Source organism: Triturus cristatus, chromosome 3_2 (genome assembly GCF_964204655.1).
Source record: "Triturus cristatus chromosome 3_2, aTriCri1.1, whole genome shotgun sequence".
Classification (NCBI taxonomy): domain Eukaryota; kingdom Metazoa; phylum Chordata; class Amphibia; order Caudata; family Salamandridae; genus Triturus; species Triturus cristatus.
The window spans coordinates 800,734,489-801,022,846 of NC_140584.1; positions in this window are offsets into that span (position 1 = coordinate 800,734,489).

Here is a 288,358-nt window from a genome sequence, read left to right on the forward strand (position 1 = left end):
ATCCAAACACATCAGCCTCACTTTACAGACTTTGCCAGTGAAGCGCTACTTTTGGTTTCTTGTCTTTCTTTGAACAGCATTGTTGTCCCCAGGTGGGGAAGTGCACCATTCCTGGAGGTGCTGCAATACCTGGTTGATGGATGGATTGGAAAACAAAATGTGTACCATGGCTCTGTTTATGGATGTGGTCTTTTTAAACCATACTGCTTACGTTTATTAAGGATATAAGCAATGGACATTGAAACGGTTCCCTTCAGGGCCCTGTAGTCATGTCCTTAAATTTTCAGGTAAAACCACTCGCTGATTTCTGAATAGTGAGTGAGAGATCGTTAAGGTAACCATGTTGTTTCTGCTTACATTGCACATGCTTTACTTAATCTTGCATTCCCTATGAGTGTTTGCTTTTACTTTTTTAGGCAGCATATTACTCTTATCAAGTGCATAATTTGAATTGAGCCACATCCATGTGCTTATAGCGGGCACAATTAGGTTGTATGTATGTATGTTCTTATATAGCGCTCGACTTACCCTTGGGCATCTCGGCGCTTGCATTGGGAACCCGTCCTGGCTTTTTCCCTGTGAGATAACCCGTACTGGGCATCCCTAAGGTGAAAGCCAGGCATCCCGCCGCGGGGGGGGGGCCGTAGTGGAGATTAAGCAAGCTATTGCCCAGAGTTGCAGAGTGTGAACCCATGATTCGAGTAGGCACCGAAGTGAGAATTATCGAGTCCGTGGACACTTGGGCTCAGACCCTGCCGCGTCAGGAATTGAACCCTGGTCCCGGGTCTGACCTCTGCTTCAGGGTATGCCTTCTCTAACCAGTGAGCCACACTTCTCCACAGGTTGTAGCTGAAGGCAGTGAGAGTTTCTCTCAGTGGGACAGTATAGTGTTCAGTGGGGGAGAGGATGTGGCACTATGGCCAGAGCTGTCGAATTTGGAACTGGGGAACTGGGTTCAGCCTTCATGACCAGTCCACCAGACCACTCTACTGAGGGAGTATATTCCCATGCTAGACCTTAGAAGGCTTGATGTCTTAGCAGAATCAGGTGTACCCTAGTGGTGTCAATTGTGAGTTAACCTTGAAGGCCTGTCCACCACAATCCATACTGAAGTTAATCTTCAGTCTTGTAGGCAGGCCTACGAAGCAGCACACCCTAGAGCAACAGTGATCCAGTCACTGTGACTCTGTCACTGATGTCACATGAACCTTGAGCAGGTTAGGGCGGTGCAAACGGTGTGACCGCACTGGGTACCTATTTCGGGTGGGTGCGCAGTGTTTGCAAGTCTATTATGGTTTAAAAAAACTTGCTGCCACCTTCCTGGCCTCCAGCAATTTTCAGAAACAATAAATATGTCATGATAACTTCGGTGATTAATGTTCTTCCTAGAGAGAGATCCGAGTTTTGTCTAGTGGAAGGGTTGACTCCTGGAAAGGTAGCCCAGAGTGTTAATATGTCTGCTGCAAAGAACATGTACCATGCAGATCACAAAGTGCACTGCTTTAATGAGGGGACCATGATGAATGGTCATGTAATGTCAGCTGTAGATGATGGATCCCTGAACAGTGTCATGTATGTGCATGTTTACATTGTGCTGAGGGGATTACCAGGTAATTGTTCACGCAGCTCTCTGATGGATGTCACATGCGGTTTTTCTGAGCCCCCAGATAGATCATGCACTCTGTGTGTTCTCTTTTGTACTGCCAGTCACTGGTGTATTCAACTGTGTAGCCTTGGACCGTGTCATGTATGTGCATGTAACTTGCATGATCGAGGTAACTATTAGCAGCGATACTACGTGTCTCTCGGTCCTCTTTCAATTGCTTGCCGTCCTTTTTCCCCAGCAACGCCCCCCCAGGGGCTGCAATCTGAGGGATAGCCCCGGGCGCCACAAGCTCTAGCTATGCCTCTGGGTGTCTGTAAGTGTAGACTCATGTTGAGATATAGTATTAGGTCAAATTAATATAGCCACTCACATGAGTGCGTACTGAAATATGAAAAGTATCTGTGCGCACCTTTGGCAACACATGTTTCAGCAGTTTTAGTCAGGTGTGTCTCTTGGAGGTAAACAACATCTGCTGTATATTTTTTAACATATGCCGTTATCCGCCTTGTTTTTTTGATGATTGAATCCACGGACTTTCCCGGTAATTAACTTCATACTAGAGTTTTAACATTAGTTGTAGTGAGGAACAATCACGTCTCGCGGGTTTATGCTTTCTTAGCCACACGACCAACACAGAATGGCCTGAATTGTTATCAGTCATCTCCAGGCACGGCCGGCCCAGGTAACAGCGGTGAGGCGGGGCGGGCGAATCGGCAATGTGGTGAGCGCAAGGTAAGTGGTTTTATTTATTTTTTATTTTACTTTCCCTATCCTGTTGTCTGTCTACTCCCCCACTAACCCTCCCCTGCCCCACCGCTGTTACCTGTGCCGGCCTCGCCTGGTAATGTCATTAGTATTAACCGCATCAGAACCCCCACAACCCTCCCCTCTCCTGCACTGTACCCCTACCCATACAGTAATAGCAACCCTACCTAAGTAAGTACCAAATACATCATATGCAATCCACATTAGGAACGCATATTAACAGATAAATACCCATGTACGAAATTTGCTTGGGCTAAACTAGGAGTCAGCCAAACTCTGGAATAGTTTGCAATGCTAGAGGTGTATGCGCCTACTGCAAATATAAATGATGGGGTACCAAGTGGTTTATCGTCCCTCTCGAAGTGAAAAACACTAAGGAAATGCATCAACTTATAGGCATTTATAAATGAAACAGACAACATCATAAATGTATGTGATGATTCCAATCTGAAGCCGTATGCCAATCAGAAAGAGGGGAGTATCAGTTGTTATCCTCCCTATTTGGTGGATCTAATGAACTCTGTGGAGCCTGGCTAGACTTGGAAGCAGTGTTAGTGTTTTGTTTCCATTATGACATTGCAGCCTTTGGCTTACCATTCTGTTTTATGTGCCACTTTGTGAGATAATGCATAGCATATTCAATGCCTAGTGCATGCAAGTGCTTCTTAGACACCTGGAAGGCTTGTCTCGCTACCTGAACTGCGATAGCACAAAATCCAATCGAAAAAAGGGAAAAGGATAAAGCTGAACCTCGTATTGCAGTAGGTCACCTTTTCACTGGCCAGAACGTTTCATGGTCCTTATAGTTGAAAATCCCTGCTATAATAGCCTGTGTAGAGTGCTCCTTGCAGGGGCAAGCATTGAGGGCACGCATTGAGCGACCTATGCACTGGTTCAACCAAAAACATATGTGATAGATTGTCGGCTACAAATATTATGTTCTCAGTTTCTCAACAAAGAGTTCTATTCTCCCAACTTTGGTGGATTCCGGTATTCCCAAGATGTGCAAACTGTTGCAACTAGAACACACTTACAAATCCTCATCTTTGGGATGAGTGAAATCTAATTGCTTCTCTAGTTTTTTTCAGTATTTGAGCATGTGCTGAGTCATCCTCAACTTCGGAAAACCACCTCTCTGCTTCATCTATTCCTTCAGCATATGCATCTAGTTTGTTTTGCCTCAGGTCAGCCCTGGAGGGAAGCTTAGCTATCTTTTTATCAATGGAGTTGAGGCTGACTTCAAGGCCAAGAGCATGGAATGAAAATCACAAGTGTCCAAATTGGCATTGCCGGTTTTGGAGCTTGGGCAGATCATCATCCTCTGCTGTTCCCTTCACTATTTTCTGGGATTCAAAAGTCAATTTGGGCTAGTTTTCCCCATTGTGGCACAAGAAAGAGGCTATGCACAGTCTTTAAACCAGACATAGTATTAGCGAATGCACCCTACCAGGGTCTTCCACAGTGAATGGATGTGATATAGTCAACATTCAGTGGGTCACACAGAAATCTCAATATGTTGCATCCGCTCATAGGAGTGGCATTTTGGATAATCTGCAGGTCCTCAAAGGTATGAGCCCAAGCACTACATTCAGTATGGGCTAGAAGCATCAGTAGACGTGCCAACGCCCAATGACTGTTCAGTAAGAGGGAAGTCGGCCACCGTTTTTTTCCATATTCAGAGCCACATGGTCCTAAAGGCCCTGGGCAGCCAGGGGCCGCTGCAATGGAAAGCACAAAAAAATCCTGCAAAGTCCCATGGTGGTCTCAGTGCCCCACATGCACCCCGGGCTTTGGGTGTGGCACCTTACGCGCTGCCGGTGGGCATGGCCAAGGATCGTGTTCAGCGGAAATAGGCCCAGTTCCACACCCAGGGGGAATTCGTCTCCATCACCCATGGACACGGGCACAGCGTTTGCAGCTGAAGGACAGGTTACAACCAACGACCTGAGCGTCAGGGCATTCACCGCCCAACAGCCTTCCGTGCTGCTGCAGAGGGAGCTTCCTCGTGTTCCATTTGAGTTAGTTCACTGCTTCTTCTCCCCAACTCCGGGCAAGCCAGCACCAACTTAGCAACAGGTGGCAGCTGCAGTGCCAGGGGTAGTATCAGGTCTCAGCTTGTGGTGGCCTGTATTCAGTGAACATGACCTTGATGCAGTCGCACAAATTAGTCTTCAGGGCGGTACTGTTTTACCAAGACTGTGCAAAGTCTAAGGTTCCGTGATGCATCCACTGTTCGGATGATATTGAAGGATATGGGGCAGGCCCGACAGGAGCTCTATTAAACTGTGGCCATCTTAGTTGGTGCTCACTAGCAACCCTCCATCCTTTCCTGACAGCTGCATTGTAGCACACATGTGGAGCATTTATATAATAGAACACTTACGGATGTTCATATTGTAGCACATCTGGAAAACATATAAAATGGAAAACATAGAGTGCTCACATTGCAGCACACTTCCAGAGATGATACTGTATATTTGAAGCTCATAATGTAGTACACATGGATGGTTATATTCTAGCACACCAAGAGAAACTTATAGCACTCAAAGAACTTCTGATATCACAGCACACCTATGGAAACAAGTTTTATTAAGCCTTACGGATGGCTCACAGAGGTGAACGCTCAGCGCTGAAACATGCAGCAATTTGGAGGGTACGAGTTTGAATTTTCAATCCTAGCAGAGCTGCCTCAGCCTTACATCCAACTGAGGTGGGGTCTACCCAGGTATTTACACTACTTTTAAAGGATGTTACAGTATAGTAGTCAGTGCTCTATGAAAAGCATGTTCATATATTTAAAATACATTTATGTCGTTGTGCATAGAAGGAGCTTATTTCATATCACACAGAGGCAAATTAATATTCTAATACCCCTGGGAGTTGATATCATAACACACGCAGAGAAACTCATGTTGTAGCTTTGGTGAGTCAGGAAGTTAGCTATCTACAACCCCTTTCTCCCATTCTCTGGTACCTGTTAGTTGCGACACTACTCACTGTTTGCGATATGACCCTTGAAAGACAGTAGCTCCATATTCTGGCCCCCTTGTGGACCATGCTGTTCCAGGGCCTTTGCTTTAGCAGTGTCTGCTATTGCCTCTGAGACTGGTCCCTTACGCAGGTATGATCATGTCTTTTCGGCAGGTCAAACTGCCTACCAGAATTTTGACACTCTCCTGGCAACTTTATCGTGCTGTTCTCCTTACCTACCAGTGCCATGCATGGGGATTTTTCTTCAGAAACAAGCATTGGCAAAGCCCATATGTCTTGCCTTTATAATGTTAGTTGCAAGCTATTGGCCTTGCGAGTGCTTGCATTTAAAGCAGTGAGAGACATCCAACGCCTAAATAGTACTCTTCACACAGGTCAGTCTTGGTTAACTAACAACCACCTCAAACTCAACCCTAACAAAACAGAACTCCTCCTCATGCAACCCAAAGCAAAACCCTTTCCTGTAGCAGACTGGATAAACAAAGTCACTCCACTAAACTGCAAACTGTCCATCTCCAACTCGGTCAAATTCCTGGGAATCATACTTAACCATGAAGTATCATATTGATGGAGCAAGGACTCATAGAAAAGAGACTTGCTCAGAAGCAATCCTCTAATTTAACTTCTAACCTTGTATTAACTGTGTATTGTGTAAGCTAATACGCACCACATTTGACATAAAAGAAAGAGAAGCTTGCCTACGTGTCTTACTAATAAGTAACTTGAGCGAAATTCAAAAATGGCCTCTAACGGGAAATCTTTATTGCGCACGCGTCAACTGCATCTATGCAGTTTGACGAGCTGTTGCTTAGAGGGAATTTCTTGCGCCTGCGCAGACGCTATTAAAATGGCTGCTTTAAAGCTCACATGCTTAGCCGAAACTGAACCAAGCTATTTTTCTAACGCTAACAAGGGGAAACCAATAATAGTTAACCCCTTTGCCGCAGGGGGGGGCGGCGGGGGCGGCGGGGGCGGCGCTGTGCTCGTGACGAGTCCAGCTCGTCATGAGGCACAGTGGAGCTGTGCTCATGACGAGCTGAGCTCGTCACGACTCCACCCACTGATTGATTCTCCTGCACAGGCGGGAAATCAATCGCGGGTGAGCGAAGCGTAACCGTTATGACGAGCCCAGCTCGTCATGAGCACAGCTCGACTGTGCCTCATGACAAACTGGGCTCATCATGAGCACACAACGTGTTAAAGGGGTTTAGAGTAGAGATAAGTGGTATACAGTGAAACCATTTTATTTTGAAAATAATATTTGTCTTTCTGACTTTCCTATTAGTATGCATTTGGGACTCTCGTACGAATCCAGAGTCTGTAACCCACCTGACCTCCGCACATGCGTGATGTGATTGTGCCAGAAGAAGTGATGTGACTCTTGAACACAGTCCAAGGACACAAAAGATACATACCCTGGGAACCAGCACCGAAGTCCTCTGGATGAAAGAGAGTACATGAAAATTATACTTTTGTGTCTAAAAGGATGTGAATATGGGTGGGAATAAAGATTTGTGAATACAAATTAAGGGGTGGGATCTTTGAACAATAGACTGATAGACTAAGATGAAAAATAAGCATGGAGTGATGATCATCCCCCCTTGCCTGTCCAATCAGAGTTAGTATTTTTACGATATTGAAACATTAATGGGTGGTACATGAATACCAAAGAGTATAATTAAGGTAATCTTAGTTAGTTAGTCAGACGGTGATTTGCTGAATGCGGCAGAGCTCAGGATGCTGTCGGAGTGATGAATAATCGAATGTAGAGCCATCAATCCTAAAATTAATTTAGAAGAAGATCACAGAAGAATCTCGAGGAGGAAGAGAGTTTCAGAGAGGGGTGCTTCGCAAGCGTCGGTGTTAGAGAGGTCATCTATCCTGTCCTGATTCCTGTCCTGAAGCCTTTGTCGCCTGATCTTTGCCAGGGGACCCTTCTTAGCTCCTTGGTCTGGGGGTTGGTTCTCACACCATCCTAGGTAAATATACTTTCATGAATGTGCAGATGTGCTTTTCTCTCTTTCCTCTCCTTTCTGAGCAATGTCATTGCAGAGTATGATATATATATATATATATATATGTTTGATTGATTAATTGAATCTTCCTTTCTATGAGTGACGGAGACTGTAATGTACTTTGAGAAATGGCTCACTTGAAATTAATTCAGATAAAGATTTAAACTTTTCCACAAGTCTGTGGTTATCTCATCACAATAGTGAAATAATTTTTCATTTCACCATCAACTAGTTCAACTAATGGTCCATTAACCAGCGGAAAGAACTTTTTGATCAGTATAAGATTAGTTGAGAACGAAAGGAGACTGATCTTGAAATGATAAAATCATAAAACCTTGACTCCAGTGGTTAGCACCAGGCTGTGTGTGAATTGTATGTGTTTTATGGGCCGAGGTGAGTATATGATATTGGAGTATCTGTTGTTGGTTTGCCGCTGGATCCGTTTTCTGGTAGCAGAGCTATGGTTATTATTGACTAGTTTGGTGATAAGTATTGATTATTGTTTTACATTTAACAAAAGGAGTCTGCGTCGTGTTTTGTGTTGTCTGGAAAATTCCCGGGGAATGAATAGCAGGTGGTGATAGAAGCCATACTGCAGTGAGGTTACTCGTCTGTTGAAATAGCACTGAGAAGCTACGCAGGGTTTGCAGTGTTAAACTAGGGACAATTTCATATGTAATTTGAGTGTGAGTGAAAGCAAAAGTGTTTGCTGGTAAAACATTGGTCTTATATCACCTAGAAAGGGTAACACTGAAGGAGTAACACGTTCTCTTGAGCTTGAATGGAGGGTAAGCAGAGGGTTTAACTCGCAGTAGAAGAGGAGAAATTCTGAGTCTGCAGAATAAGTCGGAAATCAATCCTTTGGTTTAGTGGAACAGGCAGAGTAGCGAATGTTTTTATGTTTTATTAACGAAGAATTAATGCAAAGTATTAACATAATATAATCCACATTTGTAAAGCGCGAACAATCACCCGTGAGGGTCTCTAGGCGCTGGGGGCCGTCGGGAAGATTAAGCAAGCTATTGCCCAGAGTCACATGGTGCTGGGCTAATCTGCCACCGGCGCCTGGGATCGAACCGTGATCCCCAGATTCCGGAGTCAGTCACCCTGGCCGCGGAGCCACACCTCTTCCACCGGCGCCACACCTCTTCTTGAGAAATAAGGTTTTCGGATTACCTTGTGAATGGAGGGTCAGTTGCCGGAGTTGCACTGACGTCACAGAGAGCCGCACTGGGATAGGTTGAAACAGTGGGCGTCTGACTGACGCAAAATCGAAAGGAAGGGTCAGTAGTAAGGAGCAGAACTGACGACATCGAAAAGACCGCGCTGGTATTGGTCAGACCACGAGCGTGAGCCACAATTGGATTGGGTGATTGGGTGATTGGATGAAAGCTATTTTTAGATTGGTTGGCGAAAATTTGTATGTTTGATTCTCATTTGCCTTTTGGTGCGAGTCGCCCTGACAGAAAAGCTCAAGGGTTTGCAGATTATTGTTTTATGTATTCAGGTTATAGAATGTATTGTGAAAAGAGAAATATTTCACTAATAAAGAGATTTAAGAATTTCTTTAAAAAAGATAAGCCAGTATTAACTAGAGAGGGAATTCCTATACCTCCGCCAAAAACGCCTGCTTCATTTATGATGATGGAGAGAGGATATCATACGTTTGTATGGATGGAGAATTGGATAGAGTGCACGAAAGGTGATGGTGTTTTAGCTTTTCCAGAACATAGTACATTTAATGGGACAATTCTTCAGAATTTGAGAATGCGGATGAATGATTTAGATCCGAGACCCAGGATGACACAGTGTGAGGCATTAGAAGAATGGAAGACTGAATCATATGAGCGAGAGAAGAACAGGAGTGGAAGATACATGGGTCATTTTCCTAGGTATTTGCGTGAGTCACATGAGGGTCAGATGAAGCAATGGAGAAGAGCGATGGTATCGGAGGATTATATCCAGTATTGATGGATGAAGAACAGTCAGGGGGCAAGTGTAAGGAGAAAACGAAACACATGAAAGTGACTGGTCATGGTGAGTCAGATGATGAATTATTAGAGGATATTTTAACTAAAAACTCTCCACCGTATCAAGAAGGACTAAGTAAAGTCACCCCAAGTGCACCAGTACTGGGAACACCCTTGATTCCACAGATTTTACATGATCCATCAGATAATAGGGTACTTCAAGATACAGAAAAAGAGGCATTAAATACAAATAGAGAGGAATTAATGCAGAAGATAGGCCAAATAAATTTGAACCCTGAAGCATTAACAATACCCGTAACTATAGGTCCCATCGTTCCATTGTATGGAGACAAGGTAAATTGTCCAAAACCACAAGCTGTAACAAATCCTTTGAATAATCCTAGAAAAGAAATTATAATAACTAATGACCATGTCAATGAGTAAAATTCAGGAATTTCATTTATGGATCTACCGATTAGAGAATCATTAAATGAAACCCCGAAAAGAGTTACACCCAGTAGTTCAAAAGAAGGAAGGTCAGTGGTATACTCAGGAGCCAGAAGATCCACAGCAGTAACTCCAGAAGATTTGGAGAGATGGGCACAGGGAATAGAAAAACAAAGTTTACCCCCTAAGATATTAGATATTTACAAACTGAAATTTGAATTGGAAAAGATGATAGCTGGAAATGTGGAAATAGACAGATTAAACACTTGTTCATTTGTAGGAGTATAACTAGAAATGCGAGATTATTTCTTGAGAAACTGACAGAACTTGCCTCTGAGATGGGAATAGAAATAGGGAGATCAAAAGTGCTACAGAAACCATATCGAGTGGAGTTTACTGACAAAGATTTAGAAAATATGAATGTGTCTGGAAAGAAGTTACAGGTAAAAGAGTTGATGAATATCTTGCAAAAATGGGGCGACATTGACAAGTGGAAGACAAGGTGGACAAAGAAGAAGGAGGAAGCACAGGCAAAAGAAGCGTCTACAGCATATCTGTTAAAAGAGACAGGAAAAGTAGAAAGATTGTGTTCCATGAGAGAGGTACCTGGTGGTGGATATGTTCATGTTCCATGGAGTCGACAAGATATTTTGTCATTTACAAATGACTTTCCTATATTGAGAGAGAAACCAGTTGAATGGTACAAACAGGTTGAGAGGTTTGTGAATCTTTCTAAGGTTCTGTCGAAAGATTTGGATGGTCTGTTTGATATAGTGGTACCTGCTGATTTATGGACAGAATGTAAGATCACAGTTGATTGGCCAAGTGAAGAGTATCCAAGAGATGCGAAAACAGGAGCACCCTCAGATGAGGTGATGAAGAAATATCACTAAGTAATCACTTTCTTGAAAGGGAAAATTCCTTCTAAAGAAACAGATTGGGTAAAGATAGATAGAACGACCCAGGAGCCAAATTAATCTGTTCATGTGTATTATGAACGATTGCTGCAAGTGTTTAAGCAGTACAGTGGCTTTGAGAATATTTGAAATAAGGATATGGGTCATTTTGTGTATCTGTTTGTGTACGGTCTGAAACCAGAAATTAGTTAGATGATTCAACAACATATGTTGTGTTGGCAGGGAAAGCCCATAGATGACATTCTAAAATTAGCGAAGTATTGTGGGGACGATATTGAGGCAAGACATAAAAAGTTAAAAGAGAAAATGATGTGGGCACAAGTAAAATTAGCAGAACAACAGGAACTTAAATTAAATAGTCAGACTGATGGTCAGATGAAAGAACAGAATCAGAGTGATAATGTGGTGAGTGGTGGTAAATCAAGAGGACGAATGAGTAGAGAGGATGCAAAGAAGAAATGTCCTTGTCATGGGTGCAGAAAACTTGGACATTGGAAAAACGAGTGTAAGAATATTCAGAATATTAATGGGCTAAACCAAAGTTTAAATCCACAGACGCAGAATGGGGTGCTTATGAATCAGCCGCAGCAGGTAGTTAATCAGCAGTGTCAGGTGCCACCTGCCCTTATGCCAAATTTTGTGAACAAGCCAAAGTACAGTGCAGACGCCGGATTTCAAGGAAGTGGTAAGAAAAAGTCTGTGATTTCACAATACCTTTTGCAGAAAAACTGTGAAAGTGAGAATGAGCAATGATGGTGCCTGAGGGGGAAGGAAGAGGAGTGCGTACTTGGCGCATCTTTGCCAGTAGATCAGTCAGGTCCATTTATTGATGGGAAAGTGGAAGGCAATGATATCACTTTTCTATTGGATACTGGTGCTACCCATTCTACTGTGAGAACAGCAGACATCCCAAACCTACCCCTCTCGGGAGAAGCAATCCAAGTAGTCAGAGTGTCGAATCAACAGTTTAGAACCCCAATTACAGAATCTATGTAGGTTCATATTGGAATTTAAAGACATTCACAGATTCGTGGTCTGTGATTCTAATCCAGTGAATTTACTAGGAAGAGATCTGCTGTGCAAAATGAACTGCACAATTTATTGCACACCGGATGGTGTTGCTCTTCAAACCCCTGATGAGGATATTGTATACAAGATAATGCTTGCAAAACAAGGCACAGAGGTAGATGAGATGTATTCTTTAATGACTAAAGATTACTTACCAGAAGAACTTAAAACCACTGTGAACCCAATGGTATGGGATTTCACTGGAAAAGAAATAGGGCTAATGGCAAATGTAGACCCAGTGAAAGTGACTGTGAAAGAAGGTGCAGTTTATCCCAATACTCGACAATACAAAATGAGTCCAGAAGTAAAAGCAGGAGTAGCTTCAGAGATTGACCCAATGATTAAACAGGGCATTTTAAAAGAGATAATGGGCAGTCCATGTAATTCACCTATAATAGGACTTAAAGAGCCTAGCGGAAAGTACCGGATAGTACAGGATTTAAGAAAGATCAATAAAATCGTAGTGCTTTGTTTTCCTGTAGTGCCAAATCCAGCAGTGATTCTGTATCAGATACCCTGGAATGCAGGCTGGTTTACAGTAACTGATTTATGCCAAGCCTTTTTCTCCATTCCTTTACATCCAGATAGCTTGTATCTATTTGCATTTAAATTTAAGGATTGTATTTTGGCATGGAACCGTGTTCCTCAAGGATATACAGAAAGTCCTTCAATTTTTAATCAAATACTGTAAAAGTGTCTAGAGAAGTTAGTTATGCCAAGAAATTCAGCTCTAGTGCAGTATATCGATGACTTACTAGTGGCATCGAAATCCCGAGATGACTGTTTTACTGATTCAAAAGCATTGCTGAATCATTTGGCAGACGGAGGACACAAAGTATCTCCAGAGAAATTGCAATTTTGCCGAACAGGAGAAAGGGGAGTGAGGAAAGTGACCCCTGAGAGAATTAAAATAATCAAGCAGAGGCAGTTACCGCAGACACAAACAGATATCAGAATGTTTCGCGGAGTGGTGGGATACTGTAGACAGTGGATTGTAGGTTTTTCTTTACTAGCAAAACCATTGATTCAGATGAAATGGAAGAGAGTGAAAGATCCAATAGTCTGGGATGATGAAAGTGTGGAAGCATTTGTAAAATTGCGAAATTGTCTAAGTGAGGCTCCTGCTCTAGGTATGCCTAATTATACGAATGAATTTGCACTGTTCTGTTGTGAAAGAGAAGGCTGTGCGCTTTTAGTCCTAACCCAGAGACACAGATTAAGTCGACGTCCAGTCACATATTTTTCTGCTACTTTGGATCCTGTGACTTCAGCATTACCTGGCTGCTTAAAATCAGTGGGTGCTACTTGTAAGAGTCTGGAGCAAAGCGAGTCAATTGTGATGGGAGATCCAGTAAAAGTCTATGTTCCACATTCAGTTGAGATACTGTTAACCAGAACTCGAAAACAGCATCTTACCCCCAATCGAGTGACTAAGTATGAAAGAATAATTCTGGGAGCAGAGAATGTGACAGCAATCAGGTGTGCAATGGTGAATCCAGCTACCTTTTTACCAGATTCACGTTGTGAAGAAGTGAGGGATGAGGTAGATCATGATTGTTTAGATGTGACTCAAATATATACTAAGCCCCATCCTGAAAGAGCCCGAACATGAATTATTTATCTTTGGCTCTTGTTTACGGCTTGACGGAGGAGGACTGAGTGCAGCTTATGCTGTGTGCAAAATATCTGGGGTCATTGAAGCATACTGTTTACCGGGAGTCAAGTCTGCACAAGTAGCCGAATTGATAGCTTTAATAACAGCATGCAAAATTGGGAAAAATTGGAAAGGGACCATATTTACTGACAGCCAATTTGGTTATAGGATTGTGCATGTCTTTGGCCAGCTTTGGATGCAGAGGGGATTTCTGACTTCTTCAGGATCTCCCACTCGAAATGGGAAATTTGTAAAAGAACTATTGGAAGCAATACAATTGCCAAAAGAAATAGCAGTGGTCAAATGTGTTGCTCATCAGTCTGGAAATTACTATGTAGCGGCTGATAATCGATACTCTGACCAGATTGCTTAATACTGTGCGTGAAATAATATGGCACTAAACAAAAAGTTGAAACATGTGGAATCAGCTGCCAACGTATGCTATTCTCAGCTTTCGAAACATGGGATGAGGTTAGACAGTTGGAGGATGAGGTAGAAGTAAGTGAAAAGGAACACTGGATAAAATCAGGTTATGAAAGGAGGGCAGAAGATGACGTGGGTATATCCTGATGGCAGACCAGTCATGCCAGACTGCTTGCTCTCACAAATGGCAAGAATGTACCATGGAGCCACTCCTGTAGGCAGGGACGCCATGATCAGACTATTTAGACAAGATTGGTATAACCCAAGGTTTAGGGTAGTCGCAGAGAGTCTTTGCCAGAGATGCTTAGTTTGTCAAAAAATAAATCCAGGCAGGAAGACAGTGGTCAGTTGGGGAAGAATCGGAAAGGCAGAAGGACCATTCATAAGATTACAGATTGACTTTGTAGAGTTACAACCATGCAGGGAAATGAAGTACGTCCTTGTCATAGTGTGTTTGTTTTCACGATGGGTGGAGGCATACCCCACTAGGAGAAATGACAGTATAACAGTTGCCAAATTAATGTTGAGGGAGTTAATTCCAGGCGTTGGTTTTCCAGTAACTTTGGAATCAGATAAAGGACCTCAACTTAATAATGAAATAATTTGATTAATCTATGAAGTATTTAAAATTGAACAGAAATTGCACTGTGCATACCGCTCTTAGGCTTCTGGAGTGGTGGAGCAATTGAATGGCACAATCAAGTCAAGACTGGCTACGGTGATTGCATCCACATCACTGAGTTGGCCAGACGCATTGCCTCTTGTACTTATGGGACTCAGAAGTATTCCCGACAGAAACACAGGACTGAGTCTCCATGAGATTCTCATGGGAAGAGCAATGAGCCAAGCATTTATACCAGGACATAAATTGCTGAATATATATGATGATCTGGTATTAGACTATTGCAAAGAATTGGCTGACCTACTGCGTTCTGTCTCTCACCAGGTTGCAGAAGACGCAGTTGTCAGACAGCCGGATCAGGCGCATGATTTGAATCCTGGAGACTGGGTGGTAGTGAAGAAGCACACCAGAGAGTCGTGCCTAGCACCCAGGTGGGATGATCCACGGCAAGTCATTCTGGTCACTACTACAGCAGTGAAGTGTGCATGTTTGCCCAATTGGATCCATGCCAGCCACACAAAAAAGGGTTCCAGCCCCTGCTGGAAAAAGACCACAACTGACTGAAACAGTTGAGGCTGCTGAAGAATCTAAAGAAACGGATTCTGAAGTGGCTGACAAAGAACAACCGAGAACGAGTCAGGAGGACCGGATACCAGTGGTTGACATACCAGAAGTGATTATTCAAACAAGAAGCAGAACAAGGTTAGAAAGACAAGAAACTAGTGAGGCCCAGATATGTGCAGAAGAACACACGCAGGAAGAAGGGAACAAAGCAACTGGAGACCCTGAGCAGGACCAGACAGGGAGAGAAGAACATACTCAGGTAAGCAGATCAACTCAAAGACCTGAGCAGGGACAAAGAAAGTATAGAAGAACACTTTCAGGCAGCAGAAGGATCAATTGTAGTAAGACCTGAACAGGACCAGTTAGGAGAAGAAGAACAAGTTTGGGTGGAAGAAGAACAGTATGAGATAGGACCCGAACAGGAACAGATGGAAGAAGAACACGTTCAGGCAGATGAAGCCATAATAACAAGACCTACACAAGGACATACAGTGTATCTGAAGAAGGGGAAAAACAGATTGTGCCACAACATAACAAGAATAAAAGAGCTCTTGAAAAAGACAAAGAAGGTGAACGTGCAGTGCAAGTTAAGAGGGTCAGGAAAGGTGATAACTGGCCAGGTGGAGTCAAAAAGTTAAAATATAATTTAAGAAAAACAAGTGAAAATCCTGAACAAGTGAATGAAGTTACGAGTCAGACTGAGCAGTCAGCTGTGAAAATCACTCGAAGAAGTCCGAGACTTAGAGTCTTGAACAATAAGTTCAAAGGTCCTGAATGGACCTACGTGATTCTAGAATAATTTGAGAATCTAGATTTAAATGAAGAAACAGATGAAGAAGTAAATGCAGAACAGATTGATGAAGGGAAAGTGAGTCCTCCTTGAAGTAACAAAGAATTTAATTCACAAGTAAAAGAAAAGAAAAGAAGACAAATCTTCATAAAATAAAATGGCTGACGACAGGATTGCTGAAAAACCAAAATGAAATTATATAAAGAAATGCTGTAGGGTTTGCATATGTAGTATTTTATTCATGGTCATAGTATGGCTATTTCTAACAATAGCAGTTCCTTATCTTATGATAACAGACAAGAAGAAAGACACAGACACTAATAAAAAGACAGCTAACATGAAAGGAGATAGAGTAGAATTAGAAGCAACAGATGAGGTAGATTTACATCACACAGTAACAGATAATGACACATCTTTAAATGTATTCACAAAATTGTTGTTCCAATATGTAGACATAATGGAGATTAGTGATTGTTACGTTTGTATGCAATTACCAGCTTCAGTAGCAGAAGGAGTCACATATCATAATTTACCATTAACATGTGGTATTTCATGTAGCATACTGACAAGTCTATTCTATAGAACAGGAAAACTTCAATATTATTATTCAAATTTAGATGTAGTATTTCCAGAAATTCCTATTTTAAAGAATATGAATCCAGTGCTTAGTAGTCCAGATGCACAGTTTATGGGTGAATTTTTCTTAACTATGAAGTCAATAAATATAGAAAAGGCACACAAGAATAACTTAAAAGGCTCATTACGTGAAGAAGAGAAAGTGTTTTTGAATTTAGTTGAAGAAAGGAGACAGGATTTCCAAAGAAAAGCTACAGAACAGAAAACCCATATACCACCATGGGCTGAGAAAGAGGGAATTTATACAGCTGGTACAGGAGTTGCTACTTCGGAATAGTATTTCCGAAGATATATCATGTAAAAAGAATCACTGGAAGCAATGAAAACACTAATGAACTAACAAGAAGAAAGAGACAGCGATGGCTCGTATAGGCGTGTTACCGGGGCGGTGACGTGGGGCAGAGGAGGGGCAGGGTGGGGGGTTGCAAAATGCGGCATACGGCCGATTGCAGGTAAGTTACGAAAAAAAAAAGAAAACTAATTTGGTTGCGTGCGCTGCATCGCATTTGGCGATGCTGCGCGCGCAACGAAATTCGTTTTATGGGAGAGACGCGGCGAGGAGGTATGTTTCTTTTTCTTTTCTTACACCCCATCACACTCCACCACCCCGCCCCGCCAACCACGATCCGTGCTGGCTGCCACTGAAGCAGAGTGCTTCGGAAGGGAAGGGAGTTAGCAGCTATGAAATGCACCCTCTCAGGGCATGTGACTGTAGCTATAACCCGCTAAGGGAGCATTCTGATTTGCTTGCCTGCTCCTAACATCTGAAAAGCAGTATTATTTTTTATTAATAATATTATTAAACATTAAATCTTCATTAATTTCTGGGAGAGTGGCATTCATCCCTGATAGAAATGTATATTGAAGCTGCATGCACATCTATATACATTTTAAGTACTTGCCCACTGAGGAGAGGGTCCTAAAGTAGATATTTCAATCCCAAGTGTGGTTCTTATTGTGGTTTCATGAACATCTGGGGACTCGGACTGCAACACCATGCACACCATCAGAGAGGCTATCAGTTTATTGGTGGCTTGACTCTGAACAAGTTGTACACATTTACCAAACTCAGTACCATTCTGCTGAGAATTATTTTTGCTGATTAAGGTGCGAACACTTTTCATGCCATACAAATAGGGTAATATCTGCACAGACCATGATTTCGTGACAGTTGTTTCCATGCCTTTTGAAAATGGCCTTAGAGTGTGCAAGGCATGTGAACCTTTGCTAGTACAACGTGCACTCCTTTCAAACACTGACTATGAAATATGAATGATGCAACGAATTTGTGAAGCTATTCATATCTCTAAACTCCTGTGTTGTTCCCTCTGCACTACTTTCTCACATACTCATATTTTTTTTAAGTAGCAGGCAGACATTCCTAAGGAGAAGAAAAACAAATACTTACATTATGATTATAAGTACCCTGGTGTCCTGTGGGTGTTTATCGATGCAGTAATTATCACCTATTCTGATTTTTCACATTCAACTTGAGCATGATTTGCAAGTTTTGTTGATCGCTGTTGCACTGGTAGTTGTTGGGAATTTTCACTGATACATATTGGAAGGTTTGAACTGAATTGCTGGGGTGGTGTGGATGTAACTGCACCCAGTAATTACCCTTTGCGGTACAGTCTGCTCAGCTCATAATCTTAATATGTGTTGTGACTGAAGTTACCACACATAAGAATTTACCGAGCCACTCACAATCAAGGCATTTGCATGCAATCCTAATATAGGCCCTATAAACATAGATCATCGTTGAGAAGAGGACTTCCTGATGAACTCACTGAAAGCTGTTGGTTTTCAGTAGTCATAAGTGTCTTCAACAGACTCTTGGCAGTCCCAAAAGTGCCTTGATTTTGAGAAATCTACTAGTTAGTTTTGCTTATGTTAGATCATCATAAATAAACATCTGGCTTCTAACTTGGTATTCTTCAGGTAAGCTAGTATTGCCCATAAATGAACAAGCCTGTGAAAGGGCCAGGCCCATTAGTTCTAGACCTTCTCTAGAGATACACTTCGATGGTTCTTTTCCGCAGCATGAAAGCGTAAAGGGGAGAAAAGTTGTTAATCAACAGTCAATTAGCCAATTATTCTCTTTGATACATAATAACTCACTGACAACTGCGTAATATTAGTTAGTTTATTACAACGCCAAGAATAATTAGACATAAAGATACCTCAACACGATAGTGTAGAAATACAGAGGAATTAGCATGAAGCCAAATCTACTCATCCAATTTAGACGGTGCAACATGAACAAATCTCTAAATCCAAAAAGTAGGATACAGAATATCAGGAAGCATCAGTCGAAGTTTCCCTGCATCGAGGGTTGGTGAGTGAAAAGCATTAAATCTATCCTACTCTAGCACTAAGGTGACATCCATACTTAAGCATCTTTAACAAAAAGGAGACAGTTGTCAGTACGTGGAGTCTTCCTATGACGTTTCTCCTCTATCAATGGGTCAAGTAGCATAAAGCCACTATCACAAAGAAAGAGCTGGTTCTAGGATGCTCTCTCTCTGAAGGCAAGAAAGAAGTAGGGCTCTTTCTCTAATTCCAACATACAGTTATCCATAGATAGAATTCCCATAGTGAACTACGCACACACCATCCATTCTGGATAAAGACCTGAATGTACTTTTCCACGATGTTGTCCATGAGCAACCTTCGCAAAAATTAGTCCTTGGCTCCCAGGCTTTCTCCTGTGTGACTCCTAATGTCTTTCCTTTATTGACCCAAGTCACACAATTGTAACTTCTTCTCCCCTTGCCTTGCGGACAAAACAAAGACAATATTCTTCCTAAAAAAGCGCTTCTTCACCTGCAATACAAAATATGAGAAAGAAATACTTCCACAGGGCACATGAAATTCAAACTAGTAATTCAAAATTAAAGCGAGAGTTGTCAGAGACTTGCATTTTAGGCCTCCAATTTCAGCTAACATAAGAAAGCATCATGTGGGCTTTACAAATTCACATAACCTTTAATACTTTTTCAACTAATACAGTTACCTACATATGAAATGTCACCACTAATAAACACTTTTTTATTTCATGAGTATTCTCAATTTTCACAACATGTGTTCTTGAGGTTAACGTTTTCTGCTAGTTGCATCCATTTCCTATGTTAATTCATCATGCTACTTGTCAATAGCCTAAAATATGTCACGCATTTATGTTAATACAGTTCACAATTCTAACACTTTACGGTTACACAGTTGCAAGATTATATGCGGGTGCGCTCTACATATGATTATGATGCACCCCTACAAATGAAATGGGATTTTCACGCCATCACCTGTTATGTATATAGTAATATGAGGTAATGAGGCAACAGTTAAGACCATTGTGGAGTAATCAGTGTGGATGATGCATGATCCATAGACACATGGAAAGGGCAGTAGTGGCTTTGGAAAATCTTTATACACAGATCTAGACCTCACAATGCAACCAAGGCACTGGCCAAAAAGAAATATGATAACATTCTTTACAATCAAATTCACAGAAGTTAGAAATGTGCTTCAGTGGGATTACTCAAACATTTATAGCACATTATGGACGTTTGTGAGATTTGAAAGAATTCATGGTGCACTCCAAAAACCATATCATTAATAATTGTCCAGAAAAATTCACATGCATACAATTTATCATGCATATTTACCAACAGGTGATAAATCCTGCTTAGAGCAATAAGAAGGATTTGCATGTACAACGTATTATGTTTCTCCACATGGAAATTCGTTTTCCATTTGAAGAAAAGTCGTTTTCCATTTGGAGAAACCAATTCTCCTACACCCCTATTGAATTTGAGAATTTCCCTTTGTGTTCCTGCCTTGAAACAACCCTAAACAGGAGTATGTTGGGAAACATATTTAGTGCGAGAACCTACTAGGAGTCTGGGAATACCTACACACTTATGAACTTGTCAATGTTCACCTATTTGTGCAAGTAGTAGCTCCTAGTGTAGTCCGCTATTCTGCTCATAACTCTAAATTTGTAATTGTGCAAATTGCAGCTAGCAACATTTAAGTATTCACAAATCTCATTTGCAAGTGTAAAGATCAGCTGGTTTTGTGACTCAGGATTATGGATTTACTGCCACATGCATCAACAGTATGATTTGCCATTCCTAAATGCGATTTTTAAGGAATAGCTGTTTGGGAATCGCAAATCCTTATGTATGTAGGAATCGCAAAATAAATTGCGATTCCTTAAAATTACCTAATAGCAATTCGCAAATTGTGAATCGCTATTAGGTAATGTTATTCCATTCATTCCTCTGGGCCTATAAGCTCAGAGGAATGAATGGCAATGCATTTGCAAATTGCGATTACCAAATAGGTACTCACAAATTGTAAATGCAATTCCAAGGGTGCCCGGGGGCTTAAGGCCCCCCTGATGCCCCCCCCCCCAAAAAAAAGGCAAGTGTGCACATGTGGTGCACACACACCACATGTCACTTTGAAAAATACATTTTTGTGCATTTTTCAATGCATGCGCAAATTACCATCAACTTGAAGATGATGGTAATTAGCGTTTCCTAAATGCATAAAATGCATTTAGGAAAGGCTACATGCATCGCCATTAGGGAATCACAAATTGCGATTCCCTAAATGTGATTGCCTAATTTATGAATGCAAAGCCTTTGACTCATCAGAAAAGGCCTTTTTGCCCTCACAAACGGGCCGAAGGGCAAAAATGATTGATGCATGTGACCCTCAGTCTTTATAAGTGAATACATATCTGCACCTAAATTGAATTACCTGCTGCTAACATAAAACATGTATCACCTAGAACAACTGAATAATGTGTGGGCATGAAAGATAGAGCATTCAATTACATGCATTTACTTATGGGGTGAGTTTATCATTATTCATTTAGGAACTAGAAGGAACTCAAGTGTAAAAAAGAGTTTTCAGCAGTGCCCGAAAACTGTGGGTAAGTACCAATTTTTCTTAGGCAGCACCTATATTTTCACTTCCCAGTGGTTATAATTTGAGCATCCCCCTCTCTGGGGGAGGTTGGCGAGTGATGATACCCTGATCTATACTTTTAAATTATATGAAAAAATTACTGTAGAACATGAAACCTAAAATATTGTTCTTGTCTGTCTGTTCTTTGTTCTTCATGAACATATGATCGAACTAAGAATAATGTACTCTATGCCATCAGTTTTAAACGTTGTACAATATTAACTAAGAATGTCTACATTTGACTAAATATAGGACTACCAGATTAATTACGTTCAGGCATGACTCCTTGATACTGTAACATAGCACACGAACGTTTAGCTGCCAGGCACATAGATCATGGACTTCAGCGGGCGCATACATTCTCAAACAATCCAATGGCACTCTTTAAATGAATGTCAGTGGCCATCCCTCAATAGCCAAAGATTTCTTTAAAAAAACATATTGAGGTAGAATGAAGATAGACAACTAACGACGTGCTGCCAACATTATCCTACGAGCATAATTGTATTGCATTGCAAAATTATTTTATATTGGGTATAATTTAACACGAGGCTTCATGCTGTCAGTCACTGAGTATCTGACATATGTTGTGTTTCACTGTGCATCATACATGATCTGTAGCACAGATTTAATGACAATAATGGAGGAATGTCTGGGTGCAAGGATGATTTATATCTGATAAGAATCCTTTTTACCAGTGCAACTGTGTTTACTTCCTCACAAAACATGTGTCCAAATATATTGATTAAATATCACAAAGTGTAAGAATGTATGAAGACCACGTTGAAGGGATGGCCATGTGACCTCTACTATTTATTTCTCCTGCGACTACACAGGTTGAATAACATTTGTGCAGAAACCCTTCCGTTCTCTCCTACATATATTTCTCCTTGAGGCAGAAATCCTCTCCTCTCCTTGCTGTCTCTCCTTTGTCCTGTTAAATCAACATCTTCAAGTTTGACATCTTTCTTTGACCTTTGAGTTCATTATTCTTGAAAAAAACTATTTTATGCGTTGCACTTCAAAATGCTACTCCCCATGTTCTATATTATCACAATCATGCATGAACAAAAGAGATTGACTTGGACCTAATCAGTTTTGTATTAAGTTCTCGTTCTCTTCCAACGATTCTGAAAACCAACAACAGTACAAAGAGCGGCATCCAGATATTTCTCTGTGTAGTTGTAGTCATGCCTGACAAGTCGGTATGGCTGGGCATCAAGGGGCAACTGACAATAAAACATTGTAATGTTAGAGGCCAACATATGCACTTCATACAGAAGAAGACAAGTTGGCATACTGCATTAGTATTTTCAGAGTAAATGTAATACCTTCCAAGCTGTTTCTGAAATTGACATCAATCAATGATGTGATTTATTTTCATTGACTGATCTATTAATTAGTATAATATATTGTCCCCATTTGCACTGATCATTGGTCTATGAATTATTATGAGTAACTGAAGAGTATTTAAAATGGATATTAATGTGCAACAGCATCTTTCACATATCACCTTTCTAAACTACAAATTGAAATGTAATTCAGAATTCAGCATTCACCATGCATTCATGGCACTAATGACTTCTTAAAACAGGCATATATATAACCAAGATGTTAGCCATACATGTGTTGGTATTCTGTGTATACTGCACATTAGAAGATTAGAAGCTACACACAGATTGGACATTTCTGAAACTAAAAACCAGTATTGATCTTTATCTTTTATGTTTGACAGAAAAGTGGCTTAATGACACTTCACAATACAGTATGGATCTTTTGATGCTCCCTCCCGATTACTCCATTATTTGTCATGATAAGGACAAAGTTGGTCACAGCATCATAATAATACACAGAAGCTGTGTAGGTTGGAAATGGTAACCTAGTGCATCTATCTGGAAAATAAATCCATAAACTCATCCCCTCCCAGATATAATGTCTTATATGATCCCTTTTCTTTCATGTGATAATGCCATGTTTTAACAATGCTTTGAAAATGGTGAACTACATGAATGAAATATTGCATTAAATAAACCCACTCAAAAAAGGTAAAGTCCAAACGTTCTTCAAAGTTTTTATCAATTAATTAAACAATGAGAGAACATATCTAAAGGTTGTGATGGGTTCTCACTTTAAAAATCAAAGTCACAAATTTAGTAAAGTTCTCTATCTTGCTACCAATCCTCCCTCTTCCTTCACAATGTGAAGAAGTTGCTTAGTTCCTTGGCAAGAAATTCAAATCCATAGATCATTACTTGTATCAAACCCTCTGCTTACACTGAACAAGTGGCGGGAATCTAGGAATACTTGGTTAACGTTCAATGAAATCTCCCCAAAGTAAGTGATTAGCACTATATCCAATAATAGACCTTCTAACAGTTTCACGTTCCCTATTCTGGTCTCTATAGCCCAAAAAAAGGAAGTACTAGCTTGCACTCCATTAGACAAATTTAGGATCCCCTCTCTCGTCCCACATCATGGCAGACTAGCTGATGTATTAAAAGAACCTGCCATGTTAACAGGCAATTTTCACTGAAAGTAGGAGCACTTCAGTAAAATATTATTGTTTTATGGGCTACCATGACACTGTAGCCATTCTACAAAGGGGCCGATTCCGATCCGGGTCGGAAAGCACTCCGACCGAGCCGGATCCGGAGTGTTTTCCGACCAAGCCGGAGTCCTGCAGTCCGACCGAGCGAGTACGATGCGGCCGTATGCTGTCGGACTCGGTTCGGTCGGACTCTCATAGAAGTCAATGGGAGCCGGTCATACGACGCATACATGGGCTCCCATTGACTGAATGGGTACGTCGCAGACAAGTGCACCCCCTACAGTGAGTACGCATCGGTGCCATCCGCACCATACATGCCTGTGTTGGGGAGACCCATGGGTCTCCCTTTGTGTCCGAGTCGTAGGGCTGCGGATGACAGGGGGTCCGACGCGGACCCCCAAAGGCAACCACCCGGACGATTTGGGAGCCGGACACTCTGACTCGCACAGGCTGTCCGACGCGTGCATCGTACTGGCTTGGTCGTGAATCGCATTCAAAGCACACCACGGTTAGCTTACGAGCGAGACGTACGGAGCGGTTCGGGCTCGGAAACAACTCGGTCGGTGAATTTCATGTAGCTCACATCGTACTTGCTTGCTCGTACAGCTGTACGAGTCGGCCGGAAAACACACGTATGGCTCGTAGTCCGGCCAGATCGCGTTCGGTGCCCTCCCGACCCGGATCGGAATTGGCCCCAAAGTTGTTATTTACCATAAGCAAACCCCTAAAGCAGAGGCTTCTCTCTGAGAAGCGAAAACTAAATGTCGCTGATACACATGGAGTATTCATCTATATCTGGGATCATATGATTATTTTTCCTACCTAGGACCTCTGTTCCTCACATGGCAGTCCTGGACAGGAAAAAAGTATCATGGAAAGCTCTTCCTAAATACATAAGTTGACCTTATGATTTACGCAAACTTATGGCCAGCGACCAGTGGTGGGCGGCCGTCAATGGACAATACAACCGAAACTCTGCCATCGGACCCTTGAAAATTGTCCACCTCTTAAAGAGACATAGGAAGCTCAGGAAATTGGACAGGGGCTCTGCCAAATGACAATTGAATTCCACTCCACCAAACTCTAAATTACCCTCTATGTCGCATGTTTAAAGCTTGTCTTAAAATTGATTATATTTCTTTTTTGCTGAAGGAATCCTAAGCAGAAGTTGGAGTCCTAAAAACTTCACTCTGATCTCAGACCTGCCCTTCTCACTGAGGATAATCAAAAACTGCCTAGTTACACTAACGAGCCAACATTTTAGGGACAATTACTTTCTTAAAAAATTCCAATCTGTAATCAGAACGGTATGCAGTGCTGAGACTGACCTCGTCCAGGGGCTACATTATTTCACACGTATTCTTGACATTTGCAACTCATGTATGCATTATTCATCTATACCTCAAAGTATGTATGATAAATGATGTTTCAGTTTTAAAGTGGCTTAAACCACATATTTGAACAATGTACTGCAGCTACAAAACTTGGCAGCTCTTTCATCAGCTCAGTTGACATCTCACAAAGTGTACCCCAGAGTGCTATTCTGGCATAAACCATTTTTTTATTTTACATAGAAATCTATGGAGACATCTTTAAGAATACACTGAATGCCACATAGCTGTATCTCAAGATATCAAGCCTGAGTACATCTCACTACTATTAGCTTGGTTTCTTAAGATCAGTGAAGACTTTTAGCATTCTAACACTTAAAACGGATCTGTCTATAAATTGCTGTTCCCCAAATTTCTCCTACTCATTTTTCAAACAACATTACTTCTTGCAATGATTTGACTGTAATCCTGTCATCACAGACTGCCCAAAACCACTATGGATTGCTCTCTACAAAAGACCAAGGGCTAGATGTACAAACAATAGTAATAACGATCACCAAAGAGTGATTTTTTGTGAATCGCTATTTGGTAATGTCTATTTCTAATGTACAAAGGGGTTATTTAGCCCCTATTACTTAAATAGCAATACGTAGTGGGAATTTGTTTAAAAAGAAAAAAATTAAACGTTTAAGTTTTATTTTTCAAGAGTAGGCTGTGGTCCCTAGGACCACTGCCTGCTCTTAAAAAAATATTTTTTCGACCATTCTCAAAGGGGAAGAGGTCTCTTGGAAACCCCTTCCCATTTGTGAATGGGTTACTACCAACTTTGAGTTGACGGTAAAGTGTGAATGTTGTGCAACCGTATTTTGGCTCCAAAATATTGGTACTAACCAATACGAATCAGTATTTGGAAGGGAGTCCCTAAACATGCCTCTTCCAAATACCAATTTGCAACACAGGTTACAGGTTACCAAATCGAAATTTGAGTTTTGGAAATGCCTTGTACATTCGCAAAGGGCCCGATTCTGTAAATCAGGCTGTTTGTGACCTCAAAGAGACTTTTTACATCTAGCCCCAAGAGTCATATATAAAATGTGGCAGAAGAAGTGCCTTAAATTAGTGGATGTCTAGTCTGCCATGTTTAGAGTCCCCCTATCTAATTTACAGTCACGGAACCAAATTAGAGCATAACAACATCAAGGTGTCTAGGATGGACCTACCAACTTGCGTTTGGCCTGTTCGCTACAGCCTTGACAAGCAGGGTGGTCGTAACTCTAAGATCAAAAGGTGTGCCACTGCGTGGCTTGGGGAGGCAGGGATTCAGCCACCCTACTGGGTTTTCAATCCATCTGCATACTTTAAGTGACCCCGTAAAGCTTCAATCTTTTACAAATGAACTCTATATAGTACAAAAATATAAACAATGTCCAATTTCAACTGAGAACACTATGTGGTATTAGACATATCTGCTGAGTGTGGGAGCAAATCACATTCCTTCCTAACAGACATACCGAAATAGTATGTCACCCATGAAGTAGTTATTTATGTTTCATACTTTTTCACAATGAGCAAAATATTCAATTTCTTTAGCCCCAGTCTCCCTACTCTCCAATTGCTACTGTTCAGAGCTAGATCTATTTACAAAACAAACTTTATTACACATAAAATCATACACAGGCACTCCTCAATATGTGACAAAAAAAATCTGAAACTCAGTGCTCTCTCCGAAGTTCTGAATCCCTCCTTCTGGAAGAGACAGCCTCTACAATGCTGTTTTTACAACGGGGTGCCTTTACCACAAATACTTTACCACGCACTGCCTTTACCACCAGTGCCTTTATCATGCATGCATTGTATAGCACACATTGCATTTACCACCAGTGCCTTTATCACGCATGCGTTGTAAGGTGATACAACCCCTTCTGGAACCCCCGGTATTCAAGAAACAATGCACGTTATCATGCAATGCCAAAGAGCATTTAAATGAACTCTGTCATTTAAGTTTCCTGGAACTCATCAAAACAAGTTAACACAATACAAAATATGCCTTGAGGACTAAAGCTTCAGATACAAAGGTTTAAGGGCTATTTTTGAACTTCTTCAAAACAAATTCCATATGCAAGGAAACATACAGAGAATTCCAAAGTCTAGAAGCGACTACTACAGAGACTTGATCATTCATCCTAATAGTTCATGTTGAAGGAATCTGCTCCAATGCCAGTTTGGTAGATTTAAGTACTCTTTCAGGGACTTGCAACTTGGACCTTGCTGCCACAATTTTTAAGGACTGCTCATTAGGGGCCTAATAAAAATAATCGGAGCTCTAAATTTAAAATTTTTGCATGTCAGTAGTTAACATAAGGACCAAACTGTGCTGGAGATATAGTTCCTTTTCGTAAGTCCTGCCAGTAGGAACATGTCAGCATTTTCATTTCTACTGCTATTCACAATGGGCCAATTGTACCTTGGACGTGCTACTAAAATCTGGAAATAATTCCATACCTCTGTCTGCACTGGTTGTATGTATGGAATGCAACAATAAAACTAAGGTTTAACATGAATGCTGTGGCCTAAATATTTTTGTACAAACATATCTTTCCACTGGTTGTAGAGTTCAATTTTTAGGTCCAATGGGGTGATATATTTGCAAATTATATGTGGGACACAGTATTTTCATCAGATAGTTTTTGCACAATTATATGTTGGTGCCATACTGTCTGCAACAATACATCTCATTCAACATTCATAAAGGCCTCAAACAGCTTTCTTTTGAATGATGTATCCAGTCCGATCCCTAATTATCAGTTCCTCTCTTCAAGAACCTGCAATAATGCCTCCGTCTGTGTAGGTCTGAAACTACCTGTGCCATTTTATCTTGTCATCCTTACAAAATTCAGTCTTACTGTTCTTTTCTACCCTACTTTCTCCTTCTCTCATCTGCTTTTGTTCTTATGTTAATAGTGATGGACCTATCCTTGCATCATTATGAATATATCAATTTTTATGTCTACCTTAGTCTGAAATACTGCTTTCTTATCTTAACACAATCACTTGTAATGATGTAACTACGTTATATGTTGCCTAATCTTGTAACCTAGCATCCTATTGTTTTTCTGCCTGCTTATATGTTCTAGATTGTTCTGTGAAAATGTTATTCCATTTGTAGTGTAGTGTAGTGTAGTGTAGTGCTGTAGTGGTACTTCTTACACACTACAACATGCATCACAGACCTACAGCCGGAGAACTTTCCCCACTTCTCTCCTATATTTTCAATGCAGAGATTGCTGTCATGGTAGCTGGGATCTCTGTACATGAGTGAATGAGTAGTAAATGTGAAAGGGACCAGAGGTAGTAGTGGAAAAAGTATGACTACTTACTACTGAATGGAAGGGGTTTAGGAAATTTAAGGAGAGTTTTAGGAGGGACATGCTATTACAAAACACATACCCACATAAAGGTAAGACAACTGCAATTCACAAAATAGACTTCTAAAGCTACTACAGCCAAAAAGGTAGCAAATTAGGCTAAAATGTACTCCAGACCAGCCTTGAGGTAAGTCAAGCACTACACATGAAAAGCCACTGGTACTGCAACACGCTCCAGCTATGGCAAATAATATATGTCAGGTATGCATTGGCATGTGTGCAATGAATGTTGGAGCAAACACAAAGAGATGATGGATGGAGCGCCCAGTCACAGATCTGGATTGAATCCATCATCATTGTTTGATCTCCATCATCTCTTCACTTCGCCACCTCAGCTCAGACCCAGCTATATGCAAATCAGTCTTGACCCTGTGCCTCATGAGAACAGTCCAGCCCGAACTGCCAAGCCAAGTTTTCCCTGAACCGGAAACAAGCATCCTGGGACCGGTTTCTAGGTAACACCCTTCATCAGCCAGGGTAGCTTGAATCCAGTGGCAAAGTGAGCAAGGGACCCACGTCTGGGCATACCCTGCCAACTTAGGGCGAACAAAGCAAACACAAATAGATGATGGACGGAGCGCTGAAACCTTTCAGACACTCACCCCTAGTCACAGATTTTGGTTGAATCCATCAAAAAAAATTAAACATAAAAGAACCACAATGAACTTTGTTTTGAAACTTAATGCCATGGAGGCATTTTACATAAAAACATTTAGCTGTGCTATAACAATCCTACAACTAAAAAGATAAGATAATGACAGCACATTATGTGCTTGGATTGATGAACCATACCTTCTACTTAATTAGAATGCTGGATATGAATAAACTTGGTATGCCTTGCATGCTCTTGTGATGTACAGATAACAAACTGCACCTAGCATCGCTCTGAACTCTCCTTTGCTTAAAAGCTGCAAGGTCATTAGCAGTCATGGGCAGATCACACTGAGCATTATACCATGTCTGACTCCAAAAGTTGTTCTGTACTCTTGTGAATACAGCTCTGTGTTTATCAAGATTTGTGCTTCCAAACTTAATTTCAAATCCAAGCAACAATTGATGTGGTGCAGTAAAGCTGAATCGCAGTAAAGAACCTCATCCATTTGGCTTGGCCAGCTACCATCCCTTAGTGGAGGTTGTGGCCTGAGCTGTGTTCTCCACAGACAGTCCAGGATGGTCCTTAATAGAAAATAATGGATGAAGGGAATTAAAATAATGTTAAATAAATAAAATTAGTGTGACTATATATATATATATATATATATATATATATCAAAGCATACAGTCAATCTGCATCTTCACGCCAAAGACGGAAACGGACCACAATTGAGTGCCAAATGCGTGATTTATTTAGCCTGTACGGTCTTGACGCGTTTCGGTTCGAAAAGAACCTTGATCACATGACAGGGGTACAGCGTATCCTTACAGAATTTAAAGTGACAGTGCAATGAGGTAAGCATAAACACGGTAAAAAGACTGTGAGAGTCCGACGACTGCTTGCAACATATGTTGATGACACAAGGTTAAAAATGTTAAAATCTTTGATCGAATAAATATCATGACCATTGTATATTAAGTCACATATAAAAATAACAATTCATTCGTGCCATCAAAGTACAATTGTGCGACTCTGTGAAGAGTCTTAAATCTTAGTGTTTAGCTCCCTCACTGTAGTGCATGATAGAGTATAAGTGCAAAAACAAATACAGTGCAAGTGCTCAAGACTATATAATTGTTTATGGTCAGATGTATATACCAAGTTTTCACCTCAAAAGGTTGTATATGTTAATTCATAAGTTGTTATGTCGTTGGTATGTATGTGTAAAATACATAGCTATAGATGTTTATCCAATTACTGAACATGTGCGGTGTGTGGAAGCAGTATATCCCAAGTTGTCATGGTAAGGCACAGTGTTGATTGTGTTGGAGACAAGCAGACATATACAATACATTTGTTCAACAATGATAATAAATAGCAATACATAATAATTTAATAAATAACATGGTATAATAGTAAATCTTTTAAAATCTAATAAATTAGTTGTATTAAATTACCCTATAATTCCAATGTTATAAAATTAGATATCGTAAAAAAAATCATCATTGTGAATGTTATATGTAGTGCTATACTCCTCCGTTGATTTGGACATATAAATATGCTGATGCAATACTGTGTTATCCATCACTGCTAAGAAAAATATAACCTATAACTGTGTTTAGGGAGTAACCTGATATCTTCAAGTTTCTAGTTTTTAAATAACTTTGTGTACTGTGCCGCATGATGTCTATAGATTAATATAAGACTTAAATGTTCATGTTATCTTAAAGACAAGTATACAGGTCCTCCGTAATATTCAAACCATTGGGTTGTTTGGTATCCAGCTCGAGGATATACTGTGTTTCCAAACGTCTAAGGGCATTCTCTCTGTTGCCGCCTCGTCTGCTAGGTGGTATGGCATCGATCACAAAGTATTTAAGTTCTTTGTTGTTCGATGAGTGGTGTTCTTTAAAATGGCGTGCAACAGGGGACGTGTTATCTTCGTTGTTAATTGCCCTAAGATGCTGTAATATACGTTTGTGTGCAGGGAGTTTGGTACTGCCTACATATAATAAATTACAAGGGCAAATAAGGACGTAAATTGCATGGTCGGTTTTGCATGTCAGCAGTTTGCGGATAACACGTTTTTTGTCGCTGAAAGGGGTTTTATATTCTGTCATATTGATGCCTTGTTGGCACGCCTTGCACGTTTTACAGCGAAAGAAACCCTTGTGTTGAGAAAGCCAACTGGAGTTTTCAATAGTTTCAGGACTGGTTGAGACTAATCGGTCTCTCATGGATGGACCTCTGCTGTAAGTTACCAACACTCTGGACGGTAATTCAGGTCCAATAATTGGATCGTTTACCACCAATGGCCAATTCTTCTGTAGAATTGCTTTGATTTGTTTATGTTGTCTACTATACTGTAGGACAACTCTCAATAAGTTAGGTTTAGTTGTAATGTTCTCAGTGTCTGATGTAGTAAGATTTTCGCGTGTGTAATTATCTTTAACCTTAAGTGATTCAGCTCGCGATTGAAGCATAGATTTGTTAATTGCAGCTTCAATGATTGTGTGGGAATATCCCCTCGCCAGAAACCTTAGCCTACTTTCATCTTGGGCTTGCTTTAGGTCATTATCGTTGCTGTGGAGTCTCCTCATCCGCAGCATCTCACCATATGGAATACTGTTGATGAGGTGCTGCGGATGTGCGCTCCCTGCATGAAGAGTTGAGTTCCCTGAGGTTGGTTTCCTGAAGAGTTTGGTCTCTATTTTGTTATGTTTGATGTAAATCTCAGTGTCTAGAAAAGTTACTGACTGCTCACTTATGGTGGCAGTGAAATGTAGGTTAAGCTCATTGTTGTTAATGTCCGATACAAATTGAAGTGCTGACTCTTTAGTTCCCTTCCAAATAACGAACAAATCGTCAATATATCTGAGCCATGTTATCACTCCCAAGTTGTTTTGTAGTAGCTTGTTGAGGACCAGCTCCTCCATCTGCCCATGTGGAGACAGGCGTAGCTTGGGGAAAAGCTGCCCCCATAGCTACACCTCTTATCTGCCGATCCAGAACATTATTGAACATAAAAATATTGTTGTCAAGACAGAAACGTATCATATCTATTAACATTTTTAGATGTTTCTCACAATGATCTTGTTCTTTGTTCAAAAAATGTTCGATTGCTGTGATACCATCTTCGTGTCTTATACTGGTGTACAATGAAGACACGTCTAACGCCATCATAATGTACGTTTGATCCCATTCAATGTCTTGTAGTTTGTTAAGAAAGTCACTGGTATCACGTATGTAGGAAGGAAGAGATTTTACATGCGGCTGGAGGAAATGATCAACATATTGTGATGTATGTTCAAGCAAGCTGTTACGTGCTGAGATGATAGGACGCCCAGGCGGCTTCAAAGGATCCTTGTGTGTTTTGGGAATAAAGTAAATCGATGGTGTAACTGGATGGTCATTTCTTAGAAATTTATGCTCCTGAGATGTTATGAGGTCCTGTTTATGCCATGAACGTAGCATCTGATGATATTGTTCATATATCATTTTTGAGTTGGTACTGCTGATTCTTGTGTAACATTCCCTATCGTTTAATTGGATGTACGCCTCTTTATTGTATTCAATTTTGCTCCAGATCACTATGTTGCCTCCTTTGTCAGAATTGCGTATGATTATGGCTTTATTTTCTTTGAGTTTAGCCATGAGCTCATTGTATCTTTGGTCTTGCCACTGATATTTGTTTTTTTGACCTTGAATTTTGTAATTAAGTTTTTTGATTTGCTCCGTCACCAATTCATGGAAGACATCGATGGAATGTCTTAACATGACAGGGTTGAAAGTAGATTTCGGTCTAAAATTCGTTCTATGTTTTGTTGTTTTGTTAGGAGGAATAGATGCCTCCTGACTCGTTATGGGTACTTGTGTTACCCCAATTTCAGACTCATGCTGTGGTTGAACTCAAAGTTCTTCCAGAATCTCCTCTAGGGAACTGTCACTCTTTGTTGCATCCTTCAATGTTTCTCCAAGGAATGGTGTTTTGGTTTTCATGGTTGTTTTGTGAAATTTTCTTAATTTGAGCTTCCTCACTGTTTTGTAGATGTCTGTGCGAGTTTTTACATAGTTGTAATTGTTCATAGGGCAGTAGGATAGACCTAAACCCAATATCTTTTTTTCTTCATCATTCAGATTAATACTGGACAGATTAATGATGGTCTTGTCATCAGTGCCTGTGGCATTATCTACCAGCGACATCCTCTTTGTTGCCTGGTTCTTGGTCCTTTTCCTGTTCGCTTGTCTTCTTTGTCTCCTCCTATAGTTCTTGTTTCTTCTTCGTTGCTTCTCGGTTTCCTGGGGCGTAATGTTTGCCTTCGATCTTGGTATAAAAAAGACAGCTCTTGTACCAAGGTATTGGGTTTGGCTATATTTCTTCCTGTAATCTCTGAAGTTTCGTTGTCTGAGCTACTTTCAGCTGGGGAACTGAGGTCAGAGATTGTTGAATTGGACCCTGTGGTGCCACTTGCAGTTGTTCCTATTTTAGGTGGTATTATTGGTGGTATTATTTTTTTGTCCTTTAATGTGCGCATTGCTTCATATCTTTTAGCAAACGTGAAAATTTGACCTCTTTCATAATCATTTTTGTCACGGTTGAATTTATATTTCTTGCGTTCCTTTATCAACTCCTCCTCTTTGATTAACCTTGTTGTCATTTCCTTGCGTAGTTTGTTGCGTTCATCCATTGTGCCCATTTCCTCTATTTCCTCATTTAATTTATTGATTTCTTCCAATAGAGTGGCTCTGTCAATGACTGCGTATTTGATTAATATCAAAATTAGACGTTTGGAAGACTCAAGGTTGCATTCTGCCCATTCTCGCATCATTTCTACATTTGGGTTTACATAGCTTGGTGCCAGGAAAATTCTTAAACCACGCGGGACTCTCCCTACATCGATGTAACGGGATTCCCACCATTTGCTTTGTTCAGCCTTGCTCTTTTTTCTAAAATTTTAAATTTGTCTTTTAAGGTGTTGGAAAAATTGGTCTTAGGTCTGACCGTGATGTCTTGACTTTCGGCGGCAGGTGTCGAATCGCTAAAAATGTCTATTGCCGCAGCTTCTCTGCTCCGTACCGTGTCATCCGACATGGCTAAAGTTCGATTAGTCGTTGAGTGAGGGGGAAGACAGCACTGATTACTTGCGTCTTCGCTAAACACAGTTGACTTGATGTAACCCCTCTGATGGCACACCTCTCTACCCCAATACTGCCACAATCAGTCCTACCTGGTAAGCTGCTCTGCACCTCGGGTCCTCCGACTCGCGGTGAATCGTAGATTAAGCAGGATTTACGGCGATAGTAAGGCTGTGGGGGGTCAAATGCTCAATTCCTTCCCAGGAAGTTCCGCTGTTTCTGGTTCCGGGTTGCCTCGTAGCCAGACTCCTCCTTGCTTGCATTGACCAAATCCAGAGAGGGGGTCCGTCGGTAGTCGTCGGAGGTTCGCCGACTTGAAATATCAAAGCATACCGTCAATCTGCAGCTTCACGCCAAAGACGGAAACGGACCACAATTGAGTGCCAAATGCGTGATTTATTTATCCTGTACGGTCTTGACGCGTTTCGGTTCGAAAAGAACCTTGATCACATGACAGGGGTACAGCGTATCCTTACAGAATTTAAAGTGACAGTGCAATGAGGTATGCATAAACACGGTAAAAAGACTGTGAGAGTCCGACGACTGCTTGCAACATATGTTGATGACACAAGGTTAAAAATGTTAAAATCTTTGATCGAATAAATATCATGACCATTGTATATTAAGTCACATATAAAAATAACAATTCATTCGTGCCATCAAAGTACAATTGTGCGACTCTGTGAAGAGTCTTAGATCTTAGTGTTTAGCTCCCTCACTGTAGTGCATGATAGAGTATAAGTGCAAAAACAAATACAGTGCAAGTGCTCAAGACTATATAATTGTTTATGGTCAGATGTATATACCAAGTTTTCACCTCAAAAGGTTGTATATGTTAATTCATAAGTTGTTATATCGTTGGTATGTATGTGTAAAATACATAGCTATAGATGTTTATCCAATTACTGAACATGTGCGGTGTGTGGAAGCAGTATATCCCAAGTTGTCATGGTAAGGCACAGTGTTGATAGTGTTGGAGACAAGCAGACATATACAATACATTTGTTCAACAATGATAATAAATAGCAATAAATAATAATTTTATAAATAAGATGGTATAATAGTAAATCTTTTAAAATCTAATAAATTAGTTGTATTAAATTACCCTAAAATTCCAATGTTATAAAATTAGATATCGTAAAAAAATCATCATTGTGAATGTTATATGTAATGCTATACTCCTCCATTGATTTGGACATATAAATATGCTGATGCAATACTGTGTTATCCATCACTGCTAAGAAAAATATAACCTATAACTGTGTTTAGGGAGTAACCTGATATATATATATTTACAGAAAAAAAACGTAGGTTTCAGGCACGTTATAGTTAGAAATTAGCATTTAAAAAACCTTTGAAATTTATTGAAAAAAAACATAGGTTTCAAGGACATTATAATTAGCTGCACATTTCACTCCTACGAAACCAGTGAAATTTGGCCGTTATAGTTAGTTCAGCTAACTATAACTCGTGCCCCCACAATGCACTGCTGATGACATCACATATTACATCATTCATGACCTAGTCAGTGACATCACTGCTGACATCACTGCTGACATCTCAAATGACAACACTGATGACATCATCCGGTGACTGTGTGTTTCTATAAAGTTTAAATATGTTTTATATACATGCCAATGTGTATTGGACAATGAGTGGGTGTATAAGTGTCTGAATGTATCATTTAGTAGGTGTGTGACTGTATAAGTGAGTGATTAAACGTGTCTTAGTGAATGCATGGGTTAGTGACTAAACTGTATAAATGTCGATATCAGTCTGTCAGTTGGTGTGTAAGCAGCTCCATGGCTTGGTGAATAGCTACATGAGTGTCTATATGGGTTATTGATTGGTTGTCTGAGTATCTGTATGGGTGCCTGAATGTCTGTGTGGGTGGGTGGGGGTGTATGACTCCCTGCATGGATGTGTGAGTGGGTAATTCACTGGGTGTATGGGTTCAAGAGTACATTTGTGAGTGCCCTCACAGATGTGCTCTTGGGTATGGGTGGGTGAGTGTGTGTATGCCTGCGTTGGTGAGTGAATGGATGTCTCAGTGGTACATGTGTGAGTATCTACATTTGTGAAAGGAAGCATATGTGAGTGCTGAAGTATATAAATGACTATGGGGCATATGCATCAACATTGGCATTTGCGATTCCTTATTAGCGAAAAATAAGGATTCGCTAATAAGGAATAGCAAAAGGCTATGCATGTAGGAATCGCTATTCAAATAGCGATTCCTTAACTTTCCTTAATTGCTACTAGCAAATTGCGAGTAGCAATTAAGGAATGCCATCCCAATCATTCCTATGGGCCTCCAGGCCCATAGGAATGAATTGGAGATTGCATGAGCAAATAGCGAGTACCAGTAGGTTCTCGCAAATTGCTCATGCAATTTCAAGGGTGCAAGGGTGTCAAAATGACACCCTATTGCACCCCTGAAATTGATATGTGCACATATGTTGCACACACACATGCTCTAAGGGCATGTGTGTGCGCAACATGAAACTTTGAAAAATGCACAAAAGTGCATTTTTCAAACTTTTAGCAAATTACCATGCAGTTCATCTTCATGGTAATTTGCTCCCCCTATTAGCGAATTCGCTAATTTTTTAACTTTCATGCATTGCATTTAAGGAATCCCAAATTGAGATTCCTTAAATTAAGGAATCTCAATTTGGGATTCCTTAAATGCTATCGCTATTTAAGGAATCGCTATTTAAGGATTCCTTAAATAGCGATTTTTGCTTTTGGGTTGATGCATTGGGATTGGGTATTTTTAACTCAATACCGGGAGCTATTAGCGAATCGGTATTTTACCGACTGGATTTTGGCTTGATGCATGAGGCTGTTAATGTGAGAGTGAGTGATTGTGAGAGTGGCTTTATGGGTGTGTGCTTGTATTAGTTATTGTATAAGAGAGTAAGTAGGTGTTACTATATGTATGAATAAGTGAGGTGGTGTGTCTATAACTGTATAGGTTAGTAAATGGGAGTGTGAATGATTCTTTGCATGACTTACTAGGTGTGTGAGTAAATCTATGGGTGAGTGGCAGTGTGTGAGTTTCTCTATAAGTGTATAAGTGCATTTGATAGTGCTGTATTGATGAGTGCCTGCATGCATGAGTGACTGTATAGGTGAATAAGTGGATGTGTGTGTAGACCAAGGAATCAGTGAGTGGGTATGTAGTAACTGGTATTGGTGTGTCTATGGTTTCGAAAACGGTAGACTCTATTTTAGAGTGGGTGCATCAAAGGTTATATTAGGGTGTGAGGAGGTGCATCAGATTATCACGTGGATGATGTCATCACTGATGTCATTTGAGATGTCATCAGTGATGTCATCAGTGATGTCACTGACCATGTCATGAATGATGTAACATGTGACGTCATCAGCAGTGTATTGCGGGGGCACGAATTATAGTTAGCTGAACTAACTATAAGGGCAAATGTCACTGGTTTTGTACAAGTGAAATGTCCCTGGTGCACTCTTTGATATGTATTGAAGTCCCCTTCAGTGCTGGGGGTCCTTAGGGGCTAACTAGCCTACCTCTTGCCTCCAGTAAGCCCCACACAGTGGGCTTGCTGAGAGGTGGACAAGGGCCACGCCCGCTTTCTCCCCCACTCTGCAAAAGTGCATCCTGGGGCACTCTTGGTTGGAGGATGAAGTCCCCTTTCCTCATGAGGGTACCTGGGGGCAACTACCTCACCAGGTACCTCCAAGAAGCCCCACACAGCTGGATTGCTTAGAGTGCTCCGAGGCCACAACCCCTTTTTACACCACTCTGCAAGCGCGGCTCCTGGTGCACTGCTGCTCGGGGGATAAGGTCCTCAGGACACAAGAGGACCTCATCGCCCCACCAGCAGTGCGCCAAGAGGTATAAAATGGGGCATGGACTCGGACCACCTCTCTGCAATACAGTGTGTCATTTTTTTGTTTTCTCAGCTGAATTTGCGCACCCAGTGCAAATTTGGCTGATTTAAAAATTTTGTAATGCTTTTTTTGGCCCTGGGGGTCCTTGTGACCAGCCCTAGGGGGTCAGGGTGTGTCTACCCCTGCCCCCTTTTTCTTTTTTTTTCTGTTTTCTTGTGACTCGGTTACTGAGTCACAAGATGGCTGCCAACAATTCCTGGTTTGGAGTGTTGGTAGCCAATTAGAATGAAGCTCATGCTCGGTTGGAGTCGTGACTCCTCCTCGGTGCTCAGATATATACATTTTTATCTTTTTTAATTTCTCTGTAACTACTGGACGGATTTACACCATTTAAAAAAAGGTCGCTGTCTGAACCAAGACCTACTTTTTTGCCAAATTTGGTGTAATTCCATTCAGCAGTTCGGGCTGTAGCCTGTTCCAAAATTTCCTATGGAAATTAACATGGAGAAAATGCGTTTTGGGACCCCCTTTTTTCTCAGTCCCTGCTTGACGAATCAGTCCCAAACTTTTAAGACAGGAGCTGACCGGAGCGGGCCATTAGTTTTAAAAATTTCATGAAGATTCGTAAACCGGTGCCAAAGATATTCACAAAAGAAAAAATGCTTTTCCTATGGATAATAGGTCCTAACTATAACTACCTACTGGCGGCCGAGTCCCAGATAAAAAAGATAAAAATAAAGAAAAGGGGGCATGGTGGGAATAACTGGACCCCCGATATGGTGGAGGAGTCCACAAGGGATATCGCTGGGGGTAAAAAGCATTTATTTTGAAATTTTGCCATGGACTCATGGGTGGGTCTATGAATCTGCGGCAAAAAAAAGAAGCTTGCTTTAAAATTACCCCAGGGTGGACCAGGTCCCAGGGGCATGAGATAAATATGGGGCCCCCCTCCTCGGGCTATTGAAAGCCCCGGGGACCGCCACCTCCTTAGGACATTTTTAATTATGAATGCAGGTGGGCCCACTGGTCCTGTCCTCAGCCTCCTCCCCAGGGCTAATTCCAATTATTTGGGGGGCCTCATGGACCCTCTACCCCATGGACCGCCACCTCCTTGGGGCACACAGTTTTGTTTATTTTAAGTAATGCAGGGGAGGCCGTAGATCCTCCACCGCTGTCCTGGGGACCACCACCTCCCCAGAGCACATACTATATCTTTTGTGGGGGAGACCGTATGGCCTCCACCGCAGCTGCGGGAATCACCACCTCCCCAAGGCACAAATGCAATAATTAAGGGGGTCCATTGCTGAATCAAGGCCCCTGGAACCACCACCTCCCCGGGGCAATTTTGAACAAAGTAGGGGGGCCACGTGGCCCCCTTCAATGAGCCCTACATGGTCCTGTGGGCCACCACCCCTCAAGGCCAGCTCCAGCAATGTCCCGGAGTGCCCACTCCAGGGATATTGCAGTTTGCTATGGCTGGGTGGGAGCACCGCTCCCGCCACACCATAGCAAACAAGTGCTCTGCTTTCAGCAAGCAAGAGCACAAAATGCTCTTGGTTTGCTGAAAGCAGAGCAAGTGTCTGTTTCCCTGCCCGCTGTGAAGCGACCAGGAAAACAGACACATTGCTTTGGGATCCAGGGAGCTGCATGTCAGCAACTCCCTTTGTCTCAAAGCAATGCCGGCTCCCGAAGGAGGCGAGGAGCCAGCAGAGACCGCGGGGGCCTTCAGGCTCCCACCGTGGTCTTCAACGAAGTGGCATGGCCCTAGGAGAGGGGACTCCCAGCCCGAAAATGCCCCAGGAAGGGGGCAGCTCAGCCCCCTTCCCTTTGAATTATAAAAAATAAATAAATAATGGCTGGTCCCATGGGGATGGAATCCCTGGGGCCCAAAATTATCCAGGGAAGGGGGGGCCCTTAGGGGCCAATAAGACCTTCTGTTGCCTCCTGTAAGCCCCACACAGTGGAATTGCTGCACCAAACCTCTTAGCAAACCCACTCTGTGGGACTTGCCTGAGGTAATAGGAGGGGTAGTTGGCCATTGGTCATTTGAGATGTCATCAATGATGGCACTGACCATGTCATAAGTGCATTGCGGGGGCACAAGCTATGGTTAGCTCAGCTAACTATAACTGCTGAATTTTTCTGGTTTTGTATGAGTGAAACCTGAGCCTAAATATAACGTCTCTGTAACCTTTGGTTTGTCAGTGAATTTCTAAGTTTTTTTTATTCCATTTCCTAACTATAACATCCCTGTAACCTTTGTTTTTTTCAGTGGATCTATATATATTTTCAGTGATACAGAATATATATTTAATGATTTTTTTAAGTGAATAACTTTTTTTTTTAAAGAAAATTAAATTCAACCTTTAATCTGTAAAAAGAAGGAAACTGTTTTTAGAATAAAAAAATAAAAAATGTTTGGGAGTAAGAGTATTTTAAAAATTGTTGTTTAAAAAGGAATAATTAGTATATTTTAAAATGTGATAGATATTTGCTTTGATGATTGATTGCTCTTCTATTTAGTACTTCCAGATGAATAATACATATTTTAAATTAATGTACATTTTAAATAAAAAAATTAATAAATGACACTATACTATACCCTAGGTAGATCTCCACCCCAGTGGTAAATATCTCCACCAGCAGCAGAGAAATTGCTAGTAGTAATTTTACCATTGTAAAACTTCTTGTAAGAGGATTTATCCCCTTATTTGGGGGTGTGGAGACATGTACGTTTCCTACTAGGTGTAAATCTCAACTCTGAAATAGTGAGTACCAAAAACGTGGTGACTTATACCTAGCTGTAGAAGTAAATATACTCTTGAGAAAATATACATGAGTATACTTACCCTTGTGAATTGAGCCCATAGTGTTTATAATCATGCTTTGTATGTAATTGTAAAGTACTCTGATACCCTTAAGCAATGTTAGCGCAATATAAACAATAAAAATAAAGTAAATTAAGTGAAACGGAACGCAGGGAGGAATTTACCTATTTAGATTTGATAAATAGCATATTAGTCTTATGGGATGAGTCAAGGCAATGACCAGAGCAATGAATCCATCCCTTTTGTGTCCCACTTGCTGGTATGATTCCAGCCCTAATAATGTGTTGGGAACTAACAAGGAAGTGCAGATTTCATGTCATGCTAAATACATAATTTCTCCACTTAGACCACTTAGACCACTTAGACCTGCAGCAAATGGTGGTGGTAGTGATCTATGCACACAGAGCTGGACTGTGGGAAACAGCTTATTAAACACAGCCAGCCAAATCTACCAGATTAGAATCACTCTTTAATGCCACTTGTACGCACTATGCTTGAGCTGCCAACCCATAGGGGAGCCTGATTTGTGATAATATGTCATATGAAAGATATTTCTTTCTTCAAGATTCTAAATAAACGAATAACAAAATTCGGCATTGTTACTGAAAAGTTGCCCCATTTTATAAAAGGCATAGCAAGTGACAGCAAATGGTACTTTGATATTTGCAGATGTGTTAGCCATAGTTTGTAGTGAAAAACTTCTAATATCTTCTCCAATGCCTCCATAATTGCTGCTTGACACTTCTAACCAAGATGTGTCAATTCTATGTAGATTCATTGTTATAAACAGATGGAATTAAATGTTAAACAGATAGATTGACACACCTTCAGAAAAGCAATAAATACATAGATAGACAGATAGACAGATAGATAGATAGATAGATAGATAGATAGATAGATAGATAGATAGATAGACAGATAGATAGATAGATAGATAGATAGATAGATAGATAGATAGATAGATAGATAGATAGATAGATAGATAGATAGATAGATAGATAGATAGATAGATAGATAGATAGACCTATTGTCAGTCTGCTCCCTAAAAAGCCATAGACCTCTCTGTTGCTGTAAACTTCAGCCGCTGACAAATTTCTTAAGCAACTTCTTACTCATCTGCTCTCACAATTAATTGAAGTCTTCACGTTTCAGAATCCTTTAAATGTCAATATGTGTCATGCCAGAAACTTTCAAGAACAGAAGCCATGCTAGTTCTCAAATTCAACTCTGCCACCAAAGGTCTGAATGAACTCTCTGAACTGTATAACTTAACTTAGGATAATGATTGAGCCCTATGAGACATTACTTGGAGACTGTACAAATCTGATTTACACCAGGACCGAATTATTTCTAAACAAAGCCTCACCATTTCAAACCCACTTCCTTAACAAATCGAGTCAAAGGAGGACAACCACCTTGCATGTAACAACATGCAATAGGATAAATGACAACTACGTGCCGAAAGATGATATTATGTGAGATTGTAATTTTAACTTAGTTCGTAAAGGACATCAGCGATCCACCACGTTTCTTTGGAACTATAATTCACGTGGTCACTTAAATTGGCTCAACTGCGCCACATTCCAGCTCCATCGGGTTGTTCACCCTCAAATCAAATCACTCGATGAGATAGTTAAAACCCTTTTGAAATGACACTGACGGTGTTCTTAATTATAGTATTTTATTCAAATAATTTCAAAGAAGGACTACATCTAAAATGACTGAATGGGATCTTCGAAAACCATATCTAGTACGCTAGTGTCATCGGCACTTCCGTTTAACCTAAATTCACGTTACTTCTGAAATAGATTCACCGACCTTCATCCCCCTCTTCTCGTTGTGCCAATGTAACTCAATTGCTCAGACACGTCTAGTAAACCGTATAAAATTACATATGAGCCGCTTTAACCAGTCCTCTTTCTATGCTTAATCCTTCAACCAATTGGCAACCAGACGCATAAAACGTCATCGACAGCGGGACACTATCGCAGCAAAAATCGGCTGAACAACACGGAAAAGAAAGGATACTCCACTCCGAAAATCCTCTGACTTATACAGGTATGAAGCGCCGGCAGATTTAGACCACGGAAAGATTGGTTCTAGTCCCTCCTCCCTGATTCTAAATCCTGTGTCGATTCTTCACAGAGTCGGCGAAAAACTCTCCTGACGAAAAGCAGCGTCCATACACCGAACGTACAGACCCAAAATAACCACAAGATACTTTTACTAAAGGTAAACCCTGGCTTTTACACGCTGTGGACCCATGTTTTTCCTATGAAAATACAAGGCACCTTCTGATCCAACATATGCCTGTTTCCTCCCCAGTTTTCCAACTAGGACTAGCCCAACACGCTCCCTTCCTGTTTTTCCTAAAGCACAAAGCAATCTCTTTCGGTCGAGTTACTCCACACCACAGTAAGTCATTGCCCAAATTATTGATATTTCAAATGTATTTTGAAAGGTATGGTTGTCCTTACACACTCTTTCTTTTGTTATACTTTCTCTGTTTAGATTAATTCCGTCCGTCTCCATCTGACACAAGGTAAATCAACTAAGTTCCTTAAAAATCTTTTAGGGAGAGGCATAGGGGAAGCACATAAACGTATATAGGTTTCTTATTACTTCACAGGTCCTGAGGAGAGACCCAATGATCTAAGGGTCTCGAAACGCGTAGACCTTATATCGTGACCACAAGAAGTTAAAACACTGAAAATTAAGAATTGTTTGTAGTTAAGCTTGTTGCTCTAACAATTGACTCTGTGGTTCTTTGACTGTAAAAACCGTTTTTCTATTTGTGTGCCAATGAAGAAGCCTGTGTGATTGTAGGAATGGATGTGAATGCATGAGACGTGTTTGTGATATGACAGTATTGAATGTATAATTGTTGTAATGTAAATATTGTATTAATCACTTTTTCTAAATTCAGCCCCTCTGGCAACAGGAAGGTTCTAAAAATCTATAAATTAGATTACTAAAACATTGATTTAATCAAATAAAAGAATAAATTCATTTTTTGTGACACATTTTGTTTCATTCTCTCTAAATGTGTGTTCCAGAATAATATGGAAGCTTTAATTCTAGGGCAGTACTAGCACTCTAATTGTTTATATATTACAGGCTCAGCTTAACTGCTCTCAGCCCACCTCCAATAGTGTTTATGACTCTGTAGCAGAAGCATTTCTGCGAGAGGTTCCACTGTGAAAATTTCACAGTCTATTCTCTTTTCCGATTCCTTTCTCTCTTTTCCTTCCTTTTAAATCACCTTGATTCTATTTGACTTTATACACTCTTGTGTTGTATGAAAGGATGACTGAAAGCGACACGTTTGCATATACGGAAGAACACATTAAGAACCTGTTAGACGCCCCTCCCCTTTTTGCATCAGCCTCACTCAGTTTAACAGCTCAACAACAAAATGAATCAGATAAATTATTAAGGCTCAGAAAGAAACAAATCCGGACTGATTTGCACGGACATTTTTTGATACAACATCTGAAAACTGGTACTATACCAGCAGGACTTCAAATCAAAAATATCCCGGTAATTTTTACCAAAGATCCAATTTATAAAAAAGGCTATAGCCTCATAGAGACCAAATGTAGCAGAGACCTAATGGTCCTGACAGTGGAAACTGCTCAACGTATCTCCAAGAAACAACTGGAAGAGATCGAAACCTTAGAAACACAGATTAAGACAAATCATATTATCACGGACTCAAAAACACTACTTGAGAAAATTGAGAAGGAGATCCTTGAATTCAAGGACTACACTATCAATCAGAAAACATTTAACTTTGAAAAAGATAAACGTAACTTCTCGCTATCAAAGATCTACCCATACCTCCAAACAGATTTCTACTCACAACCGGAATCTCGCAGATATCTATCATCATATCAGGGTAGATCGTCAAAAAACTTTATCACGTTTTCCGAAACATCTTCGTCATCAAGTGGCAGTGAAGGGGAACTAGAAGACAGGCAACGAAATAGTAACCAACGTGGCAATTTTCAACGACCTCAACAACAAACTCCTTTTTTAGGGAGAGGCCAGCAACGGTCAAGAGGAAGAGTTCGGTTCAACACACAACCGTGGGAGATGACAACCAGACGACAGAATTACAAAAATTAGATACATCACTTGTTTTCAACTTATCCAGAAGAATTTTAACAAAGGACGAACAAAGTATTCTGGAGAAAGGATTATCCTTCGTCCCTGCCAAACATACTGATTTTGTACGACTAAAAATGGAAGCCATGGAATTCTGCAGAAAAATAAGACTCAGAACATTCTTTTCACTCAATCCTCCCCTGGAGTTTGCAAATGACACTGGCTTAAAGAAAAAATCTGCTTTCTGCCCACCTACCAACAAAATTCCCAAAGAAGTTGCCACTTTTGAAAAAACTTTACTTTCAGCCATAACAGAAATGGAAAACAACAAACACGGGATAAAATTTAATACCACAAAAAATCAAATTCAAGCCCTTTCAACACTTCAAAAAGACACTTCGATTGTGATAAAACAGGCCGAAAAGGGCGGATCCATAGTCATTCTAGACAAAGAGGACTATGTAAAGGAAGTGACCAGACAGTTAGATGACATTCAATGCTATAAAAAAGTGAACAAAGATCCAACTTCTGACCTTCAGCACATACTCTTTCCGATTTTGTCAAAAGGTTTCGAAGAAGGCTATCTCTCCAAAAAAGAATTGGAATTTTTGCAAAATAAGAACCCAAGGACACCTTTATTTTATGTCCTCCCAAAAATCCATAAAAATGAAACATCACCCCCCGGCAGGCCGCTTATATCGGGCTGCGACTCTTTGATGGAACCAATCTCAAAATTTGTCGACCACTTCCTAAAACCGTTCATTGCTGGAGTACCATCTTTTCTAGCTGATACTACAGATTTTATCAATAAACTATCATCTATACATTACATCCCAAATTCATTTCATTTAGTAACTTGGACGTAGTCTCTTTGTATACACAAATACCTCAGGACGATGGTCTTTCGGTCATTCAATCATACCTAGAAACAAGAGATAACCCTAAAGTACCAACAGAATTCATCATGAAACTAGCCACCTTTGCACTAAAAAAGAACTACTTCAACTTCAATGGGGAATTTTATTTCCAAGTCAAAGGAGTGGCTATGGGATGTCCATTTGCACTGGAACTAGCGATACTCTTCATGGCCAAATACGAAGAGAAATTCATTTATAATGACAATCCCTTTTCTCAATACATCGGCAAATGGACTCGTTACATTGACGATGTTTTCATGACTTGGACAGGGTCTCTTGAAAATCTAAAGAATTTCCATCAATGGCTGAACAATCGCACTGTCGATATCCAATTTACTCTAAATCATTCTCAAACCAAAATTGCGTTTCTTGATGTAGAAATTTATCCTTCAGACAATAGCTTGGCCACTACCTTGTTTAAAAAGAAAACAGACAGGAATAAGACCCTTCACTACTCAAGTTATCACCCGAGAAATTTACGTGATAACTTACCCTTCGGTCAATTTTTACGTATCCGAAGAAACTGTCAATTCAAGGATGAATACATGGCCCATGCAACTACACTATGCGAGAATTTAAAGAAAAGAGGATACCCCAAGAAACTGCTAAAAAGATCAATGAAAAGAGCTTGGTGGTCTCCCAGAGAAGAACTATTAAAAAAGAAAGAGAGTCATCCACTGGAAAGGATTGTCTGTGTCTCGACATTTTGTCCTAATTCAAATCTAATGAAAAAATGTATCGTACAGAACTGGCATCTAAAAAAAAATCTTGACGCATCACTCAAACAAAATCCTTTATTTGCATTCAAAAAGGATCGCAATATTGCTAACCAAATCATTCGAGTAGCTATGCCACAAAATAAACCACCGACGGTGCGGGATTATGTAGGACTACAACCTATCCAAGGCCATCATAAATGTGGCTCATGCGCCTGTTGTGACTCGACTATCGAAGGCGATCTCTTTGAATATAATCGGATTTATTGGAAACACGAAGCATTTACCAACTGTCGAAGTAAATCAGTGATCTATGCCATAAGATGCCCGTGTGATCTAGTCTACATAGGCAAGACTAGTCAAGAAATTCGAATTCGAATGTCACAGCATAAGTCTAGGATCAACAACAATGTTATAACAGCCCCTTTGGTCAACCATTGGCGAATCAACAACCACCAAATCAAAGACCTAAAATGGACAGTGATTGCCAAAGTAAATAGAGATACAAGAGGTGGCGATCTCGAACAGAAACTTTCAAGAACAGAAGCCATGCTAATTCTCAAATTCAACTCTGCCACCAAAGGTCTGAATGAACTCTCTGAACTGTATAACTTAACTTAGGATAATGATTGAGCCCTATGAGACATTACTTGGAGACTGTACAAATCTGATTTACACCAGGACCGAATTATTTCTAAACAAAGCCTCACCATTTCAAACCCACTTCCTTAACAATTCGAGTCAAAGGAGGACAATCACCTTGCATGTAACAACATGCAATAGGATAAATGACAACTACGTGCCGAAAGATGATATTATGTGAGATTGTAATTTTAACTTAGTTCGTAAAGGACATCAGCGATCCACCACGTTTCTTTGGAACTATAATTCACGTGGTCACTTAAATTGGCTCAACTGCGCCACATTCCAGCTCCATCGTGTTGTTCACCCTCAAATCAAATCACTCGATGAGATAGTTAAAACCCTTTTGAAATGACACTGACGGTGTTCTTAATTATAGTATTTTATTCAAATAATTTCAAAGAAGGACTACATCTAAAATGACTGAATGGGATCTTCGAAAACCATATCTAGTACGCTAGTGTCATCGGCACTTCCGTTTAACCTAAATTCACGTTACTTCTGAAATAGATTCACCGACCTTCATCCCCCTCTTCTCGTTGTGCCAATGTAACTCAATTGCTCAGACACGTCTAGTAAACCGTATAAAATTACATATGAGCCGCTTTAACCAGTCCTCTTTCTATGCTTAATCCTTCAACCAATTGGCAACCAGACGCATAAAACGTCATCGACAGCGGGACACTATCGCAGCAAAAATCGGCTGAACAACACGGAAAAGAAAGGATACTCCACTCCGAAAATCCTCTGACTTATACAGGTATGAAGCGCCGGCAGATTTAGACCACGGAAAGATTGGTTCTAGTCCCTCCTCCCTGATTCTAAATCCTGTGTCGATTCTTCACAGAGTCGGCGAAAAACTCTCCTGACGAAAAGCAGCGTCCATACACCGAACGTACAGACCCAAAATAACCACAAGATACTTTTACTAAAGGTAAACCCTGGCTTTTACACGCTGTGGACCCATGTTTTTCCTATGAAAATACAAGGCACCTTCTGATCCAACATATGCCTGTTTCCTCCCCAGTTTTCCAACTAGGACTAGCCCAACACGCTCCCTTCCTGTTTTTCCTAAAGCACAAAGCAATCTCTTTCGGTCGAGTTACTCCACACCACAGTAAGTCATTGCCCAAATTATTGATATTTCAAATGTATTTTGAAAGGTATGGTTGTCCTTACACACTCTTTCTTTTGTTATACTTTCTCTGTTTAGATTAATTCCGTCCGTCTCCATCTGACACAAGGTAAATCAACTAAGTTCCTTAAAAATCTTTTAGGGAGAGGCATAGGGGAAGCACATAAACTTATATAGGTTTCTTATTACTTCACAGGTCCTGAGGAGAGACCCAATGATCTAAGGGTCTCGAAACGCGTAGACCTTATATCGTGACCACAAGAAGTTAAAACACTGAAAATTAAGAATTGTTTGTAGTTAAGCTTGTTGCTCTAACAATTGACTCTGTGGTCCTTTGACTGTAAAAACCGTTTTTCTATTTGTGTGCCAATGAACAAGCCTGTGTGATTGTAGGAATGGATGTGAATGCATGAGACGTGTTTGTGATATGACAGTATTGAATGTATAATTGTTGTAATGTAAATATTGTATTAATCACTTTTTCTAAATTCAGCCCCTCTGGCAACAGGAAGGTTCTAAAAATCTATAAATTAGATTACTAAAACATTGATTTAATCAAATAAAAGAATAAATTCATTTTTTGTGACACATTTTGTTTCCTTCTCTCTAAATGTGTGTTCCAGAATAATATGGAAGCTTTAATTCTAGGGCAGTACTAGCACTCTAATTGTTTACATATTACAGGCTCAGCTTAACTGCTCTCAGCCCACCTCCAATAGTGTTTATGAGATCACAACATCTGTCCTTAGGTCAGTCCTGCATGACCTCCATAAAGCCATAAAAGCGAAAAACAGTGGTTCTGTCGGAAAGTGAACAAAATAACTTAGCTTGTACTGAATACACTCTAAAACTATAGAGGACACACACACACCCAAAGAAACAGGACTGAATTCGAGTTACTTGATAGAATGATATTAATTAATGCAATGAAAACACCAGAGTGTTTACAGGGTAAACCAACCAAAATACACATACTTAATGAAACAATTAGTGAAACAGTGATTATTTGCACAGAAAAAGTCACATATAACGAATATGTACAATAGACAATACATAGAAATAATAAACAAACAGATCCTGTTTACAGTACATAGGCCACTATAGGGTACGATTTCCTTGTTCTATATGTGGATTTGCACAGACGTATAGGACAGGTAACGTCGACGTTTCGACCCAATGTAAATGTGCCAATTAGTATGCATCAAAGGTGGGTCTTCATCAGGACAAGGAAGGTTGGGGACCTGGGAAAGCGATTTGATTAATTGGAAATAGATTCCTCGTGTCTCTTATGCAGGGGGCCAACATCAACTTTGAGAGAAAACTGTTCAACTTCTGTTGGACGGTAATTTTGATTTTGAAAGGAAAGTGGTGCTGTCTCAACAATCGCCACGTATTCAAGTCCGCGAATTGGACAACTTGATCCGTCAAAGGCTCAGCTGCAACTGACTCCATAAAGCCATAAGCACAGGAAGTGTTGCAGCCCTAATGAGCTTGTCTTATCAGTACCTTTTCAAATCATGGACAATGCCGCAAATTGTAGATTAATTCTGCAAAATGGGAAAATCATAGTGATTCGTTAACTGTAGGAATAAATTATGTTTCATTTATCACTGTAAGCCTCTGTTGTACTGAAAAGGATTGTGTTAACTAAAAATTCCGTTATCACATTGTAATAATTCCATTGTGCATCAAGTTTTTAAACCCTCCTGTTGGTATGTTCATAGTTTCAGTTACTAACTTCTAGCCTAACAATAACAGTGCTTTTGCAAACTCATGAAGTTGATGTAATGTATGCTTGATTGTATTCGGAGATAAACATCAGCATCATCTATAGTTCTTCATTCAAATAAAACTGTTGTTTGGGTGCAAACTAATACAAAATATACAATGTGTTGCTTTTGTGGTATTTTTACAGGAATTGAGGAAGATAATTCAAGACAAGCTTTGAACAAGATTCCATCTCCTTCCTGGGAGGACAGGCCAGGGAACGTGCATGACTTTGCCATGGGAAACAAGCATTGGAAATGCAATTGGTCTTGCATTTGTTTTAGAACTTGGAAAAACTTTTCTGATCCTTAAAATGGGAATAGTTCCCCCAGGTTGCCACCATTGCTACACGATACCATCTAATCCAATTTAAATACCTTCATAGGGCGTATTTTACCCCTCCTACCTCTGACGGGTGGGTGCCATTGCGTACCCCGCCTGCCTAAGATGTGGCCAAGAAGAGGTGACCTTCTTGCACAGTATGGAGCTGCGGGGCACTGCAGCTGTTCTGACGTAAGGTATCCTCCTGTCTGGAGCAGGTCCTGTCCTGGAGGTTGGCACTCAAACCTAAGTTATTCCTACTACACAGCACAGAAGGGGTCAGGGGGAACTATTACAAGCAACACTTGTTATTTCTGGGCCTCACACTGGCCAAGAAGGATATCGCCCAATCTTGGAAGGGGACTGCCCCACCCCCAAAAGGATGGTGGAAGAAGGCCATGGACAGCTGCATGGGGGCAGAGATAGCTGTGTATCAGGTGCAAGGCTGTCTGCAAAAACACAGGAAAATTTGGTCTCGTTGGGTAACATACCGTGGGATAGACCTGCCCCCACTACCATCCCCAGACCCTCCATAATCAGGCAGCACTCTACATAATAGGACAAGACATCCCGGCCATATACATACATCTAGAGGACACTTTTCGCAGTGGGGGAACACTGTGTAGCTTGTGCCAAATTTACTACTTAGTCTGTATGTTCACAGGCTGTATTGTTGTTTGGATATATAAGTACTATTCTGTAATATACTGTAACTGGAATGTATGCAATCAGCGCTGGCCGTAATGTACCACAAAACTCAATAAAGTTTGTTTTAAAAAATATAAAGAATGGGAATAATACATTGGAAAAAGCATTTTTATGACAACAAAAGTTAAATCAGTGTGTTTACAACTGTAAAAATGCTTAGTATATCTGGTTGTTAATTCCAGCTCCAAATTAGCACGTGAAGCAATGAGGCGTTGGTTGACATATAAGGTGTGGAGTAATAAACTCTGCATGAAACTGCTGCTGAAACACAATCAAAAATGTGCTCAGGCCAAAACATACAGCAGACAGAATTGCTTTCCGATTTCATTGCAGTGCAACTGTGTGAGCTCCCTCTGATTAATGCCTTGTGAGTGATGAGAAGTCAGTCGTATGCGCTTCCTTCAACACTGCATTTTACATGTGTCCAGAAAGCAGGATCTAAAATGTCCAAACACACTCACTTACAGACTCTCAGCCTCCTTCAACAGTTGTCATTAGCCTTGAAAGGCTCTGAAAAACCTGAGCTGAATTTCCAGAACTGAATCAGGGCAGGAGACACAAATCTGCATCCCACCAGCAAGCACACTTTCACCAATTTCAGTTTGCAGTGCTCGTCTACTAATCTATGACGTGTAAAATGCCACACATTCCCATATTGATAAATTTTACAAGGACACCCAGATTCACTTGTGGAAAATAGACATCCCGGGCTCAAACACTCAAGACACTGGCAGCAGAATATAAGAGATGCACATACAATGTTCCTAGTGTTTTTACAGAAATCTGACATTTGCTGTACACACAAATACATGTCCATACATGCTTGGACATGTATGGTTATGTATGCCAGCCTCCTTCTGCATGCGTTCACACACATACAACCCAAATGCACATATTAACTTATACATGCAAACACAAAAAAGCCACTTATAACTCGTATATATATTTCCCATCTTCCTAGCCTCAGCCAGGTCTGACTTCTTTGTAGATATTGCTAGCTGTGTGCCACTGAAAAAGACATTAACACATGGACCACTAGAGTGTATTCTAATGAACAGAGTAAAAAAATGGAAGCTTGCGGGAGGTGGGAGGAAACACATGACTTGTGTCTGCCTACCACCACAAGGTGGGCAGGCATTCCCATACCGTACGGACCAGGGCGGCCAAAGACAAACATCACTCCAGACCTTTTCCTGTCAGACAACGGCTCTATTTGGTTCCTGCAGAATGATTTTCCATTGTGCTGTAGAACGTACCCACAGAATGAGAATATGAGTGTCAGAGGGTTTGATAAAGATACTGTTCATGACCTGTTTCTCCTAGTCCGTAAAGTCGTTCCTATTCCCAACACCCTAATGCCCTCGCCTCTGTAATAGGTCAGAATCATTACACACACAATGGGACAGGCCTTTTTAATCCTCAAAAGGATGAATGCAAGTGGCGGTCCACTGGAGTTTGAATGTTATCTGTAACTGACACCAAGGTCTTTGTCGTCGGACCATTAGGACAATTCGTTGTATATATCAGAGACTAAAACTTCTAGGCTTTATTACGCACACTCAAAATGTGGTTTCGCGAACCTAAATCATGATCAAAGCTCAATGCTTACCATAAATTTAAAAAACACACAGAAGGTTCCATATGAACCACAGCTTCACTTAGTTTCAAAAAGCACAGAAAGCAAGCTACAGGATTCTGTACCTGGCGCATACAACCTCCAGTTGTCTCAGTCCAACACCCTCTGAAAGCGTGGACAACCTAGCTCCTAGAGGCGATCCACATTAAAGTGTATGCCATATGAAAGTGCACCCTGCCACTTTGTGCATCTGAGTCCCTGCATACAGTACCACTAGCTGTTAAATAACCTCACATATTATAAAAAATATTAACCCCCGAATTTCTCTTGGCCGAGGGACACTGTATCACACACTGTGCTGGGAATTAAGGCATTCAGGATGTGTATGTCACTGCAGCAGTGTCCAGACGATCACCCAGTATCTGCTACAGATGGGGTTCCTACATCTAGCTATCTGTGGAGCACAGCACCTCCCTGACTCATCCTGGTGCTAGCTGCTAGACCTGGATCAAAGAAGTGGTGAGACCACAGCTGCAGCATCTGGACCAAAAAGAAGCTCTCATGTGAAAAAGAACAACAGAAACACAATGTGATTGGGCTCTACACTCCGTTGGACCAAAGACAGTTATCAGTGGTTGAAGAGGGGTGGAGGGGAGTTGAAAAACTGTGTCCCCAAGTCATGGAGTTTCTGTTATTAGCACTTCTCCTCCCTTTTTCCACAAGAGCAGTTCAAACATGAATGGTAAAATATCCTATTTTGCAAATGTTTTCCACATAATTATGGCTCTGACATATTTTCCTGTTGCATAGTCTGACAAATTAACCTACAAATTGTTTGTAGCTCAAACAGATCAAAAGTTACTAAACAATGTTACTTATGTTGCTACAAAGTGGAGTGCCCTTTGCAAAGGTTGACTGGTCACCTTTTTCACTGCTGCATTTGTATTCTACACTGGTACTAATGAAGCAAAATCTTTGCAGAGACTGTTAGTATGTGGAAAAATGTCAAAATAATAAAGTATCAGAAAATGTACTGCATTATGCTGCAGCCTTTTTTTTGCTGCATAATTTAGTCAACACTACGACATAATGTTGCCCTCCATATCTGCATAATTCAGGTGGCCCCAAAGCAGGCAGCACATGTTAAAAGTGCTTGTGCATGAATCAGAGAGACCGTGAAGTTTGTAAACTTAGTTTGGCGTACATGCTAATCCTGCATTGCCAATCCCTGGTGAGTTGCACTACTACTGCTGAATCAAGGCCAATGGAGGTACCAATGGGTAAGGCAGACTGGCCTCAAGGGTTCTAGGGCGTGGTGCTTAATAGGCCTGCCCGCTAGACTGAAGGTGAACTTCAGTATGGATTGTGGTGGACAGGCCTTCAAGGTTAACCCATACTTGCCACCACTAGGGCCCACCTGCTGGTGCAAAGACACCAGAGCTTCTAAGGTCTAGCGCAGCCTTCTACGGTTTAGCTTGGGAATGTGCTCCCTCAGGAGAGTGGTCTGTTGGACTAGTCATGAAGGCTGAACCTGGTTCACCAGTTCCAAATTTGACAGCTCTGGCCATAGTGCCACATCCTTTCCCCCACTGAGAGAAACTCCCTCTGCCTTTAGCTACAACCCAATTGTGCACCGCTATAAACAGCTGGAGGGAACGCAATTCAAATTATGCACTAGACAAGAGTAATATGCTGCCTGAAAAAAAAGTAACAACCTCCTGGAAAAAGCAAACACAAGGAAACAAAGATTAGGTAAAGCATGTGAAATGTAAGCAGGAATAAAATGGTTACCTTAATGCTTTTACACTCATTATTCAGAAATCAATGAGACTTTTTTCCTGAAAAGCTAAGAACATAACTACAGGTCCTGGAAGGTACTCGTTTTAATGTCCATAGCTTATATCCTTACAAAACCTAAGCAGTTTGGTTTAAAAACAGCACATCCCTGAACACCATTAAACGTTTTCCACTCTACGCATTGACCCGGTAGTGCAGTACCTTCAGGAATGCTGCACTTCCCAAACCAGGGAAAACAATGCTGTTCAAAGAAAGATGAGAAAACGAAAGTAGCTCTTCACTGGCAAACTTTGCAAAGAGACGCTTAAGTGTACTGGTGCGAATAAAACCAATCTGGCTCTTTGCGGCCACTCTGTCTTGCTTTATTTCGTTATTTATTATTTTTTGCATTGTTAACCTTTTTTTCTCACTGTTCCAAGGCAGCACTTTGGAATAGAAAAATATCAGAAAAAGACGGCATTTCCATCAAAAGTGTTTCTTCTTTGATCCATTTCACAGGTGAACAGATGAAGGAAAGGAGAGGAGAGAGAGTGTAAGAGCCGTTTCTTCAGTTTTCAGCAAGTGAGGAGGGGCGAGACAGAGACAGAAAGAGAGGGAAGAAAAGTAAGAGGAAGAAAGAGGGGGGCAGCTGACAGTGGCAGAGCAAGAGAAGTGGACCCTGCCCTTGTCTTCTATTCGACGCAATTGGAAATAATAACATATGCGAGTGAACTGACAGACTAGCAGAGGTTATCACCTACTTCATCCTGGGGGAGCAGGCAGGCCCAGCCCCTTCTCTCTTAGCACAACTTTGAGCACAGGAGGAGTCAGAGCTTATGACCAAATCAGCCGCAGTTTTCATGCTCTTTAAACAGGGCTCTATTGCAAGCGCTTTCTTGCGCTCTAATTGCTGGTCCTGCAGACAAACACCACTGTAGGGCACTGTAAAAAATAACACAAGCAGTTACCATAAGGCGCGTTCCATCGTGCCTTAAAGTAACTACTTGTATCATTTGTGTGTGTGAGAACCTGCTGCCTCACAGGAGAGTGTGGCGGCTGACCTAGGGAAGGGTGGAAGGGGCAGGTTAAGGAGGGTCTGAGCTTGCTTGAGATTAAAAAAAAACACAGGGCATCAAGTGTCTAGAAAGAACCGCAAACAACACCGTGACTGTTCAAGCTCTGTTTTGCAGTGTGGAGCTGAAGGGAGAAATGAAGTCTGATAAGAAGGGAGGAGCAGCAATCCGGTGCTGTGAGGGAGCATTGGCCGACCAGAAGTCACCATTAGTGAAATCGCCACGGGGTGGGAACACGCAGACAAAGGAGAGACCACATGGACAAACACCAATAACAGGCCAACATTTCTGAATGCCACAGATAACAACCAGTGGCAATTAGTGGGTGTTCCAAAAGCCTTCAGAAGAGATTACAACAGGTCTTGCAGAGGCTCGACCTAAAAAGGGGTAAGGTAGATGAGAGAGAGAGAACATGTTTGCTGCTGCTGCCCTTCTTGTATTGGATTTCAATATCTAGTTCTTGTCAGCAGGTTGTGGCACCATACACAGTAGTAGGCTCAAATCGTGAGTGTTAGATCTGGGGGTCTCTAGTTGGCAGAGGTAAGCACCTTAGACCAAATAGGGACCCTTGCTTCTAGTCAGGGTACAGGGACACACACGGTAGATAACCCCTGCTCACCCTCTAGGTAGCTTGGCTCGAGCAGACAGGCTTATCCCCAAGGCAATGTGTAAGGTATTCGCACTTAACAACTACAATGACCCCCCTAGTACACCACAAACGTAGACCACACAGGTAAGTATATCAAAAATATAACTTTATCTAGTTTCAGCAGTAAAAATCAATGATCATAGCGTTGCACCTTAATAGCTTTCTTGGTTGGTGAGGAACATAAAAGAATAGTCTCTAGTCTCTTGCGCGAGATAGGTTTTGGTAAGAATATGTCCTTTAGGCTCTTAGTACTGAAAACACCTTTGTCAGTTATGCCCCTGCGCTTATACTGGAAGCGCTCCTCTCCGGCTGCTCTGCTCAGGCACTTGCACCCTGGGCGTCGGTCCACGGGCCCCCCACGCTATGCGGGACGTTCGGGAGTCAAGCGGGTTGTCACTACAGATACGGAGGTTCCCTCTCGCTGGCCAGACTCACCAGGCTGCGGGCCGGGGCACAAGGATTCGGCGCGTCGGAGCCCTTCCACGAGACAGGCTGCCTGCAGCTCCTGGGCGATGGCCAATCAGGTCGCGGCTCCTTCGACGAGCCCCCAGTGACGACGTCGGGCGTCAGCCAATCACTGCGCGGCACCACCGGCCAGGCCTCCGCCGTCAACCAATCAGGTCGCGGCCTCCTCGCTTCTTTCTCCACGGCTTTGCGGAACAGGGAGACACAGCTTCGGATCGGTTTCGGGCCCCAGGGCCGTGGCAGTGACTTGCGGGCAGAAGGTTTCGAGACGTCTCGAGGCAGTAGGCCGATCGGGACACCAGCACGCTCCTTCGCAGCTCAGGGGACGCCCACGATCTCTCGGCCACAGCAATACACGGGCCGATGAGCAAGTTTATTCTCACGGCAGCCGGTTCCAGGCAAGAATCAACACGGTGCTCTCAAGCAGAGCGGAGAGCAGCCAAGCGCTTCACGGGGCAGAACAAAGTCGTGTAGTCTCGGCAACCTTTATGTCCCTGGGTTGCCAAACAGGAGGCCAGCTCTTCTCAGGCCCTTGGAGATTCAGAGTTAAAGACACAGCACACAGCAAAGTCTTGTCAGGTCAAGCAGGCAGGGTCACAGCACACAGCAAGGCCCCTTCTCCTCCTCAGCTTCAGTTGCACAGCAGAACAGGTCAGCCTTTAAAGCACACAGCAGGGCAATCTTCCTTTAGTCCTTCAGCAGTCCGTCTTTCAGCAGAGGTTCCTCTTGATTGTAGAATCTAAAAATCTGTTGTCAGGGGTCTTGTACTTATACCCCTAAAAGTCTTTGAAGTCTTTGTGCAAGTGGGTCCTGAGCCCGGTCTGATCCAGTTCTGGGTGTTGCTGGAGCACTTTGTTTTCCTGTCTTCTCCTTTCTTTTCAGAGTGAGGGGCAGAGTCGTCAGCCGCCCAGCAGGAGGCGGAGCCAGCAGTGTGGCAGGCAGGCACAGCCCTATTCAATCCCAGGTGCTATCTCCTCCCTCCACTCTACTTGCAAATGTCGCCATTCAGCAAAGGGCTGACTCAGCCAACCTCCTGGGGGATCCCCAGCCCCTGTCACTCTCAAGCCAGACAGTCAATCCACAAGCATGCCCAGGCACACAGAAGGGTCAGACAAGAGAACAGCTACTCTCTAAAAAGTACTATTCTCCAACTCAGGATTTAAAAACAGCCTCTCCTAAAAGATGTGTTATTAAATGCTGAGCTCAGGGATATCAAACACTCATGTCTTATCTTGTTCCTATGAGAAGATAGGCTGATAGCCATTGGCACCAGCCTCCCCCATGTTAGCCTATGGAGCAAGATAACCTTGCAGCAGTGAACACACAAAATGGCCGCTGTTCACTACCAGAGCATGATACCTGCACTAGTACATGCTCTACCTTTTACATACACTGCACCCTGCCCAGGGGGTACCTTGGGCCTTCCATAGGGATGACTGATGTGCACAAAAAGGGAAGGGTTAGGCCTAGTCAGTGGGGACACTGACCAGGGTGACATGGCAGTCCGGGGACTGCAGGCAGGCCTGCGGCGGCAGTCCTGAGACACCATTTTAGGGCTACTCATGTGGGTGGCGCAATCAGCGCTGCAGGCCCACTAGTAGCATCTGTCATCGCCAGCCCTGGCACACACAGTGCACTTTACTAGGGACTTCAGGGTGATACAAATATGCCAATCAGGTATATCCAATCAATATGATATTTTACACAGGGAGCACTTACACTCTGGCACTGATTAGCAGTGGCAGAGTGTCCAAAGCATCTAAACCAGCAAAACGAAATCCAGCACAGCATCAAAAATCCAGGTAGTAGAGGCAAAAGATAGGGGAAAAACCCACGCCAAGGATGTCAGGTCTAACAGTGAGAAAATCAAATATATGATTCAGTGATTGATGTTTACAGCTATTGTCACAAGAACTGCAGAAGAGGTCTGGGAAGAACTAAAGCCGTACTAAGTAGAGGAGATCATAGACTCCTACTGCTAATGACCCTCACCACCAGATGACAGATGGATGTATAATGCTTTAAACAAAAGGGCGGCAAATACCTATGGGATGCAGTTGTATTTCCGTGACTGCTTCGTCTTCTAGGGTTTAGCATCCTTATTGTGTTTTACGCGCTCACTGGCACATGCAGGCCCTGCAATAGATTCTTTGTTTATAGTGAGCTCAGCATTAGAGAAGATTTTTGGATGGGATTTACATCTCTGAAGTGGTGGCCCCCTATATTTAGGGGAATATGTTACATGGCAACTGTGATGATATCCATGCAAGAAAAAAGCTGTGAGTAACATTCATTTAAAGAAAGAATTCCATAAGGTTTATTCTGCAGCAGCATGCGATTCCAGAAAGTGCAAAATCTGAAAACCGCAACAGTTTCTTTCCCAGCATATGTACACTCCCCCAACATTTGAACATATACTCCTAACTTCCACCCACTAACAAAACCTGTTCCCCTATTCAGTTCAACATATGAAATAGGTACGAGCGACAACACGTTGTCATTCGTGACTACTCCATAACAAGATGCAAAGGTAAGCAAAGTGGAAAGAAACAGGCGCTCTTGGAGGACTGCGAGACACAAAGCACATGTGGAACCCAAGAGATATCACAGATACCACAACAACCTGATGTAGCAGAGTGTTCTCTCCTCCTCTTCCTCCGCCGCTCCCGGTGTTGATGGTGACAGATGCGTCCACTCCGGGTTGGGGAAGTCACATAGACAACAATTATCTTGGAGGCATCTGGTCACCAATAGACAGCGCCATCATATTAGTTTTTTGGAGCTGTGCAAAATCCATCTGGCCCAAATGCCCTTTTTTGCCTTCAATCAAATGCAAGTTGATCCCAGGTTCTGCCAGGCATGACTGCAGGGTGGTACTGTCTGAAGACTCATAAACTGTGTCTGTAAATTCACTGCCTCTCCCCGATGGTAAATCACCAGCCTCAAAATCAAAGCAGATAAAATAAGCAGGTATCATCGTGCTGATCAAATATTTACACCGGAAACTGATCCCGATGACGAAATAAAACAATCTGGGGATGGAGTCGATGCCCATGCGCACTATCACCAAAGGGAGGAGTCACCTACCTCATGACTAGAAAGACTTCTCCGAAGAAAAGCAAAGTGCAAACATCAGGGCCCAACACTAAGCCTGGGCAAAGCACTACGCTACGCTCGCGTAGTTTGCGAAGTTCGCGCTACTTCGCACTACGCGAACTGCACGTAGCAGAGTGCGAACACGCGTAGCGTAGAGTTGCGTAGTGCTGCGGTCATTTTTTGCTTGCTCGCGGTCCTCAACGTCAAGTTGGCAACCGCGAGCAAGCAAAATGACATCCCGGCGAGACTTTTTCCTTGTTCGCGATCAGCAACATCAAGTTGGCGATCGCGAGCATGGAAAATAAACCTCCCGGCGAGATTCCCAACGCGAGGAGGTCAGGTTTCTCATTGCGAGTGGTCGCGTATGCTCGCGATGAGAAACTACCAGTTCGCGTTGAGAAAGCTGCAGTTCGAGTAATAATCTACTCGAGCAGCAGAAAACTACAGCTCGCACTGTGCAAGATGCCATTTTCAATGATTGCACAGTGCCGGTTGCTTGTCCGCACTGTGCAATCATTGAAAACAACATCTGGCACAGTGCGAACAAGGTACTACGCAGTTCGCGAAGTGCTACGCGTAGCTCGCGTAGTGCGATCTGCACTTTGCGTAGCTTCGCGAAGTGCAACTTCGCGAACTACGCCCAGGGTTACCAACACCAGATGGCTATCTATGCTAACGCATATGAATCTACAGCTTTATATGCCAAGAACAGATGCATACTGGGTAAGTAGCATTTTCCTTTTTTTTGTCCATGATACATCCAGCCACCAACTTTCTGCACTCTAGAGTTTCCTACTCATCGGTATCCAACAGAGGCATTCAACATTTAATGAAATTTTGGCCTTGTGACCTCTGCTGCTGTTTCTGCATTTTCTGAGAAAAGGCAGATGGGACAAAGCTTAGCTGAGTCTGATGATCCCGGATTGGGCCTGGAGGGTTTGGTTCTTCAAACGTGTGACCCTCATTATTTGCCTTCCTCTTTGGCTTTCTCTTCAGGATTATCTTCTGAGGCAGATTACTACATCTGAACCTCCACAATCTATATCTCCATAGGTAGAGTTCAGTGGAGAATGCAGAGAGGTTTTGATCTACTGTCCGAGGTGGTGGGTATAACCTGCTCTCCTTCGCTCCACAAAGTTAATTTACTCAGACCATTAGTCCACATAAGTCACCTGCTGCTAGGAAAAGCAGTCTGTCCCTTTGCAGGCTCAGCTGTCAGTCCTTTTGTTTGTGTTATCTTTGGCTAAGAAAGGCTTTGATGTGGGCACTGTTAAAAGTTATTAGCCATTTTAGCCTTTCTATTTATTCAAATCACCCATTACGATCTTTCTTTCAATGGGTCTTTCACATGTTTTCCTGGCTGCTACTTTCACTATGCTGCAGTGCAACCTCTATTTAATCCTAACTTTCCTGATGTGTGCCGCTTTCGAGCTTCTATGCAGTTTTACCTTCGGACTCCAAACTCTGAAAGCCATGTATCTTACTTCAGTTACTTCTGCTGGTCATGTTAATGAACTACAAACATTGTCAGTTTGGCCTCCACACAGTACCTTCTTCTGGGATAAGCCGGTAGTTGGGATATGTGCATCTTTTTTTCTGAGAGTGGTGCCACCCTTCCTTGCTGAACAGTCTATCATGCTCCCCCCGTGTTCTTTCTGCCACATCACTTTCAGGAAGAGAACCTACCGCAGCCCCTTAGCTTCTCTTTTGATAGGGTCAAGGAGTACCTGGTGAAAAATCACCTTGGCTATGGATGTACTGGTGCTAAGAATAGAAAGAAAGTTCTTAAAATGAACTTATTGCAATGGACTGTCGTTTTCATATAACGTGTTTTGCCCTGCCCAAAAAGGAACCTCCTATGGACACTAGGGCTCACTCTACCAGGGCAAAAGCTGTGAATAGAACTCCTCATTTGGGATGTCCCTATTTTTGACACCTTTCAGGGAAGAGGATGTTGCCTTACGGCTAGAGCGGTTGACCTCGAACCTGGGGAACCGGGTTCGAGTCTCGGCAAGGACGTTCAACATTCTGTGATTCTGGGCAAATCACTTACCCCGTGCCTAACAAAAATTGAATGTGTTCTTCCGTAACTAAACTGGTACTCATGTAAAGCACTCTGATACCTGATGTCTCTGGTCTAGTTGACGCTATAAAAAACTCTAAAAAAGTAAAAACAATCTCTTACAGTACCAGGCTTGCCCCTTGCAGTCATGGGAAGTTGGCAAATTCAGACAGTACCAGGAGATCTTCTCTAAGTTCAGGAGTAGGGTAGATGGTGAGAGGTAAATGCCTATTGAAACATGCAACAGACAGGTCACAAAACCTAAAGATAGGAAACTAGAAGTGAAAGTCAAAAACGACAAAGGTCAGGTATTCTAATGGTGAACAAACAGAAAGTTCTGCAAACCTTACAACAAAGTACGTTCCAAGGCATTGACTAACTCACACTGCCGCTACTTAAAGTCATCTGGAAGAACCTGCCCTAATCTGTGGCTTGGGAGGGCAACCCTGACTAGTTGTTTGTCTGAGGTTCATCTGACAGTCTCTCCTATTCAGCCCCTGCAGCCACAGGCTCGTCCTTAACCTCTTCCGAGCTTGCCCCATTCATTGTTGCCTGTGCCCTGATGTCTTCTTTTGAGCAAATCTTTACCTCTTAATAGTAAATGCAGACCTCGTCACTCCCTGATTCCTGACATTGGTCTAAAAACTCCAGTACCCTAGACATTTGGTAAGCCCTTCAGGGACACCACGATCCTACTCGGGCTCTCATAAGATCTAGGTTCTTTCCTGCATGTCATCCACCAGCAATTGCAGGATGCCCAACTTGTTGAAGCTGTAGTTGAATACAACTAAACCCGAAATCAGTACAAGAACAATCTCATAATGACACTTTCTCGGATCCAGGAATCTGGTCTAAGACACACAATAAATAAGCTTTGGAAAAGTTGACACAGATCTTACAAGTTTAATTCCTACCTGAACAAGTAGAAATGATATTCAGAAGAGCGTCCAGCATAGCACAAGAATCAACCAGTCAACATTAGAAAATAAACTTCTCATGGATGAGTGTGCCGTGTGTGTGAGCGTGCACTGAACTTAATTTTCTCTGTCATAACCACTTCATTTAGAAAAACTCAGATTTGTCTTCAACTCACTGATTAGTGAGACTAAGTATCCATTTTATTTTAGATGAACCTATTGCAAATTGGATATCAGTTATCTGATTAGACATTTTGATAAATGTACACAAAAGTACTTTAATGCCATCATGTCCAATCACTAAAAATTTCAGGCTGAGCACTTCAGGACCTACCATAATGAGGATGCTGTACTTTCCCTTACTTACAAACCCTTCAGTATCCCAAGCATAATTAAAGTCAATTTGCAAATGAAATCTAAAACAGACTGAATACAATTCTGTAATTAACTATCTGTAAACGGAAAGCTCTTAAAGCCCAGATTTGGCTGTATTTTCTTATATATATGGCTTTCTTGTTATTCTTAGCACGCTATGCGGCCAGCTCTTCCTATATATCTCTGTATAATGATTTTGTAAGTTGAAGATGTATCACAATTAGGTATTTAATCTTGAATAGATAGCTTCAAGTACAATTGCATGCAATCTTTAATAACCAACTATGATTTATGATTTAAAAGGAACGTCCAGTGAACGATTTCACAATTGATCTCAAAGCTCCAGCTGACATCAACAAACGAACGTTCTAGAACTCCTCTAGTTGGTGATTGTTAAAAATGCAGAACTTTGCAAAGAGAACTGTTGTTCTCTAAATTGGATATCCCCTTTAAACACCTGCATTAGCACGACATTTGACGATGTGAAGAAAGGCTAAAGGATGTACATAGGAAAGGAAAACCTCATTTGAAAAGTGGTTCTTTGTGAAAGCAACTTAAAATCATTCCAAATTAATTAATGTATGAATACATCCTATCATTTTCAAGTCATGATTTTAAAACTCTCGTTATGTTAGCAACAAAAAAGGATTCCAAATAGAATACTGTATAGATACATCATATGATTAACTAGATGAGCTTCAAAGGAACATATGATTAATGTTATTTTTTTAAATTATAAAATAATAAAAAAGAAATTGGTTAACATAGCCCACAACTCTTTGAGGTTGCCACGTGTTAATGAGCTTGAATGGTCTCCATTCAGTGTTTTCCACAACATCTTGAAGAGGCCCAAATGCTGAAAGAACCTGATACAGTGGCTGGAATTAGCTTGCTGTGTTGAAGGATTTTACCCTATTTGGAATTACAAACTAATTAAAAAGAGGAAACCAAATATCTCAATAAAGAACGTGTGCTCTGTGTTTAGTGTGAATATATAAGTAGGCTGCTTAAGGACTGGCTCCAGGCATAATCTGAAAGAAGGCAGATATCTGTAATTGGGATGTGACTTCAAATTATGGTTGTTGATGTGGAGGGTAAGTGCCTCATTCCAAATGTTCCTGTAAATCTGGACTCTAGTGAAAACAATGTTTGCACTTGAATCAGGATTACGAGTTGTGCGAAATGAACATATTACTAATGTTTTTTTCCTGCCCATATTCCTCCAAGTGTGAATTGGATGAATTTATTCAGGAAAAACAAGTTAGATGGAGAAAAAACACATCCACATGTTATTCCCTAGTCCAATTCCAACCTGTCAAACTCAACATTTGAAAATAAGCAGGGTTCAGCAAAAAACAAATCCCGGGGTGATGTTCGCACAATATTTCTTTGACATTAGAATGATGGTCTAAGGTCTGGACTCGTGTTTTCTCACCATATATTGTGGGATATTTACCATCACCTGTTGGTGTGATCAATCCTTTAGATTTATGGCAGTCATCAAACTACCTTTTGGTTATTCAAATAGATACAAGTCGTTTTTTCCTACTGCTCCCTGCTCTGGTTGTTTAGAAAGAGTTTTCCTTTCCTGTCATGATCCTTCCAAATCTTGCAATCCACCAGCATGGCATGCTCTTGACCTGCCTTACGTAGATATTCTGGGAGAAAGACAGCTGTGATGCACTCTAAAAGTCTTCTAATTTGAACCATATATCAAATGTTCTGCGTGTTCAAGCTCTCTTAGAAGGTTATGTGTGCACCAGGATAAGTGGCTCTGCGGACCACTGAATACAAACGTACAACAAAAACCAGAGGTGTATCTGGGAATACCTAGTGCACTACGAAAATACACTATCCAGTGTATATCTTTCACAAAATTGTTGAATCACAATTATCACATGAAACCCATTGTACAATGTAAACCAAAATATTTATCCATGAATCAAACATAATTCAAACAAAGTCGCATGTTGATTGTGAAAACAGTTCTTTCTTTACTGTCACAGAAGATCAAAGTTCATCGCTGTTGCAGCGACATCCTACTGCAATAAACACATGTTCAAAAAAACGGTCTCAATTTCAAAATTTCCCAATGCATTTCGGGCTGATAAAGCAAAGCCCTTCGTCAGGGGAATCTATAAAACATAAATGACAGCAATGTACATGATTGTTAGAACTACATATATACATATTATACAGCTAACAAATAGGGCCCAACAGTTTGGCCGGACTTGTGACTTGCATACAGTGTGTGACAATGGAAATAGTAAAAAATCAAAAAAGAAACCAAAGGTATTAGAACTGCCAAAGGGAGTAGAAAAGCCAAGAGAAATAGAAAATTCCAAAAGAAGATAGAAAATTCCTACCACCACGGGTGTCGTACAACTAAACATCAAGGGCCTCATGTAGGTAGCCAAATACCGGTCGGTAACGGCCGATTTTCGGTAAATATGCCGTTACCGACCGGTATTCAGACAAGTGAGATGTAGGAGTCCAAAAACGACTTTTCGGTAAATATGAGGCGGTAAATACCGAATCATATTTACCGAATCCTAAAATACCGAATCAGATTTACCGAATACATACTTAACGAATCGGTAAATATGAAGTGGTAAATATGAAGTGGTAAAAATTAAAATGACATGTAGGAGCACTCGGTAATTAAGAAATCCAAGAAAATCGGTAAATAAGAGTCGGTAATTAACACGGATTGAAAGCAGGTGGTAACCATCAACAGTGCACATAAGCAATCCCAAAATGCAACAGCGTGGACAACATGGCCGCTATGTATGTCATTGCAAGGCGCCTACGTCTACAGGCAGCAGGACTGAGGGTTTGGCGACGGGAGGAACGCATCTACAGACAGCGCATCACACTATTCCACCTGACTGATGCAGAGATACATGAGAGGTACAGGCTACACCCCGAAACCATCATGGACTTAATCAGGGACCTTCACCCACTCCTGGACCAGCCAATAAGAAGGGCGCACGCCATACCCCCACATGTGCAGGTGCTCTGCAGCCTACATCTGCTGGCATCCGGCAGTTATCAGGTGGTGATAGCTGCGGTGGGTGGTGTATCCCAGAGTTGCCTGTCACGTTTCTTCAGGAAGTTCCTGGATGCCATGATGCAGAGAATGCACCACTACATCAGCTTCCCCAACACACAGGCTGCACTGCAGAAAACAAAAACAGACTTTTATCACATGGCACAGTTCCCCCATGTCATCGGCTGTATTGATGGTACACACATCCCAATCTGTCCACCAGCTGACACAGAGCACATCTACAGGAACAGGAAGTCCACCCACTCCATCAATGTGCAGGTGATCTGTGATGCAGGGAACATCATCACAGATATTGTTGCAAAGTTTCCTGGGAGCACCCACGACTCGTACATCTTCCAGAATAGTGGGATCTACACACGACTGAGTGCCGGAGAATTTGGAGAGGGATACCTGCTAGGTGAGTAACAGTGACGCCCCTTGCAACCTGCAAATCATAGTGGAAAGAGGCATGTGACTGATGTTTCCCTTTTACTCATCCAGGCGACAGTGCATATGCATGCCGGTCATTCATCCTCACTCCCTACCTACACCCAGCAACCCAGAGTGAGAGACGATACAACGTGGCACACAAAACAACACGCAATGTGGTGGAGCGCACGTTTGGACTACTGAAGAGCAGGTTCCGCTGCCTCCACAAGAGCGGAGGCGCACGCCAGTACACACCCATCACCTGCTGCAAGATTATTGCCACTTGTGCAATGCTGCACAACCTTGCCACGAAAAAAGGTACAGATGTGGAACTAACATATTTTGAGGACAACGAGGATGAGTCAGGCCAGACACAGGGCAACGCAGCTAGAGTGCCAACTGCAATCGATGGGAGAGAGAGACGGTCAGAGATCACATGCAACTATTTCTGAGTAAGGGGACACAGCCAGTTGTGATGAGTCATGACGTAGTTTTAATGTGGCACCACGCCATGAACACATGAACAAGCCAATCTGGCAATATACCATCTATACAAGGAGTATGTCCAGGGTTACGTCACCCATTGGGAAGTGGCTAAGCAGGGCCACATCAATGTTTGCGCATACGCGCTGCAGTGGTGGATGGCACGGCCTGTGCATCCTCACTAGAGCCAACCCCAAGCCGCCTGCTGCTCCTGCGTGCTTCTGGGACGGGGGGTGTGATGCTGCTCCTGCTGCTGGTGTCGATGCTCTCCGCAGCATCCCCTGCAGCAGTTGTCGACGCCTGACTAGTTAATAGCACCCCTAGTGCACTTGTCACCTGCACCATCCCCCGAGACAGGTCGCTGCAGCAGTGTGTTAGTCCCTCCTGCATCGTCACAGAGCGCCGGCACAGTAGAGAAGTCGCAGTTGCCAGACGGTTGAGTGCCCTGTTGGTAGTGTCCCTTCTCTGCCGTTCCCGGCGCCGTGCTTCGATGTCAGCATCTAATTTGCTGCACAACTGCTGAATTGACTGGGACATGTCCCGAATGCCCGCAGCCATGCCGCTGATGTTCTTGTCCATGTTGACTAATGTAGTTTTCGTCACCCGCATGTGCCTCTGGACTGACATGACTGCCTTTGTTTGCAGGCGCTGTTGTTTCAACATTTGGCCCTCGAGACCCAAGAAGACACCATGGCCGTCAATGGGTGCTGGTGGACTCTGGACACGCGACCTGCGGCGCCCTCTTGCTCCCGTCTGTGCTGCCTGTGAGGTGTGGGGCACAGTGGCATGGCTCCCTTCCTGGGGCCTGGTGAGTTCTTCAGGGCCCATGCTGTCGTCTGACGAGGTGTCTAAGGCTCGTAGCCTGGCTGCTGGACGCCTCCTCATTCCCACACCTGCAAGCGGAGATGTGGCCGGTGATTCAAACATGAGTGGCGATGCTGGCTCTGGGTGAGGTGATGCTGGCTCTGGGTGAGGTGATGCTGGCTCTGGGTGAGGTGATGCTGGCTCTGGCTGCGGCGAGGCTGCCTGTGTTGGTGGTGCGGCTGCCAGTGGGCCTGCTCCCTGGTCTGAACTTGTGCTGGCTAGAGGTGATATTTGTGGCCGGTGTGCCGTCTCTCCTGCAGCATGCCCTGTCCTGCATGATGTCACATCTGTGAACAGAAATACAACATTGGCTCAGTGTCCCCGAAGGGCTGCATTGAAAGCGTCACAATAAATCATTTCACATTCCAAAATGTCCTCTGTCTCCTTGTGCCTCGAGTGCGTGACATGCCTTGTTGCCCTGTAACATTTACGTCATGGTTGGTGTTTCCCTGACTACATCTCCCGGAATGCATTGCCTGTCTGCACTGACACGTGTGGACTGCAGTGTGATTCTCGTTTCACAATGGGGGATGTGGGATAGGGATTGGGGGTGCTACATTGCTGTGCTTGCGTCTTACCTTGTTGTGTGGCGGCTCTGGCAGAGCTGTCGGCGTCCCCAAGACCCACGACGCTCTCTTGCTCGATTGTAGCCCCCACCAGCTCCTCCAGTTCGGTGAGGGCAGGTGCCCTGTTGGTTCCACCTCCAGTCTGGCTGGCCTCCTTCTGGATGTCGCCCATCTTCCTCTTGGTTACAATCCTCAGGTCATACCAGCGCTTCTTTAGGACCTCTATGTCCCTGTGGGTCACTCCCACAGCATTGACCTGCGCCTGGATGGCCAGCCATATGTTGCGCTTTTCAGCCTCAGGCACTTGCATGGATTGCCTTCCAAACAGCTTCTGGTGCTGCTTCACCACCTCCTCCACCAGCACCTGGAGTTCCTTGGGGCTAAATTTCAGCTTCCTCCTCCTTTCCCCTCCGTCTCTCTGTGCTCTCTGGCTGGACATGATGTTCGTTTTCCCGCTCGCACAGGCACCGGCTCCCTGCCTCTCCTCTGCACTCCAAGCCTCTCCAGGGTCGGCTAATTATGTACACCTGCCTGGGTGTGGCCACTTCCTGGTTGGGTGGGCTGTGGTTGCACAGGATTAGCTGTTTCGTCAAGTCATGTGATTTTATTTACCGATTCCGTACATACCGATTCGGTATTTTCCGATTCGGTAAATACCGATTCGGTATTTTCCGATTCGGTAAATACCACCTCGGTATTTACCGATTCGGTGAATTCCGATTCGTGATTACCGAATGTTACCGAATCGGTAACTGTTACCGAATTTTTACCTACATATAACTTACCGATTCTAATTTACCGATTCGGTACGGCTCGGTATTTAAGAAACGGTAAAATTTATTTACCTACATGAGGCCCCAAGTGTTCTAATGAAGAAATACCATCTCTTAACTTTATACTAGGTGCAAAGCGAACGAAAACCATGAAAAATATCGTACCAGAAACTGAAAGTGAACACTATGTCCGCTACGTGCCAGGTCTTTAATTATAATTGATGATGGAAAACCTGAACGTAAAATAAAATAACATCAATTGAAGAAAAGACGAATGTGAACAGTCCACGACTCATTAAACCCAGTGTGTTCGTGATCGTCTTACCCACAAAAGTCAAGGCTGCATACGGTAGGAGTTCAGAGAAAACAAAAATGCTGCAAAATACGGAAAAGCACGCAGATACGTCAGTACCTACAAGAGTTTAACTAGATGTTCCGCAATGGTGTATAAACCAGAGCCATCGGTCGCTTACCATTCGTCAAGTGGAAAAAAGTCCATCACCCAAAGTGTCGTCCTGACCGGAATGAGGAGTAAGACGTTGTGAGAAGCATGCAGATTTTAAATAAAATCAGCGGAAATAGACAGAGGACTATGCTGATAGACTCGCCGCGGCCATATTGAAAAGTGCAATGAAAAGTACCACGAGGAGTGCAACAACGTGAAAAAAAATATAGAAAGAGGACTAGATAGAAGAACTACCACAACCATGTTAGAAGATACAATGTAAGATACAGCAATGGCATGTTCTGATTAGAAGACTGGAAAGTCAACAAATAAAATACAAAGCAAATAAAGTATAATAACATTGTGCAATTATAAAAATTAACAATGCTACTAAATATTATGCTGCGCTATATGGCAATATACATGATTTACTTAACAAAGAAAAAGAATTGCAAAAATGGTGAAACAATAAACCTTAGAGTACCAGACAGAGAGATATCATTTATACACAAAGATGACAAATGTGTAAAAGCGATCAGAGAAAACATGATAATTCGAATTTGTCATTCAACCCCATTGGGGCCAGTGTTTGTAAAAACCAAATCCAGTGTGACTCCCGTTGTGCTAGCATTTTAGACATGTTTCTCCCTGGGATGTTCTCAATAATTTCAAGAACCCCAAATCTAAGCTGAGCAAGTGAGTGTTTGGAGTTACTCCAATGTTGTGCAAGCGGGGAACTGGTAGTTTTAGTTCGAATCCGACTTTTGTGTTCAGTTATTCTTGTGCGAAGCGCACGTTCAGTTTTGCCTACATAGCATAAATCGCATGGACATTTTATAATGTAAATTACATGATGACTGTTGCAATTCGCATTAAAATGTAGATCGATCTTTTTGCCTGTTCGTGGATGGGGTAGGCTACTTCCTACCAACACATTATTGCAGTGTGAGCAGTTCATACATTTAGACATTCCTTTGTGTGCCACCTTGGGTTTGATTGTACTCTTGGTGAGCAGTTCTTTGAGATTCCGTGATCTCTTATAGGCAAACAATGGCACATCAGTGAAAAGGCCCTGAAGGTCTGGCTCACATTTAAGTAAATCCCATCTCTGCAATATACTTTTTTTCAATAAGTGAGAGTCAGTCGAATAAGTGGAAACGAAAACCTCTCTCTTTATCTCAGTAAGTGGAATTTTCTTTTTAAGCAAATCTTCCCGATTTGACGCTATGGCCCTTATGGCCGCCTGTTCAACAATTTGTACGGGATATCCTCTGTCAAGGAATTTGCTTTTAGAGGCTTCAATGGCCTGCGTGCCAACCTCTAGATCAGACGTGATACGCTTGATCCTGAGGAACTGTGAGTACGGGAGGTGGCGTTTTAAAGGCCATGGGTGGAAGCTTTGAAACAGCAAGGCATTGTTTCGGTCTGTGGATTTAGTAAAAACAGTCGTCCGAATGGCAGAATCTGTTAAAGTGAGTTGTACATCCAAAAAAGCTATACTGAAAGGGTCAATCAAATGTGTGAATTGAATCCGAGGATTAATCTGGTTAAGTGACACAATCTGAGTTTCAAGGCTGCTCTGCGACCCCTTCCAAACAATCAATATATCGTCGATATATCGACGGTATACAAGGAGATTTGAAGTCCAGGCAATGTCTGTGAGAATGTGCTCCGTTTCAAATTTAAACATAAAAATGTTCGCGTAGCTGGGAGCCCCAGAAAAACCCATCGATGTGCCATTGGATTGTAGAAAAAATTGGCCCTTCCACTGAAAGTAGCTATGAAACAAGCAAAAATTCAGGATTTCAACAAGAAAAACTTTACTCGCTCTGACATCTTCCTGACGCAATAGAGCCCATTCAATGGCATCTATGCCATCCATATGAGGAATAGATGTATACAAAGAAACAACGTCTATTGTACATAGCCACAGTTGTTCACCATCAGGAATATGAGTGTCTTGGAGTATTGTCAATAGATGAGTTGTATCTTGAACATAAGATGGACAACTCTGAACGATTGGTTGAAAGAAAGTATCTAGATAACGACCAAGAGGATCATGAATGGAGTCACATCCCGAGACGATAGGTCTCAAGGGAGGATCGTCCAAATTTTTATGAATTTTTGGGAGCATATACAGGCTCGGCCTTCTTGGAAATTGAGTAAATAAATAGTCTCTTGTTTTGGTGGTGATCCATTGCATATCTATTGCATGAGACAAAATGGAATCCAAAATCTTCAAAAATTCATCTGTTGGATCTGACTCTAATGGCAAGTATGTGGTCCGATCTTGCAACATCTGATCTACCTTCAACTCGTATTTACTACGATCCATGACCACTAGGGCACCACCTTTATCCGCTTTAGTGAAGTGTAACGAGTTTTGAGATTGTAATGATTTCAAAGCAAAACTCTCACTCTTGGATAAATTGGAATTACCCAGGGGACGGAAAGGAAACTTAGATATGTCTTGTTTGACAAGAGTCTCAAACAAATCTATAGCCTTGTGTGAGATGGGGGATACAAAAGTGCTGCGTGGCTTAAACTCAAGGTATTCAACCTCCGTGTCTGATTGAGACTCTGTCATGATTGTTGAAAAAAGAGTCTTAAGCATTTTTACTATTTCCATTGTCACACACTGTATGCAAGTCACAAGTCCGGCCAAACTGTTGGGCCCTATTTGTTAGCTGTATAATATGTATATATGTAGTTCTAACAATCATGTACATTGCTGTCATTTATGTTTTATAGATTCCCCTGACGAAGGGCTTTGCTTTATCAGCCCGAAGTGCATTGGGAAATTTTGAAATTGAGACCGTTTTTTTGAACATGTGTTTATTGCAGTAGGATGTCGCTGCAACAGCTATGAACTTTGATCTTCTGTGACAGTAAAGAAAGAACTGTTTTCACAATCAACATGCGACTTTGTTTGAATTATGTTTGATTCATGGATAAATATTTTGGTTTACATTGTACAATGGGTTTCATGTGATAATTGTGATTCAACAATTTTGTGAAAGATATACACTGGATAGTGTATTTTCGTAGTGCACTAGGTATTCCCAGATACACCTCTGGTTTTTGTTGTACGTTTGTATTCAGTGGTCCGCAGAGCCACTTATCCTGGTGCACACATAACCTTATAAGAGAGCTTGAACACGCAGAACATTTGATATATGGTTCAAATTAGAAGACTTTTAGAGTGCATCACAGCTGTCTTTCTCCCAGTTATTCAATTTTTCTGCATACAGCTACAGTTGCACCACAATTTAAGTGTTTTACTATTGAGAAATCATGTCGTTTGACGACATAGCACATTTGACTGAAAATAGAGCACAAACAAAAGCATACTCTGCTGCTGAAGCAGCGGACATTTATGGTCTCATCAAGGAAGTCAGGACTTTTGACTTGAACTCTGGTCCTATTCAGCAACAAATTCGACAGCTAGAGTACCTGATGCGCAGAGAGATTAACCAGCGCCTGCATGCCACCACTTTAATCCAATACCATAAAGCAAGTCGCATACCCAGGGGACTGCGTTTAGCAATTAAGCCCATGTTGTTCAAAATGAACAAAAAGTTTATGGAGAAGTGGTACACGATTTTGAATAAATGTTCCCTCGACTTGATTTTGCTTATCGTTGAAGAACTTTCACTAGTCCTTAGTGGCTTAGAAACAGAAATCAAGGAACTTCAGGCTAACCTGGTGTCACGTATGGAGAACGAAGCATGGTCTAGTACCCTTACTGATATCAATACGAAATTAGATGCATATGTCAAAGAAATACATGAGCGAAAAGTGAGGAAATTTCGCCGTGACACAATTGATTATAAGCTGGATGAAGTTTATTCTTGGGCGGAAGTTTATTCTCAGAGACGAAATTGGCAAAAACCTACTACTACTTCTTCCGAAGAGAGCATAGCCTCCACCACTGACACTCAATTATCTCGACCACCTGTCACTACAACTGTTCCACCACCACCCCCACCGGGTGAGCGTCAATCTCCAGTCCCTAGTACATCTAAGGTGTCTTTTTTGGCCACCAGTCCGGCCTCAAACCAACCACCGACGCAGCCACCTGCAGAACAAGCCAAACACGTAGAGGTCACCGATTCAACAAAACCAGGGACAAGTCGTCGCACAAAGAAACACTAGTGGTTAACATTTCTTCCAAGTCACTGACTGACAAGCAGATGGCAGTACTTAACAAAGGTAGTTCATTTGTACCAACTTTTCAGTCTAGAAACTTAGATTCTTTGATTGCTCTCTACAAATTTACTAGGAAATTACGCTTAAGACTCTTTTTTTCAACAATCGTGACAGAGTCTCAATCAGACACGGAGGTTGAATACCTTGAGTTTAAGCCACGCAGCACTTTTGTATCCCCCATCTCACACAAGGCTATAGATTTGTTTGAGACTCTTGTCAAACAAGACATATCTAAGTTTCCTTTCCGTCCCCTGGGTAATTCCAATTTATCCAAGAGTGAGAGTTTTGCTTTGAAATCATTACAATCTCAAAACTCGTTACACTTCACTAAAGCGGATAAAGGTGGTGCCCTAGTGGTCATGGATCGTAGTAAATACGAGTTGAAGGTAGATCAGATGTTGCAAGATCGGACCACATACTTGCCATTAGAGTCAGATCCAACAGATGAATTTTTGAAGATTTTGGATTCCATTTTGTCTCATGCAATAGATATGCAATGGATCACCACCAAAACAAGAGACTATTTATTTACTCAATTTCCAAGAAGGCCGAGCCTGTATATGCTCCCAAAAATTCATAAAAATTTGGACGATCCTCCCTTGAGACCTATCGTCTCGGGATGTGACTCCATTCATGATCCTCTTGGTCGTTATCTAGATACTTTCTTTCAACCAATCGTTCAGAGTTGTCCATCTTATGTTCAAGATACAACTCATCTATTGACAATACTCCAAGACACTCATATTCCTGATGGTGAACAACTGTGGCTATGTACAATAGACGTTGTTTCTTTGTATACATCTATTCCTCATATGGATGGCATAGATGCCATTGAATGGGCTCTATTGCGTCAGGAAGATGTCAGAGCGAGTAAAGTTTTTCTTGTTGAAATCCTGAATTTTTGCTTGTTTCATAGCTACTTTCAGTGGAAGGGCCAATTTTTTCTACAATCCAATGGCACATCGATGGGTTTTTCTGGGGCTCCCAGCTACGCGAACATTTTTATGTTTAAATTTGAAACGGAGCACATTCTCACAGACATTGCCTGGACTTCAAATCTCCTTGTATACCGTCGATATATCGACGATATATTGATTGTTTGGAAGGGGTCGCAGAGCAGCCTTGAAACTCAGATTGTGTCACTTAACCAGATTAATCCTCGGATTCAATTCACACATTTGATTGACCCTTTCAGTATAGCTTTTTTGGATGTACAACTCACTTTAACAGATTCTGCCATTCGGACGACTGTTTTTACTAAATCCACAGACCGAAACAATGCCTTGCTGTTTCAAAGCTTCCACCCATGGCCTTTAAAACGCCACCTCCCGTACTCACAGTTCCTCAGGATCAAGCGTATCACGTCTGATCTAGAGGTTGGCACGCAGGCCATTGAAGCCTCTAAAAGCAAATTCCTTGACAGAGGATATCCCGTACAAATTGTTGAACAGGCGGCCATAAGGGCCATAGCGTCAAATCGGGAAGATTTGCTTAAAAAGAAAATTCCACTTACTGAGATAAAGAGAGAGGTTTTCGTTTCCACTTATTCGACTGACTCTCACTTATTGAAAAAAAGTATATTGCAGAGATGGGATTTACTTAAATGTGAGCCAGACCTTCAGGGCCTTTTCACTGATGTTCCATTGTTTGCCTATAAGAGATCACGGAATCTCAAAGAACTGCTCACCAAGAGTACAATCAAACCCAAGGTGGCACACAAAGGAATGTCTAAATGTATGAACTGCTCACACTGCAATAATGTGTTGGTAGGAAGTAGCCTACCCCATCCACGAACAGGCAAAAAGATCGATCTACATTTTAATGCGAATTGCAACAGTCATCATGTAATTTACATTATAAAATGTCCATGCGATTTATGCTATGTAGGCAAAACTGAACGTGCGCTTCGCACAAGAATAACTGAACACAAAAGTCGGATTCGAACTAAAACTACCAGTTCCCCGCTTGCACAACATTGGAGTAACTCCAAACACTCACTTGCTCAGCTTAGATTTGGGGTTCTTGAAATTATTGAGAACATCCCAGGGAGAAACATGTCTAAAATGCTAGCACAACGGGAGTCACACTGGATTTGGTTTTTACAAACACTGGCCCCAATGGGGTTGAATGACAAATTCGAATTATCATGTTTTCTCTGATCGCTTTTACACATTTGTCATCTTTGTGTATAAATGATATCTCTCTGTCTGGTACTCTAAGGTTTATTGTTTCACCATTTTTGCAATTCTTTTTCTTTGTTAAGTAAATCATGTATATTGCCATATAGCGCAGCATAATATTTAGTAGCATTGTTAATTTTTATAATTGCACAATGTTATTATACTTTATTTGCTTTGTATTTTATTTGCTGACTTTCCAGTCTTCTAATCAGAACATGCCATTGCTGTATCTTACATTGTATCTTCTAACATGGTTGTGGTAGTTCTTCTATCTAGTCCTCTTTCTATATTTTTTTTCACGTTGTTGCACTCCTCGTGGTACTTTTCATTGCACTTTTCAATATGGCCGCGGCGAGTCTATCAGCATAGTCCTCTGTCTATTTCCGCTGATTTTATTTAAAATCTGCATGCTTCTCACAACGTCTTACTCCTCATTCCGGTCAGGACGACACTTTGGGTGATGGACTTTTTTCCACTTGACGAATGGTAAGCGACCGATGGCTCTGGTTTATACACCATTGCGGAACATCTAGTTAAACTCTTGTAGGTACTGACGTATCTGCGTGCTTTTCCGTATTTTGCAGCATTTTTGTTTTCTCTGAACTCCTACCGTATGCAGCCTTGACTTTTGTGGGTAAGACGATCACGAACACACTGGGTTTAATGAGTCGTGGACTGTTCACATTCGTCTTTTCTTCAATTGATGTTATTTTATTTTACGTTCAGGTTTTCCATCATCAATTATAATTAAAGACCTGGCACGTAGCGGACATAGTGTTCACTTTCAGTTTCTGGTACGATATTTTTCATGGTTTTCGTTCGCTTTGCACCTAGTATAAAGTTAAGAGATGGTATTTCTTCATTAGAACACTTGGGGCCTCATGTAGGTAGCGTACCAGTTACCACTTCTTAAATACCGAGCCGTACCGACTCGGTATTTAAGAAGTGGTAACTCGTATGTAGGTAATGAGTCGGTAATTTTTACCGATTCGTTACTAGTCGGTAATTACCGAATCGGTATTTACCGATTCGGTAATGAGGCATACCTTCCCATTGATGGGAAGGTATGCCTCATTACCGAATCGGTAAATACCGATTCGGTAATGGGGGGAACACATACAAGGGTGGCAGGGTGTCACATTGACACCCTGTTGCACCCCTGATTCGGCCATGTGTGCACATGTGGCACACATACATGCCCTAAGGGCATGTATGTATGCCACATTGCACACTGCTACGCGCGTAAAAATGCATTTACACATACATTCATTATTTACCACCAACTATAAGTTGGTGGTAAATACCGACTCATTCACACACACACACACTCCCCCTACATATCGATTTTGCTTTCGGAATTTACCGAATCGGTAAAATTACCGATTCGGAAAAGTTACCGATTCGGTAACATTACCGATTCGGTATTATTACCGAATCGGTAATTTTACCGATTCGGAAAATTCCGAAAGCAAAATATGTCCCCCTACATACCAATGGCCAAAATACCGGTCGGTAACGGTATAATTACCGAAAATCGGCCGTTACCGACCGGTATTTGGCTACCTACATGAGGCCCTTGATGTTTAGTTGTACGACACCCGTGGTGGTAGGAATTTTCTATCTTCTTTTGGAATTTTCTATTTCTCTTGGCTTTTCTACTCCCTTTGGCAGTTCTAATACCTTTGGTTTCTTTTTTGATTTTTTACTATTTCCATTGTCACACACTGTATGCAAGTCACAAGTCCGGCCAAACTGTTGGGCCCTATTTGTTAGCTGTATAATATGTATATATGTAGTTCTAACAATCATGTACATTGCTGTCATTTATGTTTTATAGATTCCCCTGACGAAGGGCTTTGCTTTATCAGCCCGAAATGCATTGGGAAATTTTGAAATTGAGACCGTTTTTTTGAACATGTGTTTATTGCAGTAGGATGTCGCTGCAACAGCTATGAACTTTGATCTTCTGTGACAGTAAAGAAAGAACTGTTTTCACAATCAACATGCGACTTTGTTTGAATTATGTTTGATTCATGGATAAATATTTTGGTTTACATTGTACAATGGGTTTCATGTGATAATTGTGATTCAACAATTTTGTGAAAGATATACACTGGATAGTGTATTTTCGTAGTGCACTAGGTATTCCCAGATACACCTCTGGTTTTTGTTTTACGTAGATATTCAACATTTCCCCTGCCTTCCAGACAGGGACCTCTTCCACTCAGATGTTTTTCTGATCTTCCCCTCTTTTAAATATCCAGACAGTAAAGAACGCCTTGTCTGTTCTTGTTCTTTCGCATTAGAATTCTCTTCTCTTGTACCTGTTATGGGTTAAGAAACGCTCTGCATTCTAATGCAGTCCAAATATTCTCCCTTTGTAACTTTTGTGAAGAGTTAAAAAAGCAGGAACTTAGTTTCTCTCCCGCCAAGTACACGGGCTGTAGGAATGTCAAAAGTGTGCTTGATAAGACCCATGTGGACATAAATAGAGCAAAAGATAGGTAGGGTAATAGACTGACAGAACAATGGATCAATAAATAGCCCAGTAAATAATAAGACAATATTGTCAGGTATTGACTAGATCATGGGTACTCACAAACTTTCTCTCGGGGGCCAAATTTACAGTGTGGTTTGTGGCCGAGGGCCGCACCATGGGGGCGGGGTCATTGGGGGAGGGGGCGGGGCTAGAGCAACACAAAAACTGTGACCATGAGGTGGAACACAGGCCCCTGCAGTGTACGCCTTCATCCACTGAGCCACTGGACCCGGCATACACATCTCTCTCTCTCTCTCTCCCTCTCCCTGTCTCTCTCTCTCTCCCTCTCTATCTCTCTCTCCCTCTCTCTGTCTCCCTCTCTCTCTCTCCCTCCCTCTGTCTCCCTCCCTCTCCCTCCTTCTGTCTCCTTCTATCTGTCTCCTTCTATCTGTCTCCCTCTCTCTCCGTCTCCCTCTCTCTCTGTCTCCCTCTCTCTCTGTCACCCTCTGTCTGTCTCCCTCTGTCTCCCTCCCTCTGACTCCCTCCCTCTGCCTGTCTCCCTCTCACTCCCTCTGTCTCCCTCTGTCTCCCCCTGACACCCTCTCTCTGTCTCCCTCCCTCAGTCTCCCTCTGCCTGTCGCCCTCCTCTCTCTGCCTGTCGCCCTCCTCCCTCTGTCTGTCTCCCTCTCTCTCTCTGTCTCCCTCTCTCTCTGTGTCTTCCTCTCTTTGTCTGTCGCCCTCTGTTTCCCTCCCTCTGTTTCCCTCCCTCTGTCTCCCTCCCTCTGCCTCCCTCCCTGTCTCCCTCCCTCTGTCTCTCCCACTGTTTCCCTCTGTCTCCCTCTGTCTGTCTTCCTCTGTCTCCCTCTGTCTGTCTCTCTCTGTCTCCCTCTGTCTCCCTCCCTCTCTGTCTCCCTCTGTCTCTCCCTCTCTCTGTCTCTGTCTCGCTCTCTCTGTCTCCCTCTCTCTGTCTCCCTCTCTCTCCCTCCCTCCCTCTCTGTCTCCCTCTCTCTCTGTCTCCCTCCCTCCCTGTCTCCCTCCCTCTGTTTCCCTCCCTCTGTTTCCCTTCCTCCGTCTCCCTCCCTCTCCGTCTCCCTCCCTCTGTCTCCCGCCGTCTCCCTCTCCATCTCTCTGTCTCTCTGCCTCTCTGTCTCTGTCGCTGCTTCTATCTGTCTGTCCCTGTCTCTGCCTCTATCTGTCTCTGTCTGTCCCTGTCTCTGTTCATCCCTGTCTCTGTCTCCCTCCCTCTGTCTCCCTTTCCGTCTCTGTCTGTCTCTGTCTCTATCTGTCTGCCCCGTCCCTGTCTCTGCCTCTATCTGTCTCTGTCTGTACCTGTCTCTGTCTGTCTCTGTCTCTATCAATGTCTGTTTCTGCCTCTATCTGTCTCTGTCTGTCTGTCCCTGACTCTGCCGCTATCTAGCTCTGTCTGCCCCTGCCTCTATCTGTCTCCCTTTCCGTCTCTGTCTGTCTCTGCCTCTATCTGTCTGCCACGTCCCTGTCTCTGCCTCTATCTGTCTCTGTCTCTATCTGTCTGTTTCTGCCTCTATCTGTCTCTGTCTGTCTCTGCCTCTGCCTCTATATGTCCCTGCCTCTATCTTTGTCTCTCTCTCTGTCTCTATCGCTGTCTGTCTCTCTGTCTCTACCTCTATCCGTCTCTCCTCTATCTGTCTCTGTCTCTGTCAGTCTGTCCCTGTCTCTGCCTCTATCTAGCTCTGTCTGCCCCTGTCTCTATCTGCCTCTGCCTCTATCTGGCTCTGTCTCTATCTGTCTCTGTCTCTATCTGTCTCTGCCTCTATCTGTCTCTGCCTCTATCTGTTTCTGTCTCTATCTATCAGTCTGTCCCTGTCTCTCTCTCTGTCTCTGTCTCTATATGTCTCTGTCTGTTTCTGTCTCTCCCTACTGCCTTCTGTCACCCTCTGTCACCTCACCCGACTCTCACACCCTGCTGTCCTCTGTCATTCTTTGTCACCTCACCCCAGCTTGTGTGGCAGCTGAGGCAGATTCCCTTCCCGGGCACACACACAGCCCCACCCGAGTACTTCACAGGTCTTGAAGAGACCATTTGCATGATAACGAGGCTTTGTTGTATTTCACCTCTTCTTAGCGCCCCTGCAGCTCCACTAGGACTATCACTTGAATCGCCCGGCCCCCACAGAGCAGAGTCTGTGTTTGCTGACACAGTAAAAAAAAAAAAAGAAACCCTGGTACGATGTCTGCAAGGTCCGCGGGCCGCTAAGAAAGGCTTGCTGGGCTGTTGGCGGCCCGCGGGCCGTACTATGAGTACCCGTGGACTAGATAGATGGATGGATGAATGGATGGATGGACGGGTGGGTGGATGGTGGATGGATGAATGGATGGATGGATAAATAGATAGACCTATTGTCAGTCTTCTCCCTAAAAAGCCATAGACCTCTCTGTTGGTGGGATGAGTGCCATAAAATAGTGATGGGCCCCCGGCAGAATGTGAGGAGGGCCCCCGCCCGAGTCTCCCATATCTCACAGATATTCATTGGCTTCGGCTGAATGGAGCCTACTGAAGGGCTAGGTTGTCCCTAAAAGACTTGGGGCCCCCCTGCACCGCAAGGGCTGCATTAGCTTGCATTATACCTTGGCCAGACTGGCCAGCCGGGCAAGCTGGCAATCCCGGGGGAGGCTGTAGCTCCAGAAGGCCGGTTTTGACCCTTGGAGGCCGGTTTCATCCTCCAGGAGTGGTGGTGAAGGTTGTTCGATCCTTGCCGCAACTTGAAAGAGTTGTTCTGGTTCTAGCGCGCATTAGCATGTCTGCACATGGGGGCTGAATTTATCATTTTGGCCAGGTCTGGTTTATGTTCCCAGTCCGGCCCTGGTTACCTCCCTAGGTGGAGACCATAAAAAACACAGCCCCGAGTTACCTGGCAGTTCTCTGAACCCAGTGTCACTCAGCTGCAGCTTTGGGTGCAAACTTGCCAGCAGAGAACAAAATCGGCACACAACTTAATTCTACTTCGATTCTAGCAAGCTAGAAATTGTTGCTTGTGACGAATTTTATGATTAATCCCTCCCCCACCCCACTACCCCCAAAAAATAATAATAATAGGAGCGTATCATTAGGAACAAATGGTTAAAAGGCTTGCAAATACTATTCCACATTTATCCCAAGCGCAAGAAGTCGCCATGGAGACTGCAATTGTTTCAGACGTATTATCGTGGTGAAATGCACGCCTTTCTTTCCAAAGACAATTCATAAACAAATTCAGATTTAAATATCGAGCTTAATTTAATCAGTTAATTAATGCAGTCTAAACGCTACGCAAAACGCTCGGCCTATTTCTATTCTAAGCACGGTAAGACGCATTTCTGATTCCGAATGGTTCTGCTGCCCTCGGCGTGGGATTTTACCGCGTGATTACTTATTACATCGCGCGCCAAAGGGCAGCAACACGTTGACCTCTGTGGCGCATTATTTTTCTTTCCATACACGGAGGTCTGTTATGTAAAGCCGGTGGCGGAAGGGAGTGTTTTTCTCCCTTAATGAAACTGGGCTCCTCTTGGAAACGTTGTTTCTTCTGTCGATTTCACATTATTTAAGTGATTCGTTTATTTTCTTCCGACCTTTTTATTTCAGACTTCTCGCTGGCGAATTCTCGCGCGTTCCACCTAAAAAAAAAAAAGTCAGAGGCTCTCAGATACTCCTGCGCTCTGTTCCGCAGACCACATGGATGGATTACTTCTTATTGTGATGTTGAAGTGCAGATGCCTTTCCATGAATGTCTCTGTTACTAACATTGGCGTCCACAAATCACCCTGATTGAGGCCTCCCCAAAGCCCATTTTGAGACCGAAAACATAGGTATTGTAGGGTCTTGGGCCCTGGGCCCCCATGCAGCACAAAGGGGCACACAGACACATGGTTACTGTACAAAGAACTGGCCCAGGGCATGTGTGCCCGGCCCCTATTATAGGCAGGGTTACAGGACCAGTGATGCCTGTGATGCAGTGCTTTAAGTGGACCAGGTCTCACCGGGTCTGAGCACCGGCAGTTTTTAGGTCTCGCCTGACCCAGCGCATGCGCTGAGCTGGCGAGACTTTTTGTGAGGGCTCAAAAAAGTGCTACCACTGTAGCCTAGAGCTACAGTGCATGTGCGCGGGCGCCCGCGCCTCACTTTCGCGGACGGACGGCCGCTTTGATGTTAGATCGCAAACGCGATCACTTTCACTTTCGCGGCCGCACGCTTTGATGTTCTCCGGGAGCCAGTTTTTTTCTTCCTGTTTATTACTTCTATGTAGTAATGGTGGCACCCGTGCGCCGCCATTACTGCAGAGCAGTAATAAACAGAAACAAGCATTGGCATAGCCAATAGGTCTCGCTTTTGGGACCTTATAAGCATTTAGTTATGCAACTGTTGCATGGCTAAACACTTATAAGGTCCCAAAAGCGAGACCTATTGGCTATGCCAATGCTTTTTTAAAGGAGGCCTCGAAACGGGTCTCTATCGTGCTCTATTTTGAGCCCTGGCACAGGCGGTCGGTCAGTTTTTTCCGGACTGCAGTGACAGCAGGCACATCGATGCGCGTGCCCACACTGCTCACTTCTCACTAGTGGAGAAGTTACGGCATGACCTCATGCCAGGTGAGCGTTGTATGGGAAGTGAAATCCATTAAAGAGTCTCCTTTTCTCTTTGGATTTAACTTCTCTTTTTGAAACTCGGGAGCAGCAACATTGTTGTGGTGTCACCAGGGCTTTAAGTGGAAGCTTTTTCAATATTCTATACAAGCCATAGTTGCTGCTTATTTATCTTCTGTAACAGTCCTGACTTGTTGTAGGTATGATGTTACTTGTTGTATCATATCTGGATACAATGACAAACAGCAAAATACAAGTCTGGGGTACAATATGCTAAGCACAGATTTATGGTTTACGTGTTTTTAATCCATTCCCATAATTACATTGGCCACGCCCCCTTGAGAGACCCTCCAGTTTTTTCATCCCACTTAAAACCCTGCTGTGATGGATGGATGTGGGGTGAATGTAGAAGTCAGCCCTTAGGGAGTGACGCAGTACATTTCTGGAACACTAAAACGTGTCCAGCAGAACACTACATCCCTCCTAAACTTTATTGAAAAAGAAGCAAAGGAGTCCATCCTGTGGGAGTGAATAAACAACAAAACAAACCAACACTGAGTCTCTTCAGGCCGTCTGCAGGACTGTGTCGGATAGGCTAACAAGTGCAGCTGGGAGAACTCAGCATCCCGGCACGCAACCATAGTTTCACCAGATGACACTGGGCACGAATGCAATGTGGATAGAGTCTGGACCACCCGACCACATGTCCATGGATTTACAGTCCATCTAAGCGGTGTTCTTTGATCCCGCCTGCTCTCATCATGGTGGAGTCATTTAAACAGTTCAAACTGGAGATTGCATCAGGAGTGGTGGTGGAGTCCGCTTCAGAGATTTCTTCGGGGGCACCCGGGCTCCATGAAAAGCAGACCTGCAAAGACTGGGACGACAGTGCGATGTTTGGACATCTTTACTGAGGCCTTGGTGCCTCCTGGTTTTGTAACTGAAAAGAGGTGCTGTCATCATATGTAGACCAGGAGCCGGGATGTAGTTATGTAGATTTATTGTTCAAGTAAGTTAGTACAAGGTACCCCACCGGGAGCAGCATCCTGCTGCTCAGCCCCATTCAATCTAACTGATCACTCTTCAAAACATGCACACACTCCCAACATTCCATGACATCATACTCATGTTGGCTGAGCAGCCAGGACTAGGAAGTATAGGATATAACATATCTCCTTCCTTTAGAAACAATTAAAACAACAAGAAGCAGTTTGAAGGAAAAAAATATCACATTTCGTTACTAGGAAATAAATTCAATTAGATCACGAAAATCACATTAGATTGGTAAATGCATACTTAGATCACAACAATAAACAATAGCATTCAAGGATATTACAGTAAATAAGGTCTGATAAGAGATAATGATTCCTCTCAAATTTACTTAAGAACATATATCATAAGTAATTATATTCTTCATAAAAGATGTTAATGAAACCTGTAGAGTCCCATATAAAAGATTCCACGTTACCGGCAAGATGCAATATAACAAATTGCCCATGTTTAGAATTCAATCACTACATCTACTCAGTACACTCTAAAGAACACTACAACACACCATCTCCCTCTACAAATGAACCTGAAGAAAAAAAAATTGTAGCCTGCACAGTAAATAACGTGTGAGGGAGAAAGAAAAAAATGTAATGCACGCTGACATAAGACAAACATAATGTGCTACAATACAGCACTACTTCCGCAAATTCATGGTAAGGAACATGCAAGAACACAGATGCAGTCCAGCATACCTACATCTAGATGGAGAAAAAACAAGATAACACTACAGGATACACACTGGCGGAATTAAAACTTCAACGCAACCATGACATGCGAGGAACACCTCCAACGCAACCCTGACATATGAGGCAAAACACATCCCCAACACAACCCTGACGTGTGAGGGACTCTCCCAACGCAACCTTGATGTGCGCCTTCCCAACACAACCCTAACGTGTGAGGGAAATTCCCAACGCAACCTTGACGTGCGCCTTCCCAACACAAGCCTGACGTGTGAGGGACTCTCCCAACTCAACCTTGACGTGCGCCTTCCCAACACAACCCTGATGTGTGAGGGAAGTTCCCAACGCAACCTTGACGTGTGCCTTCCCAACACAACCCTGACGTGTGAGGGGAAATTCCCAACGCAACCTTGACGTGCGCCTTCCCAACACAACCCTGACGTGTGAGGGGAAATTCCCAACGCAACCTTGACGTGCGTCTTCCCAACACAACCCTGACGTGTGAGGGACTCTCCCAACGCAACCTTGACATGCGCCTTCCCAACACAACCTTGACGTGTGAGGGAAATTCCCAACGCAATCTTGACGTGCGAGGTAAACAAATACTGCACGGAGAATATGACACCAAAAAAAAACTTCTTCATACATGCGTCTACCACTAAGAAGAGAACGACCTATATAGCATGGTAAACAATCAATTAGTATCTACACCCACTCAGGTTTGGCATTAAAAATACACACACAATGCATATACAGTAGGTGACAGAAAAGGAACAAGAAAAAAACAAGCTAACAAAATTAAGGTAGTCACCGTAGTCTGCTCAGTAGTGCAAAAAAAATCTTCACACTTGTATGTCAGTTCGTGCTAATCTTCACAGTTGCACTCGCTGGAAAACCACATATATTCAGGATGTAAGAATTGCACACAACTACTGCTAGTAGTGCCGAGGTTCATACGAAAACACTGCCAATAGAACATCAGGTCAGGCACAAAAAGTCACAATTTAGGGTGAACGGCCGACAATAAAGCGAGGAACTGACGGACATGGTATTGAAGTGTTGAAGCTGCATAACGGTGTATGACGGCAAAATTCCAATCAGCTTCGTTACAATGGGGACTGGTTGGCAAGGATCACGTAGGGTAGACAGGAAATAAATGGCTCAAACAGCCACAAGATGGCGGCACGTCACCTGCGCAGAGACTGGTGGCTCACTGCACCAACGTGCATTCGCTGTCCCTGCCCAGTGATGCTGACGCGAGAAGATGGACGTCACCAGTAGTTGAATGACACTGGAGGCTCACCGGAGCAAAGTAAAGGTTAGTGGCGCATGCACCGAATCCGTGTCATACTGAAAAGAAAATTGTACTGTTCAACTGCCACAAAGGGGAGAATGTCGCACTCCAAACGTACTTGTTGTAAATAAGACACAAGCACTCCTCACAGCACTCAGAAGTTGCTTTCCCAAGTTACGCTCCATGTTGCCTGAACTAGTCTCCCACGCAGTAGACCAAACTGGCAGCTGATTTCTTTATTTGTCTCTCCATACCGCACATTTCACGGTTGAAGAGCGCTCTTGACAGCCTGTTTGTTGTGCCCTTGATCGTGAAGAAAAACCACTTCAATTGCCGTTCCCTCTCACTTGTATTACACCACGCTTCACATTAGATCTCCTTTTAAACGGACCTGGCCAGCATAACATCAATAAGCATATGGCACACACTCTGCTCCGCTCCGCTCGTAGTTTTCACTATGTGAGTTATCTCTTTGCCTGAAACAGTCGGCACAGCTGTTCGACTATATTTCAGCTTCCTTCATAGCGATATGACACGCAGGATTGAAAAATTCACACTTCGAGCATCAAACCTGTTGCAAGTGACTTTAACGTTCATGTAACGACATTCAGCTGTAAATCGATTTCCAAATTATGCTGACAATGTTTAGTAGGTTGATAAGATCTCAGGCTCTCTTCCGTTACATTGCCAAAATAGTCAAACTGGACACAGTTCACCACACATCGAACAGGTTTATCTCAGGAGTTACATTACAACAGCTTCCCATATGAATGAAACGATCCAATTCTTATCAGCAAGTTTAAGGTTATATTTAAAATTTGATGGCTAAACATATTATGTGTAAGCAACCTGTAAAGTGGCCAGACAGGATCAGGTGTCCAAAACATTGAAAGTTAGTAGTCTGTGAGCAGGCGGGTTCCAAACTACTCAAGCCACATAATGTCCAACGCCAAACACATACCTCTGTGGACTGTCTGTTGGAAAAGACACCGGTGGGGCATCCAAGGCGTTGCAGAGGTTTGGTTTCTAGGCTTCTTTTCAGACTCTGGTCATCTTGTTTTAGTTCCTTATGTTATTTCTTAGCTCTTCACGCGTGGTTCTTTTAAAAATCGTCGCCATTTTTGTAACTGAAAGGAGGTGCTGTCATCATATGTAGACCAGGAGCCGGATGTAGTTATGTAGATTTATTGTTCAAGTAAGTTAGTACAAGGTACCCCACCGGGAGCAGCATCCTGCTGCTCAGCCCCATTCAATCTAACTGATCACTCTTCAAAACATGCACACACTCCCAACATTCCATGACATCATACTCATGTAGGCTGAACAGCCAGGACTAGGAAGTATAGGATATAACACCTGGTATATGTCGTTGGACTAGCTTCAGACTCAATTCTCATGCTGGGATTCTCTCACATCAGAATTTCCTTGAGGCCCTTTTTCACTGGGTTGCCCCAGGACTGTGTGGGCTATGTGGGCATCACCTAGGCTGCACAAAGGGGTTTCTGCCGAACTCCCAACAGGGACACGTCCAAGTTACTCATGCAACCACAAGAGTAAGTGATTGTTACGTCCCCTGGACAGGGCGTCGGAGGAACACTGAAGAGACGCTCAGGGACGCGTCTTTCCAAGCGTTAAACTACAACCCCCATGAGCCTCTGCGGTTATGACGTCAACAACGTCATCACGCGCTAAGAGGTATCCTTCAACAAAAGACTTCCGGAGCATCTCCACGGTGCCGCTTACTTTTCCTGACAAAGCAAGGAGCCAAGAGTGACATCGGAGGTCGGGTAAGGGTGCCTGCGGTACCGGAGGTTTCCTGATTCGGTGTCGCTGGGAGTGTTTAAGCTCCTTCCTTTCTTTTGGTGGCATTCTTGACTACTTTAGAATTGTGTTTGATCCGTTGGCTGAACCGACCCGGTTGGTTCTTTGCAGAGCAAACTTCTGGCTTTAATTCCTCGTGGGAGCCGGGACTACCTGCTACTTTTCTCACAGTTGGCGACTTCCCTTAAAAAACACGAGGCCCTGTTTGTAAACCGGGCCGGTAGGGCCCTAACCCCGTTTATTGAACGGTGCCTTCTCTTGCGCTGAGGACTCTGCAGTGCATACGGAGAACGCCCTATTGATCCTGACTTTAGTCTAGGACATTCCATAGGTTGGATACACTGGGGTCAGCTTACACCAACATTGAGCTACCCTCCCTCATCCTACCCAAGAGGATTGTGGATATAAAACAAGGTACAATGGACAAAACCTACGGTACAAAGGTGCTCTTGGGGGGGAGGAGCTCTGAGTCCTGAAAGGACGGTTGGGACATTGTTAATTCCTACAAGTTAATCTACCTTTGTTACAATGCGACAAGAGAACCATTTCCAGTCATTGTCCAAGAATTATTGCGACAGTGAGCTGGAGCACTCCTAGCGGTATGTTGTTAAATACTCTGGTTATGTGTGTTCTCTTCTTCTGTTTTATATAGCAGGGGTATTGAGAGAGAGCAAGAGGGCGGCTCTTCCGTTCCCCTGTTTCAACAAACACAGTCAACCTCATTGGTAGGTCGGGTTGCTAAAGTTAAAAGGGTTCTGGGAGGTGAGGGTCTCTGGTTGCAATACTAACTGTCATGCCTTTTACTATAGATCAGAACAGAGCCACTTGATCAATGTCACTGACTAGTAGTCTTGAAGAAGTGTGTATTTTCCTTTACAGGTACTATACCAAACCAGTTAGCATAAAAGGGGAGGTTAAGGGGAGTACAAGCCCATACCGGGACAACTGTTGTGTATTCATACTGGTCTTGTTGTCATTACAGGTCTCCCTCCCCGCCGTTCCCTTCCTTCCCTTCCCCCACTTGATCACTCTATTGAGTCTGTGGATATAATCCTTCCAGACCGTGGGGGTATCGAGGGGTGGACCATAACGAGCAGCGCACGACCCCGAGGATTCCAGGCCACGACAGAGTAAGCGGCCCACGACTTACTATCCTCCCAGTTGTGCATTGAGAGATGGCTACCTTGGAGGATGTGGTTGCAGCGTTAAGCGTATTACAGACTGAGCTGGCTGCCTTGAGGGCTGAAACGGCTGCCCTTCAGGCTATCATTGAGGGGATGCAGAGAAATCCTTTCAGTGCAGTCATTCATCGGACATCACAGGCCATGCCTTTGGTGGTAGAAATACCTACACCTGTTCCCTTAGCTACTCCAGAGAGATTCCACAGGGAGAGTAGCAAGGTTCAGGTCTTCCTCACTCAGGTGCTGCTGCACTTTTCATGTGAGCCCAAGGCCTATACTACAAACCATGCGAGGGTGGCTTTTCTCATTTCGTACCTGGCAGCGGATGCGGCTCAATGGGCAGTTCCTCTGGTGAAAAGCGACAACCCCCTACTGTATGATTGGGATTCCTTCATAAGGGGGTTTGAAAGAACATTCAACCGTCGAACGGATACCCTTTCAGCCGATAAGGATCTTCTAGAATTAGATTAGATTAGTTGCTGAAACCAAATGGCCCAAGGCTAAACAATCCGCCATCTTCCACCGAGGCTTAAAGGAGGAAATGAAGGATGTGCTGGCACAAGTAGAGCCCCAGCCGGGAACATGCGTAGAATTGATAACTCTGGTCCTCAGGCTGGATCACCGCCTCAGCAAACGCCACGAAGAAAACAGACGGAGAGACAGAGTCTCCTGGAGGGTGGATCCATCTCGGAACACAGAACCCTCGCCAACGGCCAGACACGAACCTATGGAGATCGGGGCAGTACGTTCCGCTCTATCATCCGAAGAAAGAGAGTACAAGAGAAAGAAAGGCCTATGCATATATTGCGGGAAAAAAGGACATTTCATAAGAGAATGTACCTTAAGGTCAAGGTTCCCGCGCACAGACCCTCGGAAACAACTAGCAGCTACTTCAGAGAAGGCTGCGGGAAACGAGAAAGCTTGAAGAAAGAGGAAGGGACTACCTCAAGCTCACAGTACATCCCTTCATTGTTCAGTGACTCCTCAAGCTCCAGACAACATTTTTTTGTGGAGATCTCTCTGTTGGTGAGAGATGAGTGGTGCCAAATTCCCGCCATGTTAGACTCAGGAGCCATGGGTTGTTTCATCGACCAGGAACAGGCTTTGCTTTTGGGTCTTGTGCTCCATGCAAAAGACACACCAGAAGCTGTGTTCGCAGTGGACGGAAGACGTTTAGAAGCAGGTCCCATCCGGTTTCACACGGACACCCTTGAAGTAAGACACGGCTTCGACCATAGTGAAAGACTCACCTTCAATGTTATCCGAGCCCCCCAGTATGGAGTGATACTGGGGTTGCCTTGGCTGAGACAACACAACCCCCAGGGGGATTGGATGGAGAAAACGGTGCGGTTTACCTCTGAATACTGTTCGAAGCACTGCTTAGCATCTACCCACAGTCCGTCCCAGGCCTTGGCCGTGACACACCAAATCGCTACCGCTGCAGAACACATGGTGACATTGCCTGAGCAATACCAGGACTACGCCGACGTGTTCAATGATACCAAGGCTGAGGTACTACAGCCCCATCGACCATACGATTGCCAGATAGACCTCATACCTGGAGCAATTGTACCTACGGGACGGGTTTATGCTTTATCCGAACCCGAGAACACTCACTTATGTACATACCTGGATAAATATCTTGCGTTGGGGTTCATACGCAATTCCAAGTCTCCTGCTGCTTCCCCTCTGTTCTTCATTCCCACGGCTAACGGCGAATTGGGCGCCTGTATCGATTTCAGAGCACTAAATGCTATAACAGTGAAGAACAGGTTCCCGCTGCCATTGATTCCCGGTGCTGTTGGAGCAGGTATAGGAGGCGGTGATCTACACTCGGTTGGACCTCAAGGGGGCATATCACTTGGTGAGGATGCGCAGGGGAGACGAGTAGAAGACAGCCTTCAAGATACGCTATGGCCTATATGAATACCTTGTCATGCCCTTTGGATTATGCAACGCTCCCGCTGCCTTCCAATTCTTCCTTAACAATGTGTTGCGTGAATACCTGGACCATTTCATCGTAGTATATATAGACGATATCCTGATCTACTCATACAGTGTGGAGATCCATGCCAAACACGTGCGCACCATCTTACAGACTATCCAGGACCATCATTTGTCCTGTAAAATCAGCAAGTGCGAATTCGGAGCCACCACTGTTGAGTTCCTTTGCGTCATGCTGACTCCTAGAGGGCAAGAGATGTCGGAAAGGAAGATAACAGCAGTGAAGAAATGGCCTACTCCCCAGAACATCCGAGACATCCAGTGCTTTCTAGGGTTCGCCAACTTCTACCGACGTTTTATCAATCGTTTCTCATACTTGGCGGCTCCGCTTACCCGGATGTTGCAAAAGAAGGTCCCCTTTCAATGGACCATGGAGGCACGAAATGGGTTTGAGGCTCTAAAGGAGGCATTCATCTCCGCTCCGGTATTGAGGCATGCAAACCCGGACCTTCACTATACGGTGGAAGCAGACGCTTCAGACCATGCAGTGGGAGCAGTGCTCTCTCAACGTCATGGGGAGACGGGCCAATTGCATCCCGTAGCGTTTATGTCCTGCAAACTCAACTTGGCGGAACGTAATTACACCATAGCCGAGAAGGAACTTCTCGCTATCAAAGACGCATTCCTAGAGTGGAGGCACTTTCTTATGGGGGCTAAACACGTCATTATGGTATACACCGACCACCGCAACCTCCAGTTCATGACTGCAGCTAGACACCTTTCACCTCGTCAGCTACGATGGACTCTGTTTTTTGCGGAGTACAATTTTGTGGTCACATATCGACCAGGGAAGGACAACAAAAAAGTTGATGCCTTAACCCGTCAAACCAGTTCACATTCCATGGAGGAGCCAGTGAAGAAAGCCATAATCGACCCACAGAAGGTTATATGTGCCACCATGACGGATACCTTCCTTAAGAGCATCACTCATGGCGTACAATCCGACAACTGGAAATCCTGGCTGGCAAGGCATCAAGAGTGGATGGTGAAAGAAGGTCTTCCTGTTCGAGGGAATCAACTGTTGGTACCGGTCCCTGCTTTGCGGAAGCGTGTCTTCACTAGGGGTGGGCGGAATTTGCGAAATCCCCTTTCGCAAATTATTGCGAAAATGTTTAAAATTATCGCAAACAAGCGGAAATATCGTGAAGATGCGGAATTTTTTTTCCTGCATGTTCGCGAGATTTTCTGTATGGTTGCGGGTCGCCAACTTACCCATGTGGTTGCTCGCGGGCGCGGCCATCTTGTTTTGAGTTGTCTCGCGGTGCATGATCGCGAGAAGAAAGGCGTGATCGCGCGACGCATGACGTCACTGTGGGCGCGAACTGTCGCGAGACAGCGCAAATGGCTAAAAACAATCCTACATCTCATGGAGAACGCGACCGGATCAAGAAAACTTGTCGGCCAACTCAGGGATTCAGGTAAGGCGTCCGCGCGCGTGCGAGAATGTATTATTTAACAGCGCGAGCAAGAAACAAATTATCGCCAAGCTGCGGAAAGCAGAAATTTTGACATTTTCATGCTCTCCGCGGAACGCGAAAATGTCAAATTATCGCAATTTCCGCGAACGGAACGAAATTTTCACCCAGGCCTAGTCTTCACCAGGTGTCATGAACTACCCAGTGCAGGACATAACAGCATAGAGAAGACTACGGCGAGGGTGTTGCATCAGTTCTGGTGGCCCACATAAAAAAGGACATCCGCTCCTGGGTGGAGGAGTGTATGACATGCAGTCAAACGAAGGCCTCACACACACGTCCAGCAGGGTTGCTGCAGCCTCTACTAACCCCCAACCAACCCTGGGAGAATATATCTCTGGACTTTGTAGTGGGAATGCTCGCGGACAGGGTGCACACGGTGATACTGGTAGTTGTGGACTACCTCACCAAGATGGCACACTTCATTGCCTGCAAAAAGCTCCCCACCTCCAGACAGCTAGCACATCTTTTGTTACTGCACGTGGTCCAGCTTCATGGATTACCACAAGTGGTGGTTTCAGATCGGGTCTCTCAGTTCACGGCTAAGTTTTGGACAGTCTGGTGTGCAGCCCTGAAAATAAAACCCAATCTGTCCACAAGTTTCCACCCCCAGAGAGACGGTCAGACCGAGTGGGCAAACCAGACCCTGAAACAATATTTTAGATGCTATGTGGATAACACCAAGGACGAATGGGTAGACAGTTTATGGTTGGCAGAGATAGCCTATAATAGCGCCACCCACAGCTCTACCAAGCACTCGCCTTTTTTATGCACGTATGGGTTCCACCCTAGATTCATCCCCTTCCTACATCCAGTTAGGGCTAACAACTTACCTGAGGTCCAAGAAAGAGTATCCCATATTCAAGAAACCCTAAAAGAAGTGCAGGATAGACTTAAGGAGGTGAAATCCCTATACAAAACCTGCGCAGACAAACGCAGGCGCTCAGGGCCCATTTACAGGTATGTTTGGTTGTCCACCCGGAACATCAGATTCAAACGGCATAGTACAGTGTTTCCCAAACTGGGGTCCGAGGACCCCCAGGGGTCCGTGGCAAATTCCCAGGGGGTCCCACAGGCAGCGGTTTTAAAAGCACTGCAAAGTTCCTTGTAAAATTAGCAGTTTTCGAGCAACTAAAAAGTGTCAAGAAAATGCCAGTGATTAATGTACCTGCTGGAGAGAGATGAGAGTTTTGTCCAGTGGCAGCTTTGACTTATCTAATGTGACACAGAGGGTTAATATGCCTGCTGCAAAGAACGTGTACAATGCATTTTAACAAACAGTATTTTATGTGCATAGGTCAGTGGGTTACTGATTTTGTCACAGAGATTCTTTTGTCACTGTGCAATTCATAAGGGAGAATCGTAATCTCGCACAGTGTCCTATAAATTGTCAAACAGCTGCTTGCAAACTGCATGGTAAAAGTTAGCAACATATGTTTATTCCCAGTCTATTATTATACTGATGCTCCCACTTCCTGCACATGACCAATTTTGTAACACCTTTTTGTCACTTCTATGTGTGCTGCCTAATACAGCACACATGGAAGTTGCAAAACGTCATTTTTATTAAAGATTGTTTATGTGCAGGAAGGGTCACCTTCCTGAACATAAACAAGCAAACGGTGTTTGCCGTTGGAAAAAGCAAACACGAGGAGAAATAAGGCATTTCTTCTCCTATCGCCAAGTTAAGACCAGGATTTTCATGGTCTTAATTTTGGTGCTGTCTCCTGTTTAAGCTGACCTTGTAAATTGAGGGCAGCATCAAAATCAATGGGTGTTGGAGTGAAACGCCCACTACAACTCCCTCTTCCCACCTTTTTCACGCTAAGCATTGCGTGAAAGGGGGCCTTATTTACAAGGCAGCGTTAAGCCACAATAAGTGGCTTAACGCAGCCTTGTAAATAAGGCAAAGCCCTTATTGCCACAGGAACTTCACAAAAAGTGACGTTCCCATGGCAATAGGGACTTGTAAATATGCCCCTAGAATCCTTAGTAATTTGAGTGTATGTTTTGTGTGCACACGTGTGTTCATTTTATTCGAATTACTGTTTTAATGTTTGACATTTAAATCCTACAAATTGCTTGGGGGTCCCAGACTTCCAGTGGTGACTCAATGGGGGTCCTCAGGAGTCAAAAGTTTGGGAACTAGTATATTCAATCCTTAGTACATAGGCCCGTACGAAATTATTAAACTCATAAACCCAGTAGTGGTGCAACTGGCACTCCCCTCTTCACTGCGGATACATCCGTCTTTCCACATCTCTTTGCTAAAACCCTCTCACGGATCGAAGAAGAAGGGTTCCCCGCCGGTGGTGGTGAACGATGAAACAGAACATGAGGTGAGGGGCATCCTGGATTCCAAGATGTACCGTACCAGGTTGTGGTACTTGATAGCTTGGAAAGTATATGGTGACGAGGAAAACTCATAGGAGCCCGCCACAGGAGTACACGCACCTCATTTTGTCCGAATGTTCCACCAAGGATTCCCTAGAAAACCGTGTCTCTGTCAGTGTTCCTCGGGAGAGGGATGTACTGTTACGTCCCATGGTCAGGGGGTCGGAGGTTTCCTGATTCGGTGTTGCTGGGGGTGTTTAAGCTCCTTCCTTTCTTTTGGTGGCATTCTTGACTACTTTAGAACTGTGTTTGCTCCGCTGGCTGAACCGGCCCAGTTGGTTCTTTGTGGAGCAAACTTCTGGCTATAATTCCTCGTGGGAGCCGGGACTACCTGCTACTTTTCTCGCAATTGGTGACTTCCCTTAAAAAACACGAGGCCCTGTTTGGAAACTGGGCCGGTAGGACCCTAAACCTGGATATTGAAAGGTGCCTTCTCTCGCGCTGAGGACTCTGCAGTGCATACGGAGAACACCCTATTGATCCTGACTTTAGTCTAGGACATTCCATAGGTTGGATACACTGGGGTCAGCTTACACCGACATTGAGCTACCCTCCCTCATCCTACCCATGAGGATTGTGGATATAAAACAAGGTACAATGGACAAAACCTACGGTACAAAGGTGCTCTTGGGGGGGAGGAGCTCTGAGTCCTGAAAGGACGGTTGGGACATTGTTAATTCCTACAAGTTAATCTACCTTTGTTACAATGCGACAAGAGAACCATTTCCCGTCATTGTCCAAGAATTATTGCGACAGTGGGCTGGAGCACTCCTAGGGGTATGTTGTTAAATACTCTGATCATGTGTATTCTCTTCTTCTGTTTTATATAGCAGGGGTATTGAGAGAGAGCAAGAGGGCGGCTCTTCCGTTCCCTGTTTCAACAAACACAGTCAACCTCATTGGTCGGTCGGGTTGCTAACGTTAAAAGGATTCTGGGAGGTGAGGGTCTCTGGTTGCGATACTAACTGTCATGCCTTTTACTATAGATCAGAACAGAGCCACTTGATCAACGTCACTGACTAGTAGTCTTGAAGAAGTGTGTATTTTCCTTTACAGGTACTATTCCAAACCAGTTAGCATAAAAAGGGGAGATTAAGGGGAGTACAAGCCCATACTGGGACAACTGTTGTGTATTCATACTGGTCTTGTTGTCATTACAGGTCTCCCTCCCCGCAGTTCGCTTCCTTCCCTTCCCCCACTTGAACACTCCATTGAGTCTGTGGATTTAATCCAGACCGTGGGGGTATCGAGGGGTGGACCATAACGAGCAGCGCACGACCCCGAGGATTCCAGGCCATGACAGTGATGCAATGGTCTGGTGTGCTCCCCTCAGCAGGCCTCAGGTGCATGTGGGGTACAACAAAGGGTTTCTGGGTGATCAGTCTCCCACAGAGCCAGGAATGCCTGATTGTCTCAAGGTGTTTTGCAGGCACAAGGGTCCATTCTGGTGGTGTGTGGCTCCCCAGGTGGTTCTGGTGATGCACATGGTAACAAGAATGTTTTTTTACCATTTGACAACTTGCGCTTGAGGTGGCAACATCTTGCTTGGATTGATGATGATTAGATGGACTTCGTAGTCACTTGTGGTTCTACCACCTCTTTGGCATGTGCAGTGGCTGGCAAAGATGCCATCTGTCTCAACCAGCCATTGCACATTCAGGTACTGGCACAAGTCGTTGTTCTAGTCGCTCTTCTTCCCTTCTCCTGCAAGCCTGTGATTGTCGGGACCTTCCATGTGATAGGTCTGTCACACACCTTTCGCTCCTCTTCTTTCTTCTTCTTAGCAATGTGGCATCGTACCACACTCTTCTGTTCACCAATGTTTTCTTGCGATTTGGCATCATGCAACTCTCGTCTCCTCAACTCGTTCATTACGTGGCGTCATGCCACGCCTTCTCTCTTTTCTCTGTGATGTCCTCTTCACAGAGACCTCCCTGGTCACGCCCTGTTCATAGGACTTTGTCTCTTCTTTGTCGCGGACCTCTTGCAGGTCTTGTACTGTCGTCAAGACTTAACTGTTCGCTTCCTCATGGACCTCTCACAGGTCCGGTCCTGTCCGTAGGACGTGATTCTCCTGTTCCTCGTGGACCTCTCACAGATCCTGTCCCTTCCTTCAGGGATCTTCTTAGTGCTCCGCTCCCTGGATGTAGTCACCTTTGTCCTTCTACTCTCCTTTTCTCGAGGGCGTTGTGCTTGCGCCTCGAGGCTGGGCTGTTGCAGCACTTGGTCCTGCCCACGTTCAGGCATGCTTGACAGGATTGGTCACTCCGTGTGACATGGTAAATGGCCTCCATTGGCCCTTTGGTGTGGGGGTGGATGGCTGGTGCGGCTTTGTTCTTTCAACATTACTTCTTACTCTCGGAGGGCTGCCTCTTTTCAGGGCTCCTCCCCGTGCTGTCTGATTTTCAGATGCAACCCTCTGTGCACCTCTGATCTTGCGCTCTCAATCTCTCACCTTTTCCAGGATGCGTTCTTGTGGGCTGGTGCACCATTAGGCAATGGTGGGCTTGTAGTCTCTTTGGGGGTGCCCTCCGCTGGCGCTGTGCATGTTTGAACCGTTTGCTTGCAGTGTCATCAGACCACCACTGGGGTTGTGCACACCGCACATTCTCCTCTTGCCTTTCTTAGGCTTGCTGGTTGACTAAACATGGCTTGCTGCCAGGCTGCCCTTGACTTCACTAGACTGTTGAAAGCTTCCATTAATAGGGAAGCTTTGGGCTCCGTGGAGCTCTTGGTGGGTGTTAACAGTCTCTCCTCCTCCCTGTGGTAATGACCAGCAGCCAACAGGGGGCATGTGGCGCTCTCGTGGCCAGTCTCTACTTTTCCTTTCAGGAAGGTCAGTACACTTTTCTTGCTGTCATGGCCTATTGCCACTAGAGGTGCATGTTTCTCTCCATCACCTTCACAGCGAACAGTACAGTACATGCACGGACAAATGGCAGCGAGCCAATATTACTGTACACTTCTGATGAGAATGCTCAACAGTCCTGGTATCCCTTCCACAGAGACCAAACTGCTCATGGGCTTCCCCTGTCTGGGTGCACGGCCATGAGGCACTGCAAGCCATAATGTCATTTGTGTATTCCAGTTCGGCAGAGGCACCCATGTCATGCACACTTTTCCTCAGGCTTGCCTTGTTGCTGTGCTCCTTTGCCAGGCCAGGTATGGTGCAACAAAATCGCTGCAGCCACCTCTCTCTCTCTTCTTCAGGCCCCAGCAGCTCTCCCGAACCACAGGAGATGTCAATGTGGGGATTTTACAAAGTAGGGACAGCTCATATCTAATATTGGTGTTCCCTCGAGGGTGGTTTATTTTCGGATCATGCTATTTACAAACATATCAGTTGTTAGAACCGGCGGTCTCTAGTTGGCAGAGGTATACACTTCTGACAAATAGGGACCAACCAACTCTAGTCAGGGAAAGGGGATTACACACTCAGATAACCCCTGCTCACCCCCTTGGTAGCTTGGCAGAGCAGTCAGGCCTATCTCAGAGGCAGTGTGTTAAGCATTTATGACCACATACAGTAATAAGGTGAATACACTACAGATGGACACGACACAGAAGTTATTATAAAAATAGTATTTTTATATAAGGCTTAGCACAAGACCAAACAACGACAAAAATATACCACAGTCTTAATAAATACTCTTTGGAAGGAAAAATAATAGTTCAAATAAGGTTTCTTCTTGGCAAATAGTTCTTTAGCAAAGTATTCTTCTGAGCACAGTTCTTTGGCAACAAGGTAACCCCCACAGGAGTCACACGACGTCGAGTCTACAAGATTCCCAAGGTTCGGCGTCGACCGCGAGGAGCGCTACGTCGAGCCTGGAGTTGCAACAGACCCCACAAGTACAGTACCTTGAGAAACGAAGAAAACGATGATCCACGGCGTCGGGATGTCGCCGTCGATCGTGCCTCGGAGTCGGGTCGATCTGCAGCGGCGTCGAGGGATGTCGGGCCGGAGCAGCGCTCACGGCGTCGAGAAGGGCGTCGAGTCGATGCGATCAGCAGCGGCGTCGGGACGGGGTCGCTTGGAGGTAGAGCCGATACTCACTCCTCACTGGCGTCGATACCGGCGTCGAGACGGGGTCACTTGGAGCCGGGGCCGATACCCACTGCTCACTGGCGTTGCTGCTGGCGTCGAGACTGCAGATTTTCCCTTGTGTACTGGAAACAACACTTTCCAGCAATTCAGCAATTCAGTAGATGGTGAAGTCCTTTGGCCCTGTGACTTCAACAGGAGACTGGCACTCTTCCAGTCCTTGGAGATTTCCTAGCAAGTGTTCAGAGAGTACACACCAAGTTCCTCTCTCCTTGTTCCTTGGCAAAAATAAAGAAGCAGCTTTCAGGTTCCTCCACAGCAAAACAGCACTCTGGCAGAAAGGGGAGGCAAGTCCTTAGATCAGCAGGCTTCTTGTCCTTGGTACAGGTTTCCTTGTCAGAAGTGATCTGAGTTCTTGGTTCAGGGGTCCTTCTCTTATACCCCTTTTTCCCTTTGTTCCCTTTGTCCAAGCAGGGAGATTCCCACCAGCTCAGGTTTGTTGTGGGTGTTGCCAGGCAGAGGCACCTGGCCTATACACTGAGCAGGGCAGAGTCCTCAGCCGCCCAGCAGGAGGCGGAGCCAGTATTGTCACTGGCAGGAGCAGGGCTATCAGTCGCCCAGCAGGAGGTGGAGCCAGTATTGTGTCAGGCAGGGCAGGCTACTCTTCCCTCACTCTATGTGTAAACGCCCCATTCACCCCACACTGACTCACTCCGACCTCTGGAGCCACCCAGCCCCTGACACACACACCAAACCAGCAGAGACCGGTAGATAGTTGGACAAGAAAATAGCCACTTTCTAAAAGTGCTATTTTCAAACATAGAATTTAAAAACCATCCATCCTAAAGGGTGTGTTATTAAATTCTGAGTTCAGGGATACTAAACTCGACATGCTACCATGCTCCCTGAGTCGGATAGATTATAATGGAGTTAATAATCAGTCTGCCCAGTCTGGCCTATTGGAGGCAGGTAGCCCTTCAATAGTGAAACACGAAAATGGCTGTAATTCACTATTAGGTCATGCCACACACATCAGGGCATGACCTACCTTTTACCACAATGCACCCTGCCCTAGGGCCTACCATAGAGGTGTCTGAAATGTGGCAAAGTGAAGGTTTAGAGACTGGTAAGTAGGTTTCCTTACCAAGTCGACATGGCAGTCAGGGACTGCACGCAGGCGCTGCGGTGGCAGGCCTGAGACACATTTTACACGCTGCTTCTGTGGGTGGCACAACCAGTGCTGCAAGCCCACCAGCAGCAGTCAACTTACACGCCCTTGGCACACGCAGTGCACTAGACTAGGGTCTGAACAGTAAGTCAACCAAGCCAATCATGGTAACACCAATCAATGTAACAATTTAACATAGGGAGCACTTGCACTGTGGCACTGATCAGCAGTGGCACAGTGCCCAAAGCAATAATCCAGCAAAAACATCGTAAACAGAGGAGGCAAACAGAAAAAAATGGAGGAGAGACTCATGCCAATGATGCCAGGTCTAACACGTGTCCCCTCCAGCTGAAATGTGGGGAGAACTACCCTTCACCCAGGGAGTCCTCATCACTAAGGCGGAAAAATCTGGACAGACCATCAGCATTGGCGTGATCTGTACCAGGGCGGTGTTCCACCGTAAAGTCCATCCCCTGTAGGGAAATGGACCACCTCAACAGTTTTGGGTTCTCACCCCTCATCTGCATTAACCATCTGAGGGGCCTGTGGTCTGTCTGAACCCGGAAGTGAGTCCCAAACAGGTAGGGTCTTAGCTTCTTCAGCGCCCAGACCACAGCAAATGCCTCACGCTCTATCGCACTCCACCTTTGTTCCCTGGGAAGTAACCTCCGGCTGATGAAGGCTACAGGTAAGTCTCGGCCCTCCTCATTCATCTGTGCTAGAACAGCCCCCACACCATGCTCTGAAGCGTCTGTCTGGACAATGAATTCTTTTGAAAAGTCGGGTGCCTGGGGGACCGGTGCTGTACACATTGCAGTTTTCAGGGTGTCAAAGGCGTTCTGACAGGCGTCAGTCCAGATCACAAGTCTCGGCTGCTTCCTGGAAGTCAGCGAGGTCAAGGGGTGCACTGCACAATGTTGCCATACCCCTTGACAAACCTCCTGTAGTAACCCGTGAGACCCAAGAAGGCTCTCACCTGAGTCTGGGTTTTGGGCGGTTCCCAAGCCAGGATGGTATCTATCTTGGGTTGCAGGGGGGCCACCTTGCCGCTCCCTACTTGGTGCCCCAAGTACACCACTGAACCCTGCCCAATCTGGCACTTACTAGCCTTGATTGTGAGGCCTGCTCTGCGCAGGGCCAACAACACTTCCTGGAGGTGGCGCAAGTGTTCCTCCCAGCTGGCGCTGAACACTGCTATATCGTCCAGGTAGGCGGCGCTGAAATCTTCCAGCCCGGCCAATACCTGGTTAACCAACCTCTGGAATGTGGCAGGGGCATTCTTCATCCCAAAGGGCATCACACGGAACTGGTAGTGCCCATCTGGTGTGGAGAATGCAGACCTCTCTTTTGCCCCATCAGTCAAGGCGATCTGCCAGTACCCAGACGTTAGATCAAACGTACTAAGGTACCGGGCAGCCCCCAACCGATCGATGAGCTCATCAGCTCTGGGGATGGGGTGCGCGTCAGTCTTGGTGACCGAATTGAGTCCTCGGTAATCCACACAGAACCGAAGTTCTGGTGAAGCACCAGGCGCCGCAGCCTTTGGGACCAATACCACTGGGCTGGCCCAAGGACTGCTAGAGGACTCAACCACCCCTAAGGCAAACATCTTGGAGACCTCCTCCTTGATGTATGCTCTGACCTTGTCAGTCACCCTGTAGGCCTTGTGCCTCACAGGAGTGCTGTCCCCAGTGTCCACATCATGGACACACCACTGAGTGACACCAGGGATTAAGGAGAACAGATCAGGGAATTGCACCAACAGATGGCGACAATCTTGCTGCTGCTCAGGGGTCAGTGTGTCAGAGAGGACAACACCATCCACTGACCCATCTTTTTCTTTTGCGCACAGGAGGTCAGGAAGAGGCTCACTCTCCTCCTCCATCCCAGCATCTGTGGCAAGGAGCATGCCCACTTCGGACCTTTTTAAGTGGGGCTTTAACCGGTTGACATGCAGGACCCTTAAGGGGTTCCTGGGAGATTTCAAGTCCACCAAGTAGGTGACATCGCTCTTCTTCTCCACAACCTCAAATGGTCCAGTCCACCTGTCCTTGAGCGCACAAGGTTCCACAGGGGCCATGACCCAAACTTTCTGACCAGGTTGAAGCTCAACCAGAGTGGCATTCTGATCGTACCACCGCTTCATCTCTTCCTGGCTGGCCTCCAGATTTGCCTGAGCAAGATCTCTGAAGCGCCGAGTCTGGTTCCTAAAGGCCAGCATGTAACTATATACATCCTGGGGAGGTTTCCTGGGAGATTGCTCCCAGCCTTCTTTAACCAGACTCAAAGGTCCTCTTACCGGGTGACCATACAAAAGCTCAAATGGGCTGAACCCTAGAGACTTTTGTGGCACCTCACGGTAAGCAAACAGCAGGCATGGCAAGAGGACGTCCCATTTACGCCTCATTGGTTCTTCAAGACCCATGATCATGCCTTTTAGGGTCCGGTTGAATCTCTCAACCAGCCCGTTACCTTGAGGGTGGTAAGGAGTGGTAAACTTGTAGGTTACCCCACACTCCTTCCACAGAGACTTCATATAATTCGAAATGAAGTTGGTGCCCCGGTCTGACACCACCTCTCTGGGGAACCCCATGCGGGAGAAAACACCCATCAGTGCCCGTCCCACCACGGGGGCCGTCACTGTGCGGAGAGGGATGGCTTCCGGGTACCGGGTGGCATGGTCCACCAAGACCAGGATAAACCTGTTGCCCATGGCTGTCTTGGGGTCCAGTGGCCCCACAATGTCAATTCCCACTCGCTCAAAGGGGGTACTGACGACGGGAAAAGGTTGGAGGGGAGCCTTCTGCTTCCGCCCACTTTTCCCACTTGCCTGGCAAGTTTGGCAGGTCCTACAATGGATATCTGAATCCCTTCTCATCTGGGGCCAATAAAAATGGGTGACAAGCCTGTCATAGGTCTTGTCCTGCCCCAGATGTCCAGCTAACGGAACGTCATGAGCCAACCCCAGTAGGAAGGCTCTGAAGCGCTGGGGTACCACCAGCACACGGGCTGACCCAGGTTCAGCAGCCTTAGGCTCGCTATACAGGAGGTCGTTCTCCCAGTAGATCCAATGTGATCCTGACTGATCACCTGTCGTTTGGGCTGAGGCCTGCTGCCTCATACCCACCAGAGAAGGGCACACTTTCTGCTCAGCACAAAATTCCTCCCTGGAGGGACCACCATCCTGCTGCCAATGGGTCAGCTCGGGCAGGTCTCCCAGTTCGGCCACTTGTTCTCCTGTCGGTTCCAGGGCATCCCCCTCAGGGTCCGCTCCCTCCTGGACCGCGGGAACGATGGGGGACGGTTTCCCGCGCCCCCTGCCTCTTCTCTTCACGGTTGGGACCTGGGCCATACTTTCAGGCTCCAGGGCCCCATCAACACCCTTACTAACTGACATGGACCGGGTGGTCGCACACACCCACTCAGGCAGACCCAACATTTCCAGATGCGCTTTTCTCTCCACCGTAGCCCAAGGGGAGTCCTCCAAATCATTGCCCAGGAGACAATCGACAGGCATGGCGGGCCTCACAGCAACCTGAAGAGTACCTGAGACCCCCCCCACTCAAAAGGAACTTGAGCTACCTCACACTTACTCTGTGAGTTGTCAGCAGCTACAACGGGGTAGAATGCATGAGGGACCACCTGCTCTCTGGACACCAAGTGACACTTGACAGCTGTCACACTCGCTCTGGTGTCTCTGAGAGCTTCCACCCTATGGCCATTAATGGTCACCCACTGCCTATATTTCTTAGTGTTACTAGGCAGAGGGGTTGGAGGGACCATTTCCACATCTCCTAAAGAGACCAGGGACATTTCTGCGGGACCCCACCCACCGGGGGCACCCATCTCATCCCCTCCCAGGGCTACACTCGCTACCTGACGAGGGGGTGCACGCGGCGGTGCATTCGAATCCTTCATGGGACACTGGGGATCATAATAACGGTGTCCCACCTGCTTACAGGCATAGCAGGTCATGGGGCCCCTGTGAACAGGTTTACCTGTCGGGGCCTCTGGCTTCTTTACAGGGGGAGGCTGGGAACCCTTCCCTTGGTTCCCTTGGGGACTACTTTGGGGCCCTTTCTGAAACTCCCTCTGTTTACCCCTGTCCCCCCCACTCTTCTGCTGGGGACCCTGCCCACCTTTGGCTGAGTCTCCCACTGGACCCTTGTGGACCCTGGTACTGACCCAGCCGTCTGCCTCCTCAGCAAGTTTTCTAGGGTTAGATAGCTTGCTATCAACAAGGTGCTGGCGTAGCTCTGGAAAACAGTTATTAGACAAGTGCTCCCAAGCAAACAAATCATAAAGAGCATCATAACTATCAACCTTGCTACCCTTTATCCAACCATCCATGGTTCTGCAGAAAAAAGACACATATTCAACCCACGTAGTACCAGGCAACTTCTTACATCCTCTAAAGGTTTGTCTGTACTTTTCTGGAGTTAAGCCATATCTCAGCATTAAAGCATCTTTCATATGAGTATAAGACATCCTATCCTCAGCAGGAAGGCTCAACAAGGTATCTCTCCCTTCATTTGTAAAGCGGCTCCACAACCCCGTTCCCCAATCTTTCTCAGGGACCCGGTGGGCCAATAACGCTAACTCATATGCTTTAAACCATTGGCTAATATCTTCATTCTTACTGTAATCTTTGATCACATCTTTAGGAAAATAAAACCTACTTTCTGCAGGCACAGATGGAGTGCTGCCACCAGAGGGATTCAACTCTAAACTCTTAGTTTTAAGCTCCATCTCCCTCACCATCTTCTCACGTTCAAACGCTAAATTCTCTCTCTCAAAATCTAATCTTTTGCTCTCCATTTCAGCTTCTCTCTTGCTTCTTGCATTCTCTAATTCCAACTGCCCTCCTAATTTAAGTTTTGCCATTTCTAACTTGTACCACCTCTCCTTCTCCCTGTCTTCTAATTCTTCGGGGGAAAGGCTCCTAGAGGACGCACTACTGCCTGGAGATGACACTGGCCCACCTGTGGGCTCTTCCTCTTCCTCTTCTTCTTCCTCTTCCGGTACCACCACCGGATCAGAGGGATTTCTGGCCTCTAACCAGGCCTTCAGCGCTTTGAGGAAGCCCTCTTTCTTTGAGACACCTGTGGTAGGAACTTTAAACTGCTTGCAAAATCCTTTTAGATCTTTTAGCGTGTAGGAATCTATCTTCTCCTTATCAACTTCCCCCACAACATTCTCCACAGGTGTAGCAGCTCCGGCATTCTCCATGGTCAAAACTGGCAGTGTTTAAAAAAATAAGTTCCAGGAAAGCGGAGAACAAAAATAGAATATCCTACCAAAAACAGATTGTGGCTGCGTTATGGTCTGCTTTCACTATGTAGCGTACACTAATCACTGCACATGAGTCATAAATGCAAAGTTCAAATCCTCACCGCTGACCACCAATGTTAGAACCGGCGGTCTCTAGTTGGCAGAGGTATACACTTCTGACAAATAGGGACCAACCAACTCTAGTCAGGGAAAGGGGATTACACACTCAGATAACCCCTGCTCACCCCCTTGGTAGCTTGGCAGAGCAGTCAGGCCTATCTCAGAGGCAGTGTGTTAAGCATTTATGACCACATACAGTAATAAGGTGAATACACTACAGATGGACACGACACAGAAGTTATTATAAAAATAGTATTTTTATATAAGGCTTAGCACAAGACCAAACAACGACAAAAATATACCACAGTCTTAATAAATACTCTTTGGAAGGAAAAATAATAGTTCAAATAAGGTTTCTTCTTGGCAAATAGTTCTTTAGCAAAGTATTCTTCTGAGCACAGTTCTTTGGCAACAAGGTAACCCCCACAGGAGTCACACGACGTCGAGTCTACAAGATTCCCAAGGTTCGGCGTCGACCGCGAGGAGCGCTACGTCGAGCCTGGAGTTGCAACAGACCCCACAAGTACAGTACCTTGAGAAACGAAGAAAACGATGATCCACGGCGTCGGGATGTCGGCGTCGATCGTGCCTCGGAGTCGGGTCGATCTGCAGCGGCGTCGAGGGATGTCGGGCCGGAGCAGCGCTCACGGCATCGAGAAGGGCGTCGAGTCGATGCGATCAGCAGCGGCGTCGGGACGGGGTCGCTTGGAGGTAGAGCCGATACTCACTCCTCACTGGCGTCGATACCGGCGTCGAGACGGGGTCACTTGGAGCCGGGGCCGATACCCACTGCTCACTGGCGTTGCTGCTGGCGTCGAGACTGCAGATTTTCCCTTGTGTACTGGAAACAACACTTTCCAGCAATTCAGCAATTCAGTAGATGGTGAAGTCCTTTGGCCCTGTGACTTCAACAGGAGACTGGCACTCTTCCAGTCCTTGGAGATTTCCTAGCAAGTGTTCAGAGAGTACACACCAAGTTCCTCTCTCCTTGTTCCTTGGCAAAAATAAAGAAGCAGCTTTCAGGTTCCTCCACAGCAAAACAGCACTCTGGCAGAAAGGGGAGGCAAGTCCTTAGATCAGCAGGCTTCTTGTCCTTGGTACAGGTTTCCTTGTCAGAAGTGATCTGAGTTCTTGGTTCAGGGGTCCTTCTCTTATACCCCTTTTTCCCTTTGTTCCCTTTGTCCAAGCAGGGAGATTCCCACCAGCTCAGGTTTGTTGTGGGTGTTGCCAGGCAGAGGCACCTGGCCTATTCACTAAGCAGGGCAGAGTCCTCAGCCGCCCAGCAGGAGGCGGAGCCAGTATTGTCACTGGCAGGAGCAGGGCTATCAGTCGCCCAGCAGGAGGTGGAGCCAGTATTGTGTCAGGCAGGGCAGGCTACTCTTCCCTCACTCTATGTGTAAACGCCCCATTCACCCCACACTGACTCACTCCGACCTCTGGAGCCACCCAGCCCCTGACACACACACCAAACCAGCAGAGACCGGTAGATAGTTGGACAAGAAAATAGCCACTTTCTAAAAGTGCTATTTTCAAACATAGAATTTAAAAACCATCCATCCTAAAGGGTGTGTTATTAAATTCTGAGTTCAGGGATACTAAACTCGACATGCTACCATGCTCCCTGAGTCGGATAGATTATAATGGAGTTAATAATCAGTCTGCCCAGTCTGGCCTATTGGAGGCAGGTAGCCCTTCAATAGTGAAACACGAAAATGGCTGTAATTCACTATTAGGTCATGCCACACACATCAGGGCATGACCTACCTTTTACCACAATGCACCCTGCCCTAGGGCCTACCATAGAGGTGTCTGAAATGTGGCAAAGTGAAGGTTTAGAGACTGGTAAGTAGGTTTCCTTACCAAGTCGACATGGCAGTCAGGGACTGCACGCAGGCGCTGCGGTGGCAGGCCTGAGACACATTTTACACGCTGCTTCTGTGGGTGGCACAACCAGTGCTGCAAGCCCACCAGCAGCAGTTAACTTACACGCCCTTGGCACACGCAGTGCACTAGACTAGGGTCTGAACAGTAAGTCAACCAAGCCAATCATGGTAACACCAATCAATGTAACAATTTAACATAGGGAGCACTTGCACTGTGGCACTGATCAGCAGTGGCACAGTGCCCAAAGCAATAATCCAGCAAAAACATCGTAAACAGAGGAGGCAAACAGAAAAAAATGGAGGAGAGACTCATGCCAATGATGCCAGGTCTAACATCAGTACATCATATAGACACCCAGTGGCACTGCTGCCACAACATTTCGCTGGCCGAGGCAGCTTCTCTATTAGTCCTGGCTACTGGTAGCTGGGAATGCCGATGCGGGGCCTCCCTTGATTCTGGTAGGGCGAAGGGAACTGCTCTTCCCCTCTGCTGGTGGGACGCCTCAAGTTGCCGCTTCTGCTTATCAGGCCACCATATCTTGCATGGGTTTTGCGGTATTCATCAAACAGGTGAGTCTGCTTTCTCACCATTGCTTGACTACAGGTTCTTCACTGGCAGTCGTCCCTTGCCAGGGCACAATAGTGCGGCTACTGCACAGTCCTGTTGTGCTGAGTGGCAGGGTTATTCGCGCTCCATTCACTTGTAAGGTGTCACTCAGTGAGCGGTGCGCCCAGTGGCGCACTTCTGGCCCTGCTTCGGCACTGCTGCCGGCCTGGCTCTCCCAATTCTCTTCATGAGGCCATGGGCACTGCAGGCATTTTGGAAACCACAGGATAGCCAGCTTTGTGTTCTCGTCATCCACACAGGAGCTGTGGGGGTAGGCTCAGGACATTCAGTGCGGGGGGGCAGTCACTGCCGGTAGGCTTGTCCTCAGCAGGCGGGGCCATCTCTTGTGGTACTCTACTGACCAGCAGCGTGCAGGCACCTTAAACACGGTGCTGGCTGCGATGCTTAACCCCCCTTTTCCTTGAACCTCTCTACTCACGTTTTCCTGCTGATTCCTAGGAGGCTTACCTCATGCCCGGCGAGTAAACCAGCACTTCTCCTGGTCCGCCACTGCCTTACTGGGGTCGCGGCAGTAGGACTTTTGACCCGTTTTCCCCATCTCCTTGCTTCACCAATCGGTGTGCTAGCTCACGGCAGGCAGGCTGCAGCAAGGGTACGCAGGCGCCATCATCCTCCCTCATAGGGTGGCCGTAGTCTTGCTTTGTTCTGCCACTGAATCTGCCATGCATTGGAAAGCAGAAACCAGCATACACACGGGGTCAGACCCACTTGTTGCCATTGTTGGGTCTTAGGCCCTATGTACACATGCAGCACAAAGAAGTACACAGACACATCATTATTGTACATAGAACTGTCCCAGGACACATGTGCCCTACTGCTTTTATTGGCAGGGTCACCTGACCGGTGATGCCTGTGATGGATGGATGTGGGGTAAGTGTAGAAGTCAGCCCTCAGGAAGTGGCTGGTGACACAGTACATTTCTGGAACACTAGAACATGTCCAGCAGAACACTACAGGTGTGTAAGGCTGAAATTATTGTTGTTCATAGGGCGGTGAATCTTGTGATGGATAATTTCTGTCTAAGAACAACCAAAAAATAAAAATAATGTGATCTTTGATGCAGTCTGTGCCTTCTGAAGCACACTGAGCTACAGGGAACTCTTCTGCTTTTCCGAGAGGACAGTGCTTCTGAAAGGATGATAGGGCTGGGGAAGAGTTAGTTGCATGAGTTGGGCATATAACTTACTCTCTTTAGCCCATTTCACCTTTAGTTGGCCTGCTGCTATGCTATGGGCACAAGCAGAAACATTTGCAGGTTAACCCTTCTCCCCAATAGCTTGGATTTGCCTTTGCTGCATTGAGTGGGGGTTAATGCTAATGTATCTTCTTAGGTAAACTACAGCGATGTCTTCTAGTGTGGTATTCAAACGTCCACTGATGTGTTTAATGCCTCAAAAGTATGGCCATTCATTGAACACCAGGCTACAACCACGAAATCATCCTATGACTTCCACTAAGAGGTTCCCGCTCAAGTTTGCAACATTTGTCCAGGAGGCGGTTGGGCTCCTGGGTTCCCCTAATTCCAGAATTCTCATTTCTATTCTATACTGAGAAGGAACGTGATTTTAAGGACCCTGGCTGTTGGTGTCATAAGAAAAGTTCTTTTCCTGACCCTTGAGATTGAGAAGGAGCTCTTCCCACTTAACAAAGCAACTCAGATAGATGTTTTGATGAAGTACTGGAACAGAGAGCGATGATCCGGGGACTCTGAATTTGGATTGCTTAGCTGTGGATCAACTAACTTGATAAATTGAGATCACAGGCCCATGTAAAACAGTTCAAAGGGGGAAACTCCTTTTCGAAGTGGTTGAACTTGTAATCATCGGCATTAGCTGTGTTTTGGTCATTAACTCACACATATTTAAGATCATTCATCCTCACAATTAAAGGAGTACAAGGTTGGCAGACTATTGGTGGCACTGCCTAAGGCGAGTCCTCATCTTCTGGCTGAAGCAGCTCTGGTAGCTCTCTTCAACTTTGCTTAGATTGAGCACACAGGGCTGTTTGGTTTCTCACAGCACATTGAATGCTCGGGTATGCAAGGCAATGTAACAGAAACGGCTGCCATCCCTATGTTCTGGAGTTAGGGGCAGCCCTGTCTTTGGGGGCTGCTGAAGAGTGCTTGCATCTGATGGGAAATTACACGATGAGTGATTCGGATCATTGCAGCTTAGGTTGGTTCTCTGACCTGCAATTTTGCTAACATTGCATTGTCCTTGGCAAGTTCATGGAATGCAGAAGTACATAGTCATTTTGCCACCCTCGTTTCTTGACGCTTAGTGCCTCACTTTGCAGAAATAGATAGGAAATTGTACCTACCCTGATTCTTTGCTGTGTTACAGGGAAATTTGTCATTATTAGTACCTATTATTCTGGTAGAAATGCATATGTCAGCATTATGATTTTTATTCATCTGTTGTCAGTTTTTGAGGGATGGTAGTCTAGTTGCTAAAATTAGAGCAAAAGATGACCTCCTTTTTAGGTCAACCTTTTAGCTGTCTGTAGGCGAAAGCCACTTGTGGACCACACCAAAGACTTACAGGGGATTGGAGCCCACTCATTGCTTCACATTGCTTGGCTTTATAGTCAATTTCATTGCTTGCTTCCTATTTGATGGCTTGCTTTCCTCTTCTTGTGTTTGACCCTACCTTGGAGAATAGTCTATTCACCAACCATTTGTTTGGCTGACTGGTATACTTCACTATTCACTTTTAGGGAAACATTTTTTATTTTTCATTTAGCATTCATGAGAGAACATGTCTGTTCTTGCTCTTTCTCTGTGTTACCCCCCACAAATACAGACCCCCCCCCAATTGCTTCCCATTGACCCATCCACACCCACTTCCCATTCACCAGTCCATGCCCACTTCTTCGCTGCTCCACTGTCACTTGTGGCTCTTGAAAAAAAAAATTGTAATGTTACTTTTTGTGTAGGAGCCAGCAGATACCAGGCCGCTCTGTATTCCAGTGCTTTAGCGCACCTCTGTTGCTCCACCACCTCCACCCACTTCGCTATTGGTTTGCTTTTCCTAACTTTCCAAACCACTAGCTCCGCCATTGTTCTCCCACCGCTTGCGGTCAGTTAAATCTTTGTTTTTTATGTTTTTGGAGGATCTGGCAGCTGCCATTAACTGTCAGGCTACTCCAGTATCCCAAAAGAGTATCGCACTGGGAGGCATATTCACAAAGAAATGGCGCAGTGCAGCGCTGCAAGCAATTTTGCAGCGCCACGTCATTTAAAAAATGCAGAGATGCACCATATTCACTAGAATACGGTGCACCCCTGTGTTTTCCCTTGCGCTGGCGCTAAATAAAGCTGCCTAGTGCAAACACAGACACCCTTGCTCCATGGTGGAAAGGTGTCTGTGTTGCAGGGATGATTGTTTATGTGCAGGAAGGGAGGCCTTCCTGCACATAAACAACTATTAAAAGCGATTTGCTCCTTCTTCGTATGATGCACAATCCAGCAACCATAGAAACAGCAAAAACGAGGAGAAATTAAAGTATTTCTCCTCGTGGCGCCGATCTAACGTCTGCTTTTCAGTGGCGATTAGCTTTTGATGCTGCCTCAGATTTACAGATCCTTGTAAATCTGGGGCAGCGACAAAAAGCAATGGGTGTTACAGTGGAACGCCCACAGAAACACACATTGCACTCCCCTTTCACACATACATAATATTTATTAAGCGGTGTTAAGGCACACAAAGTGGCTTAACGCCACTCTGTAAATATGGAGCAGGGCATTGCGCCACCAGAGCGTCTTATAAATGCACTTGTAAATATGCCCCCAAACTTCTTTTTTTACATTAATTTACTGACCTAAGTGGCGTCGGCCATCTTGGATCGCTAAATAAATAATAAAGAAAATGGCAACCATGTAATCATACATGCACACACTACTACAGAATGACTCAGCTACCCTCTACTTCATCGCACCTATTTTCTCTTTTTTTTCAAATGCTGCACAGCATCTGCAAAAATAGGTCAGTCAGGTGAGACCTACTGGCTTTCCTATGCTTGTTCTTAATTAACTATTTTACCCGAGTTAGGCTGTTACCCAAAGTGATACGGTTCCTCTCTAGGGAGGAATAACCAAAACCGTTCAACCTGGCCTCTTGTTGCATAGACCCCCTTCTCCTCCGAACCTATTAAAATACAGCGTGGCGCGCCCCCGCGTTCCTGCGGGCTCCTTTTCAGTGGAATCCTGCCAGCCTGCGATCACATTGTGTGAGTTACCTCTCTGCGCGCCACGGCTGACTCCATCTCATCTAATGTGCTCCGATAATAGCAGGAGACACCCTGGGAAGGCCTGACGCTGATAATCCTGCGCAGAAAAGAAAGCCATCCAGACTGAGGGCTTTTTTTGTTATCAAATTAGCTATATTGACTTTGAATAGATGTCTTAATTATACAGCTCGTGACGGAAATATATTGCAGGAACTAAAATTAGCTCCTTCCTGCTAACTAGCTGAGAGGGAATGTAATAACGAAGGAGCCACGTTGTGCTGAGATTTCGAGCTGAATAAAAACACCTTCTCTTACTGACTCACAGGCAACAGGGAGCAGGACGCGAAGAGCCAGAACAAAGGTGCATTCTTTCATAAGGCAGCTGTTAAAAGGCTGAGACGTGGATTGCCTTTCATTTATGATTTGTTAAGTAGCTCAGTTATGAATTTCAAAGGATGCAGTATTGCTTGTAGCATTCCATGGCAGAATGTGTGCTGCCATGGGATACCAATGGCAATTTAAGTAATTTAGATGTTATCCTCCTTAGGAAATGTGCCAGAATGTTCTTGGCTGCAGATACAGATCTTTCCGATTCAATTTCCTTGGATCCAGGTGCTATGATAGGCCGAAGAGCGAGGCATGAAGCCACCAAAGCTCAAAAGCATCTTCGTTCGCTTGGGCTACTAGAACCAGTAGCCCCAAGTCATCCAAAAAACCATTAGCCAAGCCTGACCTACCAACTATGCGTAAATTAGTCCTTGATGATTCACATTTTGGAATTGGCATAAATGTTTCGGAATGTAAATTGCTGTAGGGTGTAAAGCCAGGACTGGGTGCAGGTGCCACATATAATTGAAAAACCACTTGGCAGTTGTGTAGAAACTTCGGTTTAGCCACAAGAATAACATAGAAATTCCCATGCTCATATCACATTCTTGTGGTGATGGAAATTCCCATGGTCAGATTACAATCTTATGGTGATGGAAATTCCCATGGTCAGATTACATTCTTGTGGTGATGGAAATTCCCATGGTCAGATTACAATCTTATGGTGATGGAAATTCCCATGGGCACATTACATCCTTATGGTGAGCATCTCACAGCAATCCTTGACATCAGAATATACTGCCAACACCAATCATAGCCAGATCATTGCACCTTCAAAACGAATCTGAAAACACCTAGGGCCTTATTTATGAAGGCCTGCGTCACTTTTGCACCGTGTTGTTTCACTTTTAGTGACACAGCGCCGGCATAAATAATGCACCATGTTGCGCCATATTTACGAAGTGAATCATCTAGGCATATGCGTCACTTCGTAAACCCCTGCGCTACATTATACCTGCATCAGGTATAATGTATGCATGGTGGGCGTTCTCACGCAAGAAAGCGTTGTAGGAGTGGCGCAGTGAAATCTATGAGATTTTGCTGCTCCACTTCTAGGACACCAATGCTTCAAAACCTTACGCCTGCCTGATCGCAGGCGTAAGGGGTGACATATGCCCTTTCACATGGGGCATGCCCCATGTAAATGTAAATGTAAATGTACAGATATTTATATAGCGCAAATCACCGACCGGTCTCTAAGCGCTTGCTTAGGGAACCCGTCCTGGTATTCCCCTGTGAGATAACCCAGCAGGGCATCCGCAAGGTGAAAGCCAGGCATCCCGCCGCGAGGGGCCATTGTGGAGATTAAGCAAGCTATTGCCCAGAGTCGCAGAGTGTGAACCCATGAATCAAGTATGCACTGGAGCGAGAATTATCGAGTCCATGGACAATTTATGGACTCAAGACCCAGCCAAGCCAAGAATTGAACCCTGGTCCCGGGCTGACCTCTGCTTCCAGGTCTGCCTACTCTAACCAGTGAGCCACACTTCTCCTATGAAAGGGACATTGGTGGAGTTGCATCACACTTACGACACAACCCCAGCAATGCGGCACTTTTGCACCAACAGATACGTCTGTAATACTGACGCGTCTGTCAGTCCTTGCGTCATACAGTAAATATGACGCATCATTCATGTTGCAAGCAGGGTGCACTGAGAAGTGTTGCATTGCTGGTTTCACGCAGCGATGTAACACTTTCCATAAATGAGGCCCCTAGTCTGGTGATCTCTATCTATCTTTAGACTTTGGACCATGTTTCCCACAAACTCCCCTAGAGCCCATGCATCAATGGACAGCAACGGACACTGTAAAGCCAAGGGGCTTATTACATGATTGGCGGTCCTTTGGCGGATCATGGACCACCAGACTGGACTCGTGGGGGTGCAGCGGTGGCGGTCTTCCGACAGCCCTCTTAGATCCACGGTGCTTGGGCCGCCCTGGGACCACCGCAACACCCAGGTATCAGAGATCCATGGTGGTGACACGGCAGTCTTGAGGCCACCATATGCTTGGCAGAGCCACTGCAGCCCGCCCAGCATATTACGAGTTTCTTCACTACCACACTATTCATGGCGGTGAGTGTGGCAGTGAGGAAACAAAGGGAGCCCTTCAGTGCCCCTTGGTGCCACACGCCATGTTGATGCACACACCTGTGTACATGCATACCAGTACCTGCACGGTATGCAGCAGTCCGTGCTGTGCAGGTACTGCCTTTGACATTCACATTGCGGTGCCTACTTCTTAGGCACCGTTCTGGGAACGCCAAAGAATCGGCCACCAGATCAGGAGTTTTCTTCTGCCTGTCGGACTGTTCCTATGTGGGTTTGGCGGTGTGGGAGCAGGGCGGTCTTGATCCCACACCGCCAAACTAGATACGGGAAACTTGATTGATTGGGGGTTGAAACGCTGAACTACATCTCCTTGCGAATTTGCACAATAGCAGCTGTAGCTTTGTTTTTATGAAAGTTTGTAGAGGAAAACTACCCGTTAAAAATTAAAGGCTCGAATGGTACTGGCTGGACTGAATTAAAATAAACAAAAACGCATTTAAAAACCCGACGGTGGCCACCTGTTAGAGTGGACCCGTCGTGCTCTGGGGGTCAGCGCTCTAGTCGTTGCCCAGTGTCGCCTATATAGCGTCATTTTTTATTTATTTTATTTATTTTAGTGTTTTATAGAGCGCGAACATGACCCATGAGGGTATCAGAGCGCTTTACATGGTTAACAGGAAAAAAAACATCAAAGAGAAACAGTGCAAACAGTAAAGTATCAAAAGCAAAGAAATATAACATATAGGGGGGGGATGAGGGAGCATGGGGGCAAAGGGAGCACACATGAGAGCTAAAATTCAAGCTAGGGTTGGCAGAGACCGTGGCCCCCTTGGGTCTCGATGGAGTCCGGTTATAGGGTTGCGGAAGACGCAATAGTCATGGAGTCAAGCAGCAAGTCATATCTGCTGAGAGGAGGACTTAGTACAGGAATTTACCCATGAGGAAGGTTTTGGCTTCCTTCTTGAAGCGAGCAAGAGTGGGGATTCTTCTGATAACACGCAGGACTAGATACGGGAAACTTGTTTGATTGGGGGTTGACACGCTGAACTATATCTCCTTGCGAATTTGCACAATAGCAGCTGTAGCTTTGTTTTTATGAAAGTTTTTAGAGGAAAACTACCCATTAAAAATTAAAGACTCGAATGGTACTTACTGGACTGAATTAAAATAAATAAAAGCGCATTTAAAAACCAGTCATGCTCTGGGGGTGAGCGCTCTAGTCGTTGCCCAGTGTCGCCTATATAGCATCATACTGGAGCGACCGTGCAGCGGAGGCGCGCAGCGGGCGCGCCAGTGGCGCGCCAAAGGCAAGCCCGTGTGCGCCCGCCGAGCACCGGCCGCGTACAGCGCCATCCATTCTGCAGGTCTTAACAACATGAATACAGAGATTCCCAGTTATAGATATACAAGGGAACAATTATGTGATATAGGTAAGCAGTGTAATGGGTTTGGGGTACCTATACTGGCTCATTTAGAGGGGACAGATCTTGATATCCTAAAAATGGATACACTGAAGTGTGGCCTCCTTAATGTGAGGTCACTTCCCAAACACTCTATGGAGATTCAACTCCGGTTAGAAATGCACAATCTTGATGCTCTGTTTATGACAGAGACATGGACAGAATTAGGGCTGGACCTGGAGTTGGGGCTAGCCTGCCCAGTGGGGTATAAAGCATTTAATAAACCGAGGCTTAGTGGTAGAGGTGGTGGGACTGGGATCATTTTTAAGGATTCTTGAGATATTGTCCCTTTGGATATAGATGCGGTCGCACATATGGAAATCTTAGGTTTTTCTGTGAAAGACAGGTCGGGGTATATGCTGACTGGCTTGGTTTGTTATAGACCTCCGGGAGCAGTTAATGCACAACAACAGCAGGAGCTAGCTGATGTAATTAGTAATCTGGCCATCACCCATCATAGACTGTTGATATTGGGAGATTTTAACCTATGGCCCAATGGGAAGATGGACACCTGTGGTAAATATTTAAATTACCTGTACTATTTTTTATGCGGTAAAGTCTAGTAAGAATAACTCAGTCAAAATAAGAGGCAGAATCCGTGGTATTAGAGGTTCTAAAAAGGACTTTATTCCTTACAAAGGAATTATAGTTCGAACCAGGCAATCTTATTCCATCACCACGAAGGTTCAGGAAGAGATAGGCAATACATTATTGGCAAGTAACAATATATATATAAAAAGCATTGCATTAAGACAGATGCAGGAGGCGTAACAGCTGATAATACAGATAAGAATACACATACGTAATGAAAATAGGCGTAAATACAGGCGTATACTAGAGACGTCATTTAAAATGATGTCACAAGTGGGTGGATCCATAAGAGAATCCTGCAGTGTCAGCAGAAATATTTGGCAGAGATGCGCGCGCAGCCGCATGACGTGTGATTGACGTACAACTAGAGGGTGAAGGGAACTTGACATTTGGCCCTACATGTGGAGACAGAAGTCTGGGGTGTCAGGACAACCTAGTCCTAAATCATATCTGATATCTTGTGTTTAAGGAACTATATTATCTGGAAGGAAAGGTCTTCTCGGACAGATCCTATTCTATACTGACTGTTAGTGTGTGTACAAGCGTCTATGTGTCTACATGCGATGCGAGGGGGCAGGCATCTTCCATAGTAACAGGGGCTATGAATTACTTGCAAAAAGACAGCGAGGCCGGGCCCTTTGCTCAGTAGCTGGAAGGATATTTACCTAAACTACTAGACAGGAATGGATTGGATGAGGAGCGGAGCAGATAACTTGAAGGCTGAATACAGTTTTTGGCAGGCAACAGGCCGCGTCAGGCACCGTTAGCCGCGCAGGGAGTAAGACAAAGTTCATGGACACGGGTGCAGGTCCAAGCTGGAGCATTTCAGAGGCAGAAGCAGAAAAAGGCTTGATGGCAGAATTCAGGGCCTACTCGCCTGAACTACAAAACTAGAAAAGTGAACCACATAAAGTCAGTGGCCTTTCATACTTAGGAATGGAATATTCGACCCATTCATGGCGGATCTGAAAGAGGGCATGTTGACGTTGGACGCACATGTATTTGCGTCTTTATAGCTGGAACTGGAGGGAACATACATGTACTTATAGCATGTACATGGAGCCGTTGGGGTCTAAGATAGGGGACACAATTGACCATAAAAATTCATATTTCCACATTCCCTCCTTGTCCCCTACGGACCCTCATGAAATATCCATCTTCATCAATCCATCAATCTGTTCATATAGCATCATTTGTTCTTCTTTCTTCTTCCGGGATCTCGAATGAAAATTTGAAGGTGGGATACACGATGTGGCACATAGACCACAAATCGCTGGCCCACATTGTAGACACAAGCAGCAACTGAATAGTATGAGAAAGCCAATACCTAGGAAGGATAGGATCCTCCATCCCCAGGCTGACAACACGCTCCAGAACCAACCGGACCAAGTCCAGGTGCCTGGATTCTGGTGTATCTGGCTTACGATCTTATGAAGTCGAGTTATGGCTTTATATACTGACGGCGCGTTTTCTGGTATGAAAACACAGCAACTTGATCCGATGACCCTACAAGCTCCGCCCCTATCGGCCAGAATGACGTCAAGGACAAGACGATTTTGGAGAACAACAATCCGCATCGCAGACTGCTCCTCTGTTAAGTTGCCCAAGGCGGAAGTGGTTTAATTCACTACTGCTTCAAGGGTTCTAGTTAATCTACGTATCAGCTTACTATTAGTGACTGTACCTATGTAGGGAAAGAAACCTTTATTGAAATCTGTGTATTTCTCCCATGCTGTTTCAGTGTAGTCGACAATCGGGAGATCTCTCTGCTGTCTATTGTGTACTAAATGGGTATTCCTATGATAATCAGGCGGGGCTAGGAAAACAGGTGGCAGAAGGAATGCAATGTAACAGGTACCATCCCAATCTAGGGGTAGGCGTATATATGCGGTGTGACCACAGATGAAGTAGGAGTGACGAGAAGCTCTAAATGTAGACTCGCCTTTATCACTGAATTCTATTACAGTGGTACATTTACTATGGCCCATGTGTATTGAACCATTCTTTCTTACACATAATTCGCCTCTAACTGGAAATACTGACATAGTGGGCAAGACTGATGTGGCTTCGGATTCAACATTCAGGATCATGAGATTAAGTGTAAAGTTACCTAATCCATATACTTCATTTTCTAGATCAGTTCCTGTTCTTTTGGGAAGTCCCTCCTTGTTAGGGTAGCAGACTTTAAGTAAAACTAGGTTCAGGTTTCCCCATACCCAATTGTCTTGATAAACTACTGTATTTGAATCTAGGGAATTAATCAAACTAAACCATGCTCCACAGGAGCCATTGTGTGTGAATGGATACGGAAAGAGGGGCAGAACTCCCTTGTATTCCTGATAGGGAGGAAGTCGGCCACATATCCAAAAATTTGTAGCATTGCTGATCTGATGAGAATGATGTAACATACTAATGAAGGTGTTGTTGCGCAGCGCAAATCTATAGGACAACTCATGCGGGGGTAATTCGCTAAAAGAATGTTCGGCAGTAGCATTGAAAGCACGCTTGGAAATAGGGTAATACATGTGTAATAATATACTGGAAATAATAATCAGAAGACTTAGAAAAAACATAATTAACAATGTCACTATGCAGTGACTACGAAGTGATTTACAGTACGCATGTTTCTGTCTATTTCTCTCTCTATTTCGGTCTAGAGGATACATGTCAGAGACAAATTCAACCGATTCACCTTGGAGAGGACTTAAACAATCAAATTGTCTGACTTGCTAGACCTTAGTTTCAGTTTATAGTTTTCACTCTTGGTTTTTTCAACCAGAGGTAGTTTTGAATCAGTCTGTGAGGGAATGCAGGGCTGAGGGTTCACATCGGACGGTAGTCCATGAAATTTTTTGATGTGGCTCGAGTGCAACCACCCTTTACGTCCCTCAATCTTCACGGCTGTCCTTGTGGTCAGTAAGACGAGCTTCGGCGACTGCCACCGAGGCTCCAGCTGGCTCCTCCTGTCAAAATTCCTCACAAACACGAGGTCCCCCGGAACCACGTCGTGGGGCTTCACCTCAGTGTTGTCGGGAAAAGCTGCAGCTACCTGTGAACGACAAGATTGTAGTGCAGACATCAAGGAAGCCAGGTAATCTGTCAGCATATTACAGTCGACATCAGTGATTTTACGAGGTATAGGCGTCCCCCACATATTTGGTGGTCTGCCGAAGATCACCTCATACGGGGATAGCCCTGTTCGAGAATGTGCTACCATTCTCATGTAAAAGAGCGCAACTGGTAAGGCTACTATCCAGTCGACACCTTTTTCTCTACATACTTTGGACAGTCTAATTTTCAGAGTTTGATTATGTCGTTCCACTAGACCTGCTGCCTCGGGATGTCGGACACAGTGGAATTTCCATTGGTAGCCTAACAGAAGTGAAACATGTTTCATTAGCTCGGATGAGAACGGCTGGCCATTATCTGAGTACACGATACGGGGCAAACCATACCGTGGGAAGAATTCTCGAACTAACTGTTTGGCAGTAGTCGGGGCAGTGTAATCTGAGACGGGATACGCCTCTGTCCACCGGGAAAGAGCGCATACAACTACGAGGACATATTTGAATCCTCGACAACGTTCCATCTGGATATAATCCATCTGGAGGACTTCAAAAGGGTGATCGGGGGGTTGAAATCCACCCTGGTCTACAGGTACGCCTTTTCCTGGATTGAACTGACAACAAATCATACAGGTACGTACTTTCTGTTTAGCTGCTGCTCGTAAGTGTTTATTGAACCAAATGTGTTGAATACTGTCTAGCATAGCTTTCTCTCCTAGGTGCGCTGGACTATGTATTGTGTTAATGATGACCTGAACCATTGAGTCGGGGAGAAACCATATAGATTTTCCCTTCGTCATCCATCCTTGATCCGTTTGGATCCCTCCTAATTCAGTCCATCTCTTTATTTCTTCTGGTGTAGCATGTGTCTGTATGTCAATTACATCAAGGGTGGGATCCTTAACTGTCATGCAGTGTGTTGGTGTCGGAACTATTGTTTTTGTCGTGTCAGTTGGATGAGTCTGATTCTGAGCAGTCTGTTTAGCTGTTCTGTCGGCTAGGTCGTTACCCTGAGAAATAATGTCCGTCACTTTCGTATGGGCTTTGCACTTCATGATAGATATTGAAGTAGGCAGATGTATTGCATCTAACAGAGCTTGTATAAGGGGACCGTGCTGGATGTGGGCACCTTGAGAAGTTAAATAACCTCTCTCTCGCCAAAGTACGCCGAAGTCATGGACGACTCCGAATGCATAACGTGAATCTGTGTATATGTTGACTTTCTTATTTTTGGCTTGAATACAGGCTTGTGTCAGAGCGATGAGCTCTGCTGCTTGAGCTGACAAGGTATCGATACAATTTGTTTCAATAATTTCAGTATCTGTTGTGACTGCATAAGCGGCCACTAACTCTCCTGTATTTGTTCTCATGCATGAACCATCTACATATAATGTCAGGTCTGGATCTGATAATGGAATATCTGTCAAGTCTTGTCTGGGTTTCGTCGTAATAGTAATAACTTCAATGCAATCATGTGCCAATGGGTCTGTTCCATTTAATGGCAAAAGTGTGGCAGGATTTAATGTACTACAACGTCTGATTTCTATGTGTGGCTGGAATAATGTTAATTCATAACCCGTCAGTCTTGCTATAGTCAAGTGTTGTGTTTGGGTCCGGTTCAGGAGAACCTCTACTGCGTGTGGTACTTGTACTGTCAATTGATGTCCTAACACTATGGCGTCGCTTTGTCTGATTGCTAAAGCTGTTGCTGCGACTGATTTCAGGCACGCAGGAAGAGCCTGAGCTACGGGATCTAATGTACTAGAAAAATAAGCACATGGCTTGTGTGATCCTGCTTGTTCCTGCGTGAGTACTGACAAAGCAGTACCTTCACGTTCTGTAACAAAAAGTGTAAAACGTTTGCTGTAACATGGCGTTGCTAAAACAGGTGCTTGGCATAAAGCTTTCTTTAATTTTTCAAAAGCTTGTGTATGTTCCTGAGTCCAAGGGAGGACAGTCGGTGTCGCTGCCTCCTGTGTTGTCAACTGAATGAGTGGTTTAGCTAAAAATGCATATTGGGGGATCCACTGCCTACAGTACGAAGTGAGCCCTATGAAGGCCCGTACCTCCTTTTGTGTCTTGGGTGGTGGCATGTTTACAATTAACTGGATGCGATCAGGTGTGAGCTGTCTCCCCCATTTGGACAGCAAGTGCCCTAGGTACACAACTTGCTGGACACAGAATTGTAGTTTCGAAGGGGACACTTTGTGCCCCTTGTCGGCTAAGAAATGTAAAACCGTCAGTGATGCTTTTTCACATTCAGGTTCGCTTCGTGCGGTGATCAGCAGATCATCGACGTATTGAAGCAGGGCAGTGTTAGCTGGCATGTGAATACTGTCAAGTTCTCTTTTCAGTGCTTGGCTATAGATGCTGGGGCTTTCTGTGAATCCTTGAGGTGCGCGTGTGAATTTAAAACTTCGTCCATTTAAACTGAATCCGAACAAATATTGGCTTTCCGGATCGATTGGGACGCTAAAGAAAGCGTTCTTGAGATCAATTACAGTAAAGAACGTTGCGTCTGAATCTATGGCCGTTAATAATGAAGAGATATCTGGGACCACGGGGTATTGTGGTACAATGCATTTATTTAATTCTCGCAGATCAATAACTAATCGATATACTGGTGGTGCTTTTGGATCAGTTCGTTTAAGAATCGGAATTATCGGGGAATTACATATATTGGAGTCGGTTTCTACAACCACTCCTTGTGCGATGAGCTCGTCAATGATTTGCAGTAAAGCCACAACTGCATCTGGCGGTAATTTGTATTGTCGCATTCGTGGTAGTACCACTCCTGTTTTGAGTGTGACTCGATATGGTGTAATGTGCATACAACCTACATCAGTGGGGCCTTGTGCCCATAAATGTGCAGGTAGATTCTGTAACCGGTGATCCATGTCTCTAGACACGTAGTGACCCTTAAAGTCACGCAAAAAGAGTCGCACTCCTTCCGGAGAACAACATATTACAGCTCCTAGAGCTTTCAATGTTTGTATACCTAACAAGTTTTCTGGACATGATTTCGTAAGCAATAGATCTGTAGTCCGTGTTAATGGACCGACTGTAAATGCAAGTGGTTGCGATACTTCGTTAATAGTAGGCTTTCCTGAAAAACCAAGGGAAATATTTTGTGAGCCTGAGAGGGGTGCCCCTGGGACTTCGCTGTGACTGATAGTGGTTCTGCTTGCCCCTGTATCGAGTAGAAACTTTCTGTCTTTCCCTAATACTTGACTCTGTACGTAAGGACCCTCTTGATCTACGGGAACCTCGATAAGGGGTAGGCCACCTTCCCTCTCTAGGCTATTTCATGTGTAGCGTTGATACTCTGGATAGTCATTTTGTGCATACTGGTACATTTGTTGGGTCGTGTTTTGTATTGCAGCAATAGGCTGTGGCTGTTGTTGTGGTTCGGTCTGTTGTGCAGCTGGCAAAGGCTGTATGTTCTGAGGTACTTGTTGTTGGATCTGATCCTGTCTAGGCGGACGTGGTCTCTCTTTTGTTATACCCGTAGAGATATTATGTTTCAAAACTGCGCAATCGTGTATATAATGACCTGGCTGTTTACAATAGTTGCATGTCCCTCTAACAGGACCTACTGAATCATTGGACTGTGTCATACCCTTTTTATGACCGTCAGCTGGAACTGACTGAGCAACAAGCATTTTAATTTTCGTGTCTTTCATACGTTTTTGTTCATGTTCTTGTTCTTCTCTAATTCTATTGTGATGATATTGTAACATTTGTAACATCTGTGACGGTGTGTTACCTTGCCAAGTACTCTCGAATTTTAATACTCTACTCTTAACTTGGGGCAGGGAATTTTCAACTAATTTTGTCACAAACAGATGTGGATACGACTCACTACTTGCTTTTATGCCACTATTAATACCAAAACATTTTTCAAATCGGGAATAGAAATCACTAGTGTCTTCATCTTGTTTTTGTTTACAGGCTGAGATTGCACCCCAATCTTCCTTTTTCGTAGTTAATAAACGTGGTAGTACCTGCACTAATAATCCTGGTAATGCTGTAGTCCTTTCCCCAAGCCCTGAACCTGCAGCTCAGGCCTTTTCTTCGTTTTCTAATGCTGTCCAATCTATCTTTTGGTCTCCCACCTCCCATTCCTTTTCTTTGAGTTTCTCGTAAATACCGGCGGGTAATAGGACTTTTAATATTTTCATAATGTCAGGGTAAGTATACTCTCCCATGAGTAACATGTCTTTTATCTCACGGTGGAAACCTGCTGGGTCTTTGTCATGGCTAGGTACTACTTTCTTCATTTCTAATAATTCAATTTTAGTTATGGGCGCATACACAAACACGCGTTTAAAATTATTGTCCTCACCTCTTATTGGGTGCACTTCGTGTAAGGGATTCTGTCCGTCTATGTGATACGTTTTTCTTTCCAACTTGGGGGGAACTAAAACATGTTCTGGGCATACGAAGACAATGTACTGATGTCGATATTCTAGAATTTCTTTAATTAAATCAGTACCTGAACCTCTCCATTTATTCGTGAGTAATTCCATCAGTATATCAGGTAGGGGACCAGGATCGGAGTGTTGGCTTCTATATAATATAAGGAGGTGTTGTATAATGTATATACCAGCTAAACGCTGTTCGTCTGGGGTAAGATTCAAAAACGTGTGTGCCAACGCATCATCACTGTATTTTTCAGAACTGTCAGCCCATTGTACCGCTGACCTGGCTAATTCTTGTTCATCCATAGAATCGAGCATATGATACCCCCTTCGATCTCGGAGTAATTTATCAGCAGCCTGGAATAAGTGTTCAGGGGACTTAGTATTTAACATAGGGGCTTGGAAATGTCTGTTATATTCTGGACGTATCGGACGTGTCGGGTCATTAAAGTATCTGGTATTGTTACAAGGTCTTCCCCTACCTACATAGGCTATCGTTTCTGATTGTCCTGTGGGCATTTCTGATTCTTCCTCCTCCTCTCCCTCTGATTCAGTTTTGTCTGCCTCCATTCTGGCTTTATGTGTTCGTTCTACTTCTTTGCGGATCTTTCGGCACATAGCTGCTATACATGTCTGTTTATCATGTTTTCCCTCGGATATATTCTGACCCCATCGGGTAAGTACTTGCATTTCATCCTGGTCTACCTCGGACCTATCTCTGTCTCTGATCAAGCAGTTTATGAAGAAACGTAACAGTTGTCTCTGTATATCCGCTTTCTGGTATTCCATGGCTTCGTCAATACTTTCAGGGCCTTGCCCTGTTTGGACAAAGCGATATATATTGTCTAAATGTTTAATCATTCCTGGTAGCGTCGTTAAATATAGTGAAGCCCGTCGTATACGTAGTGATGATAGCAGCATTCTATCATTTTTACCGGGCACTGGATCATATCTACAATCTACAAGATGTTCCTTAAACATGTCGGACGTTGCTATTTGGGGTGTACGTTGGTTTGCTAAATCTCTAAGAGACGATTTACTTCGTGATGGTGGCGTGGCAAAAATCGCTGTCGCACCTTCTGAGGTGCTAGGCACAAAAGGATTTGTGGGGTATAAGGTAGAGACTGTGGATGCAGGAAAAGCGGTGGAAACAGATGGACCTGTGGGATTGTGCGGAGGAGTTTGTTGTTGCGGATGTGGGGGCGGATGATCTCGGCGTTGAGCACCATCGACAGGTGGCGTGTGTGGTGGACCATTAACATATTCTGGAGCTACATCGTCTAAATAGGAGGAAAGGAAAATATCTTTTGCGGTCTTGGGATGTGCTTTAATCGGGAGTAATGGGGTTGGCAAATCTTTCGGTACTTCCGGGGTGGCCTTAGGTAAACCTTCGGCCAAAAGAGGATACATACCATTCATAAGAGTGTTTCGTTGTCTGTCTACTTGTTCTGTTTTTACTCGGATACCTTCCTCAACTAATACGTTTTCTCGGGCTCTATTTGAGTTCTCCCTACTTTTCTCTTCCAGTCTGAGCGCTTTCTCTGTACGCCTATGCGATTCTTTACGCCATAACTCAATAGCATCTTTCTGTGACTGTCTGGCTTTCTTTTTCCATAATTCTTCTTCTACTCTCATGATGCAATCTGCATCCCATGTCCCAGCTGCGGGCCACCTCTGACTTTCTGCTAGATCCTTGGTGTAGTCCACCCATAAGTCAAGATATAATACGGCATCTAGGCCATGTTTATGATACATAAAATACCCTGGAGTGTCCCTAGGTGGAATGGGAACAGCTTCTTCGAGTACTCCTTTTCTAGTTTTGATCTGTCTTAATTTTGAAAAGAACGGCATCTTTAAACCTTGTTACTTGATTCTTACTTGAACCGGACTTGAACACAATGAATACAAAAAACACAATAATAAACACTCATTCATACCACAAGTTTTGAACACCGTAAAACATTTAACATTTAACCTTTAACGAACAATGATAATTAGAAGAAAACTAGTTACTGACATAATACTAATACTAGATGATATTGAATTATGTACATGAACATACTGGATATACTGCTAAACAGTACAGATACACTGCTAAAACAGTGCAGACCGGATCTGTGTACCCAAACCCGTCAGGACCGGCACGAATTAATGTGCACGTCTAACTGCCTCCCCAGCAACGGTACTCACCGGGTAGCACGGAACGGAAGGCCTCGGAACTGAACTGAACTGGACCGGACTGGACTCGACTGGACTCGACTCGACTCGGAACTTCGGAACCTGGTGGGCCTCTGTATACCTCGGATCTTGCTCTCTCAGCTAGGCTCTGGTCGGGATACTTCGCACTTCTCACCGCCTCGTCTGGGTGTTGATCGCAGCCTCAGTCACCCCCGCTTGGCCGGAGGGAGATACAGGAAATCCTGCGGGTACGCGTTTTTGTCCGTCCAGCTGTGGCAGGAGACCGGGCCTGCAACGCACCTCCGGCGCGTGAGATGAGAAAGTGTCCCTGTTCGGGCGCCAATTTATGTGGTAAATATTTAAATTACCTGTACTATTTTTTATGCGGTAAAGTCTAGTAAGAATAACTCAGTCAAAATAAGAGGCAGAATCCGTGGTATTAGAGGTTCTAAAAAGGACTTTATTCCTTACAAAGGAATTATAGTTCGAACCAGGCAATCTTATTCCATCACCACGAAGGTTCAGGAAGGGATAGGCAATACATTATTGGCAAGTAACAATATATATATAAAAAGCATTGCATTAAGACAGATGCAGGAGGCGTAACAGCTGATAATACAGATAAGAATACACATACGTAATGAAAATAGGCGTAAATACAGGCGTATACTAGAGACGTCATTTAAAATGATGTCACAAGTGGGTGGATCCATAAGAGAATCCTGCAGTGTCAGCAGAAATATTTGGCAGAGATGCGCGCGCAGCCGCATGACGTGTGATTGACGTACAACTAGAGGGTGAAGGGAACTTGACATTTGGCCCTACATGTGGAGACAGAAGTCTGGGGTGTCAGGACAACCTAGTCCTAAATCATATCTGATATCTTGTGTTTAAGGAACTATATTATCTGGAAGGAAAGGTCTTCTCGGACAGATCCTATTCTATACTGACTGTTAGTGCGTGTACAAGCGTCTATGTGTCTACATGCGATGCAAGGGGGCAGGCATCTTCCATAGTAACAGGGGCTATGAATTACTTGCAAAAAGACAGCGAGGCCGGGCCCTTTGCTCAGTAGCTGGAAGGATATTTACCTAAACTACTAGACAGGAATGCATTGGATGAGGAGCGGAGCAGATAACTTGAAGGCTGAATACAGTTTTTGGCAGGCAACAGGCCGCGTCAGGCACCGTTAGCCGCGCAGGGAGTAAGACAAAGTTCATGGACACGGGTGCAGGTCCAAGCTGGAGCATTTCAGAGGCAGAAGCAGAAAAAGGCTTGATGGCAGAATTCAGGGCCTACTCGCCTGAACTACAAAACTAGAAAAGTGAACCACATAAAGTCAGTGGCCTTTCATACGTAGGAATGGAATATTCGACCCATTCATGGCGGATCTGAAAGAGGGCATGTTGACGTTGGACGCACATGTATTTGCGTCTTTATAGCTGGAACTGGAGGGAACATACATGTACTTATAGCATGTACATGGAGCCGTTGGGGTCTAAGATAGGGGACACAATTGACCATAAAAATTCATATTTCCACACACCGCTTATAACAATTTTATTCAGTCCTGTGCAAATAATAATTTGTTGCAATGGGTCCCAGAAGCAACTCATATAGAAGGACATGTACTAGACCTGGGGGCATATGTATCAAGTTCCGTTTTTGCAATTCTCAAATAGCGATTTTTAGGGAATCGCTATTTGAGAATTGCAAAACGTGATGTAATAAAAAATTCGCAAATGTTTTTCGATTCCTTGGCATTCCTTAATTGCGATTAGCAAATTGCTAATCGCAATTACGGAAAACCTTCCCATTCATTCCTCTGGGCTAGGAGGCCCAGAGGAATGAATGGGAAGACATTCTCATTTTGCGATTCGCAATTTAAGAATTGCAAAATGAGAATGCAATTTCAAAGGTGCTAGGGTGTCAAAAGGACACCCTGTTGAACCCCTGAAATATGTATGTATGCACATGTGGCGCACATACATGCCCTAAGGGCATGTCTGTGCCTCACATGGCACTTTGAAAAATGCCAAAAAGTGAATGTTTCAATGAAATCGCAAATTAACACCAACTTGAAGTTGGTGGTAATTTGCGATTTCTTACGGCCAAATAGCAATTTTTCTAGCCTTCATACATTGCATTTAAGGAATCGCAATTTGCGATTCCTTAAATGCAATTGCAAAATAGAGAATCGCAAATTTTGCGATTCTCTAATTTGCGATGTCCTTTTGGGATGATACATCCCAAAAGGCCTTTTCCTGTTCGCAAACGGGCCGATTCTGAGAATCGGCCCGTTTGCGAACGGGAAAAGGGTTTGATACATATGCCCCCTGGTCTTTTCCGGGGAAAACTCAATTATAATTGATGAAATCTTACCGGTGGAATGGTCGGATCATTATCTGGTCAAATTTAGAGTGACTCATGTTATGAGGACCAGACCCATGCCCAAGGAAGCAAGGTGTTTTCTAGGCAGGGATTGGAAGGCTCTGTTGAAGAAGGCTAAAACGTCCCCGGTCTTTCACTTAGAGACCCTTTTTGATCCTGGGGAGCAGGTAACAGATAATTACACAGCTTCTTGTGGGCAACTAACTAGTAAAATCTATCAGCTCTCCCCTATTAAGAACATCAGGAAACAGGGAAGATCTTCTGCCCCGTGGTATACTGATGAATTGAGGTCTTATAAGCTGGAATGTAAGCGGGTCGAAAGACAATGGAGATAGCATTACGCTAACAATGAAAAAGCTATCTGGAAGGATCATCTATCTAAGTATAAAAAAGTAATAGCTACGGCCAAGGCTGACAATTTTGTGGATCTCATCTTGAAGTCACCCAATAGTAACAAATGTATCTTCAAAATAGTGAGAGATATGACCACTCCTGAATGTACAAATAATAAGATTGTGCCGTCACAAGAACTATGTGATGACCTGGCATCCTTCTTCCAGGAAAAGATAAATAAGATTGTGGAAGGACTGAAATCAAATGTTCCTCAGAGCATTAATGAAGAGGATGAAAGAGGAACATCCAATATAAATGAAGCTAGGGTCAATAGGTCCGAGTTACTGATGCAGGGGAAAATCCTTGACCACTGTGAACTGCCCTCGGAGGAAGAGTTTGTTGGGGTGGCCTTGGGGGTCACTTCTGGCTCACCGCTGGATCCGATCCCCCCCAAAACCTTGGAAAGAGCTGGGCCAAGAGGTTTTTCCAATGCTACACCAGCTGTGCAATCGGTCTCTTAGTAGTGGGGTGGTTCCACCCTGTTGGAAGCAGGCAGTAATAACCCCTCTCCTCAAGAAATCCTCACTGGACCCCAACTGTCCCAAGAATTATAGACCAATCTCCCTCCTACCGTATCCAGTAAAGATAGTGGAGCGCCTGGCGAGCCGGGCACTTTCCCTCTTCTTGGAGGGTAATAATAAGCTGGAGAAAGAGCAATTCGGTTTCCGCCCAGGCCATGGGGCAGAGACAGCATTGGTCACTGTGTTGGATAATCTTCGAATGCATGCGGACATGGGACAATCTGCGATTTTGATCCTTTTGGACCTGTCCGCCGCATTCAAAACGGTGAACCATGCTACTCTGTTGACAAGGCTGGAAGAAATGGGGGTGGCAGATATGGCCTTGAGCTGGATGCAATCATATCTGTCCGGAAAGCGACAGGCCGTAGCCCTCCCTCCCCAGAATTTATTAACAATGAGCATGGAGTACCTCAGGGGTCCTCAATCAGCCCCATCTTGTTCAATGTTTATATGCGGCCGCTCATGGAAGTCATCATAGTCCACAATATTAGTGTGGTCAATTATGCTGATGATACTCAATTGATAGTGTCCTTGGAAGGCGATCATGCCGACTCTCAAGAAACATTTCATAGATGTATGTGTGAAATGGTGAAGTGGTTATGAAACAATTCATTGCAATTTAATAATGAAAAAACTGAGATTCTGCACTGTGGGGTGGGCAGAGTGCCATCACCTTTACCATCTGACTTCTGGTCTATCCCTACAGATGCCCCCCTGGTACCCGTGAGTATGGTTAGCACTGTACCGTATCTTAGCACCAGGATACCCGTAGGGTCACAGTGCGCTCTATAAATGCTGATACAATTACAATTACAAACTCATACTAAGGCCCTTAACCACAAACACACAAGGAAACTGTCTCTCAAACACCCATATAAATGGACACAAGCACAACTCTCTCTTTCTTTCTTTCTCCCGCTATCTCTCTCTCTATCTCTCTACCTCTGATTTACAATGAATCTGCATAGATATAGATAAAATAATCTTGACAGTGACACAATACTATTATTACAAAAAAAAATATTTACAGCCAATGGTGTTTGGTAGTTGTGTACTTGTGTTGATTATTTGAAGGATATGTTCCACTTCCTTGCTCCCCATATACAGGTTCTGGGAATCTGGGGACATCGATACATCTCTGTGCACAGAATCACTCTGTGTGCACTGAGTCTGATGTTGGAACATCGAGACATTTTCCAAAAAGAGATGTCACAGTGCTATGGACTGGTGTTGTCCACGTCAAAATATGAAGGCCGTAGATCTCTGAAGAAGTTATTTAACATGCATATCCTTAGGTGCATGGCCTAGGCTTGAAATACGACAATTATGTATGAGCCCAGTCATTTTCTGTGACTGGTATTAACAAAATACTTCTCTACCCATAAAGGCATACTGAACTCTATTTTATCAGCCTCTTCAAAAATGTATATACTTTAAAGCTTTCCACTTAGGAATATTCTGTCTGTTTTTTGTTATTCCGTGGGTTTATACAGTTTACTTTCCTTTTATTTGCTGCAAAAAATCCTTTAAATAGAAAAAGGGTTGAAAAGCAATGGATGAGGTGTCACACCAGGCAGCGAAGGCTTTATAGAAGAGGCGCAGAATATTTACATAGGCGGGATGATGGGAGTAATCATTTTCTATTAAGACTGTGTTCACCATAGAGGTCCATTTTGTGATGCTGTGCCAGAAAGATTTTTGTTCCAGAGCTTGGGAGCTCTCTTGAAGTTTGAGAATGGTAATCTTGGTGTTCAGCTAAGGGAGCTCACAATCTTCTGCTGCGCTGACGAATATTAAAAGAAACATTAGTTTACATTTCATTTGCACGCCAGTCAAGATATTAAAAATGGGAATTCACCTGGCCTTGACCTAGTGGGAGAAACCATTGATCTTCCAACTTGCATTATTTCAGGTGACTTAATCTGCTTTGTTCTTTGTTACTGCCTGTGAGGTGTCTTTCAGGTGCCCAGGTAATTGACTGTTGATGGAGAAGTCTGAGCTCGACCTCGGATTATAATCCTTACTACAACAAAAGGCACGGGACTTGACTTTACACTCTCAGCTACGTAGTGTGATGCTTATGGATTATCTGACATTTTTTGTTAGCCCTCAGTGTCACTTGAATATCAATCCCCTGTAGTTTTTCAATGGTAATTATAGAGAGCTTCCGCACTCTATTTTGTATGAGTGCATTATAGTCTTGGTTGTCATGCACCTAAGCACATTTATATCGTTTGCAGTGTTTTATGATTATGAACATATATCCAGTAGACTCATTTAAACATTCAATGAAGCGCAAGCTTATAATATGATCATGTATGTATCTTCAGGCCTGCATATAAAAATAGCAGGACAGCTGATAGCCATAAATGTAACCATTTCTTGTTTAAATTGCCCGACTTCTTAGGCCCAAGACTGTACTTGTTTTTGCACCTCCTTGGCTTCTGGAGAAATAAATAGTGAAATGCATGTTGTTTTCAAGAAATAGCAGTGTTTCCATCCTACTGCAGGTATCGGAATGCCAACTCGTTGTTTTCAGATTGAAGAAGATCCAAGGAATGCTTTGAAGACAGTTAGAAGCGAGAAGGGAGGATGTCTTTCGTGTCTGGCTGATCTGGGAACCCGTGCCTCTTGTTGAACAAAGGAATACTAATTAAAAGAGCCTGAACCTCCCCACATAGGAAACGTTGCAATGGAAAATGTTACCAGGATGGAGCAAAGGATCGAATTTTATATTGTATGATGTGCAGGGACAGAGACCTCAGACTTCTGCTAGCTTTTGGAGAGAAAGGAGCATCTTAGAATTCTCTCCTAGCCTTAAGCACCTTAACCCATTTGACGTGAGTACTTCTCACGAAGTCAACACGTGCTGACACCTTTGGGAAAAGAAGGAAGGGTATTAGATAGCATCTCCTATTAGTATAGTGTAGGGACAGATTTGTTTTATTCCTAATGAGAAGAGATTTGCTTCTATTCTGAGTTGTATCCTGAACCTTGAATTCACCATTGTCTTCTTGTTATGCCGAATTACTTATATTCGTAGAATCGGCTCTATCTATCTATACATGCTAATCTTATAATGTGTATACATCTTATTGTTCTTGGCCTTATAATAAATTGACAAACTTAAAGACGGAGTCTGTGATATTTTCAGGTATGATATTGCCATCTTGTTATGAAGTGTTTTTCCCCTCCATCACTTTTAGAAGGTAAATAAAAGATCCTGAGCACTAATTGTTAGGAAGAAGACAGGGGTGCAATTTAGCATATTTCAAATGGTAGCAGAGGATCGTTTATCACTAAATAGTGAGGGGAAAAGAGAATTATAGGGCAGAGTAGGAAGAATCGAGGTCCGATGCAGCAGATGGAACATCGACGAAGAGTGTTGGGAACGGGCGGACGTTGACGGTGCGGCGGAACTAAAAGGGCAGCGTGAGTATGAAAGGTCTTGTGAGGAGTGTTAGATTGCGGTGTGTTTGATTTGTGTGATGTTTTGCGGAGTTGGGATGCATGTTGAGTGATTGTGGTCATTGGTACTGGTTCGAACACGTGAGGACCAGGTAATTCGGTGAACAGGCAGTGAGTCGGTGACCAACGCAGGTCGGAGACATAGCAGATGCGTGTTCTTGTATGAGAGTTCTATCGATTTCTTAGCAGACAGACAATTACTTGTTGTTGTAACTGTAAGTTATTGTGACTGTGGTAGGACCGGTCACTTGGTTAATAACTTTGGGTTACACAGTTACTTGTAGACGCGAATGTGTGAGCGAGTGTACGAAGCGCAATTGTAAAGGCGGGTGAGCCACTGCAAGGAGTGAATAGTGACGTCAGTGCGCGCAGGGATTTGTCGGTTAGTGTAACGCCGCGCTGGGATTGGTTGCTCTATGTTCGTAGTCGCATATTGGATTGTGAGTTGCAAATCGATCGATTTTCATGATGCGTTGCTTTCGGGTGTTGAGAGATTTGTACAGAGGTGGCAGAGGGGTGTTGACTCGGGTCGGAGAGGAAGCTCCACCGGAGGATACCCCTGCACATTATATGGCAACGAATGTGGACTTGCATACGATCGTTTGGCTTCAGAATTGGCATAAAATTACAGAAAAGGAAGGAGAATTGGCTTTCCCTCATTATGGGTCATTTCGTATGGAGGTTTTGTACCAGCTGAGGGGGGTGATGGCTGCCCTGAAACCTCCACCTCGAGCCACGCAATTTGAGGCACTAGATGCTTGGCTAAGACCCGCGTTAGCATCAGAGACATCACAGGGACGAATGAGGAGAGCAATGAAGGCATATCAAGATGCCAGATGGGATGCGCAGTTGAAACGATAGAGAGTAGACACTATAGAAGGAGAGCGTTTGTATCCCTTTCGATTGTTAACAGGCGAGTCAGAGGGAAAGAGTAAGAAAGATGAGGATAGTGATACAGACAATAGTTTTCTGGACAGGCTCTTAGCAGAACGACCTCCACCATGTGACTGTAAGTCAGAGACAGAGAGGTCACAACCACTAGAGGAGACAGTAGGAGCAGAGCAGGTGGGATTAGAAGAACAGCCAACAGGAGTCAGGAGACAAATAGCCATGGTACGGATTCCAGGAGGGTCAGGGGGGATGAGATACCCCAATTATGAACCCAACCTGCAGGAAATATGCAGTTACCAGATGCTCTGTCAGTGCCAGTTACCATTGGACCAGTAGTCCCCATATATACTCCTGAAGAGAGACAAAATGACAGTCAAAAGTACACATGTGATAGGGAAGAGACAATATCTGGGGGAAGCCTTACCCAAACGGGAGCATGTATAGGACAGCTACCCGTGGCTTATAGTACTCCATTGCCTGCTACTGCAGATCCATCACAAATAGACAATAGGTCAGAAAGGAGACCAACAGGAATCTTAGCAAATTCTAGGTCAGACTTCCGAATGTGGGTTCAACCAGTGAGAGAGTCAATGTTGCCAAGAGAAGAAATGACTAGAGCAGAACCATCCCGAGTACTGTTTGGGCGACAGGTTGTGTGTGCAGGTAATCATTGGAGGAGTAGGAGCTGGGATAGAGAAGATCGTTCAGCAGCGAAGAGGGAAGAAGGAGCAATACCAAGGAGAACACAGAGTTGTGACAGAGAAGATGTAGAAAGGGAAAGAAACCAGAAAGTGTTGCAGAGTGCAATAAAAGCACCAATGTTGGATGTGGTGGTTGAAGGGAATTTGCCTTTGGAAAGAATTGAGACATATGATCCAAATGAATTGTTATTTGTAGCCGAGAAAGGCAAAGCGGGCTTATGATGTCCTATGGCAGTTAGCACGAAAGTATGATGTTGATTTGACAAAGACCAAGATGATGCAGGGTTCTTGCAGACTAAATTATACAGACAAGGAGTTGGAGAAAAAGCGAACCGTTGGGTTGAAAGCCCAGATTAGAGAACTGGTACTAGGCATGCGAGCTTGGAAAGCATTAGATAGATGGGAAGAGAGATGGGCCAAAAAGAAATGTTCTAAGACCGGAATAGGTACCTCCTCACCTCCAGGGGGAGGGATGGAAGTCACTGGTAATTTTCCTTTGAGAGAAGTGCAGAATGGAGGGTATGTACATGTGCCATGGAGCTGGGGTGATTTGGCTGCTTTTACAAATGATTTTCCTCGGCTGAGGGAAAAACCTGCGGAATCGTACAAGCAGATAGACCAATTTGCTAAGATCTCGAAGGTGTTGTGGATCGATTTGAACACTTTGTTTGATATAGTGGTCCCGGCAGATTTGTGGGCGGCATGCAAAATTGCTATTGAATGGCCAACAGCAGAGCCACCTAGAGATTCTGTAGCGCATGGTCCTTTACCTGATGTCATGAGGAAATATGAGCAAGTAATTACCTGGTTGAAGTCTGAGGTAGCTCCGCAGATTGTTGATTGACTTAAAATCGATCGTACGACTCATGAGCCTAAGGAATCAGTGCATGATTACTACGAACGATTGTTATTGGCGTTCAAACAGCATAGTGGATTGGATACTATTGATCAAAAGGATATGGGACAGTTTGTCTCCAAGTTTGTGTTAGGTTTGAAATCTGAAATTAGTTTGATGATACAACACCACCTGATATGTTGGCAGAATAAGTCAGTGGATGAAATACTGCGGTATGCCAAATATTGTAGTGATCAAGTGAAATCAGCACAAAAGAAATTGCAAGACAAGGTGATGTTGGCTCAATTGTGAATTGCGGACTACATGCAGGGGGTTGGAGGAGGAATAGGTCGAGGTAGAGGAAGTGGCCGAGGTATGGGTCAACAAATGGCAACCCAACCAGGTCAGGGACGAGGAAGAGGCACAGGGATGAGTACAAGTGAGTGGGTGGCACAACAGAAGAAGGTGACTGCCTGTCATTATTGTCACAAGATGGGGCATTGGAAGCGTGAGTGCCGCTTGAATCCTGCTAATCAGATTCAATACGAGGGAGAGGGACACATGTGCAAGACTCTACAGACAGTGACTAGACCTAGGTCCATGTATGGAGGTTGTGAGCCACAAGTACAGATGCCACAGCCTTCCAGAATACCCATGTATAATCAGACCTACCTGCAGATGCCGTATTTTGAAATACGAGACAGACACGATCAATCTCAAGGCCCTCTAGAGTACCAGAGGGGGGTGCAGTAAGAATGCCCTCTCGATACCATATTAGAGGTAGATCAGAGAGGGCCCTTCGTGGATGCAGATGTGAATGGATATCCTGTCACCTTTTTATTAGATACTGGAGCTGCGTGTTCCATAGTAAGGACAGATGTGGTCCCCAATTTATCACTTTCTGGACAATCGATTCAAGTAGTGGGTGTCAGTAATCAGAGAATGAATAACCCGGTAACAAATGCATTACCTGTTACAATAGGGTTGTTTAAAGATAAGCATCAGTTTGTGGTGTGCAATACAAGTCCGGTTTGTCCTTTGGGCCGTGATCTTTTGTGCAAATTATATTGCAACATCTCATGCACTCCGAGAGGGGTAGAGCTGCAGACCTATGATGACGATGCTGATTTCAAAATGGCTAATATGAGCATGTGGGCAGAACTGTTTGTTGTTCTTACAAAGGCAGAATTACCGCATGATTTAAGAGACTCAGTTGACCCACAAGTGTGGGATTTCACAGGTGAGGAGATAGGGTTAATCTGAGGTGTGGAACCTGTAAAGATACAGGTGAGACCGAATGCTGAGTTTCCACGAACCCCACAATATAAACTGTCTGCGGAGACAGTGGCTGGAATAACTCCTGTTATTGAGTCAATGATTGCACAAGGCATTCTAAAGGAGATATGAGGAAGTCCCTGTAATTCACCGATTATGGGACTGCAGAAGCCTAGTGGCAAGTATAGGATAGTACAAGATCTGCGCAGAACTAATGAAATTGTAATTCCTTGTTGTCCTGTGGTACCGAATCCCGCTGTCATTCTCTTTCAAATGTGGTCAAAGATCGACCGGTGTCCACCCTAAGGTTAAGAGAGCAAAAAGAGAGAGGAGGTCTAGGATATGGTACTAAGGGTGGGGGGAGACATAAGGTGTCTCTTGTTGCCCTCACACATCCCGAGGGATGTCATGCTTCATCATCGGGCGTATGCTCCTCGTCGGGCCGGCGGTGCAATGCCCTACGGGTCCCCCGAAGGGTCTCTTTAGCGGAGATCTTTTTGAGAACTGCCGATGGGTGCATGCGGGTATGTGGAGGGGAAGTACCAAGATCAGTGGTAGGGGTTGTGTGTGCAAAGTGAGCTAAAAATACCTAAGGGTTACCACAGGTTGCGGATGTTTTAATAAGGAGGTACCCTTGGTACAGTAAAAAACCTGTAGGTTAACAGTTACCTATCAAGACGTAATGTGTCTAAGGTAGCTTACAAAGTGGTCGACATGTTTCACGCCTTATGTGGTCAGAACGATCCTTGGCGTTTCATCAGGACCGGGGAAGGTGAGTGATGTGAAAAAAAGGTGCACAGACTAAGTGTAGTGAGTGGGGTATTAATCACCCTCTCACTGGGCAGAGGAGGAGGTAGTATCTCTTACACAAGTAGTGTGTGGTTGGAGAGTAAGTTATGCCCCCTTTGCATTAGACCTAGACCAAAGGGAAGAACAACAAAGGTGCTACCCATGCTGGTACCTTGTACCTGGTGATATATGATGGTTTTGTACATGGCACCATGTAGAGATGACTTTCTGTCTACACATACCGCACGGAACGGAATTTCCGTATTTTAACTTTCTTTTTTCTTTTTGTTATTTTCTTGTTGTTCTTCCCTTTGGTCTAGGTTTAATGCAAAGGGGGCATAACTTACTCTCCAACCACACACTACTTGTGTAAGAGATACTACCTCCTCCTCTGCCCAGTGAGAGGGTGATTAATACCCCACTCACTACACTTAGTCTGTGCACCTTTTTTTCACATCACTCACCTTACCCGGTCCTGATGAAACGCCAAGGATTGTCCTGACCACATAAGGCGTGAAACATGTCGACCACTTTGTAAGCTACCTTAGACACATTACGTCTTGATAGGTAACTATTAACCTACGGGTTTTTTACTGTACCAAGGGTACCTCTTTATTAAAACATTCCCAACCTGTGGTAGCCCTTAGGTATTTTTAGCTCACTTTGCACACACAACCCCTACCACTGATCTTGGTACTTCTCCTCCACATACCCGCATGCACCCATCGGCAGTTCTCAAAAAGATCTCCGCTAAAGAGACCCTTCGGGGGACCCGTAGGGCATTGCACCGCCGGCCCAACGAGGAGCATATGCCCGATGATGAAGCATGACATCCCTCGGGATGTGTGAGGGCAACAAGAGACACCTTATGTCTCCCCCCACCCTTAGTACCATATCCTAGACCTCCTCTCTCTTTTTGCTCTCTTAACCTTAGGGTGGACACCGGTCGATCTTTGACCACATCCGCCTCGGAACAGTACCTCCTTAGTGATTACCTCATTGATTTTTCGGAGCACAGGTACTGGACCATTAATTAGCTCCTGGTCCCCCCCTCTTCCCCTTTTTTTGACGCAATTCTCTTTCAAATACCATGTGAAGTGGAATGGTTTACCGTCATAGATTTGTGTCAAGCATTCTTTTCCATACCTTTACACGAAGACAGCCAGTATTTATTTGCATTCGGATGGTCGACCGTGTCTTAACATGGTGTAGAATCCCTCAAGGATATACAGAAAGCCCCTCCATCTTTAGCCAGTGCCTGACAAAGAATCTTGAAGGGCTGGTGATGCCTCAGAAATCAGTCCTGGTTCAGTACATTGACGACCTTTTGGTCGCCTCAGAAAATGAGGATGCGTGCAGGATAGACACAGTGGCTTTGTTAAACCATTTAGCAGAGAATGGACATAAGGTGTCTCCCAATAAACTACAGTAATGTTTGCTGGAAGTGCAGTATCTGGGACATCGCATTGAGGAAGGAATGCAATGAGTGTCACGAGACCGCCTAGAAGCGATCTTGCAAATAGGAACTCCGAAAACACAGACAGAAGTCCGCATGTTTTTGGGTATGATCGGCTATTGTTGACAGTGGATCCCAAACTTTTCCTTACAAGCAAAGCCTCGGTTAAGGTTAACACAAAAACACATCAGTGATCCGGTACCATGGGATGAAGAATGCTTGAGAGCATGCCATGAGCTGCGAGAAAGCAAATGTCGTGCCCCAGCTCTTGGAATGCCAGACTATAATAAAGCGTTTTCGCTCTTCTGCTGTGAGAAGGAGAGATGTGCATTAGCAGTCCTTGTACAGACACATGGGGATGCCCATAGATCAGTGGCCTATTTTTCAGCTACATTAGATCCAGTAGCTTCTGCGTTGCCCGGATGTCTTAAATCCGTTGCTGCAACCGGTGTCAGCATTGAAAGATTCAAAACCATCATGATGGGTCATCCATTAATCGTTTATGTACCACATTCTGTAGAATTGTTGATGACCAGAACAAAAACACAGTATCTTACGAACAATAGGTTGACTAAGTATGAGCAAATCATTTTGGCATCTGAAAATGTTACATTGAAACGTTGTACCACTCTGAACCCTGCTACATTGTTGCCTATCCCCCAAGAAGATGGAGATGAAAATTGTGAAGAGCTTGACTGTCTATATGTCACTGAACTATCAACCAAACCCCGACCTGACATTGTCGATGATCCTTTACCTGAATCTGATTTGATCCTTTTTGTTGATGGTTCATGTCTAAGGGACAATGAAGGGTACCTAGGAGCAGCATTTGCTGTATGCACCATCACCGGAGTAGTAGAAGCTACCTGTTTGAATAGAGTATTCTCTGCTCAGGTAGCGGAAATCATTGCATTGATACGTGCCTGTACTATTTCACATGGAGTTCGAGTGACGATCTATACGGACAGCCAATACGGGTTTGGTGTAGTTCATGATTTTGGTCAGCTGTGGTCTCAAAGGGGATTTCTGACATCCTCAGGGTCTCCGATCCAAAATGGTGAATATGTGCGCCAACTATTGGACGCTTTGCAAAAGCGTAAAGCCATAGCAGTTGTGAAGTGCGCTGCTCACGGAAAGGGAGAGAATTTTGTCACAAAGGGCAATAATTATGCTGATGAAGTAGCTCATTTTTGTGCTATACATGCATGTGTTTTTAATGGGCAATATACAGAAGGCACCGAAGAGACCGAGCTCAGCATGATGTTAGCTGTAGCTGATACATGGGATGAGGTGAAGCAGTTACAGTATGAGGTATCAGAGGAAGAAGCTGCTTCATGGGGCAGAGCAGGCTGTGAAAAGAGGGACGATGGCATTTGGGTGTCAACCGATAATAGAGCAGTACTCCCTAACTGTTTGTTGAGCCCAATGGCAAGGCAGATTCACGGAGCAGTTCATCTGGGACGAGATGCCATGGTGCGAGTGTTCAGACAGACATGGTTTAATCCACGCTTTCGTGTAATTGCTGAAGAAGTGTGTCATAGACAGTGTTACGTGTCAGCAAATGAATGCAGGAAAAAGAACCGTGGTTACAATGAGTCACATTGGGAGATCAGAAGGTCCTTTCAACAGGATACAATTGGATTTTATTGAGATGCCAAGATGCAATAGGCTGAGATATGTTTTGGTGGTGGTTTGTAGCTTTTCACGTTGGGTTGAGGCATATCCAACTCGACGATGTGATAGTCTCACTGTGGTAAAGCTGCTGTTGCGAGAACTTATCCCCAGGTACGGATTTCCGACTTCAGTGGAAACAGATAGAGGAACTCACTTCCATAGTGAACTCATTAAACTGTTGTGTGCTGCTTTAAACATAGAACAGAGATTACATTGCAGCTACGGGCCTGAAGCATCTGGTCTGGTGGAACAGGTGAATGGCACGATCAAAATGAGAGTGGCTAAGGTTTGTTCATCGACTGCATTAAAGTGGCCAGACGCTTTGACTCTTGTGCTAATGAGCTTGCGTAGCACTCCTGATAGGAGAACAGGGCTATCCCCTCATGAAATATTGACAGGGAGAGCTATGAGATTGCCTATGGTGCCAGCTACAGCATTGATTAATATCACTGATGATATGGTGTTGGACTATTGTAGGGGTCTGGCTGATGTGGTTAATTCTGTGTCCCACCAGATCGAGGCTGCGACTGCAACCACCTCGAGAGACCTGCTGCATGATCTAAACCCCGGAAACTGGGTTCTTGTACACAAGCACGTGCATAAGAGCTGTCTGGATGCCCACTGGAGAGGACCATATCAAGTTATATTGGTCACAAGTACAGCAGTGAAGTGTGGAGGGCTGCCAAATTGGATTCATGCCTGTGGAGGAATCTTCCATTCCCCAAGTTGCCCGAGGAACAACTAACTCTGAGGACTTGCAGAGAGAACCAGAGCAGGGAGAAAGAGAACTGCCTGCGGAGGAGCAGAATACAGAGCCTGAGATTGACGACATTGTGGAAGTACCCTTTGAACCAGACCCGAGTGAACGGCTTGGCGTAGAAGGAACAGACAAAGAGGAGGGGCAGAGAGCAGATGCCAGAACAGAAAAGTGGCCAGCAAGAAAAGAAAGGCTACATATAAGACTTGCATCTGAGAAAAATGTTGCTCCGATTCCTGAAACGTCTGAATCTGAACAAAGTGAACAAGAAGATAATCCAGATGATCTAAGACGCTCAAGAAGAAAAAGAACACCATCTCCGAAGTATGCATCTCCTGAGTGGTTATATCTGGTTTCAGATGCAGAGCCCAAGGAATTCCTTTCTTAATCAAGTTGTTTTCCATTCTTTTGGTCCACAGCTTACTGCCTTGGAATTTGGAGAAATTCGAGCTGACATCCTGCAAATGGTTCTCCAAATACTTGGCTCTAACCTCATTAGAGATGAAGCTTAAACTCTGATCAAATAACTCATTAGGCCTTAGAAAGAAGATAACCTAGCCCCAAGTGAAAGAAAATTTACAATTAGGGTCCTTTCAATAGAGAGAAGAATTCAGGATTAGGGCTGACTACTTCTCTACAATAGGCTTAGTATTGATGGACTAAATTTGACAAAATTCGAGTGAGAAATTAAATAAGGACATTGTGATTTGAGATTAAAGGTACAGAAAAGGAAAACAGAGACTTTCAATGTTTCTTTGGTGTATTAGATACAACAGTGGAAACATGGCTTCCGAAACATCTGGACGAAAACAAAAATGTATTATTGGAACTCTCATAGCGATAGTGTTGCTTGTCATAATTATGGTGATTGTCACATCGTTAAGTGGATCTCCCAATGATGAAAAGAATGGGGAACAGCCTACCCTTACCCCACCTGGTTCACAAATAGATATAGAAGAAGGTCTATCCATGAAAGATAAGGAAATGATCAAGGAAACTAGCCGTAGATTGCATGTGGATTTGTCAAAGGGTGAGGTTACGCTGAATGCATATGCACGTTTGTTGTATGAGTACGTGGACACAATGGAAGCGAAAGATTGCTATGTGTGCATGCAATTACCAGCTTCAGTAGAGGAAGGCATACGATACCATCACTTGCCAGTGACTTATGGCATTACATGCATTGTACTATTAAGTATGTTCTATAGTAAAGCCCACTTTGAATATTATTTTTCAAATTATGATGTGGTACTCTCTGAAGTTCCAGTCCTAAAATGCATGAACAAATATGAATATTACAAGAATGTAGAGCGCATGTCTAAGTACTTTGTGCCTACCATCACCTTAGATACGTCCTATGCACACAGACATAATTTGACATGCATGTTAACTGACATTGAAAAGAAATATGTGGATCAAATAGAAGATCGACATAGGCAAACTTTTTTTCAACCAGATCCGAAGCATAAGGTACTGCCATGGACCAAAGAAGAATTAGATCACAAAGCGAAGGGAAGATCAGGACCCATAGCTTTAGACTTTCAGCAGAAAGGAAAGTTGTGCATTAGACATCCGTCCACATATTACGATAAGATATTCGTAGGTGAAAGGGATTGTGAACACATTTTTCTGATTGAAGAGTCCATAAGGAAAGCACTCTTGGATGAATTGACCATAGTGCCTAATGTTTACTTTGTATGTGGTAAGAATGCTTACGTAAAACTGCCTAAGAATTGGTATGGGACATGTTACCTACCCATAGTATTTCCCAAGATATTCCATGTGGAAGATTCATGGCCTTTGGAAGAAAAAGAATCTCACAGAGGAAAACGTGGTGTAAGTGCTGGAGAAATCATTGGCGATGTGTTTGGAGCTATGATAGGTAGTCTAGGTGTGGTTTTGAATGATGTAAAAATCCGAAAGCTGGCAACGATAATGGATAAACTTTCCATGAATACAGCACAAATCCTCTTATTAGTGGATGGTGAGATGGTCTCGATAAGGGCTATGGTTCTTCAAAATCGTCTTGCTTTAGACGTCCTACTAGCAAAAGCTGGTGGAGTCTGTAAACGTTTGAGAGTCCAACAGTGCTGCACTTATATTCCTGACAATAGTCGGGATATAAGGAAACATATTGCCAATATTTCAGATATTCACCAAGAATTGCATAATTTGGCTGCTGAGGGACTCTGGGATCACATTGGAAAGGATTTCGGACAGATTGGCAGGTGGTTTGGCAGTTTGGGACAGGGAATTATGGGTTACATCTTGAAACCCATCATCATAACTGTCATTTGTATGATTGTATTATTGGGAATCATCAAAGCATGCAAATGGCAAAGGGCCAGACATCAGGAGAATATCTTGAGAAAACGAGAACAGCAAATGGAAAGACTGCAGGACAGTCAGTACCAGCACCTTAAGGGGTTAGAGAGATTTAGACACGGACAGCAAGCTACATCTTCTGTTTAGGTCGGTCTTTTCTACAAGGAGGAAATTCTGAAAGAATGTAATTTGGTGTTATGACACTAGTCATAAGAGGGGGGACTGATAGAGCGCTTTCCACACTCTATTTTGTATGGGTGCATTATAGTCTTGGTTGTCATGCACTTACGCACATTCATATCGTTTGCAGTGTTTTATGATTATGAACATGTATCCAGTAGACTCATTTAAACATTCAATGAAGTGCAAGGTTATAATATGATCATGTATGTCTCGTCAGACCTGCATATACAAAAAACAGGCCAGCTTATCACCATATAATGTAACCGTTTCTTGTTTAAATTGCCTGACTTCCTAGGCACAAGACTGTACTTGTTTTTGCACCTCCTTGGCTCTCGAGAAATAAATAATGAATGCATGTTGTTTTCAAGAAATAGCAGTGTTTTCATCCTACTGCAGGTATCGGAATGCCAACTCATTATTTTCAGATTGGAGAAGATACAAGGAATGCTTTGAAGACAGTTAGAAGCGAGAAGGGAGGATGTCTGGGAACCAAGGCCACTTTTTGAACAAAGGAATACTAATTAAAAGAGTGTGAACCTCCCCACATAGAAAAAGGTGCAATGGAAAATTTTACCAGGATGAAGCAAAGGATCGAATTCTCTATTGTATGACGTGCAGGGACAGAGACCTCAGACTTCTGCTATCTTTCGGACAGAAAGGAGCATCTTAGAACTCGCTCCTAGCCTTAAGCACCTTAACCCATTTGACGTGAGTACTTCTCAGGAAGACAACACGTGCTGACACCGTTGTGAATAGAAGGAAGGGTATTAGATAGCATCTCTTATTAGTATAGTGTAGGGACAGATTTGTTTTATTCGTAATGAGAAGAGATTTGGACTCTGCTTCTATTCTGAGTTGTATCCTGATCCTTGAATTCACCATTGTCTTCTTGTTATGCCGAATTACTTATATTCGTAGAATCAGCTTTGTATTGATTTTGCTATATCTATACATGCTAATCTTACGATGTGTATACATCTTATTATTCTTGGCCTTATAATAAATTGACAAACTTAAAAACGAAGTCTGTGATATTTTCAGGTATGATATTGCCATCTTGTTAAGAAGTGTTTTTCCCCTCCATCACTTTTAGAAGATAAATAAAAGATCCTGAGCGCTAATTGTTAGGAAGAAGACAGGGGTGCAATTTAGCCCAATCGGTAATAATAATAATAATAATACTAAAAATAATAAAAACAAGCATTGGTTTCACATTGACAAAGCAAGGAGGGCATCGCTTTTGGACGATACTGGATTTGCCATTGCTTGTTTTTATTGGCGTCTTTTAGGGATTCTGAACAGCAACGGTAAATAGCAATGCTTTCTGCTGGCACTCCTTTATATCAGCAAAAAAAAGGCACACCGATGTGGGTGCTGTTGCCCATTGTGTCAGTCTTTCTGTAGGTGTGTGCATGTGTCATCACCTCACTTAAAAGGTCAATTAAAATATATTGGAAGTGCATGAAAACGCTTTTGTGGAGGTCCTGCAGCAATCAAAAAATTTAAAAATATATTTAAGAAAATAATGACAATGGTGGAGGGGCAATAGAGGCATCTGCCGGGGAGAGTAAGAATAAGATTTTCTGTCCTTTGCGTCCCAAAGATAAATCATATAGAAATTTTTATAATTAGTGCAAAATGAGTCCTCTCACGTGAATAATTCCTTCGGCTTTCATATCATAAGACAACATGTAAATGCTTGGTCTACTATAGTCTTCCTTTTTTTTAAAACAAAAAAAATTTCATAAGGAGTCAGTCCTGTTAAACCAAAAAATAGTAATTACACTGTGACTCAGAGAGGGCGGTAGAATTTGAGTCACTGGACTAACGCACCTACTCCAACAGATATCTGCCTGAACTAATGGTCATGGGTTCGTATCCTGGGGGGTCCAGTCAGCCTCTGATCGTTCTGTTTCTGCAAGGCATGGATTTGGCAGTCACTGTGGGAGGAATTCATTGTTTTTGTGATTTTAGTCTCTGAAATAACAAAGCTTCTAGTCAGGTAGAAAGAACTTTATTTGTAAGCTTCCTACAACATCCATGGCCCAGAATGACAGTTGGGCTCAGGGAGCGCACAATAGAATCCTGTCAACATTCCAAGAACAGTTTAAGGCAAAAGGAGGGGAGGGTGGAAGGAACCATGAGCGAGGGAGGAAAAAAGAAAAGGATAAGTTACAACACACCTCCTTCCCTGGGAAAACAAAGGAAAAAATATACATGCGGCAATAATGGTAGGAACAAGAGAATGAACTGTTAAACCATTCTATAATCTTTGTGCCATATCTGTTTCTTATACTGGTTCCGGAGAAACTCTTTTCTCTGTAGAATATCAGGTCTATCGTTTATCTGTGTTCTGTATTCCTTGGAGGAACCTTGTACATCCTCACTGTTGTCTCTGACAATCCTGACATAACTCCACACTTGTCCATCATCAAGAAGTACAACATTTTTGAATACCTTACGAATTTTCTTCCTCTTGGTAAACTTGGAAGAACCAGAGTAAACAGATCTAGGTAATTTTACTTTTACAACATCCCCTTCCTTCCAAATCTTACTCCTTTCCTGCACTCTACTGTTGTACCTGTTAACGTATTTCCTTTGGTGCTCTTGGATCTTCTCACTTATCTTGCCTCGATCTACTTCCTTCACGTTGTTACCAACTAGCCACAGGGGACTTAACTTGGTGCTAGGTTGCCTTCCTTTGAGAGATTTGAAAGGGGAAACCCTTGTGATGGAGTGAGGGGTTACAAGATATGACCAGATCATTTCATCCCACTCTTTCTTAATGTTCGTCCCTCTGTTAACATTTAATTGGATACAATCTTTAATCATACGGTTTACCCGTTCAACTAATCCATTAGCTCTTGGGCAATAAAGTGCAGATTGCAGGTGTTTTACAGAAAATCTATGTAAAAACTCTTTCATTAATGATGAAGAGAATTGGACACCATTGTCTGTTATTAATGTCTGCGGTATTCCCTCACTTCTGAATACATCTTGCAAAAAAGAAATGACAGTGCTGGTGATGACATTGTCTACAATTTTGATGACCACCCATTTAGAATGGTAGTCCTCTAGTGTCAATATAAACCTTCCTCCTAGTCCTCTAGCATTGATTGGACCTATAATGTCCAGAGCTAGTTTGTTCCAAGGAACCCTAGGCACTTCTACGGCAGAAATCTGACCTTTGGTTACATGTTTGCTCTTGTCACTACATGCACAGCTTACGCATTGCATAATACTCCTTTCGATCATGGAGTCCATGTCTGGCCACCAATAATGTAATCTGGTTTTGCTCTTGGTTAGACTGCAACCTAAGTGACCTTCATGTGCCAAAGCTACTACTTTCTCATGCAAACTTTCAGGAGGAATAAGTTTGTTACCTCTATGTAGATTGTCTTCATTTATGTACAATTCGTTCCTCACCTCCCAAAATCACATTATTATTTAGGTCAGAACATCTATTAGGCCATCCTTTAAGGATAAATTCTTTCACACTTTGAATTGTGAGATCATCTTTCACACTGTCTTCCCACTCTTGTATGCCTTCTGTAATAGCTGCTACCACAAATTCATCTACATCAATTTTTTCCAACTCATCTCCTAGCATAGGTAGTCTAGACAACAAATCTGCTGCTTACTGGGTCCTGGAATGTCCACAATCTTGAAAGTGTACCCTTCTGAACCAAGGAACCACTTGGAGATTCTGGGAGTGGTTCTTTCAATATTTTTCACTGAAAACACATTTACCAAGGGTTTGTGGTCAGTTCTTAGAGTGAAAGGAATGCCCCACAAGAACACCCGAAAATACTTAACTGTCCAGTAGCAGGTCAATGCTTCTCTTTCTATCACTGAGTATAGAGCTTCTGCTTCAGACAAACCTTTTGAAGCAAATGCCACGATTCTTTCTTCACCATCCACTACTTGGCTGAGGGTCGCCCCTATACCTTTTGTGCTGGCATCAGTTGTAAGTATGGTGCGTTTACTGGTATCAAATTGTCCTAAAAAGGGAGCATTCACAATAAAGCCTTTCAACTCAATAAATGCTTTTATACATTCTTTGCTCCAGATGAATTTCACACCTTATTTTAACAAGTTTCGCAATGAATAGGTAATGTCGGCAAAGATTTTTGCAAACTTAGAATAATATTCTGACAAACAAAGGAAGGACTTTGCTTCTTCCTTAGTGGTAGGTACTGGCGCTGATCTAATCGTTTCTACTAAATCTATCTTAGACTTAATCCCCTCCCTGGAAATCATGTCCTAAATAGGTGACTGATTGCACTCCTACTTGACACTTCTCCCTCCTTAAGGTTAGTCCTGCCTCTTTTAACTGCTCAATACCATTCTGAATGTCTCATTTTGTTCATTTTCATCTTTACCAAAGACCAGCAAGTCGTCCTGGAAACATAGCACGCGATTTACTCCTTCTAGGATCCTTTGTATTGCCCTCTGGAACACCGCGGCGGCAGATGCAAGTCCAAATGGCATCCTACAGAATCTAAATGCGCCGAACGGTGTGATGAATGATGTCAATGCTTTGCTAGAAGGGTGAAGCTTCACCTGGTGATAGGCTGAGGATAAATCGATAACTGGTAAAAACTCAGCATTACCAATTTGACTCAGCATTTCATTTATGTTAGGTAAGGGATGCCTGTCAATCCAAATACTATTGTTTAATTCCCTCAAATCTATGCATAATCCAATGGGCTTGGTGTGTGGTTTAGATGTAATAACTATGGGGGCAACCCACTCAGCACTCTCAAAAGGCTCAATAACCCTTTGACTGACTAGCTTGTCTAATTCTTGCCTGAGGGGTTCCTTCAACATTATGGGTATGTTTCTGCATTTGTGTGCTACAGGTTTGGCATTTTCCTTCAATATTATTTTATGTTGGAAATCCTTCAAACACCCAAGCTTGTCTGTGAAAAGTTCTGGAAATTCATCAAGTAATTCTGTACCACACGCTGATCTTTCCACAAACAGGACAGGCACTTCCGCTGAGAGATCTAATTTTATCCCCAGATCTTTTTGATGTGCCCATTCTAAAAGATTAGATCCTTGTTTGGCTATGTACACTTTACCTACTGTGCTTCTGTCCTTAAACGTGATTGTCATGATGGCTACACCTTCCAGAGGTAGGGGGTCTTTGTTATACCCCACTGGAACTACATCAGGTTTAACAAGGGGTAATGCCTGGTCATTAAACTTTGAATGATATGTTTTGCTGTTTATAAATGTAAAAGGAGAACATGATTCTGCAAAAACTTCCACTATTCTCCTATCCAAACCAATCTCACACTTGGGTAATTTAACCATATGTATCTCCTTACTACCTCCACATCAACTTGTAGTACATACTTATTTCTGGCATCCTCATTAGTTGCAATAGCATTAATTGTTCTTCCAGATATGTCTTTACACATACGTGCAAAATGTCCCTTGCGGTTACACCTCCTGCACGTTGCTGTTCTGGCCCAACAAACAACATTATTGGCAAGGTGCCCTGTGCTTCCACACCTGAAGCACTTCATCTTGTTTTCTGGAGTAAACGTTCCCTTGTTCTGATCTTTAACCATGTCACCTTTCTTTTGTTCCTTAATAGCACAACATTTTTTTAATTCTCCACAAATTTCATTTACTTCTTTGTCACTGGTATCAGACATTTCCTTTATGCATTCTGCAGTATGTTCTATACTTCTTGCTATCTCAATAGAATTCTTTAAATCTGGATTCCCTACTAATAACTTCTCTTGAATCTTTTTGTTGTTAGTACATCGTTCCAATTGATCCCTAATGAGGGAATCAGTCAATTTGTTAAACTCACAAGTATTTGCTAAACCTCTTACTATCGCAATGTAATTTCCCACTTACTCATTCTTACCTTGACTTCTACCAAAAACTGTATGTCGTTCTACAACTACATTTATCTTGTCTGCAAATTGCAGTTCTACTTTCCTGAGTGTAATGGCGTAAACATCCCTTTCACCATATCCTCTTCAATCTCTGGGAGGCTGTCAAATACTTTCCTCCCCTCAGCGCCAAGGTTGTATAATAAGCTGTGCTGTCTACGTATCGCTGAGAACCCGCTGGCACCAATGGCAATCAAATATGTTTCAAACCCTTTGGTCCAATTTTTCCATGCCATGAGGGGTTCTCCTGCCTCTGATAGAAAAGGTGGTGGCTGATTCATGCTTGCCGCTGCCATGTTAAATATCAGTAATAGTAACTGATATGAAAAAATATATATATATATATTGAACAACCTGTGAAAAGAAAATATGATTAGAGCAAGGACAATTAAAACAATACCAATATCTTTTCCAAATATGGGACCTTCAAAATTATTTTCCAGTATGTATCTGTTCAGTCTGGTATGGCCCAGCACATAGAGTACTTCATAAAGTCACAGTTCCTGAATGGTTGGAACAGAATTCTGCTTGGCAGAGTACAACAGTTACTACAAATGTAGCGTGATTGCAGTTCATACGCGAAGCACACAAAAGTATTATTGTTCCTTCTAGAAGTTTAATAGATGACACAACCGGAGTCCAAATTATAAACAAACTTTCCTTACGACAGTTATCTGTGTGTTCATTTCCACCAAGGATACTTTAACAAACACTGCTGCGCTATAACATTTTCTTCATGAAAATACGCACTTTCTGCTAAAAGGTAAAGGCACCTCAAGGGCAAGACAAATGGCTGCTAACTACATGCTGCTGGGGAGAAGGATGATATCAACGTAGCTTTCAAGGTTGGCATGACGTGACCCAGAAATGTGTAGGTAACTCCTCATGAAATTGACCAAAAAGGAGTCCCCTTTGACTGGAGAAATTCCTGTCACACCATACGAGGCTCGTCAGTCACTAACAGAAGATGCAGGATTCCCTCTACACCGCCAGTTAAAATGCGCCATAAAAGAGTCATGTGCGATCACCACACTCTTCACCCTTTGCAGATGCAAGGATCACCACTCCTCGACCCCAAGTGAGCGCGCTAATTTAAAAAAAAATAAAAAAATAACCTTTCCAGCGGCGCGAAGGTTACTACAGTCACTCACCGATGGCAGGAGTGTTCTCTTATCGAGGAATGTAAACGATCCTCGTCTCTCTGAACAGTTGGATCACGCTAAATAAAGGAGTGCACCTCACCTCTTCCCAGTCCCGAAACTCCGCCCAATGGCAGAACTCGCAACCACTGCGTCGATAATTTCTCAGGGTGCGGCTAAAATTGAACTCCTCCCAGGAAACGACACTGGTAGCCTGACCCAGATGAGATGGAAATGAAAAATTACTTCTTACTTTGTGAGTGCACCCATACATTTACGTGATGTAAACAGCAATTTTTAGTCACAGCAGCCTGAAGAAATCTTCTTTTGACGAGGTCCTCGCAATCAGGACGGAAAATCACTTGCGCAGCTGGTCTACAAACGGAAGGGATGTCAGAGTTGCCCTCCTCGCAACAAAATCGTCACCAGTGATATAACGAAGCTTCTAGTCAGGTAGGAAAGAACTTTATTCGTTAGCTTCCTACGACATCCATGGCCCAGAATGACAGTTGGGCTCAGGGAGCGCACAATAGAATCCGGTCAACATTCCAAGAACAGTTTAAGGCAAAAGGAGGGGAGGGTGGAAGGAACCATAAGCGAGGGAGGAAAAAAGAAAAGAATAAGTTACAACAGTCTCCTTTTCAACAAGGGCGTATTTCTCAGGACTGTAGTCTGGCTTTTAAATTTTAAATGTCCATGTCTTCTTACATTAATGCCTTGTAGTGTGTAGCTGATCATGCCATTCAAAACATTGCAAATTACGTTTATTGCATCTTAAGATCTGAAATGGGCCACGAATGATACTTCAAATTTAGTAGATTAAACAGGAAGAAGAGGAAGGCCACTTCAGAATGATAGATTGCAGCCATGCTATGTAAATAGTAGGGATGCTGTAATTATGTTTATTACAAACTGAGGCAATTAGGTGCATTTGCATCTTGATTTTGTGTACATTCTGTCATGTATTCTTTGATTAATAGCACATACATCCAATGGGTTTAATTAAAGTTTCCTAATTATTAATAAATCTCACTTTCATCTCGATGAAATATATGCATTAATTAGCAGCGAAGTGTGGAGGAGGTGTGCTTGCTTTCCCATCTCGCATAGAGTCAGACCCGTCGATGACTCTTCAAACACATGGTGCCACGTCAGGTAATCCGGGCTCGAAGAAACATTCTGAGCATGAGCTCAAAGCCGCCTTAAGAGAGAAAAAATCAGCCAGATTCTCGAAGGCAAGTCTAAATTGCAAAATGCATTATTTACACAAACAAGGTTGTAGTTTTCTAGTATTTGGCTGAATGACAAACATCTCTGTCCTTCTCTTTGTAGATTTCATGTTATGTTGTACTCTCCCAAGTGCCTGGTAATTGTGTACAAAGCTCACTTATACCTGTTTTCAGGGCACTAGGGCACACTGTACAAATTCCCTTTTCTTTTTGACTGCTTGCATTCAATATGTCTATCTATGTCTCCCTTCCTGCAAACAGGCTGTGGAAACTGACACTGCTGGCGCCGTTCCTTTTTTAGGTCTCGGCTAGCGTGGCTGCGCACATACGCAGCTCGCTCAGCGAGATTTAATGATTCTGAGGGAATTCTGTAAAGGGCTTCAAGCCCTGCCCCTCCTTCCCATTGGCTGGCGTCACCGTTTATGCTAAACGGTGGCCAGCCATTGGCAAAGAGCACTTTGTGACGTAGACTTTCCCATTTTTAAGACGGCCCACTTGGACGGGCTTGTCTGACTTCCTCCCGTCGCAAAAGGTTTCTTATCTTTATGGGGCCATGTGTTTCAAACACATGGCCCCATAAAGACAAGCTCCGCCGCATGTTTATTTTTGCATCTCGCTAAACCATGGCTGCCTGGCTAGCACGCACTCCAGCCATCACAACCCCTCTCCTCCACTACCCGACACCCCCCGTGACCTCCCCCGTCTCGGACAACGCAACCAACGATAGTAAATTTTGCTGCTGCAAAACCGGGATCGCAGGCAGCTCCGCCAATGCACATCACTCTACTGCGTATTGCTACAGTTATACCAATATTTCTCACACGGAGTGTGGCTCGCTCTTGCAATGTTCGCTAGGGTTTTCTACTATTTATATAATGTGTAACGTAACTGGTGCTCATGTAAAGTGCTCTTCCTGGCGAGCGCTTGTTTCCCACAGTCCCCAGGCAGCGCACCAGGGCCAGGGGGAGGAGTGGGAGCTCTGCCCCAGGATCCAGCTGGTCTCACTGCTAGGAGCAGGGCGAGCCTGAGAATCCCAGCGCCCCCTTTGCGCGGACTGTAAATACGTGTGACGGGGGAGTTACAGGCCCGACCACCACCCCTGTGCAGGGCAGCGACGTCCAGGATGGGCTCGAGAGAGGCAAGCAGCTGTCTCCCAACACTCCAGCCATCATAACCCCACTCCTCCACTACCCGACACGCCCCCGCGACCTCCCCCATCTCTGACAACGCAACTGACGATAGTACATTTTGCTGCTGCAAAGCTGGTATTGCAGGCAGCTCCGCCAATGCACCTCACTCCACTTCGTATTGCTACAGTTATACCAATATTTGTCACACGGAGTGTGGCTCTCTCTTGCAATGTTCACTAGTGTTTTATACTATTTATATAATGTGTAACGTAACTGGTGCTCATGTAAAGTGCTCCAATACCTTCGGGTCCAGTTTCCGCTATATAAAAACGCAAAAAAAAAAGAAAAGTGGTCATCCTAACACTGCTTTGTCAATGCACGTCACATAAATATTGCCTCATTTCACTATAAGCATCACGTAGGGCATAAAAAGGTCTTCTCGGGCGCTTCACTTCAGTAACTTCGTTTATACGTATAATCAGTTCCCTCAGGGCTCTCCCAAAGCACCTCAGTTTACAACCTAAAAATTCTACCGTATAGAGAACATTCAGCTCCGCAAATGCGCCTCACTTTCATGCCTTCTGCTGTTAATATACTGTGACCACACACTGGTCATAGAAAGACCTTCACGTTTGTGCGTACACTCTACACTCTGCACGGTCTGGGACTTCCATTCTGGCTCCGGATAATCTATACTGCACTATAAGGATGAAACACACATGGTGCGTCACGCCTCACTACTGATCATTATGGCCGATCACACTTTACATGGGTACAGTTGGGTGGATACATCCGTGAAGAATTCCTTCTCTAAATGTGTGCTCCAACCAAACTAACGCATCTTTTACACTCTCGATGTGATGTTGACATGGGGATCTGCACTTCAAATTTCTTTCGGGGCTAGTGGTTTAGCAGCGACACCCTTCATACTCACTCTTAAGTTCATGTGCAAGGGGGCTTTTCATCAGCCGATCAGGCAGCATGAGGGGGTTCTCTTCTTTCTACACAGCAAGGCAGTTTACGTGTGTGGTATTTTACAACACGTGTGCCCTTTCGGTCATCTTGAAGCGAGCACGGGTACCTTCATCTTCCCAATTTAAAGCAGTGATTGGGTGTGATACTCCCAACACGTAGACCGTGTAAAAGGCTTCCCTTTTACAACCTCACTCGAAGCAATGTTGGGTAACTTTCCACTTACGTTTTACCCAAAGTAATTTGTTAGGGCCCATCTAAGCAATGTTTGGTGTAAGGAGCCCCTCTTTCCCAGGAGTGTGTGCGTCTGAGGCTCCCTCTTCCAGCTCCCCAATTCTCCATTCCTCCCGGCAGTTTGGCTTGACGGCCGACTTTGAAGCAGGAAAACCAGGTTTGAGTCTTGGCGGGAGACTCAAACATCTTGTGATTCTGGGTAAATCACATAATTTCCCCATTTCTAACAATGAATTAAAGTGTCCGTCTGTGATACAACTATACCCCAAGTTCGCATTATATAACACAGTACTGCAAAAAAAAAAACTACATTTACCACGCGCCCTTTTTTAAAATCCGATCATGTCTCGCATTTTATTAAGTTAAAGCCATTTGATTAGCAAAGCGAATGGCTTTAACTTAATCAAAGGCGAGACCTATTGCATTTTAATGCTTGTTTTATTCAGTACTTCTGGCAGATATATTTAGATGCAAATTAGATGTGTTGATATATGTTGGGAATGCAATGAAACACCTACTTGACTGGTCACCTCCTTTACATTGCATTTCCCTGATCACTTCTTGAAAATGATTTGGGAAGGCTCACCACTCTAATCTAAGTGCAAAGCTAGGATGATAATTGTACACATTAGTAGTGCAAAGAGCACAGATATACGTTAAAGAAATATTTGAAAACTTTGCCTCCATTAATCGTTCAAACATCTTATTTGTCTACTGAAATATGAAGCTGTCCCAAAACTGTCCTAAAAAGATAAGAACAGATTTCTGGATTTACGTGTCAGGTAGAAAGGTGAGTTAATGCAGGTTCACAAGACCATATTTGGGCAAGTGCACTATGACCTGTGCAAGTGTGTATGTCTAGCCCTGGCTTGTGTTGGCTGGTTAATTGGAAAACCAGGTCTTCAGCTTCATGTGGAATTCAAGAAGAGAGGAGGTGGCTCGGATGTAGAGTGAGAGGTCATTCCATGCATTAAGAGCAATGAAAGACAGTGCCCAGCCTTATGATCTGGTTCTGTGTATGCGTGGGATGTGTGCGAGTAGGAGTCCTGCTGAGTCAAAATGTCTATGTGGTTGGTGGAAGGGGATGCTACTGGTCAAGAAGGTTGGGCCTAAGATATGTAGTGCCTTCAATGCAGGTGTAAGGAGTTTGCAATTGCAGTTTTTATGTATCAGGAGCCAGTGAGGCACCTTGAGGTGTGGTGTGATACGTGTTCTGTGTGGGAGGTTCGAGGATGCCTCCGGCTGCCGAGCTCAGAATGGTCTGTAGTCTTTTGGTGAGTTACTTGGTGATCCCAGCATAGAGGGCGTTCCCGTAGTCAGAATTGCTGGTAACTAGAGTCTGAGTGGTGGTTATTCTGGTGTTGCTCGGGAACCATTTGAAGAGCTTCCTCAGCACATTAGGGTGTGGAAGCAGAATTGCAGTGACAGTTTTGACGTTTGCGATCCTTTCTGGTTTGCTGTGGATGATGATTCCAAGGTTCCTGGAGTGGATGTTGGGTGTGGGCCTGAGTTCGGCCAATCAACATCTGGGGTACCATGGAGATGTGTTCCTGCTAAGGATCACTACTTTGCCTAGTCGGTGTTGAGCTTGAGACAGTTGGATTTCATTCAGTTAGTGACTTGAGTGCATAGGGAATATACTTGTTTCTTGTGTTGGGGGTCTTGTCCGAGAGGGACAGTCTGAGTTGCTTGACATTGGTGTAGGAGAGGATGTTTATGTTGTGCACGTGGATGACAATGGCCATAGGAATAATGTATGCTTTGAAGAGGGTGGGTGTGACTGAGGAACCATAAGGCACTCCACTGATAAGTTTGCAGCAAACAATATAACTGTATTATGATCAAATTAAGACTGTCTGGCAATCGCAATGCAGTGACTCAATTTTTGTGCTTGATCTTTTTTATATTAAGGGGATAATGGTGAAAAAAGAAATAGGGGACAAAACAGGGTTTATAAGGCTCTCACATATCTAGCACTCATCTCGGAAAGGATTAGGAAGAGCACTCATTCATAATTTCACAAAAATATTCTAAGATTAATTGCAAATATTTGAAGATTTTTAACTGATGTTTACATATTGGACCTCACACTCAAAACTAAAATATAAATGCATTTGCAATCATTCATTTTTACTCTTTATGTGTCACTCTTATCACTTACAAAAAATACACTCGGCTATAAACATTGTCCAGAATGTATTTACCTTTCAGATGAGCTTTTTACAATAAAAGGTTGGAAAGAATGTTGCCAACTCAAGAAACCATGGTAGCCGCCTTCAGGAAAATAGGCTATTTGATAAAGCAACCTCGACAGCAGGGAGCAGCTATCACAAGTGGGTGCTGTGCCCGTCCTGCTGCCCGACCTGCGAAGACCTGAGCACAGACATTGCAAGGCCTCCCCCGTGACTGTAGTCCATGTGTTGGGATACTCTCAAAGGAAGACAAGTGCACGGACTAGAGACTTTGAACCTGAAGTAAACCAAGGACAAAATGAAGTGTCTGAGCGGGATAATTGTGATTATCTACATCTGTGCCTAATTTGTGCCTCTGCCGCTAGATACTTTGGGGCAGATTTATGAGCCCCTTGCGCCACTTTTGCGTCACTTTTAACATGGGAAAAGTGACGCAAAAGTGGCGCAAGGGGCTCATAAATCTGCCCCTTAGTGCCTAGATATCATCCAGATGGAGCGAGGAAATGAGAGCTCGAGGATGTACCAGAAGACTGTAAGCAGGGATTCAACATTGTATACTTGATCATGATTGGATAGTGTAGTATTGAGTTCTGTTGTGTAATTAAAATGCTTGTACAAAAATATAAGCACTGGGCTGGACTTTAAAGTTATTATGTGTGTTGGTTGATTGCTATGTTCTGAGGTCTTGCCCCCCCCCCCCATTCCCTTCATCCCCTTCATCCCACACACTACCTACCACCTCCCTGAGAAGGGAACTTCTTGCCCTCAATACTCTGTGAGTCAGATGCGAAAAGGGTTCTACTTGGGCACGCTTGCAGAGCCAAAATAGGACAGACCCCAGGACAACAGTGGCCAAAGCCCTCAACCACCATATTTGTGGCCCAGTAGAGTCAGTATACCTTGTCGCCCCTCCAAGCGGGGGCAGAAACTAAATCTGCTCATGGTACCCATTGAAATCATTACTCCACTTTGTTCCTTTATGTAGAAAATACCATCCTGCCTGCAAAGAGTTCATATGGCCACGGCTAAAGACCTCTGGCAAACAGAATAACAACTCGGAGAACTCAGAGAAAGTTGTCTTATGAATGGGTCACTTCCTGGACATACACAATCCTTATCTGTTAAACAGACACAACAGACCTCGCTAACAAATTCTTCTCCCCTGAGAATGCATTAAGTTCTTTAATACTTTCTTAACCACCTTTATTTTCTTCTAATCCAAACATGGTGCAATCTCCGTAAACAAAACCTCCTCACATCGGGGCAGATTTACAAGCCCCTTGCGCCTCATTTACGCCGCCGTTGCGTCACTTTTGCGACGCAGCGGCGGCGCAAATCCTGCGCCATGGTGCGGGGTATTTACAACGTGACGCATTTGGGAGACGTGTCACGTTGCGCAACATGTAGGCGTTCCTGCACTGGGGGGGCGTTCCGACGCAGGAACGCCTCCTAAAAGTGGCTGAGTGAAATCTACAAGATTTCACTCAGTCACTTTTAGGCCCATGCTGCGTCAAAACCCTGCGCCTGCCTGAAGCAGGCGTAAGGTTAGGGCCCCCAGAGCATTGCTGGAGCTGCGTCGCGCTTGCAACACAACTCCAGCAATGCGCCACTTTTACGGCACAGATGCGTCATGCATCTGTGCCGTTATTGCCCCATGGTGCGCCGCATTGTAAATGCGGCGCATCCATGGTGGCGGAGCTGTGGCGCACAATAACTGGCGCATCCATGCTGATATGCAGGGATGCGCCAGTTATTGTAAATATGCCGCATCGTCTTTTAAAAATCCTAATAGTTCGACACCATGAATTTGCACCATGAATTGTAAACAATGCTTTACCCTCATACATTCCTTGTAAAAGTACTTTTCTTTCAATTGTGATCTTATAATTCTGATTAGCAAAAGGCCAGTTGCTGAAAGCGTCAAAGAAACTTTACCTGCTTCTGGTAGTGTTATCTGTGGATTCGGACTAAGGATGTTAGGTCAAAACTTCCTCCCAATACTTTTAAATTAAATGGCCCTGAAATCGAAACCTTTTGACCATTGCACTATTTGGGCATAGATTTAGCTGAATCCTTTTAGAAGGCAAAGCGAAACTCTTGATAATAGATGCGGAAAGGACACTGGCCAGATTTGATTGTAGATTTGGGAACAGGGCTGGCTACAGAAGCATATAAAAAGAAGAGCCCACGTGTCAACGGTGCAAAGATACTTGACTGTGAAAACCTAAATTCGCTACTGCTGAAAGAAATATCTGATTAACAAGAGACAATGGTTTCACTTGAAGAATGGAGGATATAGGGGTTGTTAATTATTCATATTTTTGTGTATTAGTTGCTGTATGTCTGCACTTAATGTGGGACTTGGAGTAGTGATTTTCATCTAATGTATTGGAATGACTGTCACTAGGTATGCTATGTGAGCACTTTATATTTCCAAATTAAAATCTGTAAAAATCTTGAAAAAAAATCCACACATCCACGTGTTGGTATTAGCTGCTCTACTCTTACACCTACTGTAAGACTTGTAATATTGATTATTTCATCTGATCGATTAGAATGCTCGCCATTTACTAGAGATTTCATCTAAGAAATCAGTATTCCCGTCTTAAAACATGTAATATTGATATGTGTGATGATATAACGCCGATGATATATATGTTGCTTCCTAGGTGCAATCATGCTCTTACAATTAATAAATCTTGAACGAAATTGCCAAGAGCTGGCATGAGCCTTACTAGTGTTGGAATAATTTTCAGGTTTAGTCTCTTGACTACCATGGTGAGGTGCATGCAGACATCATAAAATTGTACTCAGTATACCTTTAAACATAGATAATGAGCAAGAGACACAATGTCCAGGAAGGGGTGCCGCCAATCTTTGTGCACAGACCCCTGGCAACCGAAGGGTTAATACCCACTGGTACCTACATTTTAATTTCCAGTTTGAGAAACAGCTGCTAATTTCAGCATATCTAAATGCACTCATATTGTTGACCTTCGAATGGTGAAAGGCTGAGTTGTGTCTGCAGGAATTCAACCCTAACATATGCTACTTACATACAGATCGCCGCAGCTACCTAAACCCCGGAGTTATCTTACTGGGACTGAAGCATTGCACCTGAATGTTTTTGGTAGATCTATGTAGCAGTTGCTTCAATTCCTATGCTGTCCTATGTGCTTGGAACCTGTGACCTGCAGGGTAAACTAGAACTTGCAGTAGGCAAATGAAACAGCTAGAGAAATCATTTTGTAAGGGGGACATAAAACCTGAAAATTATACCTCTGTCTCTCTCTCTCGCTCTCTCTCTGGTCCCTCTGCCCCTTCCCCCTCTCTCTCTCTCTCTCTCTCTCTCTCTCGTTCTCTCTATCTTTTACTTCTCTGCAACCAACATATTAACCCAATGATCTTTCTTACTGAGACTGAAACCTGCCACCAGCTGTTTGCACACAAATAATAGGAATGTATGACCTTCATGTGACATAGCTCCTCAGCAGGCGCATTAACCTAACATGTTGCTGGCATTGGGGCGTTTGAACTACAAGTTCAACACAGATTTATGCAGCAGAGACTCATCAACGAGCTGTCTAGCTGGGTCTAAAACTTGTAACCGGCAGGTCTGCAGTTTACTGCAGCATGTGCTGTACTTACTGATATATAACCAGCTTATGGACATTGTTTGTTTGAATTGTTTTAATACTCACTACTCTCCCCTTGTTTGCACTCTGTTGGGGCACTTGTTTTCACCCCGTGACACCCGCGCAGCCGAGATAAACGCTGCCGCGGGATTGAAATCTACATTGCCGCCATCAGCGAGTGAGCCTCTCTTCAGGCCACGTCCACTTTCACGAGGCCACGCCCTGAACCCCCTATAAAAACATGTGCATTCCACGTACGCGCAGCGGACGGGCTCAGCGGGCGCGCCGTCAGCACGCCGAAGGCGCGCCTAAGACAAGCCCGTCTGGGCCCGTCCGGGCCCAGCCGGACCCAGGCCCAGTTACTCTGCCTATTTCTCCCGATGGCCGACTTGTCTATACGAAAGATAGGCTCCAAGCACTCAATCCGTCGAAAAATCCCGAGTGCAACTACACCCATTCGGGAGGAAAACCATTCACTAACTGCGGCCTATGTAATCCGGCCACCACCACCTCAGGAAATCACGGCCTACAGCTGGGCCTCCTCAACTGTCGGTCCCTCCCTAAACACTCCCATGAAATCAACCTTCTGGTACGGGATCACGACTTTGACGTCTTGTTCCTTACGGAAACTTGGCTTACTTCCTGGTCGGATTCCGACATCATTAACGCTTTACCTCCGGGCTATCAAATCCAATCCCAAAACAGACCCCTCGGCAGAGGAGGTGGCCTCGCGATAATCTTCAGAGAACAATTCTCATGTAGATCTAGCGATGCCAATATTGACGACTGCGAAAGCTGCCATTTTGCTTTACAAATATCCCCCGCGAACTCCCTCTCGGGAACCCCAGGGAAATTTTTTAGCGCTCTTGTCGATACTGTCACCCAGATAGCGACTACCTCTCCCAACTTTCTTATCTTGGGAGACCTTAACCTCCATCTATCAGACTCCAAGGACCTAACTGCGTCCGAACTTCTTCTCGACCTTATGTCTTTTGACATCCGATTAGTCAACTCAGAACCCACCCATGACAAAGGACACCTTTTGGACCCCGTTTTTACCAACATCACGGATCTCACCACCCGCACCCCTCTCCCCCTTCCTTGGACAGACCATTTTTTAATATCTATCTTTTGGCATCTCTTCATCTCACCTACCCAACAGGCCAAAATTCGGGTCACTGACCGTCGCTGGCACAAACTCTCGCCAGACGAATGGGCTTCCATTCTTAGGGCCTCTCCCCCCCCCCCCGGTCTCTGACCCAGCCATTGCTGACAATCAGTTCAACTCTTGGCTCACCACATCACTGGACAAACTCCTCCCTAAAACTACCACCCTTAGGCGAATCAAAAGAGGGAGCCCTGCTCCTTGGTACACTCCTGATCTTAACCTCCTAAGGAAGGAGTGCAAAAGAACGGAGCGCTCCTGGAGGAAGGATAAGTCTATAGCCAATAAAGACGTCTTCCGTACCTCCTTAAAAAACTATAAGATCGCTCTTCGCAATACCAAAAGTACATTCTTCCAGGAAAGGATAGAAAACTCCTCCTGCTCCGCCAAGGAAACTTTCATTATTTTAAAAGATTTACTTAAAGTCCCAGACCCTGCACCAAAGAATCTGCCAGACCTCAAGGCAGCCGAAGAGAAATGCCTTAAACTGGCCAAATTCTTTGAGGAGAAGATTCAGAAAATTCTTGCTTCTCTTCCTCCTGTCGACCTCAGTATTACTGAGGAAGACTGCTTTAACTCAAACCCTACCACTCCCCATCTAAACTCTCTCGGACCAGTCACTATTGAAGAGGTCTCAACCACGCTAGACACTATCAAAAGCGGATCCCCCAGGGACCCGGTCCCCCTACACATCCTTAAGAAAGTGGCCTCCACCATTGCCCCTCCACTCACTCACCTCATTAACACCTCACTGCTTCAGGGAAAAGTTCCCCACAGCTGGAAGGCGGCTGTCGTCAAGGCGCTCCTTAAAAAACCTTCTCTGGATCCCTCGGAGATGACCAATTACAGGCCAATCTCTCTCCTCCCCGGAACCAGTAAAATCGCTGAAAAACTAGTTAACAAAAAGCTCTCGCAGTATCTGGAGACCAACAATCTGCTCGGAAGCTCGCAAACTGGATTCCGCCCAGGGCAGGGCACCGACATCGCCCTACTTGCAGCAGTGGAGGAGGCCAGAGCCCTTTTGGACGCAGGAGGATATGTGGCAGTGATCCTCCTGGACCTCAGTGCGGCCTTCGACACCGTCAACCATCGGGTCTTAATCCAGCGACTCAAGAACATCGGTGTCGAGGGCACTGCTCTGACTTGGTTCAAATCTTTCCTTGGCCACCGCTCCTTTCAGGTCTGGGAGAATGACACCCGCTCTCCCGTAACCCCCCTCCAATGTGGTGTGCCCAAGGGTTCATCTTTAAGCCCGACATTATTCAATGTCTACATGTCCCCATTGGAGGAAGTTGTCACACCGTTCGGAGTGAAAATCATCAGCTATGCTGATGACACTCAATTAGTGGTGTCCCTATCTCACCCAAATCAAGAACCATCGGACCTCTACAACTGTCTTGCAGAAATTCAAGGATGGATGAATACTTCGTCATTGAAACTTAACGGTTCAAAGACAGATATTCTCCTCCTCGGTCAGAAGGGGTTTTCACTCTCTCAGACCATCTGGCCCCCCTGCTTAGGTGAACCCCCAGCCCCCAAGTCTGAGATCAAGAGCCTGGGAATTTGGCTTGAAAAAGACTTGTCTTTTAAGACTCAAGCCAAAAACAAATCGCTGGGACATGCTTCGGGCTTCTTAAATCTATCAGGAAGATTTTGCCCTTACTTCCTCCTGTCTCCCAGAAACTGCTAATCCAAGGCCTTATTCTATCAAGGCTGGCTTACAGCACTACCATCTATCTGGGCGCTCCCGAGGCAACCCTTAATAAACTGCAAATGATCCAGAACGCCGCGGCCCGGATTCTCACCAATACCCCGGCTAGATCCTCGGCCAAACCAGCCCTGAAACATCTCCACTGGCTCCCAGTGAGAGAGCGAGTTAAGTTTAAAGCTCTCTGCCTGTCACACAAACTCCTACAGGACAAAGGCCCCCCCCATCCTAAAAAAATTCATCAGGCCCTACAAAGCTTCAAGATCCCTCCGGTCTGACCATGAATACCTCATCACTATCCCTAGAGTGAAGAGGGCACGCACTGGCGGACCGCGCTTCTCTGTCAACACAGCCCGCCTCTGGAACTCCCTCCCCCGTGATCTTAGGACAGAACCAGAATATCTCCGATTCAGGAAGCGGCTAAAAACTCACCTGTTTCCCTGATTTCCTTTTCCTCTTCTCTCCCCCCTGTTTTCCTCTGGCTTGTCCGGATCTTAGCGCTGGGATACTTACGGGTGACTACGCGCTTTACAAAAACCTACTACTAATACTAATAATAATCTTAAATATGCTTACTCAACACACACAGTGTTAAATGCTTCATTATGTTTTAAGGCATCTTTACCTTTACTTATCCCTTTCTAAACAGTGATTTGGATAAGTGCCTGAGGTGCACTTATGAGTTAGACAATATTTGTAAAGCACGTTGAAGGGAATTACCTCGAAGTGGTTAATAGTAGCTGTTATGACTATTGAACTCGATCGTACTGCTTTAATCAACCTCAGAAGGATGAAAGGCTGATTTTCACTGTTAGACCTGGCATTTCTTGGCGTGGTTACCCCAGACTTTTTGCCTCTACCTCCTCTAGTTTTGATGCTGTGATGGATTTCATTTTGCTGGCTTAGATGCTTTGGGCACTTTGCCACTGCTGATCAGTGTCAAAGTGCAAGTGCTCCCTGTATAAAGTGTTATGGTAATTGGTTGTCCATAATTGGTATGTTTGTGTTACTAGTAAAGTCCCTAGTAAAGTGCACTATGTGTGCCAGTAGTAGCGGCTCCTGGAGGGTGTTCTGCGGGGCGGTGAGGTGGGGTGGGGGAGGAGCAGGGTGGGGGGTAGTAAACTACGGAATACGGCCGAATGGAGGTAAGTAAACAAATAAATAAATAAAACAAATTTCGTTGCGCGCGCTGCATTGCATCTGGCAATGCAGCGCGAGCAATGAAATTCATTTTATTTATTTATTTACCTCTGTTCGGCCGTATGCTGTAGTTTTCTACCCTCCACCCTGCTCCTCCCCCACCCCACCGCTCGCAGCACTCCCTCCTAGAGCCCGTTCTGTGTGCCAGGGCTGGTAATGCAAATGCTACTAGTGGGCCTGCAGCACTAATTGCGCCACCCACACAAGTATCCCTAAAAAGAGGTCTCAGGCCTGCCACTGCAGTGCCTGCGTACAGTTTATTAACTGCCTCGTTGTCCTGACAAGTGCACCCACTTGCCAGGCCTTACCTTCCTTTTTTATGCACATCATACACCCCTATAGTAGGCCCAAGGTACCCCCCTGGGCAGGGTGTAGTGTATGTGCAAGGTAGGACATGTACTGAGGTGTGTATCATGTCCTGACAGTGAAATACTGCCAAATCTGTTTATCACAGTTGCAAGGCCATCCTGCCCATAGGACAGAATGGGGAATGCTGTGTCCCATGTTTCCAGCATATCTTCCCATAGGCATAAGATGGAGAGATGAAGTTAAGTGTGCCTGAACTCAGAATTTAATAACACATCTTTTTGTGAAGATGGCTTTTAAATTGTGTGCTTAGAAACCACATTTTTAAAAGTAGCTGGTTTCTTGTCTTAAACCATCCTGTGTGCCTCTGCCTGTTTGTGTATTGTCCATCTGGGTTTGGATGTGACAGGGCCTGGGTAGTGTCCTGACCCCAGGGAGGAGAAGGTGAGACAGCAACAGGCTGGCCTGCATTTGATGTGGGGGAGAAGAGTAGCCCCCTGGATGTGAAGAGGGCTGTGTTGCTACCACAAATAGATGGCTCCACCTCCTGCAGAGCGTCTGGGCCCCAGACCCTGACTATCAAAGGAAGAAGGTGTGTACTGGCAAGAAGACACCCAGGTCTGGTTTGGACTGGGCTCAGAGCCCCTGGAACACAAAGACTTCAAAGGCATTTAGGGGTATAAATGTGAGAGCTGAAACCCCTGAATTCAAGACTAAAACCCAGACTGAAAAAGAATTGAACCTACTTTGTGATCACGAGGAGCCTCTGCCAAAGAATAACAGCTGAAGAGACTGAAGAGAAGGACTGCCCTTGCTATGTGTTCTGGGGCTGGCCTGCAGTTTGCTGATTTGACTAAGGAGATGCCTAGGGACTTTGCTGTGTGCTGTGTCCACCCGCTTGTGAGGACTTTGCTGTGTGCTGTGTCCTGAAGTAGCGTGCCTCCAAGGGCCCGAGGAGAGCTGGTCTCCTGTTGTGGAAACTCAGGAACATCAAAGTTTCCAACCATGTCTCAGCAACGCTGGGTGCGTGGTGCTTTTGCACGCCTAAGACTGCCGTGTGGTCCATGGTACTGTTTACGAGGTGCCCCGTGATCGTATTGCCCCCGCAGCAAAAAACATCGTCCATGCTTCTGTATTGTTGTTTGTGGGCTGAGCCGTCATCGTAACTGAGGCTGTGAGTAAGAATCACCGCCACCGGCCAGAGCCGCAACGTGCTACAGGATTTCTGGAAGACTACTGTGTGGTCAGTGGTACTGTTTACAAGGTGCCCTGTGATCGCATTGCCCCCGCAGCGTGAAACATCATCCACGCTGCTGCATTGCTGTTTGTGGCCCGAGCTGTCATCGTAACTGAGGCTGTGAGTAAGGAGCACCACTGCCAGCCCTAGCCGCAAAGCGCTAAAGGATTTCTTGAAGCTAAGAAAGTCGCAAGGTGAAAGGGATCTTGGTCGTTGTTCACCAAGAGGAATCTACCCAAGATTGTCAATGAAGGAGAAGGCAGCGCCGTAACCCATCAGGCTACAGTGTCGACTAACAACGGAGCTGCACAGTCATCGGGGCCGCCCAGCAGGACGTCCGAGGAGCGGGTAAAAAAACGAGAGAGCGCGGCAGTGCATCCCCCAGGTAAGGCTTGGACTCCGGTCGGGAGCCGAATGCATGTGTGGCCTGGGGAGGCGTGCAGGAGGAGTACAGGAGTGCTCCGAGCTCTCTCCCGCTGCACCGCGTTACACGCGCTGAGTCCCCGAGCAGTCTGTACCTGCCCAGTAGTACAAGGGCCGCCCCATTAAGCTTATGACCGTTGTCTCTAGTGTTGGGTCCTAGTGGGGGCCCGAGTTGACCGCGCAGATTGGCGTACTGCATTATTCCTACATTACGAACTGCCTGATTCTTGCATTACGAATCGCATTATTCCTTGCATTACGAACTGCCTGATTCTTGCATTATAAATCGCATTATTCCTTGCATTACGAACTGCCTGATTCTTGCATTACGAATCGCATTATTCTTGCATTACGAATCGCATTATTCCTGCATTACGAACTGCATTAGTACGTGCATTAAGGACTGTGTTATTACTACATTACGAACTGCATTACGGACTGCATAGCATTGCATTAGGACTGCATTAGATCATTGTGAACTGCTCATTAATACCGCAAGAACCTATAAGTGATTGCTGGCCTAATAACCGGCAAAGTGAAAGATTACGAATATGCATATGTTGGATTTCTATCGTTTGGTCTCATCATATTCCTTTTGAATAAGGCACCGCTATTTTTATAAAAACCAGTGTGGTGTCCATTTGTGGTGTTATCACTGTGTTACTGGGAGTATGTTTGCAAATACTTTACACCTTGCCTTGGAGATAAGCCTGTATATCTGAGAGGGTGTCCCTCCTTTCCCTGACTAGAAGCAAGGGTCGCTATTTGGACTAAGGTACCTACCTCAGCCAACTAGAGACCCCCAGTTCTAACATTTCCTCTTTCAAATTCAAAACTTTGAAGCAGCAGGTTGAGCTCATCTATTCAGCAGACATGTACACCTCATGAACTAGCTGACCAGAGACAGGGGCTTGATTCAATTTCTGTAATGAATGTGCATGGTCTGTGAGTGTCTGGGCACCGATTCCCTCACACACTGAAAGTAACCCACAGGTCATTTTTAGAAGCTCTGTAGATGTGAAAATATTCATATAGAGTAGTGTACAATGTAGTTCACGATTGAAGTGCATTGTACGAGTGTTTTTGCAAAATTATTTTCAAAGGCGAATAGCATTCAGATTACACATGCTTGCAATAAGCCTTGATGTCTTGAGCTTTGAACATCAATGTGCACTAAAAATCAAGGGAGACTTTGTTAGGAGCTTTGACCATGTCTCACCATTGGAGAGTGACTGTACACATAGTCCAGTCCCAGATTCCCCTTTGCATTCTGGTTCATGGAGTTTTGCTTTATCCATATTAAATGCGGCCCTGTAGGAGTGCAGAATGTAAAGTGAAAAAAAAAACGTATCCATTATGGTTAGGTGGCATATAGAAGGAGGATAATGTGCTGGAGACTTTGTGTGGTTAGAAAAGGGAGCGGGGCTGGAGGGGTCTTGGCTAAGGAGAGGTAGTGAAACACGGCTATTACATTGGCTATTAAATTGCTCCTATGCCAGGCTCTCTTTTGTCAATTGATTCAGACCGAGGGTAGGATTTGTACTCCTAGGCCTAATAGGGACTTGGATGAAATGTGAACCATGGGGTATCAGTAGTTTGGCCTTGTACTTAGCACTTTAACGCTCTACCTGGCAAAACGAGTTGTATGCCTTGGGAACTCAGTATCTTGAAATACTATTAATTAGTTTGATAATGTGTGGTGAACTTACCAAGTTTTGTGCCCCTCAGATAGGTTGGTGTACATCATGCAATGAATTCAGTAGAGTGAGACTTTGGGCAATGAGAAATCATAGTTTTTCACATTGAACTTTTTAAAGTTTTACCAGCCTAAATGGACTGTATGCCTTGTGTAATCAACAATATCTCAAATGTTTTAATAGGTATATGATAATGTTATGCCCCTGATTGACTTTTAATGAGAATAAATCTTCTATTGTATATTGTGTCTTTTATTTCAGGCTGACAATAAGTGTTAGTGGATTAATTGAATTAAGTGTATCAGCCCTCAACACTGCTTTATTGACTCACAATCACAATATGGACTAGGGCCGGACTGGCCGTAGCCGGCACCAGGCAATCCCCCGGCGCGCCGCACGGGTGGGGGCCGGTTTTGGTCCTCTGGGGGCCGTTTTTGTTACAGGGCCGTTTTTGCAAAATCGGCCCTGTAACAAAATCGGCCGAAAACCGGCCCTTGCAAAGAGCTCGGCGGCACTCCCAAGGCCGGGGACGGGGGGGGGGGGAAAGGGGGGGCTAGCCGAGCACTTTTGCCAGGTCCGGTTTTGGTTCCCAGTCCGGCCCTGATATGGACACTCGGGTATGCAAGCTCTGGACGCGAGACTTGTGAACGTCTTTAATAGGAAAAGATGGTGTCAAGCGCCCTGCAGCAGGTTTGTAGGGTTCCCGCAATCCATGCTTTCATTTTACACAGTTTAATTATTTATACCAGGCATACCTCACACTGCAACGCATTGCACACATTTCTCCACTGTCTCATGGGTGTGCCCGAAGTGTGGAACACAGGATGCAGGCTTCCTCCATATGGTGTGGGAGATCTGGGCGTAGATTGTGGGGAACAACTCCATGCTGGTCGACATAGTGGTTCCATCTATGCCTGAATCCTGCCTCTTGGGCATATGCCCTAGGGCCAAAGGGGATAAAATATTTGCATTGATTTGGGAACCTGCCTTTGGTATTGTTTAGCTGCCTCCTGGAAATCACAGGCAATGCCTGAGGTGCTGTGTTGGCTCTGCACCTTATTGAAATAGGCGCACTCCAAGGCAAATGTTCTCATGGAGTCCCTTAGATCGGGTGGTGACGGGACTGGGGGACTGATGTAGGACATATATATCAGAAACCTTGCAGCGAGGAATGACTTGTACACCCTGTGATTGACCCAACATATGTCTCCTGACTCGAGTCCCCCTGGTGGTTGCACGAGTTACTGAAGAGGCTAGGAAATCGGGCTCAGGGGATGGCCCAGGTGGTCCTGGTAGGGCTCGTGACAGACTTGCCCTGCCCCTGGTGTGCATAGGAGAGTGGCTGGAGCTCCGGCTCGCCCGAGCACCTTACCCACTGGGACCCCTATTGGGATGGATGCAATGGACCCCGGTCCTACCCGGAAAGAGTAGTCAATGGTGGATTGAGGGAGAGTGGGCTGGGAGTCCCCCACCGCTGGATGCCCTGTGACCATGGATCTGGGTTTATTGATGACACCGTATGATACGGCATTGTTGAACTGTATAATACTGTTGATTCTGGCTGATCAGTGACTAGAATATTGCAAATAACTTCAATTGCGTAACTCCACTGTGTTTGTTCTGGGACCTGGTCTGGGTCCTGGACTGTATGTTGTGATTGTACTTCTGCATAAATATATGAACTCCTGACACATCATTGCAAAGTTGTGATATTATTTACCCCTGCATGTATTCTTTTGTGCATAGCTGTCAGACATAAATTGACTCATTTAAAGCTATACACATATATTTTCACTAGTAATGTGCTTGTAAAATGGGCCAATGCTTTTGCAACATACCTTTGAGGAGGCAGGCTTGGTGGAGTGAATCAAGAGGACAGCATGGGGTATATATGCGATGGTAAGTGATGTGTTGCCAGTGAATTGGAATTAGGTGTTGTGGTGACTGCAGAGACAATTAGACAAGTTGTGGAGAAAGTGGATTGCACTCATATTAGAAGTTGCTTAACTAAAGATTAACTCCCACATGCATCAAAATAGCCCATAGGTAATCCTTAATTGTGATTTATAAGGAATCGCAAATAAACATTCGCTATTGACTATGCATGTAGGAATAGCAAATTAATTAGCGATTCCTACAAATTCCTTAATTGCAATTTGCAAACTGCGAGTCGCAATTAAATAATTGCTTTCCATGGATTCCTGTGGGCCTAGAGACCCATAGGAATGAATGGGAACTGCATGCGCAATTTGCGAGTACCCTATAGGTACTCGTCAATTGCACATGCAATTTTAAGGGTGCTAGGATACCAAGATGACACCCTGTGGCACCCCTGAAATTGCTAAGTGAACCCATGTTGTGCACACACATGCCCCAAGGGCATGTGTGTGTGTAACCTTGAACTTTGAAAAATGTACTTTAGTGCATTTTTCAATGTTTTCGCTAATTACCATCAAGTTTCATTTGACGGTAATTAGCATCCCCTAATAGCAAAATCGCTATTTTAAATATCATCATGCATTACATTTGAGGCATCGCAATTTGCGATTCCCTAAATGCAATCACAATTTAAGTAATTGCAAAGTTGCGATTACTTAAATTGTGATTTTTGCATTTGGAATTGCATCCCAAATGAAAAAATACCATCCGCAAAGGGGCATATTCTGAAAATCTGCCCGTTTGCGACCGTTTTTTAGTTTGATGCATGGGGGCCCTCAGTGTGTGCCCTCTGGAGGACGTTAACAGGGAAGAGAGGATGTGCTGGATTTATTTAGGTTACATGGATAAGTGCATTGCCCAATGTCTCTTGTTCCTCTAGATGTCACCACTGTTCTACAATGCTGTCTATTTAATTGCAGGATTGTGACCTGGTGGGCAGGGCATACATTGTGGTGTGCTGCGAGAGCTTATGACGGGACTGGAGAAAGTGACAGTCTTTGTGAGGTTTACTGAACATCAGGTAAAAGCGAATTTTATGTTATGCCCTCTTCACACTGTGCATTATCCACTGGGTTCAACAGTTCCTTAGCACTGTTAAGTAGCAGCAAATCAAGATGTCTAATTGACCCAAAAGAAGGGTACTCCTACGAAGGATCAGGATTCACAACCCTTAGCCCGAACCCATGTCTGTCTGTTTGTATCTGTAGATTAGTTATGCAGTCTGACCCTGAGAATTTTTGGACCCGGTCAATGTAGTGTGTATTGTCTTGCTCCCTATGCAGAAGGGTGGCCTTGCAACTGCAAATTGAGAAATTTACTAACAATGGATATGGAGTAAATTGAAATGTTTCGATATTCCTCTACTAGCGTAGTGTGTTGTTGAGATAAAGTAAATATGATGCTCTTGGTAGCTTGGCAGCATGAGGCACTGTTCTGTGTTCCCATAAGAAGGTGGCACTGTTCTGTGTTCCCATTAGAAAAATATGCTCTCTGATGCTCTCAAGTGTCCTCGGCAAAAGCAACACAAGTGTGTATATAACCTTTATTTTTACTCCCTTGCTTGGAGATGACTTCTTTAGACAGAGAAGACATATGCAGATACTGTCAAGTGACTTTCTCTGATGCTGTGGGATAGAGAAGATGTGTGTTTGATTGTCAGAGAATGTGGTATTGTAGCTCATCCCGCACTGTATTACAAACATAAGTGTTTGTAAAGCGCACGTTCACACCTAACGGGGTATCTTGGCGCTGAATAACAGATGTTTATTGTTACCCAACTCAATGGTACTCATTTAATCGACCTCAGATTGATGAAAGGCTGAGTGGACCTGAACCTGTGATCATGAGGTCAAACACACAACACAGGCCCCTGCAGTGGATGCATTAGTCCACTGAGCCACCAGACTATGGAGTTTGTGGAAAACCTCATGCACATGGGGCTCGTCATTGGTGGAAATGCTGAAAAGTCACAGATTATGCATGCCTTCTTGTCTTGCTTTCCCTTCAGAACACCTGAGCAAGACTTCAAAGCAACATGAACACACTTCAAAATAAGACTCTGCACACTTTAGCATATCAAGATACAATGTATACAATGTAGATAAAGCTCCACAATCATTTGCCAATTAAAAAGAAATATTTATTGCAGCAAGTTCCCATTTATCAAATAGCAATAATGCATATGTAAAAGAAATGAATATACACAAGAATAAATGCATATATAGATAACTGTACGCACACAAGAATAAGTCATTAGAACATGGAATACTTCACCCCTTGTTCGTTTTGCATCATCTTGCCAGCACAACTGGAAGAACCCGAAGACAGTCTTGACAGGAGCGCTCAACCTGGACATGGTTTACAGGCCATGAATCCACCCCTGAAAAAAGTTCTTGTCAAAACATCAAGAGGCCTCCGTCTTTGCACTCTTACTAACACAAAGAGAAGCTTCTAGAAGCTCCCCCTCTCTTCATCTGCACGGTAGTTGCTGGCTGCACTCTCTGTGTCGAGGTCACTCATCAGAGCTGGCCAGGCTCTGATGAGTGCTGAGGCTGAGTTCATAACTTTCTCATCCATAGGCTACGCAGCCCCCACTGTCTGTTCTAGCCTTATCTCTCCTGCTTGGTGAAGTGAAAAAATAGAAGTATTTCTGTGTGTACGCAAGTAACCCACCCTACCTGCGTTGCAGAAGAATGGCAGGGTTAGACAGACACAAGATGAAACCGTGTTCACAGAATACAGTTAAAAAAAACATGGAATCAATGTGGCATTACACTTCCCTACACTACAAGATAGGCGCCAGGGTGACATAGAAACCAAGAGTGTCACCATCTCGCGAGTTCACAGTAGTTGGGCAGCCATTTACGGACTGTATTTAATTGGATGAATCATTGTAGCAGGCACCTGCTACAGAGTTCCTGGTTCGGAGTTAAGTGCCATCAATTCCTGTTTTCAGACTGCTTGGTGGGGCGGTAAGACCCATCTGCGTGCGATGCGAGTCTCATTCAGCTATGTTTTCTAATTTGGAGGAGCGTTCCTTCTTGAACTTTGCTCCACCCAAAGAGGTCATTGGGCTTCCATCCCATCCCCCCCCCCAGTCACTTGCCTGTTGTGGGCACATTTGTGGCATTTGCTCTTGCTCGCTTTTGTAGTTATGGGAGGGCACTTCGCTTTCCTGCTATGTGAAAAAAAGGGTGCATTTAGACTTTTGTGGGTGCCAAGCATTTACAAAAAAACGAATAAAGACCAGCACCAAGTACTATGGCGTTTCTTCTGTGCATTCTCTGCTTTCAGTTAAAGCGCATGTTTGGGAGCTTGGACATTTTCTAAGGAGTGGCATGTATCACGCTACTGCCTTATACTTACTGACATATTTAGACGCCATGTGGTCCTAGGGGGTTGTCCTCATGAATTGCTGAATAATGTAGAAACATTGATTACTGTGACAGTTATTATGTTTTATTAACAGTCTTATTCCTTTTGGTGTATGTTGTGCTCTTACGCTCCTCATGTTTGGTTTTTCTGTGCCCACAGATTTAAATTCATATGCAGTTTGCGATTGCTGATTAATCAACCTTTATGTGCACGTTGCAGTGAGGTTATATATATTATTTGAAGTTATTGTGAGGCTGTATCGTCTTCAAGCACAGCTGTGCTAGAGTGCTATTTTCTTACACATTATTTATTGCAGATATTACCTGAAAGATGCCTTGCAATTTACACATTGGCTCATGGTGTTGGGGTTGGTTGTTTTTCTCTTTCAGGCCTCCTTCCCAGGTATACCCACCCTACTTCCCTTCCCCCATCTGACCACCCTTTTCCTCTGTTCACACTGTCATTAGAGCCGGATTAGAGACAGATTCAGCCACGTGCACTCTCATTTGCTAACTATTAGGAAAATCATCTTGTTCAGGGCACTCTGCTCGGTACATCATGCCCTAGATTGTCACTCTCTTACGTTTATCTATAAACGTGTTCCATGTGACCTAGCTAGGAGATTGCTGTGATGTGCTACCCTTTCAGCCCCTCCTAATCTCAAAGGGGCACCGATAGGGGGCCGCAGTTTATTTGTCCAAGCTCTAGTGAACTGGAACCAGCTGACAGGAAGTATCTATTCTGTTTCTTCTTTGAGAAACAGCACCTACAAAAAGCTTTAAAACCCGTTTTTTAGACACCATGGTGCCATGAAACCATTGGTGCGCAGATGCTTTGTAGGTAATATTAAAATAACTTCACAGTTTACAGTTTGTATTGTTTTCAGGTCTAACACTAGGCTGGGCTCCTTTAGTTGTAGTAATTTCACAAAATATGAAGGCAAATAGATAATTTGCCAGTACTTAATCTGTGAAAGAACAAATGAGCTGCCCGAAGCTCTGCTCAGAAGCCGGTGTCTGGTGAAATTAAATGTCAGCGCGCCGAATACCAAGACTGGTAGTTTTCAATCCACTGCCAGACACACTCTGTCCCTTTTTCTCTCTCTTGCAGGATCCTGCTTTCTCTCTGTCGGTGCCTCGCACTGGCAACCACCGGCCCAAGTTAAGCACTGCTATTTGCGTAAGCCTGGCATGAAAGCACAACTATTACCAGAACTCTTCGAAGAAAAGACAGGAGAGGGACGGGTCGCCATACAGTTTGACACTACAAGTCAAGGGGAGAGCAGACGTAAGCGCAAAGCAGCAACAACAACAACAACAACCTTAAAGAGTTTAAGAAAGAAGACATTTCTGACACTACTGCAGAGTGTAAGGATACAACCAGAGCCAACAGTAAGGACGTTGAGAGATCAGAGGAGAAACAGAGTGACCAATTGCACGTTCTATCTTTAGCCACATGAGACTGGGAAGTATATTTTCAGAAAAACAGAGGATACAATTCTTAGCTTTCTTGAATTAAAAGATAATGAATTCATTGCTCAGATAAGGTAGACCGCCTTGGAAAATGAAACATGATCGAGCACTAATCTGGGTTGCATTGAGCCAGTGAACTGTTTGATGTCTGCGTTATGAACCTATCTTCAATTATGACCTAGAATTTCACATGAAGCATTTCTTATTGCCCGTGTTAAGCTGCCCTCCTTTCCAGCCCTGCAGAGTGCTCACAATTATTTTGTATTTAAAGTATCATAGTGGGTCGAAAACTTACTCTTTCTGTGATCTTCTCTCCAGTTCAGAAACACAGCTTTACTGCCCCCATGTGGTCATGTACTGTCATAATAAGGTCATGAAAGACGCAAGGAAAACCTCTGTGCATAGTGTATGGCGGCATGGCTACAGGAGGGAAAAGCAGGTGGTCCAGCAGAAAGTTTACGCGTCTTTAATCTTTTGTTGGACATTGAAAGTGAGTATACATATTCAAAGATGCGATGAGAAATATCTCGAGTAACTGGATCAACGAAATAAGCTGCACCGTCCCAAGGGGGTTCCTTTGCGTGGATAAGATCTCGCATCCATAAAATCCTAAACTTCCTTTTACCTCATTCGCATTCACTCACTGTCTTTGTTTTCTCTCGCCCTTGTCTCTTCTTTCCGAAGCCCTCTCTCCTGTTTTTCGTCCCATCACTTCCGTTCGCTGGTCCCACTCCCTCATCTTGTTGTCTTTCATGCCTTTCTGTTTTATTTTTCTATTTTTTCTATCCCTTCCCTCTCGCATGTTCCGCTCTCATTTTATTTGTTCTTTCTTCATTTCCCCAACTCCCTTTCTCCTTTCTTACCACTTTTCACCTCCATTTATTTTATCTTGCCTTCTCTATTTTTTGTCTCTTTCCTAACCCTTTCGCTCATCCTCTTCTTAATCATTCTTTCTATCTGTTTTCTGTGTCTTTCTCTCTCCTGTTTCTTGCCTTCTTTCCCTACAACTTACTCCTTCTTTTCTCTACCTTATCTGGTTTTCAACCATCTCTTTGTTCCACCTTTCCATCATCTCTTTCCTACTATAGATTGTGATTCTGTCTCCCTGTTTTCATCCCTTTATTCTCTATCCTTCTTCTTTAATCTTAACACTCTCTCTTTATCAATGTTTCCTTCTCTCTGTCTTCTTCTCCGCAGATGCTCCAGTGCAAGGATTTTCAGTGCCGGGGAAAATAAGGACTTTTACTTTTAACCCGGCTCCACCTTGGGGCTGCTCCCTAAGGCAGGTTGCAAAATATCACTTGAACAGGTTCTACGGCGTCCTTCTTCAGTACTTCTCTTCTCACTCTGGGGCATATCATCAAGGAGGCGATATAAAATTATCGCCGCTTTTGCGTCCGTTTTCAGACGAAAAGCGGCGATAATTTTATCGCCTAATCAGCAAGGTCACGCTATCGTGTGAATCCTTGCATTATCGCCCTTTCCCTCAACGCCCATCTTTCCATCTCTAATGAGATGCAAAGCGGGCGTTCCTGCCCTGACATAACTGGAGAAATGTCGCTAAGTGACTTTTCTCCAATTACCAATGGGCACGCTAACCTGCAGAGCGACAAGCAAAGTAGCAATAACCTCTGTTATCGCTACTTTCCTTACGCCTGCTTCAAAACTGACTTAGCCATGATATCTATGTAAGGTGGATATCATGGCTAAGTCTGCCCTGCCCTATCAACAAGCTATCGCCAAACTTTGTGAGATTATCGCTGGATTTCCAGCGATAATCTCACATTTGGCAGTTAGCGCTTGGAATTTTATTGCTTTTGAGATAAGCGTTGCTAATAGCACGCTATCTCAGCGATAAAATTCCACGTTACCCAGCGAAAATTATCCTAGCGCTAAGTGCGCTTAGCGATAATTATCGCCAGTCCTTAATGATATGCCCCTCTGTTTCTATCTTCCTTTGGATTGTGCTACACAAACTCAAGCATTCATTTTTTATGCCAATACTCAATTCAGTTAATTTTTAATGATGAAATATTGGCATGTTGTGCAGATCACACAGCTGAGCACAGCTGGGAAATAGAACGAAGCAATCATTTTCACAGACCCGGATCTGTGCTGTTTGAAATCAAGCAATAACTTGGAGAAATTCCGGGTTAACTGCATGAAAACACATAACAAGCGTTGGCAAGACAAATAGGTATCGCCTTAAAAACCTATTGCCTCGGCCAGTGTCTTTTCTTGCATGAAACCTGCATGAAATAAATACTTTTTATGTCCTTTTGCAAACGCGTGCATGCTTTGAACAGGTAAGCGTGCCTAAAAAATGACTCACACCAGCGATTGTGGCATTTTGTTTTTTTTGTGTCTTTAAAATGTTAATGAGTCCAGCAGCAGATCTGGGAGAGCACCAACACTTTCCAGGGAAGGGCCTAATGCGTAATTGCAACTCCTCAGTTTCACGGATGATCTCAACTATCTTGGTCTATGAAGACTAAGTAGCAGTTGTAGTGATGTGGCAGCGATCAGCTCTAACCTGAGAAAGTGACTCCCGCAGTGTAGTGCTCTTGACTTTCCGTCAATTTTACTGAAGAGTTGCAATTAAGCTTTTTTGAACAATACAGACTAGGTGCATTGTATCATTACCTTTTTCTACTCAATCAATTATCACGTGAATTTTTGACTAATTCAGGACTACTGTCAGGGGAGTTACAAGTTAGAATAAGCCTTGAAAAAGTCTAAAACCAGACAAAACATGGGCTGGCTGTGGCTGAGGGATTTTGGAGCATATGCTGTTCAGGCATTAGAAATTCTGAGAATAAATGCGAACTAACATAAAGAATACCTGGACCATTTTTAGGTTGAGCATTCGAGACCTCTTGTATATACTTTAGTATATACTTCTATGTATATGTACTTTGTGGGCTCTGAAGATCAGCCCTAGGACTTGTCTGCTTCCACTTAGGGACTTTTTTTCTTTTCATCTGTCTCTATTTGACTATCTAGATAGAAAACGACCAGTAGAGGTCAGTAAAATATCTGAATTGCTTTCTGCTGAGGGACTATCTTTTTTAAATTCTTCTGGCAACTGCCTTTATTTCGAACTTTCTTGATAGAAAACAAACGACCAGCAGAGGTCAGTAAAATACCAGAATCACTTTAGAATTCTCTAGATTCCAGTCCACAGAAATTGTCTTCCAGGAGCACCTGTAGAAAATAATATTTGTATTTTCAGTGATATGACCACCGAAGTCCCTGATTATATATTAAAAACAGAGCTTTGGACTATACAATTTCCCGCTGAAAGGCAATATTTATCTCCATGTGTTCCCATACCTGGCATGTCACCCTGTTTGGTGCTTACTTTCCCTCCATGTTAAAGAACAGTAGATGTTTCAGCACCCAGGCTAATGTGCTGCATAGCTAAATACATATAAGGTCCCAAAGCGAGACCAACTGCATTGCAAATGGTTGCTTAAATGAGCTGCACAAGCTGTTAAGGGTGCTCCAATGTCATAGAGGATTTTTGTTTGGTTTGTGATTCCTTTTGGGGACACAGTATATTTGACCCCCCTTTGGTAGCAAGGTGTTGGACACCGTCAGAAGCACTGACTGGTGTGGTGTATATTTCATACTACTTTGGCATGTTACTAAACCCAGAATACAAGGTTAAGGGAAGATGTGCAAGTAATATATAACCACTGATGCCTATTGTTGTATTGCAGGGAATGTCTAGGGAGGGAAATTCTGAGCATATTGTCTGAGGTGTTCACTGCAGTGTCTGTGGTTCCAGTAAGATCGAAATCGAGGATGATTCCTGAGGGCGTGCTTCTCCAAAGTCTGCAGGCTTGGTGGGATGGTTTTTGCCAATGAGATTTATCTGAGTTAAGTTTTAGGTGGGTGGGACGTTATTCGATCTTTTGCAGTAACCGAGAAGGTTGCTAGCCTTGACGTCATGGTGTCGTTGAGGTTCTTGAACCTGAGCATGATCTGTGTTTCATCAGCGGGGTCTTCGAGCTCAGGTGGTAGGTTTTGAATGTGTATGGTTGGAGGGAGATGATGCAGTTCTAGTTGGATAGGAATGAAGAACTCAATCGCAAGCTTTTTACCTAAATCCCCACCGTCTGCAGTCTGTTCACTAGCGCGGGTTGATGAACACTAACGAATGTATCAGTGAGGTCAAGTAGGATTAGGTTAGCTGTCCCATTAAAATCAGGCTGTGTTATGATTAACTCATCTACTGTTAAAACTAGTTTAGATTCTGTTACTCTGCAAGGGCAGGAGTCCCCTGGGAATCCAAAATAGTGGTATTATTGACTCCTGCAGTTTTTATTCCCTTCCAGGCAATGTGTGGGGGGCCGCCTCCATGTAAGCTCCGCTTCAGATTGCTGGAATTGCTGGCTTTGTATTCTGAGGGCATTTACCCACCAGTATTCACCATGCTTTTTTCTGCTGCTGTGGACTGGAGATGACAAATTAAACTATGAAGTACAATATGTCGCAGAAAGGCTACATACCCTTGCCAATTAATTAAACTATTCTCATTAGAGAGACTCAGAATTATAAAAAAGAGTGTAAATTCTGAAAGGATGTCATCCCATAGCAATATTCCTTCAATGAGACTCATTAAAAGACAAAGGTATGATGGCGCATGTTTTACACACATCATAGTCACCTGTACCTGGGGATGTATTTATGGTTGAATAAGAAGAGGCTAACTGAATTTCTGCATCTCCATAATTGTTCCGGTTGGGTTTTATTCAGTGTGTAGATCTGGCCAACAGTTGATATAAAGACTGACTAAATTTATTGTCACCGGAATTTGGTCTTTTTACTAACGTATAGGATAGAACCTCTTCAAGATGTCCTTGGATCCTGAATAAAAGATGACAGAACACATACTAGTGCTTGCAAATAAAGATCTGTCCATTCAGCTATTCTTGAACACTAGGACGCAGCGGGCAGGCAAAATGTGCAGGGCAAGGGAGTAGCTTTGACAACTGTTCGACTACAAGCGTCGCTTCCCCCGTTGATCTCATGGGGCCCGATTTTGGCTAAAAAGATATTTAGAAAGAACAAATACCAATTAGATATCGAATTGTATGTATTTTTTCCTTAACACTTATTAAGAGGACCTAATTGATATTACTAATAGGAGTAGTTCTAGGGATCATTGTAATGGCTTGAACCATGTTGACCATGAGATATACACACACATAGACAAGTGCCTCTCCTTTCCCCTTTTTTAACAATACCAGCAAGAGGATTAAATGAATATTTAGTTCCTACTTAGCCAGGTATTTTTTAACTCCAGAGTAGACCCTCACACTCTTATACCATTTATAGCTTTATATTATTCAACTCAAAAAGTGCTCTCATGTCTTCGTCAGTCGCAGCACGCCCAGTCCCGCAGCAGGAGGGGAAGTACCCTATGATGAAGCATGCCACCATGAGACATCTTGGTGGGTGAGGGTTATTTTAGGAAAACATTTTTTTTCCTTAGCTATAAAGAGTAGTGGTAAGTTAGCCCATCCAGCACAGAGGGACTCTTCTTGGTTGTTAGATTGAGTAAAGGAGGCTGAGTCCTCTGTATCCTGACCTCTTTACCCCCCTTTTTTGATTGATGTTCCAATTCTCATCATCGCAAACATTTCAGAACTTGTGATGGTGTATTGAATCCCTATCAGCTCACATTTTGTCTTAATGCTCTTATATCTCAGATGTTTTTTTTTTACTTCTTTTGTTGATGTTTCCATGATGGTGACATCTCACGTCTTCTAAAATTTTTATTTTGTCTGTGTTTTAGTTATGTCTTAATTTGTACTCACTGGTCAGTCTATATCAGAAGATGAGGAATATCTTGTAGTCTTTAGTTGTTGTAATGAGTCCAGATGATCATTGTTGGGACCACGTTTTTTGTGAATCATTCATATGATCAGACCTTTTTCTCTGTGTTTCACAGACTGTGGTCTACTGAACTATCTCATGAAAAGTTCCATAGATATTTGCACCCCATGTGGTCTACTGAACGATCTCATGGAAAGATCCATAGGTATGTGCACCCCAGATTCTTGTGCTGACATTCTGTGTACATGTTGAGTCCGTATATGTGCAGATTGTGTAACACTTGTATGGTAATTAGACTCTGATGGAGGATGGATGCAGTGTGACTAGGCATTGGAAGAATATGGACTGCATTGATGTTGTTAAAGAGGTGAAAGTTTCTGGCCAGGGCATGTCCTTTTGCCTGTCCCTCATTACAGCGTCAGGAAGGCTGATGACTGCCAGGTGCAGAGATCTCATTCTTTATTGTGCCCTAAGTTTGGATACTCCTGTTAATTGCTAGCATAATTATTACCTGCTGAGAGAGCAGGGTGACCACACATCCCGGATTTCCCTGGGCAGTCCCGTTTTACAGAGTTCTGTCCCCATGTCCTGACACTTTTAAGTCCCATGCTCTCCATGCCACTGGAGTCAAGCTATCCTGGCTGATGAGGGGTGAAACCCCAAAACCGGTCCTAGGATGCTTGTTTCCAGTCCAGGGAGGACCTGGCCTGGCAGTTCGGGCTGGACTGTTCCCATTGGGCGCAGTGTCAAGACTGATTTGCATATGGCTGAGCCCAAACTGGAATGGCATGATGAGCAAAAAAATTATCGATTTAGGCCCAGATCTCTGTACTGGGGTGAATGTATAACATTGTTCTGCATTCTGTCCATCAATTGTTCTTTTTGCATATGTCACCCCAAGTGGGATAGGTATGACCAGACGTGGGTCTCGTGCTCTCCATGCCACTAGAGTCAAGCTATCTGGCTGTTGAGGGGTGAAACCCCGAAACCGGTCATAGGATGCTTGTTTCCTGGCCTGGCAGTTCAGGCTGGACTGTTCCCACTGGGCGCGGGGACAAGACTGATTTGCATATGGCTGGGGCCAAACTGGAATGGCATGGTGAGCAAAAAAACGATGGATTTAGGCCCAGACCTCTGTACTGGGGTGAATGTATGACATTGTTTTGCATTCTGTCCATCATTGTTCTTTTTGCATGAAGTAAAGTATAATGCAGTGTATTAGCGTGTTGTATAGTGGCGTGGAGAGGCATTGTAGCTGTGTAGCACATAGTTGAGTAAACGCTTTTAAAGTGGTGTGGCATCTTATAGAGTAGAGTGCTGTATCCCAGAGTATTGAAAAGTGTTGTAAACTACACTGTCTGGTTCCTATAGACCTGGCTTTAGACTTCTAGGGGTACATTTTGAAAACTGACCGAAGAATGCATTCTGCCGATAGCTTACCATTTGCTTTGTGGTTTGTACCTAGCATTTGCTTGCTTTCTAGTTGCTGGCTTTATTTGTTTTAGGCTGCCCAGCATGTCCTTGTCCTTTCTCTGGAGCATAGTCTGTTTATTCTTCCACCAGTTCTCACTTTCTGTGAACAGGCCTTTACATTTTGTTCTTATCTTGTCACATTTGCTGTCCATTCAAAGGCAGAGATCAAATGTCAGGCTGTGTCTTCTGAGGGACGCCTTGGTGTTCACTCTTATTTCCCTGTCTTGAAAGTGAGTGGATTTTTCTGACAATCTAGGGGTGTGAAAGAAAAAGCTTTTTTCTAGCACACAACAAACTTTAAAAGTCTGTAAATGAACTATGCAGATATTTCTGAATGGAACAGAATTACAAAAGCACAAATGAAACATATTGTTTTTAATTCTGAGGTGTGCTGGATGCAATATTTTATTATGATCAAAATAAATCTATACACTAGGTGATGCCATTTCCACACATTGTCATTTGTGCGCTCTTTAGTTTTATCAGTAAAACTGTATATCTGTACGAATGTAACAGTCATTTCAATTCAAACTACCACACAATGAATGCCTACTCCACTCTGCGCCAGTCCACTCTACACAAATCTATGCCACACCACACTACTCCACGACACTCTGCACCACTCCACTCCACTCTACCTCACTCTATGCCGGTCCTCTCTACGCCTCTCTAATCTCCATGCTTTCACTGCCCTCCACTCCACGACCTTCTGCTCTACAACACTCCACTCTACTCCATTCTACGCCACTCTACCCAACTCTATGCCACTTGATGACACTTTACTCCACGCTACGACACTTTGCTCCACTCTACTCTATTCTCCTCCATGCTTATCTATCCCACTCTACTCAATGACACTCCACAACACTCCACTCAATCTCACTCCACTCTATGCCACTCCAATCTACGTCACTCCACTCCACACCACAATACTTCACTCTATGAAACTCTACTCATTTCCCCTTTACACCACTCTACTCTATGATACTCTATGCCATGCTACGCCCCTCCACTCTATAACACTTTACTCCACTCTACTCTACGTCCCTCTACTCTATGCCCCTACTCTACATCCCTCATCTCTATGACCCTCCACTCTACGCATTTCAACTCTATGAGCCTTCATTGCACTGTATGACACTCTACAACACTCTACACCACTCCACTCAATGCCACTCCACCCTACAAAACTCAGCGTCACTCTATGCTACTCTATGACACTCTACCCTACTCCAGTCTACGACGCTTTACTCCACTCTATGCTATGCCACTCCACGTCACTCCACTCCACACCTCTCCACTCTACGACACTCCTCTCCACGACACTCCACTCCATGACACTCTATTCTATCCCACTCCATTTTACGTCACTCCAATCTAGTATACTTCACAACACTCCACTTCACTATATGACACTCACCTCCACTCCACTGCACTCTACACCACTCCACTCTACAACCCTCTACTCCACTCTATACCATGACACTCTACGCCCTTCCACTCTATGACATTCCACTCTACGACATTCCGCACTATGACACTACACTCTATGATGCTCCACTCTACGACACTCCACTCTACACCGCGTCATTCTCGTCCACGATATTCAACTCTACGAGACTCCACTCTACGACACTCTACTCAACTCCCTTTTACACCACTCTACTGTACTGTATGACATTCTAGGCCACTCTACGCCCCTCCACTCTATAACACTTTATTCCACCATACTCTGCATGCCTCTACTCTATGCCCCTACTGTACATCCCTCCACTCTATGCCCCTCCACTCTATACCCCTCTACTATACAACACTTCACAGCACTCTACAACACTCTACACCACTCCACTATATGCTACTCCACTAAACCCTACTCCACTCAACTCTACATACAATCTCTGACGCTTTTCTCTACTCTATGACACTTTACTCCACTACACACTATGCAACTCTGTACAATTCCACTTTGCAGCACTCCACTTTATGTCACTCCCTCTACACCACTCCACTTTTTGCCACTTCACTCTACAGTACTCCACTCTATGACACTCCTCTCCATGCCACTCTTTACTACGATACTGCACTTTACGACACTTCTCTATGACACTCCACTACTCTACACCATGACACTCTATGACACTCTACACTCCTCCACTCTATGACATTCCACTCAACAATACCTCCACCCTACAACACTCAGCTATATGATGCTATACTCTATGACACTCCACTCTACACCACTCTACTCCACTCTAAGCCACTCTACTCCACTCTACACCACCCTACTGTACTCCACTCTATGCCACTCTGCACCACTCCACTTCAAATGATGCCACTCTACTCTACTCCACTCTACTCACTGCACTCTATGCCATTATAATCCATTCTAGACCAACCTAATCTATGTCACCCTATGCCACTCTACCTCCACTCTACTCCACTCATCACTCCACTGTACTCCACTCCACTGTACTCCACTGTACTCCACCACACTCCACTCTATGACACTTTACTCTACAACACTCCGCAACACTCCGTTGTGATTGTATGCAATTCCACAACCTTACACTCCACTCTTCACTACTCAACACTCTACACAACTCCACCCTATGACACTCTACCCCACTGAACGTCACCTCACTATGTGACACTCCACTTCACTCTCCTTTATGACACTAACTTTTAGCCATGCTAAACAGCTGCCACACTGGTGTACAGCATGGATAAAACACATTGGCAAAGCTCTTGTATAGGCGAGACCTATTGGCTTTGCCAATGCATGCTCTTATTGGTTAAGCACTCTTCGAGAATGGATGTGTTTTTCCAGCTTTCTCCCTCATGTACATCTCTACCCCCTCTGCTGTGGTCTGTTTTGTGCTCTCTCACCAATATGCTTCTCCTCCGCCCCCTTCAAGATGCCCTCACCCTTGTTTGCTTCTCACCTCTACTTTGCTTTCTTGCCCATGTGTTTCTCCTCCCACAGCTCCATAGTGCTCTCTCTTGCCCATGTACTTCTCTTCTCCCACCTGTGCTCCACGTTGCTCTCTCTCAGTGTTATGTACTTCTTCCCTGCCCTTTCTGTTACTTCCACCATCCTACATGTTGCTTCCACCACCCAGCCCTCCATGTTGCATCTGCCCCCAGCACTCCATGTTGCGTACCCTTACCTACGCTTTGTGTTGCTTCTCCCCACCCGCACCATCTTTGTTGCTTCCACACCCCCTACTGTCTATGTTGCTTGTGCCCCCCATTGTGTTGCCTACCTACCTGCTTAAAAAACGTTTTACACTATCTTTTTTTCTTTTTCTTTACCATCCATCTTAGATTAGTAAATAAAAAGAAAGAAAAGTGCCCAGGCCATTTTGTAGGTGTGCAGGCGTGCTGTGCGTGCCTTCAAAATCACCTATCAGCACAGGAAGTGACATAACTGGATCTCCCATCATCAACCTGCATAGGAAGTATTATCACCGAATTTCCCATTATCCATCTGGACAGGAGCGGATATTAATCCTTTACCGCCAAAAACCGTCTTTAAAAAAGAAACCAAGCAAGAGGACCTAATTTTTCATCACCCATCAACACAGGAATTGACATCACGGCACTCCTCTCGCCTCCCAGGACCATTTAATAGCAGCTGTAACACAGACACGCAGCGTACATGTGCAGCGGGTGTGCCATTGATATGCCAAAGGCACATTTATGGCAGGCCCATCTGCGCCTGTCCATGCCTGGACCACACTCACCACCAGGAACCTGGTCTGATTACTGCCCAGCGATACTTCACAACACCCCTTTGGTCACTAGATGCCAGGCACTATTTTAGGAGCTTTCAAATGCACACATTGCATATCCTTCAGCAGCCACCCAACCAGACCTCCCCGCAAATACTAACAAAGCCCTCAACACCCCCTCCTAACACACATGCCACACAAGCACCAACAACTCCCACACCCCACTCTACACCACACACCCAAGCTCAATACCCACTCATATGCATGCTTCTCAACACACAAGCACTCAGCAAATACACAACTGATATATGGGACCTTCTGAGCAGCGACACACCCAACATCTTCTTCATCACAGAGACCTGGCCCTCATCAGTTCCAACATCGCCACAACAATCCTAGGGGCTACAAGATTTCTTGATGACCGCCTTCTCAAGCCACAATGAGGACTCGCTATCATCGACAAGGAATCCATCAAATGCACAACATCTACAGAGAACACAACCCCATTCATGGAACACCTGCACTTCAATCTGCAAATATTCCGAAACTTCACCCTGAATGGAATACTTGCCCTCCAATTACCCGGACCACAAGCTACCTTTACAAACCTCATTACTGACTTTGTCACTCTGCTTACCGCTGACTCCAGTGCCTACATTCTCCTTTGTGACCCCAACTTTCACCTACATCACCTGTATAACCCCTGCGCCCCAGCACTCCTTGAAGGTTTGATCAAAATTAGACTCACCAAGGTTATCTCAGAACCAACGTACACCACAAGATACACACTTGACCCCATCTTCACCACAAGTGACACCATCAAATACAACTCCACCACACTGCTCACATGGACCGACCACTCCATCATCCACTTTAAAATCAATACACATCAAGTCGACACCCCTACCAGGTTCAGCATTCCACGGTGCAGATGGGGCAACATCACAGAAGCAGACCGGCTTAGTGCCCTCAGCATGCATCAACCTAGCCCCACAGACAACCTCGACAATCACAGAAAAAAACTGTGCAGGCTCCTTCGACCCCTCAAACCCAACAAACATAGTAAATCAAACAAGCAGGCCAGCTGGTACACAGAAGCCCTCCGAGATTCTAGTAAACAGCTAGGAAGGAAATGGAGAGCCAGTCACGACACCACCTACAGAACTACCAACAAGGTTGCACTTAGACACCATCACCAGCAAATAAGAAACACCAAGAATAAAGCACTAGTGGATTGCATCAAAGAAATATCCAACAGCTGAAAGCAGATCTTCCCCATCACCAAGGATTTCACTTCGCCCTCAGCTACTGGCAACAACATTGTTGCCACCCAACAACTCTGTAACAACCTTTTCAACTTCTTTCCCAGAAAAATCACAAACATCTACAGCAAATTTACACACCAACCCAACCCCAAAGAACACATCACTAATCTACCGACCACCAACCTAATGGCCACCTGAACAAATTGACAACCCCCGCCAAAAACGACAATGTGGCAATCATACAGACCATCCACTCAGGGGCCCCAAAGGACCCATGCCGCCACCACATCTACAACTTGGGAACATCAGTCAGACCACCCTTACCCACATCATCAACAACTCCATAATGTCCAGCTCTGAGCCGGATGAATGGAAACTTGCAGAAATCAATGCCCTCCTCAAAAAGCCCACAATCGACTCAAATCAACTGAGCAACTTCTGACCCATCACCCGGCTTCCTATCCAGCCAAAGTGATTGAAAAGGCCATCAACAAGCAACTCACAACCAACCTGAAACTTAATCATCTTCTAGACAACACTCAGCACTGAAACAGCACTCATCCCAGCTGCCGCCAACATCCGAAACATCCTGGACTGAGGAGAAACAGAGGGCCTCATCCTGCTCCACCTCTCCGCAGCCTTTGACACTGTCTCCCACAACACCCTCATCAGAAGACTCCACGAGATTGGCATACAAGGATCCGCTCTGAAATGGATCTGTTCCTTTATAAAAGAAAGAACCCAAAGGATCAGGCACACGCTCCCTTCATCCGGAAAAGCAACCCTGGAGGTCTCTCGTTCTTCTACATTGCACCCAAGAGATGGAACGTCCTCCCTCAACACATCAGAGTTCCACAAGAAGCTGGAGACCTGGCTCTGCATATAAGCAACTTGGGAATCGCACACCTACACAACTTCCCAAGCACTTGGATACCCTCTTGAGTGATTAGTGCGCTATACAAATCAACATAACATAACATGGCCGGCTGCTTCATAGGCTTTTTTCTTTCCTTTCATTAGTCATGCTGTACAGCATGTGGCATACTGAAAACCATTGCTAAAAACCATTGGCAAAGCCAAAAGATTCCAAAGACGATACCTTATGGGTTTACCAATACTTGTTTCTTAAAGCAGGAATTTTACTACTGGGAGTTCTGCAATTCAAAGGAATGCTTTCACTTTGGTTCATTTGTGTAAGAAAAACGAATTCCTCTGCCAGTTGGTTTCCTTTTGGAATAGGTAAATTTTGCATTATCATGCTTGTTTTTAAATATATTTATTGGCTTTTTCTTAATAGCATTACTCAGACATTGTTCAGCAACAAAACATATTAACATAGTCCATTTGACGTCTGCATCATTTTCGAATAGCAGTGGTGGACAATCAAATAACTGTATCTTACACCAGCACATCGTTGTGGGCCCCTTCTTTCCCCCCACCCGTACACCCACCGTAGGGCATCATTGTGAATCCGCGAGCGAGAGTCCATAGTGTGTGAGCCATGGTTTCCATATTTTCCAGACCTTTTTGGGACAGCCCGTGCTTTATAAGTTGTCTTCTCCCCCAACATGCACACATCCATACTCTTTTTCCATTCAACCAGAGACGGACTCGCCACAGCCCCCCATGCCCTAGCCAGGTCACGTTTCGCCACCACTAATCCTAGTTGAAGTAGGGTTAACTTTAGTTTGGGGAGGTCAGTTTTGGTGGATATTCCTAGCAATACGAACTGTGGATTATGCAGAATTATCTCTCCCAGAACAGTTCCCAGCTCCTCCAACAGGGTAGCCCAGTACAATTGAATCTTTGAACGTTCCCATACCGTATGCAAAAATTTACCCTCTGACGCCCTACAGCGCAAACAATCAGGTGCTTCCGCCCTCGCTATGCGATGCAGTCGCGCTCTGTCATAGTATGCTCTATGCAGATATTTGAATTGAATCAGTCTAAGCCGTGACTTAATGGCCACCTCTCGGGGGTGCATCAACGCCATTTCCCAATCTAAGTCCTCCATCCCTCCCAGCTCTGACTCCCATTTCGCCCGCAGCTTATGCAATGTGTCTGGCTTATTATTAATTATTGTTTTATATGTCCAGGAAACTGCCTTTTCCTCTAACTCCCCCATCAGGATTCGTCCTTCTAAAGGTGTGTATTCGGGGATATCAGTGGTGTCTATGTGTTGCGCCCGGCATGCATGGGCCAGCTGTAGGTATTTGTAGTGTTGAGTTGTGTTCATATCATACTCAGACTGTAGGTGTGAGAAAGTGACCAGCTCTTTACGATATGTCTTTAAGTTGTAAAATGCCTAGCAGGTCCCATTGACGGAAGCCTCGCAATTTCGTGATTTCCCTGAAGCCGGTTCCCCACCCAAAGCGGGGTTTCTCTGGTGACCAGGCCGTCCCATTTCATTTGTTGTTCAGGCTGTTTCCATGCTGTTACAACAATCCATGCCGCAGTTAGGAGCTGTGCAGCGCCCTTCCTTCATATATATAATGTGTGTATGGGCGCTTGGTAAACTGTGTGCGTTCAAGTACGTATGTAAGGTTATCTCTCTCTACGTGTTGTCATTCGTTCACAACAACTAGATGGGCTGCCCTATAATATGCCCAAAGATCTGGCAGGGAGATACCGCCGTTGTATTGGTTGCGTTGTAACATCGCCAGTGCTATCCTTGGCGGTCTCCCCTCCCAAAGAAATGTCCGTCGCACGTCATCAATTTTATTGAACACCTCAGCTGGTATTACCTGGTAGGTGTTTTGCAGTACGTAAAGGAACTTTGGGAGCACTATAATTTTTTATAGTGCTGCCCTGCTTAGCAATGTCAGAGGCAACGTCTTCCATCTCTCGACGTCTGCATGGAAGTGCCTGAGCACTCTATGTATAGATTGTGAGCCAGCGCCATTGTTGTATTCGTTGTGACGTAGATCCCTAGATACTTTATGCCCTCTCGTGCCAACTGGAGTTGGCTTGGGCCAACAGTATAGCCACTGCTCTTGTCGGCTGGGTATAGGTGCGATTTTCCCCAGTTGATTTTATACCCCGCATGTGCGCCATATGTTTCACAACTGTCCATAATTGTGGGGAGTGTCGTTTCCGGGTTTGTGACATACATTAATATGTTGTCAGCATATAGGGATATGCATTCGTCGGTCAGATCAGTCTCCCCACTCAGGAATCCCATTAGGTCCTGGGTGCATACGGATCACACAAGCAAGTGGTTCCAGCACCAGGGCAAAAAGCAGGGGGGATAGTGGACATCCCTGTCGAGTGCCCCTACCTATTGTGAATTCCTGTAACACCACCCCGTTGACTCTAACCCTGGCCACGGGTCTTTCATAGAGTACGGTGATGCAACGTCTAAATACCGAACCAAACCCGAACTCCTCCAGAGCAGACATGAGAAAGGGCCAGTGGACAGTGTCAAATGCCTTTTCGGCTTCAAGGGATAGGATGAGGTGTGGATCCTCCCTTTTGTTCACCACCTCCAACCAATTATGCAGTCTTTTCAGGTTGAGCCTCGTCGACCTTTTTGGCATAAAGCCTGACTGGTCTCTACGGATGAGATTAGTAATTACCTCTGCGAGCCTGTCTGCTAATATTCTGGCTAATATCTAAGCTTCCATGTCTATAAGGGAGATTGGGCGATACGAGCTACACGCCTGTGGTGGTTTGTCCTTTTTGGGGATTGCCGCGATTGTGGCTGTCCACAAGTCTCTGGGGAGGCTTCCCACCGCATGCGCCTCCAAGTATAACTGGGGGAGGTGTGGGCCAAAGAGCGTCGCGTATTGCTTAAAGAATTCCGGGGGTAGCCCATTAGACCCTGGGGCCTTTCCAGTTTTCAACTGGCTAATGGCTGCCATTATTTCTTCTATTGTAATCTTATCGTCTTATGTCTTTGACTCACTATCTGCTAATTTGGGGAGCAGAATTGCCCGAAGATACACCTGGATCTGTGACAGCTCAGCTAAGTCACATTGCGTGTAGAAGGTGTCATCGTAGTCTGCAAAGGCTTTGGCTATTGCGACTGGGGTCAGATGAGTTTGTCCATCCTCTGCCTGTATCTGCAAAACCTATCTACTGTCAAGCTCTTTCTTGCTAAGCCACACTAGCAATCTACCTGTCTTGTCGCCTACATCGTACAAACGCCGGTGCATGGCTTGTATCGCGTGCTGTGTATCTCTTTTGGCCAGTGCAAAATATTCCTGTCTAAGGAGTTGTAGGCTGCGTAACAGGGAGGGTTTAGTCCCCGTACTTGCCAGCGATTTGAGCTGCAGTAATCGGGATTCCAACCCGGTAAACTCCTCTTCTTCTTTCCATTTTTTGTGGGCTATAATGTTCTGTGCCCTGTCCCGTAGTACGGGTTTGTATGCCTCCCATAGTGTAATGGCCGAGTCCACCGACCCCACATTCTCTCTGAAATACAGCTCAGTGAGTTCCCATGGGTTCAGTTCCTATTCCCCGTTCTGTTGTTGTGTACAGGTACCCACTGTGAGCCATAGGGGCGAGTGATCTGAGAGGCCCCTTGCCAAATATTCTACTTTGTGTATCTCCCCTAGTTCACCCACCGGTGCAAATATGTAATCTATCTTAGAAAAGGCTTTGTGTGCCCCTGAATAAAAGGAATAAGCTCTAGACTGGGGATGCTGCCTACGCCCTACGTGAGTGTTAATGTATCTACAAACCGTTTGAGCGGCGTGGGATCTCTCGTTGGGACAGTCGTGCGGTCACTTGTGTGGTCCATCACGTCATTAAAGTCACTCCCAATAATGTGTGTGTCAGAGCCCGCCTCCAGTAAAATTGCTGCAAGCTTCTCGCATTATCATGCTTGTTAGGTGCAATTCCAAGTTAGTTTAGTTTCCCTTTTACTTTAATTAAAAATCTATATTTGAAACTGTATTTTAATGAAATGTAAATACTCTTTGCTTACTGTCAGTTATAGTGTTTTTCATATGCCAAAATGTTCTATCAATCTTTGCACCAATCGAAGACATGCACAGGAAGCCCTCCACGCCCTCTACGAACTAGTACCGGAATACATCAACCACCACCTGAACTTCGAGCAAACCTCCAGACACCTTGAATCTAACTACCTCGCCCTCACACAAATTCCCTGCCTCCGCTGAAGACGCAGTGGAGGCTGTTCCTTCTTCTACCTTACCTCCAAGTCCTGGAACGGCCTTCCCCTTCACCTCCGAACAGTGCCCTTCCTCGTGGAGTTCAGGAAGGGAATGAAGACATGGCTTTTCATCTGAGACCAGCAAACCCAGCATCAGGATACCCTGGTGGGTTAATAGCTAAGTTTTTCAAATCTGAGTTGAGTTGAGGAAATTATTATATATATTTTTTGTTTTTCAATCCCTACTAATATACCTTTCAAAAGAAGCGATAGGATAATGCTTTCTTTGGAATTCTCATCAAAAGAAAACCTCAACTGTGCCTGAAATTTGTCCTAAATGCACTCAAGTAGGTACATAGAAAAATTAGACAACATTAGAGTGCAGGGAATGTTTTTGAAATCGAGTTTACTGAGCAGGAAAAACTAGGGTTCTGAAATTGCTACACTAAATCAGTTATGAGAATTCCTCTGGAAAAGTGTGTGTGCATCTTTTAATGTGCACATTTTATTTTCTTGGAGCCAAAATCCCAAATGTGAAAGTTCTATAATTATTAATATAAATAGGCAATGTCAGTGGAGAGATCAGTCTGGGAGGATTTAATTCAGAATTTTAGCAACGTTGATTCTGTGGGATTTTTTATTAAAGGGATAAAAATCCTGCATGCTCCTGTTATTTGGAACTTGGCTATAAGAACGTTGATTTGATTTGATTTGAAATTTGTAGAGCGTAACAATTACCCAAACGCATCAAGGTGCTGTAGACTACCATCCGGAAAAGCCTGTTATACCTCTAGACGAAAAGAGATAGTTTAAAGAGGGAATAGCAGGTCTTGAGTGCCTTCCTGAAGGACATCAATGGAGGAATGGCCCTAAGGCTTTGTGGAAGGGAATTCCAGAGTCTACTCGCCGCCGCTGAGAATGCTCCATCACCCTGTTACCTACATTGCAGCTAAACATGTGCACAGTGGACTACATTTGTACAGTGGTAAAATTAGCGCAATCCTTCTGGTTAAATTAAAAGCAATATCCACATGCAACTGGAATCCACTAGAATGTTCTCCATCGCATTTGAGTAGATATCCAAATCTCATAGATGAGAAACTTAAGCCATCGGTAACTGACTAATTTTTCAGAGGCACTGGCCTATCAGCAAACTAGCAGAGTTCCCTACATAACAGTCTGCTTTTCTGCACATGCATGTATAACAGAAGAAGATCTGCGTTCCCAAACGTTCTCCGTGCATCGCCCTTTAATGGTTCCCAACGCATGGTTTTACCGGGCAGTTAAATGCCTCTGAAGTAGTTGCTGTCTTAGTAGAGAAGGGTGCTTTCAGAAAGAGGGGGCAAATGTACGAGAGAAGGGACTGGAAGAAAGTAGAGCTATGTGGCAAAGTAAACATTTGTGATCAGATGGTGTACTAAGAATGGGAAAATAAGGATCAGCAGCCAGTTGGAAAAGGGGGCAGGGAGAGATGTAGCCATAGGTGAAACAAAACGTATGTTGGTACAATGAGAAATATTAGAGATTTAAGTGATGATTGGAGAGTCACAATTTTGAGATTGGGTTTCCTGGCCAATCGTGTTGTTGTGCACAAGCTCATATATAGTTATTCTGTAATAAATGAAGGCATTAATTAATAGCAGTCAATCATACGAGTTAATTGAACAACTTTCCTCGTACCATGAGCACATTTTGCATGTTGATTCCTGCCTTGCCAAGTATGGAACAGACGATGATGGACCATTTTGGATACACTATCGGCCAAAACAGAGAATACCCAAAACATGCACTTGTGACCTGTTGCAGTTCACTGTTCCATTGAGGGTGTGGCCCATTACATCTTAGGGCAGGCAGTGTGACACAGAGGACGACTAACCGGCTCTGCAGTATCAGGTTTTCGTAACGGGGAAAACGCGCCCACTACCACTACTCTGCGATGCAGGATGAGTAGGCAGCCATACCCATCCACAACCATTCAGCATATGCCTGATTTAAATGATTTCTATTGTGTTTCATAGATGATTTGAATGTTACTTTTTTAAACAAACAAAAATTAGCCTATCCATCGATCAATATATTTATTTTACTTAGTCCATTTATATGGATGTGTTTCCTCTTGCCTGTAGTCCACTTTCCCTGCCTGTCCAAGTAGAAATCCTTCTCCATCTCTGACTAATCAATACAGTCTCCAACACCACATTCGACCAAGAGTGGGCCTACTTCGTATGTACAGAAATCTCCATGTTAGGGGCAGGCTTGGTCAGAGGAATTCTTAGTTTGGAAAAATGTCCTACTGTAGACTGTCAAATGCAGTTCTTGCACCTTTCCCTGCCGCGCAATGCAAAGTTTGTGAAATATACACATCTGGCCTTGTTGAGTCCGCTTTCAATGTCAACAAGCAGAGGTACTGAAAGGTGATTATAGCATGAAAACAAGGTGAACACAGTTTACGAAAGCCAGAGAAATCACAACCAATGTCCAAGGCTTCCCCTGCCCTCCCCACTAAGGAGCTTAGCATGCCGCACAGCCTTCAAAGAGCTTCAGAACGGTGGGGTGCTCGGCAAGCTTCCCGCCCCGGCGCTTGTAGTACAGTGGAAGTGCTTTATACCCTAATGTTGAAAATCAGAGAACAAGAACACCTTATTGTGTTTCAAGTCGACCTTATTAGCACGTACTTGTCCTCAGAAAAGCCATCTCTCCATCTCATAATCGGAAGCATCCTGTGTTTGGATAAATATTTGCCCACTAAGGCTTTCCCGCCCCTACAATGTGCTCCTTCATGTACTGGTAAGTGACACTGAATTCTTAACAAGCCCACAAGAAGTCAAGCAATCGAGATAACACATATATTTGCATTGCACGTTTTTCCCTTTAAAATCTTCCCCAGTAACGCAACAGAATCATGGCTGACTATAAACCTGATCCCGGTGAGATCTCTATCCTAAAGAGGAAGGGGCGGATATTACGAGGACGACTGGTTTTCTCAGGATTTCCTGAGCACCGTCTGTAGGGACCGAACCATCCCACACTGACCCCCTGTGTATATGTCACGCGCAAGTCTTCAATGGTATAGATTGCTGTTTTTTCTCTGCTTTGCAGCTTCCTGCTGGCCCTGCTTCCTACCTTTTTGTGAAAGAATAACACGCGGACTGGGACGGCGTCTTGAAAAACACACAACAGCGCGCGAGCGCTCTGCCTTCCTCAAGGACGCTTTCATCCGTACGTGAAATCCGGCGACGTCTTTCCTTCCCCGCTGGCACGTTCGGCTGAACGCAGAGGCCTGCTGTGTTTTCTGTCTGGGGAATTCTTAGGTTCAAGGGTTCCTCCGTGTGCTAGAGAAATTCGAATTACATATCAATAACTAGAAGTATAAGTCTGCCACGTGCTACTCACATCTGCTGAAAAGCAGGATAACTATACCCAAATGCGGGCCGCATTTTGGAAAGAAGAGTTGTATTATAACATGGCCCAGCCATGTTTACAAGCTGTTATTTTACGCTAGCATTCAGTCTGGTTTCCTATAAGTGAGTCTTGGTATATTGTTCCTTACTTTTCGGTCTTGTAAGGCCAGAACCATGCCAGAATTCTCTACAATCCCACAGAAACCTCCCTTCCTCACAAAATGAAGAATCGTTTAAGGAAGCCTGTGTGTGTCATTGTCTTCGTGCCTGCATCGCACTCCCTCGAATCTATTAAATTGGGTAATCATCTTACAGAAATCTATAATTTGGACATTTCCCGAATATCAGACTGCAGAAACCCATCCACTAATACTGGACCCACTAAGACGAAAGTAGAAATGTATGACCTGGCAGGTTTTACATTGACACGGGAAACGTATGGTGAACTCACCAGTCCCTACTACTTTCATAGCCACATTAATTTATATTTCTGTCAGTATCTGGTGAAACCCAAGTACTGACTTAGCATCTGTACAATTGCAACACACATTTTGCAGGAGAAAAATCAACGCAAACTGACATTTAAAAAATATACGTTTTAGCAAAATATTTTGTTGAAACATACACAGTAAACTTTAAATGAATCTGTTGAACCTCCATGAAAGATTACCCTCAGTGTTATATTTGTTTTATGCATTCCAAAATTACCTGTGATGAAGATGCCTGCTGCTTACTAGGCCCTACCTATACCAGTACAATCATCCAACCACTTATTCTGACCATTTCAAAGACATTTTGGTTTAGGGTCGGGTCTGTTTGCCACCTGAGATTTCGATCATGCCAATGAACCTGCATTAACTTCTCGGCACTAGACTGAAAATCTATTATGAAGTGTGTTTGAAAAATGCCATGTCAGAAGCTTGTGCAGGGCTGGGTTAAACAAGCTGAAGTGAGGTCCTTCCAAGGTTAAATCAAGCACTGGAATGGAGTGTCCTAGAGTGGAGTGGGTGGAGTAGAGTATCATAGACTGTATTTGTTGGAGTAGAGTGTCGTGGAGTGGAGTAGGGGGAGTAGAGTTCAGTGGCAAAGAGTTTTGTACAGTGCAGTGTCATAGAGTTGAGTGGTGTACAGTGGAGAGGGGTCGAATGGAGTGGGGTGGATTGCAGTGGGTGGACTGGATGGGGTGGATTTATGAAATGGGGTGGATTGTAAAAGGGGGTGAGCTGGATCAGATTTGGGTGAACTGGAGTGGGGTGGATTAGATTGGTTTGGGGTGGGGTGGATTGGATTAGAGTAGGGTGGTTTGTAGTCCGGTGAATTAGAATGGAGTGGAGGTGGGTGGATAGGAATGGACTAGAGGGGTGTTTTGTATTGGAGATTGGGTGGAATAGATTGGAATGCGGTGAAGTGGTGGATTGGAGTGTAGTGGGCTGGATGGATTGGAATGAGTGGGGTGGACTGAACTGGGGTGGGAGGGGGTGGATTGGATTGGGGTAGAGTGGGGTGGATTGGAGTGGGGTGAACTGGATAGGGTAGATTACATTGGAGAAAGGTGGATTGAAAAGGGGTGCGTTGGGGTGGATTAGATTGGAGTGCGATGGGGTGAACTGGAATGGGGTGGGGTGGATTGTAGTAGTGTGACTGGAGGGGGATGGATTGGATAGGAGTGGGATAGATTGATTGGAGTGAAGTGGAATGGAGTGAGGCAAAATGGAGTGGGGTGAATTTGAGTAGGGTGATTTGGAATGGCGTGGGGTGGGGTGGACTGGAGTGGATTAGATTGGATGCAGAGGGGGTGGATTGGATTGGAGTGAGGTGGATTGGATTAAGTGGGATGGATTGGTTTGGGGTGGATTTTATTGCAGTGGATTGGATTGGGGTGGGGTGAACTGGATTGGGGTGGTGTGGATTGGATTGAGGTGGATTGGAATTGGGGTGGGGTAGATTGCAGTGGGGCAGGACGGGATGAAATGGAGTCAGGAAGATTCGGTTGAATTGGATTAATGTGGAGTGGATTGGAGTAGGGTGGGTTGGACTGGAGTGAGGTGCGCTGGATTGGATTGGGGTGAGGTAGATTGGAATGGGGTGAGGTGGATAATAGGGGGTGGATTGTTTTGGATTGGAGTGGGGCAGATTGGAGTGGGCCAACTGTTTTGGTGTGGAGTAAGGCAGATTGGAGTGGAGCAGATTGTTTTGGATTGGAGTGGGGCAGCTTGTTTTAGATTAGAGTGGGGCAGATTGTGTTGGATTGGAGTGGTCCAATTGTTTTGGATTGGAGTGGAGCGGATTGTTTTGGATTGGAGTGGGGCAGATTGTTTTGGATTGAGTGGGGCAGATTGGAGTGGGAGAGATTGTTTTAAATTGGAGTGGAGTGGATTGTGGTGGATTGGATAGAGTGGGGTGGATTGGGGAGGGAGTGCGGTGGATTGGATTGTGGTGAAGTGAATTGAATTGAAGTGGATTAGATTGGATTGGACTGGATTGGATTGGTGTGGGATGGATTGGATTGGAATGGGGTGGATTGTGGTGGATTGGAGTGGGGTGAATTGGGAAGGAGTTGGTGGATTAGGGTGAGGTGGATTGGAGTTGGGCAAATTGAAGTGGGGCAGTTTGGAGTGGGTCAGATTGTTTTAGATTGGAGTGGGGCAAATTGGAGTGGGCCAGATTGGAGGGGTTCGGGTTGAAGGATTGGAGGGTGGTGGATTGTTTTGGATTGGAGTAGGGCATATTAGAGTGGGTGCAGTGGATTGGAGTGGGCATATTATTTTGGATTGGGGTAGATTAGAGAGAGAGTCAGATTGTTTTGAATTGGAGTCATTCCATCCCCATGTGACTCTTGGCAATAACTCGCTTAATCTTCCCGATGGCCCACAGCGCCGGGACACCTCGCCTGAGGTAGCTGCGTGCTTTACAAATGATGGTATTATTATTATTATTGGAGTGGGGCGTATTGGAAGGGACAGATTGTTTTTGATTTGAGTGGGAGAGAGTTGAGTGGAGTGGATTAGAGAGTGGCATGAGTTCTCAAGCCAGGGTACTCTGCTGAGGGGGTCCCCTGGAGCTCACCCCCCCACTTTGCGGGGGCTGCGGGGGCCTTTGTTAGACCACTGGCAGATTGGAGTGGGGTATTTGGTTTTGGATTGGAGTGGGGCATAATGTTTTGAATTGAGTGGGAAAACTTGTTTTGGATTGGAGTGGGGCAGATTGAAGTCACATAGTTTGTTTTGGATTGAAGTGGGTGTACTGTTTTGGATTGGAATGTGGCAGATTGTTTCAGATTGGAGTGGGGCAGATTGTTCTGGATTGGAGTAGGGCATATTGTTTTGGATTGTATTGGGCAGATTGTTTTGGACTGGAGTGGGACAGATTCTTTAGAATGGAGTGAGGCAGATTGTTTTAGTGTGGTGTGGGACAGATTGGAGTGGGGCAGATTGCTTTGGATTGAAAACATGAGTGCAGAGGGAGAATAGAAGACTTGGCAAAAGAAAAGAAAGTTCACTATAGACAATAAATCTTTGCAATTTTGTTTTTGCCAGTTACACGCCTCTGTTTGCAGGGCACTAAAAGATTTTTTTTAAAACACAATAGTATCTCAATGATGTCTGGAGCAGCAGACGGGCACTGATTAGGTTGAATCAATCAGTGCTTGGTCCCTGCTCTACAGAGAGAAACCGAAATGATGTTAGGCCTGCCTTGACGGATTGCGAGGCTGTAAAGAAGAGGGCCAGGCAAGTCAGCAAATGGTAAGCAACGGGCGGGCTCCGAGCCCTTTTTGTTAACAACAGTGTCTCACCTGCAAGATGCATGCATCGCAAATGTTCTCCCAGACTCGACCCCAAAAATGTTCTATAGGAAATGTGGAGTCAAGTCAAATCCAAAATCTGGGACCCTATACTGGCATTAGCCATGTAAGCTGCCTCATCATGAATAAAGAGGACAGCTTTGCTCCAAAATCAAAAAATAAATGTAAGCCACACAAGTGCAAAGCCTTCAAACATTGTGCGAGATTGGGAATGATGCCCTCTCTCCACCGCCGTTCTGATGGGTCAGTTTGAGAAGAAGTGCTGTATTGAGCAGCAGAACCAGTTCATTGAGCTGTCCAGTCATATTTAAGGAGCACCATTGCTACATTATGTCACCCTGACCTTCTCAAGCTTGCATGTTGAAGGTATTTCAGCAGCGTGCAGTAATATATGAGAAAGGCCCTGGAGCAGTAGAGCAGCATTTGGGATATACTGCAGGCACCCTAGTAGCTACAATATAAAATGGTGTTTTATCTTTGGCATGGGAATTTTGATGGATTATCAAATTGCACTTGAATAGGGAAGTCCATTAAAGCTGGTGTAATTTTGACTGATTTAGGAATTGTGAAAGACACCAGATAAGCCTGGCACAATATTTCCTTTGACATAAATATTGATGAAATGTTTATTTGTGTTCATATTGTCATCAATTAATTGTGTGAGGTACAGTAATTACATTTGAAACAGTTAAAAATTATAATAATAAAGCCTCCAAAGGTACAAGGCATACAATATTATGAAAAGCACCTGTACTCTTTGCTGATAATGTTCTTCACTGGCCATGTAACAAGACCTGAAGTTTCAGAATATCTCATGAACTCCATTTCAGAGCTGCCTGTAAAAGTTAGTTGGTCAATTTGGGAAAATGCAATCGAAAATATATTTTGAGGTCCAATTTGTCTAGATTTTCTTTTGTGACTGTAGGCAAAGCACTGCCCTAAAGCCATTTAAAAGGATGAATTTTGCTAGCTTGGTGTTATTTGGCTGCTATGAAAGAAAAAAAACAACTTCCAGGATTGTTTTTGTTTCTCTTCTGGCCTAGCTGCATCTGCCATCCCACTCCAATACTTCGACTAATTAAGCTTGATGTATACTATGATTCACACATTCTCTTCCTTCTGAAATGAACATTTGGAAGCACTGAGGTGAATTCAACTGGTAAGTATATTTTTTTCAAAGATTCCCATGGTTGTGCAATGTTAACCATACAATAACAACATTGATATCAAAGGAGGGCTGATTCGTCACGTCAGAAATAGGACTATTCATTTTAGGGGTATACCCCTACCAACTCAAATAATCCACTCTGGTTAAGTCAAAACAGTTGAGGGAGAATCTTTGCTCAATCCCTAATAGCTGTGGCACAAGCAGCAGCCAATCCTTTGGAGAAGTGTGTGCTAAATTCAAGTAGTATCAATAATTTTAAAGTAAAGGATGCAGCAGATAAGATTCCCAAACTAATTCAGAAAACTAGAGACAAATGTAATGAGCAAAAAGCCTGCATGCTCTTCACAATATGTTAAAAGGAATTGGATACATGAATTGTTCGAGTTTCAAGGCAAAATGCACCTAGAAAAAGTCAAGGACTATGGAAAACAACAGTTTATGCTGGACTGGGACCGGATGCAATTTCAGGCTGACCACGATGGAGCAGAGGTCAGATGCACCAAGTGGGCTGTTCTAGTTGAAAGCAGTACTTTGAGACTTGGGGTCATATGTATCAAAGGATACATTTGCGATTCTCAAATAGCGATTTTTAGAGAATCACTATTTGAGAATCGCAAAACGATATGTAGATAAAAATGAGCAATTTTTTGGCTATTCTTTCGCATTTCTTAATTGTAAGGAATCCCTTCTCATTCATTACTATGGGCCAGGAGGCCCATAGGAATGAATGGGAATTGCGTGCGCAATTTGCGAGTACCCAATAGGTAATCGCAAATTGCGTACGTAATTTCAAGGGTGCAAGGATTCCAAAAGGACACCCTGTTGCACCCCTGAAATGTGCATGTGTGCACATGTGGTGCACATACATGCCCTAAGGGCATGTATGTGCGCCACATGGCACTTTGAAAAAAGCAAAAAAAAGTGCTTTTTTTTTTTAAAGAATTTGAAGATTACCACCAACTGTAAGTTGGTGGTAATTTGCAATTTCTAATGCCAAATTTGCACAACTTAGGTGCTTTCTACATTGCATTTAAGGAATCGCAAATTGCGATTCCTTAAATGCAATAGCAAAATAAGAAATTGCAAATTTTGCGATTCCCTATTTTGCAATGGCCTTTTGGGATGATACATCCCAAAAGGCCCTTTCCCGTTCGCATACGGGCTGATTCGGAGAACATTTGCCCCTTAGTTTCCAACAGCTTGGAAAGCTTCTTCTGGTCTGTGACCTTAGCTCTTCAGTGAAGGTTTCTGGGCATCAGAGGCCAGATGTACGGCCCTTACATTTAGCGACTCACAAATTGCGTCGCTCTGCGCCTTGCAATTTGTGACTCTTAAAATGCAATAAACAACAGTGTCACAGACACTGTTAGAGATTCCCAATGGGGTCGCAAATTGCAGGCCTCATCAATATTCATGAGGCAAGCGCAATTTGCAACCCCATTGGGAATGGCTAGCACCCCTAGGGATGGTGGCCTGCTGGGGTCAGCAGACCACCATGTCTGGGACTGCCTTTTAAATAAGGCAGATTTTTTGGGATGAGATGCATCTAAAGAAGAAGTAGGTGGTAAACTGCAAGTGTTTTGCGGCCGCAATGCGGTCGCAAAACAATTGTACGTGGCAGCGAGTCAATGATTCGCAAAATAACGTTTGCGATCGTAAAAAAGGGTAATGGCATGTACAAACTGGCTGATCTCCCCCCTTTGCGTGTGCAAAAAAGGGTTGCACATCTGGCCCCAGGTTTCTCTGCAGCCAGGTGCCTTGCAAGATCTAGAAATCTTTTGTCAGTGGAACCTTCTTGGAGTCAGGAGTGCTTCTGCATTTTGTGTACCTAAAGCAGGTAAGCTGGAGGCCAACCACTTGACTGGTAAAGAGCACTTCTAGCCTCTGGGTGCCAATAGGATTCAGAAGTCTTTCTGTGTATCATCTTCATGCAGCAAGAGTCTGAAGTGAGGAATCTTTTTCCAGTAGGCCTTCTTCTTCAGGTGGATTCTTTCCAGGTCCAGGAAATTTCTGAGAAAGTGGTGTTGGGGTGCTATATTTATCCCATGCATTAGCCAGTGATTGTAGAAATTCTGCCATCCAATACTTACTAATGCAGTTCCTTTATCGCCTTTTGCAACCCTTCCTTTTTGCCTTTCTGTAAAATTATGCAGGAGACCCTTTTTCAAGACGATGGGTTCCAGCTGCAACCAGGCAGCCCTGTCTTCAGCTTCTTGGCCACTCCCTATCTGGCAGGTTTAAAACTACCTACTGTCGTTGGTGCCTGTTTGACTAGAAGGGTACTGGGTATTAATAGGAGAATCGCTCCATGGCATCTCCAAGTCAAAAGCTGCCCTTTGTTCTACTAACTGTTCCTATTCGCTTTCGCATAGCTGGTCTCTGATAGTGGTTAGCAGATAACACCCATTAGCCATTGTCCTCGGAACTACAGTTGACAGCTCTATCAGCTAAGAATGTGTATTCCAGCTTTGGAAGTGGGACAGGTGACACCTTATAGAAATCACATCTATAGTGCTATGCATCATGTTGATAATTAGGGCTTCCAGTTTTATGGCATTTATTTCTTTAACATTTCCATCTGTATTTACCCATATTTATTTTTTGACCATCTTATCAGTATTTATCCATATTTATTTTCTGTTGTGTGAATAATTGATACGTAAGATTTTATATGTCCTCATTTATTTAACTAATAAACGTGCACTCATACTTTGAAGCCTGCAAATTAAGCAGACAAATATAACAAAACAATACACCCCAAGATAAACAATAGCATATTACTTCAAATATATGTTGACATTTGCTGTTATTTAAGGATATCTCATTTTTTTTAACTCCTCTTGCTATCTATCTACCCAGCTGTTGGCCTGGCATTTACCAAAGATAACATGGAGAGCCACTCAAAAAAAGCCTGATTTTCTGTATTTTTCCACTTTTAAAAATACATTCATACTGGAAACACATTGTTTTGTGTCAGTATTTATCTGTAAAAAAAACAGTAAAAGCAGAAAACTCTGAGCCTTGTTGGTAACACAGCTCCTAGTGTACAGACTTTTTATTTCTATAAGACCATTGTTCTAAATTCTAATACTCAGCTTTAAATAATGCATTCTAGTTCTGGAGCATACATGTAGCCTGGACTAATGTTTCACCAGCAAGACCTGGAATGTCAAATATAACCTTATTTTGGACTTACCTTTCAGTGAAATATAAGAGGTGTAGCTGTCATTGATCTAAACCCCCTATAAATCACCTTGACCATCAAATCAAAGTTGCAAGCTTTGATAGTCAAACCCATCACATACTCCTTAAGAAGCTGAGTCCACTTCTAAGCAGGAATTTTCACCCCAAGTCTCTGTCATGCTCCTGAAAGTGAACATCCTCCAACCAGGCGAGCCTGTCATGTCTCAAGCTCTAGCTAAGCTGGCAGCCTGCATGTAGCAGGATGAAATTAAAAACTGTTGATATTGGTTCTGCCAAGACATATTAGAGCTCCCTCAAGTAACACGTCTAATCCTTCCCCAACCACACTACAAATTCTAAGTGTATTTAAGATCCCAGATGCCATTCCTATGCTTTTTGTAAACCGTTCCCTTTTATTTCCAATTTAAGTTGTTGTATGAAATAAGGGTGGAGGGAAATATCTAACATAATTTTAACAAATGTAAACAAAGTTGTGGGTTTGAGACCTGCCCTTCTTCTATTGCTTCAGCCAGGACTTACGTGGCATGGATTTAGTAAAAGACTAATGTTCGTTTTCTTCAATTTCATTTGCATTCTATAAGCTTCGAGCTGTGAGGTTTGGAAAAATGTGCACTATACTGGACTTTAAGCTGGGTGAAAAAAGTGAGGGTCTCTAAAAAGGGCATGGCCAATGTAATTAAATGTGTGGCTTAAACATGTAGACTACATTTCTATGATTCCCATAGTGTGCCCCCCTAACTGGAATTTAGGCTCCTCTCCAAGCCTTCTGTTATTGCATCCAGCTATATACCAAGAACTGACAAACACCTAAAACCAGCCAGGCCTGTTGGCTTTGTCAATGGTTGTTACCTGTTTAAGATAAATGAGCAACAAAAATGATTTTGTTGTGAATAATATTCAAAATGTTTTAATTCTGAAATTGTGTGATTGTAAGTTAAGCGCTATTGAGGCCTATGGAAGTGGCAGTGGTCTTCAAAGTGTCTTGATCACTTCCATTATGTACATTCTATCTTAGACATGTATGCCCTTTTTCATGTCACATCGTGTCCATTTGAATATTTTGCACCTCATCTCTTTCCTCTTCAGCACCCTCTTTTAACTCTATCTTTTGACTGAACTTGCTCAGATCTTCTTCACTTCACCTCCCCCAAACACACAACACTCCAACTCACCTATAAGGATTGCATCTTCTTTTACTTTCACATTTCAATATTTTGACAACTTTAACGTTCTTTATAGTAGCTGTTCAGATATAGATCAGGGTTTTGCCAGTAGAGTTAAGGACATGAATATAGGGCCCGATTTTGTTTCAATATCTGTATTTATTTTTTAATGTACCTTAGACCCCGGGGACCCGGCCTACTTAAAGCCCTGGTCCTATATTCGAGGAGCTGGCGCTTCCATCTGCGGCCTCCAACGCCCACCTAGCATCCTATTCCCCTCTGACCCAGCCCTCCTTTGACCCTCCTCTCACCCCTACTAGAAGCCTTTGATGCAAATATCAGTAGCCAAATGCTCCTCCCAAAAGTGTCATTTCCTTTCATAAATTAGCAAAGATTTGCTACTGGGCTGCCTTTTTTAAAAGTGATAGTACAAAACAGAGAAAAATCTGCATATCAACACAAAGCCTGATTGTGACCTTTTAAACTCAATCATTTTTGTGGCCTGGGTTATTGTTTTAAAGTAGCATCTGCTCTCTTGCCACCTATTCAATCACGTGTGTGTGTTACTTACAATGGGCAGCTGTGAGCATGCTGAGCCAGCCATATGAATCACGGTGAAGGAGTGGGGGAGGGGTGCATTATGAGTTGGGGGGGTCTTGGTTGAAGCTGTCCTTTTAGCAGAGCCATTGTTCAAAACTGACTCCATGCCTGAAACTGGGCAATTGTTTGTGAAAAGATGTTATGCGCCTCTTTTTTTCTCATCTGTGAAAAAGAACGAAGTTTTGCTTCCAGTTCACGGTTTTCACTAGTTCGCATTGAATGGAGGCGCAAATCCCACATACACCAGTGAAATTCCATAAAGCCGCATAATTCTGCCCACAGAACAATTCAATTAAAATATGACAAATGTGTTCTGCCGGCGAAATTTCTGTGTGAGAAGGTTCTGCGTGTTTTAAGTTTCACCAGAATGGTGCACCCGGTACTATATGTCACCACGGAGTTCCTGGATCCTCTGGACAGCTTGCAGATTCTGTTTCAAAAGGCAACTTGAAACATTTCTGAAACACCATATTTTATTCTCTGACCCACCAGCTGTTGAAAACAGGGAGTATATTTAAAACATAAAATCACAAATGTACACAAGTCATATTTCCTAAATTCTCAAAGAGGACCGAGTCACTTGCAATTGGATAAATGCCTCGGGTGTGTGAGGTGTATGCGGACACTCATTGATACTGAGTGCCAAGGTCGTCCTAGACATATTAGTGTCAGTCCTTTTATGCAGCCACGTGCCGGCTATTGTGGCTGCCTGTTAGTGCCAGGATCAGAATGCGGAAGTGATGTGTGTGTTCTCTGATGGTTGTGCGAAGATCACCCTCATACAGTGACAGGGTGTCTCCTTCGGATGTCCCCTTCTCTCTTCCCATTTTGCTGGAGTATTCGGCTTTACCTGCACACTTTTATACTCACCTAGCTAAAGCTGAATCGTTAATGCCAGCATTTTTCCTGCGCTGATTCAGTAAGACACTTTTATTGAGAAATGTGCTTTTCCACAAATTGAAATTAAGTGCTGCCTTACTGAAGCTATCTGTCTTTGTTGCAGAGTTTAATTTCATATAACTATTGGAACAAAAATGCCTAGGTGCTTTTACCGTATTATTTATGAAAAAAACAACTATCCATCCCATAATACACCAGAAATTAGACTCCGGACTGTGAAGTAATACTGAAAACTTAGGCATACCAATGGCAGAACGCATGCTATGCAAAACTCCCTACTATGACATGACACGTCAGAACATAACTAATTTTGGCGGATTGCTTATCTGTAATTTGAGCACTGACAGAAACTTTGGGCACACCCCTCTATTTTAGTGGTAATTCTGGTATCCGCCTTTGTACACTCCAGGAGTCGCAGGGTCTCTTCCAAGATGTCCTTTCTAGTCACACAACCTCTTCCCGCTAGTTCTAGGAACCCTATCTCTCTTGACTCCCAGCATATCTCTCCCCTTTTGTTATTGAATGTTAGTGTCTTTCATCTGCTAACCAGGCCATATTTGATGCCTCCATGCTTAATCTGCTTTTATCCTTCCTTTTGGTACCATTGGCAGCTGCCTAGAATTGCCTCAGAACTGACATCTGTGCAGGAGAGGATCATCCAATCCTTGCATTCTTCTGCGGCTGCCACATACAATGGCATCAGTGCGCTTCTCACCGGCCCACGTGTACAATCCCGTGATCACAGTCAACGCCTCGACCAGTCTGAAGCAATGCTCGTGTATTGTAGCATGCCCTAAGTCAAACAAGAGCCTCTCTCCTCATCCCGCTGTGGTTTTGGCCTGTCCACACCATCCCCACTGCTGTACACTGGCTTACACCAACTGAGCATGGCCCTTGAACCTGCTGTGCACAAACATTTTCTCTCTCAGTTACTGCCTGTGCCCTCTACTAGGACCTGCCTTCCCTAGTCTCGAAATCTTGACTCTAAGACTTCCAATGGCTTCTGCCTACTTTCAGTAATCTGATGCCCAACACGGGGGTGGTGGCATCATTGGCTACTGTGGAAGTCTGCGGTTAACTTAGTGCTACAGAGAAGGTGCGCAGTTAACCACAGAAGCGCTGCATGCCCAGTCCACACCAGTACAGGTGTAGCAATGGTTGTGAATGCATGCTGTGCTCCAGTGCCAGCGTGAAAATTATATGAAATCTGATGAGTGCAAACTCTGATTTCTAAAACATACCTGGCTAAAGCCGAGCAGCGCTGGGATCCTGAGCTGTCTAAGGAGGTACCTACGCATCATTTACAGATAATTATCTTCTTTAGGGATTTATTTATATATTGGGTGCAATGTAAACTTTTTTTTTTGCAAAGATGTTATGTGAAAGGAATTCTAGATGCTGGCTTTATACATCTTGCAAAAAATTCATAAGATCATCTGATCCTCCTGTAGGACCCATTGTTTTGGGATTAGGGTCTTCTTTGGAGCCCCCACCCACCCTTGCTGAATAGGCTACTTTTAAGCGAGGAAGTGATTAATCAAACATTATATGTACTTGACACACCGTGTATCCTGCATATCTTTATCGATAATATTATCAAGGTGAAGAATTCTTGGTGGGCTTCAACATCCAGGCATTATACATGACTATACATTAAATGGCAACCCAGAGGCTCTCACGTGGTAACAGATCCTCAGAAGTTCAAGCACTCTTCTTTTGAAACCACAATGATTTGCCAAAAAGATAACATACAATCGGGCCTTCTGTGGAATCGCTCCAAGAATCTGGAATGCACTGCCCCCAGGAACCAGACTGAATCCCTCTACTGCCTCTTTCAAGAATGAACTAAAGTCTCTATTCATGAGTAAACTCTCATGAACAACGTATCTAACCCACATAAAGGATGTTGTCCTACTTTTTGTTGTTGCGCATACACCTCTGTAACTTTATATAGCAGGACATCATTATGGCATACATTGTTCTTTTGTTCATTTGTCTCCTCTGGAAAGCACTCTGATACCCGCAAGGGTCATGTTCGCGCTATATAAAAACTTTAAAATAAAAAATAAAATAAGAGGCAGTGGAGCATAAACTGTCTAAAAGATAATGTTTATACAACACCACTCCTTCTTTTGTACTTCAGTGCTTAAAATTCACAATAATTGGGAACTACTTTAAAACTTAAGATCAGGTGTTTCTCCAAATATCTACAACCTCGTTGGGTCCTGAGGCTGCCCCGTGCAAAGCAAATAACTATGTTGGTCAGTTCAAGGATGCTGTTCTTTACTCACAGAGCAATCCTTTTAGATCTTATATCTGTATGTGGAAGAGATTCATAGACTATGTCCGATGTGTTTGGCATGGCCTTGAAACTAATTTAAATTCATGTTTTTTAATGGCTCAGTTCTGAAGCTCTACACCTATTACTTAGTCCTACAGTACAGAGGAAGTAACCCCCTTAAACTGGTAGTTGCATCATTGGTTAATGATTTTAGAACCACTACATGCCACAAAAAAAACCTCCCTCTAACATTACACATCTTTTTAAGCGCTAAGGGGCATATTATCAAGCACGGTGTTAAAATTATCGCCGCTTTAGCGGCAGAAAACTGCCGCTAAAGCGGCGATAATGGGCTTGATAATATGCCGCTGAGAATTCCCATAGAAGCCCATGTTGACACCAGAACATGTGCTTCTATCGGAATTCTCAAGGGCATATTATCAAGCCCATTATCGCTGCTTTAGCTGCAGTTTTCTGCCACTAAAGCGGCGATAATTTTAATGCAGTTTCTGATAATATGCCCCTCAGGGTGGTAACTTACCTGTTGGGCAATTTTTCAGAGATTTTATCATACAGTCAACGATACTACTAAAAGAAGCTAACCCAAAGGCAATACCCCAACAGCGTGGTCAAGTACACGTTCAAAAGAGATATGAACAGACCAAGAGAATCTCCTCTGGAACTTAATGAGAAAATAGAGGTAAACACCTTTTGATCCAATAGAAAATCATATTAAGAAAATTATTTGCTTCCAATGGTGGATTTTAAAAACAGGTGATACTTTTGTTCCCTAGCTTCACCTTCAAAATGCCAGACATCTAAGAGAAAAGCTGGTCCTTACAAGATCAAGAATTACAACAGAATGACTGCCACTCTTTGGGGACTGTTGGAAATGGTCATCTTTTGCGTGACATTCCTCCAGATGTTGCCTTCTTTTGCTGAACCCATTTTTGTTGGCCATAGGAGTCTGCACACTTTACTGCTACTAACCGGAGGTAAAGAACCTGTGCCCTCTCTTTCAAACATGGTTAAATTGGCATATACCTAATTGACACATTTAATTTGCATATATGACCATAGTATATGGTATTACATGTACTCAGGGCCTGTACATTAAATGCTACAGGGTGCCTACAGCACTGACATATTGCTGTAAAATGTGTCTCCTAACATGCCTCTGCAGCCTGGTTTTGCATTTTTGAAATTGCCATGCTGACCTGTTAAAGCAAACCTTTTGCCAGGCCCAACCCTTCCCTTTTAATGCTTACTAGTTGCCCCTTAGGTAGGCCCCAAGGGCCTCATTTACAATATTTTGATGCAGAGCAGCAAGCCTTCCTGCTGCACTCCCATGCTTCAAAATAAAAGGGCAGGAATGCGCCGTATCTGCAAGATACGGCACATTCCTGTCCTCCTCTCCTGTGCCAATGCACACACAGCAGCCATGCACCAGCGCAGACACCCTTGCATCACTTTGCAAGGGTACCTGGCTGATGGGATGATTGTTTTTGTGCAAAAAAGGTCACCCTGGGTTCTCACCCCCTCAACTAATACTAATACTCCAACTTCTTACAAGGATCACCAAGAGTCACCTGACATGTTCTATGTGGCGGCTGCAATATGTTTGACCTCGCAAACTCTATTAGGACTGACGCTTTACAGAATGGAGAGATTTGGGAACAAAGGAAAAATGCAATCTGCAAGTCAATCAATGTAATTTACCTTGATTACCTGACTTTCACCATCTAATCATAAAGACTAGACTGACTAGCTGTGTCAGAATGCAAGAACACAAGAGCATTATACACCAACAGCCACTAACAGCTAAATTAGCCACTCATTTTAAAGATCATCATTAAATCACTCATTTCCAGAGAACTATGTTATAATAGGTCGCCGGCCCCAAAGAGGGGGTTTGTATACTCCACAGTAAAGACAGGTCACTGGCACAAAAGAGTGAGAGTCTGCTCTTTCCAACGGGGTCTTTATTTATGATGTCCTGTAGGCTATTGGATCTACAATAGAACTTTCCTGATTGAAACACCTTCTAATTGACCTTAAGTGTTTTGATATTTTTATGGTCAATTGTGAAGCATATTTGGTTCTGTACTAAATACATGTAAAATATATAACTATGAAAAACTTTCGCTTCGTATTTAAACTTGAGATGTGACAGCAACAAGTGTGATTACAATGTTCTATCTGTATAAATCCCTCACATAAAGGCAATGCATTAGGTCGCCCACCACACAAACTTATGGGGACCTCCTGTAGTGAGTTAATCCTTTTTTCCAAAATTTTCCATATTTTCTTTAAAATTTGTAAAACATGTTGTCCACTTGAACATATACGCGGATTATTGCATTTTAAAAGGGAACACCTGGTGTCTATAGATAAAGACCTTGACTTGATATATGTATTCATTCACCACTCCAAAATGGCACCTGTTACACTCATGCTTTTATTAGGGAGCAGTACTGATTACGTCACACACCCTCCCTTGATAGTTCTTGTAAGCAGGTGAGTCAAGGAGGGAAGTCTTTTCGTATGTATGCCCTGGATCTCTAAGGTTCGCCAGCTCGAGCTATCCCTGCTCTCCTGGTCAGGCCCATAAGGTTAGCGAATATAAAAAAGCTCTTTCTGGTAATTTGTCTGCCATAAAACCGCTCTGTCAGTGGCTCTTCTCGGCGCGCACAAATGTCGCTTTTCACTAAAGAGTTACATGAGAAAAACATAATCAAGGAGACAAAATAGGGCGCAGTATATTGCAATTTGTATTTTATTTCTTACTCCCTGTAATTTTGTAGTTTTATGGGACTCTTTCTGTTTGCAGTACTTGTAAAGATGTTTTAGCCTCTTCTAAGTATGTGCAATGAAACTTCTAGTTTATGAAGACACTGAAATATTTAAAAGGACTCTCATTCAGACTTAATGTTTGTTACAGAAGAGGAACTATAATGTGAGCCACCATGCTGGCTGCCTAATCTCTCTAATATTTTTCTTGGAGGCATACATTTTCAGAAACAAATGTGAGTGTAGTTTGGAAAAGGCTTGTTTTTGGTACAGGTTTACTTCTTAAAGCATGTAGCTGTTGATTTTACCCTTTGCGAGTTGTAAGGTACATCTTTTCACACTTGTTGATGAATTTTATGAGCACATTTGGTATTATGCATGAACAAAAGTGTCACTTTGGAATCCTAAAAGATACTATAGAGTGGGTTAGATAGCAATCAGAATGTAATATGTAACAGGGTTACAAGAGTGCATTACAACCTAAAGAGGCTGGTCTTCCATGTGAGAGTATGCACACCAATACTAGCACTGGTTATCCTGAGGAATACACAAATTTTATGTGGGGAAACATGATGACATTGTAATAATGTGATCTTTGTTTTATATTGGGTAACGTTGAGATATCTTTAAGTGCAGACGCTGTAAAAATAAAGTCAACAACAACGTGCCCCCTTTAGTCAAAAAAGCCAAAGCAGACCTCACTCGGTGGCACTCGCTCCCGCTGAACCCGCTGGGGCGCGTGGCGCTCTACAAAATGATGATCCTCCCTCGGTTTCTGTATGTATTGCAGAACACCCCGGTGTCCTTTCCGAGGTCGTGGTTTCGCGAGTTGGACGGGATGGCCACCAGGTTCCTCTGGGGTGGTGGAAGGCCGAGGCTGGCCTTGCCGATCTGCCGCCTCCCCACCTTTGATGGGGGGCTTGGTATGACCAACCTCTACCTTTATTACCTGGCCACCCGGCTTCTGGTCATCCACGACTGGTTTGGGGGGGGATGGTCCGATCCGGCCTACAGGGTGGAACTGGAAGCCCTGGGTCTCTCCAGCGTTCAGGACCGCATGTACGGCGCCCCGGTTCCCACCTCCTGCCCCGACATCACTAGGGCGGTTTTCCTGGCTTGGCGGGCTGCGCTCCGCCACACCGGATGGACCAGGACATTGACGCGCGCCACCCCTCTCTGGCATGGGACATGGTTGCGGGAGGTTGTGGGGCTGGAGGGCTTCGGACCATGGGATTTGCTCGGTATCTCCCAGCTGGGGGACGTGTGGCGGGGGGGGCGCATGTGCTCATACTTAGAACTGCAGGCGCGCTTTTCTCTCCACTCGTCCCAATTCTATAGATGCCTCCAATTGCGACACGCCATACGGGCACACACCCCGCTGGACATCCGGCTGCCGGACCATAGCCCCCCAGAGGCTCAGGTTCTGATGGGTAACCTAGGGAAGGGAGGCATATCCAGAATATATCGTTCCCTTGTTAACAATACCCCTGTGCCCCAGGAGGGTCTGAAGGAGCGATGGGAGGAATGGGTGGGTCCCTTGGACGAGATCGACTGGCGGGACGCCCTTATGGCCCCCAGGCTGGTGACGGCCTCCGCCAAGCTGAGGCTCATCCAAATCTATTATCTGCATACGGCATACCTTACACCAGCGCGCATGCGCCGTGCGGGTCTTTCCACCGACGCAGCCTGCCCTCGCTGTGGCTTTGACCAGGCCGACTTCATCCATATGGTATGGTCATGCCCGGAACTGGAGGGGTACTGGCGTAGCATTGAAACTGACTTGACGGATGTCCTGGGGTGGGAGGTGCCACACGACCCTAAACACATCCTATTGGGTATCACTGATGGCCTGGACGGCACCCGCGCTGAAAAATTGTTCCTTATGACAGCGCTAATGGTGGCAAAGCGGGACATTGCGTCAGCCTGGAAACAGCCGCAGCCGCCCAGTCTGACCAGGTGGAGCGCGGGAGTGGACTGGTGTGCGGCGCAGGAGCGGACTCTTTACCAAGCTCGGGGCTGCCACAAAAAATATCGTAGGGTGTGGGGGAAATGGTTAGGAAATGTAGTGTGATCTGGTGGGGCGGGGTGGGGGCGGGGGGGGGGTGGTCCGGGGGGGGGGCTGAGAGGGGGAATGATTCCCAGATGGGACTACTGTATATTGTTGGTCTGAAAGGCTCACTGTTTTTGTTGCACAAAACAATAAAAACTTGTTTATCAAAAAAAAATAAAGTCAACAAGTGTATTGGTCTGACCAGTACTTAATTTGAGCTGGTGGTTTCTGTTGAGGATCGCTGGCACACATTTTTGGGGACTGGTACTTACTTTTCCTGATTGGAATTTTCCCGAGAGCAAGGGAGAAAAAAATCACACAAAGGGAAAAAAAAGAAGCTTTGAAGAGAAAGACAGAACAGCTGTCATAGATGGAAAAGCCAGGCAATAGTTAAATAAAGAGGCAGGGAGTGTCTGGTAGTAGATAACAGAGGCATGAGGAGGATTCAAGGCTAGGAAGCCTTCATATTCGGTGCTCTGGCTTTTATTAGCGCCGGATGCAAGCTTCTGAGCAGTGCTTTGGGCACCAGCACTCGTTCTTTTAAAAATTAAGCACTGCTGTCGCCCTTTTAATGGTCTAAAGGGTATTTTATTTAGAATAGTGGTGCCTAGATTACGCCTCAGCAAGACAAGGGATAAGGACAGGGCTCATATTGTAGTGTCGCGGTCTGGCCTCCCGCGTCATGTGGCCCGCCGCAAGGCATGGTAGGAGGACGTGACACGGAGCAAGAGGTCGGACTGCAGCACAGCAACGAGGACACCGGCTTCCCCTTAACCCTGATGATCTTTATGTACAATAAAGAATAGTTCACTAGCCCCAGTCTCTGTCCTTCTTCCTGGGGAGGGGCTGAACTTCAGTATCCCACAGTGGCGACGAGCGGGAGCAACTTACTACCGCCGGACTCCAATCAGGTAGGGGAAGCCGGCGACAGCCTTAAGGCAAGGTTCACAAAGCTGCTTGCGTCCCTCCTGCCTCCGCTAATCAGCAGCTGCCGTGGTGCCTCAGCGGCGCGCGGCCTCCAGCCGCCTCACCTTCGGCGCGCATCCCGGCGCGCGGCGCTAAGCCTCATTCCACTCCAGTTTCGGTGCGCAATATGGCGCGCGGCGCCAGGCTCAATTTCCGCCTCCATTTTGGCACGCAACTCGGCGTGTGGCGCCAGGCCACATTCTGCCGCACTATTTGCGTAATTCAGCGCGCAACAGGGGACCCACTCTCCCCTCTTTGTGACGTGGCTAGTAGTACAAGGCGGCCATCTTCTAGCCTATGTACAAGGGAATCCACCACGGCAGTGACAAGCCTGTACCCTGGGGGGCAGCTACCGCCAGGCCTCATCGCAAAGGGTGCACACAGTTCACTGCAAAGCCGTGCGCAGGGGCACATCACTCCCAGTGCCACCTTCAAGTGACGCCATTCCCAGCACGTGGCGACCTCAGCGCGTACCTCGGCGTGCACCAGCCATGCCATCTGCTCTTCACGAGGGCCGGGTGCCCTGCCTCCGCTCACACAAAAGTACCCTCAGCTGGCCCCCTGCGACCTCAGAGACAAGAGGGCCACAAAGCTGCGTGCCCACCAGCAGTAGAGATGCCTCACAGCAACACTCCGCCTCCTACAACTCAGCAGGCGGTGTCCTATTGACCCGCGCAGGCGTGCACCCCTCCAAGCCGGAAGGAATTCTTCGGGGTACCACGGGCGACGTGAGGATCCACCGCCGTCCACGCCACATGCACCATGTGTACCCAGACCTTCTCCTTGGTGAATCCAGTGCCCTTTTTGCCTGAGCCCGGGGAACCAGCCATTAAATGGGCTGACTGGAATGGGTATTTCTTGAATTACCTCTCAGCGTTGGAGGACGAAGGCGAGGAGGAATTCTCCAGCAAACGGCAGAAAAAGATCCTATTACACAACCTGGGACCGGAGGGTCTGTGCGAGTACGACCAAATGGTGATGAAGGCTAGGCCATCGTCCGACGATGATGTTTTCCAACACTCCCTTGACGACTTGGACAGCCATTACCAGCCTGTGATATGCACGGCCATTGACCGCTTCAATTTCTTCCAAAGGAAGCAAGGGGTATCGGAATCAGTGGAGGACTATGTAGCGGCCCTAAAAAAACTGGCCATCAACTGCAAGCTTGGCACCCTGCACGACAAACTCATACGGGACCAAATCATCATGCACTTCACCCACACGAGCGTCCAGGAAAAGCTCTGGGTAAGCGGCGAAGCGCCTCTTCCAGAAATCATCACCATAGTAAAATGAGCAGAGCTATACAAACGATGCGCTCTAGCAGCCAAGAAAGACTCGGCACCACAAGCCACGGTATGCAAAATTACCGACCGGAAAGGGCAACCACTAAAAACCACGACAGACTCGGCCTCAACCCGACAATCCACGCCCAGGGACAGAGGTCCCAGTCGCGCCTCTCAGGGCAAACAAGGTGCATGTTACAGATGCGGCAGCCACTCCCACATGGGCAATGACAAAAAATGCCCAGCGTTCCACGTCAAATGCTCCTTCTGTGGCATCACAGGACACTTCGGGGAGGTCTGTAGCCGAAGGCCCAGAAACGCTGCAGTGAAATACGTCCAGGATGCCTCCGATGATCAAGATGGAGCAGAGCTCTCCGACCTGGACAGCATTCTTTGCATTGAAGATCACATCTTAGGAATAGGTGGAGGCGCAACCAAAAAACCCTCTTGCCAGTTATCCATCGGGGGCGTCCACTTCAGCATGGTGGCGGATTCCGGTTCCCTATACACCATCATCCAGAAACAGATTTGGGATCGTGACTTCGCCCAAGTGGTGGGAGATCATCTTCACCCCACAGACGTCCATCCTGTCACATACACGGGAGAACGGATCCCCATGGTCGGTTTCCGGCAGCTCTGGTTCGAATTCAAGGGAAGGCACACCACAGCGATGCTGTACGTGGCACAGAAGGGCCCATCAGTCTTGGCTTGGGCGGACCAAGGAGCGCTCGGCATCCAGCTCAACCTCGGCGGCGACACTCAAGTGCTCCTGACAGTCGACACATCAATGCCGTCCTCTCTTCAAGCAGAGTTCCCCATTGTCTTCAGCGACAAAATCAGGAAGATGTGCAAGTTCTCTCACAAGATCGTACTTAAGGACGGAGCGGTACCAGTCTCCCACAAAGTCCAGAACATCCCATTCAACTGTCGAGAAGCAGTACAACTAGAACTTAAGCGCCTAGAAGACAGCGGCATCATTGAACCGATTGAATGCGCCGAATGGCTCGCCCCTTTGGTCATGGCGCGAAAACAAAGCGGGAAGATTCGCCTCTGCATTGATCTCCGTGAACTCAACAAAAACATAATTGTGGACAAGTTCCCATTGCCCAAAATAAACAAACTGCTGGCCCAGACCAAAGGTATCAAGTGGTTCTCTACCATTGACCTCAAAGCCGCCTACCACCAGGTATCACTCCACCCCTCATATCGACATCTCACATCCTTCAGCACACCCTTTGGATGCTACAGGTTCCGACGCATGCCCTTCGGGCTCACATCTGCGGCTGCCGTTTTCCAGAAGCTCATGCACAAGCTGTTCCAAGGTGTCCACGGAGTCCTCTACTTTCAGGACGACATCCTCATCATGGGGAAGTCCAAAGCGTAACATGACAACATCCTGCACACCGTCCTACACACGCTAGCAGCTCATGGCCTCACTGCTGAATTAGAGAAATGCACATTTGGTCTACGCAGGGTTACATACCTAGGGCATGAAATCAGCGACATGGGCATCACCCCCAAATCTGCTAATGTGGAGGCCATTATGTCCGCCCCCCCCCACAAACCAAAGAAGACGTTCGCTCTTTTTTGAGGTTGGCAGAGTTCTACAGCAAGTTCGTCAGGAACTTTGCAACCAAGAAGCACAGCCTGCGCCAACTGCTCAAGGAGAAGAATAAATTTTCCTGGTCGGAAGAGACGGAAGTGGAATTCTTAGCCATCAATCAAGATATCTGTGAGGCGGTTCCCATACGTGGATTTGACAGTGAGGCATCCAGCATCCTGACCACGGACGCCAGTGACAAAGGAGTGGGTGCAGTCCTCTCCCAGAGGGCTCTTCTTTGCACCGAGACCACGGTGGGGTTCGCTTCGTGCTCACTCACCCCCAGCGAAGAGAAATACAGCATGATTGAGAAGGAAATGCTAGCAGTCATCTGGGCGATGGAAAAATTCCGTCAGTATCTGTGGGGAACAGGGTTCACGCTCCGCACCAACCACAATCCCCTGATGAAAGTCCTCAAATTCAGCGGCAACGTGACAGCCACTCCTCGCATTGCCAAAATGACATTGCGTCTTCTCGACTTTATCTACGATGTGGAGTACATCCCGGGGCCATAAAAAAGAGTGGCGGATTTCCTGAGTAGGGCGGCAGCCAGGGAAAACCCCGTAACATCATTGAATTGGACGATTACAGCGTTGCCTTCATGATGGGACTGGGCAGAAGCCTACACGCAGGACACGGAACTCTCCAAAGTCAAGCTGTATGTCACGCAAGGCACATAGAGAAGGCCCAAAGCATTTACAAGGCACATTACGACAAAAGGAACAGTGTGCAGGAAGCCACACTGGCGCAGGGCGATTGGGTCCGAGTCAAAAAGGGCCAACCAGGACTCAAAGGAGACAGCAAGTTCAGTGAGCCCCTACGGGTCGTAGAAGCTTACACCCGTTCTGCTTGTTGAGAGACTTCAAGGTTTGGTCACAGTCCAGAATGGCCAAGTGCAATAAGATCCTGCAGTGGGGCTTGAACAACAGAGATCTAGATGAAAGCCCCTGCCTCGTGGGAGCGGCAGCTACAGTTACAGACCACACGTAGGCGGCCGGAACCACAGCCGATGCGGAGGGGCAGTCACCCAGACAACCGACGCGGTGTCCGTCAAGCCAGGACGCAGACGAAAGGGGCACTCCGTGCGAGACACCCAACGTCTTCCTGAGAGACCAGGAGGAGAGCAAGAGTCTAGATGGATCCCATGGAAGAAAAGAACAAGAGATCGGAAACGCACACTCACAAGGGCCGTGCGGTGAAGCTACCGAAACACCTCAGTGACTTTCAGTTGTGAATCTCTCTCCTTTTTCTCTCTCTCTCTCTCTTATTCTCTCTCTTTCCTTCTCCCACTCCTGTGGGCTACAGTTATCGTTTGTCTGCCATTGTTAAGGGGGAAGATGTGTAGTGTCGCGGTCTAGCCTCCCACGTCACGTGGCCCGCCGCAAGGCATGGTAGGAGGACGTGACCCCCCCTTATCCCTGATGATCTTTATGTCGAATAAAGAACAGTTCACTAGCCCCAGTCTCTGTCCTTCTTCCTGGGGAGGGGCTGAACTTCAATCTCCCACACATATGTTAAAATTGTAATTCCATCCGCCACTGGATGGTCAGGAACAGTGTCAGGAGGTGGGAATGAGGACAAGATCAATGACACCGTAGATCAGGCAGGAACTTAAACTAGTAATTCCTTTCCCGCCTATCTTCCCCTCTCTACTTGTGTGAACACCCGTGATGAGAAACACGGATGGTCATTCTAAATGGTTGACATTATTGACAGAGATCTGTCTGGTGTTGTTCCTCTAAACCATTTTGAAATATATTTTCAAATGTATTAGTCCGTATTCTTTCTGTTGCCAAAGTAATGTATACGAGTCAGAGAATTAGGATTCTAAATGAGTTCTGGTGCTCCATCCTTGCAGTATTCATTTGCATTTATGCATTCAGAAGGTCAGCCCAGAAAGATATCAAAAATTCCCTCAAACTTCTTTTTGTGTACTGATTCGTAAAACCGGGATGAATGCTCGGTCTGCAGTTTTTTCAGCCCTGGCTCATCATGACCCGTTTTCAGATGTTTCTGGAGAGAGGCTCTATTACCGTGAGCTTAAAATCATGCTGCCGTAGTCACGTCACGGGAAAATCCGCTCATTGAGGCTAAACAACTTTCGGATTTGGTCTGTGCGGGCATTTTTGGTGTGCTCGAGGCCGCTTTCTACACTCCCCTTCTCCACAGAGCGTTAGTCGGCCCGGCAGGCCCGTTCTGCTGTTTGCCAGCTACATTTAGCACGAAAGAGTTAACACTTACACTGCGCTATGAACAAATTGGATACTTTAGAAGAGAAAGAAAAATAACTTCTCCCATAAAATTGGATGTCAGTGGATTATCCCAGCTCAGATCCGTGGATTAGAGTGCCTGGAAAAGGCATCCAAGTGGAAAAATGCAATATCAGTGCACACGTGGGCCGAGACCCTCCTTCACACTAACGCAATTACTGGGCGCTGTTATCACAGGTGCCTTGCGAGTTTCATACCATACGGCCACCGGGATAAGCCTTTGACTGTATTTTTATTAGACATCGCCGAGGCCTTTAGTGACCCTGCGGTACAGCTTTCCTCACTACTTCAGACTTGTCATTCCATTCACTGCCGAAATTGTATGACATTTGGTCAAGGAACCACAACATGTCATTTATTATCTAAGTTGACAACAATGTTCTTCTTTTACTGATATGATGATGTAGTAGTGGAGCCGCACAGAGGGGCCCTGTTACACTTCTTTGCCCAAAAAGGGTCTTACTGGCCATTGCATTTAATTGGACACCTTCCTGAGCTAGCGCCCAGTGTGTTGCAGCATCTCTCACACTGGTCCATGCAAACAACTTGCTTTTGTGGACCACACTTTTTGGATAAAGAGGCTCATTTGTGTTCACACTGACAGTGCAGTGGTCTTAATTTGTATCCTGAGTTGCAGTGTCAGACTGCCTAGGCTTCGATGACATCACCGTCTAGCTGCTGCCCAAAGCCAAAGGCGTAAGAATGACAAGGCCTGCATGTGTTCAAACACCTGTGTTATTTATCTGCAGATGGTAACAAAACTCCACATTATCGCTGTATGGGGAATACGAAGCACAGGGGTATCTCCTAGTCTGTCATCGGATGAGGACCGTGTGGGCCCATAAGCAGAGCATCGACAGAGCTGATAATGAAGGATGGTGCAACTGGGGCACCAGCTAGAGCTGTGGAATTCCTGTCAGACCGCAGGAGCGTCTGCTAAGCATCTGTTCTCTAAAAAAAATGGAAGGGATAACTTAGCAGGGCTGACTATCACTCTGGTAAACGTATGTGACACTCAAGTTGATGACCATGACGCCATAGTAGACTCTCTTCCGCCAGCCATATCTCTTTCATCATTGCAAGAAGTTAGCTGACCTTTTCTCTTTTCCATCGTGTATTGCCTACGCTGAGCAGGATTGGCAAAAAGAAAGAAAAGCCACATCCAGCCTCAGTGATGTATATACATGCATGTGTCACAATGTATGCAAGTGCATATGTCATGACCCAGTGGATATTTTGTCTTTTGCCACTAACACGATCAATGTGTGCATGCATCAGAACACATGTGCATGGATATGTCATGATGCTGTGTTTGATTTGTCTTTTTTTTATAAATAAACAGTTGCAAGATTATGGACACTTATCTTGAAGAAATACATAAAAAAAAAAAAGAAGAAACGTGAGTGAAAGAGCATTAGGTGAAATGAGCGTTGCCGTAGCAAATTGCTGATTGAGGCCCTCCTACAAAGTACAAAAAATTTAATTTAAAAAAATGCAGGGCAGATGCTCAGACCGTTGACCATAGCGATGTGGATGTTCACTGAGTGTTTGCTCTTTCTACTCCTACGTCCTAGGAAATGCTATACCAAACTCATGTATGATATATCGCTATGTTTTTCCCCTGTACCGACAACTGTACTATAGTTTGCTGTTGCAATTGAAAAAAGAATAAAAACGTGTTTTTAAAAAAAATGCGAGAGGGAAGGTGGAAGAGCAACAGAGGATTGGTTGGCAATCCAGAAGCAGATCAACACAAATCAACAAGATTATAAAAAAGTTGACAAGGAAGTATGGGGAAGCAATGGCCGAACAGTTGGTGAGTCAGCACTATGGAGTGCTCGGGTTGTGAGTGAGGATGTGACGGGGAAGCAGCATATAGGAAGATAGGCAGAGAGAGCAAGAAAATACCTTCACTCTCATGGAGTGCTTAAAGAGGAAGAAAAAAAGTTCCCTGAATGTAAGCAGTAGAAGGATACAAATCACCCAGTCAAAGGAAAAAAACAATGATATGCTTTGTGGTGGGACGAGCACAAGAAGAGAAAAGAAAGCCATCAAATAAGAAGCAAGTAAGTGAGCTTGACAAGAAATCCATCCAATGAAAAGTGATGGCCTGAACTAACGACTGCTTTAAGTATCAGTTTCATACGCAATAGGTCTTTCAACAACAGAAGCTGTCTGTAGGCAAGACCTAAAAACAAACTTTGTTCAATTCCTTTCTGGACTTCTATTCATCGGTACCCATTTGTCCCTCTCTTATAGACATGGAAATATAATTGACCTCATCTTGATCTCAAGCACAATATTTTACTCTTCTTTCACCCTCTTTCTAGTTATCAAAACCTCCATCGCTGGAATGAAGTAAAAATCCAACTCTATCCCATCTTACTTCATTGAGGTTCATAACAGTCTAGCAGCACCTCTCACCTTCACTTCCAGTCACTCTTTTAATGACAATCTCCAGTCAGCAGTTGATTCTCACTACCCCATCGCCTCCCATCCTCCACCCTGTATCAGTCTTCTTATTCATATCTCCAAGACCAAAATATGTTCCATCACCCTACCAAGTGGAAGCAGACTTTTTTCTGAGCTTCCATCAGCACTAAACTTCATAAACGTACCATTTTTCCAAGATTGAATCACCATCCAATGATTGGGACTAACACCAGCCCAAATCATATTCTACCCACTCTTCTCTCTCACACAGTCATTCTACGCGCATCCTGACACCCAACTCTTTTCAATCACTACCGTCAGTCACACCTCCGTCACTTGATAATGCATCTTCTCCTCTAAACACCTCTTACTAATCCCATTGATACAGCCAAACTCTCACTTTTCTGTCTTAGTACATAGTCAGAACTAATATTCATAGTTCTGTCTGCTAATCAATCAAACTGAGTGAAGTAGATTATTCAGTTGTTGGTAATTGCACTGTTCACCCCAAGTCTTCTTGTTGCTAGGACTGATACAGTAAATGTGCAACATTGAGTAAATTAATAAGTAGGATTTCAGGGCAAGATGTAGGAAGGGAATGTGCAGTTGTTAAGCCTCTGATTTACAAAATCAGTGCCTTTGCACCAGCAAAATGTTTGGTATGTAGAAAACCCAAATTGCAAATCAATAATTTGGTACCAAATAACAACTTAGGTTTGCGAGTACATTATGAATCTCTATTTGGAAGGGGCATGCTTAGGATGTCCCTTCATAATAGTCATTCACAGTGGGATGTGATAATGTTTTTCAACTGAAATCTGCTTGCAAAAAATTAATACTTTACCACCTACATTAAGGTAGTGTGGAAATTGAAAATAATTGCTGTTAGCATGAGCTGAAGCCATCTTGGTTGTGGCATCCATTTTGTTTCTTCCATCTTCACTGTTGCTTGCCTTTCTATTATGCTTGTGTCATCCGCTTTAGTTATCTCCTTCTATTCTAAGCTCAAGCAATGTATGAGCTCTGAAAGGCCTGTAGCTGCTAGAATGCACCTGTTTGAAAACGTAACTGTCCATCATGTCTTACTGATGTAAGCAGTTCTGTTTCCCCCCCACTTTGCTGACTAAGTGATTTCCCATTTGCCCATGTTTGTCAGTAGTTATTCTTGTGTAGGTCTGTACCTTCTAATTTGTCACTACATGCTTACCAGTGCAGAAAACTGAGTATATAAGGCCCCTGGTCTGTGTATTCAAGCCACTAACTCCTGGAACACTTGAGGGTGTTGTATGGATGTGGTCTCACTCATCAGTGAATAAACGTGTTATTTTGAATTCCAGCTTCAGTGCCAATCTCTTCTTTGTTGGTTTAAGGACCCGTGGACAGGGAAGGGTGAACCCCTGCACCGGTGGGCCCCTAAAAGGGTTCATTTCCACAGTTGTGGTAACCCATTTGCAAATGGCAAGGGGTCTCCAAGGGACCGTTTTTCCTTTGTGAATGTGAATGTTGACAAAGCTGTTTTTTCTTTAACACATTCCGCTTTCTTTTAAGGATAATAGGCTGCATTTAAGAACAATTGCTTGATTTAAAAGCTATCACAGACCTAGTGGTCTGCTGACTCCAGCAGGTTGCAATGAGTGTAATGGCAGCAAATCTTAATGGGTCATAGAAAGCAACCTTTCTCATTAGTGCGTGAGGAAGGTCGAATTGCGTCCAACTATGATGTAGTATTTTGCGATCCAACCTTTTAGTACATAGGTCTGTTCACAAAATACCACTGGTTTTGCTACTAGTTGGTGTGTAAATTATGACCACTTTGAGCAAATACAATTTTCAAACATGTGACCCTATAACCTTACAACAACTACAGTGCTTAACCAATGGCAAGCAATTCAATAGCTGAGGAGCAAGAAATGAGGAAAGTGCATAATCCTTGAATCCGTGGACTGAAGGGAGCGAGAAGGAACATATTGTTGAAATATGTTCTTAATGGTGGCCACTGTGCAGGCGCGCCAAAGGCAAGCCCGTTTGTGCCTTTCTGTTCCTGGACCGTGCCGAATGCCACAGACCCTGGTGCTCGGACCATCCACCATTGCGACTAGAGCACCCTAAATGCCCTCAATACCGGAGGTTCCACGGCCTGCTACCTCGTGTCACCGAAGAGCTCCCAAGGCCTGTTGACCTGCCGCAACTGAAACTGCACCTTCGCCGGCCTCCACACACCAGACCCACCAACTGCATGACCCTCAAGAACTGGAACTGACCACCTCAGATGCATCCTACTCAACACCCGCTCCCTCAAAAGACACGCCATGGAGACCTGTGACCTGATCGATTCCTTCTCGAGGTCGCCTTCTTTACAGAAACCTGGATGAACCCCATCTCAGCCCTGGACATTGTAACCGCCATCCCTGACAGCTAGAAAATCATCAACAAGGACTGCATCAACTGACTGGAGAAGGCATCACCACTGCACACAAAAACCCCCTCTGCATCACCACCAGCCAACAACAACCACGCACCTGACATGGAGCACATCCACCTCCACTTCCAGATCCAGACCAACCCGAACACCACCCTCCACGGCACCCTTGTTTACAGACCCTTCGGGCCCTGCCCCCTCTTCAGCGAAGCCATAGCCAACCTAATCGCTCACTACCCTATAGCCTCAATGGATTACACCCTCGTCAGCGACCTCAATTTCCACCTTGACAACCTCGACGACCACAACACCTCATCCTTCCATCCTGCGCTTAGAACCCTATGATCCCATCCAGGAAGGTGCTGAAAAAGACAGACAGAGATCGGTAAAGAGTCTAGATTAGGGAGTAACAGAGCGAGTTAGAGCCAGGTCTTCAAATTCTTTTTGAATATGGCTTCGGAGTCCAAAAAACTCAGAGAGCTTTGGAGTTGGTACCAGGCTTTGGTGCCAAAATAGTGAAAGACTTTCTGCCTCATGTCTTCAATCTGAAGGGTGAAAGCTTTAGGCGATTGACATGGGATGGCCTCAGCAGCCTCTGGGTCTTGTAATGGGTGAATCCGGCGGTGAGGTATTGGTCCGGTGGACTTAAATGCTCTGAAAACCAACCAGAGGATTTTAAAAAGGATACTTTAATGAATTGGAAGCCAGTGTAGTTTTTAAGGGCTGTGGAGGCAGAGCTCCATCTGGGGAGTCTCAGCAGCAGTCTGGCCGAAGCATGTTGTACCATCTGGATCTTACGGAGTGGCAGCTTGGATAATCCTGCATGTAGAATGTTACTTCATTGTCGCTTCCCTCACTTCCCTTCATTACGACATTGAGGCAATCCTGCCTCGCCAGACACCCATACCACGTGATCTTTCCATGTAATAAAAAGACCCTTCCCACTCCAATCCTCCTGTTTCAATTTTGTCTTACCAAACTGCGCAGTACCGTGCCAGCTGTGTGCGGTGCTGCGGCTATTTCTTCACTGTTCTAGATGTTGGGATGTTGGCTTATGTGCTGGTTGTGCACTGCAGTGCCGGCCCGTGCCCCTGGTTTCCCATGATGCGCTGCTGCAGGGGATGTCACGGTGCGGTCCTCGTGGCGTGTTAGGAGCATGACGGTGAGATGGTGTTTACCGGCGAATGGTGGCTGGGGCTGTCCTTCCAGGTGCCGGCCCTTTTGGGCTTCCTGGATTCTCATAGCCATTATGAGGAGCGCTGTCATGTTGAGGAGTGCGACCAGACTGGGCATGATTGGCAGAGTCTGAAGATGATACAGTGAGGGTTTGCAGTATGGCAGTGTCCGATCCTCCTCTCTTCACCTTTCTTGGGCGTCCGGGAAGGGATCTGCTGTGCTTTCCTCCAGTCGGCTGGGAGGAGGTGCGTGTCGAAGACTCCTTGGCTTCTGGCGACAGGCTGTGCTGCTGTTGTGAGTGGTGTAATTATTGCTTCCCCATTAAGTGTTGCAGGTGTTGATTCGCTCATTCTTCTTTTTAGGTTCAGGGCATCAGGGAGTTGCAGACTCCTATGGTGCGTGCTGTTAGATCCCCGGGAGCCCATGTGGTGTTTTGGCTGTTGCTTGCGGTGCCGTAGACTAGCTGTGGACAGGGCTATGCTGCCCAATCGGAGGTCTGCAGTGCCTTCCTCCGGTCAGGATGGGCATGTCTGGGTTGCCAGGATTTGTGGTGTCTCCTTGGCATCCAGCTGTTTCGCCTGCGTGGCTAACTATGTTGATCAGTGTGGATGTTCTGCTTGTGACTGTTTGTTTGGGGGGCACAAACACCCTGATTATGTTTTGCTATTGTTTGGTGTTTTGTTATGGTGAAGCACACGTATGGCAGGCCATAGGATATTTTTCAGTGAACATAGGTGCCTGCCGACTCCATTTTATTGCATTGCTTGTCGTTGCCAGTGTTTTCCTTCGGAGTGTTTCCTGCCACGTTGAGAGCTCAGCAAAGCTAAAGGGTCTTAGCCCTGGCACTACATTATAGCTTCACCATTGTTTATGTATTTTTGGGCTGTGCACGGAAGGGTGTTACTATGTTTTCTGTAGAAAATCAAAAGGAACTAGCCCCACGGCCGAGGGGGATATGTGTATGTAGATATGAAGAAACAGAATAGTCTCTTTAGTCAAGGGAAACCATATAGGTTTTTAAGAAAGGCCTCACCCACTAACCTAGTTGGTGGCATGCTTCATCATCGGCCCCCACTAGGGGTACCGAATATACCCCAAGTGTGCTGCGACGCCTGCAATTGCAGCGGAGCTGGTTTATTGTCAAGGTGAGTGTGCAGTGATGGTGTAATGCGTGTATATTTAAAAGCTGGCCCTCTGGTCCCAAAAACCAATTAGAATTAATTAATAATGGGCCATGGGCAGCATTAAAAGGAGGCAGGGGATGGCTAAGGAGGTACCAATGGCTGGGTCTGAACTGGGGTGGCCTAGTGAACTAAAGAACAATGGTGGATTCAACCCAGATCTAATAGTGACTGGTGGTGAGTGTCTGAAAAGTTTCAGTGCTCCGTCCATCATCACCTTGTGTTTGGGTGGTAGGTTTGTGCCTACCTGCGCTGAGGGCTCTTTGGGCCCCATTTTTGTTGTTAAGTAGCTCCTCTTTTGCACTGCTACTTTATGCTGTGGTCTCTTGGCTTTGTTGCCTTCTGTGGTTCAGATGGCTTTTAAGCACTTTCAGTTGGTTTTGGGATCTGAAGTGCCACACCTAATTGGTGGCATCCTTGCCTATCGCTTGCAACATGTGCTGCGGTTTTTATCCATTGTTTTTACTAGGGGCCTTGGTGGGGATGCTGTGACCTGCTGTGCTGTACTGCACACCCTATCAGTCTTGGGTGCCTTGCTCGCTGTCCTTTTGGGATGTGGACTTAAGTGTCAAGCTGTGCTGTGCTGTCTACGCTAACAGTCTCTGGGGCCTTCCTCCTGGGTGTTCCGCGGTATTGGCTTCTCCTCTTGGGGCTTCTTTGGGACTGCATTGTGGTCGCAGTAGGTGCGTTCCATTGGTGTCGCTGCCAGTCTTCATGGCTTCATGTGTTCTTCTATTTCATATTTTCTTTGTGGCTCCGGTTCTGGGCATTTTGCATTTTCAGACTCGTGGCTGTTTCATTTTCGGTGGCATATGTAGTCTGATGTCGGCGCCTTTTCAGGCGGTGTCTGTCTGGATGGCGGTGCGGGGGATTTCTGGCTGCCACAGTGTCCTTGGTGCCCCATGATTTGGTTACGCACCGCTGTTCTCACATGGGTCGTTCTGAAATGCTGGGTTCCTTTCGCACAGGATTTGTCTCGTCTTCTGCCTGTGGCAGGAGGTTATCCAGGCAGTTCTGGGCTGGTAGCTGCTTCCTTCCTACTTCCTGTGATGGGGTTCTTGTTCCCTCCAGTCCCGGTGTTGCTCATTTTAGAGGTTCCCTGGGTCTGTGGCCTGGGGGTTGTCATCTGAAGGTGTCCTTTGCTTTTTCCCCTCAGCTGTGTGGCATGGTCTTCTTCTGTTGAGTTGGCATACTGACTCTGGCAGTGATTGGGGGAATGTGATGCTCATCTGCTTGCCGGTTGTGGCCCTCACTTTAAGGGCTCGGCTTGCTGCATTAGGGGGTGCCCTCTGGTTTGACTCTGACTCTGCACATTTCTCGACGCTCGCCTACTGCTAAATCTTTCTTGCGGCCCTGGCGTTCCTTTGGCTTGTAGTGTCAGAGTGCCGGTTTGGACCCTCCTTATTCTGCTTTCTTTGAAGTGATGGTGTTTCTGCAAGTTGGTGCTTCTTATGGGGTTGACAGTTGCCACTCAGGCTTCAGTGGGCTGCTATTGAGGCTTTTTGAGGGTTCTTGGTACATTTTGTCAGATGCAAAAGGTCGTCTGTTCAATGGTTTGTTAAATGTTCTTCCTTTTCCTGGGATGCTTTCCCTTCTAGTCTTTGGGTTTGGAGGCATTGATGGTTCCTCTGTCTGAGCCCCTGGTCTCAGTTGCTCTCAGGATGTTGTAGCTTTCATCGTTCTTTTTGCTGTATGTTTCTTCTGCTCCGCGTGTTTATGAGCTCTAAACTTTTTCTTTTGAGCATCATTTTTGTTGGGTTTTTGATGATGGAATGATTTTTTGCCTCTTCAATCTTTTCATCCTGTGGGTGATTCCCAGTTTCATAGGACCAGAAGTTGTTTTGCCTTCCTTTTCTGAGTCTCCTTTTTCTGGGAACTAAATGTGGATGCATTGTCTGCATGTCGGGAGTTCTATTCTTATTTCTTTGGAGAGGACAGCTCTTGACCAGCTTACCAATTCCCTGTTTGAGATTTTTGGCCCTGTTTCTCAGGTGTTTAAGCCTTCCACTTCATCTTTGAGTTGGTGGGCTCCCACATTGCTTTCTTCAGGTCAGGTTTTTTCCTTTTGGGGTTCAGGATCGATATATAAGATCTATGTCTACCTCATGGCTGTGATGTGGGGTGCTTCCTTTGCTGGGATATGCACAACAACTGCCTGGGCCCCACCCTCGGTTTTTTGCCTCTCCTTTTTGGATTGTGCAGGCACATGGACAGTCTGTGTTGTTTGGTTGCAGGTGTTGGCCACTATGTCATCTTTCTGGTGGTTCATTGCTTTGCTTTAATGTTTCATATACTTGAGTTTGTTCATTGTCTTTTGGTTGTCCTATTGGGCTTTGTACATCTCAATGTCATGATGAAGAGAAGCAAGGGAAACGACGATGAGGTAATGCTTCAATTACTTCCCGTCTTCCCTTGCTTCTATTCATTACCTTCCTCCCCTCCTCCCTCCCATGTGGTTCAGGCAAACCAATGGAGATTGTGTCGGGTTACATGGTATATACAGGAGGATTGAAGGAACAGGTTTTTTCATTGCATGGAAAATTCATGTGGTATGGGTGCCTGATGAGGCAGGATTGCCTAAATGTCGTAATGAATAGAAGTCAGGAAGATGACTCAGAGTAATGCAATTACCGGTAAGTAATTGAAGCATTACAATTTAAGTCTTGTCATGATTAGCATGAAGGCGACTGTTTCCCTGGCCACTAATGCTAGAAAGTCAAAGATTTGATTTTAATATTTGAATAGATTGAAGCACATTCCTGCTGCTGTAAGAGCTTGTGGATGGAATGAGAGGGCAGTGTCGAATTCTACAACGTTTTTTGCCACTTCTACTGTGCCAGTAGGGGGCACCAAATTAGACTATTGGATTGAGGAAAACAGGGTTAACTTGCCAAATAGCAGAATCTCGGTTTTATCTGTATTGCATTCAAGGTGATTAGTTTGCATCCACAGGATGACTTCGGTGAAACAGTTTTGGAAGTTTTGTTGCACGACAGAGCCTTAGTCAAGTGATAGGATCAGCTGCATATCGTCTGCATAGAACATGGTGGCAATTCCAAATGAGGTTATTAGGGAGATCAGAGGGGCCATGTATGTATTAAATAGTGAAGGGCTAAGGGATGATCCTTGCAGGACTCCCAATGCCACTGGTCTTCATGTTGATTAAAGTTATCCTAGGGCAACTGCTAGTCTCCTGCCAGACATGAAGGATTTGATCCAGGACAGGGCCTTGTGGAACATGCCACACTCCTTGATGCTTTGAAGGAGTATAGAGTGGGAGATGGTATCAAACGCTGTAGAGCGATCAAGTAGCATCAGCACCATATTATTTCCTTCACCCAGGGTCATTTAGCCGGAATGCTACCGCGCATCACAGGTTCAAGAATTAAAGTAAACAGGGAGTGATGCGCAGTAGCGTTCCGGCTAAAAAGAAGTTGCAGTACTTCGTATCCATTGTTTGACCGTAAGCACGTTTTTGACTACTCTTGATCGAAGTTGTTTACATAGCTGAAATAATGAGGTCACGTGATAACTGGAGTTCCCTTGATGAAGGGACTTCCCGAAATGCATTGGGAACACGGCATTGGATACACCACGATGATTATTTGATTGTAATGCAATGCAATACGAAGATTGTAACACAATTATTACATGAGACATACCAGAAATGTTAATGATCAATTGTTTTAGTAGATGCTATCATTTAGGATAATTTTTGTGAACTAAAAAATATGAAATAAATTGCAACAAGTCAGAATGAAGAATTGGCTATAAAATGTTTACTTTAATTGTTGAAACTTTGGGGTATGAGTTGTGCACCGTAAGTGTGTGACAAGGTTTGTACACACCATTTTGAAGGCTTGTGGAGACCTTGGAGCTCACTCATTGCCATAAGGACAAATGCTTATCAAAGTGAAAAACAAGGCACTCAACCTCAGAGGCTGGGAACAAATGAATACACAATTGGCCGACCAGAATCAGCACTTCCTTCTTGTGTACACTGAGCTATATATTACTCATCAAGCAGGTCTGTACAGTAGATAAATGGGTGTGGGGAGTATTCTCAGGATGAAGCAGTATTCCATCAAAGCATATGGTAAGCTAAATGTCATCAGCATAGAGAATGGAATTTAGACCGAATGTTCTAATAATGGCCACATCAGTTGCAAATAAATAGTAAGCACAGGAATATCCTTAATGTGTATATTAATGTCATGAAAAGGTGTTGCTAATATGCCCTCATAATGTCTCTATATGTCATGTTATTATACAGGCCGCTTGGCTGGAGCTCATATGTAGCTTTAGGTCTCGCCTACGCAGCGCGCAATCGCTGCATAGGAGGGACCTCTTGGAATCGCTCAGGACTATTTGGGAAACTCGTAAAAGTACTGCACTGTTCCCAATGAGCCCTCGTGCATGTGTGGCATTTACCTTGCAATTATCGTGCTCGCTTCTGCAAGGTAAACGCTAGACATGGACTGAGCCTCAAAGCTGCGCCCCCGTGTAAGACAACGCATGCGTATCTGTTTATAGGAGGGCTTGGTAAAGAAACTGCCTTAGGGAAACACCAGTTTTTGCCCAATATTCTGCCCTCTCCTAGACACTCACTGCCGCTACCAGCAAGTAGCAAAAAACAGAATGGCCACCCCCTTGCTTTAACCCCCGCCCCAAAATCAAGGGTTTTGTCTCTTTACAGCACCAGCCTTTGAGCCTGACAAGCCCCCACCAGCACAGATTTATATAGCGCTAACTCGACTCGAAGGAATTGGAGCACCATTTCCGTAACACAAGGACACGTTCATCATTCATTCAGTTGTACCAGAGCTGGGAGAACACCAGAGCAAAGTGAATAAACACATACGCCGCACCTACGACAACTAGGGCAATCACTTCCGGTGTGGCTGGAAAGCCACTTCCGGGATTCAGACCTTCTTTTCCGGGGTGGGCTCTTTCCTTTGGCACTTCGTAACTTTGAATGGGCAGTACAGACTATATCGCCTCCTAGTCCCGCCCTGACTATCACTCAGTATGACCTGGCGTTCCTATCTTGATTAGACAACATTACACAAAATATTTTCATTTGGTGATGGTTTATTATTTTCAGTCAGCAACACCACCACCGCCTCACTTTACATTCTTTATGCTGACCACCTGTGTCTCTCCCGAAGCATTTACTACATCAATTTCTTTACAGAATTAAATGTGTGCTCTACCACCTTGGCTACTGTAATTCATTCATGGAGGGTACACTCTCTCCTTAGTCGCTCCTCTTTCACATACCTTCCCCGTTCCTAGAACGAAGCCTGAACTGGTCTCTGATGTGTGCATCATATAGGGTCCCCTTTATAGCATACATGCTACTGGAAAACTATGTAATGCTGTGATATGCTCCGTAGCCAACGCACTTTCTGTTGTTCCGACATCCCTTTCGCCAGGGGATTCTAACGTGTGTTCAGATTTCTTCAAGATTCCTCAAGGATGTTTAAAGCCTCTCTATTTGCATCATCATTTGTTAAATTAGGCATGGTCAAACATGTTCAAGCCCCTTCTAGGCCAAGATAATGCAACAACATAGAATTGTGTCTCAAACATGGCACCACACTAATACGGAAGACAACTCTGTGACCCTTTCACCTCAAAAGTGGCTTACCAGGACAGAGCAAAAACAGAATGGGAGGTGATATTCATGCATAGGATTCCAAAATGAATGTTGATAACACAAAATGTGAATGTGAAATACTCCACAGGCAAAACAAGAAAACCCACCCGTAATCAATTCACAAACTCCTTCCCCTCCCGAGGATCCCCACCCCTCGCCTAAAAACACACTTCAGCTCTTCTGCAGAACATCTCGGATAACTGACTCCCACCACTGCACCTGAAACCAAACTGCCTTTAAATGAAACTGAATTTCTCTCAAAAGGTTCATATCCCGTACCTTCTCGCCCCGCCCTGCAATATGTAAATATTGTGCTTACTGTTATTTGGACCGCACGTGCGAGGCCTCGTAAGTCCGCACTCGCGCACGGGACAAAGCGACCAGTACACAGGTGATTGATTACCAGGCTGGGACTGAACCCCGAGCGGGTCACGCCCCTTGTGTTTGTACCCTCGGCCCCTGCAGGTACCGGCGGTCAGGTTGCGTGGGGTCAAGAGCTCCTCACGTTGAGCCCGAGTAGCTCACTACCAGTTATATTACTTCACATCACAGTCTGCGCAATAGCATACTCAGAATATCCTCTATCATAAATATCGTTTACCAAAATATCTGCCCATTAGTTATAATTTAAAATCTATGCCAAAAGAGACAATATTTTTGCAAACAACATTTAGGGCACATGCAGACAATATTTTTGATAACGACGTCATGAGATACAAAGTTTTTTCGCAGATACAGCACTTTTTTCATGACAAAGGCACACGTACTTTCCTAAGATCGAGTCACTAAGTGCGTCACTGATTTCACTTAATGACATGCTGATACTCACCCTTATATCTGTGCCGAAATCTGAGACTTCCATGCTATAGTCAGTTGACCCCAGAGTCACTCCCTCTCCGTGCCCCTCTACCCTGCAACAAAAAAAAGCATTGGCATAGCCAATAGGTCTCGCCTTTGGGACCTTATAAGTGTTTAGCCATGCAACAGTTGATGTTGTTGCACCAAGGTTATTGTGCTGCATCACTGAACGCTTATAAGGTCCCAAAGGCAAGACCTATTGGCTATGCCAATGCTTGCTTGTACTTCCATTGGGAAACAACTTCCTTCGATGCCTAGTGGTGGTGCGAAGGTGTCTACCAGTACCCGATCCTTTCTGGGTGCTACCAAATTCCAGATTGAGGCAGTGAAGAGTTCACTTCCTTTCCGACTCAATGTTATTCATGTGGTGTCACTAGTAATGCCATAGACATATATTGGATGGGACTAAGAGGGATTCCCTATCCCCTTCCAGGCCCATCCAAGGTTCAAGCTGGTGGTGGGGATATGGGAAAGGCTAAGGCACTAATATATTGCCCAGAAAGTAACCAGATGCTGTCTGAATTTGTTCTTAGTCTAACATAAAACCTATACAACAAATGGCTCATTACTGGGGCAGAGAACTGTGTGTCTGTGCCCCAGCGAGGAACGATACAGTTTTTCTTTTTTTCTTAGGCCTTTTTCATCCATTGTGTTTTATTGTCAGGTGTTTGTTTGTCCATCATCCACGCTCAAATAGGTTCATCACTTTAAAATGTGTCTACCGAGATTGTTCCAGGCTCCAGGTATTTTATTTGTGAGTCTGTGCAGCACCTCTGATAGAAATGATTCTGCTAGATTTCAAGTAAACAGCATAGACACTGGCATTTGATGGGGTACCATAAATATCAACTGCATCGTCATTTAAGGAGTGCGCCTTTTATTTAGTGTCTTCGTTTCAGCACATTGTATGGCTGAGGCACAGAGGTCAACTGGAGTTCACATAATGGCCGTTGAAACTGCTCCTGTATCTTAGCTCTGCGCGTGAGAGGAGCATATATCAGCCGGCGCATGACTGGCTGATATGACTGTGCATTTGATAGGTGCGTGGTTTATGTGACCGTGTGCTTGATGATGATTGGATAGTGGGGCCCCAGGCATTATGCTACCCATGGTGGGATCCTGATAGACTCATTTTTTAAATGAGTATATAATGACAGACTATTACTGACTTCAGACGACTAGGTGTGTGCTGAATTGAAGAATGGGCGGAGTGATATGCGAGATTTCTCAGACCTACTGAGGTTTGATAATTCCAGGGTAAGGAAGAGGGCACGCTCAGAAGGACTGGCCATTAGAAATGGCACCTGATATTGGTTTTATGTAAAAATTGTTACAACATATAAAGATGGTTGTGGTAATAGATAGTAGATGTTTTTAGGCATGAGGTCCATTTTATAAGGGTGAATAAACATTTTACTAGGCAGCGAAAATGTGTTTTCCTTCAAAATTGATTCAGTTCATAAAATGGACTATGTCCGTCTTCTATAAGATTCATCAACCTTTATTTCATAGCTAATTTGAGGGAAAATACCTTTGAAATGTTAGACTGAAAAACATAAGTTCGAACTGTAGGAGGCAAGTTGAGCATTTTAAACGTATGCCTTGGAGTTGTGATCTGTGGCTGTATTACATTTATATGACGCACGGTGCCCGGTCTGCGTTATGCAGACCCTCATTTACTGTGCCCAGTTCAGACTGGATCCGTGCACCACATTATGCAAAACATATGTTGACCCCAGCAGTAAATCGTGCGTGCGGTAGTATGACTTAAATTCAAAGGGAGAAAGTATCAGTGTGTGACTGCATGTACAAGGCATGCCTGGGCTGTGACCCTTGCGACCCTCCAAAAGATGAAGGGGTCATTCCAGCTAAAACCAAACTCAATATCATTTGGATTCGCTCTTCAGACAGACCTCTACTCACTGCCACAAAGCTTAAGACAACATGGAGCCAAATCCAACCTCACAGAAACCAATCCCACATAGAGGGAGACAACGCCCTGCATTGCAGTCTCTATGAAAACACACTGGCTCCCCTGGAAGTTATCCTACATACTACACCATGCTTCATTAAAATTCTAAAGAAGTTATTGCATATTTCTCGAATTCTGAGGGAATTCCACTGACTGCTTTCAAGCCTCTATCATCTTAAAATATTAGGAATCACATACAAGGCCACCAGAACTAGCATGCTTCATTCGTGGCTGAGAAATTAGCTACCTCATGTGGACAGTTGGTACTCCATCAAAATATGGACACAGAAATATTGTATGACCATAATATCGTGGTCGAAATGGCATCACTACAAATATATTGTGGGCAAAGATATCGAAAGGTAACTATATACTTTGCAATCATTTTATAGCAATATTTGAGGTTAAAATATAGTTTACTATAATGTTGTTTTTATTGTGTTGCGTAATTGTATTTTGTTTTTATTATTTATGTTGGTATATTTATATTTGTAACTTTTATTTAGAACATCAAATAGATCATATCGTATATGAAGATGTCAAACATCCATAAATATTTATAAATTCTACCATATATTACACAAACTATGTCTCAGCAGTACAGTAAGTATCGAATATCTTCACACTCCAGTGGTGCCTAACACTTTATATGGGGTGGAGTGAGAATGCGTTGCCTTCGGTTATTGTATGATTTTCATGAAGTGCATTATGATATGTTGAGGTTTATTAGGGTGCTATAAAACTATTGTTTGCTTGGGGGAGGGGTGCGGAAGGAGGATAAGTAAATAGTGGGTCTATCCAGACGAGCAAATGTCTGGGAGGAACGCGCCTGTCTATCGGCTAGGAGAGGCACAAAAGAGGATGGGCTAATGGTGTAGTGGGGGTTGGAAACCCTCTAGAAAGGGGCTACTCTGGCTAGATTATGTGAATCAGCCCACCTTACAGTCTGGGTGACACTGTCAATGTTCACGTGCATTCCCAAAAAATTTCGTTAAGTAGTCCACATATTTGGGATGTTGTCATTGGTCAATAAATGGTGACAAAATATTGTGAAATATAATATATCCAAGCTGTCGTGCAAATCTTAGATGGGACTCTCATAAGAGACTGTCTTTTACATTTTTTTGGAGCCATTCATCATGCGTGGGTAGTTGCCACGCGCTCCAGTGTCACTAGGATACATATCTTACCTTATGTCAAGTTCAAAGCTACCAAGCGTTGGATATGTCCAGTCAGTGAAGGCATGTCCAATGTGTCACGTAGCAAGACCAGTTTTCCTGTCATGGGTATTGAGGTTACTAATACTTGACTCACTGCATCTCCATTCCAGGACCAGAGGCGGCAGATATCAGGTCAGCCATGAAGAACGTGTGCCGTTTCGCACCTCCACTGGCCACATCTCCAGCAGTTAGAGTGGGGTAACAGACCTGCTGTCCGCAGTTTCGGTGGTTTCCAATACCATTCTGGGTTCTCCTACTCCTTTGTCGACGTTCTCCCAATGGGATTCTGTGCACCCTAAGCGTAGGATTCTCTGACATTTTATTGTGGAAATAGGATGAAAGGGGTTTGGAGTATAGTTGTTGGACCAACATGTTACTGAACCCTGACTTTACACCCTTAAGATGTCCCCAGTGTTTCAGGTATTGCTAGATGGGGGAGTCTCATGGTCGTGCTTCCAGTACACTGTTAAGGCAATGTTTAGGTTTTATGTAATGCCATGCTTGTTATATAATGCCATGCTTGTTATGTGATGCTAAGCTTGGTTATGTAATGCCATGCTTGGTTATGGGAAGCTGGAATTCCTCGTACAATTTTGCAAATGTTTTAAGGTTCCCCTCAGTTATTAGTTGCTTTAATGTGAGAATGCCTGCTGTCTGCCATATTCCCCAATGGACGGAGCGGCCCCGTATTGTTATACTGGCTTTGGTCCAGATAGGTGCCTATGTGTGTAGTCTGTCTTCAACTTGAAATGTTTATGGATATATTACAGGGTTAGAGGTAAAGGAGTCAGACTATTTTCATAAGTATAATAATTGTTAGCCTGGCTCACTTTGTGTAAGAAGCTGTTCAATAGGGAACCATAAGGGTGGGTCTCTCCTACCTGGATTTAGGTACAATAATTGGGACAAGTGCAGTGCTGCTAGAAATGCTCCAGGAAGGTGGGATTCAAACTCCCATATTTCCTGTGAGCATTCAATTTGCATATTTGTTGTCTAGGTTTCATGTAACCCCAAGTTCGTGGTTTTCACAGGGAGTGGGTCCATTGCTGTAGGAGAGTAGGATCTGCTTCTTACAGTCACCCCCACTTTTTGCTGATGTTTCACCGTTTTTTCGACTTTGGTCTGGCTGGGGCCCTGCTAATCAGGACCCCAGCCTAGCTGCTTCCGCTCTAAAATGATTCCCAGTACTTTAGGTACACTCCAGATTGGATTCTGGGGTACCCTTATAAGTCCCTAGTATATGGTATACTATGTACCCAGGGCATAGGTACCGCAGAGGCCTACCAGTGACTGCAGCATGTATTATGCCACCCCTGGGAAGCCTTCCAAAATGACACCACAGGACTGCTACTGCAGCCTGGGTAAGGTGGTGCATGCACCTCTTACTGAGATATAGGTTCACTATATCTTTCCATTTCACTGCACATATAAACTTTTCAGTCACCCCTATGGCAGGCCTTACTACTCCTGAAGGCAGGGAGCTGGGTTTTATGTGAGTGGGTGCCCATGCATGAGCAGAGCCCCTCTGTAGCCTTTGGAACCTTTATTCCGGGGTTGTCTGTGATGCAGCCAAACCATATACTCTTAAGTGCATTATAACCAAACGGTTAATGCTAACTTTAGGATGGCTGCACGGAAACATGTCGTGTTTGGTGTCAAACACCTTGGAATCATACCCCAACACCAGTAACTGGTGTGGGAGTATGATCCCACCCTTCTAGAGGGAGAGACATGACGGCACCGGTATACACGGTATCAGCTAACAGAGCCCTGGCATCACAAAATGGATGCTGCCAACCACAGACATGAGTCTGCCCTCCTGCTACTGGACGAAACTCCGGCAGTGGAGGCCTGGAGAATAGGTTTTCTGTCACCGGGAGGTGTCACCACCTCTTAGACAGGCTTCAGTGTATTGGGGCTGGGTGGGTGCACTCCAAGAGTGCTTTGAAGTTCAGAGGCCCGTATCCCTTGTGGCGACTGTGCAACCCGAACCCCTGGACACGCGACCATTTGCAGAAACATCAGCTTTAGAAGCAACTCCTGCAGCTGAGCTTTGGGTTACTTGTAGGCTTGACCCGAGCAGCATTTACACCGAAGATTGCCCGCTTACACTTCACAAGTTTTCCGTGAGCTGGCCCTTTGTCTTTTCTCTCGAGGTCCCTTTGCGATCCCTAGTCCGTTGACTGGTGGGTCCCTGTGAAAGCAACTCTAACTCTAATTGGGCTTACCTGGTTGCTCCAGATGTGCCCTGACTCTCCATTGCTTGGGGAGACCCCAGGGCCTTGTTGGTCTGCACCAAAGCATCTTTTCTCTTCCTGCATGGGTTGCTGTTGCCAAGGCTTGTTGGGTCGAATCCGGGCACCAACACCGCCGTACTCGACATCCTTAGTGGGATAGCTCGAAACCAGCTCCTGGTCATCCTCGACGCCTCCTGGTCCTCTTGGCTGCAGAGTCAAGCTTCACCTCTTTGCACCTGAAACACCTGACATCGGTGGGCATTGGTCTATCGTGCCCCTGGTCTCTGGCTAATGACCCAGACTCTGTCCCCTCTGCTTTCAGGTTCTTCTTATCTTTGATCCACGCTTGGATCACACCAACCACTTCTTTCCCTCCCAGCAGCAGCACGCCATTGAAATCAATGACGATTCCCGACACCATTTGACACATATGCACCCGGCTTCCCTGGGTGAGGCAACTCGAGTACTCTGGTGCTCCCGTGGGTGCTGGCCCTAGAACCCCCTAAGTCTAAAGGGGTTTGCTCAAAGTCCTCTCCTAAGTGTCCTTAACTTCTAAAATTCCAACCGTGACTTTCCCATAGAATAGTACGGGGCTCGCGCCTGTGTTCTCACACTGCACGCATCCCCCGTGGGTCTCCTGTGTAACTACCTTGGGTGGTTCCTTGGGGTCCCAGCGATTCTACATGCTCTAGGCACTGTGTCTAGTCAAGTCGTGGTTTTTATATCACTTTCTTGATATATGGTTTGGTCCCCCCCTAGGGCCCATTGTATATTGTGCTATTTACTGTCGTTTTAGAACTGTATTATTGTGTGCCTTGCTCTCTAACTTCATAAGGAGGTTAGTAGAGTGTTTAGAAATAAATACATATATTTTATATATATACCTTGTGTGGTTCTCCTTTCATTTAGTAATTCAAGAGGTTATAATCTGGTAAACCAAGCTGCTTTACACTCCTTCAAGACTTAGCCTGAAGGCTGCTCTCCATAGCTACCACTAGGATAGCTTTCAATAAAGGTTGTCTTTAAACCTATCATCAATAAGGGTTGTTTGGACTGGTGCAAGGTGCCCACTATAACTAGTGGACAGCATATGCCAGGCCAACTTCTCACATTGGTGTGCAGGGGTTGGATTCAAGCTTGCTATTACTTTACCATATAATCTCTTTGAGTGACTAACTGAAAACCACTATAGGTACATAGGTGCATATAAATCAAGTCTAGAATACAGTAAGTTCTACCGAACTTAGAGTTGTGTGTCAAGGGCTTAGCACACCCATACTACAACTCAAGAGAATTTAGTAGGCCTCTCTAGAGTAGGTAAGTGCATACATCACACCACACTAGTCATGTCTTCAAGGGCAGAACCCAGTGGCTCTCTCCCCTCTAAGTATGATCATATGACATATCAAAAGTTGAGGACAATGTGTTCCTCAAGAAAATTGAAGACATTGAAGATGTTGTGCCCATCAGCACAACATCTCATAAAGATGTTGCTTGCAGATGACCTGAGGAAGACCCCAGGGTCTGATGAGGTAGGCAAGATGGGTGGGCCAGCAGAAGAGGAAAGGCCAAGAAGTGACCACACCTATGACCAGGACTCTGATACTGACCAGGAGGATCATGATCATTCTAACCTGGAAAGTCCAATCCATCCTGAAGGTGAGAGGGAAGGCCCCAGTGGCCCTCTCTATACCCCAGCTGGAATGGGTTGGTGGTGTGCCAAGAAGATCAAGATCTCCTTCAATGGAGTCTAATCATTCTAGTGCATCTGGAGGGACCTCTGTCTCTCATAGGACCATGTTCCCTCAGAGGAGTGAGTCCTCTTATGAGAGAAACCACAGACTGATCCAGTTTGAGGAAGCTAAGCTTAGGATCAAGAGAGACCAGTTAGCATTGACAGGGAATCCATGGAGCCCCAGAGAGCTTCACATAGATGGGGCTAGAGCCCCATGGTGGCAGCAACAGTGTCCCTAGAGGTAGAGAGCATACTCATGACCATAGGAACCTGAACAAGATTGTCCCTCCCTACCTGAGTGTAGATTACATCCACAAATGGATGACTGCACTGGAAAGGGCCTGTAGAGTGCAGAGGGTCCCTCAGGAGCAATGGGCGGCAATCTTGTGGCTCTCATTTGCAGGCAAAGGTACAGACAAGCTCCTCACTGTTAGAGAAGAGGATGCTGACAATTACACAGTCTTGAAGAGTGCACTAATAGAAGGGTTTGGCCTAACCACTGAACAGTACAGCTTGAAGTTCGGAGATACCCAAAAGACAAAGACTCAAGACTGGGTTGAGTTTGTAGATTGTGCTACTAAGGCTTTGGAGGGCTGGTTACTTGGCAGTAAGGTGTGTGACTTTAAAGGATTATACAATTTGATTATGAGGGAGCAGATCCTTAATAATTGTCAAAATCAGCTGTTGCTTCAGAACCTGGTGGACTCTGATCTGACCTCTCCCCAAGAATTGGGTCAGAAGGCAGACAAATGGGTCAGAACCAGGGTGAGGCAATAGGTTCAGAACCAAGGTGGTGACTCCAAGAAGCAGGATTCCAAAAACTCTAGGGTGGGGACAAGGGTAAAGACCAGAAGTCTTCTCAAGGGCCCCAAAAATCTGCATCTGATGGGGAGTCCCAATATAATAAAGGAAAAGGCCAAAAGAAACCATGGTGTAAAATCTGTAAAAAGAAAACCCATTGGACAAGTGATTGTACCAAGTCCAAAGAATCAACTCTAGTCACCATTGCCCCTAAGGCAACTGTTCCCCCTAGTTCAGCTCCAAGTGGTACGCAGAATAAGGGTGTAGTAGGGTTAACCCTGGGTTCTGAGGTGGACTCTGGCCTAGTCAGAGTTCCAACTCAGGCTGTACCGATCTGTGATGGAGGCATGGATATGGCCTCCTTTGTGAGTCCCAGTAATCTGGGCAAATACAGACAGTAGCCTTTAATCAATAGAAAATAGGTTTTGGCATCCAGGGACACAGGAGCAAGTGTCACAATGGTGACAAAAGATCTTGTGGCTCCTGAGCAGATCATACTTGGTGAAATGTACCAAGTAACCAATGCTAGCGATGTCAGGACAGACCATTCCTTGGCTGCTGTTAATTTCTCCTTGGGAGGGGTAACTGGCCTTAAGAAGGTTGTGGTAAGTGCAGACCTCCCTGTTGAATGCTTGCTTGGTAATTATTTAGAAACTTCAGCTTGGGCTGAAGTGGAGCTCAGGACTCATGCAGAAATGTTGGGAATCCCTGCACGTGTTTGCTGTGACCAGGTCACAGTCAAAAATGTCAAAAACTGAACAGGACCTGGATCCTGGAAGAATGGACCAGGCGCCTCCCAAGAAGAGGAGCAGCAGGGGTAAGGCAGTGTCTTCCCCCCTGGCTCAGGAAGCAGATCAGTCTCCTCAGGGAGATAATCTCAAACCTGAAGAAGGAACTGTCCCAGAGGAGCTTGAACCTGACCATGTTGAGTTCTTGGTGACAGGGGGCCCTTCCAGGGCAGATCTGAGCCAGGAGCAGCTGAGCTGCCCTTCTCTTAAACCCCTCAGAAAGCAAGCTGCTGATGAGGCTGCTGGGAATGCTAGTGGAACCCATAATAATATTTTGGGATGATGGACTCCTGTACTCAGAGAGTAGAGACCCCAAGCCTGGTGCCTCCAGGATGTTTTATATACCTCTGAAGTTCAGGGGCTTCCTATTGACAATAGCCCATGATATTCCCTTAGCAGGACACCTGGGCCAAAACAAGACTTGGGACAGAACTATTTCTCACTTTCATTGGCCCCACATGTCTGAAGACACCAAGGAGTTTTGTCGCTCCTGTGTCCCTGTCAAGCCAGTGGTAAGGCAGGTGGTGCAACGAAGGCCCCCCTGATACCACTACCTGTGGTGGGGGTTTCCTTTGAGAGGGTTGGGATTGACATAGTTGGTCCCATGAATCCTCAGACAGCATCTGGGCACAGATTTATACTGGTGGTGGTGGATCAAGTCACTAGGTACCCAGAAGCCATTTCCCTTAGGACCACTACAGCTCCTGTAGTGGCAAGGGCCCTACTCGGAATCTTTTCCAGAGTAGATTTCCCTAAAGAGGTAGTATCAGACAGGGATCCAAACTTCATGTCTAGTTACTTAACAGGAATGTCGAAGGAGTGTGGTGAGATTGAGAGCTGCTCGACTTCATCACTAGCTGCTTAGCATAAACGTCGGATGGAGAAATACTTTTAGCTTTGTTTTTAGCCTGTATTTTAACTTAAATTGAAGCTTGCACATTGCTTACTTGCACAGAAACCTGTCTTCTGCCCTGGCCCACCGTAGCTGTGTGCTGATTGAGTGGAGGACGGGCTTGACAGCACCTAGGTTCACCACAAAGCACTCCCGGACGAAAAGGGGGCGGAGCCACACTTCCGCTTGCCCTCCTACTTAGCCCGATGTGCCAGTGTGCGCGCAGCGGAGCGTGGTGAGTCTGAGAGCTGCTCGACTTCATCACTAGCTGCTTAGCATAAACGGTGGATGGGGAAATACTTTTAGCTTTGTTTTTAGCCTGTATTTTAACTTAAATTGAAGCTTGCACATTGCTTACTTGCACAGAAACCTGTCTTCCGCCCCGATCCACTGCAGCTCTGTGCTGATTGAGTGGAGGGCGGGCTTGACAGCACCTAGGTTCACCGCAAAGCACTTCCAGCCAAAAAGGGGGCGGAGCCACACTTCTGCTTTCCCTCCTACTTAGCCCGATGACCCAGCGTGCGAAGAGCGTGGTGAGTCTGAGAGCAGCTCGACTTCGTCAATAGCTGCTTAGCATAAACGGCGGATGGGGAAATACTTTTAGCTTTGTTTTTAGCCTGTATTTTAACTTAAATTGAAGCTTGCACATTGCTTACTTGCACAGAAACCTGTCTTCCGCCCCAGTCCTCCGCAGCTGTGTGCTGGTTGAGTGGAGGGCGGGCTTGACAGTACCTAGGTTTACCGCAAAGCACTTCTGGCTGAAAAGGGGGCGGAGTCACACTTCCGCTTGCCCTCCTACTTAGCCCGATGTGCCAGCATGCGCGCAGGAGACGCGCCGCTGGCGTGCCGAAGGGGCTCCTAAGGCAAGCCCGTCTGCGCCCGTCTGCACCTGTCTGCACCCGTCCGCATCCGGCCGGGACCAGGGGCCAGGACCCATGCCCCCCTAAGAAAGACCCCAGGAGCCCTATGCGCTATTGAAGAGAAGTACTCATCGGGTTAGCCACTCATGCCTCATGTAAACTAACCCCAGGATATACTGAAGGGCCTTTCTCCTGTATGCAGTGCAAATGGGGCAGCCTAGCCCAGCCCGATCAGTCACAGAGAGAAGTGGACGACCATATGGAATTTAACTGTATATATTTTAATGCCAGGTCAGTGCCCAAACACGCTTTGGAGATCTGGGACACTATTAAGGAGACAGACCCAGACCTGGTTTTTATTACTGAGACCTAGCTGGGTAAGAGCAACTGCCCGGATATCGCCAACGCCATGCCCCCTGAGTATAAAATATTAAGGCAAGATAGGCGAGGGCGGAAGGGTGGGGGACTAGCTATCCTGTTCAAAGACTACCTCAATTGCTTCCCCATCACAGTAGCCCAGCTGGGAGAGCATGACCTACTGCCATTCGAAATATCTAAAGGGAATCATATATTATTCGGGGGAGCTGTGATTTATAACCCCCCCGGATATCAGGCAGACTTTAGTACCAAACTGCTTACGCAACTATTGTCCACATGCATAAAACACAAAAATTACTTGGTTATTGAAGACTTTAACGTCCACCTTGAAAAAACTGACAACATGGCGACATGTCCATCCTTCAATTAAAACAATGGATAAAGGGACCTACACACATTGCAGGGCACACACTGGATCTACTGTTCTCCAATATAGAAGATACCATAGTTAAGGAGATTAAACCAGTCACATGTACTGACCATTCATTAATTAACTTTTCATTTTCCATACACGCGATATCAGCAAGAATCACCAAACTCATGCATGGCACCTACAGAGCCTGGAAATTAGTCACACCTGACTCATTTCATCACCACTTTGCTCCCAACGGCTTAGCGACTCTGGGAACACTACCCACCAACAGAGGTGCAGTGAACCTTGAAACAGAGATCACTAAGACGCTGGACCTATGCGCACCGAAACTTAGATCTAAACCCAGAAAAACGGTATGCGAAAAGTGGTACACAGCAGAACTTAGGATGCTGAAAAAAAGTGTAAACCACTGGAACACAATTGGCGACTGTCTAGATTGGACACTGATAAATCAGCGTATAAAACAGAACTCAGGGGCTACACTCATGCAATCAAGAAGGTCAAAAGGGCATACTTTGCACAACGAATAAATGAGAACACAAATTCAGCAAAAGAACTATGTAAAATAGTGCGTGAGCTATGCAAACCAACCTGCATTTCCCAAACCCTGCCTCCTTCAGCAGAAGGCTGTAAAAAAATCAGTAATTTTTTCACGGACAAAATAGGCACAATCTATTTGTCATTTAACAATACCACTCCAGCAAATTTCATCAACTGGGAAAATAGAGACCCTCATCCCGACACCCCCGTGCATTTAGACGGCTTTGTCCCCATCACAGAAAAAGAAGTCGCTAAAGCAATGGGGGAAATCAAATCGGGATCCCCTCTTGACCCATGTCCACACTTCATTTTTTCACAACTTATACCTACTCTGTGCCCTTACATCACACAGCTGTTTAACCAATCCCTGGAGACAGCAGTCTTCCCAGAGATTTGGAAACAAGCTATAGTAACCCCCTTACTGAAAAAGACAGGATCCGATGTAAACAACCCAGCCAACTACAGACCAATCTCTCAGCTCTCTTATCTTTCCAAGGTACTGGAGAAACTTTACAACAGACAGCTATCTAACTACCTAGAATCCAAAGAGTTGCTTGACCCCTCACAAACAGGTTTCAGGGCCACCAACAGTACGGAAGCAACTCTCTTGGCTGTCATAGACAATATAAGATCTTTGCTGGACCAGGGAAAGGCAGTAGCCATGATCCTGCTAGACCTGTCGGCGGCTTTCGACACGGTCTCCCATCAACTTCTACTGGAAAATTTGCACGAAAAAGGGATACATGCAAAGGCCCTTCAATGGCTCAGCTCATTTCTATGTAATAGAACTCAAACTGTGCAGCTAGGTGCCTTTTCATCTACTCCAAAAAACCTCAGCTGTGGCGTCCCGCAGAGAGCATCCCTGAGCCCCACACTATTCAATGCCTATGTCTCATCCTTGGCAAAAATTGGAATGAAATGGGGCTTTGGAATTTGCTCCTATGTGGATGATACCCAACTGACAATAGCCATTGGAAACAGGCATGATGACACCAGAGCCAAACTCAACAACTGCCTTAATGAGATGGCAACCTGGATGTCAGCGCACTGTTTAAAGCTCAACGCAGAGAAATCTAAAATCCTGCTTCTTGGAGGAGCCAATTATATCTGGGACACATCCTGGTGGCCCCACTCTTTGGGTGCAGCGCCAGCACCAAAGCAGTGCGTAAAAAACCTGGGCATCATCATTGATAACACCCTATCAATGCAGGACCATGTGCCGATCCTATGTGGCAGAAGCTTCGCCACACTGAAGCTTCTAAAAAGGCTCTTCCCCTGGATCCCACTGGAAAGAAGGAGGACAATCACACAAGCCCTGCTTGTCAGCATGTTAGACTACGGAAATGCACTTTTTGTTGGCTTGCCAGACTACCTTTTTAAATGTCTGCAGGTGATGCAAAATGCAGCGGCTAAACTGTTGTGCAATGAGGGCAGATATAGCTTAGCGACCAAATGCCTGAAGCAACTTCACTGGCTGCCCATGCGGCAAAGAGCCCGATTTAAACTCTTAGGACATGCACACAGGGCACTTTATCGCACAGGCCCCAAGATTCTTCAGAACAGAATCAAATTTTATGTCCCGCCCAGGTGCTTAATGTCACGTTCCTTAGCGTTAGCTGAGACCAATAGAATCAGTAAGAGCAGGACAGGTGAACGCACCTTTGCGCACCTTGCAGCACTGTATTGGAACGAGCTTCTGCTGGAACTACGGCTAACTGTAGAACACATTGGCTTTCAGGAAGAAACTTAAAACCTATTTCTTTTAAACTGCCGCTACAGCCCTCAATTAGGCTAAACTGACTCATCACTCTCCTGCCACACTAGCGCCGTGATATCCCAGTGGGATGAATAGCACGCTTTAAAAATAAATAAATAAATAACAAATTTACCACCCCTTATCACCCACAATGCAATGGGTTAGTTGAAAGGTTCAACAAAACCCTAAAGGGCATGATTAAAGGTCTCCCAGAAAAGCTGGGACATACTTTTGCCCTGCCTTCTATTTGCCTACATGGAAGTTCCACAGAAGGGGGTTGGTTACAGCCCATTTGAGCTTCTGTTTGGACATCCAGTTAGGGATCCATTGTGTCTGGTGAAGGAGGGATGGGAGTTACCTCTCAGACCCCCGAAACAGGATAGTGAGGACTATGTACTTGGTCTCTGCTCCAGGATGGCTGAGTACATGAAGAAGGCAACTAAAAACCTTGAGGCTAGCCAGGAATTACAAAAGGCCTGGCATGACCAAAAGGCTGTGCTGACTGTTTACCAGCCAGGGCAGAAGGTATGGGTGATGGAGCCTCTGGCCCCAGCTGCCCTCCAAGACAAGTGGAGTGGCCCCCATACAATACTTGAGCAGAAGGGAGAAGTTACCTACCTGGTGGACCTAGGAACTCCCAGGAGCCCCCATAGGGTACTCCACGCTAACAGGCTCAAGCCATATTTCAACAGGGCTGACATGGGCTTGCTAATGGCAAATGATGAGGGACAGGAGGAAGAGAGTGACCCACTCCCTGACCTGCTCTCTCAGAACCCTGATGATGGATCAGTAAATGGTGTGGCCTTGGCAGGCAGCCTCATAGTCCAGTAACAAACTGACTGCAAAAAAGTTCTCAGCCAGTTTAGACATATTTTCTCACTGACTCCAAGTCAGACTACCTGGTGCACTCATGAAGTGGACACTGGGGACAGTCTGCCTGTTAAAAATAAGATTTACAGGCAACCTGATCATGTCAGGGACTGTATCAGGGCTGAAGTGCAGAAGATGTTGGAATTGGGAGTCATTGAACCCTCAGATAGCCCTTGGGCTAGTCCAGTGGTCTTAGTGCCCAAACCTAACACCAAAGATGGCAAGAGAGAGATGAGGTTTTGTGTAGAGTACAGGGGCCTCAATGCAGTCACTAGGACTGATGCCCATCCCATCACAAGGGCAGATGAGCGTATAGACACTTTGGCCTCAGCCAAGTTTCTGAGCACATTTGACTTGACAGCTGGCTACTGGCAGATCAGACTAGCTGATGATGCAAAGCCAAAGACAGCATTTTCTACCCCTAGTGGGCATTACCAATTTGTGGTGATGCCCTTTGGTTTGAAGAATGCACCTACCACTTTCCAAAGGTTGGTGAGTAGAGTCCTTACAGGCCTGGAAGCCTATAGTGCAGCATATCTAGATGATATTGCTGTCTTTAGCTCCACATGGGAGGATCACCTGGATCACCTGAGGAATGTTTTGGAGGCCCTGCAAAAAGCAGGCCTAACTATCAAGGCCACTAAGTGCCAGATAGGGCAGAGTCAGGTTGTGTACCTGGGCCACCTTGCAGGTGGAGGCCGGGTTCAACCATTGCAGAGCAAAATCCAGACCGTAATGGACTGGGTTGCTCCAACCACCCAGACTCAGGTCAGAGCTTTCTTGGGCCTGACTAGGTACTACAGAAGATTTGTAAAAGGTTATGGATCCATAGTGACCCCATTGAATGGCCTTACTTCTAAGAAAATGCTCAAGAAAGTTCCGTGGACAGTCAGCTGTCAAAAGGCATTTGATGACCTAAAGCAGGTCATGTGCACTGCTCCCATTCTGAAAAGTCCTAACTACTCCAAATAATTAATTGTTCAAACAGATGCATCTGAGTTGGGGGTTGGGGCTGTGTTATCACAGTTAAATGATGAAGGTCAGGATCAGCCAGTAGCTTTTATTAGCAGAAGGCTGACCCCCAGAGAGAAACGTTGGTCAGCCATTGAGAGGGAGGCCTTTGCTGTGGTTTGGGCTCTGAAGAAGTTGAGGGCATACTTGTTTGGCACTCGCTTCATTGTTCAGACAGACCATAAGCCCCTCTTATGGCTAAAACATATGAAGGGTGAAACCCCAAACTTTTGAGGTGGTCCATTTCCCTGCAGGGGATGGACTATGCAGTGGAACATAGACCTGGGAGTAACCATGCCAATACCGATGGACTCTCCAGATATTTCCACTTAGAACATGAAGACTCAACTGGTCAAGGTTAGTTTAATGTCCTTACGTTTGGGCGGGGGGGGGTGTTGTGTAGGAAAGTAGGATCTGCTTCATATAGTTACCCCCACTTTTTGCTGATGTTTCACAGTTTTTCGACTTTAGTCTGGCTGGGGCCCTGCTAATCAGGACCCCAGCCTAGCTGCTTAGATTACACCTGGATGAAACTCTGATACTGAATCCTGGAACTTCAACACTCTACACTGAACTAGATGACTGAAGAATCTTCCTTGGAGTAAAGGAGTTACTCCCCTGCTTGGCAGGCACCAAAGACACATCTGTCTGTATTCCATCTAAAAGGTCCCGCCGGACTCCAAAGAATTTTACAACACAGGCGGTGGGTTTCCGTGGTCTTAGAGGTCGATCAGCACCCACAGAACGTCTGAGTTGCGTATCCCTCGTGGTGACCGTGCAACCCGTACCCCTGGACACCGCTACCATTTGCAGAAGCATCAGCTTTCCAGCGACTCCTGCAGTTGAGCTTTGGGTTACTTACAGCCCTGACCCCGAGCAGCATTTGCTTCGAAGATTGCTTGCTTACACTCCACGAGTGTTCTGTGAGCTGGCCCTCTGTCTTTTCTCTTGAGGTCCCTTCGCGATCCCTAATCTGTTGACTGGTGGGTCTCTGTGAAGGCAACTCTACCTCTAATTGGGCTTACCTGGTTGCTCCAGATGTGCCCTGACTCTCCACCGCTTGGGGAGTCCCCAGGACCTTGCTGGTCCGCACCGAAGCATCTTTTCTCTTCCTGCGTGGGTTACTGTTGCCAAGGCTTGTTGGGTCTAATCTGGGCACCAACACCGCAGCACTCAACATCCTTCATGGGAAAGCTAAAACCCAGCTCCTGGTTGTCCTCGACGCCTCCTGATCCTCGTGGATGCAGAGTCAAGCTTCACCTCTTTGCACCTGAAACACCCGACATCGGTGGGCATTCGTCTATTGTGCCCCTGGTCACTGGCAAGTGACCCAGACTCTGTCCCCTCTGCTTTCAGGTTCTTCTGATCTTCAATCCAGACTTGGATCACAATGGACACTTTTCTCCTTACCGGCAGCAGCACTTTGCAGCAGATTGCCATTGAAATCAACAATGATTCCCGTCACCATTTGACACCTATGCACCCGGCTTGTCTGGATGAGGTAACTCGAGTACTCTGGTGCTCCCATGTGTGCTGGCCCTAGAACTCCCTAAGTCTAAAGGGGTTTGCTCAAAGTCCTCTCCTAAGTGTCCTTCACTTCTAAAATTCTAACTGTGCCTTTTCCATACAATAGTACGGGGCTCTCTCCTGTGTTCTCACACTGCATGCGTCCCCCGTGGGTCTCCTGTGTCACTTCCTTGGGTGGTTCCTTGGGGTCCCAGCGATTCTACATGCTCTAGGCACTGTGTCTAGTTAAGTCGTGGTTCTTATACCACTTTCTTAATATATGGTTTGGTCCGCCCCTAGGGCCCATTGTATATTGTGCTATTTACTGTCGTTTTAGAACTGTATTATTGTGTGCTTTGCTCTCTAACTTCATAAAGAGGTTAGTAGAGAGTGTTTAGAAATAAATACATATATTTTATATATATACCTTGTGTGGTTCGCCTTTCATTTAGTAATTCAAGAGGTTATAATCTGGTAAACCAAGCTGCTTTACACTCCTTCAAGACTTATTCTAAAGGCTGCTCTCCATAGCTACCACTAGGATAGCTTTCAATAAAGGCTGTCTTTAAACCCATCATCAATAAGGGTTGTTTGGACTGGTGCAAGGTGCCCATTATAACTAGTGGACAGCATATGCCAGGCCAACTTCTCACAATTGCTAATATATATGCAGATCAAGGAACTATCGCTGTCTTGACAACTTGCAGTCTGCCCTATACTGAGAAGTTGAATTGATTCCATTTGTGTCATTTGGATTTTGCTATGAGTGGGTTTATGTTATCTGCCACCATTCTTTCAAGCCCTCTGTTGACATGAACCCCCAGATATTTTAGATGCTCATGCGTCCATTGAAATTGGTATCATGAGATGGCTGCTTTTGTGGTGACTCACTTTTCCTTCAATTAACTTTATAACCTAATGTGCTGGAAAGACAGTAATGGAGGACAAGAGGGCTGGTTGTGAGGTCTTGAGGTCGGTGATCCTAAGCAAGATATACCATTTTTGAGGGGCCAGTGAGAGTCAGGATTCCTGCCATAGTGTGTGAATGGCTTTGGCACTGCCAGGGTTTCTAAAGCTAATGAGAATAGTAAGGGTGAGAGTGGGTAACCTTGGTGGGTTCCTCGAAGGACAGGGAAAGGGTCCGATAAGGAATCCACCAAAGTTAACCTGGGCAATAGGGTTCTCATAGAGCTAATTAACGTAAGTAATGAAATTGTCCCCTAAACCCCTCTTTTGCATATAGGGAACATGCATTCACATTCTATCCTGTCAAACGCATTTGTAGTGTTGAGAGACTGGGCAAAGCCGAGGTTCACGCAGGTAACAGCGGAACAGCGGTGGGGCTGGATAAGGGTGGATTTCGAGGGACGATGCAGAGGGAAAATTATTTATTCAATTTTCCCTCTGCATTGTCCCTCAAAATCCCCCCTTACCCGGCCCCACCGCCCCACCGCTGTTACCTGCACGAACAGCGGCTGGCAAAAGCATTCTCATCGAAATCTTATGAAATCCACAGTAGATAGGAGAATGCATGCATATGCTTGCAGGTCACTCTACAATGTACAAAGCCTACTTGAGTCGAGTAGATAAAATCTGTGAGAAACCTGTTTAAGTTAGTGGCTGAGATGCTTTCTAATATTTTAATACATGTATTATGGAGGGATATAGGATGGCATCTACTGCAGTCTTGTGGGTTTTTACCAGGTTTAGAGAGTACTGTAACCAGCACTTTCTTAGAGAGGACTAACAGGTTACCTGCTTTCTTGAATGCCTCGTATAGCAATTCATAGGCCTCTGCTTTTACCCATTTGTCGAATTGCTTTCGGTATCGAAATTCCCCAGGCACCTTGTTGTAGGGCAGTTTGGAAATTGCTTAGACGCTTTGGGGGTATATTTACAAGGGAAGTGGCGGAGCGCGGCGTTGGCCTGCTTTGCCTAACGTCGTGCTCCGCCACTTTGGAAACGCAGGGCTGCACTGTATTTGCAACAATACGGTGCAGCCCTGCATTTCCCCCTGCACTGGTGCTAATTACAGCTGCCTAGCACCAGCGCAGGCACCGTGGCACCATAGTGGAAGGGTGCCCGCGTTGTGGGAATGATTGTTTACCTTCCTGCACATAAACAATTTTAAATGGTGAGTTGTAACTTCTATGTGTGCTGCTTTGTGAAGCACACATAGAAGTTGGAACTCATCATTTTTAAAATGATTGTTTATGTGCAGGAAGGGACACCTTTCTACACATAAAGAATCAAGCATGGCGTTTTGCTGTTTCTATGTGTGCTGCACAATGCAACACACATAGAAACAGCAAAATCGAGGCGAAATAAAGCATTTCGCCTCATTGCGCCATGTTAAGACCAGGTTTTTTTTTGGCGCTGCCCCATCTTTACGCCACCCTTGTAAATATGGGGCAGCGTAGAAATCAATGGATGTTGCTGCAGAACACCCACTGCAACATCCAGTGCCCACCCCTTTCATGCTTAGTATAGCTAAAGGGTGCCTTATTTACAAGGCAGCTTTTATCAATGTTAAGTGGCTTAACACTGCCTTGTAAATAAGGCGAAGCACATATCGACATAGGAACGTCTTTAAAAGTGACGTTCCTGTGTCGATAAGGGCTTGTAAATATGCCCCTTAAGTCTTTTGTTATCACGCTTGCAGAAGTGACCTACCCTCAGTATTAAGGCATGGTAGGGATACTCCTCAAAGGAAGTTCTCCTTCCAGGTTTCACTCCCTATTATGTTGGAGGTAAACAGGTCTTTATATTATTCTTCAAATGTGGGTGTTATTTACTGTGAACCTCTGACTAGATTGCATGTCTTGTCTCTTATCCCTGGTACACCTAGAAACTGATGAGCTTCAATGGGACTGGGTGGGAAAGGTTCAGGCTGGATGCAAACTCACCCTATCCAATACAAATAAGCCCAATCACCCAATCTAACATGAGAAAATGTGTTGTAGTTATACTGGTGAAATAATCCATTCCCTGCTTGTTACAGTTACCCTGAAACGCAGACACCCTTGCACTATGGTACAAGGGTGCCTGTGTTGGTGCTAGGCAGCTTTCACAACCTGAGACAATGGCGGGATGTAGATATTAAACAGAGTATGACTCAGGGAGGAGCCCTGGTGGACACCATGGTGCACAGTGTGCCAGTTAGAGCTAAAAGGAGACACAACCTGGAAGGAACGATCAGCAAGAAAAGAGGCAAACCAAGATAGAGCAGTGCCATCTATTCCAATCTCTCATAGGCGCTGGAGAAAAATGTTGTGACATACAGTGTCTAAAGCGGCACTCAAGTCAAGCAGAATCAGTACAGTGTAACTGCCTTCATCTAGGGTGCCGCGAAGTTGCTCAATGACTGCAAGGAGAGCTGACTCAGTGATGTGCAGTGACTTAAAACTGTTTTGGGAGATATCCAAGATGTGATTTTCTTAAAAATAAATTGGTTAAAATAGTGTTGACATGTCTCTGTTACCTTTGCGAAAAATGGTTTAAGAGCAATAGGGTGAAATATTTCTGGTTTAGAAGCATCCAATGCAGGTTTTTTCAGGAGGGGAATAACTTTTGCATGCTTCCAGAAGCTTGGCACAGATGCAGAAGCCAATGAAAGATTTATCACTGCAAGACAAAGTGGAGGGAGGCAGTGCTGAAGTATAGAAACAGGTTTGGCCTGAGAGGATTGGCCGGTGAGCTCAAATTAACTTTCTTCCATAAGCTGTGTAGCTCTGAAAGGGATGGGGGGGATAGGAGATGGAGCTGTGGCATGATAATGCTGGTCAGTCCAGCTGGAATATATGTTTTCTACCTTATTAATAAAGTACCATGCCAGCTTCTCACAGTGATCATTGGAAGCTTCCATAGCCTCCACAGCAAGAACAGGTTTCGTTAAGCTATTCAGAAGGGAGAAAATTACTTTTGCAGGGTTGTTGATGTTCTTTGTTTCATTTGCAAAGGTTCCAGTCTCAGATATCCTATTCAAGTTATGATATGTCTTAATGGCTGCTCTTTTTTTGAAAAGTCAAACGAATGCCTCCAAGAATGTTGCAGAACCTTATAGTTTGTTTTGCCAATATCAAGGATTCGTTGAACCAGGGAGTGGCATGCTTTTTCCTTCCCCGAGCCGATCTGACAGGGACAAATGTGACAAGAACAGAAGAGAGCCAATCCTGGATGATATTATTTGCAGCCACCACATTGGGGTCCAGCAGCGGACACCGCATATGAAGAAAGTCTGAACATTTTTGAAGATGGAGCATATGCCATGGATGTTTAAAAATAGGGACTATGTATGGAAACTTATTATGGTCTTCTAAGCAGATGGCCATAGGGAACAGAAAAGGTTCTGCTCAAGTCATAGGAAGAGGGGTAAGTAGCCTCAGAAAATTGAGATTGGAAAAGCTTCAATCAAAAAGGTGCCCCACAGAATGCGTGGCACCAACAACTCATTGCGTTAGCTGACAAACTGCAAGGTCATCTAAAAATGTAGCCACATCACCATCCTGCCTGGCATCCAAATGGAGATTAAGATTTCCTACTATATTAAAGTTGGCTGGCTTAATAGTCAGTGAGGCCATCAGATTAGTTAGTACATCTATAAACATATTGGAGAGTGATAGATTAACAACCCAAATAAAGTGAAGTTTCTGTTCAGTTCAATATTTAAAAAGGGTGTTTTCACAATCTGGGATCTTACCAGGTGACACCCTGCAAGCATAGTACTCTTTATAAATCACTGCAATACCCCCACCCCTGCCACTGACTCTATTGAAATTCTACAACTAGTAGCTCTGATGTAGTACAAGCGTTGGTTCCACCACGGAGTCCTGGGTTAACCAGGTCTCCATCAGGAACACAATATCCGGGTTTTGATCTTGGATCAGGTCAACCACCTCAGCGTGATGTTTGACCAGGGAGCAGCAGTTCAAGCTTAAACATTTATACTCTATAACCTTGAGGGGTAACTTAAGGATAAGTTCCAAGGGGCTAATTTCGTAGTCGCACAATTTACATCAGAAAGAAAGTCAATCTTGAACCCTATCGTGCCCATAGCAAGATGCTCAAGATGGCCTGAAAGTGTGGAGATCCAGAGAAGAGTATACTAACCTGTGGGAATTTAGAGGGACACGGTGCTTGGCTCTTGGCGTTGTCCAGGCATGGATGGGCACAGGCGGGCTTGCCGTAGGGCAGCTTTCGGCAAACCAGTGGCGTGTCCGCGCTACGGGTGCCATAAAATACCTGTGGCCTCTAACAGGCTCCTTCAAGGTCTGCTCCTGATTGGGAAAAAACCACAAATCAGAGCAAGGCTGTGCTGAGGCAAACCCCTAAAGTGAATGCGTTTGCTTTAAAAATGCTAAAATGATTTTCCGTACCACACGTTTAACAAAACATATCCAAGCACATAAACAGCAGTCAGTTCAGGAGAGACGAGTGTGTCTGCGCCACACTAGAGCTAACAGTGAGGTGTATGTAGGTGATAAACAAGCCCTAAATATTCTTACCCATGATGTGGAGAGAGCTATACTTGGTAACAAATCAAATAAAGGCCCGGTGTAGTATGTGGCTTTAAGATGTGTCATATAGTTCTAGATTGTAGAATGTGTTGTGTGTGTAAATTCTATCTTAGGACAGTTCTGCTATGGAGACTGTAAGCGTTGGAGGTGTTGTTCCTGTGTGCGGGGGGCTGTAATAAAGAACTCAGCAAACATCATCTTTAATGAGTGGATCTTCATTTAAGGATGCTACATTGATTTGGCGACAAGGATGCTCAGCCCCCTGCCAACTATTGAACTGAGTGCATAATTACATTATCCGTCTTGATTTCGGAAAAGACAACTTATTCGTGGAAAGGAATCACAGCGAACAACTCGACATCTACGTGAGTTCAGTTGCGTTTTCTTGTAATCCGCGAAGTATTACTTTGACAATCTATTAAACTCTGCCAACGCTAGCGCTGTGTATATTCAAATCAGTGACAGTTGCCTACATGCATTAGCGCTGTTTACCTCACGCGGACGACAGCGGCTTCCGTTCTTCAGCGCGTAATCCTGCTTTGAAAGACGCTTCTGCTTCTTGCTTCGTGACAGTGTAACGCGCAACGCGTCAACATACGTAAGCTACGAGGTCACGCACCGTGACTCTGGCGGCCATCTTGGTTATCCAATTTTCATTAGAAATGCAGTACGAGTGAAGCATTTCTATCGTAAAAGCGTTTAAAAGAATTCTACACAGTTTTCAAGAGTTACGAACAAGAAATCCAAAGTTTTCACCCAAGTTCATAGTAATATCTGTTTTCTTATATTTCTATTATATTAAACAGCCATTTATAAATAAGTGAATATGGATGGTGAATCCAGTACAGTCTACACTGCAAGCAAGAACACACAAAGCACAAATGTCAGCATTACTTTGAGTAATCCAAAAGAATTCTTGATTAATCCTGGAGAACCTATTATCAAATGGCAAGAATGGAAAAAGTATTTCATTAATTATATCGCTACATTGGAGGATAATGGTAGTGTCATGTCTCCTGAAAGAAAAAAAAGAATTTTAATGCATTGTTTAGGACCTGAAGGTCTCAGAGTATATAACCAAATGCAAAAAAATGTAAGGAGTGCAGATGTTGATGTCTTCAGATGTGCCATCGCTGACCTAGATGACCATTATTCACCTATTGTGTGTGCGGCAGTATCTAGGCGCACATTTTATAAACGTAAACAAGAGACTAAAGAATCCATTGAAGATTATGTCTCTGCTTTAAAAAATCTTGCCATAAAGTCCAAATTTGGTTCTTTGCATGACGACATGATAAGAGACCAAATAGTTATGTGCACCAAAAATAAGAGCATTCAAGACAAGCTTTGGATCGAAGGTGATGCTAGCCTTAAGGATATTATTACATTAGTAAAAAAGGCAGAATTATCAGAAAGGTGTGCTAAAGCTGTTTCCTGTTCGAGTGAAGCAGTCACTGTCAATAAGATTACAGACACCAGGAAAGACAAAGGTCTTACGTACAAACAACCTAGATCTTATCAAAGCAGCAATTGGAAACCACATCAAACCACTAACACTAAAAAAGAAGAAAATCCTTCTCAGTCTGGTTTTGTATGTTACAGATGTGGGAGTACTTCTCATACAGCAAGATTTGAAAGATGTCCTGCCAAATCTATGAAATGTTCAGTATGCGGAATTGTTGGACATTTTTCAAAAGTTTGTAGGAGAAAACGTTATAAAAAATCACATGTAACATGTATCACAAACAGCAATTCTGACTTATCAGATAACAATGAAGATGAAGACTCTCCAGAGAACTCGAGTATTTCTAGTGGTATAACAAAGCATGTGGTGGTCAATATTACAAGCAATGATAGCAACAAACCTTTATGTATAATTTTGTTTGGTGGTATAGTTTTACAAGTTGCAGCGGACTCTGGTTCTCCATTCACCATCATTGCTAAATCAGCATGGGATAATACATTTGTTAATACCATTGGTCCACAATTGCAACCCACTGATGTGAATCCAGAAAGTTTCACTGGGCAAAAAATTGATATGCTGGGTTTTAGATCTTTAATATTCGAGTTCAAGGGTAGAAGAGCACTGTGTAAATTGTATGTAGCCCAAGATGGACCTACAGTTTTAGGTTGGAAAGACCAACGTTCTCTTGATATTATTTTGAATCCCAATAGCCCTGAACAAGTGCTAGTCATGTGTGAAGCAGAAAACACTAAGAAATGGGTTTTGGAAAAATTTCCGAGAGGTTTTAGCGGCAACATTGGAAATCTTGAGGGTTTTGCGCATAAAATTTTGGTCAAACCCAATGCGGTTCCTAAAATTCATAAAGTACGCCACATTCAACTAATTGTTCGAGATGAGGTAAAAACAGAATTTAAAAAATTGTTAGACGCAAATATTATTGAACCAATCGAAGCATCTGAATGGATTTCCCCCATTGGTATTGCCAGACGTGCTAATGGGAAAATTCGCATATGCATAGACTTAAGGTATTTGAATGAGAATATAATTATTGATCAATTTCCTCTCCCGAGAATTGATGAAATGCTTTCATTAACCAAAGGTGCTGGATGGTTCTCAACGATTGATTTATCGTGCGCATATCACCAAACTTCGTTACATCCTTTTTTGTAAACTCCTCACAGCCTTCTGTACTCCTTTTGGTTGTTACCAATTTCGTCGCATGCCATTTGGGTTAGCATCCGCGGCTGCGGTATTTCAAAGGCTGATGTATGAACTTTTTGGTGATATGCAAGGTATAATATTCTTTCAGGACGATATTCTTATAATGGGTCCTAATAAGGAAGTTCATGATGAGCGTTTAAGAAAAGTTATGAACATTTTACAAAACAAAGGGGTTACAGCTGAACTGTCAAAATGTAAATTTGCGGAAGACAATGTAACTTATCTGGGTCTTGAAGTCAGTGCCTCAGGTATTAGACCCAAAACCATCTTGGTAAGTGCCATTAAAGATGCTCCTCCACCCAAATCTAAAGAGGATCTTAGATCTTTTTTGGGACTTGCAGAGTTTTACTCTAAATTTGTGGACAAGTTTTCAGAGAAAACTTGTGTAATGAGATCCCTACTTAAAAACAAGGCACAGTTTATTTGGTGTAATTCTTGCCAAAAATCTTTTGAAGAAATAAAAAAGGCCCTAGCGCAAGCACCTAGTCTTCAAGGTTTTCATCCTTGTGCACAAACCATTGTCACCACTGATGCTAGTAGCAAAGGGTTAGGTAGTGTACTTACACAATTGGATGAGAACAACAAAGAAGTTATTATTGCCTTTGCATCACGTTCTCTCACCCCTACTGAGGAACGTTATTCAGTTGTAGAAAGAGAGACCCTAGCTTGTGTGTGGGCTCTAGAACATTTTAGGAAATTTCTTTGGGGAAGGAAATTTATTTTACGATGTGACCATAAACCTTTGACTAAATTACTGACCACTGATGGGTTGACCAGTGCCACAGCCAGAATAGCGAGGTTGTCCATGAGGCTACAGGATTTCATGTATGAAGTGCAATATGTGCCTGGTGTTAAAAATTTTACGGCAGATTTTCTGAGCCGTATGTCTTTACCATTGGTTGAGCTCAACATGAATTCTTGGAATGATTTCTTAGTAGCTCACAGATCATCAAGTAAGACTCAATGCAGTTTTAGCAAAGAAGAATGGCTTGAAGTGGAGAATTCTGATCAAATTTTACTTGTTTACTTGTTCTTAAACAATTAATCATGAAGGGGTGGAATGGAATTGATAAAAAATTTGTGAATGATGAGTTGCGAGGTTTTTGGGAAGTTCGGAATGAACTAAGTCTTTCAGATACGTTTGTTTTACGTGGTGATAAAATTGTACCACCAAAAAATGTAAGGAATAAAATAGTTAATTTAAGTCATGAAGGGCATTCAGGAATTACACGCACCAAATTGCGTCTAAAAGAATTATATTGGTGGCCTAGGATTGATTTAGATGTTGAAAGATGCGTAAGATCGTGTGTGAAGTGCGAGATTTCGGATAAGACACTTAAAACATTCGTTCACCTTTAGCTTCTCCTAGTTGCCCTAATTTTCCCTGGGAAGTTGTAGCCATTGACTGTATGGGACCAATTTGTTGGCAAGATAATTCGCAGAAATACATTTTGGTACTCGTCGATATTTTTTCAAGATGGTTAGAAATGTGTGTTGTGGAAACCATCAATACCAAAACGGTGATAACATTTTTAGATGATATCTTCTTAGGAGAAGGTTTCCCTAAATTCATCCTATCTGATAATGGAGTACAGTTCAAATCTTTTGAGATGAAAAATTATTTAAGTGCTTCTGGGATTCAACAGAGATTCACGGCACTGTATCATCCTCGTGGTAATGGTATTGTTGAGAGAGCTAACCACAGTATTAAAGGAGTTATCCAACTTGCTAACAAAGGTAACCTATCTTGGGAAGAAGAATTAAAAAAACTCCTTTGGGCTTATGGAAGTACTATCCATGGTACTACTTGTAAAAGTCCTTTTTCTTTAATGAGAGGTAGGATTCCTCATTCCAAAATCAATCCGGGTTGGTTAAATAAAAGTGGAATGGTTTCGTGTGACATACCTATTGTGAGAGAGAATATTAAAGAATCTCAGATGAAAAACAAATCCTATTATGATTTAAAACATGGCACTAAACAAGTTAACTTACATAGTGGTCAATGGGTGAGAGTAAAAAAATGCTAGGAAAGTTTCAAAGACTGAAAGCAAGTTTAGTGAACCTAAACTGGTAGTCAAGGTTATGAACAACACTGCTTTACTTCAAAATGGTGAGGTTTGCATTGTAGTCGCTTGGCACCAGTTTCATATAACTCTGAATCAGAAGAGCGTGACAAATGCAAAAATGTTTGGTGGTTAGATACGTGTAATTTTTCACAACATATTGATAATTCCAATTCAAATGATGAAAGTGTAAATCGAAGAATATCTTCTGATGTTAACTTTGAAGTTTCACAAGATTGTATTGGTTCTCCAAATAGTGTCTCTGTACCTGAGGTCTCATCTGATGTAAATTCTTCTTTGGGTGACAAGTCTCATGATGTTCAAGATTATATTATACCACAACTATCTTGCGATGAAAACATTGTAAAAACTTCTAGTGGTAGAATTGTTAAAAAACCAAAATCGCTAGAAATTTTGGATTGTAGTTGATGATATTTAGATTTCTTGTTTTTGTTTTTTTTTGTTTTTTTTGTTTTCTTTAAAGAAAGGGGATTGTGTAGTATGTGGCTTTAAGATGTGTCATATAGTTCTAGATTGTAGAATGTGTTGTGTGTGTAAATTCTATCTTAGGACAGTTCTGCTATTGAGACTGTCAGTGTTGGAGGTGTTGTTCCTGTGTGCGGGGGGCTGTAATAAAGAACTCAGCAAACATCATCTTTAATGAGTGGATCTTCCTTTAAGGATGCTACACCCGGGCCTGGATTTGATTCCCCCCAAATTTACCGTGAAGAGCCCAAAGTCTGGGCTCGTATCCTTGCCCAGAGGTTCAACGCAGTCACTGCGGAGGGTAGGATACCGACCTCCTGTCAGTCGGCAATTCTGTTGCCAGTACATCAAAAAAGAAGTAGGAACAATTCTTCCAATTACCGCTCGAGCTCTCTTTTGGATGGTACAGGTAAAATCTTAGGCAAGGTGCTACTAAACATATTTTAGGATTGGATGAATAGCAATGCTGATTTGACGGAAGCACAGGCCAGCTTCAGATTCAGGATCTGTACAGTGGACCCGGCAATACGCTTCTACTGGATTATTGTTAAGAAGAGAGTGGTTAAACACCATCCTGTATCTGATCTTTCGGGTCCTGAAGTCGACCTTCGACCTCATCAATCAAGAGAAGCTATTGTCATCCATGCGCAATATGCATGCAGATAGCTCCTTGCTGTATGCCATTGTTGGGCAACACCAGCAGCACGGCCAAGATTCGATATGGGCCCTTTGGTGGGTGCAGTGCTCTTTTCCTGACTTTACAAGGTGCCAGGCAATGCTGTGTGAAGTCTCTGGTCCTTTTTAGCCTATTTTTAAAGTATTAATTCGTACATCTGCTAAGACAAACTTCGATGTGTCCACTATTGCAGGGAGTGGAGTGTGTATTCTTCTCTTTGCAGATGATACTGTTTTATTGCCAACAACAGAAAACGTTTCACATAAGTTACTTGACACGTTCCTGGATTGCTGTTCTAAAAAGGACCAAACCATCAACATTACAAAACCCAAGGTATTGCTTAGAAGGCCAACTACCCAGATTAAAAGGAAATTTAAGGTGTACATGGCTCCCTCAGAGAGGGTCCCCAGGTATGATTGCCGGGGGATTTGCTTTAAGTATAAGTTGGGTAGGAAAGCACAGATAGATAGGGCAACCATGAGCCTGTTACAAAATTCAAGTGCAGTCCTTGATGTGAAAATTAAACCGGGTCTCAAATCCTTGTGTATAATCCTACAGATCTTCCAGCCAAAAGCAGTGCTTGTGGCCTCACATGGGGCTGAACTAGCAATATTTGCTAGCTTAAAAGAGCTGCGAGTTGAAGAAAATAATTTCTTCAGGTCACTGCTGACTTTGGGCCCTGGAACTACAGTGGTGCCTTTATAACTTGAAATGGGTATTTCTACTATATCAGCTCAGGCTGGATTGAATCACACACTATGTTGGGAGTGCATAGAAATCTGCAAGAGTCAATTTAAACAAGGTCTGTTCAATAAATGACCAACCACAAAGGTACCGGTGGTAACAGTTGGTTACACTAGGTAAAGAACCTTCTGACACTCATACATCTAGAACATTATTGGAAGGTTCCAACTCACATTGGTCCAGACTCAATAGAATTTGAACTTTTGGCTACACATTGAGGGGGGATTGACTAAAAAAGCGGAAGCAGGTGACCTACCCTAACAACAAATTATCTCACTGTTAAACCTGGCAACCTTGACATGGTTGCACCCTAACATTTTGCCTTCAGACAGCCTGTTTTTGCTGACTTTGTTGTTGCTGGCCTTAGGACTCTGAACACTTTCTCACTGCTAATCAGTGCTCAAGTGCTTGCACTCTCTTATCAAAACATGGTAACATTGGCCTATACCCAATTAGCACATTTAATTTACTTATAAGCCCCTAGCAAAGTCCACTACATGTGCCCGGCACCTGTAAATTAAATGCTACTGTTGGGCCTGCAGCACTGATTGTGCCACCAAATTAGGCAGCACTTTAAACATCTCTCAGACCTGCCACTGCAGAGCCTGTGTGAGCAGTTTTAAACTGCCATTTTGACCTTGCAAAATGACCTTTTACCAGGCCCAAACCTTCCATTTTAATACATATAAGTCACCCCTAGGGTGGGGCCAAGGTAGCCCAGAAGGCCGGGCGCAATGTATCTATAAAGTAGGACATGTACTTTTGAGTTTTACTTGTCCTGGTAGCGTAAAGCTCTTAAATTCATTTTTCACTTCTGAAAGGCCTGTCTTTCCCCCAGGATAATATTGGAGTTGCGTTATTACATGTTATAAGTGTAATTTCCAAATGGGAAGAGATTACTGCTTCAAGTTTGGTGTCTCCGAAATCCTAATTTAAAATCCTACTTTATGGAGAAGTCAGATTTTAAAGTACAATTTTGAAAATGCTACTTTTAGCATGATGGCATTTTCTTGCCTCAGTCATTTGGTGTCTGCAGCCTCTTTTCGGTTACATGACTGGGTGTAGTTAGCAGTTGGGATATGTGTATTCCTCCTAGACAGCCACACACAATGGGAGTTTAGGTGTGACTGGATGGGCCATCACTGGCAGAATGGGAGGGAGGAGCTGGGATTAGCCTCTCTTGCACCTCAATAGGCTATGTCCTATCTCCACACAAATGGCTGCATACCCTCTTTAGTTAGTCTGGAGCCAGGGCAGGGAAGGCAGGACATCTGTGAAGTTCAAAGGCATGCCTCTAGAAGCTTCTCCCCACTTCAAAGGCGCAGCTGTATATAACAAAAAGAACCTCAGACACTTCAGTATACTTATGAACCTGTGGATACTATGCCAGGTAAAAGAACTGCTGTACTGCTACAAGGACTGCCACTCTGCTGGACTGCTGCTCTGAAGGACTGCTGCACTGCTATCTTGGCCTGCTGCCTATGCCTTCTTACCTGAGTGAGAAGGACTGGACTTACTTCTCTTGAACCCAGAACCCAGAGTGACTCTAAGGGCTAGTGCCTAGCTTCTTGATCTGTAGCCAAGGGACATAACAGGCTTTCAACAACCTTGCATCTGCACCTGGACTCTGCCTCTATGAGTCGGGTCTGGGGCTTAGTTAGCCGGGTCTGGTGGCTTGGTGGACTAATGCATCCACCACAGGGTCCTGTGTTCGACCTCATGGCCACAGGTTCAATTCCTGGTGGGTCCACTCAGCCTTTAATCCTTTCTGAGGTCGAAAAAATTAGTACCATTGAGTTGGGTAACAATAAACATCAGTTATTCAGCACCAAGATGCCCCTTTGGGGGGTGAACGTGCGCTTTACAAAATACACATGTTATGTTATGTTATGAGTCTACCCCACCAAATAGGGCCACCCCAGTCCTGGACCCTTGGAAGTGGGCTTAAAGTGCTTTGCCAGCCTCAGTGGATCCAGCAGAACTGACGCATTTCCTCTGCTGCATAGCACAACCCAGAGCAGATCTGATGCATCGCCAGGTGAATTGGAACTGTCTCAAAGACTTGCAGTGCAGTTGCAGATCGCATCGCCTTCAGAACCGCCACTGCGCGATGCATCTCTCATTGACAGCAGCCTCGATGACAATACCGGACTCCACATCGCAGCCTTGCAGATCTTTGGAACCGACACATCACCCCGACTGCACGCCACATCCCTGACGCAAGAATGCACATCGCAAGCCTTGTCGATGGGATTCTCGATGTCTCAAATGCAACAGGACCTCACACTGTAGCCTTGGCCCATGCCCATGCATTAACTCAGCTGCGCTATGCATCTTTGACACCAATTCACGCAATGCTCCTAGGATTTAAGTTACTCTGTTCAGTAGGCCTAACTGGGGCCCTCTAGCCGGCCCGCACTCCTTCATGGTTGGCCTGAACTTGTGACTTTATCCTGGTCCATGTGATAAGATATTCACAGTTGGTGCTATTTACTCTAAAAGGGTTAACATTCAATATCTCTTATTCTACAAGTTTGATATGTGTCGTTTTGGTCTTGTTTTATATATGAAATTAAACCATATTCTTCTAACCTGGTGTGGAATCTTTTTGTGTGGTGTTTTCACTGTTTTACTGTTTGAAGTGTTGCACAAATACGTTACACATTGCCCCTAAGTTAAGCATGACTGGTCTTTGCCAAGCTACCAAGGTGTTGAGCACAGGCTAACTTGGAGTTTGATTGTGCCTTACCTTGACTTGGATTGTGGTTGCTACTTAACCAGGGCTCACACCCCAGTCAACAAGTAATCCAATTTCTAATACTCACCCACAAGTCCAATGAGAAGTATTTGAACGGGTTGCATCCGGAATTTAAATGTTCCCTTTATAAAAGGGTCAGATGGCAGATATTTCCCAACAAGGCCCACCTATCCCAACATGGAGGGAACCAAAAGTGGAGTGTTTACTGTGACTGTTCCTTAGGAGTCAAAGATACCGAAACACACTTTATGCTAATTTGCACTAAATCTATACAGTCGCTAAAATGCTGGTTATTCCCATTATTTAAGTCTGTAGGCATTCGAACTATAGAGGAAGCAATATCACTTTGTTAATGGACAGATAAGCCATTAAGTGTCTCATCACTGTATGCCTATTTATGTATTGTATGGCCAGACATCAGACATGCAAAAAAGGCACTCTAAGCCTGAAAGGGTATTATTTTGGCTTATACTTGTGTGCTGCCTTCTGTCTGGGTAAAGCTGTACCTCTCTGAAGAGCTTATGACGAGAGCAAAATTTGCAATACTGTGCCTGGAGTGGTAAAAAGCTTTTGGCATTTTTCAGTTAATGAACAGCTTATTTTATTGTATAGTAAAGTCATGAGATTATTTTAGGCTATCTAAGACGTTATAGTAAAGACACCCTCTCATTATACCTAGGATTTTCAAGGTGTGTAAAGCAGAAATGCTGAAAGACAGGTTAAAACCTGATGTCTGGAAAGTAGTTTTTTTCAGTCTTCCAAAACTAAACGTAAAAATTAGAGGAGATCGCAAAGTTGTTTTGTTTCAAGCTATTCTCTTTTAAAAGAACAAAATGGTTCTGCAGTAGGCATACTTCATCGAACACCTCGGCATAATGCAATCCTGCAGAGAAAACTCTGCATACATTGATAGTATGAGATTATGAAGCAAATAATCAAGGACCATGAATTGGCTTGACTAAGTTCTATTAGCATGAAACACATCTTGGAATTAGCATGAGCTAAGGCAAAACACAGCCGGAAAATTTCCTAAAATATAATGGGAATAAACCCTGAATTTAGTGGGTGGAAAGAAATTGCTCACTCTGCCAAAACATGCAATTCAAATCAATTATAACAGCTTGTGTTTATGCTGCTCCTGTGTTCACATTTTGCAATAGTGTGGAACTGTCCACCAAAAGTTAATTTAAGCACTTCTTTTTATATTGACATGAAATTGGTTTCATTCCTACTACTTGGATTATTAGTCATATGAGCTAATTCCATTCTTCCTGATAGAGAGTTCGAAACAAACAATGGTATTACTATCTGAGACTCTACCACAGATACTTAAAACCATCATAGTTTAAACAGCTTGGATACATTTTTATAAATGCTCGATTGCATTATTACATTAATAGCTTGATTGGTCCCACTGTGTTCTTGAATGTATTCTACAGCATTTATGAATTTACTTGATAGCCTTCAAAGGAAAACTTTATGGGGAGTAGAAAGTCTACTTATCTTGACCACCTTACTTGGCATCCTTGTCATTATTGGATGTCATTCATACCTGTCTTTGATCATGATTTGTGCCATTGGAGAATGCAGGGTCTGGCATTCTTAGATCTGAGAGTAGGCTGCATAGCGTTGTTCTGCTACCACAGCTATGTTGTGGCGTTCAGTGGTGACGGTCAATTGGCTAATCATATTGCCATGTTATGTGAAGTACTATTTGGTGAGAAATGGAGTGGCTGCAAGGATTCCACAGGACACTAGTGTCCGCCTTGGCTTGGAAGAGACCTCGAGACAATGACATATGCATGTACGTGGACCCTTTTTCTACTTCCTACAAAAAAACTGCAGCCAAACAATGGTCCATTCTAGATGATGCAGCTTATTTCCCCAAAACTACTGTTAACAGGGGCAGAGAAATAATGAGGATTATAAGGTTTGGGAAATTCCCACATGCTTCCACAAAAATGTTTTTCTCTTAATCATAAAAATGTGGACAGTAGTACTCTTGGGGTTGGGACTACTTGACAGTAATGTTGTCAGGTATCTATCATAATTACGATTAAGAAACTGAAGACCTGGCTCTTTACCTAACCCCAACACTGACTCGTACTGTTCCTTCTTCAGTGCCAAAATACACTCTTGGGGGAGTTGTGCGCTATATAAATGCTCTAAACATAACTCTTAACATAACATAGCATAACAACGCAACATAATATAACGTTACATAACACTTATTAGAGGCTCCTAAGCCAAAAAGACATAATTTGATGAATTCTGTTAATGATTCAAATAAAAGAGCAGGGAAGCTTATCTCTCTCAATGTTGGCCCTCGAAAACTAAAATTAGTGTTCGTACACATTATAATGGTATTGGTGTTCTGCTTAAAAGAAACGAATTGCAAAGTATCTTTTGATCATTTCTCCTGGTGATTTTTGGTACATGTATTTTGGAATATTTAAATAGTGAGTTAATTCATGACAATAAGAAATTCATTGAAATGACAAATGTAAATTAATTTAGATACTTGCTTAAGGTATAAGCCCTATTAATATGTAATACGGAGGTTCTCTGTTTTAAAAAGTGATATACAAACGTATTAAAAATAAAACTGTATGCCCCATTCTTCTATATAAAGATATGAAATGGATTCACAGGGAGCATTTTAAGCTATTATACCATTGGAAGAGTTAAGCATGTGGAATGTATTACATTTGTATTGATCAGTTAGAAACTGCGTTTGGCAGCGCACATCAAATTAGCATAAATGTATGATTTAAATGGATCATTGTGATTTGTGAGTACCTACTACATACCTCAGACAATAATTACTATGTAAAGCGCTGTGCAGCCCAACTGGGTCTGGTATGCGCTATATAAAACTGCTGAATAAATGGAAAGTGAATAAGCATTAAGGGACACAAGGAATATTTTATTGGCGTGAATATATGCAGAATGTTGATGTCAGCCTGAATTTAAGTGTTCATTGCAAAAGTTCAGGGCATTTAAAATCAGTATTGTGTGGCACCAAATTAAAAGATACATGCTACGTTTGATATTGCTACCTGAGCAGCACAAGACCTTTCTCCATGCTTCTTGAAAATAAAATGAACCCTTTTTTAGGTCGAGCCTGCGCATCGCATGTGCTGCTGTGCGAGGCATGCTACATTCAGGAGTGGACTTGAAGCTCCACCCATGTTCCGCCCATCTTTTGAATTGGCTCCTGTTACTGTCCTTTCTAAATCGTTGCTTTTCATTCATGAATAGACTTAGTAGTCCGTCCTTGGTACCGCCTTGTATGCATTTGTAACCTCCCATGAAGACGGGACTCTTTACTTGTGTTGTTATATGGTCTGCTTTATCTAGGCTCTGAGCACTATTTTCCTCAAAGATTTGCCCCTATTCCACCCACTACGTGCTTTCCTACAAGCAGCACGCCGCCCTCTTTTATTTTAATTACTAATTGCGGTCCGCTTTAACTATAGCGGCCGCGTTTCTTTATTTACTGTAGCAGTGCGTCCGCTTTAAGTGTAGCGGCTGGGCTTATTCATTTATTTATTTATTGTATTTGGCAGCGTGGTCCGCTTGAACTTTAGCGGCCGTGCTACAAATCTTTTCTTTGTTTTAGTGAAAGCCCCCATACTATGCTTTCACTTATATACTGCCCGTGCACCTTTCTTTAGACGTTGTTGCCGTATCCAGGTTACAGGGAGCTGCGTCTAAAGAAAGCGCCGTGCACACCATTCAAGTGAAAGCACGGCATGGGGCGCTTTTACCAACAAAAAAAAACCATTTGTTTGTGAACAAATGTTTTTTTGTGGTAAAAGTGCCCTTTTAAAAGGGGCACGCTGTAACCTGAATATGGTGAGCAGCCTCTAAAGAAAGGGGCGCGGCCACTATGAAAGTGGTCTCGCATTTGTGAGAGTTTGGGCTATTGGCATTGTAAATGACAATGCCTTTTATTTATGTGTTAATTGTCAAAACAGATTGATAAAAAGCCTTGTCATTTACAATGCCAATAGCTTAAACTCTCTGAAATGCGAGACTTATTGCATTACAAATGCTTGTTTATAGTCTAGCTTGACAGCGCCGGTGTCGCTAGACAAGTATGTGAGCATCACTTGAGAGGGGCCTTGGATCCACGCACATGCTGGGAGACAGGAGTACGTTTTGATTGGGCAAAAGTTGTGTGCTTCCACAACAAAAGAGCTTGACCTCCACGAAGGTGTGATCATTTTGTTTATTTATCCAGCTGCCTAATGTTTGAACTTTCAGTGGCACACACATTTGAAAGCTTTTAGTTCTTAGATAACTAGATAATTTATGATGCTTTTCTCTGCCAGGAGCACAGATGGGAGGAGAGCTGCCATTAACCTACATGAATTTTTAGGTCTGTCTTGACAGTGCAATTGTTACCTGTCCTGTTAACCTACATCAATATTTTTTTTGTTGCAGATTTATATTGCGCAAACTCGGCCCAAAGGTATTGGAGCGCTTTACATGAGCACTAGTTACATTACACAAGGGCATATGCTGTTTTTGAAGACACAGGAGATTAAATAATTTACCAAAATCACATGATGCTGAGCGCTGAGGTTTGAACCTGGTTCCTCTGCTCTAAAGACAGCAGCTCTAGCCGTAAGACCACATCCTCAAATCCTCTCCAGTTACTCCACAGTTCATTGCTTCCACAGAAATACATATCTATTCCCTTGCTTTTTACTTGTAATGCTTCACACTGCCACACAACATTCCTTTAAAGCCATACCTATTGGTATTGCCAATGCTTGCTTTCTTTGTTGAGTTTGGCATTTGAAGGCTTTCCCAACAAGACGAGATGGCTGCGGAGATTTAACATCTCCTGCGAGATAGCAAACTCCTAGCTAAGCGGAGAATCGATCATTGTTGGACAGGCCTCACAGACGGCTTGCTCCCTCCCCGCTCGACAGGGCCCGAACTCCGGCCCACCTGGCATATCCCCGCAACCAGCACCTGTACCCCGTCTCCCGACGGACCCTCTGCCCTCGGACCCCTACTCATCACGGGGTCCAGCCCCACCGGCTTTCCCGGCCGGGTCAAGCCGCCATCTTGGGCCCTGCACCACGCGGCCGCATGGCCTCCCCTCGACCCTAACCCCGGGCCTGGCCGGCCCCGACATCCCGGCACCACCATCCACCCAGGAGGTGAGCGGACCACTTGGCAGGTCAATGGGAGAACGAAGTGTCAAGGGCTCTCCCCCGCCAGGTGCCGATCGCCCCCAGCTCCCCCAGGCACTGGCTCCACCCCCTGCTGGGTGTCTGGACACCTTCATCCCGGACCCTCCGACCTCCAAGTGCGAGGGTCCGGACATCAAAGGGCACCAGCCCTATAACTGAGGCAGCTCCGGAGCAGGAAGGCAGTTGTATCCTGGAGTCGAGAGACACCGAGTGAACTCAACCCTGACGGTCTACTGGCGCTGCCGTAGCCCGCTCTTGTGAACCATCGTCCTGCCTGCTGGCGCTGCCGCGGCCTTCTGCAACCTTCATCTTCCTGGGACCTGCTGGCGCTGCCGCGGCCCGTTGTAACGACCATCCTCACCGGGACCTGCTGGCGCTGCCGCGGCCTTCTGCAACAGTCATCTTCCTGGGACCTGCTGGCGCTGCCGCGGCCTTCTGCAACAGTCATCTTCCTGGGACCTGCTGGCGCTGCCGCGGCCCGTTGTATCGACCACCCTCACCGGGACCTGCTGGCGCTGCCGCGGACCGTATATCTTCCGGGGACCTGCTGGCGCTGCCGCGGCCCGTTGTATCGACCATCCACACCGGGACCTGCTGGCGCTGCTGCGGCCCATACCACCTAACCACCAAGCTCGAGGATTGTGAGCTCATCATCATCTCATCCGAACTACCTGATTGGTAAATAGACTGTCCCGCTACCCCCTTCCCTACCTTGCGAGACTCTAATCGAGGGGACCCCTGAGTCCAGACCTCCTTGTACCATTTAACCGTACCTTAAATAAGTGCTTATAAAGAACACTGAACCTTATCCGTGTGTGATATCTGTCTGTGGGGGGGGAAGTTACTTGTCTGTACGATCGCTGGAGACGGCTCTCCCCGGAGACCTCTCCTCCTGACCCCGGCCGACCCTCCCGGTCCATCTACCTTTTCTAACATTGGTGGCCAGCGGCGCGATCCGAATCAACGCGTAATCGTACAGAGAGTAGCTCACCCCACGACAAAGCACGATGTCGACCAAAGATAGCAGCTCCACCGAGAAGTTCCAAATGGAGAAATTAGAAGAATACAACCACCGCGAACTGAGACAATTTTGCATAGAACTTGGCATTGCTACCACCGGCCTGAGTACCAAGGATGATCTAAAGCGCGCTCTTGAGTCATGGACAGAAACTGGGGTCGCAGGACCCTCCGACCAAAGCAGCGTCACACCAGACCAAAACAGCATCACACCAGAGGGGAACGCCACGGCTCCCGAGGAGCGGGGAACGGGCCTCTCACAGGAGGAGATACGAGAAAGAGACAGAGTCAGATTACACGAATTAGAGATGGCGCGACTCAAGATGGATGGGGAACTCAAGTTAGCTGAACAGAAAATCAACCTCGAGCATATGCGGCTTCGAGAGGAACGAGAAGAAAAGCAGAGACAAAGAGAGCTGGAAGAGAAAAAAATAACGCTCGAGCACGAGCGCCGACTGGCGGAAATAGAACTGCGCAAACAGAATAAGGAACTGGGGGTGCCTGAGCGACCACACACCCCGGGGCCTATTGAGAAAAAAGTTCACATCCCCAAGGATGTGGTCCGCGAGTATGTCCGAGAAGACGACATACAACAGTGGTTTAAAGCCTATGAGATCGCAATGACCTCCCACCGGATCGACCGGAGTGATTGGGGAGCCGGACTTTGGGGGAGATTCATCAACGAGGGTCGCGATGCCCTGCTGCAGCTCCCCGATCACCAAATGTCGTCCTACGACCACATGAAGGCTGCCCTCCTCACCCGCTACGGCCTCACGCCCGAGATGTACCGCCAGAGGTTCAGAGATTGCACCCGGATCCCAGGTACAACTTGGGTGGAATACGTGAACTATTTCAGCCGGGCCTTCGAGGGTTGGATCAAGGGAAATCAGGTCACCACCTACGAACAACTCTTCAACCTTATGGTATGGGAGCACCTGTCAAACAACTGTTTCGTCGAGCTCAGGCAGCACCTACTCGACAGTAAGCTGACTGACCCCCGGCAGCTCGCCGCCGAAGCTGACCGGTGGGAAAGCACCCGAGTGGGCCGGAAAGGGCCACACGACCAGAACAGAAGCAACCAAGGCCAGCACCGTCCTCGGGGAGGAGGAGGGGGCCAGGGGCGAGGGAGAGACGCCTTACCAGCAACACCCGTGGCCAGCACCCCGCCTCCGGCCGGCCGGGGCAACCCCCCGTTGCGGCCTGGGTACCGAGCCAACGTCACGTGCCACCGGTGCCAGCGACTAGGCCACTACGCCAACGATCCGAACTGCCCGCTAAACCAACCACCCAAGCCCCGCCAGGTAGCTGCCGCTGCCCTGGGGGAAGAGCAATCATCGGAGGGACCCGAGGAGTATGAGCCGGACCAGCAAGGGTGGGAACCGGCCGCCATGGTCCTGGCATGCTTAGGGGGAAGGGACATGGTTCCGCGGGCTCCCCTACCCGCCAACACCAGAAAATACGGTCAGTGGGTGACCATTAATGGACAGAGAGCCGAGGCCTTGCGTGACACTGGCGCCAGCGTGACGGCCGTCCGCTGTCACCTGGTGAAGCCCGAGCAGATCCTGCCGAACATTCTCTGCCCCGTCCGCTCGGCAGATAATTCAGAGAGCATGTGTAAGATGGCCTGCGTCCCGTTTGAATGGGGAGGGGTCTCCGGCCTACTGAAGGTGACGGTCCGGGACGATGCCCCCGTGGACTGCCTCCTGGGGAATGACCTCGAGAGTTCCCCGTGGGCCACCGTCGAGAGAAGAGAGCACTTGGGGATGCTGGGCCTCCCGGACTGGGCCTGCATAACCACCCGATCCATGGCCGCCCGTGCCGCCCCCCGATCAGAAGAAACCGAATGGCCAGCACCTCCGCCCCCGGTTGCCCCCGTAGAGGACAACGGCGAGTCCGACCTCCCGGACCCGACTACCGAAGAAGACGCGCAACACCAGGACCTTCCGGATCTGGCTCAGTGGCGGCAAGAAGGGGGCCCACCCAAGAACAGTTCCGCCAGGAACAAAAGACCTGTCCCTCCCTCGAGGGACTCCGCCAACAAGCCAGCACCCAAACCGCCGGGGACACCACCGGAACCCACTGGGTCTACTGGGATAACGACCTGCTCTACAGCGAGCAAAGAATCGCCGAGCTGGGGGCCGGTCGAGTTCTGGTGGTACCGCTCCGCTTCCGAGACTTTCTGCTCAACCTAGCCCACGATGTCCCCCTGGCTGGACACCTGGGCCAGGACAAAACGTACAGTCGCCTGGTGACCCACTTTTTCTGGCCGAAAATGAGGAATGACGTCCTGAACCACTGCCGATCGTGCCCCACATGCCAAGCCAGCGGGAAGAGTGGCCGGAAGCTGAAGGCCCCTCTACAACCCTTCCCGGTGGTCACCACCCCGTTCGAGAGGGTGGGGATAGACATTGTGGGACCTCTGGACCCCCGCACGGCACAAGGACACAGGTTCATCTTGGTACTAGTGGACCATGCCACCCGCTACCCCGAGGCGGTGCCCCTACGGACAGTAACCGCTCCAGTGGTTGGCCGGGCCCTGATGGGGATCTTCTCCCGGGTAGGCTTCCCCCGAGAAGTCGTCAGCGACCGAGGCACGAATTTCATATCAAAATACATGAAGTCCCTCTGGCAACAATGCGGGGTCACCTACAGATTCACGACCCCCTATCACCCCCAAGGGAACGGACTAGTGGAGCGTTTTAACCGCACTCTCAAAGGGATGATTGGGGGATTGGAAGAGCCTCTCCGTCGCCAGTGGGATGTACTGCTCCCGTGCCTCCTCTTCGCCTACCGGGAAGTTCCCCAGAAGTCCCTCGGTTTTAGCCCCTTTGAACTCCTATACGGACACCCTGTGCGAGGGCCCCTCAGCCTAGTCAAGGAAGGTTGGGAGATGGCCCCCCTAACGACCCCTCCAGACGTCTTCAAATACATCCTGGCCTTACGAAACCAGACCCGGCGCTTCAGGGAGATGGCCAAGGCGAACCTCGAGGCCAGCCAGGAGGACATGAAGAGGTGGTATGATCACAATGCCTCCTCCGTGGAATTTGAGCCTGGGCAGCAAGTATGGGTGATGTCCCCCACCGAACCATGTGCCCTGCAAGATAAGTGGACGGGGCCCTTCAAAGTGGTCGAGCGCAAAAGCCCCGTCACTTACCTCATCGACATGGGGTCCTCCCGGAACCCCCTTCGGGTCCTCCACACCAACCGGCTCAAACCGCACTTTGTGCGCTCCGAACTAAGCCTCTTGATGGCTACAGACAGTGGCACAGAAGAAGACTCCGAGCCCCTCCCGGATCTCCTGAAGACTCAGGAGAAGGACGGCTCCGTGGACGGGGTCCGGCTCTCTGACGTCCTCACTTCGGAGCAACGCCAGGACTGCCGGGACCTCCTGCTGCAGTTCGCTGCCCTGTTCTCCCTCACCCCCGGGATCACCCCCTGGTGTTTGCACGACGTAGACACCGGGGACAGTCCCCCTGTCCGGCACCGGGCCTACCGCGTACCAGATCGGGTACGGGCCTGCATACAGGAGGAAGTGGCCAAGATGCTCACGATCGGGGTCATCGAGCCCTCGGACAGTCCCTGGGCCAGTCCGGTCGTATTAGTTCCCAAGGCCGCTGCCCCCGGCTCCGCCCCTGAACTGAGATTCTGCGTCGACTACCGGGGCTTGAACGCTGTCACCCGGACCGACGCTCATCCCATCCCCCGAGCAGACGAGCTGATCGACCGGCTGGGGGCCGCCCGCTACCTTAGTATCTTCGACCTAACGGCGGGCTACTGGCAGATCGGCCTCACACCCAGGGCTCAGGAACGGTCAGCCTTCTCTACCCCCGATGGCCACTATCAATTTAAGGTCATGCCCTTTGGCATGAAGAATGCCCCCGCCACGTTCCAACGCCTTGTGAACCAGGTCTTGGCAGGGCTTGAAGAATTCAGCGCTGCCTACCTGGACGATATCGCTGTATACAGCCGCCACTGGTCCGACCACCTCCGTCACCTCCAAGAGGTCCTACAAGCCCTCCAGCGGGCCGGCCTCACCATTAAGGCCGGCAAGTGCCAGATTGGCCAAGGGTCTGTGACCTACCTTGGGCACCAAGTGGGGAGCGGGCTGGTGGCCCCACTACAACTTAAGATTGCTGCCATCCAGTCCTGGCAGCCCCCCGTCACCCAGACCGAGGTCCGAGCCTTCTTGGGGCTCACCGGCTACTACCGGCGGTTCGTGAAGGACTACGGCAGCATCGTGGGGCCCCTCACGGGTCTCACATCCAAGAGCCAGCCGAAGCGGGTCAACTGGACTCCTGATTGTCAAGCGGCCTTCGAGGAGCTGAAGGCCGCCCTGTGCACCGCCCCGGTGCTCCAGGCCCCCGATTACAGTCGGGAATTTGTGGTGCAGACCGACGCCTCCGACCACGGCATCGGGGCCGTCCTCTCTCAGTTGAACCCCGAAGGTCATGACCAGCCGGTGGCCTTCATCAGTCGATGTCTCCTGGCCCGAGAACAGCGTTGGAGCACCATCGAGAGGGAGGCATTTGCAGTAGTGTGGGCCCTCAAAAAGCTCCGACCCTATCTCTTCGGTACCCACTTCCGGGTACAAACCGACCATCGACCCCTGCAATGGCTGATGCAGATGCGGGGGGAGAACCCAAAACTCTTGCGCTGGTCCATTTCCCTGCAGGGAATGGACTTCACCGTGGAGCACCGACCAGGCCAAGACCACGCCAACGCAGATGGCCTGTCCCGCTTTTTCCGCCTCGACGAAGAGAGTCCCCAAGAAGATGGGTGACTCTCCCCGCCTTCAGCTGGGGGGGACGCATGTTGGACAGGCCTCACAGACGGCTTGCTCCCTCCCCGCTCGACAGGGCCCGAACTCCGGCCCACCTGGCATATCCCCGCAACCAGCACCTGTACCCCGTCTCCCGACGGACCCTCTGCCCTCGGACCCCTACTCATCACGGGGTCCAGCCCCACCGGCTTTCCCGGCCGGGTCAAGCCGCCATCTTGGGCCCTGCACCACGCGGCCGCATGGCCTCCCCTCGACCCTAACCCCGGGCCTGGCCGGCCCCGACATCCCGGCACCACCATCCACCCAGGAGGTGAGCGGACCACTTGGCAGGTCAATGGGAGAACGAAGTGTCAAGGGCTCTCCCCCGCCAGGTGCCGATCGCCCCCAGCTCCCCCAGGCACTGGCTCCACCCCCTGCTGGGTGTCTGGACACCTTCATCCCGGACCCTCCGACCTCCAAGTGCGAGGGTCCGGACATCAAAGGGCATCAGCCCTATAACTGAGGCAGCTCCGGAGCAGGAAGGCAGTTGTATCCTGGAGTCGAGAGACACCGAGTGAACTCAACCCTGACGGTCTACTGGCGCTGCCGTAGCCCGCTCTTGTGAACCATCGTCCTGCCTGCTGGCGCTGCCGCGGCCTTCTGCAACCTTCATCTTCCTGGGACCTGCTGGCGCTGCCGCGGCCCGTTGTAACGACCATCCTCACCGGGACCTGCTGGCGCTGCCGCGGCCTTCTGCAACAGTCATCTTCCTGGGACCTGCTGGCGCTGCCGCGGCCTTCTGCAACAGTCATCTTCCTGGGACCTGCTGGCGCTGCCGTGGCCCGTTGTATCGACCACCCTCACCGGGACCTGCTGGCGCTGCCGCGGACCGTATATCTTCCGGGGACCTGCTGGCGCTGCCGCGGCCCGTTGTATCGACCATCCACACCGGGACCTGCTGGCGCTGCCGCGGCCCATACCACCTAACCACCAAGCTCGAGGATTGTGAGCTCATCATCATCTCATCCGAACTACCTGATTGGTAAATAGACTGTCCCGCTACCCCCTTCCCTACCTTGCGAGACTCTAATCGAGGGGACCCCTGAGTCCAGACCTCCTTGTACCATTTAACCGTACCTTAAATAAGTGCTTATAAAGAACACTGAACCTTATCCGTGTGTGATATCTGTCTGTGGGGGGGGAAGTTACTTGTCTGTACGATCGCTGGAGACGGCTCTCCCCGGAGACCTCTCCTCCTGACCCCGGCCGACCCTCCCGGTCCATCTACCTTTTCTAACAATCATTAAGAGGAATCCCCTTCAGTTGCATCTGCAGATAGTATTAGACCTGCCTTTATAACTGGATTATCTGTCACCTTATTGACAGAAATGCTGTACATTTATAGACAAATGATGTGCGGCTGGCTGCTTTATGAACCTAAAGATATGATGCTGTTGATGGAGGTTAAACGATACAGTTCCCTTTAGATTAAAAGTAGCTCTTATTTCAAGAGCCGACACCATATTTTGCCCTAAGGCTCTTGAAGGAGGATTTTACGGATGATTTCTGGCCCAATCTCATTAGGAAATTATCATGTTTAGCTAAATAAAGAGTGGAATCATGGTATGTGCAGGATCACATGCAAGATTAACCAGTGCCCAGCTGTCCACAAGGATGCCTTCTCTTTGACCATATAAAGCGCGCGCGAGATTGCTTCAGCGCAGACTAATTTAAGAGAATACAGCGACGCGCTTGGCGCCGAAAGAACCCAGGTAATTACCGGAAGGGAATCGCAACCGAGCGCAGTGGGTAATTCACGGCACGTCTTACCTTGTCAACTCTCGGTTTAATTAATTTCCCTAAACCAGTCGCTCTCTCTAATCTTGCCAATGCATATTACTTCCAAGACCACACGTATAAGTAGCAACACCCGAGAAGACGAGTCAAGCGCTGCTCATCGAAGCCCGCTCGTGAAAATGAAGTCGAGCTGTTAGCAGGCAGAAAAAACACACCCAAAAACCTGCTTCGTTAAATTTAACTCCGTTTAATTAAGTGACCTCTGACTTGCAACACCCTGGGAGGCTAACATGTTTGTTCGGCTAAATCGGCGTTTTCGGCATGCGCGTTTAAGGTTCCGCGGTACCACTTTGTGCATCATTGTTTATTTCCAAGAATACTTTTCTGGGCGGGCTACCTCTGTTTTTTAGCCGGAATAGGTGTATTTGATTTTAAACAGTAGAAATATTATAAATGGGCCCTATGGGAGAGTGGTTTTAGCATGCGGTTGCGTTGCCCCTTTTTCACGGAGCCACATTAAAATATTCCATTAGAATAATCTCACTTCTTTAATGTCCCTGAGTTTAGCAACATAAAATATTAGAAGTAAACGTGCGCTCACTGTGCTGCCTTCCACGTCCAACTCAGATCATAATAAACTATGAAAATAAGCCCCGCCCCTGCCCTGATAGACCTATGTTAGCCCTTCCTTCCCCCAGAGGAGGGATAAAGGGGTCATCCCCCATGGCCGGTGCTTGACACGGATTGGCACTGCCGAGAACCGAATGCCTGCACTTTTGTAACTTGAGAGGGAGAGTACTGCACTTAAAACAGTTGCTATACATTTAATGGGGAGTACCAGCATTTCTCAGCAGCATTACTGCTATACATTTAATGGGAGAGTTAGGGGCATATGCATCAAGGTAGGCTTTTGCGAGTCCTTAATTGCGATTATTAAGGAATCACAATTATGGACTCGCAAAAGCCTATGCATGTAGGAATCTCTATTAAAATAGCGATTCCTAAACATTCCTTAATTGCGACTCTCAAATAGCGAGTCGCAATTAAGGAATGGCTTGCCCATAGGAATGAATGGGAAGTTGCATGCGCAATTTGCGAGAACCAAGAGGTACTCGCAAATTGCGCATGCAATTTGAAGGGTGCAAGGGGGCCACCCTGAAGCATCCCCCCAAAAAGGTAGGTATGCACTTGTGGTGCACACACATGCCCTAATGGCATGTGTGTGTACCACAATGCACGTTGAAAAATGCATTTATTTGCATTTTTCAAAGGAATTGCAAATAATCATCAACTTGAAGTTGATGGTAATTTGCGATTCTAAATTGCAAAAACGCAATTTGCCATTGCATAATGCATCGCATTTAGGGGATCGCAATTTGCGATTCCCTAACTGCATTTGCAATTAAGGGAATCACAAAAAATTGCGATTTCCTTAATTGCGAATTGGTAAAAAGGTACATGCATCTCCAAAGGCCAGCTTGCGATCACAAACGGCCGAATTTTGCGTTTCGCACTATTTGCGATCGCAAAATACTTTGATGCATGTGCCCCTAAGTGCTTAATTTGTGCCGGTGGTTTCCGGTATTCAGCAGCGGCGGGCCGGGACTATACATTTCTTTACCTGCGGCCGGAATTCCTGTTAGCTGTTCAAAATAAATATAACTTGCTGGGTGACTGCCTGGCCGCTGGCGGGGGGGACACATTTTTCATGTTGTGTGATTGGAAGATCAGGGAAGTCCTAAGGTAGGGTGACTTAGTAATAAAGGAAACAGAATAATATTGATGACTGGTCTGGCCAGAAAGAAATACCGTGTCGCTCAAAATGAAGACCTGTGATATGCAGGCATAACGGAGCACAACACGACTGTGTATTTGACTGCTGGACTGCTGTAAAGTACACCACCAGCAGCCCACACAGTGCGTGGGGGGAAGGGAATTGAGCCTTGCAATCCTGAAGAGGCCCTTTGGGTTGTTTTGTATTTGCTGTGTGTTTGTCTGACACTCTCTCTTTAACTGACAGTGATGTGTGCTGTACACTCCTGCAAAGCTGCTGAAAGACTGGAGTAAAAAACAAAACAAATCATATTGAACACAATTGGAGGATGCCCCTTCAGAGACTGAATAGTATAGTCCTGTCACTGTGCTCTTGTTAAGAGTTACGATAATGGTCGGTCAGTAGCAGAGGAAACAACCATAATTTACAACACCAGCCCTCTGGGGACCTTCTGACACCCACCATCACCCCGAGGCTCTGCATGGGCTCATTTTCCTTGTTTGACCAGGGCTACTGGAATCCATGCTATGCATCTGGATGTGAACCGTGAAGTTCTTACTTACTTTGATCCGGTGGTGGTTGCAGGTGGGCTTACCAGCACTTATTTTCGGGCACTATCACTTATTTTTCCTCATCATACTTTGACCAGCAACAAAAGAGAGAAAACACAAAAGGGAAGGACGAAGATACAGATGAAACAGTGACAAAGGGAGGAAGCAGAGATGATCAAAAAGTGTGGAGTGCAGGAGTGGGATAGACAGCAGGGAGTGTCTGGTGGTGGACTAAAGATGCACGAAGGGCACTCAGGCCTACCCAAGCTTGGTATTCAGCACCACGACTTTCTGCAGTGCTGGTGGCGGCTTCTCAGCATAACTAGTTTGAGCTCGGCACTCAATATTTTACAAATTAAGAACTGGAAAGTACCGACACTTCTCAGCAACACTTCTGCTATACATTTAATGGGAGAGTAACAGCACTTCTCAGAAACACTTCACTTCTGCTATACATTTAATGGGAGAGTCCCGCCACTTTTCAGCACTGCTGCTATACATTTAATGGGAGAGTACCTGGCACTTCTCAGAAACACTCCTGCTATACATTTAATGGGAGAGTAACAGCATTTCTCAGCAACACTTCTGCTATACATTTAATGGGGGACTCCCAGCACTTCTCATCACTGCTGCTATATATTTAATGGGAGAATACCAGAACTTTTGACATGCTGTGGGGATGATTCGGTACAAAAGGGGGTGGCGATGGACGGAGCATCAGAACCAATCTAACACTCTCACCCAGTCAACAGATCTGGGTTTGATCCATCACCGTTCTTTAGCCCACTCTGCCACCCCAGTTCAGACATGGCCATATGCAAATCAGTCTGACCCTGTGCCTCATGGGAACAGTCCAGCCCGAACTGCCAAGCCATGCCTTCCCTGGAAGGGAAACAAGCTTCCTAGGACCGGTTTCTGGCATTTCAGCCGTCTTCAGCCAGGCTTGCTTGAATACGGCGGCAAAGTGAGCAAGGGACTCACGTCTGAGCATACCCTGCCAACTTATGGCGAACAAAACGGTACAAAAGGGGGTGGCGATGGACGGAGCATCAGAACCAATCAAACACTCACACCCAGTCAACAGATCTGGGTTTGATCCATCACCGTTCTTTAGCCCACTCTGCCACCCCAGTTCAGACATGGCCATATGCAAATCAGTCTGACCCTGTGCCTCATGGGAACAGTCCAGCCCGAACTGCCAAGCCATGCCTTCCCTGGACCGGAAACAAGCTTCCTAGGACCGGTTTCTGGCATTTCAGCCGTCTTCAGCCAGGCTTGCTTGAATCCGGCGGCAAAGTGAGCAAGGGACTCACGTCTGAGCATACCCTGCCAACTTATGGCGAACAAAACGGTACAAAAGGGGGTGGCGATGGACGGAGCATCAGAACCAATCAAACACTCACACCCAGTCAACAGATCTGGGTTTGATCCATCACCTTTCTTTAGCCCACTCTGCCACCCCAGTTCAGACATGGCCATATGCAAATCAGTCTGACCCTGTGCCTCATGAGAACAGTCCAGCCCGAACTGCCAAGCCATGCCTTCCCTGGACCAGAAACAAGCTTCCTAGGGCCGGTTTCTGGCATTTCAGCCGTCTTCAGCCAGGCTTGCTTGAATCCGGCGGCAAAGTGAGCAAGGGACTCACGTCTGAGCATACCCTGCCAACTTATGGCGAACAAGACGGTACAAAAGGGTGCAAACCCTCTTTTGTACCGCTTTGTTCGCCATAAGTTGGCAGGGTATGCTCAGACGTGAGTCCCTTGCTCACTTTGCCACTGGATTCAAGCAAGCCTGGCTGAAGACGGCTGAAATGCCAGAAACCGGTCCTAGGAAGCTCGTTTCTGGTCCAGGGAAGGCATGGCTTGGCAGTTCGGGCTGGACTGTTCTCATGAGGCACAGGGTCAGACTGATTTGCATATGGCCATGTCTGAACTGGGTTGGCAGAGTGGGCTAAAGAACGGTGATGGATCAAACCCAGATCTGTTGACTGGGTGTGAGTGTTTGATTGGTTCTGATGCTCCGTCCATCGCCACCCTCTTTTGTACCGCTTTGTTCGCCCTAAGTTGGCAGGGTATGCTCAGACGTGAGTCCCTTGCTCACTTTGCCACTGGATTCAAGCAAGCCTGGCTGAAGATGGCTGAAATGCCTGAAACCGGTCCTAGGAAGCTTGTTTCCGGTCCAGGGAAGGCATGGCTTGGCAGTTCGGGCTGGACTGTTCTCATGAGGCACAGGGTCAGACTGATTTGCATATGGCCATGTCTGAACTGGGGTGGCAGAGTGGGCTAAAGAACGGTGATGGATCAAACCCAGATCTGTTGACTGGGTGTGAGTATTTGATTGGTTCTGATGCTCCGTCCATCACCACCCTCTTTTGTAAAGCTTTGTTCGCCATAAGTTGGCAGGGTATGCTCAGACGTGAGTCCCTTGCTCACTTTGCCACTGGATTCAAGCAAGCCTGGCTGAAGACGGCTGAAATGCCAGAAACCGGTCCTAGGAAGCTTGTTTCCGGTCCAGGGAAGGCATGGCTTGGCAGTTCGGGCTGGACTGTTCTCATGAGGCACAGGGTCAGACTGATTTGCATATGGCCATGTCTGAACTGGGGTGGCAGAGTGGGCTAAAGAACGGTGATGGATCAAACCCAGATCTGTTGACTGGGTGTGAGTGTTTGATTGGTTCTGAAGCTCCGTCCATCACCACCCTCTTTTGTACCGCTTTGTTCGCCATAAGTTGGCAGGGTATGCTCAGACGTGAGTCCCTTGCTCACTTTGCCACTGGATTCAAGCAAGCCTGGCTGAAGACGGCTGAAATGCCAGAAACCGGTCCTAGGAAGCTTGTTTCCGGTCCAGGGAAGGCATGGCTTGGCAGTTCGGGCTGGACTGTTCTCATGAGGCACAGGGTCAGACTGATTTGCATATGGCCATGTCTGAACTGGGGTGGCAGAGTGGGCTAAAGAACGGTGATGGATCAAACCCAGATCTGTTGACTGGGTGTGAGTGTTTGATTGGTTCTGATGCTCCGTCCATCACCACCCTCTTTTGTACCGCTTTGTTCGCCATAAGTTGGCAGGGTATGCTCAGACGTGAGTCCCTTGCTCACTTTGCCACTGGATTCAAGCAAGCCTGGCTGAAGATGGCCGAAATGCCAGAAACCGGTCCTAGGAAGCTTGTTTCCGGTCCAGGGAAGGCATGGCTTGGCAGTTCGGGCTGGACTGTTCTCATGAGGCACAGGGTCAGACTGATTTGCATATGGCCATGTCTGAACTGGGGTGGCAGAGTGGGCTAAAGAACGGTGATGGATTAAACCCAGATCTGTTGACTGGGTGTGAGTGTTTGATTGGTTCTGATGCTCCGTCCATCACCACCCTCTTTTGTACCGCTTTGTTCGCCATAAGTTGGCAGGGTATGCTCAGACGTGAGTCCCTTGCTCACTTTGCCACTGGATTCAAGCAAGCCTGGCTGAAGACGGCTGAAATGCCAGAAACCGGTCCTAGGAAGCTTGTTTCCGGTCCAGGGAAGGCGTTGTGGAGAGGTGTAGCTCACTGGTTAGAGGCGGCCGACCCGTAAGCAGAGAATCGGCCAGGGACCAGGGTTCAATTCCCGACGCGGCAGGGTCGTGGACCAGGGTCAAAAGGGACTCGATAATTCTCGCCTCGGTACCTACTCTAACCAGGAACACACTCGGCAACTCTGGGCATTAAGCTTGCCTCATCTCTACAACGGCCCCCCACAGACGCCAGGGATTCCTGGTTTCACCTTGGAGATACCCAGAAAGGGACCATCTCACATGGAAAACCAGGACGGGTTCCCCAGCGGTCTTCAGCGCCAGGATACTCCATGGAGTCACAGTGCGCTTTACAAGTACACCCACATTTACAAGGCATGGCTTGGCAGTTCGGGCTGGACTGTTCTTATGAGGCACAGGGTCAGACTGATTTACATATGGCCATGTCTGAAATGGGGTGGCAGAGTGGGCTAAAGAACGGTGATGGATCAAACCTAGATCAGTTGACTGGGTGTGAGTGTTTGATTGGCTCTGATGCTCCGTCCATCACCACCCTCTTTTGTACCGCTTTGTTCGCCATAAGTTGGCAGGGTATGCTCAGACGTGAGTCCCTTGCTCACTTTGCCACTGGATTCAAGCAAGCCTGGCTGAAGACGGCTGAAATGCCAGAAACCGGTCCTAGGAAGCTTGTTTCCGGTCCAGGGAAGGCATGGCTTGGCAGTTCGTGCTGGACTGTTCTCATGAGGCACAGGCAGGGTCAGACTGATTTGCATATGGCCATGTCTGAACTGGGGTGGCAGAGTGGGCTAAAGAACGGGGATGGATCAAACCCAGATCTGTTGACTGGGTGTGAGTGTTTGATTGGTTCTGATGCTCCGTCCATCACCACCCTCTTTTGTACCGCATGGGGATGATTCATGCTCACCAAATTTGTTCCCTACCGTGTAATATCACGTGGTGGTGCAAAACCAAACAAGCATTGGCAAAGCAAATAGGTCATCCCTTTGTGACCATTTGGCTTTGTCAATGGTTTTTAGCCATGCTGTTCAGCATTCAATGATGCTGTGTAGTGTGTTTAAATTTAGAAAAAAAAAAAAAAATGTCTTTGACGTGCCACCCAATTCCTTTTGTTGGCGTTCAGTCTGCATGAGCGCATACTGCAGAATGATGCAGGTGCTTGTTTATTTTTATCAACCGATCCGAGTAGGATACTAGTTGGATCTGTAACTAAAATGAAAAGAAAACATGAAAAAGTGTTTTCTTTTTCAAGTGGGCGGGTAGGGAGTAGAAGCAACACTAGAGATGGTAAGGAGAATGGCAAAGGAACACAGGGAAGGGGAGGAGGGGGAAAACAGTGAAGCAACCTGAGAATAGTGAGGGGAACACAGATGTAACACAGGAGGGGACACACAAGCAATGGGGATAGCTGGGAGGGATGCGAAAGCAACCGGGAGAAGGGTGTGAGCGAAAACAACACACCAGCTGAGGAAAAGCAACACGGACGGTGCCGGTGGGTGATGCAATGGGGAGCAGTAAGGAGAACATATATCAATATACCAGCATTTTCCCTGCCTGCAATGGCTTTGCCAACACATGTTGGATGTTAGCAGAGAAAATGCATAACGGTCTTTACGAGGTGTGGTCAGGGTGTAGCTTCATGGGGGTTGTTACACCCCCTAATAAATGTATCCTGATAAATACTTGGGTACAGGTGCTTTCAGTCGGGTATGTTGAGGTGTCTCAGATTTCACCAAGATGTTTTACACACACATAGACAAAAAACGCATTCATTTTCTTTCCCTTTGTTTTAAAATTCCTCAAAAATATTGGCTATTTAGCAGAATATTGTGTTTTTTCTCACTTAGTGTCCCTCCCAATCCGCATTCCTCTCCCTTTCCACTGCCCCTCAGGCCCCTCTCATGCACCTTGCTTATCCTATAATGTATTTTAACATCATATGCCAGCGTAATTGTTGGGAAGTCTGACGCTCACCCCCACCCCCACCCCCACCCCCACCCCCCTAATCTTACTGACGAAGTTACGCCCTTGGGTGTGGTAAATACCTTGCCCTATTCTGCCCAACTTGTAATGAGTGCCCTAGTGTGTCACTGGTCACACTCAAAAGACCACTTAAATCTTAAAATACGGGATTATTCACATCAGATTCATCTGCACGCAGATCTGCCCCATTTGCAGTTTCTTTTGTCACATATTGATTTTTGACAAATCAAATAAAAAGCCAATAAATAATAGAATTTCTTTAAATAAAAAGGTAAATATCCAAATGTCAGAAGACACAAATTTGCACCCTGCATGCCCCTGGATGAGGTGAGTAATCCAATATAGTGGCTTCAACAACATCTGAAAATTATATCTCTCTTAGTAGGATGACTGAATGAGATTCAAGTATGTGTGACCTGTTAAAGAAACCTGGATTATAATGACAAGGAAATATATTTAAAATGTATAATGAGTCGCAAATTCACAGTGTGAATGGTGCTTTACAGCTGGCTCAACTGTAAATGCTACTTCCTTTCTCTGAATGGTCTATTTGATGGACATGCATCGTTGGTAGAGTGACCAGGGCGTAGGTTCAAGGGTGGTATTTGGGGTGTGACACTCCCTAATAAATGTAATGTTTAATAAATAGTTGGCCACAGGAGCATTCAGATGGGAATGGTGGGATTTTACCTGGATGTTTTTAAATACTCACTCAGACAAAACACACAACTCTCATCTCTTTTTTGAAAGTCTTAAAACATGGTTATTTTACAAAACACTGTGTTTTATGTACCCCCTCATAATCCATAATTCTTTCCCTTTTCACTGGCACTTAAGCCCCCTTATGCGCTGCTCCTCATATAATGATTAAGATGATGTGCCAGCATGATTGTTGGAAAAGCTGTAGCTCACCCCCACAACCCAGTGTTACTGACTGAGCCACAACCCTGAGAGCGACATTCATGGAATCTATTTCAATTGTCACTTTAGTAGGACCCCTGTACTTCTTCACAATATCCTTGTCACACAGAGGTGCTGACAATAAGTTGTGTAGAGATGGAGCCTGTCCAGTGTGAGAGCACCTGGGTTTTCAGGTTGCGAGAGCACCAGACCCACATTTACTGACCCGAATATCTGGTTGGTAAAATCACATGAGGTTCGTTTGCAAGCCCAGCTGGTCCTCGGCCTTTAGCCCCAGCTAACCCCCTTCATGGCATGGGGGAGCATTGCTGCCAGCCACAGCCGGACTGAGAACACAAACCAGCCCTGGCAAATAAGTCTGACCGGCTCCAGAGGAGGGGGGCTGGTGGGAAACACTTCACTGCTTTTGTAACAGGGGGCCAAAATTGCAGCACTGCTGTACAACCAGCCATCAGTAACAAAATTGACCCCTACCGCTCTAAAAACCGTTCCCCACCCTCCCGGCCCACCGAGAAAACACCCGGTGCCTGCTGCGCCAGTCCAGCCCTGCTGCCAGCACACAGTCTGCCTTGCCTCCCACTCCGTGTCTACTGAAACAGCCTGTTGCTGCCATTTGTCATCTGCTCCGACCAGGTGGTAAATGCAAGCATATTTCTCCATGCATTGCATTTGGATTTGGTAAATCCTGTCTGTTAGTTATTCTCCATTCTGAGGACAAATAAACGTGATAGCCATATTTATATGCAAGGA